Source organism: Tenrec ecaudatus, chromosome 10 (assembly GCF_050624435.1).
Source record: "Tenrec ecaudatus isolate mTenEca1 chromosome 10, mTenEca1.hap1, whole genome shotgun sequence".
Classification (NCBI taxonomy): Eukaryota; Metazoa; Chordata; class Mammalia; order Afrosoricida; family Tenrecidae; genus Tenrec; species Tenrec ecaudatus.
The window spans coordinates 35,672,968-35,958,531 of record NC_134539.1 but is presented as its reverse complement, the minus strand read 5'-3'; the positions used below and the strand labels follow the sequence as shown (position 1 = coordinate 35,958,531).

The window sequence follows — 285,564 nt, the reverse complement described above, 5'->3', positions numbered from 1 at the left end:
TCAGTGCTTATTGGATAGGGCTTTTGGCAATACCAAAACTATTTTTATGATGTAAAACATGAACAGAATTTGTTAATTGAGTTTAAACTTTCTTTTTAGATACAGGAAAAATGTTTTACAGAGAGGCTCAATTTTCCATTCAACAATTCATCTATATTTTGTTTTGGGTCATTGATTGCAGTCCTTACAATGTAACATCACTTACCCCACTCCCTCCTTGTAGCTCCTATTTCTGTTTCTCTTTGAGTTTTTGTAATTTTTTGCAAAAACAAGTAGTTTTCTTTTCCAGTCCTTCTGAACTTTGCTCTTGGGTAAATGATGCCTTTTAAAAATCTCAGATGGCCCAACCAGAGCCAGTCTAGCCCCCTCCCTAGAAGTATGTGCGACAGAGAACAACAGTGAACCTTCAGGTGGGGGAAAGGAGTCGACTTACCATGTCCACAGGAAAGCAAACTACGAAGGGAAAAGAGAAAGGCCAAGTTGGCCTAGACTCCATACCGGCACACTGAGCCCGGAGGATGACGTCCCTGCACGGAGCTGCTAAGGCACAGAGAGGATGTAGGACCGCCATCAACTCAAGACAGGTTGTCCCCTCACTGGAGCGTACTGCGACAGAGGACAATAATGGGGTCACATGGCGGGGAGATATTGTGGCCTGAATCCCCCAGCATCAGGAAAAACCAAGAAAGGAGCATAACAGATCAGCAATTGGAGCAAAGTCAATCCACAAAGTCCCTAAAGATCCCCCGAAATAGACTTCAGGCTAGGAGGGGCAGCTCCCGGAAATCCCCCAGGACCAGGGGGAAAAGATTCATAAAGGCCAGCAGACAGACCCTGAACTATGTTTATGGTTTTTTTCTTGCTTTTTTTTCCCTTTCCTTTTTCCAATCTCTTGCTTTCTTATTGTATGGCCTAGGATATTGCTGGCTTGCAAAGACAGACATGGGAAGCAAGCTGGGGAGAAAACAATGGGGCCATGGTGAGCAAACAATGCCATACAGAAGGAAACAAGTAGGGAATTAAAACCAACATCTAGGAGGTTGTGGAGATCCTGTGGGTATTAGAACAACACCACTCTAGCTGAGAGGAAGAACTGAGAGGGGGAAGAAGGGGGAATGTGATGGTGGGGCAGGAAGAGGCAAAAGGAAACAGAGGAAGGCTCCAGGAAGCAAAGCTATAGAAAGAGGTATTAACAGAGGTGCGTGCTTATGTAAATACATTAATCCATAAAAATAGAGGTACTGGCTGCGGACGGGCCTTGGGTCTCAGTTCATACCCTCCCTCAATACAAGAACACTTAGTTGTATTAAACTGGCATTCTGTGTTGCTCACCCCCCCACCCCCACCCCAACGAGATCACTGAAGACAAAGTGGGTGCATAAGCAAATGTGAAGAAAGCTGATGGTACCCGGCTATCAAAAGATATAGCATCTAGGGTCTTAAAGGCTTGAAGATAAACAAGCGGCCATCCAACAGTGAAGCAACAAAGCCCACATGGAAGAAGCACACCAGCCATACGATCATGACGTGTCATCAGGACTGGATAACAGGCATCACAAGATTCATAGCAAATAACACACAAACAAACAAAGACGCGTTGGTGAGATTGAGGGTGTCAGAGTGGAGACCCAAGGCCCATCTGTGGACAATGGGACATCCCCCCACAGAGGGGCTGCAGGGAGGGGATGAGTCAATTAGGGTGCAGTAGAGCACCGATACATCACACAATATCCATCTGGTTCCTGAGGCTTCCTCACCCCCCCCCCGTTATCATGACCCCCATGCTGCTTCTGACTCTGGACTGGACCAGAACATATACATAGGTAGAGATAAATCTCATGACACACGGAACCCAGGAACAAGAATGGGAATAGTGATACCAAAAGGATAGGGGGAAAGAGGGGAGAAGAGGGGAGAAAGGGCACCAATCTCAGTGAATGGCACATAACCAACCACACACACCCCTTCGAGAGGAAGAACAACAGAAACCAGAGGGTTCATATCTCGGTGTGAGATATGAAAATAATAACAATCTATAATCTACCAAGTGGCCACAAGGGTAGGGGTGGAAGGAGAGAGGGAAGAAAAGAGGAGCTGATCCCAAGGGATCCGCTAGAAAAGAATGATGGGTAAAAAAAAAGACAGAAAAATCTAAGACAAAAAAGAAAAGAACAATGGAATATATGTACAAATAGGTCTGATACAATTGATTGTAAGGAGTTGTAAGAGCTCCCAATAAAATTATCTTTAAAAAAAAGACATACCCCCCCAAAATAATCTCAGATGATTGATTATTCTAAGATGTGCCTGTCTCACTGGTGCCATTGTTTCTCTTCTAGATGTGTCTAGTGTTTGGCTGAAAATTGAGTCGGGAGTGAGTTCATTTCATTTCCAGACCTGAAAGGTGGCTGACGGTTTCAGCAGACCCTGCCCTGAGGGTAAGCCTGGCTCTTCTCTGGGTAAGCCAGGACTTTCTACTGTGAACCCTTTCAGAGCAGCTGGTAGTGGTGGCTGGGCACCATCTAGTTCTCCTGGTCTCAGAGTCACGGAGATTGATGTTCATGTGGTCCATTGATGAACTCACCTCACATTTCTTTCCTCTAGACCAGGAGGGAGAGACCAAGAGTCGGGCCACTACTCACCAGGCTGTAGAACATTGTCTTCGTGGACTGTGATATGCCAGTTGACCTTGGTGTCCCCTGAGTCTGTGGTCCTGTGACCCCACCAGAGAAGAATGTGAAGAACTTGACATGGAGGAGAGGCGTACGTGTTAACGAAGTGTCTGGGAACCTGGAAGCTCTGCTGGAAGCTCCAGTGAGACATGCATCTAACAGGCTAAGTGTCTCTGCCCTTGAGCTGTCACCGAGCTGGGGGAAGGACGGTGCCCAGCAAAGAAGGGTGAAAGACCAAAGAGAGACTGACAGCTAGAGCCTCTATCAATGGTTAGGAGGTGGGAGGGACTTCAGGGAGAGGGCTATTGCTCTGGAAACTGAAGGGTAAGGAAGATGGTGAGTTGGTGGAACTGGCAGGTGGAAGGAGCCTTGGGTTTCCTGGAGTTCCCAAGATGGGGTGGAACATACCAGGAATGACAACTCCTTCCACCACAGGATTGCAATTGTTATGAGTTAAATCCTGGAAAAGAGAAGGGACTTCTCTACAAGGATTTCCTGCTTCCCAAACCCAAGCCACATCAGGTCCATGGAGTTCGTTCCAACTGCGGGCCTCCTCCTGGGTACAGAGAAGAACTGCTCAGAAACAGATCACCAGATCTGTCTTCAGAGGTGCCGCTGGGGGTGCTGAGCCAGGATCTACCCTTGGAGAATATGAGGGGGTTTCTAAATGTGTGTGGAAATACTTCTTGATCGCTCCTCTTGTTATGCTTACTACACAATAACAGAAACTCAATAGATACGTTCATAGAGAGGTCAGAAGCTGAGAATCCAGAAACCTAAGCAAAAAATTAAATATAATAACAATAAAACCCCAGAAAAAAACAAACATGTTTAGTGCTTATGTTTTCTATAGACATATTTCTGTATAAGATTTTGTATAACATACAATTCTGTATAATGTCATATAAAAGACAGCCCACCCTTTTCCTTCTCACATGAAGCCAGTGCCCAGGTAAGGAAGTAAACATGGGTTTCTTATCTTCCTAAGACAGGGCAGCCCTTGCCAACTCAGGATAAATATCTCCTTCCACAGAGCTGTTTTCCACTCAAAGAGCTCTAATTGTATTTGGAGTTGTCGTTCTTCCTCAACTAGTTCAGGCAATTCAGCCACCGGGGTTGAAGAAGGAGCGTTAATTACAGAGCAGTGAGTCACCCTGGGTTCTGAGCCAGAACGAGGGGGGAATAAGGGCAAATTCACAACAAGAGGATGGGGTGCTGCGGTGCACGCTCCAGGTCTGGGGCATGACGGTGAAACTGCCGTGAAGTCACAAGTTAAAAAGCATATCACTCCAGGGCACACCATGCTGAGAGCACCCAATGTCACGGCATCGCACGCTAGCGAAGGTGAAAATGGCAAATGGCTGCTATCTATATTTTACCATAAGAAACCAAGCCACATCACGATATTTGAATCTGGCAGAGGATGGTGATCCAGCCCTTGGGGGGTTGGCTGGAAATTCCTTGGATGGATAACTGGCTTCTTCTCCACCCAACCCCCCACTAATTTTTAAATTGTGAATTAGGTGAAAGTTTACAGAGCAGATCATCCACTTTACCCTCCACAGATAATACACATTTTGTCCCAACTCATCCATTGCAAACTTCTCTTGTTCTGGGTTTCTAGTCTCCATCCCTCCTCTTCCCTTACTTTGTATTTTGTCTTTGGGTAAATGCTGCCCATTTGATCTTTAAAAGTTTTTAAAATAAGCTTTATTTATCTTTCAATATTTTATTGTAAGTTAGGTGGGAGTTTATATATCAGATTATCATTTTTCCCCCATTGAACACAACTGACTATTTTGCTGCTACTGTTCTGATTCAATGCTAGAATGATTAAATCTGATTTTACATTTTTTCATGTAAGCCCACTATCTTCCAATGTATTCCATTTATAACCTTGTTCTTTTATGTTGCGGTGCTGCAGCACACGATCATCAACTTTCTGGGTCTCAGTGGAAACCAGGTTGCCAGAGGTCTCCAACATCACATCCTGATACAGGGTCTTCTGAGCAGGCTTCAGGAGCTGCCATTCCTCCAGCTGAACTGTACTGCCACGTCGTTGAATGTCCGTGATTCCCATGCATTGTTCATTAACTTTGGTCCTTACAACACTGCCGGCATGTGGGATGCTCTAGTATAGCTTATCTGTATCAACTCCAAGGATGTTCACAAATTTTAATCTCTCCTGAGGACATCCCAGAAATAATAATAACACTCAAACCAGGCACTCCTTCCTCTCAGCTGCTGATGGGTCAAAATCTGCAGGCAGCCATTCCAGTCACTGACACTTCCCAAGGATTCTACAGCTCCGCCGGTGCGCAGAAGCCTAGCCAAACTCCCACCGCAGCTCCAGGCTTCACGGTGACCCTGCGCATAACTCCAGGTGATCATTTTTGCATTCCATGACTTAAACAACTTATCAAACCTTCCAGTGACCTCTCCTGTTTTCTCCCTACCCCAGGCCCCACCCCCCAAGTGGCCTTACCATCTTTCCCTTCACCCAAGCTAAGGCCTGTCTGTCCCTTCAGCCTTCCTCTCTTCCCTTCCTTCCTAGGGCAACTATCAAAAGCTCCTTCTTTTGTTATGGAAACCTTTTCTTGATTTTTCTAAACTAACAGTGGTCTCAGAGAATATTTGTCCTTTTCTGTTGGAATAATCACTCAGCATAATGTCCTCCACATCCATCCCTGTCCCAAGGTGTGTCACGGTTTCATCATATCCCATGTACGTTTGTACCAAAGCTTTCTTATCCGTCTGCCACCGACGGAACACAGCAGGTTGCGTCCACCTTCCTGCTTTTGTGGAAAGTGCTGCGATGAACACGGATGGCAGGCACGTCCCAAGTCATTCCCAATTGTTTGAGGTGGTTCCGTGATGCTTTCTACAGTGGGTGGACTGGTTTTTAAAAAAATCCTTTTATTGGGGGCTCATACAGCTCTTATCACCATCCATCCGTCCATTTGTACATGTGTTGCCATTGTCATTTTCTTTCTGCTTGAGCCCTTGGTATCCGCTCCTCCTGGGTGAGCTGCTGTATTACATTCTCACCAACAGTGTATGAGGATTCCAATCTCTCCACGCCCCTTCCAGCATTCCTTGTTCCTTGCTTTTTAAAACATTGCTATCGATTCTAGTGTACGGTGGTATCTCATCAGTCTTTTGATTTGTAGCTCTCTGATGGTTAGTGATCGTGAGCATATCTTCATATGTTTGTTGGCCACCTAAAGGTCTTGTTCTTTTTGTAAATATAGATTTATGGACATATAATTTACATATCATATCCTTCCACAGTTCAGTCATATTAAAAAGATTTGCACAACCATCAGTCCCATTAATTCTAGAGCATTTTCTTCCTTCTCATGCGCATTATTAGCTCCCTGTTTCCCTCCAACCTCCCCTCCCACCCCCTACAAGCCATTCATCTAGTTACTATCTCGATAGATTTACCGCTCCTTGATTTCATATACTGAAAAACATTTCTTAAAAAGACCAACAACAATAACAAAAATAGATCAGAGAAAATATCAATCAAGAAGAAAGTGGAAATATTAAATACTAAACACATTTAAAATGGGCCCAAAGGGAGATCAAATGATGTAGGCGTTACAGCTATACCTGTCTGCCATCATCGCGTTCACGGCACTCGACGGTGGTCAGAGGAGGGTCACCAAAGGCTCAGCCCATATGGACACCCTGCAAGTGGACTTTGGGCTTCCACTGTCATCCATGGCCTTCTGCCAATCGGGTGTTCACAATGTCAGCACTGGTACCATTCCCTCCTTTGGTTTAGATTTTACTATTAATCATCCTTGGATCACACAGGCTGGTGTGCTTATTCCACGAGGGCTCAATTGACAGCTCACTTAGATGGTTGCTTGTTTGAAAACAAGTCTTCAAGACCCCAGATGCTATTCTTTCTTATAGCCTGGCACTGCCCACCATCTTCACCACACTTTGCCTCAGCACCCATATTTTCAGTGATCTCTTCAGGAGAGTGAGCTGAGCCTTCAAGCAGGGCCATATGATAAGATCTAATTGTTTTAAAATCAGGGCCAGAATTGAGTGTGAGCCCCAAATCCACTATGGTTCATTAGCATTTTATGACAGAAAACATTAGCAGGCATCCCTGTGGGGCATAAGGTAATTCCATTGATAGTATCTGACCGTCTTTGACGGACTCTGTTCATCTCTCTGAGCTGGCTTCATTTTGTGGTTAGGAACTTACCACAGAACCCCCTGTACCACCCGGCTCCTACGTGGGCTGGCTGTTTGGACAGAGTACCTGGCCTCCTTACGGAATTCCTCAGCTCCCTACTTAGCACTTAGTTTGTGCGCTCAACTAGTCAAGGAAGGGTTGATGGTTCAAAACCATCCAGCAGTGCCTTGGAAGACAGGCCTGAGCATCTGCTTCTAAAAGACCACTTTCTTGGCAAGCCTCTGGAGGGCTTCATTTTGTATACGGAATCGATTACACTGCAACGAACAAAGTGAGTCAGAATTGATTACACCACAACGAACAAAGTGTCAGGCACAGAGGGTGTGAAAAATAAGTGAAGTAAGGAATGTTATCACATATCCAACATGCTATGTGAAAGAAGCCAGACGCAAAAGTCCAGATATTGGTGCCTTGTTTGAAACATTCCAGAAAAGTAAATTTACAGAAACAGCAGAGAGTCTAGGGGTTGCCTGGGGTTGGGGATAAGGGCCCCGGGTGGCAGAGTGGGTAAGAGCTCACAGCTAACTGAAAGGCCAGTAGTTCAAACCCACTCACGGTTGTCTTTTCTTTTTTAAACCAACTTTTTATTGTGAATTAGGTCATAGTTTACAGAGCAGATCATCCGTTTTACCTTCAACGATTCATACACATTTTGTTTCAACTCATCCATTGCAGTCCTGTCAATGGGCCATCCCTTATCGCACTGGCTCCGTTTCCTGTTTCTCTTCCTCCTCCTTCCTTTAAGCCTTTGAACTTCCTCTTCCGGTAAATGCTGCCCCTTTGATCTGAGATGGTTGACTCTGCTATCCCAAGGGTGAACGCAGTTTCAAATCTGCAGGTGACTAAGGGCCCCTCCAGTTTATCTGACCAGGAAGCCTGGCCTCTCTTATGATAACTGAGTTTGGCTCCACATGTTTCTCCCACGCTAGCCAGGATGTCCCAATGTGGTCCTTTTCCAAGCAGTTGGTAGCGGTCGCCAAACATTTCTTCTGCTCTCAGTGTTGTGGGGACTGATGTGTTCCTAGTCCATGAGTCCACCGGGCTGATTGTTTTGTTTGTAGATTTTCACATTTCTTTCCTCCAGACAGGGAGAGACCAGTCGCTGCACCTTAGATGGCTGCTCACAAGCTTTAAAGAGCTGAGTCACTACCAGAGTATGGTGTAGAAAACTCTGTGGACTATGCTGTGCCAATTGGCCTTGGTGGCCCCCAAGATTATGGTCCTGATCCCCCAGGCCCAGTGACTCATTCATTCAAGGCGTTTAGTTATGTCTGAGATGCTTTCTTAACGGTGTGCCCTGCATGCTCCACCACATTCATGGGTATATTTGCCGTTACAAATATCCTCTGCCAAGTCTTTATATAGCTGTAGGTAGACGCTCATTCTCCACGCCTCTTCAGCCTGTGTCGATCCAAGCGTTTCTTGCAGATCACCGTGGCTGCAGGATTGCGTAGACACCAGTAATTGCCTCCGTGGCTTTTCACTCTTGCACACCTTCCAGTGTCTTCCCCTGCCTCCACCATTTTCTTCTTCTTCATCTGTGGTAGCTACATAATCTTGTGTCAACTGGAGGGTATTGAGAGTGAAGGGATGACGTCTAGCCTGTCGATCAGGTCACAGCCTGACGATACCTCCTTATGGGCATGGCCTTCTCATGAGAATTCTGGGAATGTCTACTTTTTCTGCTTTACCTTCCTGTGAACAAGACAGGTGGAGCCATGCTGAGACCTGTGTCAGCCCTGTGATGCTTCCACCACCATTGGGTCCACAAGACTTTTCATCCATTGACCTGTGACCTTTCTGCATTCTGCATCATTGCATGTGGCTGCGTGAGTCTGAAGAGAGATTTATGGACTAGTATTGGACTCATTGGTTTATATCAGATTTATGGACATGATTTGGACTAGGCTGGGATGTTTTCCTGATATACAATTACTCTTTGAGTAATTAGATTTCTTATACATATATGAGTGTCTCTGGATTTGTTTCTCTAGTGCACATGGACTAACTCATCACCTAAGTTAACATTTCTTCACTTTCTAACCTATGACCTCCCCTCCCACCCCTGGCAACCATTAAAGAATATTTGCTTTGTTTTAAATCATTTTATTGGGGGCTTGTACAGCTCTTACCATAATCCATACACCCATCCACTGTGTCAGCACATTTATACATTTGCTGCCATCATCACTTTCAAAACATTTTCTTTCTACTTGAGCCCTTGGTATCAGCTCCTCATTTTCCCTCCCTCCACACCCTCCCTCCCTCATGAACCCTTAATAATTTATAAACTATTATTATTTCATGTCTTACACTGACTGATGTCTCTCTTCACCCACTTTTCTGTTGTCCATCCCCCTGGGAGGGTATTATATGTAGATCATTGTGATCGGTTCCCTCTTTCTCCCCCCACCTTCCCCTTCCCCTCCTTGTATCACTACTCTCATTATTGGTCCTGAGGGGGTTTACCTGTCCTGGATTCCCTGTGTTTCCAGCTCTTATCTGTACCAGTACACATGCTCTGGTCTAGCCGGATTTGTAAGGTAGAATTGGGTCATGATAGTGGGGTGCTTGCTTTGTTTTAATGTGAACATTTTATTACACTGTATTTATTCTATTTGACACTACTGTAAATAAGTTGCGCAAATTCTACTTTACATACAGTTCATTACTTATTATAGAAAAAAATAAAAACTAGCTTCTTGTTTAATGTGAACATTTTCCTTTGACTCTTTATATAATGGTCACCTACCGTGTTGGTCCTTTGGTGATGGACTAATTTCACGTGCCACGATGTCCTCCAGGGTTAACCGTGTTGGGAGGGGTTTCTCTTAGCCATCGCTATTCTTTAACACAGTAGCGCTGCGCTGTGTCTCCATGCCAAAATTTGTCTATCCATTCTCCCCTGCTGAGATTAAGTTGTTACCATCCGTTTGCTCTTGAGAGTAGTGCTGGCAGGAACATGGGCGTGCGTGTGTTTCTTTGTGCTTCCATTCTCACTTCGCCAGCATATACACCATGTAGAGGAGCCATCCACCAGTTGTCCCACAGAAGAAAGATGTAGCACTCTGCTTCTGAAGGGTTACAGTCTGGGAAGCCCTATGGACAGCCCTATAAAGTGTTGTAGGGTCCCTATGGTCAGAGTTAACTTGTAGTGGGTTGGTTTGGGGTTGGGGTTGGGGTTTTGGGTTTGGGTTTATGAATGGGCTGCAAATAGGCATGAGGTATCTCAGCAAAATGAAGGACACACTGTAACACTGGACTCCGGAGATGGCTGCACCCCCTGTGGACTTGTATTGAAGTGTACATTTTAAATGGATACATTTCACAGAAAGTGATACTTTAATGAAACTAAAACAAACCAAGCAGGAAGGAGGTGTCTTCCCTGGGGGTGGGACCTCACTCAGGGAGAGGGATTGGAGGATACAAATTTGACCTTGAGATGGAGCCAGGCTGTGTCAGAACCAGTGAGGAGAGGGGTGAAGAGGGTGAGCGGCACGAGGTTGATCCCCTTCACTTTTGGGTAGACAATTACACATAGTGAATGTTCTAACTCCTCTTCCAAACACCCCTTCTTGGAATGCTTCTCATTCTGGTGGTGGCCAGGGAGGGAGCCCACGGGAGGGAATGCAGGAGGCTGATTGTAGCCTGAGCAACAGCTTTGCTGGTGTGGACCAGCCTCTGTGAAAGGAGGGGGCTGCTCTCCAGAGCCCAGCAAGCTCTCGCTTCCTGGTGAGGGGAGCCAGGGGAGGATGACCTGTGGAGACAGACATTTCTCATCCAGCTTACTTCACTGTCACAGCCGCCTGGTGAGGGAGAGGGACTGGGGCTCAGAGCCGCTGCTCCCTGCTGGCCTGGCTTCCATGGCCCTTTCCAAAACCCCAGGAGAGCCCTAGCCTCTGAAAGCAAAGGATTAACAGAAGGGGGCTGCCAGCCCCCTGCCAATGTTTTTTTTAATAAATCATTTTATTGAGGGCTCTCACATTTATTATAATAAACCATACATCCTTTGTCACAAGCAAACATGTAAAATTATTGGCATCTGCAATTTCTAACAGTATATTTCTTCTCGAGCCCTCCGATATCAGTTTTTCCCCTTCCTCCCCCACCCTGTCACCCCTTCAAACCTTAATATATTATGTATTATTATTTTTATACATATCTGACACCGTCCATTCTATCCCTTTACCTACTATCCTGGCATTCTTCCCCTGAGGGGGGTTATTCTGCTGTCATTGTCATCCATTCCCCCTTCTCCCCCACCTCCCCCTTTCCTTCCCCTATCCTCCTGGTATCATTGCTCCAGTTACTGTTTATGAGGGGTTTGTCTTTCCTGGATTCGGTATATTGAAAGCTCTTGTTTGCAATTATCTGTACATCGGACTAGCAGGAGTTTCGAGACTGGACTGAGAGCATAATAGTGGGGAGAGGAAAGAGTAAAGAACTAGAGGAGTGTTGTGTATTTTGTTGGTGCTAAATTGCCTCCTGGATGCATCCCATCCCCTCCGCCCACCCACTGCAGCCCCTCTGTACTGGGACATCCAGATGGGCTCTGGGTGTCTAGCTTGACCCCTCTCCATCACCTCAGTGAGGTTTATTTTTCCCCTGCCAATGTTTGCTCTGGCTGGTTGGTGCTGTCCTGGTGGTTTATGATGGCCAGCCCTGGGAGGAGGGTCCAGCCCACCTTACCCACATCTTAGAACTCGGAGGTCTGGGAGAGGAAGGGCCTATTACTCTGGTTTACATAGAAAATGGGTGAATTTAAACTCAGGTTTCTAGAACTCAGGTCTCCTATTTATACCCAACAGGTGGTCTCTCTGCTTGCTTCCGCCCACCCTGACAGCCAGTTCTTGAGAATGAGGTTGGGACAGCCAGTTCTTGAGAATGAGGTTGGGACACCTGGGGATACCCAGGACCTATCTGTCACTTGTTGTTAGGTGCCATTGAGTTGGTTTCCACACATAGCAACCCCCTGTTCATCAGAGGGAAACACTGCCCGGCCCTGTGCCGCGCACAGAATTGTTGTCATGTTTCAGTCGATGATAGCAGTCAATCCACTCACTTCTTATATATGGGGGGTGTCTGGACTGGAGGCGTGCTCTGACACTGGGGAAAATCATGTTCCCTCTCTTGGGGACCCAGGGTCTGTGACTGTGGGCAAGGGAGGAGGTAAGCTCTTTGAATAAAGGTCTTTCTCTGGGGAGTGTTATGGTTCCAACCTGCCTAGGAGCCTGGGATCTCCCTGCCCCCGGGCAAGCCCCTGGAGGTGAGTCACAGGGAAGGAGAGGATGAATCTATTATGGAAGGGGCCACCCACTTGGGCTCTCTTAGCCATCACCATAATACAGTAATTGCCTCCATTTATCCACTGCCTGCTAGGAAGCTGGCTCTGTGGGAGGTTCTGCCCATGCTTTATCTCACTTAAGCCTCCCAGTTGCAAGGCGAACAGTAGGAAACTGAGGCTCGGAGAGGTGAGGTAACTTGGTTTGCCTTCCCTGCCCACATCTGCCCATTGAAATCCTCCTCCTGACTCACGATCACTTGTTGGCTCCTTTGGATACCCTGGACACCCCCCCCCCCAGTGTAAAGGACAACCTCAGAACCCCTGCTTTGTCCAATGTCGGATTCATTCCACAGTGCACAGCAGTATACATGCTCTGGGGACCATGCCCTGCCCCCAATATAGTTCACACTTCACCCATGCATCCTTTTAAATTTCTTTTCCTCTCCCTTCCTGTTTATTCCGTTTTGTCACAGGATGTGACGGTTCCCAGAGGGTGAGTGTTGGAAAGGTGTTGGTCATGGTCCATCCTGCGTTTGAGAGTTTTGATTTGCCCAGATGGGCTTCTCACTGCCTCGGCCTGGAGGCTCATATTTCACTGGCCGGAACTAATCACACGATGCCGCTTTAAGCTTTAAGCGTAGAGTCCTTAAGGCCCAGGTAGATAGGCACAACCTTAGTAATATTACTATCAAATCATTAAATCCAGGCAGACCAGCTCCCCACTTAAAGTGCTTAGCACACAGTCAAGCCTCCATCCCTATTAACCTTCGCGTGTCTGCGCAGCAAATTACGACCACCTCAGTGACTTAACACGACACAAGACCATTCCCAGGCCTAGAGACCAGAAGTCCAGTTAGTTTCAATGGGCTAAATTCAAGAAGCTGGCAGGGCCGGCTGCTTCTGGAGACTCTCCGGGAGGATCTGTCTGGTTGCCATCTCCAGCTTCGGGAGGCCGCCTGCATTCCTTGGCTCACAACTCCTTCTGTGCATCCTTTCAACCTCACTTTGATCAACACTTCTCTTCTGCCAAATCTCCCTCTGCCTCGCTTTTATAAGGAACATTGTAACTTCCATTTCAGGCACACTGATAATCCAGGATCTTCTCCCTGTCCCAGGATGCTGAATCAATCTGCAAAATCTCATTTGCACATATAAAGTAACAGCCACAGGTTCCAGGGACTAGAACATGGCTCTCATTCAGCCTGTCACGCTGTGGCAGCCCTTGTTCTGGATTCTGGTCGCCTTCGAGGAGCCCTGGTGGTGTAGTAGTTACATGCTGCACTGCCAACTGCAAGGTCAGCAGTTCAAAACCACCAGCCCCTCCAAGGGAGAATGAAGGGGTTTTCTATCCCAGGAAAGAGTTCCAGTCTTGGAAACTCAGGGAGAAGGTCTACCCTGTCCTCCGGGGTCATTTGAATAGGCATCGAGTTTGTTGTTGACTTTGATCTGTCTCTTCCTCAGGGCTGAAGAGCACTTCCTACTTTGCAGGATACAGGGTTGTTACTGTTTATTCATTCTCTTGGAATGTGAGCTCCCTGAGGGTAGGGATTGGAGTTTGCGCTTTCCCCTCTCCAGAGTTGGGGACATAATAAATAACTGCAGAAGTGAGCGAGCTAAAACGTTCCCCCCAAGGGCATGAGAAACGCGTGGTAGTGTCCCATAAGCTACCTTCGGAGGATGAAGAGGAGGGGTCCAGCTGCCGGACAGGACTCCCTTGGAACAGCTCGGCTCTGTGCCACTGCCTCATGCCTGTGCACTGAAGCAATGAGAGACGAAGGGCACATTGGCTGGCAGCTGTCCACTGCGTTCCCCACTGACTCACTGAGCAATGTTTACTGACTCGTCTAGCTGTTGGAGTCAGGTGCCCTTCAGTCGGCTCCAACTCATCCTGACCCGCTGTGCAACAGAAAGAAGCACTGCTTGGCCCAGCACCACCTCCCCGTGGTTACCTGGTTACCACGTGGGAGCCCCTTGCTACAACCACGGTGTCAAGACTGTTCTTTCAAGATAGAGCTGCTCAATCTTCTGAGAGGCTTGGTATAGTCAATATCTTCCAACACCTTCATTCAAATGCAGCAGTTGTTCTTCAGTCGTTCTTTCTCATTCGCCAGCTTCTGCATGCCTAAGAGGTGATGGGCACAGCATGGCTTGAGTGAGTCCGGTGCAGCAACGCGATTTCTTCCTTCTTTCGTGCTTTGAAGAGGACTTTTGTAGATCTGCTCAAATGCAATATATCATTTGATTGCTTTCCTCTTCCTTTTCCAGTAGTTGCCAGGTCCAGTTTTTATTTTTACTAAACAACTAAAAAATGTATTTCTTGATCACTGCTTCCATGGACATTGATTGTGGATCTAAGTAAAATGAAAACTCTAACAACGTGTATCTCTTCCCTATTTGTCATGCTGTTGCTTACTGGTCCAGTTGTGAGGATGTTTGGTTTATCTTCATGTATTACCCTTGCGAAAGCCAGCAGTCTGATTTCCATCAGTAAGTGCTTCAAATCCTCCTCATGCTCCGCAAACGAGCTTGCGTCATCTGCATACTGAATGTTGATGAGCCTGCCTCCGATCTTTATGCCGATTTTGATTCCTACAGTCATTTCTCCGGTTCGCTCACCATAGATTGAATGAGCATGTCGAAAGAATGCAAGCTTGCCACCCAACTTCTCCATTTTAAAGCCAGCGCTATCTCCTTACTCTGCACAACTGCGTCTTGCTCTATGCACGGGGGTCACTTGAGCACAATGAAATGATCCGCAATTCCATTCTCTGCAATGCTTTGCACAAATTGTTGTCACCCACACAGTCAACAAGACATAGGTAAACATCTTGTTGGCATTCTCTGCTTTCAGCCAAGATTCATGTGACATGAGCAATGATATCCTTTGATCCACCTCCTCTTCTGAATCTGACTTGAATTTCTTTCCTTTGCTGTGGACAGTCAGAGGGACACACCTATTTTTATTGGAATAAACACAGCCAGACAGCTACTTAGAACTGAGGACAGTGAGTCTCGGTCTCATGTTCTTTGGACATCAGGAGAGACTAGTCCCTAGGAGAGGACATCATGCTAGGCAAGTCGGCCAGCAAGAAAGAGTGAGATTGTTAAGGAGATGGATTGACACAATGGCTGCGACAATAGGCTCCAACATTACAACTATTACGAGGATGGGGAAGGACCGGGCAGTGTTCCCCTATGAGTCTGCACCACCTCGATGGCACCTAACAATGACAATGTCTAAGATACCCAACTCTAGGCATTCCATTTCCTTCCTGACAATTTCCAATATTCCTAGGTTCATACTTGGCACAATCCACATTACGATTTTTTTTCATTTGTATGAAAGGTAAATATTTTATTTACATTACGATTATTAATGGATGCTTGCAGCTGCTGCTTCTCACTTTTTAAGTTGTGCCCCAATAAACAAATGAAGTGTCACATCGTTCACATCAGTCAACCGGGCTCTTCCCCAGTTGTTTGCAGTGCTCTCCTGTCTGAGTGGCTCACCTGCCAGTGGTATGTCAACAGTGCTCTGCGGCTGTACACAGGCTTTCATTGGCCACATGTTCCAGAAATCGGTTACCAGGTTCTTCTTAGGATGCCTCAGTCTGGCAGCTTTGCTAAAACCTGTCCACCACGGGTGACCCTACTGGTATCTGAAATACGTGAGGCATAGCTTATACCATAACACGCAAGCCACTACCACAAACTGCCACCACAGGACAGTCAACTGACCGATTCGTGGTGGTGACGATTTCAACATGTTAGTAACATCTTTAGCTTGGGGCATCTGTGACCTTATCCTTTGCGATTGAAGTGATTCCAGCTCATAGTGACCCTGTGAGACAGCGTAGAACTGCCCCTTTGGGTTTCCAAGACTGTAAATCTTCTTAGGAGCACATATTCTTAACTTTCTTCCTGGGGTGACTCTTGGTTTGAACTGCTGACTCTTTGGCTAGCAACTCCATACATAACCTCCTATGTCATCAGCCATGACCTTAGGAGCCTTTTTTTGGGGTTACATGCAGAAGAATTTGTGTCACATCTAAATGTGCAGTCCACGGGCACATTCTCAATCCATCCATGATGTAAAAGAGACCCAGGAAACTACACCACAAACCTTGAGTAGCAGTAAGCATAACAAGATGGTCTAGTGTCAGCATGATGACAAGAGCTCTCTAGGTATGGAGAGCCAACAATGTGCCATGCACTGTTTTAGGGACTTTAATGGAGTAATTAATTTAATCCTAAAAATTCTATGCATTAGCATTATCATTGTCCCTAATTTACAGATGAGAAATCTGAGACACAAAGAGGCTAAGTCACTTGCCCAATATCACACAATTAGTGACAGGCAGGATTCAGGCCCAGGTCCTCTGTCCACAGTCTATGGCGTAAGCCCTTCTGTACAATGTGGTTTAAGAATGAAACCATAAGGGCCTCTTTAGCTCCAATCTCCTGAGTCACAAAAATGATTCTCTGGAGACGATAAAAAAGGATGTGTTCTGGCCTGGCACCGTGGACCCAGGAAACACCAGCACAGGGTGGGGCCTTGGGAGTGGGTCTTACATCTTGGCTGTGCTACTTATTGCCGTGACCTTGAGAGTATGCAACCTCCTTCAGCTTCATTTCCCTTCTATGGAAAAATGACAATGTAATATCTACATTGGAGAGTTGCTGGGGAGATTGAAAAGAAAAACTCATGGAAAAGTGCCCGGATGGAACGTAAAACAGTTGAGTTTGGAATGTATATTTGGAGTTGAATATTTCTATTAAGAGGAGAGCTTGGTAGGGGGTTTTGCCTAGTTGGCTTCTTTCGGTTAAATAAATAAACAAACAAAATATATATAAATAATGTGAATCTAAGGTTGCTCTGCCTTCTGGATTTATAGACTTTGGATGCAAAACTAGCAGATCAGAGAGAGAGACAGAGACAGAGATAGAGAAAGGTGTGTGTGTGTACAGAAAGCCTTGGGGTCAACTGCTACAGATGAGGGTGGAGATATACATATATTGGAATAAGCATGGACCAGCGAGTGAAGAAACATGTTCACATTCCAACTCTGCCATTACCTTCCTGTGTGATCTTTGGCCACCGGCCAATCATCTAAGATTTCCGGTTCCCAAGTCCAAGTTGAGTGGGTGGGATCTGAAGATCTCCAAGGCCTTCTCAATACAACCAGGCTAGAAGAACCCAAGCCAAGTTTCCCAATGAAAGAAAACTAACCCCGTATTCATTGAGAGTGAGGGAACAATGGCTTTTTCCTTCTTCCTGGGTTTGCCATGGTTTTGCGTCCGACAAGGTGACGGTCATTTCTGCCTAGCATCTAGCCTCCTCCTCTCTCAAACTGTCAAGGAGCTACAAAGGGCACAACCATTTCCCACGCCAGTGGAAAATCAGTCCAACCAGTCAACACACGTTTATTTAATTTTTAATTCTAACATTAAAGTGAATAGGATTATAAGCAAAGATAAACAAAATGGGCAAAATTCAGATGATCCATAATCCTATCACCAAGATAAGTACTATTAACCATTTTCACCCAGAAGCGTGGCATTCTATGACTGCAAGTACATAGCATGTAGCTAGGTTGGAGGACAAATTGGAGGGCTGCACAGGGAACAGGCATGTAATGAAAGGCCAAGAGTTGTTTCAGAAATGCCCCTTGACTGGAGAGGCAAGGCTGGGGACAAGGTGAACACTGAGGAAGCCGGTGAAGTCCCCCTAAGGGTGGACTATGGCAAGACAGTGGGGATGGAGAAGACAGACTGAAGGTACAGTACAAAAGAAGAAAGGGCAGTGCTTAGCAATTGCTTGGATAATTGCAGGCTGAAAGTGGGAAATGGTCTTGTCTCCCTCTGGCCTGAGCAGGATGGAGAACCTAGGAGCTGCCCGACCGTTTGAGGGTAAAAAGACTATTCAGACAAACGATCCTGGAATGAACCACAAGCTTTTCTTTCTTGTTGTGTTTTTTTGTCATTGGTTTGTTGTTGTTGTTTTGTTGTATATTGTTGCTTGGTTTCACTCTGTCTTGTTTTTGTGCATGTTATTATCTCCACAGGCCTGTCTAAATAAGATAGGCTGGATGAACAATCCGGAGGACAAAACAACGGGACTGACAGTTCCAGGGGGACATGGGAGAGGGGGAGGAGGGTGGAAAGGAAGTGGTGTTAACAAACCCAGGGACAAAGGAACAAGTGATCAAAATAGGTGGTGAGAAGGGTGTGGGAGACCTGGTAGGGCATGATCAAGGGTAATGTAACCAAGAGGAATTGCTGAAACCCTGGTAGGGACTGAGCAAGATAGTGGGACAGGAGAAAAGTCAAGGGAAATAGAGGAAAGAGCTGGAGGCAAAGGGAATTTATAGATGTCTAGATAAAGGCATATACATATGCAAATACATTTATATATGAGAATGGGGAAATAGATCTACGTACATATATTTATAGGTTTAGGATTAAGGTAGCAGAAGGGCATTGGGCCTCCTCTCAAGGACTCCCTCGATGCAAGAGTACTTTCTTCTATTAAATTGGCATTCTATGATGCTCACCTTCCCGACACAAATGCTGAAGACAAAGCAAGTGAATAAGCAAATGTGGTGAAGAAAGCTGATGGTGCCCGACTATCAAAAGATATAGTGTCCCGGGTCTTAAAAGCTTGAAGGTAAACAAGTGGCCATCTAGCTCAGAAGCAACAAAGCCCACATGGAAAAAGCACACCAGCCTGTGTAATCATGAGGTGTCAAGGGGATCAGGTATCAGGCATCATCAAAACAAAAAAATCTTACCATAGTGAATGAGCGGGGGAGTGCGGAGTGGAGACCCAAAGCCCATTTGTAGGCCACTGGAGATCCCCTTGCAGAGGGGTCTTGAGGAGGAGACGAGTCAGACAGGGTGCAATGTAGCAATGATGAAGCATACAACTTTCCTCTAGTTCCTAAATGCTCCCCCTTCCCTCCCACTATCATGATCTCAATTCTACCTTGCAAATCTGGCTAGACCAGAGGATGTACACTGGTACAGATAGGAACTGGAAACACAGGGAATCCAGGGCGGATGATCCCTTTAGGACCAGTGGTGTGAGTGGCAATACTGGGAATGTAGGGGGAGGGTGGGTTGGAAAGGGGGAACAGATTGCAAGGATCTACATGTGACCTCCTCCCTGGGGGGTGAACAACAGAAAAGTGGGTGAAGGGAGACGTCGGACAGAGCAAGATATGACAAAATAATAATTTATAAATTATCAAGGATTCACGAGGGAGGGGGAAAAATGAGGACCTGATGTCAGGGACTTAAGTGGAGAGCAAATGTTTTGAGAATGATGAGGGTAATGAATGTACAAATGTGCTTTATACAATTGATGTGTGTATGGATTGTGCTAAGAGTTGTATGAACCCCTAATAAAATGATTTAAAAAATTTTTTAAGTGTTCAGGTTGGGACAGGGTGCCTATAAGGTTCCTGTGGGACCCATTAAGATGTGGGAAAACCAAAGGCCACACTCACTGCAACTGAGTCTATTCAGACTCACAGTGACCCTGGAGGACAGAGCGGAACTGAGTGGAAGTGTCCAGTAAACACCTAGAGCAGCAGTAGAGAGGTGTGAGCTGCGATTGGCCGCTGGGACCTGAAGTCTTAGAGAGCAGGCAGTGAGGAGGGAAAGTGGAGGAGAGGGAAGCTCAGGGCCAACTCCCCGGCGGAGGAGGGGCCTGCAGCGACTCGGGCGGCACATCCATCGTCCTGGAAGCTGCGGGAAAGGAAAGGAGTGATCCGCAGAGTCCGGTACAGGTATCTCCGGGACACTTTCTCAAGGGTCGCCTCATTTAGTCCAGCTGACTGCGGCCGTGGAGGCCTCCCCCCCACCCCCCAAGGGTGCTAAAACTTCCCCAGGCCACTCAGCAGGTGGACAGCAGGTGACACTTGAATCCGGTTCTTGACTGTGGACAAGGCATCTAGAACGAGGGCGTGGCCGATATGAGAAATAATGGCCACGGGTCACCCGCACCGAGTGTGCACTTGGCACTCTCCTGGAAGCCTTACCGACGTTATCACTGACCTCACCATCACCAAGGGGGAGTGCTTTTACGTTGCGCCAGAAGAAGCGATGGCTGTGCTCACAAGAGGGCCCTGGGCCAGGCACGAAGTGACATCTCACACTCGCTGGCAGGTGGCCGCCCTCCTACGCGTTCCCAGCGAAGAAAGACCGCGCAGTCCGGCGGCGGCGGCGGCTCCTCCCAGAGCGGGATGGGAGGCGGGGGGGCACCCTTTTGGGACCCCCGCCCGTCCCTCGCCCCCGCGCGCATGCTTGGCCGCTTAGGCGTGAGAGCCGCCGCCCCGGGCCGTCCCTCCCGCGCGCCTTGCACAACCTGCCCAGCTAAGTGCCGCGTCTCTGGGCAATTACCGCCCTCTCGCCGCCGGGCCGGCCGGGCAGCGCGCCAGGGGCCAGGGACTCGCAGCCACCCAGGGAGCGCGGCACCCGCCCGCCCGTCGGGCGGTCACTGCAACGCCGCGCCATTGCCCCCCGGCGGGACGCGGGACGGGGCGGCGCAGCGCAGCGCGGTGTGACGTCACGCACCGCTCCCCTCCCCGAAGCCCTCGGTTCGAGACCCGCCCCCCCAGCCTCTTGTGCGGAGTACCATCCGGTCTCCCTTTTACCTTTTAAGTAATTGTCTTCGTCCATCTCTTCTTTTCTCTTTCATCCCCATCTGCTCTCCCCTTTCTTCCCTCACTCCCTTCCCTCCTTTGTTTCCTTCCTCGTTTCTGCTTTTTCCTGCCTTTCTCCTTTCCCAGTTTTTCTCCTTGCCCTCATTTCTCCCTTCCGTCTTTCCCTCGCCTCCCCTTTTTCCTCCCCTTTTGCCCTTTGGGGCCTCTGTTTTCCTCTTCTCCCCCTTCTCTTACCATCTTTCCATCTCCTCTCTTAAAGACCCAGTGGCCCCATTGCACCATGCCAGCCCTGGATCGCCTCTGCCAGGCTGGGCCCAGGCGCCTGTCAGCGAGCCGGTTGGAGGGCTGGTGAGTCATCATTCCAGCCCAGTGTGTCAGGGCCAGTGGGCGGCCCCTGGAAGCCTCTCCGGGCTGTTTGCTGGGAGGCAGACATGTCCAGCAAGGCGCTTATGCCAGGAAGAGCTAATTAGAGCGAGGCCCTGACTCTGGCAGTCTTAGGGTCAGGTTTGCAGCCTCTCTCTCTCCTGGGTCTTGCGCACCTGGGGAACAGCGGCGCTGACGACAAGGGGGATGATGGTGATGGTGATAACGTGGACTGATAGGAGCTTCACGTTTACACAACATTTCCCTAGACATTATCTCATTCTTGTTCCCACAACAGTCCTGGGAGGTACATCTTCTTATTCCCGTTTGAAAGGTGAGGAAACTGAGCTTTGAAAAAGTGAAGGGATTTGCCTATGGCCACAGAAGGATTAGACTGCAGAGGTGACAAGAGGGGACCCAGGTTTGCATCACAAAAATAGAAGGAAAGAGACGGTGTCAGAGTTGAAAATATTGATTTTTTCCCCTCTTCTGTGCGTCCACAGCACCGTGTCTCGACTTCTGCATGTAGGCTCCAACTGGGGTGTCTCCAGAGGATGGGTGTAGGGGGTGGATATTGAGTGTCACTGGTGGAAATGGTGCCACCATGGGGCCTTGATGGGATGCACACACTCATGCCCATCAAGTCGATCCCAAGTCACAGCAGCCGACAGGACAGGTTTGAAATGCTCCTGAGGCTGCAACGCTTTGGAGTAGGAAAGCCTCATCTTTCTCCTGTGGAACGACGGGTGGTTTCGAACTGCTGCCCTTTTAGTTAGCAGCCCAACTTGTCGGCACTCTGCCAAGAAGGCTCCTGACTGCATGCAAAGCAGCTATAAAAATAGCCCGTTTCTAGGTGGCCAAAAGTCAAATAGAGTTTGCCACCTGCTTCTAGGTTATCTGGAGTTTGGCTCACTGTACAGAAACCGTGACTGGAGTTACAATTCTCCCACTTTTTCTGGGTAGAATCTCTGGTTCATGGGACCGTTGCCTTGTTCACGTTCTTTAATAATGCAGTCTCAATTCCAACACAGTATGTTGGTATGGAGATCATTGTTAATGTCATGGGTAATTAGGGGAGCTTATGAATGCTCACCTGTACCTAGCTCTCAACGCTGGGCACAGGGAGGCATACACTCCTGTGCCCCTTGAAGTAAACTGCAGTCATGCACCTATTTTTAATCCCAGGTGGGGGGGGGGCAGAACGCTTGCCCTTGAGTCTGTTCTGACCCCTGGTGAGCCATGTGCTATAGTCTAGAGTTGCTTCATAAGGCTTTCTTGGCTGTAATTGTTATGGAAGCAGGTTGCCAGTCTTTCTTCTGTGGTGCCACGGTGTGGGTTAGAACTGCCAACCTTTAGGGTAGTAGTTGCGTGCAAATCATGCTGTCTCGAGAGCTTTCTAATGGCTTCAAACCCACTACCATGCAGTCAACTCTGACTCATCGCTGCCGTAGAGGGCGGCATAGAATTGCCTGTCTGGGTTTGTGAGGCTACTGTCAATCTTTACAAGAGTAGAACGCTTCAGTTTTCTCCTGTGGAGTGGCTGGCTCATCCGAGTGCTTGCTGACCTAGTTGATAGTGGCCCGATGAATAAGCCACCAGGGCTCCCTAGCTTGGTACATCTGCCATGTCTATTGAGAAGCATTCATAGTGCCTTGTTCTTAGGAGGATCGGCCTATAGATGTCAATTAGGTCAAGTTGGTTGCTCGAGTCTTCTCTAATCCTACTGATTTTCTGTTTTTGTATTGTGCCAGTTTTTTGAGAGAAAGGTATTGAAAACTGTATAATTGGGCATTATCTATTTCTCTGTGAAATTCTATCAGTGTTTGCTCTCTATATTTTGATGCTCTGTTGCTAGGTGCACAAGTGTGTAAGCTCATTTGTCTGCTGGCTTCATTGACTCCTTTGTCATCATAAAAGCAGCCCTGGAGGCCATAATGGGTTAAGTGTGGGGCTGCTAACCACAAGGCAAGAAAGGAGACAAAGCTACCCGTCACTCCAGGGAGGAAGATGAGGCTTTCCGCTCCCCTGAAGGTCTGCAGCCTTGGAAACCTATGTGATGTCGCTGTGAGTTGGAATCAACTCGATGGCAGTGGGCTTGGTTCTCATGCTAAAATAATCTTTTCTATCTCTGGCACCTCCTCTGCTCTGAAGTCAACTTGGTCTGATATTAACATAGCCATTCCAGCATTGTCTTGGTAGTATGAGATGTCTTTCCCCAGCTTTTTATTTTAACTTCTTTGAAGAGTATATTTCTTATAGGCAACATGTAGTTGAACCTTGATTTTCTTTAATTAAAGCAATGTGACAAGCAATACCTCTTATGGTGGTGTTAAGGCTATTTCTGTGGAATGTGATTTTTTATATCGTTAGGCATAGGTTTATCATCTCGTTTTGTTTTCCATTTGCCTCACCTGTTCTTTGTTCCCCTTTCACCTTTTTTGGGGGGAGGAGTGTTGGTGGTTAAGAGAATTGAGATGATTTTATTATAAAATAATTATCAGATTCACCAAACTCACACTCACTGCCACCGAGTCGATTCCAACTCACAGTAAGCCTGTAGGACCGGGTGGCACTGTCCCTGTGGGTTTCCCAGACGAGAACAGAAAGGCTCCTCTTTCTCCCACAGAGCCGCTGGTTGTTTCAAACTTCTGGTTAACAGTGCGACTCGCACCCACTGTGCCACCACGCTCCTCATAGAGTCACCGCAGTTGCAAATATATGAACAAAGAGTCTGTGCACTCTTCCTCAGTGTCACCATCTTAGACAACGACAGGGTAACATCAGCCACCCTCGCCCCAACTCTGCCCCAGAGGGCCTTAGAAGACAAGACAGGCCTGGTGAAGTGCTTCTCAAAGTTCACTCTGGGAGCCTCCTCCACAAATGTGAGGTCATCATGCTGTTGTTGGAAGGTCCCAGACTAAAACGCTACCTTGGCCTCCACCCCCTCCCCATCGTTGTTTGCAAGCACTGAGGCAGGCCTTCCGGTCGAAGGTCTTCCTCTTTTCCACTGACCCTCCACTTCACCAAGCATGACGTCCATTTCCACGAGCCGGTCCCCCCTGAAACCATGTCCACAGTACACTAAGCAAAGTCGTCCCACCCTAGCATCTAAGGAGCACTGTGACCAGCGTTCCTCCCAGACAGATGGGGTTGTTCTGGCAGTTCACGAGATGGTCAATATTCTTTGCCGATGTTGTAATTCAAATGCCACAATTCTTCTGCCGTCTTCCTCATTCGTTGTTCAGCTTTCACGTGTGTACGAGGTGGTTGAAAAGGTGGCTCCTGAGCCAGCTGCCCCTTTGCTCCTCAGAGGGCTCTGCGACACTCTAAAGAGGCTTGGTGCAGCACACCTGCCCATGCAGGGCATCCTTTGATTTCTTTTTTTATCCCTGTCATTAAAAACTCAACATCAAGTGATGATAGCAACATATGTACAAGTATGCTTGATACTGTATGTATGGGATGTTATAAGAGTTGTAAGAGCCCCCAATAAAATGATTTAAAAAAACAATTAGCATCATGTTGTTATTAGTTGTCAACTGATCAACTCCAGCTCATTGAGGACGAAATGTTGTCCTGCCCCATGCTGTCTTGTGAGCACTCTCTGAATCTGTTATTGTGCTCATTGTCTCATTGAAGATTTTCCTCGTATTTTTTTCAATCACATTCTTTTACGGGGATCCCTTTAATTTATGTAAAAATAGTTTTATTGGCATATACTTCACATATCACACAATTTAATTGTTCAATCTACTAATATTAAGAAGGGTTTTGCCATCATCATCACAATCGATTTCAGACCATCTTGGACTCATTGTCTCTAGCTCCCCCATCCCTCATTCTTCACTGCCTTGGAAATTATCCATCCAATTACTGTCTCTGTAGATCTACCCGTCCTGGGCTACCCCCATGCTCGCTCACAGAGACCCTGTAGGAGAGGGTAGAACTGCCCCTCTGAGTGTCTGGGACTGTAACTCTCTATGAGAGCAGAGCCCGCCTTTCTCAGGCGGAGCAGCTGGTTGTTTTGAAATGCTGACCTCGTGGTTAGCAGCTCAAGGTGTAACCAGTACACCACCAGGGCACACGTCCCTGCCTTTTGGGCACTAGGCCGGCTCTCTACATGACCTGACAGGAGAAGCCTGCCGTCGTCTTGTGTTTATCCTTTAGTAGCAGATTCATGTAGTCGTTGCCCCTTTGGGATTGACGAACTTCACTCCGCATAATGGTTTCCAGGTCTATCTATGTCACGAGGTGTTTCCTGGTTCCATCCCCGGTTTTTAGGGATGTGTGTACTTACCAGTTTCTTTATCCATTCTTCTACTGACGGGCATTTGGGCGGCTGCCAGGTTCTTGCTGTTGTGAACTGTGCTTTAACGAACACAGGAGGGTATACGTCTGTCATTTGATTTCTTAGCTCCTACTTCCCGGAGCACTGACTGTGGATCCAGGTAGAAGGAATCTTTGATAATTGGGCAATCTTTTCTCCATTTGTTATGATGTTGTCTTTTGGTCCGTCTGTGAGGGTTTTTGTTTTCTCTGCATTGAGTCGTAATGCGTATTGCAATCTTTGATCTTCATCAGGGAATGCTTCCCGTCCTCTCGGCTTCTAGCCAGCAACGTCACGGCATCTGCACATCGAAGGCGGTCAATGAGCTTTCCTCCATCCCAGTGCCGCGTTCTTCTTCTGATAGCCCAGCGTCTCAGCTTCTCTGCTCAGCATACAGATCGGTAAGTGTGGCGAGAGGCGTTGGGACCGATTCCCCGGAAACTAACAACATCAGCAATTCTACACGTGTGGCTGATGTGTGTTCATCACCTCAATCAATTTTAGAGCATTTTTGTTGCACCAAAGAGAACCAGCTCTCCCTGGTTATCCCTTCCCAACCTCAGCAGCCCAGGCCACCGCTAATCTGCTTCTGCTTCTGCAGTCTTGTTTATTTAGACTTTCCTACGAGTGAAATCACACGTATGTGGCCATGGGGCAGTATTCATTTGGTTATTTTTCTGCCCCCTCTTTTTCTCTTCTCCTTCAGATACCCCAATTTGTTCTCACATTATTTTGAAAACTTGATTTCACTATAACCGATTGTTCGATTATCTTGTATATTTTATTTAAGGATCCCTGGGGGCACCGCAGGGTGAGCGAGGGGCTGCCAACCGCAAAGTGGGTGGTTTAAGCCCAGCAGACCCTCGGAGGGTGAAAGACGAGGCTGGCTGCCCTGTAAAGACGGGCCATCTTGGAACCCTTACCTAGAGGTGCTCAGCGTTGGAATCGACTCGATGGCCGTGGGTTGGGCTTGGTTTGGGTTTCAGATTTATTCATTTATTCATTTCAGAACATTAGTATAAGGTGTCCAGAGCTTTCCCCAGACTCCCAAAGAGGTCCTTCCCACAAAAATGGTGAGAAGAAATATCACAGGCCTAGACAGTGTTGTCGATGAATGTTTTCCAAAGAAAACGATTCCTTAACATATTTATTGTTATTTCAATAGAGATTACATTTGATCAAATAAATTCGGGAAACGCTGAGTGAAACACCATTAACTTTTCTTTTTTCTCTACTGTTGGAATCCTTGGAACCTTTCATTAAAAAACTCCTTTGTGCTGTAGGTGACAGTTTACGTAGTAATTTCAACAGTCCATTCAATAGTTGTGTGGCACTGTTTGCTGTCCCCACAATGGGCCGCACTCTCCCTAGTTCCTCCTTGTCCTCTCCTCTTTGGTCTTGGGCAGATGCTAGCCTGTTGGTCTTTAGAGTGGGCTGTTCTGAGGAGCACATGCTTCGTACTGCTTGTCCCGCAGGCCCTTCTATTGTTTGACTGAAAGTTCGCTGCTGGGAGTGTCTCCAGTTTCGTGGCAGGAGACTGTCTCAGGACAATAGTCTCTCGAGCCTCTTTCCAACCAGTACATCTGGTGTCTCTCGCTCTCCCTTTCGGCTCTGAACTTTATGTTTTGTTTGGAGTTTAGCCATTGTCACCAGAACCTTCTAGTGGGGTCTTGGTCAGAGTGGTGGGTAATTTTAGCTGGACACCATCTAGTTCTTCTGGTCTCTTAGGAAGATTAGAGAAGGCCGTGAATCATGTGGGAAGTTATTTGTTTGGAGTAATTGCTTCCTTGAATTTTTGTTTTTCTTTATTCTCCTCTATCCCAGGAAACTAGAGACCAATAGTTGCTTCTTAGCCGGCCACTTATTTGTAAAGCTTTTAAGATGCTTGACAGTACACACTGTCTAGGGTGTAGAACACTATCTTTATCACCTGTTTTGTCAATTGACAGGTGTTTGCTGAGGCGATGGGCCATGGTTGAGTCCCGACAGCCCAACTCAGACTCACGGCCAGCAAGTCAATACCGACTGACAGTGACCATGGGACAGGATAGAATGCCTGAGAGTTTCCGAGACTGTAACTGTTGACAGGTGTAGAAAGCCTTATCTTTCTCCCGAGGAGTGACTGGTGGTTTTGAACTGTGGACCTTGAGAATCGCAGTCCAATGTGTAACCACTATGCCACCAGGGCTCCTTCTGGGTAGCCAAGTCGTGTTTGTAATTGTGTTCCCTAGCTTTCAGAGGCTTGAATTTGCTAAAATGCCTCGTATGGATCTGAGAGCAGATGGGATGTGGAGCACTGCCCTGATGCAGGGCCGCACACAGGATGCAGGAGTTTTAATTTGTTACCAGCAACCCTCTGATAGGATCTAGTGGACTGAATTCTGGAAAGGAAGTGCTCCAGGACACACATCTCTTACAAACGACTTTACGTGGTGAGAGATGTTTCTATAATGGACTCATTTATGGGTCCACTCAGAAGGAAAAGCAAGAGCCCCAAACCCCATGGGCTCCCCAGTACTGGATTAACTGTATCGTGGCAGTTAGATTTTAAATCAACTTGCACTCTTGTGTGTGGGGGGGAAGGAGAGGGGAAGGGAACCAACCTGTCCATCAGATTACAGCCTGAGGATGCTTCCTGGGAGGTGTGGCCTTTTGAGAAGAGAAACCCTGGGGACCCCTCCCCTGACACTCTTGCTCCGTTGCCTTGCTCCCTGTCACGACTCTGTGCATCTGCCTCCTTGGGTGGCCCCGTGTGGGCAGCCTGACCCTGGGAGCTGCTGCCCTGCTGTCTTCCTCCTGACCGTGGATCCACGCAACTTTGCACCCACTGGCTTGGGACCTCCCAGGCTCCACCTTTCTGCATCATTGGCCTACAACCACCTGAGGCAGAAGGTGGCGTGGCGTTGAGTTGGGATGGGGTTGGGAGGCCTTCTTGATATAAGGTGACTCCTGGAGGTAAAGTTCTTTTGTGCACACCTATGGGACTCGCTGGTTTTGTTTCTCTGTACCACCCTGCCTGACACACCTGTGATTTAAGAATGTCCAACTGTGAAACGGAATGTAGAACTCCATAACCAACATCAAAGCAAAATGAATTTACAGAGTAAACATCAGGCTGCAAACTCACCCAATCCAAACAGCCGGCATCAAATGTGCTGGATTTATTTTTTTCTTGCTGATGTGAAATGTCTGCTTCTAACATTACCGTGGGGCTGACTTGCCAAGGGACCAATTCATTGGACTCTGTCCTGCCTTCTGTTATCCCACAGTGTACGTGGGAAGACTCGGTCCTCGCAGCTTTGCTGTCCTGAGACTCCGAGAGATCATTTCATCTGCCTTTCTTTTCTCATTAATGGCTACAGTTAAATTGCTTCCCCCAAACAATTACAGGCGGACCTCAAATTCATCATAGGCAACATCATAACTTAAAAATACAGCTGTCCCATGTGATTGCTGGGGTAAAGGGAGCACTGTGTTTTATTTATGTGTGTGTGTGATAGTTCTATTTATTTATTTTTAACAATCATTTCATTGGGGGCTCTCACAGCTCTTACAACAATCCATACATCAATTGCATCAAGCGTATTTGTACCTGTGATGCCATGTGCTTTATAGTGTAACCCTACAGCCACCACAACGCACAGCCATGGAGTCGATTCCAACCCATCGCCACTCGATCCAGGTTTCCAAGGTGTCTTAAGTCTTTAGGAGGACAGACAGCCTCGTCTTTCTCCTGCAGAGCGGCTGGTGAGTTTGAACCATCGCCCTTGCAGTTAGTAGCCCCAACACCGACCCCTCAGCACCACCAGGGCTCCTTACCCTGTCAAGCATTATTGTTTGTTTAAGCTGTTATCCAGAGAACATTAAAAGCCTGGGAAGCTTAGGGCTGGGTGTGCAGGCTCCATCTGAGAAACTGTTGCAGTGTTCACCTGCACAGCACTTGTGTGGGATGACCTGGGAGCTGCCTGCCACGCCACTGAACCACCCAGGAGGGACGGGGCAGGCGCTGTGTCTCTTGTGCTCCAGATCAGTGTGGCACTGCACGCCCAGAGACAGAGGCTGGCCGCTGGCCCTCAGCATGCAGTTTCAGGTAGGTGGCTCCTCCCCAGCCACCTATGAGCAGAGTCACTCCCCAGGCTCATGCTACAGTCGCAGCCTTACAGGCAGGTACATGAGAGAACTGTTGCCTCCCGCCAGCTGCAGCCACCTATGTGTCCAGCCCATCTTTCTCTACGGGACCTTTATGACTAGTCCCAACATGCCTCCCATCCCCAGTCACCAGAACCCCTAACCACCCCCACTCTGTGTATCAAAGTTAATTCCTCTGTCTGGTCCAGGTCAACCCCTCAGTTTACCATCTGGACCTCATCCACTGCCTCCCGCTCTCGCCACAAGCTTGTTCCTACAATCATCATGCTGACGTCTATCTTTCAGGAGCCTGCCTTTCTTCAACACACTTCTTCCCAGACTGGTTTGCACCCAGCACCCCGACTTCCTCACTGCCCTTTAGATCCTCTACACCCACTGCACTCTGCCCTAGCCCCTCCTTGGTTTTCCCAAGGACACTGAAACCCCAACTAACCAAACCCATCCGAAGCGGTCCAGTCTTACTGGACTTGACCTCAGCTGCAGGGAACATAACAGCTGACAGTCTTCTCCTGGCTACTCCTTTGCGACACCCGCCGGGCATTTTTCCTGATTCTCCTCTAACTTGGCCCCCTGGTGGCTCTTCTTTCTCTGTCCTTTCTCCACAGGTGAGTGTTTCTCAGGGCCCGTTCACGTCTGAGGCTCTTGCTACTCGGGTCACATGCCTGTGGTTTGAGTGACTGCCCTTATTCTCAGGAGGCACTGGAGTCCCACAGCTAGACCTCCGACGAGCTCAGTTTTGAACCCCACGCTTAGGTGGGTGAAGGATGATCCCCACCAGTCTTCAAGACTCACCCCAGATACCTTCTCCTCCAGAGCCTGCCAACCCTCCTGGCCGGGACTGGGAGAGTGCTCTTCCCTCTACGTCATGCAGCTGCGCTCTCACCTTGTCTGGTAAGTTATTTGGTCTCATCACCAGAAGGGAAGCTCCTTGAAGGCGGGGATTTTTGTCTGCTGAATTCCTTATCTGAAGACTTGTCATGCTCCCTGCTCAAAATATGTTTGTAAAGTAAATGAATGAATGCATGAATGAATGAGTCCTCCCAATAAGAGGCCAGGTCAGCTCTGATGCTATTCCCATTTAGAAGATGCCAAGGTTAAGACGTGGAGCAGGAAGAAGTAATGGGGGAAGTTCAAGGTACCACCAGGCCAGTGACTCCCTAGACGAGACTTTCATGGTGTCTGAGCGCTGGGCGCAGAGGGCAGTCTGGGACCTGGAGGCACTACAGAGCGAGCCTCTCAAGGGCCTTCCAGCATCATCTTTCCCTAGCTTCCCTCTGACTTGGAAGGCAGCCTTCCACCCCAAATTCTGCTGCCCTGACAGCTTCTGCTTTAAACCCTGCACATGATCCCAGCCTCAGTCCGCTGTGGCTTCTAGCTGTCGTGGGTTTCAGTCTCGGAGCATGCTTTCCAATTGGTATCAACTGCCCGTTCAGATGATGCAGGCTTTGACTCTTGCGCTTCGTAGCTGGGGAGCCTCCGGCTGTTTAGTCTGCTAGACTCGCCCGGAGCCCTTCTTCCTTACGTTCCACCTCCCCCAGCACCCATCTGGATGTAGTTTCCCCAGGCAGAGGGGCGTCTGTGTGTGTAGGGGGGTGGGGAGCAAGTCTAAGAAAGAACATAGGGGGGAAAATAGACACTTTGCCCCATGATTTTTCTGAGTAATTCCTTCATAACCCTACAAAGTTGCCTCTCTTGACTCGAAAGTTGCTGCTCAGGCCCCTTGATTCTGAGGTCCAAAGATTTCTGGATGGGGCTTTCCAAGTCTAGGAAGTGCCTGGGCCCGGCCCCACGAGTGCACATAGGGCAGGTGTGTGGAGGAGAGCTTCATGCCCAGCCAGAGCTCACCTCCCCAGCCTGGTTGCTGCCTTCCGGGTCTCTGCTGTTTACGCAACAAAGTCTACTCTCTTCATCCTGGCCCAAGGTCTTTCGCCACCTGGCTCTGCTGACCTCTCCACCCAATGTAAGCCTGAACTAACATTATGCTGGCACAACCCACGCTTTCCCGCCTTCAGACTTTCCCTCATGCAGTCTCCTCACCCTGAGATACCCTTTCTCTGTTTATTTATTGAGTGATTGATTGATCGATTTCGGCATCTCAGTCCTTCCCTATACTCCAAGGTCAAGATTCAAATGCCATCTTCCCAGGAACGTAGGGCTTACCTTTCCTGTCTCCTGAGCCCCGTAGTTGGCCTGTGCCTTAACTTCCGGTGGCCCAGGGCAGAGCTCCGCAAGCTCTCCTACGGCTGGAGTCCGTGTGTCCAGGTCTGCGTATCCTAGGAGGCTGTGTTCTTTCTGAGGGGAGCCGTCTTTGGTTTGCTCTGCTCCTACAATGCACACTGTTCTTGGTGAGTGGCCGGTCCATTTGTGTGCAATGGAGGGAAGGGACCTGTGAGTCTCCATGCAGCATGCTGTTGGGGACTGGGTGGTGGCCACGTCACCCGGAGTCCCTGAACTTCATGGAAGGTGATCACTGAGACTCTCTCCAGGATTGGGGCTGAGAACTTGAAGGCAACGGAAGACCTGCAGCTGTGTTTCTGACCGGCGGAGAGTCCGAGCTTTCATGGTCTAGGTCGTAGGAGGAGATGAAGGCAGCATCCCTGAAAGGTCCCTCCGCCCTCCTCACTCCACAGCCCAGACCTCTGAATGGAGGAGCAAGCGGCTGAGGGGCCAAATGACGGCAGAGGGATTCACCACTGTAACTCCGAGGAAGCTGACTTGTTGCCTTAAACACTGGCTTTGGCCTCAACTCCCATGCCTTCATCTTAGCCCCAGTGCAAATGACCAAAACCATACCAAATCCATGACTATCGAGTCAGTGCCAACTCACAGTGATGCCATAGGGCAGGTTAGCATTGCCCCTGTGAGTTTCTGAGACGGCAACGGTCTGGGGGAGGAGAAAGCCCCGTCTTTTGCTCATGGAGAGGCTGGTGGCGTTGAACTGTGCACCTTGTGGATCGAAAGCCCAATACATAACCACTACGCCACCAGGGCCCTCCAATATTAGAGTTAGGAAGAGCATGAAGGATCATTGGGTCAAATCCATATTGTATGGAAATCTGAATAATAGCAATAGTTGTTTTTGAGAGCTGACTCTGCTAGCTACGATGACAAGCACTTTACACACACGATCTAATGTTTCCTTTCTACATCAATGAGAGGTGGGCAGCGCCATCTCTACTGTGTCAACAGGAAATCAGGTGTCGAGAGGGCCCATATGTCGTCGCTCAAGGTGGCACAGCCAAGGCCTGGGCGAAACGGCTTCTCGTTTCTCCTGCAGGAATCCGAGACCCACAAAGGGGCAGTAACTGGACAGGGGAGCCCAGCCCCTCTCGGGCAGTGCAACTCCTTTATCCAGAGGCGTCTTCACTCCTGGGCCTTCGGAGACAACTGGCTGCCAGAACACAGTGAAGAGAATTTCAAGTGTGTCCATTCTCTCACCATGCAGGGAGGGAGCCTGCCCTCAAAGCCCCATCCAGGAAGCAAGATTCCGCTCCTGAGCAAGAGCCACTTCCCATGGCGGCGCCGCCTTCTTGAGTCGCAGCTCTGGTATGAAGTAGGACTTGTTTCAAGCAGTCAACAGCAGCACTCTGCATTGTGTTGAGCGGTGACAGTATAATCCTCCTTAATAATTTGGTTCCCTCTCCAAACTCCCCCCTCCATTATGCATCCTGACAATGTGACTTCGCTGCCGGTAAGTGCAGGGGGATTTGGGGAGAGAGGGAGAGGAAAAGGTCTTTGCTACTCTCAAATCACTCAGAGATCCCTCACTAAAAACTGTGTCCTTTCACCCCCACCCCTTTTATTTTTGCTATTTGCTCTTCATATTTCTCTGAAAGTGTCTTTAAAAAATCCAAACATATAAGAAGGATCTTAGTATATTAAAACTTCCACATATCCATCGTGCAGCTTCAATAATAGAAAGAGATGGCCAATCTAGTTTTATTTACGTTCTCCCCACTCCTTCCCCACGATCTATCCATTGGATCTGTGAAGGAAATCCCAGACATTTATATATGTGTTGCTGTGAGGATCCCAGGTCACACACACGCAGACTTATTCCAAACAAGATGTGTTTGAACACGTGCCTGCGTCCGTGGAAGGCTGCAGACACGTTCTCTCAATCATACCATTGTCTTAGACTTCGTACTGTGCCTTCAGGAAACAAGGTGACTTCCCAGGGAATCCACTGAGCCAGTTAAAGTCAAGGCAGAGAGATCAGCTCAGAAAGATAGGGCATCTGTCTGGGGGAATGCTAGAAGTTTGAACCTAAAGGAGTCATCTTTGGTAGGCATGGTAGTTAGATTTGGTAGACCATCACAGGGCCTTATTAGGAAGAAGTGTTAAGATATTTTAAAATCTACATTGGTGAGGAAAAGGCCAAGGGAGTTGTGTAGAGGACATTTCCGCCCCCCCCCCCCTTTACACATGATACGTGCGTGTTCTTCCAGGGTAGCAAGGGCGGCCCTATGAGAATTTCACCAAGACCCCTTCCCCCGTGTATTCCACAGCCTGATACTGTCCCTTCTCCAGTGTGGCAGTCACGGGATCTTTTATACAGTGGCTGAGACTCCCAGAGAATGGTCCAAGAGACCCAGCCCAAAGCTGCAAGCTCTTTTCTGGCCTGCTCTCTCAGAAGTCATGCCGCCTCTCGTCTGCTGTATTCTGTTGGATACAAGTGAACCTCTGGACCATCCCTTACCCAAGGAGAGGGTACACGAGCATGTGGGTACCAGAGTAGCCGCTACCAACCGTGGAGCACAGTGTCCAAGGCCGTCTCATCACCTGGCTTCTTTCAATGACCATAATTCCTTCTCCCTAGAGGTCTGGCTGTCTTCTGAAGTGAGGAGCTGTGTACACAGTGCAGGAGACAAAGCCATACTGCAAGTGTCCGCATGTCCTTTCAAGGGCAGCAGAGTGCAGACAGCCCCGTTGTGAGTGGAGACAACACTGACAATACTGCAAAATTGGATGGACGGTTCAGGGCCAGCCTCAACCTGGCCGGGAGCTCCTGGAGACTCACTATCCCCTGGTACCGCACAAACTCTGCCTTATGCCAAACACCTTCATGGGCTCACTTAGAACAACTGGGCCGTGTCTGGCTGGAACATTCACACCAAGATCTTCTCTCTCGAGCAGCAAGCCACAAGCCCTCAGGGTCGCAGGATGGTCAGGGGCTCTGCGGTGCCTCACTCAGGGATGGCTTCTAATGACCGCAGACCTCTCCTTCCCGTGCAGCCGCTTCTTCATTGCTGCAGGTGTTTGCACGTTTTGATGGCAAGTTACAAGTAATCCTGTTGATTTCTGTAAAGACTTTATTGTGTTTGCATTTTCACTTAGGACACATTTCCAAGAGAGAATTCTTTTTTTAAAAACATTTTATTAGGGGCTCATACAACTCTTATTGCAATCCATACATATACATACATCAGTTGTATAAAGCACATCCGTACATTCTTTGCCCTAACCATTTTCAAAGCATTTACTCTCCACTTAAGCCCTTTGCATCAGGTCCTCTACTTTTTCCCCTCCCTCCCTGCTCCCCCCTCCCTCATGAGCCCTTGATAATTTATCGATTGTTATTTTGTCATATCTTGCCCTATCCAGAGTCTCCCTTCCCCGCCTTCTCTGCCGTCCGTCTCCCAGGGAGGAGGTCACATGTGGATCTCCAAGAGAAAATTCTATGGGGCTCTCCAGATAGTATCAATTTGTTTTCCCAAAGGTGCACACCGTTTATGACACCATTGGTAGCCATCATCGTGACGTGGTGCCGCTAGCTGACAAGGTGCCAAACGGAATTCAAAATGGCCTTGGGCTTATTGTTCTTTCTTTCCTCCATCTGTTGTAAGTTGCCAGCTATTTCTTTTGGCCCCAGCGTTACACAGAGCTAATTTGTTTAATTTGTATCAATTGGGTGTTGGTTGTTGAAGTAACATTGAGGGTGTTTTGCAGCAGCGCAATTCATATCAAAGAGGTTCTCATTCTTTAATCATGCCATTTCACTTCTAATTAGAATTGTCTTCTTGGATTTGGCACCTACAAGGAATTCTCAAGGATGAGCTGCACGTAATTATATTTGCAAGAATGCAGAGGGAAAAGATGCAAAACATAAATAAATAAAAATAGTGTAAAACAACCCAGATTGTGTAAAACAACCCAGAGGTTATAAATAGTACATGTGTGTAACAATGTATATAATATCATTGCATTCCTTTGTTCAATTCAGGAGGTAGAGCGGGAAGGATTTATTGTGCCCATTGCACAAACGAGACTGTTGAGGCTCCGAGAAGTTCAGTTCATTTGCATAGTGAGCCAACTTTTTCATGACAGAGAAGTAAAATTCAGGTTTTCTGACTCTAAAGAAGGCGTTGGTTTTTTTTTTTTCTTTCTGAATTTATTACAAAGCCATTAGTGGCTGCTCACCATATCCCAGTGGGCTGGGAGCTGGGCACAGTCATCAAAACAAGCTTGTCGTCCGGGAGGAAGACAAGTGCCGTCCCAGTCGGTGAGCACAGGAGTCCTCCGTGGCACCGAGGAGGGAAGCCCCGGCCAGCCTGGGGGGGCAGGGGGAGCTAGGCTGCTTCCTGGAGGAGGTCACGTGTAAAGAGAATGCTCACCATGTGCCAGCCAGGCTATGCGCCATGGATACGATGGGCCCAGGACAGGGGAGGCGGGCGATCCACTCGGAGGTGAGAGCGCATGTGGAGGTAGACTGCGTGTGTCTTGGGATTGGTTGGATGTCGGCGGTGAGGGAGGGAGATTCATTGAGGACGATGCCCAGGGGTCTGTCTTGAGCGACTGGAAAGATGTAGGTGCCACTTGTGGAGGCGCCAAGGAGGAAGAGCAGGTTTGGAGGGGTGTGTGTGTGTGTGTGTGTGTGTGTGTGTGTGTGTGTGTGTGTGTGTGTGTACGTGGTGTCAAGCTCTGAAAACACTCAGGTAAATAAGAACTCCTCCTTTCTCTCCAACCAACCGACCGACTGACCAACCAACCGACGGACCAAACTACAGCCAACAAGAGAATCAATGGCATCAATAATGGCCGTATAACGTGAGAGGCGCGGAGTGAGAGGGGTCGCATTGGCACGAGGTTCTGGAGGCGGGTACAGAGGAGGAGGGGGGGAGAAAGCGCGGCCAGACGAGGTGTCCCCGAGTTACACACGTGGGAGAAGAAAGCGAGAGGACTCTAAGGAGTTTGGTGTTGGCGTGTGAGTTCTCTTGGGGATGGAGAAGTGGGAAAGGCCGGAGCGGTACCTGGATGATGATGGACCAGGACGTAAGACTGAGGGGCAGGGGTCTGTGTTTGTTTAGGGATGAATTCGAAGGTCACTGGGTTATGCCTGACCCATAGAGGGGTTCAGGGCATATCAACATAATGGAGGAGTGATTGATGGTAGCGGACCCTTTGCTTTATCTTTACTGTTGTGGATTTCTCATCATCACTTCACAATCAGGAGTAAGACAAAATTATATACCAAGGTGAAGGCAGATTTTATTAATTTATTTAATGTTTCATTATTATTACTAATCATTTTATTGGGGGGGGCTATCACAAATATTAGGACACCCCGTCCTCAATTGTATTAAGTGCATTTGTACATATGTTGCCAACAACATTTTCAAAATATTTTCTTTCTACTTGAGCCCTTGGTAGCAGTTTCTCTTTTTTGCTCTCCCTCCCCAACCCTCCCACCCTCGTGAATCCTTGATCAATTATATATTATTGTTGTTATTTCATGTCTTACACTGTCTGTTGTCTCCCTTCACCCACATTTCTGTTATTTGGCCCCCTGGGGGTGGGCTATATATCCAACCTTGTGGTGGGTTTCCCCTTTATCCCCTTCCTCCCCCACCATCCCCCTGCCCTCATGATATCGCTACTCCCACTACTGTTCCTGAGGGTTTTATTTGTCCTGAATTCCATGTATTGAGAGCTTTTATCTGTGCCAATGTGTGTACTCCGGTCTAGCCGGATTTGTTAGGTAAAACTGGGTCATGGTAGTGGCGGGGGAGGAGGGGGGATTCAGAAACTAGAGGAATGATGTGTGTTTTGTCGGTGCGGTACTGCACCCTGGGTGAATCGTGTCCTCCTTATAACCCTTCTGTGGGGGGTGTCCAATTGTCTACAGATGGGCTTTGGGTCTCCACTCCAACCCCGCTTTTTCACATCGATATAATTGTTTTGGATCTTTTGATACTGATATCTGATCCCATTGACACCTCATGATCACACAGGCTGGTGATGGAATTTAGTGTTTCTTAAAGCAGTCACTCGTAACTAATTTTTAAGGAAAAACAATATCTCATTAGCATTTTGGGTGTCTGAGTTGAGAAATACAAAGAAATCTATAGGCCATCCTGAAAATATTAGTATATGACAAAGCATTTTAGTTGATACTGTTTTCATGATCATGAAAGTGTTGAGAAATATCTCTATATTTTTCTAGCCTATATTCCATCCTGGGGCCAATAATCTGAGTAGAATTACCAAATGTTTCCAAATGTCATCATTGTTGGGGTGATGAATAATACTTAACCATGCACCCAAAATTATCAAAGGTGAGGGATGGAAAAACCATTTTTCCTTTGGTCTTCTGTTTCATTGTAGAGGCAAGAAAGCAGGGAGCAGACAGAGAAGGGAAGGGGCTTGCCCAAGATCACACTGCAAGTTAGAGGCAATGCCAGGAGTAGTGTCCAGGCGTTTGAGCCCTAACCCCAAGCCCCTCTATTATTCCATGCTGGATTGGCTGTTCTCCCTGTGCAGAACGTCTCCCTTCATGTCAAGAAACACACTCTAACCTTTGAGTCATGGAGGTGGGCATGTTCCAGGCCAGGCTAATGGCTGTGTCGTCCTTCACCCTCGCTGGCCGGATCATTGGTTCAGAAGCGAACTTGACATCCAAGTCTGGGCAACCCAAAGGGGCAGTGCTACCTTTAAGGGTCACCATATGTGGTAGTTACACAATCTCATATCAATTTGGGACTTGAGAGGATTCAGAGTGAAGGGGTGGAGTCTAGTCTGTCAACTGGGTCATAACCAATGAGGCCTCTGGGTGGGCATGGGCTTCTCCTGAGGATTCTGGGAACTCCTGTATTTGGAGGCGGAAGACACACTCTCTGCTCAGTCCCTTGGAGACTCTACTGACAAGGCTGACTCCTTTGGAGACGCTCCACTGACAGAACACATGGTGCTACGCCCTGGGAGCTAGAGAAGCCACATGGATCCACCTTGATGCTACCAGACCTCTGGAGCTGGAGAAACCACGTGGAGACCCCTGCCAGCACTGAGATGCTTACAACGCCACTGGATCCAAATGCTTTCTACCCACTGGCCTGTGATGGTCCTGCGTTCCGCCTCATTGCATGAGTTTAGTGAGTCTGAAGAGGACTTTCTTTATAGATTGGTATCAGACATATGGGCTAATATCGGACTTATGCACTTAGACTGGACTGGGTTGGGATGCTTTCTTAATGTACAATTACCCTTTATATAAACCTCTGTCTTCTACACATATGAGTGTCAATGAATTTGTTTCTCTAGAGTACCTGGACTAACATACCATAACTCAGGATCAATTCAATGGCAGTGAGGTCTTTGTTTTTGTTTTTGGACTGTTATGGATTGAATGTGTCATCCACCACCCCGCCCCCACCCTCACCCCTCAGCTATGTGCTGTGAATCCTAACCGCTGGGCCCATGGTTATAATCCTGTTTGGGGATGGGTTGTCTTTGTTATGTTTGGGAGACAGGATTAGTGCAGGGTGTGTTTTTAATCAATCTCTTTTGAGGTCTAAAAGATATTGACTAAGATATTGTATAGCAGCGGCCATGGGGGGGGGGGGGGGAAGAAACACCAAGCCACAGGAAAACCCCCCTGAAGCAGAAGCACAAAGAGACCAGCAAGGTCTTTTCTTCGGAGCAGACAGAGCGAGAGTGAGACTTCCCTGAGAGCAGCGGGCCTCAAGCTGTGGGTCTCCATCCTTTGGGGGTTGAACGACCCTATCACAGGGGTTGCCTAAGTCCATCGGAAAACACATAAATATTTCGCAATGTATAATTGCCCATTGTTTTGTGATTAATCACTATGATTTAATTATGTTTAATTATGTTCAATTTGTAACAGTGAAACTACATCCTGCGATTCCTAACAGTAGCAAAATCACAGTTATGAAGTAGCAACGAAAACAATTTTATGGTTGGGGGGTCACCACCACATGAGGAACTGTGTGAAAGGGTCACGGCATGACGAAGGTTGAGAGCGACTGCCCTAGAGCCACCACCCTGAAGTCAACCTCGTAGGCCCCCAGACTGTGCGAAGACATGCCCGTCGTTAAAGCCACCTGCGTGTAGTCCTGCTCTTAGAGCACTGCCAGCTAATGAAGGCAGGGACCAATCGGGATCCTTCCCCGGGATTTGTGCCGGTGGAGCTGGGAAAGGAAAGGACCTCTGTGTCTGGGTGTGGCACGGTGAGGGGTGAGTTCAGAACTGGTGGCCAGTCCTCTGTCATGTGCAAAGAAAGAGGACAGACGGGAAACAAGCAGAGGGGAGAAATCAGCGGGGGGTGATAGGCGTCAAGTGGCTTGCTCTAGACACGGGCCTGTCCTTCCTGAGGTGGCCTTTTTGGTCCACCTCAGCCCTGTCCCAGCAGCAGTCACAGGTGCCCTACAGGGATCACGGCCCCCTCTTTGTTGTTGCCGAGCAAGTGGGAAATGAAGTGCTATCACTTGCAGCCAAGAGTCCATCTCAGAATTTATCAACAGCACCTCCATGGATGTTGGGGCATGTGTATGTGTGTGTGTGTGTGTGTGTGTTGAGTGTGGTGGTGGTGTGTGTGTGTCTGTCTGGTGTGGTGTGTGTGGCGTGTATGGTGTGAGGTGGCAGTGGCTGTTCTGTGCACTGTCAATTGCTTAGCAGTGGCCCAGCCTCTACACATTAGTGGCCAGTGATAGCCTTTCCAGACGGCAACTGAACCTGTTTCCAGCTATTCCCAAATCCTCCTGTGAGGTGGGGGAAATGGCCCCTGGTCCAGAGCCACGGCTCTCAGGTACTCTTGGTTTTCTGCAGAGCTCGGGGAAACTGAACTTCAGCAAGATTCTGGCAAAGACAGCACAGGACAACCCAATCAAGCCCCAGGATCCAGGAAGCGATGGGACAGAGATGTTGGGACACGCAGGTGTTGGCTCTCTTCTTGCTGCTGGAACGGGAACAAGCTCCACAAAATGATTTGGGATTTTACCCATGACACAGGCGGTAATTCTCTACTGAAGCCTTCTCACGCATTTCACGAGATGCTGAGACAAAGCCAAGCCAATTCGCTTTATTTCTGTTGGTTTAGCTCTTTCTGGTGACTGACTTGGAGGCTTGGGTTCACTGAAGTTTGACTGCGTACCTCTAGAAGGCTCACTGCACGCCCTCCTGAAGCAGGTACCCAGGAAGTCAAACCTTGTTACAGTTCAAAAGGGGGAAATTCCTTGTGTGATGAGGTGTGTTTGTGATTAGTAAAATACCGTGGAGAAGTTTCATTTTCGTTTTGTTTTTTTAAAAAAACAAGAAAGTGCTCTTCAGAACAGGCCTGTGTGAGAGAGCCCTGTCAGAGGAATCCAGAGGGCTGGATGTGCGCTCAGGACCTCAGTTTTCTTTCTTGAGGGGTTGGATCAGCAGACTGCTGAGGGCCTTTCCAGGGCTGGCCTTCAGGGCCTCTTGTAGGCAGACACAATAGCACATCTATCTCAGTAGCCCCCGCCCCTTATTTCCAATCCAAACTACTGCAGTGCTAGGAAACTGTTTTCTTTCTCTGCCATCAAATTGATGCTGACTCATCGCGACCCTATGGGACAGAGTAGAACTGTCCCTGTGGGCATCTGAGAAACAAAATAGGCACTCAAAAAAGCTTATTAAGGTGAACAATGGATTAATTACTTAGGATATAAATGATAACAACATTGTAGCTGCCACAGATGCATAGAATTGTAAGGGGTCTTCAATATAGGAGGAATCAGAATGGCCAACTAGTCTAACTTCCCAATCAAAGCTGGGACCACTGCCTTATTTCTGACAGGTAGACAAATAATTCTGTTTAAATGCTTCTGATGACAGGGCACTCACTCTCTGCAGGAGCAGCCAGTACCACTGTTGGCTAACTTTAGGTACTAGCAAGTTCTTTCTCACCTGGAACCTAAGTTAGCTTCCTTGTAGCTGTCATGTGATTATAGTTTTATTTCTAAATCAATTTTCATTTTAATCCAAGAAATACATGCACATCTGTTGAAAAGCTAAATAATAATAAAATCTCATTAATAATGAAAAATGCTTCTTCATTCTTTTTCATTCCGATGGCTGCTCAGCCAGATCATTGTTTTCTGCCCTTGGAGATGTTTCTTCTGATACCTACATCTTTCTACATTTATACTTTTATTGCTTGATTTACCAATTCTAGATAGTACTTGTTGATTTCCTACTATTATCGAAGAGCAGTTAACCCTTTACTTTTCTTTAACATCCCTCCTGTCATCCTCCTACTGTACTGCCACCAAATAATAGTTTAATTGATATTTAATGTTTATATGATTAGGACTATGACATGGTTATGCTAAGACAAGTCATTTACGTACTATGCTTCTCGTCTCTTACTGGATTTTGTTTTTCCTGGAGTTAGTACTCACTGTGATTTTTTGGGATAAGTTTTCTATGTACTTTTTTCTTATTCTTCCCAAATGTTTTAATTAACCTGTAAAACATCTACTGCTTATTTATGCTACAGAGTTACTGCTGTCAATTTGATCTCATATTGATAATTCTTTAAAACAGCAAATGCCCCAAGCAAACATTGTTCACTAATTCAACTGAATTGTTGTTTTGTGTCAAGATGATTTCAGGATATAGTTTTGGCCAAGGTTCAAAGATTCCCCCTCCCATCCCCCCTCTCCCCCACTCCCCCTGCAGGGAAACAGGCAAGGACGGTTCTCCAGTTTCAACTGGCCCAGTAAGTTTGCATTCCACAAGAACTTTGAAATTCTGTTCTGTGTTTCCTCCCCTTTTGATCAAGATTCTTTACTGTGTGCTTGATCAAACCTTGAGTGATGGCAGCTGGGTGCTCTCCCGTTCTCTCGGTCTCCCGGCAAAGGAGGCAGTCGCTTATGGAGTGGTTCGGTGTCCCCATAGTTCACTTCCTTCTTCCATCCCTGGGTTTCCTCCCTTTACTGCTTCAGACACATGGAAGTTCATTGTTGTTGTATCTTGGATGGTGGGTGCTGACTTTTAAGATCCCAGACTTTCCTTACCAAATGGAGGGTTGGAACAGAAACTCTAGAATCAGCCTTTGCTGATCGGTTGCACGGTCCCACAGAGACCTGACCCTAAACTGTGAAGCCAAGAGAACCCGTCGCAGGAGGTATTTGGCTTTCCCCAAGCAGTGCCCGCGACAGCCTCCCCTTGGATCGCTGCTGTTATAAAAATTATAGCGAACATACTTCCCATTTCCCACTTCCTCTGATGTGTGCCGTATGATATCCATTCCATTAATCAAGCTGTAGAACCATCCTGGGCTTTAACGAGACACCAGTCAAAACTAGGATGAAATGCCACCTCACCCCTATGAAGACAGCAACGATCATCAAAAGCAATTAAAAACCCCCCAGAAAATTCCCCCCATACCAGCTACGTGGACAACTGCCCCTCACCCCAGAAGGATTTACTTGAGAGGATGGCACTGAAGCTGCAGCTAGGGGAGAAGGGCATGTCTGATCAGAGCAAATGGGAGCAAATGAAGGGGGAGGAAGAGAGTGGAGCACATCCTGGCCCACCAGGCCTGGAGGACGAGATCCCCACTCTGAACAGCCAATGGACAGAGTGGACAATATGGCTGATCCCACTACGAGACACGCCGTCCCTTGATGACCCAGGGCCCTAAGGGGGACAACACTGGAGGCTCAGGGCCGGGACTGGCTAAGACTGACCCTGTGGCACCGAGGCAAACCACTAAAAGTGTATGGCAGAGCAACCATGGGAGCAGAGCAGGGAGCCCCTGAGGGAGTACAAAGGACAGACTCTGGGGTCAGAGCATGGTAACCCATGGGACCTGACTGAAGGACATGCCTAAAGATAAAAAATCAGACCTTGATATATTTACAGTTTTTCTTTCTTTTTAAAACTTTTTCTTTTAATTAATTTATTCTTCTATGGGTAATTGGTTTCCTTTTTTGTCGTCATAGCTGTGTTCTCACTGATCACCTATCTTGCTATGGCTTGATTTTTGGTGCATGTTATTATCTCTACAGCTCTATCAAGATAAGATAGACTGGATGAATAGTCTGGAGGAGGAAACAATGGGACCAGTGGTTCCGGGGGGACATGGGAGAGGGGGACGAGGGGGTAAGGAGGTGGTGCTGACCAACCCATAGACAAGGAAGCAACAAGTGATCCAAAATCAGTGGCAAGGACGGTGTGAGAGGCCTGGTAGGGATTCAGCAAGGGCAAGGCAATGGAGAGAAATCACTGAAACCCAAATGAAGGCTGAGCATGATAGTGGGACTAGAGGAAAGTAAAAGGAAATAGAGAAAAGAACTAGGTGACAAAGGGTATTTATAGAGGTCTAAAGACTGGAATGTACTTATGTAAATATATTTATATAAGAGTATGGGAAACAGATCTATGTGCATATATTTATAGGTTTAGTATTAAGGCAGCAGATGGACATTGGGCCTCCACTCAAGTACTTACTCAATGCAAGAACACGTTGTTCTATTAAATTGGCATTCCAGGATGCACACCTTCCCGACACGATTGCTGAAGAAAAATGTGTGCATAAGCAAATGTGATGAAGAAAGCTGATGATGCCCGGCTATCAAAAGATAAACAAATGGCCATCTAGCTGAGAAGCATCAAAGCCCACATGGAAGAAGCACACCAGCCTGTCTGACCACGAGGTGTAGAAGGGAGCAGTTATCAGACATCAAAGAACTAAAAATCATATCAGTGGGTGCCCACCTTCCTGATACGATCAATGAAGACAAATGTGTACATAAGGAAATGTGGTGAAGAAAGCTGATGTTGCATGGCTAACAAAAGATATAGCATCTGGGGTCTTGGATGCTCGAAGATAAACAAGTGGCCATCTAGTTCAGAAGCAGCAAAGCCCACATGGAAGAAACACACCAGCCTGTGTGACCACAAGCTGTTGAAGGGACCAGGTATCAAGCATCAAGGAACAAAAAAAAATCATATCATTGTAAATGTGGGTGAGTGCAGAGTGGAGACTCAAAGCCCATCGGTAGACAACCGGACACCCCCTTACTGAAGGGTTGTGGGGAGGAGATGAGCCAGTCAGGGTGCAGGGTAGCAATGATGAAACATATAACTTTCCTCTAGTTCTAAAATGTTTCCTTCCCCACCCACTATCATGATCCCAATTCTACCTTAAAAATCTGGCTAGACCAGAGGATGTACACTGGTGCAGATAGCAACTGGAAACACAGGGAATCCAGGACAGATGACTCCTTCAGGACCAGTGGTGAGAGTGGCGATGCCTGGAGGGTGGAGAGAATGTGGGGTAGAAAGGGGGAACTGATTACAGGAATCTACGTATCGTCTCCTCCCCGGGGGATGGACAACAGAGAAGAGGGTGGGGGGAGACATTGGACAGTGTAACATGACAAAATAATAATAATTTATGAATTGTGTTCACGGGGTGGGGGGAATGGGGAGGGAGGGGGAAAACAAGCAGCCGATATTAAAGGCTTAAGTAGAAGGCAAATGTTTTGAGAATGATGATGGCAACAAATGTACATATGTGCTTGACACAATGGATGTATGTATGGGTGGTGATAAGAACTGTATGAGTCCCCAATAAAATGATTTTTTGAAAAGTGGTTTTTAAAAAGCCAGAAAATTACAAGAGCTGGCAAAGATATGGGGGAATCAGAAACTTCTCCGTTGCCGGTCAAAATGCAAGTGGTACGATCATTCTGGAAACCAGTAAGGCGATTCTTCAAAAGTTAAAGTGCTACCATTTGGCCCAGCAATTCCACACCTATGTAGATGCCCCAGGGAGCTGAGAGCAGCCCTGTAGACAAGGCAGACCTATTGACCTATTTCCATGGCAGCCCTCCTCACGGTAGCCAAAAGATGGGACGCACCTAGGTGGCCATCAGTGGATGAATGGAGAAACAAAATGTACTCTCTACACACATGGAGGAACCCTGTGCAGCCATAAAGAGAAACGAAGTCCTGGCGCGTGCTAGACACTCATGGCCCTGGATGACACTGTGCGGAGTGAGATAAGCGACATCCAAAAGGGCAGAGACCGCATGTATGCGAGATGACAGCAACAGGTACGTGCGTAGAGACCAGAGGTGGTTGCCTACCTGGGATCCCAGTCGGCCCCCATCAAGATTTAGTCTCAGAAGCCCAAAGGAGTAGCTCCGCTGCGTCCTGAAGGGAACCCTTTGGGAGCTGGAATGGACTGGATGGAGGCGGGCTTTGTTCATTTATGTTGGTTTGGTGTAGGGTGGGAGGAAGGGAATAATTCTTTGGGAAGCATTGCTTTTTTTGTGTACGGTGATGGTGCAGTTTGAAAGATTTCTTTTCCTTTTGCTGTTCTGAAAATGCAGACACTTCACACCCCCCAGTTCTTGTTCTACATCTCCCTTTCTCCATGGCTTCTAACGTTACAGGGAGTTCTCTTGCGAGAAGGCCTCCTTTCACACCTGAGAGATAAAGTTCACCTAAACATTGAGGCAACACCATTACTCTGTCGAAACATGCCATGCCTTTAACAATAGCAGATACTACGGAGCGGTATTCCTTGCCAGCCCTGTTCCGTGAGAGTATGCAATCTTCACGTCAACTACGAGGTGGGCACTCATTGTTCTCAGCGGACAGACGAGGGAGCTGAGACTCAGAGAGCCGATGGCTAGTCAATTGCAAACGTAGGCAGGCTCTGCCGTAGCTCGCTAATGCTGCTAAAACAGAAATCGCACACGTGGATGGGCAACTTCAACCAACAGGAACCCCTTCCCTCGCTGTTGAGGAGCCAAGAGCCTGTGTGCACAGGGCCAGCGCTAGAGGGAGATTTTCTCTCTCTGTTGGCTCACGGTTAAGGACGACGGCTGCGTTAGCCTGGGAAGACTAGAGAAACAAATTCATAGATACTCATGTGTGTGTAGCAGAGAACTTTATGTCGAAGAGCAGTTGTATATTGAGAAAACATTTTAGCCCAGTCCAGATCAAGTCCTTAAGTCTGCTATTAGCCCATATGTCTGACACCAGTCTATATAAATTTCCTCTTCAGACTCACACAGTACATGCAATGACGCCGAATGCAGGAAGATCACAGGGCAGTGGGTGGAAGGTCTTGTGGATCCAGTGGCAGTGAAGACATCTCAGCGCTGGCAGGGTCTCCACGTGGCCCTTCCAGCTCCAGGCTCTGGCTGCATCAGCAGAGCTCCATGTGTCTTGTCAGCAGGCATGTCTCACAGAGAGTGTGTGTCCCACCTCCAGCGTGCTGTTTATCTCCGTCGCGCCTCCAAATGAGGTCATCAGACTGCGATGTGATTGACAGGCAAAACTCCACCCCTTCACTCTCAATAGTCTCAAGCTTGACACCAGATTATGTAGCGACCACAGCGGTCCTGATCTCCTTTTGGCATCTGTAGGTCCAGCATCCCTTGGAGATCTCCATGTGTGTTGGCACAGTTCTTGTCCGGGGTCTAGAAGTTCTTATGGTAGTGCAGGACAGGCTTTCTCCGGCTCTTCTTTTCTTCCTGGTAGTAGGTCCCTCCTTCTCTCTTCTTTTGTTTCTTATAAGATAAAAGGTCGCGGTGCTCTGGTGCGGGCATAATGGGCCTTGCATTGAGCTACTAACCACAAGGTCAGTGGTTTGAACCTGCCAGCCTCTCCACAGAAGATAAATGAGGACATAAAAATGTAAAGTCTCAGGAACCCATAGGGGGCAGGTCTACTCTGTCTTACAGGGTCGCTAAGTGTCGGGATCAATGGGTGGCAGAGAGTTTGAGCTTGCCAATAAAAGGTGTTGGCAGTCAGACCTCAAGGAAACGTTCCCTAAAGCCATTCAGAGCTGTGGTTTGATTAAAAGTGTCCCATGGTGGCGTAGTGATTATGTGTTAGGCTGGTAAATGCAAGGTCAGCAGTTCAAAACCACCAGCAGATTCTTGGGTGAAAGTTGAGGCTTTCTATACCCGTCAAGGGTTACCGTCTCAGACACCCACAGAGGCAGTTCTGCCCTGTCCTGCAGGGTCACTATGATTCAGAATAGAGTTGATGGCAGTGGGCTTGGTTGGTTTACCCCACTCGAATCCCAGTTCGTTTGATCAAGGTTGGGATCTGAGTGAGTACGGGGATTGCATCGTACCCTAATCCTCTTATCATTAATTTGTTGATCAAACCCGAGTCTGGTATGGGTCACATCATTACATAACTGGCAAACCTCTGAGGATCCTAGCTCAGCCAAATGGACTCATATTTTGGGAGGGGAAACAATTCGATTCACGACAGGTTTTGAATTCAGTTGGCAAGACTCCAGAGGTCATGCTCTTCGCCACTGCACACCCCCAAAAACATTCACCTCTTTTCCATCTAAAAACTATTTTTCTTCGGAAAGAGATGGAGCGTGCAGTTCTCAGAAGGACATGTGAAACTCAGAGAAGTCAATGAAGGGCTAGTGAATCTTCCTTCTGGAGAGACCCTTCTGTGAGAAGACGGAATGAGTGATGGAAAGAGGGGGGGGGGTCTCTCCTGGTGTTGTATATAGCATAGTAACACCCAGAAATGAAAAATAGGAAGGAAAAGATAAATTGCAAATTGAGAATCAGCTTACAATAAACAATTTCACACTGCTGGGAGTTCTAGAGAGGTATGGAGAGCAAAGACCGGGAAGTCCCCGCCCCCACTAAGAGGGCATTATGCTGTTGTCAAAGGCTGCTGAGTTGGTTTTGATTCCTAGTGGCTCAATGTACAACAGAGCCAAACACGGCCTGACCCTGCACGGTCCTCACAATTGCTGCTTCAGCCTGTCGCTGCAGCCACTGTGTCAGTCCATCTTCTGGAGGGCCTTGTTATACTTTTTCTTATAAATCCTTTTATTGGGGGCTCTTATAGCCCTTATCACCATCCATACATCCATGGAATCAAGTACATTTGTACATACATTGCCATCATCATTTTCAAAACATTTTCTTTCTACTTGAGCCCCTGGTATCCATTCCTCGTTGTTTCATCTGCATATTGCAGGCTGTTAGTAAGCCTTCCTCTGATCCCAACACCACATCCTTCTTCATATAGCCAAAGTTCTCAGGTGATGTGCTCAAAATACAGGTTGAATAGATATCGCGGAAGGATTCCATTCTGATACATTATACTGTACAAAATATCTGCCAGGAATTACCTCCTCTCCCAAGAATGGCTTCTCTTTTAGACAATGCCGACTTCTGTCTGTCACTGGGCTTGTCTGAGGGCTCTGCCCTTTGATATGGGCATCGAGGCCTCCCCCCTCTTGTGCTGTGAATCTGGACACATGTAGGAAGACAGCAGCAAGAGGGGAACATGTGCTGTTTGAAGGGGCACCGCTGAACAGTTTCTGTGAAGCATGACACTTTGCACTGCCAGAGTAAGAGGTCATTCAGTTGAGCGCTCGGTGTTTGCGAGCTCCGCAGCAGCTCCCATCTTTAGGGTCACCATGTGCCAGGCTCACCCAAAGGTGCGATTGCTTTGGGTGGATGGATCGTGGCAGTCAGACCTTTTCCTCCAAACCTCCTTGAACCCCGATTCTGTCATTGCACAGAGGTGGAAGGCAGAGATACGTTTTTTCTGGCTCCGGTCTGTGTGTGGCATCATTTGGGGGTGCTTATCTATGGTGAGCCCAAGAGATTTGGGAAGGCAGCCCCTAGGACGCCTGCCTGACTGCATTTCACTTCCCACCTCCCCGTCAGAGGCTACTTATGTTCTCTGGACTCCCTTCTTTGGGGTGGCCTGTATGCACAGCCTGCCTCCCCATCCTCCATGTGCTCTGCACTGTACTCCAGTCTCGCTATGTTTGATTGCAAATGTTCTGCTCTCCACTTGACTGGGGACTGCTGGTGTGAGCCCGAGCATGAGCTGGTGGCCCCAGGTGTGGTCAGGTCCAAGGATGATGCTCCCCAGGGGAGTGGTGTGGGCATAAGGCTGGTGCCCTGGGGTCTGGTCATGCCTTTGCTTGAAAGTTTGGGCTACTGGATTGCGTGCAGAAAGATAAGACACTGGAAACAAAACCCGGCAACTTTGAGCACAGCAGAGCTAGTTCCACTAGTGAAAGTACGGAAGGTGTGGCTCTGATTCTCCTGCAGTGCCTTCCTATGTTAAGTAAAAAATGAACACGCTTGGCTTGTGTTTTTGAGCTGATGTGATGAGAACGCTATCGACGAGATGAGCGTTCCATGGTTGGACAGAGGCACAGCTTCAGTGCTTGTCGCAGACACCCTTCCGGGAGGGGTCCACCCAGTCCCCTCTGACTTGGAGGGGCACATTCTGGCTGAAGTCTCCATGGGCCCCTACTGCTGAACCTCATCCCAGGCAATTTTACTTGTGATGGAACCAGTGAAATGGGGGGAATCCATATGGCATCGTTTCATTTCCCAAGCCCGGACAAACTAACGAGCCATCCAAAACTATGATTGATTGGCATTTCGTTTTTTAAAAGGTCATCTTAATAGCTACAAAGGAAATAATTAGGAAAGCTATAACTCAGAACAAAGGCCAGCCAGTCCTCCCGACAGCATTCACCTGATTGCTGCCCATGTCTCTGCCGTCGAGGAGACTGGGAAAATACCGCTCTCAGGCAGTGGTGATGTTTTCCAGACAACCGTGGCCCGCTCTTGAAGTTATGCCACAATATGTATTTCAGAAAGTATCTTTCTCTAACCGTGGATGGAGGTCATTTAAGTATGTACACATACATACACATACCCATATACATCGGGTTAAAAAATAGACGCTCAGGGAGGGAAATTACCTGCCTAAGGTCACATAGCAAGAGTCTGACAATCACCCTGACATTTTTGATGTAATGCTTATGCATGAGGTTGCTAACCACAAGGTCGGAAGTTTGAAACCACCAGCTGCTCCTTGGAAGAAAGATGAAGCTTTCTACTCCTGTAAAGGGTTCCAGTCTGGGAAACCCACAGGGGCTCAGGGGAAGTTCTACTTGTCCAGTGAGTCAGACCTGACTCCATGACAAGGCACTGTGTTTTTATCCCCTATGCCTGGAAACACTTCTTTGAGTGCAAACTGGTCAATGCTAGCATGTGCTCAAGGGCTTCTGGGATGTGACCGGTAGCCAGCGGTTAAAGTGACTGACGGCTCACTGAAAGGTCGATGGTTCAAATCCACCAGCTGCTGTGTGGGAGAAAGATGAGGCAATCTGCTTCCAATAAGATTTATAGCCTTGGAAAATTATGACCCCATTAGTCACATAAGTGGGAGTGGACGTAACAGCACTGGGTTGGAATAAACCATTTTTGTGCAAAGCAGGGCTCAGCAAGTGGCAACACCGAGTGGAGCTGGCAGGTACCTGATGCCTGCATGTGAAGAGCGAGAATGGCCCTCGGCCCTGCCGTCCAGCTGCCGGCCTCTGTTTTGTAAGGTTTTTAAACAGTGCTACACACAACCCTCCAGGGGCTTAAACTTGACACACAGACAGGTAAGCCTAGGCAGGCAGGTCATCTCCTCGGGCATTTTGCTGCTGCCTCAGGCTAGGTTGGCTAAATCCTCACCAGCCAGGTCTCTTCTTGCTGCTGCTAGGAACCAGAACGGAAGGGGTGGAAAATGGCCCCAGACTTGAAGCCAAATCATTGTCAGCTGTTTCTGAACAGAGTTCTAACCCGGGAGCTCTGTTCAGGACTGCTTGCGCATGGTCCCGGCTGTGGCGAGGCTGGCTCTCTGCAGATAGGAGGGTGCCTGAGCCCCAGCTGATCTTTCTTCAAGTGAGTGGGGAAGGTTTTTTCTCCCAGACACAGAGGGAGGACCCCTGGTGGCGCAGTGGTTAAGCACTCGGCGGCTAACGGAAAGGGCAGCAGTTTTTGAAGCCTCCCCATGAAGCAGCCTGCTTCCATTTTATGTGTTCGGGTTTTCACGACCTTGGGTCTGAACCATAGATTCTGCCCAAGGTCCGAGGTCTCATAGTTTGTCACCCCAAGGAGACCTTGGGAAGGGCACCAGGAGGGCTCAGCAGCCCATGGGCAAAGGGCAGGCTGGCTGCGGGGGTGATGGGCACTCAAGACATCCTGGGGCAGGCGTGTGGCCGTGGGTATAGCGGGAAGGAGGCCGTTGACCGAGGCTCCCACCTCAACCCCCTGCTTCTGGGGTCCACAGCCCCACCTGGGTAGGGAGACCCTGGGGCTCGGGAGTTAGGAAACTTGGTGATATCTCATTGGAGACATTCCAGTGTGGCTCTCAAGGCAGTGGAAGACCTTGCCCTGCCAGGGGCTATCGAGCCGGTTTAGTGCCGCAGTTACCCGTAGCAACTGCAATCCTGAGTGCTTAGTGTATGCCAACCAGGGAGCAAAAGGCTGCTTCTGTGAACTCACTTCATGGCCAACAGAGAGGGCTACCATTGCGTCTCCCATTTCCCAGTTAAGCAAACAGAGTCTCAGAAAGGGGACTTCATTAACCGAAGCCACGGGGCAGATGTGGGATTTGAGCCCAGGCCTACCTGCTGCCAAAGTTTGTGATCACGGACCCAAGTGACATCTTGAAATACTTTGGATAGAAATTGACTTTGTGTTTCTCTCAGTCCCTTGGGACCAAGCGAGCGAAGAAGGTGGAAGGCCCTGGTGGAGTGGGGACGCAGGAGGTTGTCCTGCCTGACTGGCTTTTTGACGAGTCTTCTTCCCCTCTTGGCGCCCCCACTCCCATCTCCCTCAAGTTCTGCCCTGCACAGCAGGCATGGCCACGCCGAGAGAGGGGCCAGACGTCCATGGCTCTGTCCATCCCTCAGTGGCAACAGACAGAAAGGCCACCCAAGTGGCTTCAGCGGGTTCCCAGCCTGCCTCCCACCATCCAGGCCATCGGAAAACTTGGGCTTTTGTTTGACTTGGCTTCACACCTTGTTTAGTCTGCAGAGCAGGGAGCTTATCCATGCCTCTGTTGCAGGCCATTAGTACACGCGTAATCCCCAGGGGGCTTAAGCAGGCTGGTGCTTTCCCTGCTAAGAATTCAGGAAGGGCCACAGAGGGAGGCCGGCTGGTAGGTGCGGGCCCAGCAGCCAGGGGACCTGGGCTGCAGTTTGGCTGTGTGACCTTGGGCCCGGCTCTCCCAGTCTCTGGGCTGTGCACAGAGACATTGGCTCAGATGCCTTCAAAGGGACTTCAGCTCCAGGGGGATCAGAAGCACTTTCCTTCCAGGCTCTCCTCCCACCACCCTCTCCCACATCCTGAAACAATTCATAGGTCTGCTCTGTTTCCATGGGTCCCCTCCCTGCCTGGAGCCCGGGGCCAATCCCTCCTCCGTTCAACCTCCTGCTTGTAAATTGGGGATGATGATACCCAATAACTCACTCTGCTGCCACGGGGATTAACTAATTAGTAGTTCTTAAGGGTGGAGGAACACCACGTTCTCTGTTCCCACTTAGGACAATTTCCCCTCTCTGGTTTCCTGCTTCTGTCTGCACATCTCCGAGTGGAGGTATCGGAACCCTCCCAGGAGCCCCGACTGCCAGCGCTCCCCCTGCAGAGATGGAGAACAGGCATTGGAGTGGGGACAAGAACTCAGGGCTCTGAGGAGGGGTCTCTGTGCTGAGAGGCCCCATGCCCAAGCTGGGCTCACAGGGCTGCCCTGCTTGCTGCTGGAAAGGGCCGGAGGCTCTCTCTGGGGCAGACTGGGCTTACCCAGTGACCACGGGGCATGCCACCTCTACTTTAGGGCCTGCTTCCTCTTTGCAAGGTGATCAGAGATTCAATGTCAGCAGAGCCCTTACCGCCGAGGCATCTGGTGGACCTGTGGTCACAGTGACTGTTATTGAAATGACTGGACTGTGGGGGGGGGGGGGGAGATCTGTGGGATGAAAGGGCTCAGGAGCTGACAGGACGGCGTCATGAATGGGACAGTGTCATGTTTCTGCTGGCCTGTTGAGGCTGCAACCAGGACAAAAGCAAATTTAGGGGCTTAGTCCTTGACATAGGGACCCGTGGGACCTGGGGCCAGCAGGAGGGAGACTGAGTTTTAAGTGCCCAGCGGAAGGGAGCTGAGGCTGGCAGCTAGCGGCCATTGATGAGGTGGACAGCCATTTGATGGCTACACGACGTGATTTCCAGGAAGGATAAGAAGTCTGATTTTGATTTGCCATCAGCTAGCCTTTTGGAGCAGAACTACACAAAGACGGAGTCCACTGTTGTAGGACATGGTGGTGAGGCTCACGACATAAGGAGTATGTAAGCAGGAGCCGGCTGAAGACTTGACCGGGTTGTTGCTGGAGGGAGGATTCGGTGAGTGAGAGGCGACATGGCACTGAGGGAAGAGAAGGGCCCGTCTGTCAGCCTGGGAGAACTTGGGAGACTTGGCTTCCTCACGATAACTCCTCCTCCACATCACTTCCAGCACTCTAGTGGAGGGTCCCACATGTTCAGATGACAAAATGACTCAGTGAACTCTGAAGCTCCGTGCGCACAAGGGGCTTCAAAATTCATCTCTGGACTGTGGGGAGGGATGGAGAAAGGGAAGGGGCGGGGAGAGAGGAGCCAGGGCAAAGGAGGACGTGCTTGCTTTTGTGCTGGGTGCCGGACTGGAGGAGAAAGGAGTATGAAGAATGGTCTCCCCTCACGGAAGAGCTGGGCAAGGGTTTAAACCTCTCAAACAGCGCTGTCCTCTAGAACTGTCTGCAGAGAAGAGGGTGTCTGATACTTCCAGGGCTCTGCTGGGAGCCACATGCCAGCCACACGCGGCCATCAAACCGAAACTCACTGTCGTCAAGTCAATGCTGACCCACAGTGACCCTATGGGACAGGGTGGAGCTGCCCCCAGGACTATAACTCTCTGTTAGTCTGGGTAGGCTAGAGAAACACATTCATAGACACTCATGTGTGTACAAGAAAGAGCTTTATATAAAAAAGCAATTGGATATTGAGAAAACATCACAGCCCAGTCCAGATCAAGTCTATAAGTACAATATCAGCCCATATGTCCAATACCAGTCTATAAATTCCTCTTCAGACTCACGCAACACACGCAATGACATTGAACGCAGGAAGATCACAGACTAAGGGGTGGAAAGTCTTGTGGATCCAGTGGCAATGGAAGCGTCTCAGCCCGGGCAGGGTCTCCACATGGTTCCTTCAACTTTAGGGAGGGATCTAGCATAGCTCCATGTGTCTTCTCAACAAGAATGTCTCCCAGGGAATGTTGTGTGTGTCCCATCTCCAGTGAGATATATATCTCCTTATCACCTCCAAACGAGGCCACCAAGCTGCAACCTGATTGACAGGCTAAACCCCACCCCTTCACTCTTAAGTTTCAATTTGACAACATATTATATAACTACCACAATCTCTTTAGGAGTCTAGAAAGCCTCATCTTTCTCCAGTGGAGCATCTGGTGCTTTTGAACTGCTGACCTTGCAGTTAGCAGCCCAGTGCAGAACCACGACACCACCAGGGCACCTCTACATTGAACCCTTCAACTGTGGCTAGTGTGGCAGAGGATCCGGAACTTTAATTTTCATTTACATCAATCAAATGGAAGTGGTCACACCTGTTAACGGACCGTGTATGGGACAGTTCAGCTTCCGAGAAAATAGCAGGAGCCCCGCCTCCCACCCCCTCGGTGCCTTCTGGCCTTCCCTACCTTCATTTCCTAAGCAGGTGATGTGGCCTTTCACTGCGCAGATTAGAGGCTGAAGGAGAGCCGCTGGCTGGCCTCGAAGAGCTCCCAGCTCGTCCTGGGACATCATTTTACCTGCATGGGGTAATCGTGAAAGTAGTCTGAGGGTGTGCAGTCGAGAATGAGACCCCAAAGTGCGGCCCATCGCTCATGCTTGGGCAAAAGGGCGGTGCTACTCCCTGAGTGAGGGCGTAGGAGTGGGAAACTCCTGACTGGAAAAGTGTTCCTGCGGAGGGAACAGCACAGGTAAAGCCTCAAAGGTAGGAGAGCTCACCGAATATCTGGAAGTTGTTTCAAGAAGGATGATGGCAACATATGTATAAATGTGCTTGACCCAGTGGGTGTATGAATTATTGTAAGAACTCCTAATACAATGATTTATTTTTAAAGAAAAGAAAAAAAATGCCCAGTTCGGTTTTCAATATAGAGTAAAAATCTTAAACCTTCAGAGTATTTGGAGGAGGAGGATGGAGAAGGGATAGCAGCAGAAGCAGATTCCTGTCCCAGCCACGACAGGAATGCCCAGCTGGTGGGGGAGGTCCTGCCTGGCCACCCCCCCTGGCCCGGTTCAGGCCAGGGCAGCAGAGGGCATGGGAGCGTCCACCCTCCAGCCCTTGCTCACAGAGTTCATCCCCTTGCCTTGCCTTCAAGGAAGGCCTCAGGGCCCTGACTTCTTCCCGCTGTCTGAATGCCCGAAAGCCTCCCTCTCCGAGCACACACGTCGTGTTCTCAGCCTCCCCACTGAACACTTGCTCATAACTCATGCCTCAGTCTTACTGGGCAGAGCTGGCTCCTTGTTTCCCACGTGACTGACTCCCCGACTGGTGCGCCTGCCTCCAGCCCTCACCTCCTTGCAGTCCAACAACCATATGCGCCACCACCCCCTGGGCCCTCCCAGGAACTTTCCTCAATGTAACTGGGGAAGCAAACATGGACCCCAGAAAGTCCAACCATCTCAAGAGGTAACACGAGATCAAGAACAGACGGTAGTGAAGGAAGACGTCCAGGCTGCACTGAAGCCACTGGTGAAAGACGAGACCCCCCAGGAGCGGCTGGAAGACCCCTAGAAACACCCCCAATAAATCTCCAGGCTGGAAACACTCCCTCATGGCCACTGAGGCGTTGGGAGCTCAACCACCTGGCCAAGTGACTGGGAAAGATCCCCACGCACGCCTCCTCCCAAGAAGGGCGAGCCAGTGGGTTTTACAAAGTAGTGACCACTGTGACAATGATCACCTGCAGGTGACACTGCGCTGACGACCATGACCAAGGCCCCCGCAGCCGTCCGCCGACAGGAGTTGCCGCAGATTCAAGCGGGATTGCGAAGAGAACACGGTAGGAGGCCGATCGCTGCTGGTGGCAGATAGACGTTGATGGAAAGTGGAGGACGTTTGTGCTGCCGTCGTCGCCACCATCTGTGTTCTTTTTCTTCTAAACATTTACTTTCTCTCTGAGCCCTTGGGACGTCTGCGCTCTTTACCAGTAGTTAGGAAGTGATCGCTGGTCTTGTCTTTTCCTTCACGCGGCATACAGTTTAATCACGCCGTCGTATTGAAGAGGTTTGTGCAATCATCACCATGATCCGTTTCAGGTCACTTCTCATTCTCATGGTTGCTAGCCCCCCACCCCCGCCCCCCAGAACGTTTGTCTTCTATGGACTATGCCAAGGCACTTGACCGCGTGGATCATGACCACTAACATGATGAAAAAACAGAATCCCAGCGCACGTCGCTGTGCTCATGTGGAACCTGTACTTGAACCAGGAGCAGTTGCCTGGACAGAACCATGGAATATTGCTGGCTTGAAATCAGGAGAGGTGTGTGTGTTGGACAGGGTTCTCTAGAGAGACAAACCAGATTGCTAGTAATTATATATAAATATATTTATAAAGATAGATATATAATACAAGAAATGAACCGTTAAATTATATACAGATAGATGATACAAGAAATTAACAGTTAAATTATAAAGCAGTGAGACACTAGCGGTCCTTTAAGGCTTGAGAGCTGCCAGTTGCCAGTCCCGTTCTGTAGAGAGAGCAGCAAACAGCAAGGCAGGTCCCCAACTGTCACCAACTGTCAGTCCCCAGCTCCAGAGATGAACATTCCAATCATGTTGGCTTAAAGGGACCTCAACTTATAGCGACACAGTCCACAGGCTAGGCATCCCACAGGTAGTGTACCCCCTTTAAACTGAGGCACAGAACAACCAAGGTGAGGCTCACTGAGCCATTTATCCCTCTGCCCTTCAGTTAATCCTATTTGTGTTTATCGGCCAGGCTGGCACAATAAACTATCATAGTGTGCATGCGATTGCGTCCTCTCACCATACCCAATCCCTCTGCTGAGCACGTCATCCAAGAAGCTGTGCTTGTGAGCATGTGTCGCGATTGGGCAACAATTCGTTCTGCTGTACATCAAGTCCCTGCAAGGCAGCGGCCTCCAACAAGAACACGCCCAAGGAAAGCTTCGGCCAGGGCGTCCACTGGACAGGGCAGTGGGTGCTATTGGCTGCCTGACCAGTGCACGTCCCCTCTCATCTCCTCATAAAAGAACCCTGATTTGGCTGAGATCGCCTCATCCTACACAGCCAGTCATGTGTCTCTGGAGGATTCTGACCCCACTCCCAACACTAGCGAGGAGCCCGACTAGTCGAAGGTCCCTGAGCCATTCCATTTCACGTGCCAGGGCTTGGCTGAGGAAAAGCCCGAGGTGCCCACTAGAGACTCCAAGTAAAGTTTTCCTTGCCTGATCCCCGAGGAAGAGAGAGAGTAAGAGATGGTCGCTCCTGTTTGGGTTGGCATCTGTGGGTGATCTCAGATGAATGCCATGTCTGGAATTACAGAGCCATCTCGGTTCTCAGCACAAAGTGAGAGGCTTGGAAGAGCCTCAGTGTCATTCTTTGGACATACGAATCAACCCACCTCAAAGGTCATTGTGTCTGGCGAGGTAATACATTCCTATTTGCAGCTGAAAGCTTCTTGACCGATACCCAGGGGTGAGATGTGTTGATCAGAACTCATTTCCAAGTGACAGATCAACTTCAACTGCTTGAGCAAACAGGGGACGAGGCTGCTGCTCAGCACACTACTGTCAGATGATTTCTAGGTGAGCAGGGGATCTGTACAGATTATATGGATTCAGAAAAAATGATATTTTTCTCCTAATAGTATAAAACCTATCCTGTCTTTGAGAATCATCACTTAGCTTTGGAAGATTGCGTGTGTGTGCATGTGTTTCAAACAGAGGAGCCCTGGTGGCATGGTGGGTTAGTTGGGCAGCGAACCTCAATCAAGATCAGCAGTTTAAAACCACCAGCTGTTCTTCCACGAAAAGCTGAGGCTTTCTGGCCCCATGAAGATTTACAGCCTCAGAAACGCGCAGGCCACTTCTACTGTGTCCCATAGGGTCACGCTGAGTCAGAATCAACTCAGGGGAGTGTTTCAAATACTGCCGATTGGAAAATGGTGGCAGAGTGAACTGCATTTCTATTTCACACTGGTGGAGACGCCTTGCAGAGGAGGGTGTGTGGCGTGTCCAAACTCACTCCAAGTTACTCTGCTGGGACCCTACGTGGTTGCTCTAGGAAACATGCCACCAGTGGGCTATTGTGGCCTCTGGACTTCCCTGACTTGGGGTAAGGCCTGTCCAGGTGGAGCAGGGTTAAGTTGCTATTAATGAATGGTGTTAGTCTGGGGTAGAGTGACAAAGGGGTTTCTCTGTCACTGGGGCGGTGCGGGGGAAGGGAAGTGTTTTTTCAAGACAAGAAGCACAAGGGTCTTCTCTTTTACTCTTGGATGATATTTCGAATCTGGGCTCAATGCCCCGTTGCTGTCTCTAACCTTCAGTAAAGGGAGACACCTCTGCAGCCACTTGGGGAGGGCTCTGGGCACTGAGGGTGGACTCAATCCCTGTGGCTGCTGTTCGGTGCTGTGGGGTCACTTTGACTCGGAGTGACCTATGGGGCAGAGCGGGGCAGCCAGCTCAGGCTTTGTTGGCTGTCATCTTTACAGACATGATAGCCAGGTCTTTGCCCCGCAGAGCCACCAACTGTGCAGTCAGCAGCCAAGCAATCGTGTTTGAAGTCACCATGGCTTGTTGCGCTCAGCCCCTAATGGGCCTTAAGCCCTTTGCCCCCTGGCTCTGCCTGCCGAGGTTAGGGTGGGACGGGATGAGGGTGGGCTCTAAACCTTAGAACAAGCGCCTACTCTGTAGGCTCAGGCCCCTTTAAAGCCAGCCCCTGGGGGCGGGGCTCCATTTCCCAGGAGGGTCTGAGCTGGGCCAGGGGCATCGCACAGCAGCGCCTTCCAGCCTCCTCCCCTGTGCTGCTGGGAGGCTTAGGGACTTAGTGCGGCTGTTGAGAAATAAAGCTATTTAAGTGGTGAGCATTATATTTTGATCCAGAAGCCTGCCTGTTTCCAAAATGTTTGCCCCGGTAGACACATCAAGCAAAGCCCGGCAGACTGTCTCTCTCCGCCTCCCAAAAGTGGCTCACACACTGGCTCCGCTAAGCATGACGAGTGAGCAGCGGTGTACCTCCTGTGGTGGTGGGCATGACTCTGCCCCTCCCCTGAGCCTGCCAGCGAGACCAGCCTTGGCACGGAGGCTGCGGGATGCTCCTGGGCCGTCTGCTCCACTCGTGGGCTCTGAGCGTCCTGGCGTCACGGCTGTTTCTCATCAACCATTGCTACTGACCCCCAGATCATGCGCGTCCGCACCTGCGCAGCGCAGGTCCCATTTGTAAAATCAAACCAATTGTATATATGTGTGTGTATTTCAGATTCCGGGACTTAGAATGTTTGCTTTTCTTGCTATTCTATCCCTTCTGCTTGAGACACTCACTTTCCTGCCCCATCGTTTGTCCCTCGAACGTGTTACAGGTCTAGCCGCTCCTGAAAGCCCGGAGGGAATGGCACCTGTACTCCAGGAGCTTGCAGGTGCAGGGCCTGGACTGATGAGAGGGGCCTAGGTTTAAATCTCAGCTTCACCACTCTGAGGCAGCGACTGGGTACCACTCACCTCCTCTCCTGGGGCTTCATTTCCCTGCTCTGAAAGGCGGGGCCTCCCCCCTCACAGTGTGGCTGCGAGGAGCAGGCAGACACCTGTCAGTAGAAGGCCTGCTGCATAGTAGGCACTTCCGGATAGTGCTTCCTTATCTCCCCCCTTCCTGGGAGAGTGGTTTGCTCACAGGTGTCAGAATCCTTACAGGCTCCCCTCACCTTTGGCCTCTAAGGATTAGCAACAATTGTCCCTCGGGCTAGCCTGGTGTACTCGGTTCCTGCTCTCTCCTGGGTCAGAGTCTCAAGACTCACACTCACTTCCCTTTCTGCCATTTGGCCCTGACGGCTGAGTGTAGACTCGCTCAGCTTTTCTTCCCCACTCTACTTTCTCTGGCCCCCAATCGTCTTGAGGCAGCTGGACTGAGGGCAGGTCAAGAAGTTCTGAAGAAGAGTGATCTCAGCAGGCCCTGGGGGGAGGGGAGAAGCAAGCCTGGAGAGGCTCCCTTGGAGGGCCTTGATGGCCAAGGGGTATCCGCTGAGGTCAACATGGTCGGCAAAGGCAAGGCACAGTTGAGGCCCATTGGGGAGAAGGCAGGGAGTTTCATAGGCCTGGGATACTGGACATTTGTTCAAACACAGAGGAAACTAGAAGGACTGGGTGGTGCCGGATCACAGGGGCACTGAAGACCAAACAAGGAGGTCTGACTCCTCCTGCTCCCCTTCAGATAGAGGAGCCATGGAAGGTCTGCGTCCTAGGGAGCAGCACTCTCCAGGAACATGCGTTAGCAGAGACCACTGTGGGGCATCCAGGAGGAGGGTCTGGAAAAAGTGAGACTCGAGGCAGGAGACTGAGGCAGTGGTCAGGAGCTAGCCAAGAAGGGCCTAGAAAAATACTGGGGTTGAGAAGGCAGGAGAGTGTGAGAGTCTTTGTTCTGAGAGCCTGGTCAGCTCTGTGCCCAGCTTTCTCTTTGAGCACCCTGGGCATAGACAGTGTCCAGCTTCTCCCCTGGGAGCAGGCCTGAGGGATCTCTCTTTGCTCCCCTCTATCCTGGACCTTCCTCAGCCTCCATCCCGTGGCTGATATTCTGAGCCCTTTATATGCTGAACATACCTTCCCACTTTAATCTAGTCTGAACTACTGCAAAAGCTTCTCCAAGCAACCAGAGGAACCCTCTCAGATCACGTCACCTCTCTGCTCAAAATTCCCAGAGGCTCTTTTTGTCCAGAGGCAAAGCTAAGTTCTTATAATGGTCCCAAGGCCTTAAGTGTTCTGACCCACCTCCCCCAAACCTTGCAAAGCCATCCGCCCCTGCTCTCTCTCCTAGTACCATCAGAATGCCCAGGAATTCCCATCCCCAGAGCCTTTGCACCTGCTGCTCCTACTGCCTGGAACATTCTTCCCCTATGAATGTTGACCTTTTCCTTCAGCTCCGTCAACTCTGTGCTCAGATATCACTCTTTGTGCAAAGCCTTCTTTGATCCCATCTTATTTAAATTTAGAGCTGCCCCCCTTCACTTACACTCCTCAGCCCCGCCCTCCCCCACTCCTTGCCTCTTTCCCATACACTTGTCACCTTCTAATACAATGCTTACTTGTCTTGTGATTATGGCTCTTGTCTGATCAGGGCTGTGGCCTTTATTATGGATTCTCAGTCAATGTAAAGAAAACCCACGTCCTCCCAACTAGACCAACAGACAGCATCGCGATGAATGGAGAAAAGATTGAAATTGTCAAGGATTTCATCTTGCGTGGATCCACCTGCATCACCACTCATGGAAGCAGCTGTCAAGACGTCACAGGATGCATCGCACTGGGTAGATCTGCTGCGTAAGACCTCTCTAACGTGCTGCAGAGCAAGGGCGTGTGACTCAGGGGACTAAGGTGGGCCTGACTCAAGCTCAGGCATTTTCAATCATCTCATAGGTATGTGGAAGTTTGACATTGAAGAAAAAGAAAAATCAATGCATTTGAATTATGATGCTGAGAAATACTGACAGTGCCGTGGGCTTCCAAAAGAATGGACAGAGCTGTCTCAGAGGAAATACAACCAGAATGTGCCTTAGAAGCGAGGACGGTGAGACTTCATCTCAGGTACTTTGGACATGTTGTCGGGAGAGACCAATCCCTAGAAAAGGACATCATGCTTGGCAACTAAAGGCCAGTGAAGAAGAGGAAGACCCTTGACCACGTAGACTGACATGGCGGCTGAAGCAATGGGCTCAACTTAACAACAATCACAAGGACTGGGCAGGACCAGGCAGTGTCTCCATATGTTGTTCATGGTGTTTGTGAATCACAACTGAGTCCTTGACACCCAACACCACCACCACTGTCTGCCTCCATCAGAGGGAGGCCATTCTGTCTGTTTCTTTTGCTGATGTCTCCCTCAGTGTCCAAAACACTTCCCCTCACATAGGAGTAGATACACAATAGATATTTGAAGAATAAATGAATGAATGAATCACTACTGCCCTCAAGCTCCAAGAGCCACTGAGAGCTGTCCCTGGTGCTGCCCCAACTCTACCGAGGCCATTCTCCCGGCCTCTCCTTGTCCTCTTTGCAGCTCCGTGCTGACCTCAGTTTGCCTCATCAGTCTCAGGGCCTCTGGCCCCTTCTCAACTCATTCTTCAGCCAGTGGAGGGAAAATGAGGTAGCCACTAAGACATATAATGAGGGCCGTGGGAACTCTGTGAGCTGCATTCTCAAGGGCTCTCAGGATCAAGTCCTAACTCCTTGGCATGCCTTCCAAGGCTCCTGCCTTCCTCTTCAGGGCACCCTTGTTCTGTGCCTCCTCCTGCTGCCTGCTCGCTTGGCAGTTTGAACACATCACACTGCCAATCACAGAGTCCCACTGAACCTTCAGAGTTTAGGGAAATAAAACTCTCTGGGAGACCTTGCTGGATTCCCAGATAGGTTCGCACAGAGGGTCCTTTCTGTTGGAGAGAGTTACTGTGCTTTTGTTCTTTCTCTAAATGTTACTACTTTTGTTGTTGCTTAGAAAACACAGCAAAACATACACCGACCCCACTGTATCTGCATGCACAATTATGTGACACTGATGACAATCTTTGATGCGTGCAACCATCTCCCCCTGCTTTCCTGAGTGGTTTCTTCCTTATTAACATAAACTCGCTGCCCCCCACCCCTGCCCCAAGGTTCCTGTGGAAACCTCTGAGCCAGCTGCATGGCTGGCAATTTGATCTCCTGTAGACAGTTCTTAAAAGGGAGTAATGCTCAGGGTTATGGCCGGGGAAGTTGAGAGATAAGGGGAGCTAATCATGGTGGACACAAGAAGGAGGAGAATGTTCTAAAATTGATTGTGGTGATGATGCACAACTCTTGTTTAATATATTTGAACCATCGAATTGTATGATACGGAAATGATATGCCAATAAAATTGTTTGAAACAAAGAAAGGGAGACCAGTGCTCAAGGCAGAGCTTTAACAACAACAACAAACTAGGCTGCATCATGTCTGGAATCACTCCCCACTGCCTGCGTCCCCCACAGGGAGGGCTCCGGGGCCGGTTAGCTCTTCTCTGTGTTTGGGGTTCAGAGCACATGCGTGGGGAGCCCGGTGGGCAGTAGCTATGAGCTGGGCTGTCGTCCATGAGTTTAGCTGTTTGAGACTACTCCTCGGGACAGACGCGGTATTTCTTCTCCTGTAAAGAGTGACGGTCTCGGAAACCCGCAGGGGCAGTGCTGTTGGGTTCAGTGAATAGATGCCCGGTCTGCGTGTGAAGGAAAAAGAAATAGAGGAGGTAGGCCAGAAAGAACATAGGCTCCGAATCTCACGGGTCTGAGTTCTAATCCCAGCCCTGCCATTTAAAACTGCGTGACCGATGCAACACACTCCTTTCCTCTAGGTCTTTAATGCTTCCCCCCCCCCATTATCATGATCCCAATTCTACCTTACAAATCTGGCTAGACCAGAGGATGTACACAGGTACAGATAGGAACTGGAAACACAGGGAATCCAGGGCAGGTAAAGCCCTTGGGACCAATAATGAGAGCAGCAATACCAGGAGGGTAAGGGGAAAGTGGGGGGAGAAAGGGAGAACTGATCACAGTGATCGACATATAACCCCCTCCCAGGGGACAAACAACAGAAAAGTGGATGAAGGGAGACAGCGGTCGGGGTAAGACATGAAAAAAATTTAATAAATTATCAAGGGTTCATGAGTGATCTACCTAAATTAATATTAAAACTCAAATTTAATTTTCCATTCAGCCCATTTCCATGGAAAGACTTCTTTGGAGGTCATCCCCAGTAGGGAAGGGGAAGCACATGGACGGGGTGACCTTGGACTAGTCACCTGACGTCTCTGAACCTCATTTGTCTCACCTGTAGAGATGCTAATACATGGAGATTACATAACTCCCCACACGAGGGCTTGGGTTATTTGGCACAGAGAAAGTGCTCCCGTATGCGTTAGCTGTTGTCTGTAGAAGGAAAATGTTCTTTGTGGTTTCCTTCACACGAGGTAAGATTGTCAAGGGCACAGTGGTCTTACCTGTAAATCTCACTGCCAGCGAGTCAATTCTTACTCACAGCAACCCGGTAAGACAGGCTGGAACGGCCCCCGTGAATTTCTGAGACTGCTACTCTCGACAGGAACAGAAAGTCCCATCTTTCCCCCTTAGAGCAGCTTGGGGGCATTGAACAGCTGACCACCCAGAGAGCAGCCCAACTTGTAACCACACCTCTAGGGAGGGCTTCCTACTGAGTAAGACATCAATGCAATTTACATGGCCCAAGCCTCAGCTTTACTTTGGGATTAAGCATCATAATCATCATCTCTGTCGCAGCTTTTGTAACAAATAACCATCCAGATTCTTTCCAACAGAGGTCAGGTGACCCCGCCGTTAGGAAGTCTGATGCTGCTGGTGGTCGTGCTACTTAATGAAGAGTCACCTAGCATTTATCTGTGCCAGCTGCTGTGCTTGGCCCCTGTTCTATCTTCTCATCTGTCTGCCGCCTGCTCCCTGGAGAGTGGGCACTGGCATCACTCCCATTGTCAGACGAGGAGGCTGAGGCCCAGGGACCAGAACCCTGGCAGGTGGGCCAAAGCTAAAGATTTGTATGGAAGAACAAGGATCAATGCCCAGGGAAGCCACAGCCAAGAAATCAAGTGCCACATCTCCACAGGGAAATCTGCTGCGGGAGACCTGGAATGCTCTTTTGGGTTTGGTTTTGTTGTCATGTGGTGTGGACGCTAAGGGGGGCTGCTCTTGGCTGTGACCGCTTCAGTGGCCTCCCGTGCCTGTGAAGGCTGAGCAATGAGAAAGAGAAGCTGGGGGCATGAGACGATTGTGTGGCAAAGCACACTGGGCACTGAGAAGAATGAGCAGTTCAGTCGTAGGAGGACTCCTCCGAGAACACTCCTCACGAGTGATGACGGCAGGCTTGGTCTCGCTGCCTTTGGACACCTCATCAGGAAGGACCAACTGCCAGAGAAGAGTATCACGCTTGGTCGAGTGGAGGGAACTGTCGCAGGAAGAAGAGAGTGTTCTAACATGGACTGATGATCGTACAGTGGACTCTCCTGGACAGGGTGGGACCATTGTATGAGAGGTGGGCGGAGTGCCAGCAAAACTGAGAAAAAAGCAGCAGCAGCAGCAGCAGCAGCAGTCCGTGGGGTGGACTGACCCAAGAGCCACAGGTCCTGGAGGGGTGCCGGGCTGGGCACGTGTGTTCTGTTGTACAAAAGGACTTCGTGCATTGGCACTGGCTAGAGAGCAGCCAACAGTGGTGGCAGGGCTACTGACAAAGGAGGCTCAAGTTAAGGGAGTCGGCAAGTGATGTGGAGACCCAGAGGAAGGGAAGGGGCCAAGGGAGGGCACGGAGTTGCCGGTGCCCAGTGTGGACAAGAACCGTGGAGGGAGGGTAGCCGTAATCTTTTGTGGGCCACAGCTATTGCCAGAGACTAGGTGTCCAAGCAGGGAGGGAGGGCTGTGACGGTCTGTCGTGTTACTGCGGGGCCATTGTGCGTCCCGGTGCTCAGCCCCATGTGCCGTGGAGTAGAACTTCTCCATAGGGTCTTCCTGACCAGAATCTTTATACAAGTAGAACACCAGGCCTTTCCCCCTTGCAGTGTTGCTGGGTGGGTTTGAACCACTGAACTTTTAGGTTAACAGCCAAACTTCTCCTCCCACCCTGAGTCCTCTTGCTGACACCTCGTGGAGCGACTCTTCCTCTGCTCCCTGGAAGTCAGCAAGCAAAGGATCCTGGGACATACAGTCGGTGAGGTCAGCCTCCCAGGGCCTACAGCAGGGTGATGAAGGGGGTCAACAGGACAGGGGAGCGGGTGATGGTGCAAGCGGACAAGAGGTGGCTCACTGGCCCCACATCATTCCGCTAACAAGACGCAACACTTGGCCTAATGCTCACCAGCACCTGGCATGTCAGTCACATAGGAGGGCACAAGAGGCTGTCCTGAGAGGGCTCCTTCCTGCTTTGCTTAACTCCAGACCCTTGCCATCTGGGAAGACAGACCCAGTGATAACCACTGTTGCGAGAGGAGCAGAAAAATCGGTATTTTGATGAAAATAACACTTCCTGGTCTTAAATGTAGTCAGTTAATTCCAATGTAAAACTATGCTGAAGATCCCCATGCTGGAGTACCGCCAAGCCTGGAGGGCAAAGTACTGGCACGGAGCTGTGAACTAACAGAGACAACGGGGCCGGGTACAAGCTGAGCTATGTTGACCAGCCTCCCCGGAACAGGACAATACAGAGGACAGCACTGAACACAGAGCCCTGGGAGAGTGACGGGTCTGTCCAGACCACACGGGTGCGAACCAAGAAGGAGCGTGTGAGAGAGCAGACCTCATCATAGCCCACCAAGCCCTGAGGATGACATCCCTGCTTGGAGCAGTCAATGCACAGAGGACTGTAGGGCCGGCCCCACTGTGGGACATGATGCTCCCTCACTGACCCACAGCGCTACGGGGGGCAGCACTAGAGACACTGTGTGGAAAGAGTGCCCGGTCTGCCCCATGCACAGTGGGGTGAAATGCGAAGGGGGTGCAACAGGGCAGCGAGGGGAGCAAAGTAACCAAGTCCCCAAGGAATCCTAAAAATAGACTTCCGACTCGGGGGACAGGGCTAGGCACCTCATCAGACAAGATCGGAAAACACTCCTAAGGGTCAGCAGACAGACCTGGAACTCTATCCGTTGTTTTTTTCTTTCATTTGCCCTACCTCCATCTATATGAGATAGGCAGGACAAACAATTCCAAGGAGAAAACAATGGGACCGGCAGTCCTGGGGGGGACATGGGAGAGGAGGGGGTGGGAAGGGAGAGCTGGGAACCAACAAACTCAGGGATGAGGGAACAAGAGATTTAAACCTGATGGCGAGGAAGCCTGGTGGGGTTTGGTCAAGTGCAATGTATCTGAGAGGAATCACTGAGAGCCGAGGGGAGGGGAGCATGATAGTGGGACAGGAGGAAGGTGAAAGGAAAGAGAGGAAAGAACTAGGAGGCAAAAGCTATTGATAGAGGTATAGGGATAGATATGTATATATGTAAATATATTAATTTATAATGAAAGGGATAGAGGCCAATGTACATACATTTATATGTTAAGTATTAAGATAGCAGACAGACTTTGGGCCTCTACTCAAGGTCTCCCTCAACATGAGAACACTTTGTTCAATAACCTGACACTCTTTGATGCTCACCTTCCCAACACAATCACTGAAAACAAAATGGGTGCACAAGCAAATGTGGTGAAGAGAGCGGATGGTGCCTGGCTATCAAAAGATACAGTGTCTGGGGTCTTAAAGTCTTGAAGTTAAACAAGCAGCCATCTAGCAGGGAAGCAAATCAGCCCACATGGAAAAAGCACACCAGCCTGTGTGATCATGAGGTGTCGATGGGATCAGGTATCAAAGATCCAAAACAATTATATCAATGGGAATGAGGAGGGTTGGAGTGGAGATCCAAAGCCCATCTGTAGACAAGTGGACATTCCCCCCCCCCCCCCCCCCCGCCACAGAAGGGTTACAAGGAAGGGACAATTCAACCAGGGTGCAGTATGGCGCCAACGATGCACACATCACTCCTCTAGATCCTGAATGCTTCCCCCACCACTGCCATGACCCAGTTCTACCTTACAAATCCAGTTATGCCAGAAGACAGACATTGATACAGATAAGAGCTCTGCTTATCTCGACATATGGAATTCAGGACAGATAAGACCTCAGGAACAGTAGTGGGAATATCGATATGAGGGAAGAAGGGTGGTAGGGGGGGAACCCATCACAGGTTGGATATATAGCCCCCCCCCTCCAGGGGACTGAATAAGGGAGACAACATGCTCAGCGTAAGGCCTGAAATAATATGATTGATCAAGGATGCATGAGGCGGGAGAGAGGGGGGGAAAAGAGGAGCTGATACCAAGGGCTCAAGTAGATAGAAAATGCTTTGGAAATATTGATGGCAACATATGTACAAGTGTGCTTAATACAACTGAATGATGGCTTATCATACGATTTGTAAGAGCCCCCCCGCCCCAATAAAATGATTTTTAAAATACACTGAAGATGCTCTGTGGGCAGAATGAAACACACGCCTCCTAGATCCAGTCACCAGTTTGCGACCTCAGAGCTAAGCCACCACCTTCATCTTCAGATAAAGACGTTGAGGACCAGGGAGGGAGGGGTCCTGGCGGCCTGTAAACAAGGGAGAGAGAGCTTCCTGTCCAGAGGCCTTCTCCAGGAAGGAGGGGCTCAGGAAGGTCTGCCACTTGTGGAGGGAGGGGCGGCTGAGACCAAAGGCACCAGCCAGGCTGCTTGGCGGAAACGCACCAGTGGTCAGCGAGAGCCTTCAGGAGCCCAGACGTTCTTAGTGTCCATGTTTATCTAGGCAGAGACCGGGCGCCCTCCCTGCCTGGCTGGAGCAGACTCACTGAGTTGGATGCAGCAAGAAGTAGACACTTGTGACCCTCCTATGTGCCTGAGAGCAGGGCCCTGCTAGGTCGTTTCTCTGAGCCCCTTTCTATGCTGTAACCCCTCCGCTTCGCTCTGCTCCATCAGGGCTATCCGGCAGGTTATTGTCATTCTATCAATGAGTATATCGATCGATCGAGACTCAAGAGAGGGTTCGTGTATGTCTTATCTGGGGCAGTAAAGTTAGGGTTTGAACCCAAGATTTCTTTTTAAATTTTAAAAACTGTATTTGGCTAGATGGGAAAAGAAGGATCCCTGGTGCTGCCGTGCTTAAAACCCTTGGGTGCTAATCCCAAGGTCACTGGTTCTAACCCAGCCGTCTCTCCATGAGAGAAAGTATGGCATTGACTTCTGAAAAGATTTCAGCCTTGGAAACTCTAGGGGGCAGCTCTATACTGTCCCGTGTGGTCACTGAATTGCAATCTCTAGTAGTCTATTCGAATAGAAAAACAATAGCCCATAAGCACTGTACACTGGTTGGTAAATGTGTGTCTCTCAGGAAAACAGGTTGGCATTCCGAAGCTAAGCTCACTGTCTCACCGCCATGAAGCTGACTCATTGCGACTCTAAAGGACAGGGCAGACCTGCCCCTGTGCGTTTCCGAGCCTGTCACTCTCGGTGGGGGCAGAAAGCCCTTCTTTTTCCTGGGGAGCGGCTGGTGGTTTCAAGCATGTATGCTAGGGACAAATGGGTAAACAGCGCCAGGTTTCTTACCGCGGCAGAAAGAAGCTGTGCAAGGGGTAAAGGCTCGAATGAGCGGGGTGCTGGACTGGAGTTGGATGTGTGGTCGTGAGTTTGTGTTTATTTAATTCATATGCACATAGACGGGTACAGAAATAAGCGTAGACATGTGTACATACATGAGTCGGCATGTTGTTGGCAGGTGCCTTTCAGTCGATGCCGACTCATAGTGACTTATGTACGCCAGAGCGGAACACCGCCCAGGCCTGGATCAGCCCCACAGCGGTTCTCATGTTCGAGCCCACTGGTACAGCCCGGTGTCAGTTCACCTAGTGAAAGTCTCTCTCGCTGCCCCTCCACTTTACTAAGCATGATGTTCTTCTCCAGGGACTGGTCTCTCATGATACACAGCAGTTCTCAACCCGTGGGTTGCGACCCCTTTGGGGGGGGCTGTCGAACGACCCTTTCACAGGAGTTGCCGAAGACCATAGGAAAACACCTATTTCCAATGGTCTTAGGAACGGAGACACTGCTCCTCTACCATCTCCAGGCAGGTCCACCCACATGCAGATGCACCCACCTACGAGCACCTGCTGTGAAGACTGTTACCCATGCTACACCATGCTTCAAGACATTTCATTTATTTGTAATTAGAAGTAAATATTTCACAATATATTACATATTGTTTTCTGATTAATCACGATACTTTCACGATGTTCAATCTGTAACAATGAAATACATCGTGCATATCAGATACTGACAATATGATTCATAACAGTCGCAAAATGACAGTTTTGAAGTAACAACGAAACTAATTTTATGGTTGGGGCATGACCACCACATAAGGAACTATCTTCAAGGGTGGCGGCCTTCGGAAGAGCCACTGTGATAATGACAAAGGACCTGAGATGGGGTATCGTGCCATCCTGGCCTCTAAGGGGTATACTCGCTGTACGTCCAAGAATGATCAGTTTGTTCTTTCGGCAGTCCGTGGGACCGCCCATATTCTTCGCCAGCACCCTAACTCACAATGCGTGAGTCAGTGCGCATTAATATAGTTCCTTGTTCTCATGGGGCCTAAAAGCAGTGACACCCCTGGCCAGTGAATATGCCTAGCACCCAGATCTTGGTTTCTAAATACCACCCTCCAATTGCGAAACCCCAGCCCTCCTTGACAAAACCACTGGTTCTAAGGATTGAGGCAGGAAAAATACAAGACGATCTTAAAGGCTCTTACAGTGCCTGAAAGTAAGAAGTATTTTAAAAACAAACAATAAAAATATAGGGACATGGGGAAAGGATCTGGGAGCCCACCTGAAAGTAACAAGATAAATGCAACACTGAATTGTAGCCTACAGACCACAATAAGCATTCATGAGGCAAGTCTGAAGGAGAGAGATGAAGGGAAAACTCTTTCTTGCCAAAGGATTCTGTGTAATAAACATAAAAGGCACCAGGACAATAGGACATCACAATTCAAATGCCAGAGTGGTGACTGCAATTGCCGCCCCGATTAAAGCAAAATTATTGGGCAAACCTGGTGGGTGGGGCGGGATCAAATAACATCACCAGTCACAGCCTGCTCTGCCAGACCTCTGGATCGTGCACCGAGAAAGAAACTGCGTCTCTGATATTACCCCCACTCAGTCGCCCTGCCGAACCATGAGAAACGGCCGGCGAGCCCACAATGAAAGCAGGCTCACAATGAAAGCAGGCTACAAAACACCCAAGCAGGCGTCTTCAGAAAAGGTCAAGGCTTTGAACAAGGAAAGGCGGAGAAGCTGGGCCCGGCGGGAGGAGGGGAAGAGACCGGACAAGGACATGTGATGTGGCGACCTGGATGGGGTGTGGGAACAGCACACCGTGACCACGAAAGCCCCCGGGAGCGGGAACCCCGGCCAAACTGGAGCAAACCCACGGGTTTGCTCATATCCTCGTCCCAGCGTCTGTTCCTTCAGCCTGCAGTCCCACTCTGTCCTCTGGGGAGGTGGTGACTCAGAATTGCCTTGATGGCAGTGGCCTGGGCTGGACTGGCATGGCCCTAACCCATCCACTGACACAGGAGGCCATCAGTGCTCAGGTCTAGCTTACATCCCCTTATGCCGTGATGATCTCTCCCACTATAGGAGAGCGAAGTCTGCAGTTTGCCGCAGTGCCCACTGCACAGAGGAGGACGCCGAGGCACCGTGACTGTGCCCTACCCACTCATGGCATTGATGGAGAGGGGAGTGCTCTGGCCACACAGCAGGCTGTGGCGGGGGGGGGGGGGGGGCAATGCAGAGCTTGACCTCCGCCGTCCCATCCTTTCCAACGACTTTGGCTGCTGTCTCCAGGCAGCCGCAGGCAAAGCTTTAAGTGGGGCTGCTGGAGAAAGCCACGGAGAATCGTTTTCATGAGGCTTCCACCCCCTTCTCACCTCTGAGTTAAGCAATAAAGCTGAAAAGATCCTTCAACAAACAAATCCCTCATTACGAATCCAGGGGCACACTGGCTCTGCGGAAACCTGAAAGGCAGGCTTCTTCGGAGGGAGGGCTGTCCGAACACGCCTGTCCGCATGCCCTCGTCCCCGTTCACCCGACAGAAGGCAGATGTCTGCTCTGGGAGCAGCAGCTCCGGACACGTGGGATCCCAGGCCCCCACGGGCAGACTGCCTGGGGATCCAGGCCCCCGCGGGCAGACTGCCTGGGGATCCAGGCCCCCACGAGGAGACTGCCTGGGGATCCAGGTCCCCACGGGCAGACTGCCTGGGGATCCAGGCCCCCACGAGGAGACTGCCTGGGGATCCAGGTCCCCGCGGGGAGACTGCCTGGGGGTGATGGCAGCAGTGGTGGGCCGAGGCATGCTCTACATTTCTCTCTTCCAAAGTTGGATTTGTGCTCAATTTTGGAAAATGTTCCCGAGCGCTCACTGACGGAAAGGGCATTTGTGGGACCCAGCTCGTGGGGGCAATCAGACAAAGATCGTCCTCAGCCCAGACCATGAGTCCACAAAAGACGACCCCCATCCCTTTAAGAGATGAGAAAAGTGGATTAGTAAGAAGTGATTTTGCACGTGGAGTTGGGACCAGGGATTCTGGGTCAGGCTAGGCCATGCTGAGAGGTGGCGTTGCCTGGGAGTAGGAAGATGTTTGCGTAAGTCTTGGCAAAGCGAAGGAAAGACCCCACCGGGGCAAATTGCTTGAGAGATGGAGAAGGGGTTCTCCATTTGCATAAACAAAATATTAACGCTCTCTGTTCAAGGCACCCGTATCTCAGGGGAAAGGAATGCAATCATTCCAGTAATTAACAATTCCCCCCAAGAAATGCGGTTTACATCATACGTGGTTTTCTCATTTTCCTCCCTTGGTTCCCGGAAAATGCTGTGCACCCCCTCCAGGGCCCCACGCGGGAGACAGCCCTGACACGAAGACTCTGCACACCTGTGCGGTCAGAGTCCGAGCTGTCCACACTTGGCTGGGCAGCTTGCGAGATGCGAAAACACACCTCGGCGCGGGGTAGACACTCGCGGCGGCTGTCACATCAAGCTGGGGTTCAACCCTGGCCCTGGCTCGGCAGCTGCATGACTGGCCTTCGAAGCGGTGGCCAAGCTTTCTGAGCTTCTCCCCGCTCAGGGAAGACCGGAAGAGAACCATGGGTGCACATGTTTCTGGGTGGACGCATGCTTTCATTTCTCCTAGGTGTTGAACTGGGAGTGAAGTCGCTGGGCCACCGGGTCATCGTCCAGGTGGCTTTTTGCAGAGCTGCCAGTCCCCCCCCACCTCCCCCCGCATGGTTGGGAAGGCTCCCTGCCGAGCTCCCTCATTTTGTACATGGCCGGACAGAAGGCACTGAGAAGCTGTTGTTGAATATCTCTTGAATCGCCTCTCTCGAATTTGTTTTGAAAGGATCCTGCTTTCCAGGACTAAGCGTGACTCCATGACTCCTTCCCCTTTCCTTCAGGTAGACCCGATGGCTTTCAGGCTCACTTCCACGACAGCTTCCAAACCACTCATGAGCCGATGTTTCACCAGCACTGTCTGCTCAGCACACACGCACTAGAGTCTTCCCGGAGGAACTCGCTCTGCCTCTGCTTGGGAGCAATTATCACCATCTTAATTGGTGAATTAATTGTGGAATGAATTGTTTAATGATGATCTGGCGTCTATAATGTAAAGGCAGTGCCTGTCACATTTACTGCATACCAGATGTCCACTTGAACATGTGAACTAATGCATGAGCCCGGTTTGGAACAAAATCAACCAGTAAGGGAAAGGTGTTTCCACACTGGGAGGAGGAAAACGCACACGCTCTCATGGATGCATTGCTTTCTAAAAACGGAGTTTAGACGGGATTACACATGCAGGAGAGGTGACTCAGAGATACGGTCATACTAATGGCTTCCAATCCAAGGCTGCCACTTCACTTCCTGGTGGTCTCCGTCCTTCTGCCTCTCGGAGCCTCGGTTTCCCCAGCTGCACAATAGAGATGATACTATTTATCTCTGGGCTTGGCTTTGAGTGCTGAAGAGGGGCATGGCAGCGTTGAGAGGGAGTGCAGCCTGGCGGTGAAGGGCACAGCCTTTGGGGTTCACATGCTGGTCCTGTCCAGGATTAGCGGGGTGACTGTGTATGCATTACTTAGCCTCTTGGGGCCACGTTTTTCCTCTCCTACGAAGTGAAGGTGGTGATAATACTGTCATGGAGTTGACGCCGACTCATAGCAACCTTATAGAACAGGCTAGAACTGGTCCCCGGGTTTCTGATTCCGTAACTGTCACTCTTTACCAGAGTCGAAAGCTGGTGGTTTCAAACTGCTGACCTTGCAGTTAGCAGCCCAAAGCGTAAGCGCTATGCCACCAGGGCTCCTGTGACAATACTAGTACCTACTACCCTCTATAGGCGTGGTCAGACGGAAATATGCTCCTATAGGTCAAATGCTCGGAGCATTTGATAGCTACTTCACAATCTACGTGTTGCTTTAGTAACAAATTCTCATCCTCTGAGCATACGGTCATTTTCAAAAGCAGCTGAAAGTTCATCTCACTTACATGAGTGACTGAGCTGAGAAAGAGGGATTGGGGCCAAAACGCAGGTAACTTTGTTGATTCACCCAGGAGTCACGCCTCCTGCAGGATCTAGGACGTCAGGCATGGGCTGGACACTCTGCTTGCTGCTCGGCGTTTTCCAGCCAGGCCGAGGGGACAGAGCCAGAGACCTGACTGGCAACGGCAGGAAGAGCCAGGCAGAGCCTGGAGCCCAGACAGGAAGCTTGGCGGCCATCTCCTATGGCTGAGCTTGGGACATGCTGTGTGGCCTTGGGCAGCTGGGTGTGCGCTGTGGGACCGATCTGCTTCGTTTGTGGTTCTCCTAGAAACTTACTCTTCTTTCCAATCAGAGGGTGCTCCTTCCTGGAGTCTCGGCGGTGTGGTTGCTATCTGCAAAGTCATCACTCTGAACCCACCAGCTGTTCCGAGCGAGAAAGAGGAGGCTTCCTGCTCCTGTGAAGATGGACAGCCTCAGGAAACCCCAGGGGCAGGTTCCCCTGTCTCCGGCACTGCTGTGAGTCAGAATGGACCGGATGTGGGAAGAGTTTGGTTTTGAATTTTGGGGGCTCCTTCCAGCAGTTTCCATTTCCCGAAGCTAGCGTGGCCTCTGCAGGAAGTTGTGTGCATTCCACCTGCGGGGAGGTTTCCAATCTGCCAGCCCCACCAGCCTGCCTGGAATAACAAGCATTTCTAGGTTCTGGAGAGGAGCCCAGAGAGCGACTTCCTCCTCTCATTGGCTGTGTGACCCGGGGAGACAGCCGGCCCCTCTCCGGACCTCAGCATCTCACAAACACAAGAAAGAGGCTCTGACCATCTCTGGTTTCCGGGTCCCCACCCACCCTGACATCCCGTGCTCTTAGGAGGTCAGGAAAATAAGAGTTGCTATTTGCTGGCACAAGGAGCCCTGGTGGTACAGTGGTTTCATGTTGGGCAGTGATCTGCATGGTCAGCAGTTCAAAACCACCAGCAGCTCCTCGGAAGAAAGACTGAGTTTTCTACTCCTGGAAAGAGCTGCATTCTTGGAAACCCACAGGGGTATGGTGAGGGTGAGAGAGAGAGAGAGAGAGAGAGAGAGAGAGATTTTTTCTGGCACAGTATCTCTTAAGCTATGAGCAGTTAGACATCCAGGCTCTGTGGGGGGTCCAGAGCTTTTCAGCAAACACAGAAGGGAGGAAGGTGGGACTCCCTAATCTCAAACAAATGCGGGAAGTGTTTGGTTAAATCTAAACAAGACTTCCCGGGACGTTTAAGGCGATGCCAACTATACGGGGGCAACGCAGGAAAGGGAGCTTGGCATTGTGGCCGGCATTGTGAATCTTGGCTCTGCTCCTTTCTAGCTGTGTGCCCAGGGAGAAGTTCAGTGGCCTCTCTGAGCTGTGTTTGTAATAGAGGGGGAATAAGTAGGCTGCATTTGGGGGGCTGTTTGGGATTGAAAAGGCAATGGCATATAAGATGCTTCCCATGGAGCCTGGACTGAAAACACATGGGCAGCGGTATTAGGTTGTCCGTGAGGGTCTCCTCTGGAAGAGCCCTTCCGGGCATCTCTCAGGTCCTAGTACTCCAGGAGCACCATCAAGAAATGCCGGCCACCTGCCTGCTTGTGCATGTCACTGCGTTAGCAACCTGGCTTTGGAAGATGCTTGTGAATAAATGTCCTGTCTCTCCATTCACTTGCACTGGCCATTGGTTCTCAGGACATGACGGGGACAGATTTGGGCAAACCCAGAGAAGAGTGAGTAGGTGGATGTACTAGCAGAGACCCCCCAGGGAGAGTTGTGAAGGGCAAGGCTGTTGAGAGGGGTTTTGGGGAGGCTGGAGGGAGGTTTGAGGCCAGGATGAGAGATTCAGGCTTTACCCTGTGACAACAGGGAGGTGTCCAAGTGCAGCTGTTGGACCAGAGTGCCTCGGGGCACTGCTTCCTGTGCCCTCTGGCCACAGCTCCTCTGCCCAGGTCTCTGGGGGTTGGGGGTGGGGCGCGGGATCAGAAGCTGGAGTAGGGCAGTAGGCCAGCAGACAGATGACCCAAGTAAGTGTTCACCTGATGCTCTGGGACACGGCACTTGGCCTCAGCCTAAATCTCCACTTCAATGAAGTGGGAGGAGTCATAATATTTGGCCACACTCACCGGCAAGGTGGCAGTGAGACTTCAGGGGGACAAAGCAAGCATTTTGACTGCGATCCCAGTGAGTGCCAGGCCCTGCGCTCAGGCCCCCGAGAGATCTAGATGGGCCACGCATGAGCCCTGACTGGGAGGGGCTGGTGATCTACTAGGTACAATCTCCGTCGTTGCTGTCGTCGTCATTAGGTGCCAGTTCATAGCAACTCTATGTAGAACAGAACTTGTCATTTTAAATCACGACGGGGGCGGGGTTGTTGTTAGGCCCCCTGGGGTCAGGTCCTGCTCGTAGCAAGCCCACGGAAAACAGGAGGACACTCTGTTGTCCTGTTTGAGCCCTTTGTCACAGCCACTGTATCGATCCGCCTCATGGCAGAAATGCCCCAAGCTTTCTTGGCTTCTCTGACATTGCGCCCTGGTCTCCTTGGTATCTGCAAGAGGTTACCTCAGTGGAGTTGGACAGACAGCAGGTCTTGAATGCCAGGTTGAGGCGTTTGCTCTGCAGCCTGCTGACGAAGGGCAGAATTACCCACAAAAGCTAGGGGATTTGGAATGGAATCCGTGGCATGCTTTGCAGGTGCAGGGCTGGCTAGGCAAGGGGACTCCCAGAAGGAAAACACAGCCACCTTTGCCCTCCTCCTGCACTTAGGCAAAGAGCAGAATTAGAGTGGGGTCCGCTGAGTGATCTGGCTATTGTGCCTGTCCTTTGGGCTTTGGTATCCAATCTGTCTTAGTGCAGGGGGCTTAATGCATGGCGCACAGGAGGCTGGGCAGTAAGCCCCAGCCGCTGCCCGGGCTTTTGGGGGCTATTGTGTGCAAACAAGCCTGAGCCAGGGAATTAGAAAGGACAGGGATTTACCTCACCAGCTGGGAGCCTACACAACACAACATAACCACTCGTCCAGGCAGCTCGGAGCTGCCAACATTGGCAGGCCAGGTCTTCAGGCAGTTGGAGCCTTCCACTGTGAGGTTCTTGGAGTAGAGAGAGGCTGGGGGGATGCTCTGCCCCGACCAGCTCTGACCTTAGAGCAAGTCCTCGCCTCTCTTCAGAGAGCCTTGGTGCCTTCACCTGGGTTTCTCCAATGGCAGATGTGAGCATGACATAAGATAATGTGTAAATGGTTACCAGGCTACTACTGACATGTACTGCTGACCAGTTTACAGGTACTGTTTCACTTGCATGTGTTATATAACAGTGTACAGGTGTTATTTCACAAAAACCTATAAAATAAGTACTGTTATGATCTCCATTTTTTAGATTAAAAATATATATTATTTTTTAAAGTTACAACTAAAACTTGTAAAAAAAAAAAAAGCTAATGTGCGTAAAAGGGTTTGCAGTGGAGTACGTATCACTGTTTTATCCAAAGAAGCAGCAAGGAAGAACAAGCACCAACAAGATCCTGACAGTGACTGACAGATGAACACATGGTGCCTTGATATGTAATCGTCTTAAGAAATGGTCACAGTAACGGCATGGGGGTTGTGTGTTTTTTTAAATTAGCTCCAGAGTTCAAAGGCACACTGAAATGTTTTAGTTCTATAACAGATGGTGCGTGAGATACGCTTCAAAGTACAGGAAGGATGGGTGTCATGGCTGGGGGTAAGGGTGGCTGCACGTGGCTCGATGCAGTTGGGTGGCAGTGCCCAGGGACTCATCTCACTCTTGGCTTACTTGGCTGTGAGTTTCCATTTGTCCATCTCAAGAGCCGAGGTGAAGAGCATCGCATTTTGAGTCCATCCGACGGGTTGTGGACACTGAGTCGCTGTGTGACCCAGGTCTGTTCGCCCCTCTGAGTCTTTATCCACTTGTTCGGTGGGCACACTGAGCACAGTGCCTGCTTCCCAGGGTCCTTGAGAATGCCACACATTACAATGGACTCAGAAGCCTATCCCACATCGGGCTCACAGGAGGTGCGTGGTAAACCATGATTCTTTCCCTTAGAGGTCTCCATCAGCCTCACTCAGTACCAGATGGCAGTAGGATGCACTCAGACACTCTGGGCCAGGTTCTGTCTCTTTGGGTGAGTGGAGGGGTGGGGAGCCCAATCTTGCCCAGAGCCCCCAGCACCACCACTGGTAGCTGTGTGTCAAGTATTCACTGGGCATTCAGCATGCTGGCACCCTGCTGGTGAAGAGAGGAGGAGCCTGTGGGGTCACCACCGGCTCTTCACCCATCTTGGAGAAAGGGGAGTGGATTGGAGATGCTCTGGAACTGGGGATCTTCTCTCTGCCGACCATTCAGAATTACAACCACCCTGACCAAAGGAGCCCAGCCTGCTACGATCGGGGCAGTTCTGGCTCCTGGAAGCCCCACGGGTTACAGAGTACACTTGATCTGCAGAGTGTCCTGGGTTGTAATATTTAGGAAATGGGACTTCCAGGCCTTTCTTCCATGGTGCCGCTGGGTGTGCTCCCAGGAGCAACCACCCCGAAAGATCAGGATTTTTGCTCGGAGAGATGAAAACTCTGGCCATCGGTGGCAAAGCTAGTGGGTGAGGAGGAAGAAAGAGAGTGCGAAGAAGCAGGGAATAGGAGTGGAGGGACGGGATGTAAGTGACTCCAGAAGGGAGGAGAAGAGTCTGAGAAAGAAGAGGATGAATTAGAGACAGAAAAAGAGGTACCTCAGGGCTTAAAAGTGAGGAGAAGCTAGCGGAAGGCAGGGTGGGAAGGGCAGGCCTGCAACCACTCCTATTGTCCTCTTCTCCTGGCCTCTCAGGGAGGAGGTGTTCTTCGTCCCCCCAGTCACTCACTCACGGGGAAGGATCAAGTATGAGGAGACAAACTCACCTGCGTCTTTGAGAGCTGTTTCCTCTCAGCATCCGGAGGCCAGTCAGCACTACAAGGGCGGACAGCGCCCAGACCACGCCCCTGACGGCGACTGGGCGTGGTCCTCACTCCTCTCCGAGATGCTGGATTGGTTCCTCCTCCCTCCATCTCTAACTCGCGACCTTTAGATAGCTGCCTTCCCTGAGTGGGAATCTCCACGTCTGCCGAAGGGGACAGCTAGCTCAGCATCTAATTCGAAGGACCAAGTCGTGGAAGCCATGGCGGGGTGGGGAGGGTAAGCATGGTCCCTCTTGGGGCGGACACGGTGGAAAGGGAGGGAGGGAGGGACACAGAAAGCAGTGTCTGTAGTAACAGTGTGGCAATGCCAGTGTAGTGGGTGGCCTTCTTAGAAGAGCCTGATGTGAAAAGGGACTGCCGACCCAGAAAGGAGCCATATCCACACGGAGCACCCCATGTAGTAATCCCTGGGGGGACGTGGTGAAGAAGATGCCCCAGTCATTCTCAACAATTATGTTGTTGACGTTAGGCACCGTCCAATCAGTTCTGACTCATAGCCACCCCCCACCCCGTCCAGCGGGGTGACACACTGCCTGGGTCTGCGCCCTCCTCCCCGTGGTTACTTGAGCCCCTGGTGCAGCCACGGTGCCAGTGGACCTCCTTGGTAGTCGATCTTACTCCTCTTCACCGCCTTTGATGTCCTTTTTCAGGGACTGGTCTCACCTGACAGCATGTCCAAAGCACATGAGACAACATCTCGCCATCCTCACTCTCAAAGCACACCTGGCTGTCCTTCCAAGACAGGTGTGCTTATCTTCTGGCCGCCATGGCACTTTCTAGTGCAGCATCCTTCTGCAGTCTTCTTTAGTCCATGGCCCAGTTGCGCATGCCTGGGAGGTGATTGGAAGTATCGTGGCTTGGGTCAGGCACTCCTTCATCCTTGCTCCACAATTCCTTTAAAGAGATCTTTTGCAGCAGATTTGCCCCAATGCTGTACATCATTGGACTTCTTGACTGCTGCATCCATGAGCCTTGACTGTGGGTCCACTCAAGAGGAAATCCTTGACAATTTCAATATTTCCTCCATTTATCATGATGCTGCTATTGGTTCACTTGTGGGGATTTAGGTTTTCTTGACATTGCTGTGTAATCCACATGGAAGGCCACAGTCCTTGGTCTTTATCTGTAGGTGCTGCAAGTCCTCCTTGCCTTCAGGAAGCAAGGCTATGCCATCTGCAGATGGCAGGTTGTCATTCAGCTTCCCTCTGACCCCGATGCCACACTCTTCTCTAGCTACCAAAGCAAAATTAAGGCCTGAAAAATGATGTATATGGCGAAACATCAACCTGTTGTACAACCCAGCAATTCCATTCTTGAGCATCTACCAAATAGAAGGTAGTTTACCACAAGACCGTGCATGCATCCCATATGCAAAGTAGACTTCCTCATAACAGACCTCAGCTAGAAACAGCCTTAATGTCCATCCGCTGGTGCACTGAGAATCCAATTGTGGAATATTCATACAGTGAAATATTTTCCAACAACAAAAACCAACAAACCATTGACAAGCACAACAACATGGCGTGTTTTAAAAACATTCTGCTGAGCTAAAGTCACAAGAATCCATATGCATACACCAAGACCAAGAGATGGAGTCTTCCTGCACTCTTCAGCATGTGCATAATACCACAATTTAAAAAGTTAAACTGGACCATTAAAAGAATAATAGCTAAAGTATGCTACTAACACCAATTACATATATTTTATAATACATTTATTTATGCAAAGTGTATATAAAAACCAAAGTGAAACGCATGGCCAACGAGTTGATTCCAGCTCATAACCACCCTATAGAACAGAGTAGAACTAACTGCCCCTGTAGTTTCCTAGGCTGTAAATCTTTACAGGAGCAGAAAGCCTCACCTTTCTCCTGGTTGGTGGTTTTGAACTTCTGACCTTGTGGTTAGCAGCCTCACACATAACCCACTAGGCCACCAGAGCTCTATACTACAAATGGATAGAAGATGTTATAAACTATATCAAGAGTTTTGACTAAAACATCCAGGCCTTTGTTACAGGGTCTCATCCATTGAGCTGTGTGGTTCCCCAGTGTTCCTAGCCAGTACACACTGAAGAACCAGTGAACTCAATTTCTGCTCCCACCGAGAGTCACACCTGGTATCGTTAGGGATCGATGTGGGGGATTATGGGATGGAGTGTGGTTGGGGAACTCACGGTGAGCGAGAACTGAAAAGCACAGCTAGCAGGGGGCATCTCAACAAAGGATTGCACACAAGAATTCTGCTTTGTGCGCAAAGGGGTACATCTGGGGAGCCTTCAGGTCTCCTACACCGTGTCCCCAGGAGGAAGGATGTGGTGGTAAATTCTGCACATCCGGGGTTCCATAGAGTAGGCGTGCCTCTAAAAATGGCTATTGGTGATTGTGTTCCAAACTCTAAACTTAGAAAAACTAGATTGAAGGAGAACCTTTATCCTGGCCCAATCCAGATCTGTCTTCTTCCAGGTTCCCCTATCCTCCTCTGGACCCTGACTCGGCTAGACACTGCGGAGGGGAGGGGGTCCAGGAGAAAAGACCCAGCCCAGTACAAGAGGCAGCACAGCAGATGGTCCCCGATAGAGTTTTCTAGGCTGTGAGCTTGTTGGGGGTGGGGCCCTGGTGGCTCGTGGAGACCCCCAGCCCCTCTTCCATAGAAAGACGAGTCTTTCTATTCCTGTACAGAGTTCCTGTACAGAGCAACGCACACGCACAGGGGCAGTTCTGCCCAGTCCGGTGGGGCCGCTATGAGTTGGCATCCATGATGGCAGTGGATGGAGACCTCAAAGCCTCCGCTCCCACAGACCTGCTGGCCCCGCCTCGCCCAGGGATCCCCTGGGTCTCCAGAGCTACATGCCGTGAAGCCCACAATGTGCAAGTTTCTGGGCCCTTTGCACGGAGGCACAGGAACAATTGTGAGGCGGGTGTGGCACCCCACAGTGTTCCTCCGGGAAGGTTTGCAGTGAGGGGTGTCCTCCTCGCTTGCTTGTGTGGCCTTGCTGCAGGCCCCCAGAGTCAGGCCCCGCGGGGACATCTGTTCAGAGCAGCCTTCAGAGCTAGGCCCAGTGAGTCCGGGTGCAGGAGGAGATGGCCTGAGCTCCGGGGAAAGGGGGTGGGGGGGGGGAAATGTGCCAGCACCTCACAACCCTTCAGGGCTCCGACTCACCGAGAAGAACCTGTCCTCGTCCGCCCGCCGCCCACCTTTTGTGCAGAAGCTCACATTGTGCTGGACAAAGGCGCCTGCGCACAGGCAGACACCGCACGTGCAGAGGGCTGGCTCCATGTGGCAGGAGCCATTGCCAGGGACGGCGCCCACCGCGCCTCTGGGAACCTCAAGGCCACTCCCTGGGCACAGGTAAGGGGTGGTGCTGGCCGCAGAGGCTGCCCGGGGGAGGCCTGGTCTACGGCTCGGCCGCTGGACAGGACAGGCGCCGCCCCGGGTACCAGCGGTGGCTGTGGCTATGGGCGGGCCGGGCCCCTTTGTGTACCGCCCGGCACAATGCGGGTAATCCCGCGGGCCTGCCAGGCAGAGGCGGGCGGGCAGCGGCGTGCTCAGCTTCCTGGCTGCTGAATGGTTTGAATCAGCGCTGGCTGGCTCCTAATCCCCCAGCGGCTGACTGTCCCGGCAGGGGGGCAGCGGAGGAGGGAAGGGACGGCAGCCCTCACGTCTGCACTGGGCCAGCAGGCCCCGCCCTGCACAGCCCTGCCCGCCTGTCTTTCAGAGCCAAGACCGCGACCAGCCACGGAGGTGGGGGCGGGGGGGGGGGGGCGCGTGGGGAGCACCACTCCCACCTCACCGGCCTGGTCCTGCTCACAGGCCTGTTCTGGGCGGGAGCTGGGTGCACCCGACGTTGCAAGAGGACCCTAGTAATGGAGGAGAATTTCCAGACCCCAGCATGTCAGAGCAGAAAGCACCCATGGGGAGTTAGTTCGATCTTCACCTCCCATTTTACAAATTGAGAAACTGAGGCCCATGGAGGGCAGGGCCACCAAGAGAGAATGGCAGACGTGAGAGACAGAGATGAAGGTGTCTGACCACTTAGGGGACCTTTCCAGATGGCCAGCAGCTGTTTCCCAAACTATTCCTTACTGCTCCACCATACATATCTAGGGAGAGTCACACACACACACTCACACACACACACTCACCCATGTCCGGTCTGCCCGGAAACACCTCACCCACACAAAGCCCACAGCCAATCGAGGCTGGAGCAGTCCCCGGGCGCCTGTTCCCACCGTGCCAAGGCACCCACAATCCTTTGGCTATGTTGGCTTTTTCCCCTAGCCCCCTCTCTCGCAGAGAAACAGTCCCTGAGGACTCCCTGGAAAGACAGTGCTGGCGCCTGCCACCGACTCCCAGCAAGTCACCACAGCGATGACAGACCCCTAGAGTCAGTCACTCAAGGCTGTGGAGCATCTACTACTACGGTGCTTTCCTCCCAAGGACCAGGGCGAGACCCACGACAGCCCTGAGGGTGGCTCACCTAGGGTCACACGCCAAGACGAGTCTCACACGCAGGACTCGTGTTGGCCTGCTGGGCTGGCCCCTCTTTTCACCTGCTCAGATGATAGCACAGCGTCACAAACACACAAGCAAACACGAACTCGCTGCAGCGGGGTCCACTGCAATTCTTAACGACCCTATAGGATAGGGAAGAACTGCCTCTGTGGGTCTCCCCAGACTCACTCTTCATGGGAGAAGAACGCCTCCTCTTTCTTCCACAGAGCAGCTGGTGGTTTTGAACTTTTCACCTGGTGGTTAGCAGTCCAACGAGTAATTCACTAACCACCATGGCTTCTTATGAGCTGTAGGGAGTGAAAAAGATCCCTGGGACATTCTACCCCTGCTGCCCTGTTTGCCCTTGCACAAGATCCTGCCCCCTCCCCCAAGGCCTCCGTTTCCCCATCCTCACAAGGAGAGGTTTAAATGAGGTGGCCAGCCCCGAAGGTCTCTTCTGATTTAGTACTCCCTGGCTTCTAAGGCCAACCCTCAGACGCCGTGGTCTGGAGATGGTCCTTCATACCAGGGCATCGATCACCCTGAGTCGCCAGCATCACCAGTCGAGGAATTAGGTGGCATGAGGCTGAGTTTCTGCTTGGAACAGGACCCGACCAGCTCCTGTCTGCCAAGGCAGGGGATGTGCCAGTCCCCTGCGGCATCTTGTCAGTGCCATGGGAAACTGCCACCCATGGCTCTGCGCCGGAGTCGGCCCTGCATGCTGCTGGCTTTCAGGAGCGTGACCTGTGACACCCTCACAGGTAATCATCTCCTTGATGGGTGGTGAAGAAACTTGCAGGACTGGTGAGGGTGGGGCCAGGGAGAAGCAGGCAGGTGGTAAGAAGACACTGAGGTCTTCTAGACGTGACTTGATTTGGTTTCGAGAGGCCGTATTTGTCATGCTTTGGTCCTCCAAAAATCAAGTCTACCGATCCCCACCTTGTTTTGAGTGAAGGTCACAGTTTGGGTTGCCTCAGGAGGAGACGTGACGAAGCCTCAGTGTACGTAGTTTATTCAGAAGCGATCATATGGGATGTTGCAGGCAGGCCAGGGGAAAACACAATGCTATCAAGCAAGCAAGCCATGCGGGCAACGGGGACTTGGTCCTGCCAGGGAGCTCTGGGAACCTCCGGGTTAGCCCCCCGGCCAGGCAAGCCCACTCCTGCAGGGCAGCCCAGGCAAGGGTACTGCTAATTCCCAGTATGCTGGGCCTGCATCAGCAATGACCAGCAGGAAGAGCGCCCAGGCAGATGGGCATGCACGTGCAGCCTCAACGGGTCTGCCACCTAGGTTTCGTGAGTCAGAGCTGGAACACCTGGGAAAGGGTCTAAGTTCTTCCACAAATGGACTGGGTGGGGTGGAGGGCAGTTGAGTAAGTCCCTTGCATCTCTGGGCCCCCGTTTTCTCATCCATCGGTTGGAAGCAGAGTCCCTGCTCTGTCATACACAGAACCAGACGGTACATTGTAAACTGACCCTGGATATACGCTCACCTCCCTCTAGTTGGTGTCTCCCTGCCCGCACCTTTCCACGTGCCAGTTTTTCATTCCCTCAAGCCGGGACTGATTGCTGAGTCTATAGCTACACACCTACACCCTCTCTGGCCCAACTGGGTTCTCAGAATGGAAAAGGGCTTTAGAGTTAGGAATGGAATCAAGTGCAGAGGAGGAGGAGGATGGCCTGCGTTTGCATTTAATTGCGGATGTGTGAGGGCTAATCCCTCCAACAAAGGAAAGAGAAAGGAAACTTCCTGCCAGAGTCAGTTCTCACTCATCGCGCCCCGTCGCCCTGTCGGGCAGGATAGAACCCCGTGGGTTTCCAAGACCGTTCTTCACGGGAGTAGAAAATTTCATCTTTCTCCCATGGTTTCTTGGAGCCGCTGGGGGTTTCAAACTGCTGACTTTGTGGTTTGGAGCTTAATATGTAACTACGACACCACCAGGGCTAATCCCGGGCACCCGTGACTACGACTTTGTGTGGAAACATACCTACCCCTCATGTATCGCGCATCTCATCATCTGACATTTTTCGTATTTGTGACAATGGTCAGAAAAAGACTACGGTCTATTTTGGCGTTAACAACACCTGTCTGGCAGTCAGGAATGCTGACGGGCAAGGCAAGAAGTGTTGCTGGCTGTGTCAACAGGGGGATGTGTCAACTTCTGAGTGGCGTGGCAGTTGTGGAATGATGTCATTTGGCATCAGGCGGCGATGTAGTCATCCTCTATTTTTGTATAATACCCGTTTTCACATAGCGATCTGATCTTTGGAACCTCACCAAATCCATACTGGAGGAGTGGGTGTGGGGTTTAAAGATATTATCAGTTAACACGAGGCCATTATTAGAGTAGGTGGGTCCTAATCCAATTTGAGTCCTTACAGAAGAGAGAAAGAGGCAGGTTGGCCAGGTAGAAATGCTGCTGAAAAGCATGCCTGAGACAAGCAGAGAAGCCGGGTGAGAGGAGAGCATCTCCCTAGCGACTGTGGAGGAAACATGGCCTGTCTACCTGTTGATGTGGACTTTTAGTCTCTAGACTTGGCAGGTAATAAGTTGATGTTCATAAAAGCCACTGTGTTTGCGGTACTTTGTTACCTTGGAAACGAATATAGCCTGGATCCTCACCTTAGTTTACTAAGCTACTCCTCAGACATTCTTGGAGGATTTGAAGACTATTCATGAGGGCCTGAGGCTGCTGGGATGAAGTCTCAGTGCAGCTCCATGTCCTTGGGCAGGCAGGTCCCTGGCCCTCTCTTGACCTGAGTCTCCCCCCAACCCGCCCCGTGGTTCTTAAAATCCCCTCCAGCTTTCAGTGAAGCACCCCAGTCCCTGTGAGATCTGCTGCCAGGGGTCAGTTGAGAACTGGAGGCCAGGGTCCCATTGGGGGTGAGGAAAGAGCCACACCGGGTCCTCTGGGAGAAGGCAACCGGAGCTGGGCTGCATCTGCTGTGAATGCTGCCTAAGCTGGGCAAATAGCAGCTGAGGATGGTGGATTTGGTCAGCATTAAGCTGTATTAAGTCGGGCTGTTTCTACAAAGAGTCTGTTTTAGGATAAACATGCCACCACAGCCAGTAAAAGGATGTAGCACTTGTAAGAAGTGGCTTTGTGCCATCCCCAGTCCCCAGCAGACAGCTGTCCTAATCCACCCATACGCCGGACTCTCGAGAGAAACTGCCCAGTAGCTATCCATTTTCTCCGAGCAGTCTGGAATACGTATGTGCCTTGATGGGCTGGGGATGGATGGGTACATGACTCAGGCTAAGTCAATCATCGAGTGCCCCATCCTCCTGGCTACTTTGATTGGCCCGGGTATGGTCATGTGACCCAAGACAGCCCTCTTTAGGGGGATTATTTTAGCTGGTGGAAAAGAAATCTCTCTCTTCCTTTTTTGATTTGATTGAAGTGTGGATGAAGTGCCAAGGAAACGCTGAGAAAACAAACAAAAAAGAAGAAATCTTTCTCTTCTAGGGTCAGGCACATGTGAGCCTAGACCTGTTGGTAGCCATGTCCTCTGTCCATAGGGTTAACAGTTTGCAGCAAAACAGAATGATGGCAACAGTTAGAGATGAGAAGCTGAGTAGAGTGTCTTGGTGGTACCTGAGACTCTGACCCCAGTCCCTTAGAGGTCCTCTGGCCAGTTCCAGCCCTGCCTTGCTTGGCTGCGTACAATAGAACATCCTCCTAAACTAAAGCGATTTGGGTTCTATTACCCCAAACAGAGGGAGTACTAAATAAGATCAATACCTTTCATTTACTGCGTTTAGCGTGTGCCAAGAGCAACTTCTCCACGGTATCAATTAGCCTCAATCTTCACACAGCTACAGGAGCCAGGATCGCTCTGCCCATTCCACAGAGCAGGAAGCGGAAGTGCTGCCAGTTGAGGGAACTACCCAAGGGGGCCCGACTGCCAGTCATGGCCAGAGATTCACACCCAGGCCAGGTCTGCCTTACACCGAAACTCACACCCTTCACCATCCGCCAGGGTTCTCACCCACAGCACATACCTCGGAGTCTCATTCCTGTTGGAGGTGGAGCTTCCCTGGCTTGATCTTTGGTGTCCTGCCTTTGAGTTGCAAATGCAATTTCTCGGGCAAATGCCTTTTTAATAATGGCCTTTTCCATGGCTCTTGGAAGAGTCTTGGTGGTGCTGGGTTAGTTGAGTGTCAGGTGGCTTAGACTTACAGGCAACCTCAGGGAGCACTTGCACTCTGTCCTGTGGGTCCCAGTGGGTCTATGGGACTCTTGGCAGCTTAGCAGTTGGAGTGAGAAGCTCTGCTTTAGTTGTCCGCACGTGTGGCTCCTCCTTATGCCTGCACCAGGCTGGGCAAATGCCTCGTCGTTATTGACTGTCTCCGGAATAGGAGGTACTCAGATCCCATCAATCTCTGGCCGCGAGGGGCTACAACCAGTGTTGTAGCAGTGAAGTGGCTTGTTCCTGGCAGAGCAGAAACCAGAGGACAAGTTTCCTCCTTCACTCACAGTAGTCCCCATTCTGATAAATACCCGGGTCCTCTCTCAGGGCACTCTTGGATGCCAACTCTCTGCCACAGATCTGTGCCCAACTCCCCTGCCTGTGGCCGGAGGTTCCCTCATCCAAACTCCTGTTAGGGTTGTGGCAAGGCTGTGGGTAGGCTGTTGGGGTACAGTTGCTGCCCTTCCAACCACAGGAGGTTCCCCCAAAGCCACTGTGGGCTGGGGGAGACACAGGTGCCCTCGGGGCTAGTCTTGGCCCTGACAATGAATTGCCTAGTGACCTTAACTATGTCGGTCACCCTCGGTCACCCCCGCCTACTCTTCTGGGGTCAGGGGGAGGAGGAGGGGGGGGGAGTGGACAATCATGACAACAGCATACATGACTCCACCCATGATCACCATATAGCATAAGAGGAAACTGACACCAGAGCAATTAAATCGCCTGCTGGGGCAACACTGGCACTAGCAAATAGCAGAGCTGGGATTCGAGCCCAGGCAGTCTGGTTCCAGAGTCCATTTTCTTAACAGCTTTGCTATAGACTCTTCCTAAAAAGATCAACAACACAGTAACCATTTAACTCTTGAGTCAGGGCTTCCTCAGCAATCAGGTGATTCCAGATTCAGGGGTGGGAGGTGATGGCACGGCCCACTTGGAATGGTGATTCGAGCAGATGTGGGCTGTGATACGATTGGAGCAGGTGTGTCGAATCTCCCGTGGGCACCACAATGGGTTTGCCCCATTCTCTGGCATCATTCACGTGGGCAGTCCAGGTGGGCATCACTTCCGCAGAGGCGGGCTTCCTCGTAACTCACAGCTTGTGGGCAAACGTTGGTGCTTCCGAACTTCCGGGGTCTTCTGCCAAGGCAAAGAGAAGGTGTTCTGTTCTACCAACGAGGCACTGGAGTTCAGCGAGACCTGGTGTGAGTGTGAGTGTGAGTGTGTGAGTGTGAGTGCGAGGGCTTCTGTGTGCTGAGGGCTGGGTGCTCCCCAGCCTGGTCCGGTTGCGAGAAGAGCCTCTCAGCGCTGGTGCTGGAGGTGGGGGGCGTTCCGGCCCACTGCCCGTCTCTGCAGTCACTCAGACGTCGCCAGGGGCCTATGCTGTAGCAGCAAAAATTCATGGCTGCACAAAAATGTAGGTGTAGCTCCCTGCCCCCTCGAACCCCCTTCTCTCTGCTCCCTGGAACAAGCCCCGCCTGGCCAATGAGTCTACACAAGCTGGCGCCCAGGGAGCAACCCCAGGGCAGCTCTGGGCACATGTGGAAACATGCACCTTCACGCACATACGTGTGTACAGGCAGATGTTTACACGCATGACTTCCCAGGAGGTACCGTTGGGCAAGGCGCGGGGCTGTGGGTTCTGGGTTCCCTCGGCTTCTGACTTGTTAGAGACCCCCTGACCGCTTCCCTCCCCTGAGCGCCGACTCTCCATCTGTAAAATGGGCATGACAATGTCTGCCTCTGAAGATGGCTCCTAGGACTCGCCCCCCCCCACCCCCAACACAGGACGTGTCAAGTACTAGACCGGAGACCATCTAGCCTGATTCCCTCATTCTAGAGATGGGGGTGGGGTCCTCAGAGACGGCGGGGATTTCCCCAGGGGTGCAGCACACCCGGCAGAAAGCCCACTAGAACGCCAGCCTGCTGACCCCCAGGCCCCCTGGGCCGAATTCCAGGTGGGCTCCGAGAAGAACAAAGGGCAGCCAAAGATAAGTTCTTGGTCTTGCACCTCAACTCCCCCAAAGACGTATTTTATGACAGAAATATTATGTAAACATCAGGTATTATCCCAAAGCCACATGCCATGGGGGCGGGGTGTGTGTCCTTCTTCCACAGGAAGTACGAGCTCAGATGGGCATATAAAGACGTTCTGGGGGCAGGGGTGGGGGGCAATGAGGGGCTGATACTAAGGGATCAAGTAGAACAAAATGTTTTGAAAATCATGATGGCAACAAATATACAAATGTGCTTGACACAGTGGGTGCATGTATGGATTGTGATAAGAGCTGTATGAGCCCCCAATAAAATGATTTTTAAAAATTACAGCCAATGAGCTGATACCAAAGGCTTAAGTAGAAAGAAAATGTTTTGAGAATGATGATGGCAACAAATGTACAATTGTGCTTGACACAATGGATGGATCGATGGATGGATGGATGGATGGATGGATGGATGGATGGATGGATGGATGGATGGATTGTGATAAGAGTTGTAAGAACCCACAATGAAATGATTTAAAAAAATAAAATGATGATGGCAACATAGGTACAAATGTGCTTGACACAAGGATTGATGTATGGATTGTGATAAGAGCTGTATGAGCCCCCAATAAAATGAGTTAAAAACAAAAAACAAAACAACATTCTCAATCACAGGTTGCTGAACCTCCCTGATGTGCCCGCTACCTATAACTTGACAGATAGTACACGAACATCTAGCTGCCAGTCTCTTTATTGACACCGTGTCAAGACAGCTTTTCAAAATGGATGGAGAGATGGAGCACTAGGCTTGGGGACCCGGGCTTTAGGGCCACTTCCTGTTCTCCTCCAGGTGCCCGTCTCATCGGATGTGTCTGTCCTGCCAGGCCTGCCCCCTGAAGGCTTCCTCAGCCCCTGGGACCAGCCCCATGCTGCAGCCCCTCACCTAGCCCCTCCCTTTTCTCCAAGCGCTGCTCCTTGGAGGCCAGGGCCCCTCCCCCACTGCGGGGGGCGGGGAAATGTGTGTCCAGTGGGGCGACTCCTCAGGGGCTTGGAGGAAAAGCAGGCAGGTCACAGACTACGGGAAAGAAGACTCTAGAGACAGCTGGCCAAACCGCTCCACTTCTTCCCCCCCAGACACTGAGACAGCACTTCCTGGTCGACCTAGATTCTCATGGTCAAAATTACCACTTCCACGTAATCAGCAGCCACTAGGTGCCAGGCTAATTCTTATATCAGCCCGAGTGCCATCTTGAAGATGAGGGAGCCCAGTCCAGAGGCCTCCAGTTACTTGACACAGGACCCGCCATCGAGTGGACTCATAGTGACCCTCCTACCCAAGAGACTGGCAGCTAGATAGTCGCTACATATCAAGTGAGAGGTATGAGGCACAGGTACGAGGCACAGTCAACTGTGATTTAGAGCCTCTTTTTTATGCCCGTCTGAGCTTGTACTTCCTACGAAAGAAGGACAGACGCCCCATGGCCCGTGGTTGGGAAAATCCCTGATGTCTATACTGGGTGACCCTGCTGGCATTTGAAATGCCAGTGACATGCTTTCAGCAGCCCCCCAAATGACAAAGTGATAGATAAGTGGTGGTGGGAAGCTCATAGACCGTCTTAAAATGTAGCAACAGAACGTGAGCAGTGATTTGAGTATGGGCTTTGATTTGGATGTTCAGCTATCCAATCTGTTTTTGTGACTCAAGCTTGAATTGGACCTTGCTTAATTAGGGGCCCCGGAGGGTTGTGGGGCAGCTGTTGGGAAGCTCCCTGGGCAGGTGGTCGTGGGACTCACTACCTCCTCCTCAGAGGACAGATCCGGCCATCTGCTTGCCTGGAGACTTACAGCCTGGGGTCGTTCTACTCTGTCCTACAGCACTGCTGAGTTGGAAACAGAGTGCATGTTTCCTTAAAACTCCAGCAAGCATCGGCTCTCATGCTCCTCCAAGGCCCAAACACCACCTCCTTGATGCCTGCCTGATCCCTTCCAGCAGAGCGCGTTTCTGCCGGCCAGGGTTCCACAAACGCCTTTCCATTTCTAGCTTCAGTCTGGGGGCTCCAGGCCCCAGGTCTGACTGACCTCGGCCCCCAGGGTACAATCTGGAGAAAGCATCACTGCTCATGAAGGTGACCCTGCCTGCGGAGGACAGTCCTCTCCACATCACTTCCAGGAGTCTTCTATGGTCCCACCGTCCTTCAGCATGTCCACCAGCACCTGCATGCTGTCCCCGGGTCGCTGCAGGCCATGCAGAAACCTCGGGCAGGCCCTCGGTGTCAGGGACAGCCACTGGACCTCAGTTTCCTCATCTCGTAAAGTACTGTGTTTGTCTGGGTCGACTAGAGACACGAATCCAGAGACACGATGTGTGGAATAGAGAACTTTACATCAAAGAGTAAGTGTATATTAAGAAAACATCCCAGTCCAGTCCAGATTGAGTCCATAAGTCTGATATTAACCCATATGTTCGATACCAGTCTATAAATTCCTCTTCAGACTCACGCAGCACATGCAATGATGCTGAGTGTAGGAAGATCACAGGCCAGTGGGTGGAAAGTCTTGTGGATGCAGTGGTGGTGGAAGCATCTCAGCGCTGGCGCGGGTCTCCACGTGGCTCCTCCAGCTCAAGGGCTCTGGTCCCATCAGGGGTCTCCAGGTGGCTTGTCAGCAGGAAGACCCGCAGAGTGTCTTTGTGTGTGTCCAGCCTCCAGTGAACTGTTTATCCCCTTTGTGCCTCCAAATGAGGTCATCAAGCTGCAACAGGATTGACAGGCTAGACTCCACCCCTTTGCAAGTTGGCAGGAGATTACGTAACTGCCACGGGTCCTAAGGAAGGAGGAGACATGTTTTCTAGCCTCTGCATTTGGTCTGTACGTGCAGCTCAGGGCCTTGGGGGTTTCATGCAACATCAGCAGCAGCATTCCATTATTAATGCCTGCAGAACACACCGTAGTGTATTCCATGGAAATGCATTGTATAGTCTCTTAAAAAAATCAACCATTTTATTAGTATGTAATTAACATACCATACAAGTCCACAGTTTGATCATGTCAAGAACAGTTGTACAATCATCGTATTTTGTGTCGTAGGGGGATATTGATGTAGCTTCTGGTTTCCAGCAGTTTGACCTCCTGGCTATCAGCAAGCTAATTTAAATATCAAGGGCCCATGGTGCTGTCGTGGGTTACAAGTTGGGCTGCTAACTGCCAGGTTAGTTGTTTGAAACCACCAGCTGTTCCTTGGGAGGAAAATGAGGCTTTCTCTTCCCATGAAGATTCCCGCTTGGAAACCCGCGGGGTCAGTTCTCCCCTGCTCTACAGAGTCACCACGAGGTCAGAATCCACTCGACAGCAGTAAGCTTGGTTGGATTTAAACCTGAAGTACGTGTTGTTTTAGGCGTGCTGGGAGTCAGGCCTGACGTGACGACAACGCTTGTCAGTGTTTCGAGGGGAGAAGTGATTTTCATGTTGACTGCCTGTGCTTCCAGGCATCTTTTGGGTTGTTTTTCGACTAGAAGTAGAACCAGCAGGAATCACAAAGCCACTTGCTTGTTGGGGTCTCGGGCACTATCAACAGCATGGGCTTCGGGTGGGGCGGCTTTGGGACACAGACTAACATTCTGAGTGAAGATGACTGTCTTGGGTCATTTCTCCTGCCATGGTTTTTTTTTTGGTTAGGCTTTTAAATGCTAGGTTTTGTTTTGTTTTTGCTGGGGTCACTGAGCCAATTCTTTGCGTCTTTGTTTGTTTCTTCCCTGAGAAACCAGACACTTTACGAAAGCTAATCGGGACTGTGGAGGAAACCAGGCTGCCTCTGGTGAGGAAGGCGTTGGGGCCGTGGCAGCCCTGAGACTCCCCGTATTGAGGCGGTGACTCTCGGCTGAGGTCTGTGTCTGACATCACTGGGGTAATGACCTCCAGAAATGAGGAGGGCCTGCATTTGGTTTTATGAATGACAACGATGAGCCACCTTAGAAAGCCCTTCCAATACCTGGCGCACTGGGGGCCTAGTGGTCCTGCGCTGAGCTGCACACCCTGAGGCCATGGGGTCCAAACTGTCAGCCACTCCCTGGGAGAAAGATGGGCTTCCTATTCCAGTTAACAGTCACGGTCCCGGAACGCACAGGGGCAGCTCCTCGTCCTAGGGGGCAGCTGTGGGTCGGCATCGACTCAATGGCAGGGGGTTTGAGTGGGAGAGTTTTTCAATACTTGATGCCGCTGGTCCTCATAATTACATTATGGGGCGCCTTTGCTTCTCCCCAGAAGCCCTGGGTGACACGGACGGTGAAGCGCTTGCCTACGAACTGGACGGTTGGTGATACGGAATCCCCCAGAGGCACATTGGAAGAACATGCTGGCATTCTACTCCTAAAAGGTCCTGGCCATTGAAAAGGCAGTGGAGGGCAGTTCCACACTAAAACGCCTGGGGTCCCCTGGGTTAGAACAAACAGACTCCAAGACAACTGGAGTCTGGGTGGGCTTTTTAATGGCTTGTACGAATGGTGGTGCTCCCCCTGCAGAGGTTCTACATCCCACGCATCCCCTTGGGCTCTGGGTGGCAGTGCGGGCCCTGGCCAGGGGCTTCTGGCTGGATCCGAGGGCTGGGTGACCTGAGCACTTGTGGGTCTGGCTCCGTCGCTTGTTTGCTCATGTTCAAGACGCAGGATGTGGGAGGCTGCCGCTTGGGACAAGAAAGGAGAAAGCAGCACATGCACTCCCGGGCTCTTTTGTTCTGGATGGGGCCTGTTTATCTAACCTGCCTCTCCCCAAGTCACAATACAGTCTCTGCAGCCAGGAGACGGGCCACCCTGTGTCTGAGACAAAAGCGACTCTCTCCAGAGTTCATAAGGTCAGGATTCCACCTACCTTGGTGCCTGACACTGTACAAATTCTAAAGGATAGCAGGGGGGCGGGGCATGAATGCCACCCTGAAGACGCTCGTGGGGGCCCTGGAGTTCCCAAAGGCAGGTGAGGGGCTCCGTGAAGTTCTGCAGCCCCCTCCAGGGACAGGGCGCTGGTCCCAGGGCCGTGAGGCAGCATGGCATGATGCGGACTCTGGAGTCAGACCACCACCTGTGTGACCCTAGGCAGGTCACTCCACCTCTCTGGGTCCAGTCTCTCTGTACCCAGAAGGCCTGTCCTATGTGTGACAGTGGCGCTCGCTGTTTTTATTTTGCTTGGCATGTCCAGCCTTAAAGGAAAGCAGTCCCTGCTTAGGGCTGTGTTCACTGGGATTGTCTCCTGTATCCAGGCCCATCTGTGGCCAGGACCCACAGCCGCTGTCAGAGTGCTGCCCCAGGCCGCCAGGGCCTGCTTCACCTGCACACAGGAGAGCTGTACGTGCCTGGGAGACTAGGTGCCCGTCCGCCTTCACGGAGGGGCATCGCTGCTGTGCCCACCCCAGCTCCCCTGCTGCAGCTCGCCCGCCCCAGACCAAGGCCACTCTGGGTAAGACGCTCCCCTGGGGCTGAGCCAGCACTGTCCTTTGGCACTTTTACTAGCTGAGTGCCCTGCGTGGGCTCCATTCCTTCCTGAGCCTGCTTTCCCCAGGCGTCACTGGTCACACTCTGACCACGTCCTACTCCATCTCATTCACGAAACTCCTCCCCATGGGAAGTTTCCGGAGAAGCTGGCCTGAGACAGCTGGGCTCAGGTGGGCTTACTAAGACCCAAATTCACACGCTCCCCCACTGGCTGGCTCTTGAAAAAGGAAACTGCTACAAAGTTCACTATTCAATAAAGCGTTAAGCAAATGCTTTAACTAGGAAAACCTCGGTAAGCAGACCGCCTACCTTTGTGAGCATCATTTCCATAGATAAGTCTTCACCTGAACGCCGCCGCAGAGATGGCAAGAAACCATGATCCCGTTGCTCAGATGTGGAAACTGAGACTCAAAGGGATGACGTGATTTGCCTCCAGTTCCCCAGGGAGTGCAAGGCAGACAGCAGGTCTCGGGAGGGAGCCAGGCCGCACCCTGGTTCAGGGCACGCCCAGGCACAGAGCTCCGCTGCTGATAGTTGCCATCACTGACAACAAAGGTGCTTTCGGTTCATTTGTGCTAGTTTTTGTGAACTAATTTCATCTTCCTTTTGTCATATTCTCAGAGCTGACCCACTCCATTACACATCAAAAAACAAAAAAAAGAAAACAAGCTAAGTCAATTCTAATACATCGCACCTTTGTATAGGGTTTCCCAGGCTGTACACTATTGTGCATGGAGACAGACAGTCTCAGCTTTCTCCCACAGAGAAGCTGGTGGGTGTGAACCATTGACCTTGCAGTTGGCAATCCAACACACACCCGATAGCACCACCACAATTCCTCCGACATCATTCTAGCCAAAGCCAAACTCAGTGCCATCGAGTCGATGCTGACACATACCGACCCTGTACGACAGGGTACAACCGGCCCCAGAGAGTTTCTGAGACTGTAACTCTATGAGAATAGAAAGCCTCACCTTTCTCCTGCAGAACAGTTGTGAGTTTCGAACTGCAAACCTTACGGTCAGCAGCCCAACCGGTCACAATTAATTACATCACCAGGGCTCCCTCTACATCCTTAAGGAAGCACTATAATCTGCACATCTTCTCATCAGATAAAAATCAGAATATATAGGGAAAAGGAGCCCTGTAAAACATCACCACTCGACAGTCAACCATTTAATGACATTTTTATGCATTCTTCTAGCCCTTTATTTTATGTAGAGTGGTTTCTTTGGGTTGCATACTCAGGCTAATTTGTGTTGAATTTATACCTGTACTTGTCAATACACAGAATCATCTTCAAAAATGCTTTTAATATGTAAGGACCTTTTTTTTTTTTGTAGTTCCATGATTTTCTTTTACAAGATGATCTTGGAACATCTTTTGTATGCCAGAAAATAAGCTAATTATTTTCTGGGGGTAAGGAAAAATAAAGGGGATGGGACGTGTGAAAAGGACACAGGAGCCAGGCAGCTTGAAGAGGCTCCACTGGCCAAATCCGGGACAATCTGAGCATCCGAATAATCAAAAGCATAAGGAATAACAAATCCCCGGATGCATAGGAATCTATCGACCCACTGAAAACAAACCAAGCAATTACAAAGAAGCGAGTGATTGAACCCACTGCCAAGGAGTCAATCCAGCCCCTGGTGGCCATAGGCAGGGTTTTGGAGGCTCTCACTAAGCTGTGGGTCACTGAGCTCACGGTTAGCAGTCCGACGCTTACCTCACAGTGCCACCAGGGCTCTGGAAGGAAGGGCCTCCCTCAGAGTGGAACGCCAGCCCCTCACTGTGACGGGGCTCTGGACCTGGGAGGTCTCCCAGGTTTTGCAACCATCATGTAAAAACCAGTTCAGACAAGAAGCATCACGGGTGATAGTTTGGAACATAAACTATTTTTATTTTTTGGAATTGCTTTTTTGATGTACAGAGAAGTCGTCAAGGCAATCCAGAAAGCTCCTGTCTGCACCCCACCTGGTCGCTGGGACCTTGGTCCAAGCTACGGAGCCAGCGTCAGCACAGGAACTAAACTCCAGACCTTCTTGGGATCTCCTCGGTTTCAGACAATATGTTCTTGCCCTGCGCTGGGCCGGGAGCTGAGCCAGGACCCCACACGGTGCTCACTCACCTTGTTTCCTCCCACTCTGGCATGTGGCCCTGTTCCAGCCTCCTCTTGGAGTTCCTCTGACTGCTTTGAGGAACACTGGCCAGGCAGTGGGTAGACTCCCCCTCATTTGAGTTTGCTAGATGGTTTTCTCCTGGCTAGACTAGTCTCGGACACCCACCGGGGCAGCTCTCGCCTGTCCTAGAGGGTTACTCTGAGTTGGCGGTGAGAGAGTGGGATGAGGACTCTGGTTTGGGGAAGAAGGACACAAGCAAAGCCCCATCCCCATCACATCCTCTCACCTCAGTCACCTGGTTACAGGACCGTTGCCAGGTTTCTCAGCAAGTTAGTCACTATCTTCTCCCTTTCTGCACTCTGTTCTTTGGATGTAAGTCACCACTGACTCAAATCCATCTCTAAAGTGGGGGTGAGGATTCACCTTCACCTCCTGGGTGAGTATTATATTATTCAAAATCTTCTTGAAGGAATATTTGTCCCTTCTCTTTATGCATTTAATCATTTATTTCCATATGGACTTGTATCTATTTATTCTTTGGGTTGTAATCCAATTTCACTCTATTTATTTCATTGGTCGAATGTCACCAATGTTGTCTATTGGGAGCTCTTTCAGATGGGCTCCCTCGTCCCTGTGACAGTCCCATCCTTGAGTTTTAGAGCATCGCCTTGCTTCCTGCACCACAAGACCCATCCTATATTCTCCTTGCCCTCACCCTGATGGTGGAAACCATTTCTCCACAGCGACCTGGTTGGTTTCTTTGGAGAAGGGTATTTAGAAACCACAATCTGGATGGCGGGTGTGATTATTCCTAGAGGGGCGAGGGAGAACTTGTGGTGCAGGACAGGATGGTTGTTGAATCTTAAAGTGCCTCTCCATCGATTGCCCATTGGTGGCGATGGAAGAGAGTTAACTCTATGATGGAGACACCAGGCCACGTCGGGACTGAGGGGTCAAAATTAACAGCACTCGTGAGGGGCACTTCCTCTTCCGCTCACGAAAGCCTAGATAAGCTATCTACCTTGCGGTGTTCCATATCCTTTGTGAAGACTTCCCATTTTCCCAGATTCGTCCCTCACATATCCCAGGTTCTGGTCCTTCCCAGGCGGTTCCAGCTGTTTCTCCTTGCTTTGAGGAGTGTGCCTCATCGACAGGGAAGGTCCCGAAGGAGCGAAGATTTGTTAAAAGATTGTAACCCATGCTCACTTTCTTGAGGCAGGTAACTTGTTTTTGAGGAAACACACGGAAGTATTGAGGGGGGATGGGCTGTGGCATATGCAACTTACCCTCAAGGAGGTTAGAATGGCCAAGAAAATAAGTAAAAGCCAAACAAACCACAAAAACACAAAGTGAATTGGGGGAAAGGGTTTACGGAAGTTCTTTGTCTTTGTAAGGAAGCACGCTTGTAAATTTTGTATAACCTTGAAGTTGCTTCCAAATTAGCATGGTGGACTTTTTGAAACAGATGCACTACTTTAAAGCTCCAGGTCACCTCCTCTCCCTGTGGGAGGGTTCGGTCACCGGCTGCGCAGATACAGAGGAAACCAGCTTTGCCATGGTGACCCCAGGGCTCTGCAGCAGGCAGAAGTCTCAACGCGGGTCCCACAAACCCTAGCACCCTAGAGTACTCTTGAAAAGAAACCCCACTGAAGCTGTTGGAATGTGGACGCCGGAAGCACCCACCAGCCCTCTGTCTTGAGGGCCAGCAAGTGGCTTTTGAGTGATCAGGAGCATTACCAAACCCATCTCAAGCCCTTGTGACCCTGCCAATCAAGGGCGAAAAGCAAACAGCCTCGGAGGTGGCCGTGTCTGCCCATGGACGGCCAGTCTGTCTGCTTCCACAAAGGGAAAGACTGGCGGGCAGACCCACACTCCTTCCTGGAGCCAGAGAGGGGGCTGAGGAGAGGCGGGCACTTTCCCGGGCCCTCAGATCTCATCTCAGGCTCAACAGCACTCCCCACTAGAACGGACTGGCCCCTGTTATCATGCACCTGACACTGTGCTCCGTATGTTTGACCTCACAGCACGGGCTCCCCGCGGCCCTGCACATCACAGCTGCCAGTGCCGTTTGACAGACTTGCTGTAGCTAAGGGCCCATTGGGGAGGGAGGAGGTCCCCTTCCATGGCACCTCTCTCTCTCCCTTCCCTTCCCACTAAACCTACTCCTGGAAGATCTCCTTGCCAGTTTAATTCCCGCCTCCACACAGCCATGAAAGATAATGTTCTTAAAACCATTGCTGTTGCTGACAATGCCACTCCTCTCTGACCATGAGACTAGTTAGCCACCGGAAGGCCATTACTGTGTCATTCCACTCCTACGGAGAAGCCAGAGATGATATATGGTTGCCAGGCATGGGTGGTGCCCTGGCTATGCACTTGGCAGATAACCAGGTGAGGGGATTGGGGGGGGGGATGGGAGGTTGGTGGTTGGAACCCCTCTAGCCACTCCACAGCAGGGCGCAAGGGGGGTGGGCCCAGAGAGTTCTAGTCTGCCCTGAAGGATTTCTAAGTGTCTGAATTGACATGGGGACCTTTGAGTGGTAAATGAGTCTCATGTGTCCCGGTTTGTTCGGGTTTGGGCATTGGGCTCCTAACTGCAAAGTCATACATTCAAATCTACCAGCCGTTGCTTGGTAGCGATTGGCCATCTTGAAAAGCCTTCTTGAGGGGCACTAGGGGTCAGAGAGCTCTTGCTGGGGAGGGGAGGACAGGGAGGGAGAAAAGAGAAGATGGTGCATGTGCTAAGGTGGTTCCTGGTCGTGCTGGTGGGACCGTTTATAAAAGGACAGTGAGGAGTGGGCTCGAGGTCCTGAATTCTACCGGGAGGCTTGCTGAGTTGCTGGGTGGCCCCTTGTGTGCGTGTCCCTCAAGAGCAAAGCCTCCGGAGACAGAATGCTGGGTGTTTTCAGCCACCCTCTTGTCAGCTGGCCAGCCCTCCTTTCTCCTTTCTGTTTGGTTCAAATACAGCTCCCTGCCCTCCTCCACGGCTTCGCTCCTCTGCTATTTCCTTTTTAAAGATAAGAGAAGATAAAGCAGATATTTTATTTTGGATGGTGGTCAACATTTAATTGGACTCTTTCCAGATGTTTTCAGGTTACGCACAATCCAGAAAGAAGAGAGTACGAGCCAGCGAGACAAATATTTGGGAGGTGGGTGTCAGTTGAAGAATGTTTACGCAAAAAAAAAAAAAGAATGTTTATTCAGTCCAGGTAAGACTCACTGAACACTAAAAGGTTCCCTCCCCGCTGTCCCCACCACCATGTCACCCTGCAGAAGGTCAAGTGGCCTGATGCACAAGACTAATTCCCTGCATTCCTGATAAAGGGGGTCTGGGGTGGTTTGGAAGTGACCCAGAGCAGGGCCCACCATCGCGGCGGTGAGTAATGTCCACTGTACCTTTCCTTCGAGGGCTGCGGGGTAGGCTTACTCCACTCCGGACAGGAGTGGAGAGAGAAGTCGGCGGAGGTCCAGGTATCCTCATGATGCTGTTGCCACAGGAGGGTACCATGTAACCCACACTTATTCCCCGTCTGCTAGAGACACAAGGTGTCTCCAACTTCATAACTAACCTGCTGGCTAATCTCGGGCCCTGATCCCCTCGGCTGTAAATGAGAGAGTGGAGCAGGTCATATCTAAGTTGGCCCCTGATTCTTCCTTTGTGACCACCCCCCAACCTCCAACAAGATAGGCGAGGAAAATAGGCTTCTCCTCATGTGTTAGTCTGGGTTGACGAGAGAAACAACTTTGTAGACACAGCACCGATCCCAGCATGAGCTGCACGCTAGCTGCTGCGGGTACAGTAGCAAAGGAGATAGACACGTGTCCCTCGTCAGAGATCTGTAGCAATGACCCCAGGAGAGGGGGCAAAGTCACCCTTTCTCCTCCAATCAGTCACACATTCCACGATGGAATGACTCCCCGGAGGCACACAGGTGAGCCAGTGGAGAACAAGCTGTGGTCGAAACCCTGAAAACTGCCAGCCCTTTGGAGAGCAGAACCCAGCAGGAGAGAGGGAGGGCAAGGCCTAGGCCAGTGAGCTGCCTGCCAGAACCCTCATCTCTGGTTCTGCCCACCGCCCCTGCCCTGTGCAATCCACCTCTGGCCTGTGCAATCCCCCAGCTCCCTGCCGAGGGAGACGTTAGCTGACATGCAAGCTTTCTAAAATTCATGATCTAAACATCCTGCCCAGACATTCAGTGTCTGGGAACAAGGTCTACCATGCTCATGGCAGTAGACAGGAACCCTGTCCTTTGTGGGGTGCCTCCCTGGATTTCCCCCAGTAGGCCCCAGCCTCATCAAGAGACATTCGTGCTGACAAGCCAGATGGAGCTACACTGATGGAGCCAGGGTCCTGGAGCTGGAGAAGCCATGTGGAGACCCACACCAGTGCTGAGATGCTTCCACTGCCACTGGATCCACAAGGCTTTCCACTCACTGGCCAGTGATCTTCCCGCATTCACCATCATGGCATGTGTTGTGTGAGTCTAAAGAGGAATTTATAGATGGAATTTATTGGACATAGGGAAAGATCAGACATGGATTTGATCTGGACTGGGCTAGGATGATTTCTTAATATACAATTGCTCTTTATGTCAAGCTCTTTCTTATACACATACGAGTGTCCCTGTGTTTGTTTCTCTAGTCTTTCTGGACAAACACACCTCCCTTTACAGATAAAGCAGACAGACGCTGACAGAAGGGAAGTGTAAGTGGAGTGAGTTTGGATCCCACAACTCCTCTGTGTTTCCTATGGCATTGAAGTCCCCTGGGCATGGTTGCCTTCAGAGCTGTCGGACATAGGAGAACGGGCATTGTTGCCCCACCCGGGCCAAGGCCCAGGGCCTGCCATGGAGCCCAGCACAGCCCCTCCCTTCACCTTCCTCTGAGGAAGCAAACACCAACCCCACTGTTGTCAGGTCAATTCCAACCCAGCGCCCGCCCACCAGGTGTCTGAGACTGGAAACCTTTACGGGAGGAGTCCACCGCTGTGTGCGCCCACTTTCTAGATAGGAGCGCCCCAGATGGGCTCCTCAGAGTTGGTTTCCATCAACATGGAAAGTGGTTACCGCAGACAGTCAGGCAGAAGTAAGTCTGGAATGATGGGAATGCGGCCGCCTCTTTGAGGCCCCGTCCACAAAAGACTTGCTGACTGATTCCTTGCAACCGGTCACGTGGGCAGCAGTGCCTTTAATTCAGAAAATGGGGACTCACGGGGTGTCAGGCACCCCTGAAAGCTCATCTCTCCCCTCCCCCTCCCATGACAGCAGCTCCCCCTCATGGCCCGGAGTGTGGGGAGCTTGCCCAGTGACCTCTTCCTCTGGGTTGAATCTGGGAGGAGGTGGGACGAGGACCCAAAGTGTGCTAATCTAGTCGAGTGAATCGGTTAGATTTAGCCCCTGGTAATCCAAGTATTAGCAGGTGAATCTTCACTCCTTCCTGTCAGACGTTACCCCCTCTTTGATGTCTGCCCTCACCTCTCCGCCCGTCCGGTGGCAGAGAGCCTCACCTGCTGCATGCCCTTGGCTCTGGGCATCCCTGTGCCATCCCGGCCTTGTCTGTCCACGCTCATCCTCTCCTAGGGAGCAGGGTCCTAGAGGGCATGAGACATGTCAGGCTGGAAACAGGCTGGGCAGGGGCATGTGCTGAATTAAGGCAGCCATCTGAGGAGCCTCCAGGAGCTTGTGGGAAAATCCCACCATCATTTAATTCCATTTTCCCACAAACGTTTGAAACTCCCTCAATGGGAAACCCACAGCCATCAAGTCAAATCCACCTCATAGCAATCCTGTAGAGGGTTGGTTCTCAACCCTCCTAATGCTGCCTCCTGTGTGGTGACCCCCTTAACTACAAACTTATTCATTGCTACTTCATCACTGTAATTTGGCTACTGTTATGAACTGGGTGACCCCTGTGAAAGGGGTCACGACCCGCAGGTTGAGAACCGCTGCTTTATGGGAACAGATAGCCTCATCTTCCTCTCTTGGAGTGGCTGGTGGGAGTGAACTGCCGGCCTTGTAGTTAGCACCCCAATGAGCCACCTTGGAAGCTCCTTGGGAGCCCCTTAGAATGTAACAATGAAAGAAACCCACACCAGATACATCAGAACTTTCATCTCCAAACACCCCCAGTTGACACCCGAAGCCGTGGAGGCCTGGAAACGACCCATCTCCCAGCCAGTCTTTCACAAAGCTTGAGGGGTTACAATATTGGAGTGTTTCCTCTGGGGCCCTGGGATCCCCTGGTTTGAGAATCGGTATCCATCACTCAGTTACAAGGAGGCCAACAGGTACATGGCAGAGATGGCAGTGGCATCATTTGGTGTCCACTTGCGAAGGGGTGGAGTCTCGCCTGTTAATCAGGTCGCAGCTTGGTGACCTCATTTGGAGGCCACATACACTCCCTGCTCGTCTCCCTGGGAGACATTCCTGTTGACAAGCCACATGGAGCTACGTTGCTGAAGCCAGAGCCGTGGAGCTGGAGGAGCTACATGGAGACCCCTGCCAGCACGGAGAAGCTTACAACGCCACTGGATCCACAAGACTTCCCACCCACTGCCCTGTGATCTTCCTACATTCGGCGCCATTGCACGTGTTGCGTGAGTCTGAAGAGGACTTGATAGATCGGAATCAGACATATGGGCTAATATCAGACTTATGGACTTGATCTGGATGGGGCTGGGATGTTTTCTCAATAGATAATTGCTCTTTTATATAAAGTTTTTTCTTGTCCACATAAGAGTGTCTCTCGTCAGCCCAGACTAACACAGCATATATGCATGGTGAAGGGTCTAGTTCACAAAGTGTCTTTCTCAGTCCCTTGGCCCTTCCCAGCAAATTCCAACCTTAACCTCATAGACCCTCTTTCAGCCCCACCTCGGATTTCTCTATCTCCTCTATGACCTAATACGTTTTAATTTTTATTGTAAAACAATGTAGCTCTTTCATCATTTTACATCCTAATTTATCTTTCTTTTTATGATTTACGCAGTCTTATTGGCCTACAATTCACAAACCGTATCATCCAGCAGTTCAATCAAGAGCTACGCAATCATCGCCGCCATTCTCAATCACCCACCAGCTCTGATTTACGTAGTTTTTTTTAATGCTTCTTTGGGTAAAAGTCTCCGGAGCAAACTGACTTTCTGGTCAACCATGTACACACATTTGGCGATGTCCCTTGCAATTCCACACTCTCCCCACCGCCTCCCAGGACCCCGAGCTAGCCCGCATCCCCCTGTCCTGCCGTGTCTTGCCTTCGGCAGTGTGTTTGGGGGTAATGGGCTGTCTTTCCCTTACTTTAGAGGCCAAGCCTTTGCTTGCTCAGCATAGGACAGGGCTTCCAACCAGCTCACCTGGGGACCTTGTTTAACTCGACTGATGCGCTACATCCAGGACACTAGGCAGCTTCTGGCACGAACCGTGTCCAAGCCTTGGATTCCCATCCGCGCAGCATTCAGATTTACAGCTCGGAGCTGCCCTGGAGCGTCCTACGTGTTCAGGAGAAAGCCAGGCAGGAACAGGTAAGTCGAAGTAAAGGTACCCGTGCCCCGAGCATCAGGTGAAAATACTGCAGCAGAAAGGCAGCCCGGAACACCTCTGGCCATTCTAAAGCCACCCCCCCCACCCCCGCCATACCCTCCACCCCACCAAGGCACAGGCCAGCCCTACCTGCTTTTCCTTCTGAAGCCGGCAGCTCCTGCCAGCCACAGGCAAAGGCCCGGTAGTGGTGGACGCAGAGCTGGGCTCAGATGGCTGGCGGAGGAACTGAAAGGATGTGGTAAGCAGCCCGTTGATTCTGTTGGCTCGAAACACCCTCAAACGCCAAACAGCCACGGACAGGGCGCTTTGGCTCGCACATCTCACTGAGCACCTCGTGCCTGCTGGAAACCTCGGGCAGGTCTGCACAAAGGGGCACTAAGGGCCGGAGATCCGACGCCAAAGACCAGGGCTTGGATCCTGGAGCTACCACGCACTTGCACCTGGCCAGATCTCCCAGGCCCCCTTCATCACGGCCGCAGGCTCAGGTCAGGGCCACGTGGGAGGCTGCACTGCACCAGGAGCGGGAACTATAAGGAGGCACGTAATCACTCCACTCCGGGCCACTCCGAACTCGGGAGGAAGGGAAAAGCTGAACTCAGTCATGGAGGAGGGGCTGTGTCTCTGCCAGTCTACTGAGAGAGGATCCCCCTGTCCTGCTTACACCCAGGCCTGCCTGAGGCCAGTAGAGCACCGGCACCTGGGGTGGGGGAGGAGCTGGTCAGGGGCCCCCTATGGACTCATCTGTGGGGAGAGGGCACCCCCAATGCCTCAACCTTCTGTGAGGAACCTCCTAATTCTTCCTCTGGATCCCCAATGTTGGACATCACGAACATCTCCTGGAATACAGAGGTGCCTCATTCCAAGTTGTTCTCTCTGTTTGTACTCCTGCTCTCCCGTTCTGTCAGTAAAGTGAGTGAGGTAGTTAGTTTATTGTGCCAACCTGGCGGATAAACACATGTGGGGTTAATTGAAGGGCAGAGGGATAAATGGCTCAGTGAGCCACACCTTTCAAATTCTTGGGTCTCTTGCTTTCTGATGGTTGGACCAGGGTGCAGCTGCCTTACTTAGCCAGTTCCCTGCTTCAGCTGGCAAGGCTCACTTCCTGCAAGACATCCCCAAGGAGAAGCCACATGGACCTACCCTGATGCAGCCCTGGGTGCTGGAGCAGCCGTGTGGAGACCCCTGCCTGCACTGAGATGCTTCCACGCTCACTGATTCAGCTTTCCTCCTGCAGTTCGCATCATTGTGTCTGTTTTGTGAGATGGAGGAGGACTTTGTGGATTGGTGTTGGACATATGGGTTAATGTTGGACTTGTGGGCTTGGGCAGCACTGGGTTGGGATGTTTTCTTGATGTGCACTTACCCTTTATATGAAATTCTCTCCTGTACATGAGTTTCTGTGGATTTGTTTATTCAAAGTACCCAGACTAACACAGGGAGAGACAATAAATAGACTGCGGGCCCTCAATACAAGGGTACATGAGGAAGCTTGCTCAGAGGACTGCGGGTCCTGTGCGTTGTTGCTATGTCCCACTGAGTTAGCGCCTACTCACAACGATCCTAGCACGGCAGAAGGAGACACAGCCCGGTGTGTGCAGCATCATGTGACTGTGTGAGCCAGTCCACACACGCACAGGTGCATTCCTGACCGTATGCTGAAGCTTGTCTCTGAGACCTATAGGTGGCTGCAGACAGGTTCTCTCAGCCACTCCTGGGTCTTAGTCTCCTCAGGGTGCCTTCAGATAACCAAAACAAAAGTCCAATCCAAACAGGGGGTTCCAGGGATCTGTTCAGAAGGTTATGGCTCTGTGTTTGGGGATCCCCAAGGGGACCATCTTGACAGGTCTTCTCAAAGGCCACAGGGAAACCATGGGGGCTTATGAGGAAGAGTTTTAAGAGAACAGGGACCTGCCTTTGAGGGAGAGGCCAGAGCGTTGTGGGGAGCTTTGTCTCCATCACAGCAAAGCGCTCGCATGCTCGCTCATCCTGTGAGGGCATCAGAGGAAGGCTGTCCTAGGAGACTCTCACCCCACCCCACCCCCTACAGCCTAGATCAGGGCCCCTCAGACTTCTTTTGTTCCCCAAGCCCAGAGCATTTCCCAGGAACACCCTGCTGTTTGGTTGCCAGTAAACCTCAAAAACACAGGACTTCTTGTGGGGAAGGTTAGAGAGGTGGAAGGTATCCACGAGATGGAGGCTGTAACAAGAACTAACAGCTTTGCACTTTGGTATTTTGTTTCATTCCTTTGTGCCTGTGCGATGAGAAGCAGCTCTGGGGACAAAAGAACTGTATCTTTAAGGGTTCTGAGCCTGATGTGCAACCTGTGAGCTTCCCTCATAAACATGAACAAAACAAAACACCTATGGTTATGTAGCAATACTGTGACTCACTCTCACACATGCAGAGGAGAAAAGAAGATGGGAGGATTAACACTGGCTGTGTTTGAGAAAATATGTGGTAGACTTTTTTTTCTGATTTTCTCTGTTCTAAAAAGTGTCCAACATGTACCATCGATGACTCATGTAGAAAAAAGATCCATCAAGCTGTCAGTGCCCCAGGGGGACCAGTGATAGACTCTCCTGTGAACTTATGTATACAACTTCAATAAAAGGTACTGTTATTAATAGTAAAAGTGTAAAAGTTATTTTATGAATATTATAAAGGATACCGAGTGGAAGTCACTGGGAAAATACAATACAGATCAAAGCACAGTACAATTATTTATGCAATAAAAATAATTATATAATTTTTAAAGTGTCCAAACATAGTAGACTTTCAACAAGGAATATCGCATGCAAAAAGAGCAGAACATAAATGTAAAAAAATTTGGGCAGTCTTTGGGGGCTAGTTGTAACAGAATTTATTTAGGCTCACAGGAGCCGTGGTGGCACAAAGGGCTAAGTATTGAGCTACTAACTACAAGGTTAGTGGTAAAGATGAGGCTCTCTGCTCCCATAGAGGTGTACTGTCTCAGAACCGCCACAGAGCAGTTCCACTCTGTCCTATAGGCGCCTATGAGTTGGAATCAGCTCAATGGCAGCGAGCAGAGTAGTGGATCGTTGAGACTCAACAACATTGTCAATGTTGTGTAAAGTCATAAACTGGAATAAGTGCAGAAATGCATTCCTATTTTAATGGTAAAATCATCACTCATCAATATATAGGTAATAGGAAGATATATACCATCAGCATTACCCAAAGCCTGGTCTGTCCAGAGGTCTGGGACGTTCCCTGACGAAAGGGCCCAGTGGTCAGAGGGTGAGTGAGGCAAACCCCAGGTGAAAGCGCTCTGCAGGCCTCTTCCTTGCCTGATGTCTCAGAGGCAGAATGTCCCAACGTGCACTTCGAATCTCCAAGAAGGGTGGCCAACGCATCTGAACTGTGTCCTGGCAAGAGACCCACTCATGTCCTAATCTGTGAGCATGACCAGATCTGGAAAACAAGGCCTTTGAAGGTATTATCAGCTCACATGAGGCCAGGCCATACTGGGTGTGGGATAAAGTAGGACGGAGCCCCGCCCAACCTGAGGGTATCCTTATAAATGAGGGGGCAGGGATGCAGCTGAGCAGGTCGTGTGAAGGTGCAGCTACAAGCCAAGGGAAGCCAGGGCTGCTGGAAGCAGAGTGAGACGGGAGAGGATCTTCCCGAGAGACTTCAGAGGGAACGCGGTGCAGCTGACAGAGAGTTGAACTTCTAGTCTCCAGAGACGTAAGACGAGAAGTTTCTGTTCTTTAAAATCAGCCACTGGGTGGTACTTCACTATGGCAGCCCTAGAAAAAGCAATGTAGCATTTGGGTGCAGAATCTGCCCCCTTCCCTCCTCTCCTGTCCCCCCCCCCCGGCCCCCTCAACACACACACACACACACACACACACACATACATGAGCTCTGTGGCAGTTACATAATCTCCTGTTAACTTGAACAAAGGGGTGGAGTCTAGCCTGTCAATCTGTGTGGGCTGGCCGTCTCCTGAAGGATTCTGGGAACTCCTGTCTTCTTCACACACATATGCTCCTTGTTTCACATTCTGTTGACAAACCACATGATGCTCTGTGGATGGCAGCCACAGCCCTGGAGCTGGCGGAGCCTCGCCAGTGCTGAGATGCTCCATAAGATTTCGCCCACTGGCCTGAGGTCTTCCTGCTTTCGGCGTCATTGCATGTGCTGCGTGAGTCTAGACAAATTTATGGACTAGCTAAAAAACTCTCTCTTACACGTGAATGTCTCTGGATTTGTCTCTCTAGTCAGCCACGACTAATGCAAATTCCCTTTGGCCTTGGTCTAGGCTAGTGGTTCTCAACCTTCCTCATGCCACCACCCTTTCATACAGTTCCTTATGTGGTGGGGACCCCCCAAGCATAACACTATTTTCGTTGCTACTTCATCACTGCAATTTTGCTATTGTGATGAATCGTCATGTAAAGATCTGATATGTAGGATGTATTTTCATTGTTACTAATTGAACATCATTAAAGCATAGAGATTAATGACAAAGCAATATGTAATTACATATTGTGAAATACTTATGTGCTTTTCCTATGGTCTCAGGTGACTCCTGTGAAAGGATCATTAGACCCCCCCCCCAAGGGGTCGCGACCCAAAGGGTGAGAACCGCTGCTCTAGGCAGTGGTATAGCAGGCAAAGCCTTTTTCCGTGACCAAGCAGGGAGTTCTTCTCGCTCTAGTGTCACAAGAGGGTGTCCCACGGACGGGAAGGCCACAAGCAGGTGGCAATCTTGGTGAGTCATGTTCCTGCAGTGGAATCAGGTCTCCTTCTGAGTCACCCCCTGCAGAAGCACCTCTCTGGTGAGACACAGGTCAGCAGGCTGTTTGGGACTCCGTCATGGGCTTAGTGCCAGGATCTCCTCTATAAAATGGCTCAAGAATGACAGCGCCCCTCCCACCCCTACCAGCCTCACACCCCCCTTTGCTGGCATGCAAAGCAGGCAGAGAGGAAAACCCCACATTCCTCTTGTAGGCTGCGTGGTACACACCCTGGACCTTTGGTCCCCGCTCCCTGGTGAGCAGTGGGTTTTGAGGCATGAGGCTGGAGTCCTGGATTGTTCAGGACTCTGCCGGGTCATCGCGGAATGGAGCTCCATCAGCCCCGGGCGCCCGGGCGGCTGTGAGGGTAAAACGCAGAATAACAACTCTCTGAGGAGGGCCCTGTGAGGCATGACTACACGGTGGTCCTCTCTCTGCCTCCTTCGCTTGATGATCGCGCACTCAATCCAGGAAGTGCATGCCGACTCACGGCAGCCCTACAGGACAGAGCAGGGATGCCCTGGTGAGGCTGGAGACTGTAATTGTTTATAGCAGTAGAAAGCCCTGTCTTTCTTCCACGGAGTGGCTGGAAGTATCGAACTACTGACCTTGCTGTTAGCTGCCCACGAGGTAACCACTATGCCACCAGAGCAATGTGGGGGGGAAACAGAAGGGATAGGTGTGGGAGCCCCTCCTGTCTCCCCTGAGCCGCTCACCTACCACAGCTTCTTCAGTCCCCCGCCAGCCCAGAGCTGCCATGCAGCAGCCCCAAGACAAAGACAGCAGAAGCCAGGCCTGTAACGTAACCGTAAGCAAGAGTGCGGGGAAGCCTGTGCCCATCTATTTCACACTGAGAAAATGCACACACCGAAACTGAGGAGCACGTCCCGTTAAACAAATCCACAACCACAGCAACACAGCCTCTGAAACAGCCGTCGTTCATCTTCAGGAGAAACTGGAAGGACCAGCTCGCCACCCCTCTGAAGACTGAGCGACCACTGGCGGCCTCTGGGGTGGGGTGGGGGGTGGGAGAGACCATGCACCACAAGGAGGCGGAACGGATCCCCAGGGCTCAAATAGAAGGAAAATGTTTTGAGAATGATGATGGCAACAAATGTACAAATGTGCTTGACACATGGATCGATGGATGGCTTGTGATAAGAGTTGTACAAGCCCCCAATAAAATGGTTTGAAAAAGTCAAGTAGCATTTGCATTTAGATACATATATGAAAAAGGAAGCAGATGGACTTTGGGCCTCTACTTAAACCTTACCTCAGCATAAGAACGGATTGTTCTAATAATGTGGCATTGTATGATACTCACCTTCCTGACACAATTGCTTATGACAAAATGGGTGCATAAGCAAATGTGGCAAAGAAAGCTGATGGTGCCCGGCTACTAAAAGATATGGGGTCTGGGGTCTCAAAGGCTTGCAGTCAAGCAAGTGGCCATCTAGCAGGGAAGCAACAAAGCCCACATGGAGGAAGCACACCAGCTGTGTGACCATGAGGTGTTAACTGAAAAAGATATCAGATGTTCAAACCCAAGCAACCAAATCAATGTGAAGGGCTGGGAATAGAGCGAAGACCCAAAGCCCACCTACAAGTCAATTGGACAGTCCCTATCAGAAGGACCACATGGAAGGGATGATAAATCCAAGGTGCAGTATAGCACCAATGAAACATAACTGTCCTCTAGTTCTTGAATATTTCCTCCCCTTTCTATTATTGTTTTTACTTCATTAATCATATTAGAAGTACATGTGTTCATTTGTACAATTAAGAGTGTTCAATACATGAAAGGTAGGATAGATAAACCCTTCAGAATAGTCACAGGAGTCATGGTTTCCTGTGGGAATGGGAAGGGAGGGGGAGGAGGAGCTGATGGCACCGATCCCCACACAACCCCACTCGAGGAGAATGAACAACAGGATTGTACATAAACGGATATATTGGATGGTGTAAAATGGGGTGGGGTCTAAGGGGGGGAGGGGGGAGGGGAGCTGATATCAAGGAATTAAGAGGAAAGAAAACGTTTTGAAACTGACTGTGGTAGCAATTATAAAATACTGCTTGATGTGATTGAACTATGGAACATGATATCTGTAAGTGTTCCCAATAAAATGATAAAAAATAAACAAAGATGAAATCAATGTTGTGAAAATTAAAAAGAAGTCAAGAAGCAGAGATGAGAAAAGCTTCCATCCAAAGACAACAACACTGCCTGCCATTGAGTGGGTGCCGACTACAGTGACCCCGTAGGCAGGGTGGAACTTCCCCTGTGGGCTTCCGAGGCTGCAGCTTTTATGGGAGGAGAAAGACTCATCGTCTTTCCACGGGGGGTTTCGAACTGCAGGCCTTGGAGTTAGCAGCCCAAGCCATATGTAACCTACTGCACCAGCAACAACAACAAACAAACAAAACCCTCACCGCCAAGTGTCCATGCCACCACAGCCACCTGCCGCTGATTTCCGAGACTGTAACTCTTGACAGGAGTAGAAAGCCCAGTCTGTCTCCCTTAGAGTTGCTGGTGGTTTTGAACTGCCAACCATATGGATCCCAGCCCACCTCGTAACCACGTCATCACTGGGGCTCCACTTCATATGCCAAGCGGTTGCCGGACATTTTCATTACAAAGCAGAAAACTACCAAAGCACTAAGAAAAGAAAAATACACCACACACGCCCTCCCACAGAGATGACCACTCTCATTTTGAGAGGGCAGACCTGCACAAGAATGCCTCGAACCACTGATCATAAAGATCAATGTTGCCATACAAAGATGTTCAAGTTTACACGTTGAAAAGCCACCAGCACCCCATAGGTTGTCGGTGGGAATGTCAACGGCAGCGGTCTTGGAAGACCATTGGGAATGCCTCCAGCGACTTTACTTCACCATCACCGGCTTTGCCGACTCCGCTGCTGGGTGCACATGCCCCAAAGTCACTGCCATCACGCCGGTTCCAACCCCGGTGACTCTACAGGACATGCTGCCACTGCCCTGCGGCTTTCTGAGACTGCCAGGCTTTAGGGAAGTAGAAAGCCCTGTCTTTCTCCCACGGAGTGGCCTGGAGGTTAGCAGCCCAATAGAAGTACCACGCCACCAAGCCTCCACTTACAGACCCCTGAGAAGGGAAAAACATGTCCACCAAAACTTATACCCACGTGTTCCCAGAAATATTATTCACAACAGCCCCAAAGAAGAAACAACCCAACTGTCTACCAGCTGATGGACGGAGGGGTGAAATGTGGGCGAGTCATACAATGGAGGGATGATGGACAGGTTCTAAAACTAGATGGTGCTGATGGTTGCAAATGGAGCCTTCGCAACTCGTGGAGTTCACGCTGAACTCTAACCACGACGTCAGTGGTTCAAGCCCACCAGAGTCTCCTTGGGAGAAGGTTGAGGCTGCCTGCTCCTGTACAGATATAATGCAGCCAACACCACAGGGCAGTTGTCCCTATGAGTCTGGATGGATTCGATGGCAGTGGGTCCAACAGCTGCAAAACTGTGACCACACTGAGTAGGACTAGACTGTGTATTTCCAGAGCGTGAATTTGATAGCGCGTCAGCTATTTCTCAATAAAGCTGCTACCGAGACAATAAACACGGCAGCAAACGTTCATGATGACGGAAAGCAACTGTAACATTCCCCAGAGAGCTACAGTTGTGCTAACATCCATAACACACGCGAAGTTCTTATATAAAGTTCTGAAAAATAAATAGGCCATTAAAAAAAATTCGCAAGCGTCAAGGAGAAAAGCCACGTTAGGAGAAGCTGCGCAAAGAGCCAGTGAACATTCGTGTGTTGGCGTTCGTTGTAAAGTGGCCGCGGTCGGGGCTCCTAGGAACCACTGTGAGGCTGGCGCAGGACCAGCGAGCGTTCCCCGTTGTGCGTAGGGTCTTTATGGGCTGGCACTGACGCGGTGGACCTAGCAACAACGACTATGGCAGCAGGGGCAGGTCGCCAGCCTGGTGGGGTGGGGGTTACACACTGGACTGTGGCCCGGGAGGCCAGGAGTTTGAAACCACTAGTAGCTCCTCGGGAGAAAGACGGGGCTTTCTACTCCCACCAAGAGTGACAGGCTTGGAAACTCACCAGGGCAGCTCCACCCTGTGCCGGAGGGTCCCTGTGGGCCGGCACCGACTCGATTTGCAGCAAGCTGAGCTCTGCTGTTGGGTGCCCGCAAGTCGAGTCTCATTCATAGCAGTGTCGTTTCGTGTGCGAATAATGAGGCACACACTTCACTGTCGCAAATTCTTTTTTCGGTAACAAATTCTTAAAAAAGAAAGGCCAGGGGGCTTAGAAAGTTCATGGAAAAGCAGAATTCAGGGTAAGGAGTTTCCTGTGAACTTTTAAAGGTCCCCGGTGTTTTGAGAAGGGGTCCTTCGGAGTTGCCAGCGTGCCACAGAGCCCCGTGAAACACAGCATCTGTGACAGGAGACTAGGACAGCACAGTGCTGCCGGCAGGTCCATCTGATGCAGGACGGCCTGTAAGACGGAGGAGAGCTGGCCCTGTGGGTTTGCGAGACTGCAACGCTGGACAGGAGCATCTTTCTCCTGACAGTGGCTTTGAACCAGCCGCATCGTGGTCTGCAGCCCAGCAGGTGACCCACGACACCTCCAGAGCTCCTTCAAGGCTAGTATGAAACAAGCACGTCAGCCACAACAGGACCAACTGCCATCAAGTCGAGGCAGACTCACAGCGACCCTACAGGACAGGGCAGAACTGCCCTGGGAGTTTCAGAAATGGTGACTCTTTATGGGAGTAGAAAGCCCCTGCCTTTCGCCCTCAGAGCGGCTGGTGGTTTCAAACCGCTGAACTTAAGGTTGGCAGCCCAATGAGTAACCAGTATAGCACCAAAGCTCCTTAAGGGCGAGTCTAGCCCACCGACAGCCACTCGGAATTGTAGCTGAGGCTGCAGAGCCGTTGGAACCAGAGCTCCAACGGCAAGGGGCGCAGCGACTGTGGAGACTAGCTGGTGTTTGTTGTTATAAAGGGGCATGGGGGTCTGTCTGGGACGCAGCAAACGAGATGGCTACGTCAGCCCACCAATAGACGTCCGAGGGATTGCCACGGCAGCTGAATCAGCCTGAACCTGAACACAGCCCTCATGCCATCAACCGTGCAAACATAAGACACGCTCACCGCCAGCAAGCTGCACTGGCTCTGCAGAACACCACATGGCACGTGGATGAACCATGTCCAGTAAAGAAAATGCCTCTGCAGAATAGATACAGAATTCCATTCGATCGGGTGAAAAACCATACAAAGTTTATTCGAAATCACAAGTCTAGCCACTGAGAAAGGTGACACACTGGAGAAAGCAGAAAGGGCTGGGGGGTGTGGGGTGCTGGCGGTCATAGGAGGTAATAATGCTGTTACTACCTTCTAAGGGGAGTGGATAGAAAAGCAGATCCATTTTTGTGAAAACTGAACTTGCCACTTGGGGTTTTTGTACATTTCCCGTTTTATGTTTATTTCAATCAAAAATTAATGTAAAATGACATTGCATAAAGTGTTAGTGACATTAGAGATATTAAAATTGTGTAATATGCAAACATAGAGTAATGCAGGGGCAGAAAGATATTCCAGTGGTGCAGGTGGCTGCTAACCAAAAGGTTGTTGGTTCAAATCCACCAGCCACTCCCCAGGAGGAAGATGGGACCCTCTGCCTCCAGCTCACAGCCTCTGAAACCCGGTGAGACCAGGCACGCTGTCTGTTGGCATTGTGGCGAGGTGGAATCAACGCCACGGCAGTGGCTGCGTTTTTATTTCGAGACGTGTGCTACGTTCAGTGAGAAAGGCAGGGTGCAGGACTGTATGGGGGTTGCCCGTCCTTTCCCCTCCGATCATCATCACACATACACACACACACACCCCTATCTTGGTAAATGAAGACCACCTCTTTCGGGGACATGGAATAACTAACTGATGGCAGTGTCTGCCGAGGGCATCTGGGAGAGTGACTTCCCTGTTCCTCTGTTTCCTTTGGCACCTGCCCTTCGAATGCCTGGTTTCGACAGGCTTATTGAGGGCATCAATCACAAACGCAGAGGAAAGACAGGATGACGTCCGATTTGTACAAACAAAGAACGGGCTCGCTCCATAAATGCCCAAATGTTAGCCGTGAGTAACGGGAGGCTGGGTTTTTTTATTCACCCTGCTGCATTTTCCGTCTTCCAGTGTGACTGACTGTGGGGTGCGGGGGGAAGCCCGTGCTCTGGAGCCAACCAGCGGCTCCACGGACAGAGCTGGACCCGACCATACAAGCCAGCCCTATGGGACCTCCTGCTCTGTCGCGTGGGGTGGCTGAGACTCGGAGTTCAAGGTCCCCAGCAACAGCAGGGACATTTAGTTCTGCTGAGAATGAGGAACCCCCTTGGCAGTTCATTCCGGTCGACAGCGCCAGGCCCACCCTGCCGTCACCACGCAGCCAAGGCAGCGCATTCCCTTCACCTGCGAAGGCTCTTTTGTGACTTGTGCCATCAGATGGACCTTCCCCTCACCAGGCAACGCCATTTCCAGCCCGGCTCATGTTTCTGCCTGTTCTAGAAGGTCATGGAAATGGAGAGCTCTCTCAGATGAGGCTTCAAACAGTTGGTGGGAAAAGTCACTATCTTTTCCTTTTGTTTTCCCACCAACTTTTTGAAGTCCCCTCATGCGTACTTTTTTTAACTCAGGCACTTTCACTCGGTATTAATACTTATGAAATGCATGGGTTTGTATGTATTAGCAATATCGGTCTTGGGCCGGGTCTGATGTCCTTTTTGCTTTCTGACTTAAAGAATGAGGGACTATCCTCTAAGGAAAAAATAAACAATCCTCCACAGCCTCTCCCAGCAGGTGTGCGGCGGGCGGTCAGAAGGCTGGCCCGGTCTTCCTGCCCTGGTGGCCCAAGGAGGGAGGCCCTGCGTATCCTGGGGTCGGGCAGCGCCTGGCTCAGGTGAGAGCCACCCTGCTCGCTGCCATTGTTCTGTGAGTGACAGCCTCAGGGGCAAATGGAGAGCCCTCAACCTGAGGGCTGTCACCGGCAGACAAGAATTCCTTTCTTTGTCAGGCTGGGTGGTCTGCGGCTCCGGCACCGGCCTGCACAAAGGATGGTAAGCATGGTGTGCGCTTGCAGAAAAACCCCGCCACCACCCAGCCACTCTCACCGCACTCTTTTGTGAGCCCGGGATTAGTACGTGGCTTCCCTCGCCTGTGTATGAAGCATCAAGTCCCAGCGAGGGCATCCAGGGGTCGCTAGCCCACTGCACCTCCCCAGATCCCACCCCCCCACCTGCCTGTGTCATACAATGTCTTTGTCCCAGAGTTGTAGTCATCCAGCAGGAAGGGGCTTGAGTTCTGTCTTGAGCAACAAGCTGTGTCCCTGGACACCACTAGTGATTCATCCCAGGTCACACAGCCCTGGCACGGGGCTAGAGCCTACACCTCTTTGGGGGTGCTCTTTCTAGGACCCCAAGCTGCTTTTGTTATTAAGGGCCCCCCAGTCGAGTACCATGCAAGTTTCATTTCTAACTTTCCGGTGAAAAGGAAGTGTGTGTGGGGGAGCCTTCGGTGTTGGCGGGGCTCTTGCAGCCATTGTGTGAATTCTTCATGGGAAGGGTTTCCTCTGTGAGCTGGAAAACCCAGGCAGGGTTCCTTCTGGAATCCCATGGTGCCCTCTGGTGGTTTTCTGTCATAACAACAGCCGCTCCCTCCGGGGCGCCCATCGAGGCGTTCCGCAGGCATCACTGGGTCTAGAGGCAAATTCAAAGGATCCGGTCCACAGAGTAGGTGGTTTTATCCGCTCTGAGGAATGCGGTCATCATCCCGAAGGGGCCTCTCCTGGATTCAAACCAGACCCGTGGGAGTCCAGAGTCCTCCAAGTCCAGGCCCGTCAGTCCAGTCACTGCCCCAATATAAATAGGCCCCTGCAAGCTTGCCAGGCAGGCGTATCACTCTTCTCTTGACCTGTGGGGAGACCCACACTGGCTCAGGGCCACAAGACCAATCCGTATTCCCGATGTTCACTGCCCCAGACTGCCCCCGGAGCCCACCGACAAAGTCTGCAAAGGCACTTCTTGGGGCGGGGTGGTCTGGTGGGGGGGGGGCAGTTCCATGCAGAGAGGAGTCAGGACACTGCAGTGCTGCCACCTCGACGTCCAAGGGTGTCTCCGAGTTTTCCTTCCACCTCCCATGAACTCACACCCAGACTCAACGAAAATAAAAACTAAACAAACCTTCACAACACCCCCTCCCCGTGTTATTTCTAACTCATAGTGAGCCAGTAGGGGAGGGTAGGACTTCCCCTGTGGGTTCCTAAGACTAACTTTTCATGAAAGGAGGAAGTCTCCACTTTCTCCCTCAGATCCACTGGTGGTTTGAACTGCTGACCTTCTGGTTAGCAGTGCTGTGCATAACCACTATGCTAACAGGGCTCTCAGATGCTGGGAATAGTATTTGATCACAAGAGCAACGCAGCACAGACACCCGTGGCGCCCTGGAGGGGTTGGAAAACACGCCGAGTGAGGCAGCCAGTCGAGAGAGCACAGGTGACATGGTTCCATTTCTCGGAAACGTTCAGGACAAGCACACCTACAGAGAGGGGACCCACGGTTCCCCGGGGCTTGGGGAGGATGGGGAGGGGCTGACCAAGGCTACTGGGTTTCTTCCTGCTGTAATGAAGCTTTCTAAAGTTGATGGCGGTGATGTCTGCACGACTCTGAGATACAGCAAATCACACGTGGTATGTAAAGTACATCTCAACAACGCTGTTAGGAGACGCGGCCTTCCTGTGGGCTTTCTCTAACCCGCCAGGCTGCTACGTGCTCCCGGCCTGGTGGTGGATTCGGTGGAAATTGGCAGCATTGACTGAATGGGTGACCACTCTGGGCCAGCTCCTCCACTGGCCTTTGGATGCAAAAAATATGCACCTTGTAGCACACGAGGGGAAATCAGTCACCTGTGTAATTATAAATTCAGCAGGAAGTGCATGACAATGGGGTGGGGTAGGGACTGGGGCCTTGAGCAGAAAAGGCATGTCCAACTGAAATACTGGGGGAAACACTTCCAGAAGAGGACGGTGACCTTTCAGATAGGACTGTGACAGGTGGCAATGCATGTGACCTGAGAGAACCCATTGTACCTGGAGCCCCTTGAGACAGGGACCATGATTCATTGTCACTGTCTTCCTGGCCTTCAGCCCAGGACCTGACTTAGAGCGGATGCCCAGGAAGGCTGGTGAATGAATGAATGAGCATATGAGCCCAATGACTGCAGAGGGAGAGCAAGCGCGGACAGACGGGTGCCGGGCAGGTCTGGAAAGTGCACATCGGTGCAGCCTGACTAACCCATCAAGCTCATGGGGCAGAGTCATGGAGGGGAAGCCCCAGAGAAGGACTGGAGTCCCGGGGAGGAGGACTCTCAGTCACCTAGGGACTGGAATCCGACCGGAGAAGCAGCATGGTGGAAGCTGTGCGTTGGAGAGATGAAGGCAAAGCCGGGGTGGAAGATGGGTCCCAGGAGGCTGGGAGACCAGTTTGGAGGCAAGAGATGGTGGGGGTTCACCGAGGCCAGGAGCAGAGGGACCGGAGGGATTGGGGGCTTGAGGCGCACAGCTGCTTCCTGAACATCCGTGACAGAGTCCCACCTGCCCAGTAGAAGGAACACTATTCCAGGAAACGCCTCCCAAGAATGTGTGCAGTCTGTGGTTGGAAGTTGCAACTGCACGTGTTTCAGAGCTCGTTGAAAGGCAAACCCCAGTGGGGGGGGGGTATCACAAAGCAGGAGGCTGCGTGTCTTCAACCCCATTCTGTGAACTGGAGCCTGTGTTCATGTTGGCATCACCACGGCTGGCAGGGCAACGCCAACAGTTTTCACAGAATCTCTCTCTCTGTCTCTCCCTCTCTCCACTTGGTTAGAGTAGGGAGTGGGGCCTTGGCAAGGACCTGGCTTCTGATCTCAGCTCAGCACTCAGCCAGCAGGACAGCCTGCCTGGGGTGAGGACAGAGTAGATCTTTGCTAATCTGGAGATGCAGAGTTTCATGGTGGGAGGTGGGGTGGCTGGCAGAAACCCAGGTGGGGTTTGAGAGCCCTATCCTCTTCCTATTCTTCACAGCTTAACCTCTCCGTGCCTCAGTTTCCTCACCTGTAAAACCGGGTCGGTGCAACTACTGCTTGCGTGGCTAAGAGGATTAGACGAAGCCGTGCATCTTAAAGGCTTAGATAAAATCTGAGTGAGTGCCCGGTCAGCATTGCTTTTGTTTGGATTCTTCCAATGAACAATGGCCAAAGCAAGTCACAGTAGCATGCTCCCGATGGCCCTGAGGGCACCAGCAGGGACAGATGAGGTTGCTAGGGGGCTCCGTGTTCAGTCGTGTGAGTCCCCCAACTATGGGTCTTCATTTTGATTCATTTAATCTACTTAATTCCACAAGCATTCACTGAGCAGTGACTCTGTGCCACTTCATAACGGACCACGAGCCACAGGTCCGTATCAGCCCCAGCAAGTGACGCAACACCAGCATGTGCATACGAGGTTCGGGGGCAGAAGGAGCAGGCAGTCAGGGCAGCCTTCCTGGAGGAAGCAGTGAGCTGCACGGCCTCTGGGTGAATCAGGATGTGGGGAAGCAGGGGTGGGGGGCGGTCTATGGGTGACAAAGCACGGTGACACGCAGTCTTGTGCAGAGATGACTCGCTGAATGCTCCAGACCCGCCAGTGACCGGGAGTCCAACAGGACCTCTCTGTCTCACCCCCTGGATCTGTGGTCCATGGCGGCTGAGAGCTAGCATTCATTCTCCAGCAGAGTTTGCACTTATTTCCTGGGGTTCTAAGTCAACACTGCCATTCAACAGGACCGGACAGACTTCTGTGCCTTGTGCCTCCCCAAAGGTGGTTCCCTCGTGGTATTGATGCCAGGAATGCTCAAGGAGTCAAGCTGAGAAGGCAGGGGAGCATGTCACCAGCTGATACGGTAAGCGAGACCCAGTGTAGCAGGCTGAATGGCCCCAGCACTCGAGGAGACGAGGCCTGGGAGGAATGGCAGGATGCCAGCCCCAGCTTTCCCCTTCCTCCGTCTGGTCCCCCTTCCCACCTGCCTGCAGGCTCAAGCCCTTAGTAACGGGAGCCCCGGTGACCGCCCCATTGGAGAAGCGCTTGCTCTTCTGGAAACATTGACCGCTCTGACTGTGTGGGGCCCGAGTCCTCCTTGGGCCACTCCCAGGTGGCTGCTCCATTCATTTCCATGACCAGCCTGCCTTGGGCGCAGTCAGGTGTTTGGGGCTTGATTGTTGGTTTCAGAACAGTGGCATCTGATATATCACTGAGCTATGAAACCCTCGCCCCTATCTCGTCCCAGAGCACTCTCATCGCCCAAAGGAAGCCCCGTGCCCTTTGACAGCTATGCCGGGGGCAGTCACTAACTTGTCCTCTGTCCCTATGGGTTTGCCTGATCGGGATGTTCCAGATAACTGGAATTCTATAGTGCGTGTGTTCCAGGAGCTCACTCATTTGGGCCCGGCTTCTTTCACTTAGCGCGATGCTTTCAAGATGTGCCCATGTTGCAACATGCCTCTAATTCATCGTCTTATGGCTGAACTACCCCGTATGTGATGAACAGGGGCTGCTTCCATCTGGGAAACATTTTGTTTCAACACTTGCTCTCAGTTCTATCTCCAGGACTGGAACCGCACGTTCCTAACGGCGAATTTAACTCCCGCTTCTCGAAAAAGTGCCGAACTGCTCTCTAAAGAAGCGGCCCCGTCCCACACTCCTATGGCAACGCACAAGGGCTCCGAGTTCTCTGCACTCTCCCCAGCGCTCATTGTGTTGATTGTAGACAATGATGATTATAATCAGTCTTGTGGATGCGAAGCTGTGGTGAAGTGAAATTTCCTAACACAGCTCTTCTATCCGTCTCTCTCATTCCCACCAAATGATTGGGGCGGGGCGGGGGGGGGGGGGCTGTGCAAACCAGGCACGTGAAGCACTATTAGAGGGGACTGGTCAGCTTAGCTGACATTACCCGGCTATAAGAGAGATAGTTGTAAAAAAATTAAATTAAATAAAAATCAACCAATCAATAAAAAGAGAGCTGACTGTCTCAGAAGCAGGAACAGAGAGGATTCCCAGACCATCCAGGAAGTAGAGCCACTAATGGGGTGTGCATGAGATCCCTCCCTGCTGGAAGTGGCAGGGGCCAGTAGGGACCATGCCACACCAAGAGCAGAGGTTGAGGCTAGGAGACCATGTGACAGAGTAGAGCGACAGTGTGGGGACCAGGAGGCTGTGAGGCAGAGCAGTGGGCAGGCTCCCTGGCCCGTGGAGGCAGAGGCCAAGGGGTCACGTGGCTAAGAGGCTGTGGATCAGAGAGAGAGACTTGGCTGATGGCTGAGGAGAGCACTCTATGGACAAAAGATGATATCCTTCCTGCTTTCTGGTGCTGGCTTGTAGTAAACCTGCTAACTTCCCTACAAGTCCACCCTAATGGCCACTGTCTATGAGTTTTGTGTGGCCATTGCAGTGGGGCCGATCGAAGCCAGCAGTGAGGTGGAATGTGGTGGGTAGAGGGGATGGCGTGGGCAGTGTGTCTGACCCGTGCCTTGTGGCAAGTGGAGCGGCCTCGGGCTGGTGAGGAGGTGGATTTCCCTTCTCCCCTGGATCCCCAGAGGGGTCTGAAGCGGGCTCGGTGACGTGTGCTCAGGAGTAGTATGTCTGTGTGGCTTTTATTTGAAGCCTCAGGGGCACGTGGCTCAGGCCTGAGGTGCATGCGAAAGCTGGGTGCATAAGGAAACGCGAAGACTCGTCCTTGAAGTATGGTTTGGGGAAAGAACATGAAATGCTGTCCGGAGAACGAACGCATCTGCATTGGAAAAAGCACGGCCCAAATGCCCCTTAGAAGCGAGGATGGTGAGCCTTCATCTCATGTACGCCGGACGTGTCATCGGAAGAGACCAGGCCCTGGAGAGGGACTTCACGCTCGGTAAAGCAGGGGTCAGTGAAAGAGAGGAAGGCCCTCGCTGGATAGATGGCCGCGGCCGCGATGGGCTCAAACCCAGGAAACGTTGCACAGGACTGGCCTGGTTGGGGGTTCTGGTGTTCGTGGGTCATGTGAGGCAGAACTGACCGAGGGAAACTAACAGCCAGCACTAATGATGGTGGACAGTTTGTCGTCACGCGTTGCTGACGCTCCGTGCAGCTTCCTTGTAGAAATGGCTACTGAAGGCCCCGACTCATTGTAAAAATTGGATTGCGTGTTTTTGTTGAGTTTCACGAGTGATTCCAGATAATAGGCCCTTATCAGAGAGATGAATATTTTCTACTTTTGTTTTTGCACTTTCTTGATAGATTCCTTTGATAGACGCAAGTTTTGTTTCCCCCCCTTTTTTGGTCATTAATTCAATGTCTTTATTGTGTCCCCTTTTGCTGCTAATGCTTTTGGTGTCGTGTGGAATCTGAATGTGTGACGGAGAGAGACGGGATCTACGCGGAAAGGACGCGGGGCTGTTGAGGGCTGGACCTCCCTCCGCTCAACTAGAAGAACCGGCGGCTTTCTACTTCAGACAAGCGTCTGCCGCTGAGGAGACACACAAGGGGCCTCAAAGGGGGCAAAGGGGAATAAAAGATAATGGATCTTTCCTACAGACTTTCTGAAGCCCCCCCCAACCTCCCTCACCCCATGCACGTGTGCATGTGTGCTCAAACAAACCACACACAGGCACACATACACAGTGTAAACTCTGGGTTCAAACTACTAGATTCATGCCTCTCAACCCTTAGCCTTTTAATATTTGAGGGCAATCACAAAATGTCTTTCTAAAAACCCTAAATAGAACATTTAGTAAGTAGAACAGAATGTTTTCTGGTTCAGATTAAGGTTCTTTTTTTTTTTAAGTTATAATTCATTGTATTTTTCTTGTGGCAGGGTGGAGAAGGTTGTAGCGGAGAGGTGCCAGAGGCCGCTCCGACCCATAGTTTCTTCGTTACCTATGGGTCCAGCGGTGAGGAGTTTGTCGAGAGCACAACAGTGTCTACACATACAACGCAGGGGCCTTCTTTACAACGAAGTGCAACTTTTCTCGGTGCTTTTCCAAATCACTCCTCACTCACGGGCTCCTCCAGAACCCATTGCGCTCTAGGGTCCCAATCAAATCTTCTGACGTGCTGTCACCAAGTGGGTCTCACAGAGATGGATCCCAAGACAGTGCTATGCTTGAGGCAGGCATTGTGTACTGGTTAAGCTAAACTTGTGGTCTGGTTCTAAGAAGACTTTAGGGGGTATTTTGGCTTGAGGTTAAAGATTATCTCAGGGTAATAGTTTTGGGAGTTCATCCCGACGATCTGGATTCCATTAGAACTTGACATTCTGTTCTACATTTCCCCCTTTTGATCAGGAGTCTTAGTTTTACTTGCCGTTTTAAAAACACTTACTTATCCGGGAAAGCATGCAATGCCTCTTGTGCTCCATTTGCCACACTTTCAGCAGCTCGGGACACTTTGGGTGCCCAACAGTGAGTTTGGTTTTTAGTCTTAACGTAGCCTCACTGGCTACCCACGGGCTGCTCACCCCCACTGAAGGAATAGCCAAGGAAAAGACAGACAACCTCATGCATTCCAACCTTGGTACTAAGTGTCTGACTTCTCATAGCAAGGATTTAAGCCCAGGTCGACTCGCCTGACTTCAAATCTAAAGCTGTTTCTCAGACTAGCATTTACACTACTAACTACTATCAGTTTTGGAAGCTTTCTATGCAATTAAGATTTTACATATAGGGGTGGGGGAGGGGGACGGGGGTAAGGAAGTGGTGCTAACAAACACAGGGACAAGGGAACAACATGGGACCCAAAATGGTAGTGAGGGGGAGTGGCAGGCCTGGTGGGGAATGATCAAGGGTAAGGTCACATAGAGAAGAGGTATAGCTGTAGCCCAGGTGGGGACGGAGCATGGTAGTGGGGCAGGAGGAAAGTCAAGGGAGATGGAGGAAGGAGCTGGGAGTCAAGGGGCATTTATGGAGGTCTAGACAAAGACATGTACATGCAAATATATATATGAGGATGGGGGGGGAGATTTTACATATAAAGGGCTCAAGTAGAAGGCAAATGTTTTGAGAATGACGATGGCAACAAATGTACATATGTGCTTGACACAATGTGAAGAGAATTGTACGAGCCCCCGATACAATGATTTTTTAAAAAAGATTTTACATATAAGCTTCCCAACAACTCGCGCAGTGGTTCCCTATTATCTTCACCGAAGCACAGAGGAAAACACCGTAGAAAAGTTATTTAACTTAAACTCACGCAGATGGGTGTCAGAGTTAGGGCTTAACCAGGTTTGACTCCAAAGCCCATATTCTGAACCACGAAGCGAAGCTGTTATTTTAATGATAACAAGGTCCTGGGAAATTATAGCTCCAATAACTTTTTCCAACCAGATTACCAGAGCGGCTATTCAGGTTTCTCCAGGCGCGGAGACTCCTCCCTCCGCCCGCCCCGGCTCAGCTGCGCAGGCGCGCGCGCTCCCTCCCTCCACGTCCTGACTCGGAGGCTGAGCCCGGGACGCGTCACGGCAGTGCGCGTGCGCGGGCCGGCAGGTCCGCCGCTTCTTCCGAGATGGCCACCTCCGAGGGAGCTTCGCCCGAGCCGGTGGGACAACCTGCAGAGCTGCCAGCGTCGGTGCGGGCGAGCATCGAGCGGAAGCGGCAGCGGGCACTGATGCTGCGCCAGGCCCGGCTGGCGGCCCGACCCTACCCGGAGACGGCGGCTGCGGCCACTGGAGGTTTGGGCCCTGGCGGCGCCTGCCCGTTCCCTCTCCGCACCTACCTGTCCCATAGGCTCGCCCGATCGGGGCCGCGTTCCGGTCCCGCAGCGCTCGGGATCCGCCCGGCTGGTCTTGTCCAAGACCAGAGTCATTCCGCGGGAAAGCCTACGGCTCCTGCCGCCGGTCCCGGGCTTTTCTCAAATGCCCCTGGCGTGCCCAGCTCGGTCTTTAACCTGATGGTGCAGCTGCGTCCCAGAGGTGCCAGGCAGTGCTGGTCGGCGCACAGTTCTTCGCGACGTTCTCCTCTAGCGCACCCATCAGCTCCCCCGCAGAGGTCCTTGTTTAGAACTTTCAGTTGTGTTACCACTTAAATATTAACCCCACCAATCAGCAATAAGCGACTGAGCGCATAGGCTCGAGACGAGCAAAACTGCCATTGCCACTCTTGGAAGCTGGCAGCGGCACCTGTGTGGTTTCGCAACAGCAAGGTTCCATCATGTAATGGTTAGAACTCTGGACTCCTATGGCTTCACATTTTTCAGAGGGCTCTGGAACGACCCGATTCGCACAGCAGCCTGGACAATAGGGCAGCTCAATCCACTGCCTTGTGCCGCTTCCACGCCTAGCGATCCCGTAGGGCAGAATGCAGGCGCTGCTCTGGATTCCCGAGACTTTCCATCTCGCAGTAGACAGCCTCATCTTTCTCCCAGAGCGGCTGGTGGGTGCAATTCGTCCACTGCACCACCTGTGCTCCTTGATAAATGGGACAAGGCTTGAGATTTACAAGCATGGTAACTGAGGCCCAGGAAAGGGATTTGCAGTGCATGGGACAACACGGCTACTAGAACGCATGTCTTCTGACACTGGATTCAGTGTTTTCCCCTGCTTACCAGTGGCCTGTTTTGATAAACGCATCTCTCATCCAAAGAAAGACTGTTTTGTGTGTTCCAATAAAATTTTATTAAAATAGTTGTTAGCCAGACTTGGCCCACAGGCCGTAATTGTTTGACTTAAGCTTTATGCATAGGATCAGGTTGCCTTCGTTGACATGCTGGTATATGTGGCGGGTTTTATTCATTTTCTTGGAAGTTACCCTGTAATGTGTTATACTCTCAGGTCCCCGACTGTCCCATCTCTCTCATCATCTTGATTTCCTTTCCATTTGGAAGTTCTGTATCAGCACCACGTATGCCCGTTTGCTTTGTGGTTGTGATCGTTTACAAGTCAGTGTGTCATGTTCCCTATTTTCAATCTGGGAGGTTTATTTTTACTACCTGTATCTGGGGGAATTTCCAGGTGATGGTGTTGTGTGCCTTAATCTCAGTTTGTTGCCTCTGTTGGTTCAATGAAGAGTCCATGTAGCATTTATTTGGAGGTTGGCCTGATTATTACAAATTCCCTTACATTCCTTTGTATCTGGAAATGCCTTAGCCATTGCATTTGAGGGACAATTTTGCTGGGTAATTGTGTTGCCAATATTTTCTTTTGGTTTTATAGCTGCCATTCCACTGCCTTCTTCCTGCGTGACCTTTAGAAGGCAAGAGCTTAGTCCTATTGGCTTCCTTTGTAGGCATCTCTTCCTTTCCCCCACGCTCTGGGTGGGGTTTTAGAAAATTAGATTATGAAATGCCTTGGTGCCTTTTTTTAAGGATCTCTCATGGTGTAGTGGGCGAGGCTCTGGGCTGCTAACCACATCAGCAGTTCAAACCCACCCGTGTCTCCACAGCTTCGCCTGTAAAAATGTACCGCCTTGAAACCCTACAGGGCAGTTCTATGCTGTCCTACAGGGCTGCTGAGAGTTGGAATCTGCTCAATGGCAGTGAGGGCTTCATAAACGTGGCCCCCCGCCCCGATTTTCTTTTGGGGTCTATCTTATTTGGCGTTTGTTGAGCTTCTCAAATGCATTGTCTTTTATGATGTTCGGGAAGTTGTCTTCCACACAATTCTGAGTTATCTTTGTTACGTTTCTGTTCGCTGAACAGCAATTAGTCTTCCCGGTCCAGTTCTGTTTTGTCCTTCCAATGTGTTGCCTGTTTCTGGCATTTTATTATTTAACTTTTGGATTTGTGTATGTGGTTTTTGTATGGCTTCTAATTTCCATTTATGTGGTCAATATGTTTGGTATTGTTTTCTAAAATTCTTCTAGAGCTTTCTTTGACTTTGTCTATAATTTTCTTAACTGTCATTGTTTCCCCTCACCTCTTGTTTGTTGAAAGTGGCAAGTCTCAATCATTGGAATTCTTTATCAGGCAGTTCCAATAGGTTTTTTTTTCCTCTGGAAGGAAAAATTTCTGGCTCCAGTTTGGTTACTTGCTTAAGCCATCTTACCGTGTGTGTGAAGTTGCCGGTTGTCTCTTGAGACACTGTGGCACTTCATATTTGTCTTTTGTATGTTGGTTTGCTTCACCCTGATATTCCAGGCTGTGCAAATGCTGGTTGCCAGTTTGGCCTTCCTGGGCTCTCACCATCTGTTGCCAGTGGGTTTGGTAACAGGTGGGAGAGTGGGCCTGAGTCTTTGCTGGTTGTTGGTTATCTTTTACATTCCATTTTCTCATGAAATCTTTGAAGCCCCTTGTATAAATAATTCCAGTTCCTATTAGATCTACATCACAAAGGAAACTAGAAGGTAATACAAGGTCAGGCAAGTGTTAGTTGTACCACAGTCAAACCAGTATGCTTTTCCCCATCCCACCTTTTTGGGGATGGGTCAGAGAACTGTTGCGCCTGCATATCTTACTTAAATCCCCCAGCCCCTTGAGACACCATCCAGAGTCCAAAAATGATTTTCCGTACTTGAGCAAACTCTTGTACTAAAGATTTTAACTTGCTGCTTGTTACATATTTTACAATATGGGCAGCCCTTGGGATAAGATCTTTGGGACAATTTCTACTTGTCCTCTAATGTCCTATCGATAAGCTCTCCCATCACCCTCACCTGCACGTTTTAAGTTCTTGAAAGGCTTTGAGTCTCTTCTTGCAGTAAAAGGCTGGACAAGAGCCATATGCACTGATCCAATTTACCTGTATAGTTTGTAATGGCTGTCATTCCTCACCTTGGACTGCCTGTATGTCCACGCCAGTTTGTTGTCTGCTGTCTTATCACTGCGCTTCACAAACCGCACAGCCTTTCACAGAGGTTTCCCGTCTATCCTGTTGGTTTCCTTGAGGCTTGGGTTAAGATAATTCTCCTGATGTAGTTTAATCAGTGTCTTATACAGAGAGCACATTAATATCGGTTACTAGTAGTGCTGTTGTGGGCTATCAAGAGATGTTCCTTACACGCTCCTAAAGCTCCTGTCGCACAGAAAGGAATGGGCAGAGCAGGCCTGAGACTATCCTTACTAAGGCCTGTTTGAAGGTGGGCCGTAGGTGAGCATCTGAGGATTTGGGTGTGGGAAGTATAAATGATAAAAGTGGGTTACACTGCCTTTTGGTTAAGTAATGTGGTTTATGCTAAACACCTGCTTAGACTTCCAGAATTGGGAATTTTGGTATGTTAGGCAGAAGATGCCTGTGACCTGCTATAATGAAAACTTTGGGTGCTGAGTCTCAAAAGAGCTTCCCTGATAAGACAATCCTTGACCAGTGTCACAATATGATGCTGGAGGAATTCAATTTGTCCCATCACACCACTGGGAGAGGAATTTTGGAAGCCTGCCTGATTTCCTCGGAACTTGGCCTCATGCACGTTTCCCCTTTGATTTTGCAGTATAAATCACAATTACATGTATGTTAGAATCAGATGAATCCCCCTCCCCATAGTTGTAGGGCTGTAACTGGGATTACTTTGACTCTGGCGAATTTTGGGGAGAACTGACATGTGTTCACTATTAAGGTTTCCCATCCATGACCATGATGGGTCTCTCCCTCTATTTCCATCTTCCCTTTGTCATGTTTTGCAGTTTTCAGAGTAGAAATTTTATATCTCTCTTCCTAGGTGTTTGATATTTAATTCTAACAGTAGATTCTTGTGGATTTTCCAAATACATGTAACTGTACAATCTAGGAATAGATGCCTTACCTCTTTCCTTCCAGTCTGTATGACCCTTTCCCTGCTGTGCCTTACTGCACTAGCTACAACTGTCAGTACAATGTTGAACAGAAGTCTTGTTAGACATGTAATACACTTAAAGTTCCTGTTGATGCTCAGGGGAACCATGGGTTGACGGACTTCAGTTGTTGACAATTTCTCTTTTTGTAGGCATGGTGAATGTAAAAGCAACCCCAAAGTTAATCGACACAGGAGGCGGCTTCATTTTGGAAGAGGAGGAGGAGGATCGTAAAATTGGAACCATTGTTCATCAGCCAGGTAAAGTGGGTTTTTTTTCCTTCTGAAAATGGGTGGTCTAGGATTGGTTGAATATCGTGCATAATTCTTTGCAAACTGTTGTTTCCCTCTCCCAGTTTGCCTGTATTCCACTCAGCAGGTTAGTTTCGTAAACGTGAGAAAGCTTGGCATTTTGCTAGATTTAAAATATCAAAGGAACAGATACAAATGGAAACAGTAAGTTAACTTGGTGAAACTGTTTTGTGGTACCCAAGGAGAGCTACTATTGTTGATAGAATGGTCAAAAACTGCCTTAGACTTAAACAGGGCCAGAATCCAAGACAGAAACTTTACGTAAATTCTTTTATGTGGGGAGGTAAAAAAAAAAGAAAAAACTAATATAAATGCTTCAGTAAATCATACTTCCATGCCATTTAAAAAGATAAAGAACTGGGAGCTTTATTTGATCCCAAGTTTGACAGTTTCTAAAATCTTTTCATCCTTAGCTGTAACCACAGACCTGTATTCACTGAGGAGTGTGGTTCCGGTTCTGCTGTGTCTGACCTGTTCTCTTTAGGTGAGACTGGAAAGAGTAGCTTGGAACCGGACTTTAAGAGAGATACTGACAAATATTTCATGTCCAAAATGGAAGTCTGAAATCGCCAAATTAGGAAGTTATCAAAAGTAGACTGGTTGTCTGCTGATGCAGTGGGTGAGAACCACAATAAGGGAGATCTTGCAGCTTACACATTCAGCACTAGTGTTAGCATGTGTATCATGTGAATCACAGTGACTCGAAAACGGAGCAACTTAACCATGTGAAATCCAGTCTCAAAGTTACAGCACATTGAATGGGTTCAGAGCACTAGACCACCTTCCCAGGATACTGTAGAGCAACCGTTTTAGCCCTGAGCCAGCATCGGATGAGATGGCCTTTGGAGTCCCTATGGTACTATGTACATGAAGACTCAGTGAAGCCTTTCTGTAGGAGCGTGACTCTACCTTGAACTAGGAAACTTGTACGATTTAATTCAAGAAATATCCAGAACCTATTGCTTATACTACCTTTTCACTTTTTTTTCTTTAAAAGCCTTTTATTAGATTATTTAACCAGTTTTATTTTGTCCAAAACATGTTGTGTTTGGGCACACAATACATCACGATGAGCTAATAAAACAGGAAAAAAGGCAGCTTTTCCACTCAAGGAAACCTTAGAAATGCCATCTTTTCTAGGACCTGTTATGGAATTTGATTATACAATATGTGAAGAATGTGGGAAAGAATTTATGGATTCCTATCTCATGAACCACTTTGATTTGGAAACTTGTGATAACTGCAGGTACTGATTCTTTCAGACAATGCTACTCATTGCTAATGTTTGATTTTACATAGGTTTCTGGCAACAGAATAGATCCTTTGGGGTTTAACGTTTCCCTTATAGTTAGGATTTTATTTTGGGAGTTTTCTAAAATTTCTGAAGCTTCCATATTAAGAAATACACAAAATCTGTAGACTGTGCTTGAAAAACTTAGGGTTTGCCCCATATAAACATTCCCATGGCTTTGCCTTAGAAACATTCTGATCCTTGCTGCTGGCTTGTGAGCTTTTGCCATCTCACAGTAGCAGGTTCCCAACCCTTTACCCAGTCCCTTCAAGCGTCTCCTTGTTCCTCCCTGGGTAAGCAGGGGAGGTAAGTCTTGTGCTATCTTTTATCTGCTTTGCTCTAGTCCAGCGGTTCTCAACCTGTGGGTTGCAACCCCTTTTGGGGGTGTGTGTGTGTCAGACAACCCTTTCACAGGGGTCACCCGATTCCTCACAGTAGCAATAGCAAAATGAAGTAGCAATGAAAATAATTTTATGGTTGGGAGGGTCACCACGAGGACCTGTATTCAAAGAATTGCAGCATTAGGAAGGTTGAGGACCACCGTGCTAGCCTTTACCTTACTTTATCATCTCAGTAACCTACCTCACTTCAAAGGTTCTCCTGCCCCTATTTTAGCCAAGTCCTGCAACACCGTCCTTCCCAGTTTGAAGCCCCACGGTTTTGTGACCACATCCTCTGCTAGAACCTGACTCCCCGACCCACCCCGGCTGTTCCTCCAGACGTCACTCACCTGCTGTCTCTGCTCCATGTGTAATCCAGATCCATTTAGTTTTATATTCACACTAAATCCAGAATCCTCCTGCTTCTCATTTTCTCTACCCGTCGTGCCCAACTCTTGCGTGGACCATGCTCAAACCCGTATCTGGCCCCCATTTCTGCACCTCTAGGGTCTTTACTCCAGAGCATGATGATCTCGATAAACTGCACAGCAAACCACGCCACTCTTCCTCTCAAAACTTTTAATTTTATTTTTCTTAGTCCATTGAGAATAAAATCCAGCCCCTTCCAAAACTTTAGTTCCCGCTCCTCTTTTACTGTGACCACTGTCCTCCCACCTCATTTGTTCTAGTTGCCAAGCACGCTTGTGCCCGGGAGCCTCTGTGTTTACTGTACCCTGTGCCGAGGGCCTTAGCTGTCAAGAATCGCACCAGCAGTGGCCTTTCCTGGCTTCTGTCCTGGTAGCATGGTGGAAGGCACTTGTGCCTGCCAGCTGTCTTTTCCCAACTAGAACGTGAGCTTCACGAGCACCAGGCTCTGTCTGTCTCTGCTGGTGTCCCAGTGCCTCAACCTGGCACAGAGAGAGGCAATCAGCTGTATGAGAAGAAAAATGTAATTACTATGTTGCCCCCATTTTCATCCTGACTGCACTCCTTTTAGGTGGCTGGCCCTTGCCTACTTACCTTCCTTGTTCCCCCCATCTCGACTCTGTGCTTCACGTTCCTATCTTCCTTTGCTCTCATTTGTATTTCCTCTACTTTCAAAAGATATTGCAAATCCTTTACGGCATACAAGGGACTTTAAGTGTGAAAGTGGGTCTGCAGCTAATTTAACACCTCAAGGTAAGTAAAAGATAAGAGTATCTTTAGAATTTTGGTGCTGTCTTTCGACTATAGGGAGCCCAGGTGGTGGAGTAGGTTAAGTGTTGGGCTGCTAACCACAAGATCAGCAGTTCAAAGCCACCAGTTGCTTTATGGGAGAAAGCAGCTTTCTGCTCCCCTAAGATTCAGACCTTGGGAAACCCACCCCCCCCCCCGCAGGGGCAGTTCTACAGGGTTGCCAGGAGTGGGGAGCTGCACGTGCTGCCACCTTGGACTACTTGGAAACTTAATCTAGGTAAAAAAAAAAAAAAAAACCCAAGAATTTATATAATGGATTTCATGTTTTCAGAGACGCTGATGATAAACACAAGCTAATAACGAAAACAGAAGCAAAGCAAGAGTACCTTCTGAAGGACTGTGATTTGGAGAAGAGAGAACCAGCCCTGAAATTCATTGTGAAGAAGAATCCTCATCATTCACAGTGGGGCGATATGAAGCTCTACTTAAAACTGCAGGTCTCTGCTAAGTTGCCCTCATTCATTCATTCATTGCAAGCTCTGGATCAGGTGAAACTTTATTGAACCAATTATACTTAGTTCAGTTTTGCTTAGCGTTAAGAAGATCTGTTCTCTTTGTTGTTTTTGTTACAAGTCATCAGGATAATTGAAAACGGATTGCTGAAAAGTAACATCAAAATGTGAAGCAACTGTTAAGTCAATATACTTCAACCCTTTCCCAAAGAATTCTGCCCTCTTTTGAGTTTGGACAAAAGGCAGCCTGAGGGGGCAAGATCCAGGGCCATAGGGTGGACGGGGCAAGGCTTCCCACTGAGACTCCCCAAGGCCGCCCTGGCTCCTGTGGCAGAATGCGAAGGCCCTCTGTGGTGCCAGAAACACTCCTCTGTGCGCTGAAGAACAGGGCCTGCCACCCTCTCACCAATGCAACTTTGTCTTATTAAAACTTCCCTTTGAGAAAACCTGACAGCTACCTGCTAGCAATCCCAAAGTCCATCACCATAACCCAAACGGACCTGTCCTGAATTCAATGTCCCTGCAGGTCCACTGGGAACCCACTGCTCAGCTAGGTGTGAAACAGGTGCTGTTTGGGATCAACCACGCGTGCACGGCGTGTGAACTGGGGCCCTAGTGCTGGTACTTTCCGTCGGCCATGAGCAACACTGAACAGTTTCCTTTCCCACTGACCCTCATAGACGGACACTCAACAATTTATGTTTTGGCGTGGTACGACAGAACAAATGCGGTGCCCTCGGGTAAGGAAGGGTAGGAGTGTAATCCAGACAGACAAACACTGGGAGTAAGCACCGGTTTCTCAGAGTGGGTGACACTGCCCACTGCCCTCAACCCAGTGCCCCAAAACCTCCCCTCACAGCAGAGGCTCAGGCGCAAGGCCACTCCTACGAGGGTTTCAAATGTGCCACACTCCTCCGGCTAGCGAACGCTACACATGCACTACTTACTGCTTTAGAGCAAGTTGGAATTGAATGCACTAGAAAATTCCATATCTTCAAGTAAAACACGAGAGCATACTTTTCTATTTCTGTATTTACTGAGGTTTTCTTAGATTTAGACAGCTGTTCCTTATCATTCGAAATCTTTGAGTTGAAATTCACACTTAAGTTCGATCATTACATGGCACCCTAACTGTAATTTCCCACTTGGAGTCAGAACATCTTTCTGGGTGGCTTCTGTGTTGCAGATTGTGAAGCGATCTCTTGAAGTGTGGGGTAGTCAGGAAGCACTGGAAGAAGAAAAGGAAGTCCGACAGGAAAACCGGGAAAAGATGAAACAGAAGAAGTTTGATAAAAAAGTAAAAGGTAAGCAGCTACACCCACCTCTTCCTGTGTGAATAGATTGGGAACAGAAAAAAAGCGTGTCCTCAGTAGGTCGTTGTCTGCGGGCTCAGGCCATCCCTCACGTACTGCCTCTCCGTTCTGACAGGGAGCCGCGTTTGTAGAGAGGCGCGGTGCTAGGATGGGGCTGGTGCTCTCGGTCGAGGGTTCGCCCAGTGACATCGTACACGTGCCGACCGTAGTAGAAAAGCAAAGCCCCTCACACACGACCTCTAATTGTCTAAGTGATAGTGCCCAAGTCATTTAGGTTTGCTGCCAGGAGGGACCCTTTGACACCAACCTAATTACCAGAAATGACTATGAATTTTATCATTGAAGAGTTTGAATTTGCCCTCTTTTTTTTTTAAGCATTAAGACCTTTTATGGACTGATTTCTGTATTCAATTCATATCTTGTTGGAGGAAGCATGCTTTTTGGAGTGGTTACACGAGCAGTATATATCCCAAGTGCTTACACACCTGAGAAAGTGTACCAGCTTGTGAGGCCAGTTCTCCCGTAGTTGTGTAAACGTCACACCCTCTTCTGGTGTTTAATGGGCAGAGGTCAGTGTGCTGCGTTAATTATGGCTTCTGCTGGCTGGTTGATTTAATCGGGCTAAGTATGTTCCTGTCCACCAAACTGAGGGTGGAGAAGACATGGGAGCTTAGAAGCAAGTCTCCTGTGTAGCTTGTTCACAAGGTTTGGAACAGAGGGAAAGCAAGTCTAAGGTTCAGTGTAAATAGAAACTAGAACCTGGTTCCCCTTCATCTTCCGATGTGATCCACAAAGAAGTTGGCACAAAGCTTACCTTTATGGAAAGATTAAATATACCTGTTCACATTATAATATTCTACACCTCAGCAATCTGAGAACTGATTTTAAGAAAAATCTAGTGCTAGGGTAAACAAGGTGCAAGAGAAAAGTTTCTTGCCAGCAAAGATTTTAAAAAGGGCAAAAATAGGAACAATGACATCATTACTACTCAGCAGAATTTCCAAAAATGCAGCTTTGGCCTTGATATTGGATGTGAACGTTCAGGTGGTACAAACACATAGAGCATGTGGGGTTTGCAAGCCTCCTTCCCACAGTCCAGGCAGTTCCTGGCTTTCCGTTCCCCCTCCCTGCAAATGGGACATGCTTCTGAAATGCAAGATCTCCTGGCGCAGAGCTGAAAGCCTCTTCTTCAGTTGTTCCTGCTGCCTCGCCTTTGCGCTTATGGCCCGTAACCTGAGGGCAGAAAGTAAGCTTCACCTAAGTGGGGTAGAGTCCACTTTGACTACTCCTATTGATACAAACAGCTGAAGGCCTGGTAGACGATTTTGGGACTCAACTAAACCACTTTTGCTTTGTCTTAGAACTGCGGCGAGCAGTACGAAGCAGTGTGTGGAAGAGAGAAACAGCAGCACACCAGCACGAGTACGGGCCAGAAGAGAGCCTGGAAGATGACATGTACCGGAAGGCATGCACTGTGTGTGGCCACGAGTTGACTTATGAGAAAATGTGATTTTGGGCTCAGTGATGTGATGTTTTACAGTATTTTATATTTAAATAAAGCAAATTGTTCAACCCTAGGGAGTATGGGCTCACAGTAATTTCAAATGATGTTAACAATTCACCTCAATGTAGACGCCTCCATAGATGATGGGCACTCCGGCTGGACGTGAAGAGCCGAGGCTGCCAGAGCTTTCAATAAAAGGCAAGAGCTGGTGGGACTGTGCTCCTCTGCCTGAGAAACAAACAGGGACAGGAGCATCCACTTGTTTCCACTACTGTGGGCGAGGTGGGCTGGGGCTACAGACAGAAGCCTTGACAAACGGCCAGACAGAGAAGTGCGAGAGGCCTGATCCTTTCAGACATCAATGTCTAGGCGGCCGCCGGGTTACAAAGGGAAACACTGTTTTCTCCAAGGCCGGGCACTTGAGTGTCAACCAAAGGAAGTCCTGATACGTTTATCGCAGTCACCACTAGCACTTCCTAAATGCCTAACATTTACACAAGCCAGGCAAGCACCCTTCTCAAGCTGCCTGCCCTGAGAGGGCACTAACTGGCATTGTTGGCACCCCTAAGGAAGGCATGGCATCACCAGCGCAGGCCCGTTCATTAAGCTCAGATGAATGCTTAACAACCTTGGAAGGAGGGTTAGAGAGTTACAGCCAGTAAGCAGGGTCTGATCGTGTGTGTGAGGCTAGAGCCAGTTGGTGTCTTTTTATTGGGACCCAAATTTAGGTTAAGATAATCTGGGAATGTTCAAGCTTTTTTTGAACCCAGCTCTTAATCCTACAGCTACATGTAGAAGTAGGATGTTTATACATTTTTGTTTTTCAACCAGCTACTGGGGATTATTTTCAGACATAAGCAAAAGTCAAGTCAAACTAAAACAATTAGACTTAAGGCTTAATTAGACTTAATGATTCCACTATGCAATAAATATTGAACACAGAAATGCTTATTACTGTTTTTCAAGTGTGGACTCTCAACAGGCAGTGAAATTTCTCTGGGGCCCCAAAAGCTTCCAAGCTTGATGAAAGGTAACCAACTAAGGGCTGGGCTAGTGACCTGGCATTCCGGTACTGCACGGAAGGGCTAAGCTGCCCAGCCAGGTGGACCTAGGTTCAAATTCCACTTACTTCCTCTGAGCTCGGCCAGTAGTAGCTGGACCCTTGGGGAAGTGGTTATCCTCGGGGCCTGGTTTTATCCGTAAGTGGGCAGGACTACCGTGAGAGTTCTGCTATTGTGACTCTAAACACACACAACAGCCACCAGTCACCGAGGCTCGTTAACACCATGTGTCTAGTTGTGGGGTATATTTCGCCTCACTTTACCCTCATCAGTTTGAGACCATCTTGCCTACCCAGTGATCACCCTATGAGAGCCCAGTCTGCTTTACCCTCTCGGCAAGGTTTGCAGCTATCAGTGAGTCAATGAAATTGAAGTGGCCGCAACCATGGGCTCCAACGGCAATGGCGAGGCCGGTGCAGGAGCAGGCAGCGTCTCTTCCTGCTGCACAACAAGGTCCTCCTGAGTCAGAACCAGCCCGACAGCACCTTACGACGATTAACAAGGAAAAATTAGATAAATCACTGTGAAACTCTTCCCAGGAACACCAAACAAAGCCCACACTTCATTTGAACTGTTGCCACGGATAATTGCTGGTGGAGAGATCTGGAATCAAGGCACACAATCTATGTTCACTTTATCGAAAGCATATTACATGGTGTATTTAACGGTTTGATTTGTCACTAGGTGGGACATGCAGGGACGCACCGCCCTCTGGCTGTAAGAGCTCCACAACCGGGGAAGCACCTGCTGAACGTCTGCGTGTGCGCTTTTATTTCAACACTCCACCCCTGCTCCAGCTTTTCCATAGGTGTGGGACCAGAGGGACAGAGCAGGCCACAGCAGTGAACAGCTGGCAGCAGTAACTTTTACACACAGGAAGGGATCCAAGAAAAGAGGAAACGAAAACCTACTAGTCCCTCTGGACTCTGAAGCCAGTTATCAGCTAAGCGGACGTGGCGACACAGGGAGAAGGATGACGCGGCAGGTCAGGCTTACATCTCCTGGAGGACTGGAGCCATTGCGAACCGTCTCCACCGCCTGTGCTTCAGCCACGCAGGGAGGGGCACACTCACAAGAGAACATTCAACCTAAGCACCCAGATTTAGTAGTCCCCTTTCTGCTAGTAAGTAGCCAGCCGCATGGCCTGATCGGGTGGTTTCACTATTTGTCTTGGATGGCATGCAATTTAAATGACTACGAAATCCCCATCTAAGCAGAAAAATGAAACAGTGATGTTTTTCCCTCTCGGAGGCTTTTTGGAACACCCAAGCAAACACAGGTATGGTAAATCAAACAGACTTATATATGGGAAATGCTTAAGGAATCATCCTAACTATGTCAGAAGCACACAAAAATACTACTAGTCGTGGGACCACTGGTAAAGTTTCTCTAAGGCTTCATGAATGACGTCTGAAATCTTAGGAATGCCAGATTTCAAAGAGACAAAATCCGAACCCACATCCAATTCCAAGCACAGTGTCAGTCAGTGTGGGCACCTCGAGCACCACTTGGACGTCGTGCCCTCTGGAGGGAAGGAGGAAGGACAGGATGACAGTGGCCCCCAGCCTGGCTGCACAGCAGGACCAGGCGAGGGAGGAAACACTGTCCCACTCCCAGAGCTTGTGGCTTTCTTTTAATAATTTTTAGACGATTTCCAGGAAATTCTAATATTCCAGGCAAATTGGGACCCACTGCTCTTTAATAACAACTTTATATGCTAACAAAGTGTCAAAAGATACTACTTAAAAATATTTTCAAGTGGAGAAAAGTAGTTTCAGTTAAGAAATCACCATTTCAAAGTAGATCGAGATGCTACATTGTGAAATACTAACGTTTAAAAAAGCATATTTTTTATTTTATTCAGCCACGTCAGCGATCCATGAGCTGTGAAAAGCTATGCTACTTGATACTCAATCCATTGGTTCTCTCCGCTACTTAGTAAGCTTGCTGCCTAGCATTTCACAAACCTCGAATCAGTTACTTTGTTTATGCCTTAAAGGAGCGAAGACACCAAATAAATCACAGAAAAGTCCCTCTCACAGACAAGACTGCCCATGGTCAGTGTCACCTTATTGTCACTAAAAGGCCATTTTCTTTTTGGGGGCCATTAAAGGTCCTCAAGTACATGCTCCTCACTGACCTCCCTCCCCCGCTGCTTCCTTTAATAGGAGAAAGGATACTACAAGAAAGTAAGCATTCAAACCATCAAAAATAAGACACATTATTTTAAAGTATTTTTAAAAAAATCTTGCTATGAAGGGGAAAGGACCCTCAGGCCTGCAGGGCACAGAACTGCTGGAACACAGCCAGGATGTGTGGGTCCAACTCTGCAGTGAAGAGCAGGTTCTCCAGGGTCCCCATGTACTGCTGGATGATTTGGTGATGCTGTGGACACAGGAGAGGGCTGTTCAGGTCGGAGGGAGCGCACAGAGGCACCTGCAGCACAAGTCCCTTGTGGGAAACAACAGAAGTGGGGCATGCTGACAGAAATCACAGGAGCTTCCCCCTTAAAATGTAGACGTTGAGGAGGCAAAAAAGGGTGTTCAAATACATTTCTAAATGTTTTTTTCTGACCAACTTCCTGCCAATGCACCAGGTGCTGCCACCAGTCTTACAGACAGGCTCAACTCTCCCGCCCCCACTGATCTGGACGCTTTAATCGCCGGGAAAAACAGGCCCAGAGAGACCAGAAAACCACCACGTAGGGAGTGTGTGTTGCAGACAGCAGCAGGACGTGATTGCTGTGGACAAAGGGGCAACCATGGTCTGCGACACCTACGAAAGTCGCTCCCAAGGAAAAGCGAGGTGGCTACGTCTCTACGACGTGCTCCACGGAACAAGCAACCCAGACCGGCTTTGAGTTACTTATGAGTTACCCTGTTGATGAAAGCAGGGAAAAAAGGCCCAAAATTCAGATTATCTCTTGAAGTCATAAGGAATTAGTTCCATTCTCCTACATATTTCTTGACTTAAATTGACAAAGGATAGGTTCTGCCGTTTGTCTTATAAGACCATGGGGAACCTGCCTAGCTTCTTTGAGTAATGTTTATGAACTCAACACTGGATTTAAGGGACCTTTAAAAATCCAATCACTATGCCTTAACATGCTTTCCCCACAGAAAGTGGCAATTAGGAATCTCAGTGATTAGAACCGATTTTAGTCTAAACACCCTGATGAGCAACAGCAGGACCCGTGGGCATGGGCTAAAAAGGGGCTACCGGATATCACATACAGTCCTGGCAAATTTGACGAGGACTTTTTGTGGCTGAGAAGAGTGTCTCTATTAACCACAAACCTGTAAGAAGATCTGCTGGAGCCTCTCTATACAGTTCTTATACCACGGTGTCAGTATATTGGTCCCATCGGTTTCACAGCGTACGAGGTGCTCGGTCAAGATCATGATGAAACGCTGGAAGGGTAAAGAAAGCAGCATCACAGGGAGAGGGTCCGGGCATTGCCTGCTCCACCCTGTCCCTGTGACTTGTATCTGAGCCTTCCTACGTCACACACACTGCTCTTCTAGAAACGAAGGGTGATGAAGATGGCAGCTGGTACATCCTTTCTGGCACGAAAGGTGCTTACTGTTTAAATTACTCCGCCTGGTAATTTTACTTCTTGGCATTATTACAAGTAATAAAACATGCAACTAGTAATCTGCTCACAGATGTTCATCAGAAAAACTACTGCTCCCCCCCCCACACACACACACAAAACATGAGATAAATGGATCTGAGAAGCATCGAGGGGCACGTCTAACAGTAAGGAGAAATGTTTATGTGAGAATGCCAGGTAAACAGCACAGGATTCCGGAGCACACACAGTACTGCTGGTGGTGTGAACTTTTAGGTGATTTTCGTTTCCTGTGTACTTTACAACTCTGTATACATGACCAGGCATTACCTATAGTTTTTAAAACCTTTAAAAAAATGAGATACTGTTTCCTTTACGTATTCATGTCCCAGAGCAAGATACCTGAAATATGACAAGAAAGAGGTTCTTCTGTTCGCTCTGCGCGGACTCCACTTTTTCCTGCAGTCTTTCGATTTGCTCCTCAATTGCACCACCTTTCCTGTCACTGCTTCTGGTCTCACTGTCACTCCGCTACGGAACAGACAAGGACAACTCCAATCAAGTAAGGAAGCGATGTCATGTGAACGTAGCTCTCCCCCACCCTCCCCTCCAAGTCCAGTGGCTTGTAGACCTCAGCCTTCCCGCTCAGAGTTCTATTTCCCAAGCACTTGAGCGCTTGTTGCGGGAGAAAGCCGAGGCTGTCTCCTGGGAACCAGCAGGGTGGCTCTACCCCATCCTAGAGGGTCTCTATGAGGCTGACTCGCCTCCATGGCAGCGAGGAGGTGAGAGTGTTTGTTGGGTCCTGGGGAGACACACAGCTGAGCATTCAACGACCAGCCGAAAAGATGGGTGGGAAGCCACCCGGAGGAGCCTCAGAAAACAGACCTGGAGATCTGCTTCCAGAAGGTCGCAGCCCTGAAAACTCGGCAACAGTTCTCCTTGGACACCTGCAGTCAGAAGTGACTCGAGGGCCACACACAGCAGTGCCAGGGAAAGCTAGAGGCCCCTGGGAGTCCAAGGCGACACGGTGGCTGAGTTTGGCTTTGGCTTCTCTGCTGTGGACGAGAGTGGTGAGAACGTGCTACAAGGCAGGAGTAAGCCGCCCCTTTTGCAAGGCCCTCCTTTCGGGAGGACAAACACACCACATTTGTTCGATTCACGGTGAAGTTGTGAGCCCCATGAAAAACTGTCTATGCCTTTAAAAAGGAATTTTATTGCTGGGAACACACAGCAAAACAAACCCCAGTTCAGGTTTCTATATGAGCCATGAGTTGTGCGTCACGCTCCCGCTCCTGTTCTGAGCTGTGCCTCCCCCAGTAACACAGACTGACTGTCTCTGTGGTCCTTTGCTAGCTTTGAGTTGCTGTTGTCAACTTGATCCCAAGCAGACAGACCCTAAGCAGACAACGCCCAAGGCAGATAATCTGAACCAGTTAAGCTAACGTATAGCTTTAAGACTTAAGGGTATACTTAGCCCACTTACACCTGACATTCTGTTCTGCATTTCCCTCCTTCTGAACAAAATGTCAGGTCATGTAGCCGGACACCATCCAGTTCTTCTGGTCTCACAGCAAAGGAGGCGGCTGCTCATGGAGGCAATCAGCCATCCGTTCCATATGCGCAGCCTGGTCCCAACATCCTTTCTCCTCTGGAAAAACTGTCTAGTCTTCACTCTGCTAATCTTCAGTCAACAAACTAAACCATTCTAATACCACTATTTGACCACATGAGCAATAACGGCAGGAAGCTGCTCGTTAAGAGCATGAGCCACGTGCTGCTCCATCCTTATAATAACTTAGAAGTGGCGTGACTGGCCTGGAAGGTCTCAGAGCAGACTTGTCAACATCCCCTGCTGGCAATGAGGAGGTCCATATGCCTACGCCAAACTCTAGGCCTACGCCTAGATTCCTTCCGAATCTACCATGAGAAGTTTGCAGCATGAGCTGAGGTTAAAAAAAAGATGGGGTGGGCGGGTGGGTAGTGGTGGTACGGAAACATAAGTCACTCTTCACCCACAGGAAAGGGCAAAGGGCCACAGAAACGACTAACCCTCTGTCCCCCCTCACCTACTACCGTGATTGACAAACACTATGTAAACCAGACTAGAAACTACTGGCCCCAAGAACACCAGTACTATTATGTTGAATAATTCTATAGGAGGGTTTTTTAAAAACTTCAAGGAAAAACTCCATTGTTTCTTAAGTCAATTTTTCCACACACTTTTTGAAGCACCATCTATCCCCAACCCCCACACAACCAGCTCACTGCTTCCGCAAACAGAAGGCTGAAGTGCTGAGCCTCCCATCAACGAGAAGCACTTTGAAATCTGGAAAGACTAACCCACTGCGCCTCACAGCACTAAAAGCACGAAGCCCTTACACTGCCTCCCCCGTAACGGTGACATCGACAAAGACGTACCCGCTTATGCTGCCGTGCCAGTTTTTCCTTAGCTTCTTCTAGCTCTTTCTGAATCTTCATAACGTGTTTGCTCATCTTACGAATTGTGGAGTGCAGGATTTCCCAAACAAATAATCTTAAAAGCAATATTACATTTGGTTATTGTATGTTATTTATACTTATATATGATAAAGTTTATAGTCACTTTATTCCTCAGTTCTAAAATAGCCTCACACCCCCCTATGGGTAAAAGTAAGTTTTCCAGCGCTACTTATGATATGCCTCGATTGTGCAACCATCTCTTTCTACCCTTGAGACTCATGAACTCTGTGCTGTGTCCTTTCTATGTTCCTTATTTCCAATCTCTACTAGATAAACATGGGCGATGTATTGAAATGGCAAACCGTAAAAAACACTTAACATTAAAAACCACCACTTACAGTAGGAACAAAACTGCGTTTTTTTCTCTTCTAAATTCAAACCCTACATGTCTAAATGTTAACCACTGGCCGGAGGCGCACTTCACGGGCTTCACGGACTTTAACTGGAGTACACTCAGTTAATTCTCTGGAACATTTAAGAAAGGCAATTGTTGACGGCTTTCAACTGTTGGGCATCAAGAATTAAATACATAATATGGCACCTTCCGTACAGAACTGCTCGAGTATCCAGGGTCACATGTACAAGCTTTAAAATGTTTGTTGCACAATTAAAAACTAATTTTCTAAAGTGGCTTCTTAGATACTTTTATGTCGATAAACTAGGTCTCCTAACCCCAGGAGAGAGTGGAACACTTCTTTCTACAGATTTTGACAGGGATGGATGTAATTTTAAATGGAAAACAAGATCGTGTTTGACAAAACCCAAACCTCAGTGTAGAATGCCAGCACACAGAAGCCCAGAGTAGACCACTGGACTCCGGAAGGCTCCGAAGAGATGGAAATCGCTGGGCTAGGGGTGGCAAACTGGCGAGTCCTTGAGCAATGCATCCATTCAAGCCTGTCTGGATTTTAATCCTAGTTCTTGCTGTGTGACTCTAATGCTAATCAAGCTCCCAGACATCTTCCTATAAGGCTACTCTGTGGAGGACGGAATGGGGTGAAATACTAAACCATTCAGAACAGCGGCTTCTATACACCTGGGTGATCAGCTTTCTGAGAGTCTGAAAAGATCTGAGAATACTTTTGTGTGGCTTTCATTTGTCCATGCCAACTTGGCTGGCTGCATAGACTGTTTTACCCTAAGGAGATCTTTCGGATTAGCAGGCACAGTGGGGGAAGCCACGACTTGTCATGTCCTTTTTACAAAAATCATTGCAAGTTCTTCCCATTTTTGCTTCCTGTCTGGCTACCTCTGTTGTCCCAGTTCTGACAGATTGTGAAGTTTATGGATTCAACCTCACCAGTTAAGACCCACCTCAATAGTCTTTCCTGCAGATCCAAATTTATATATAGTCTGCATTCTCTCTCAAGTTTTTATAAATGTGAAGGGAAAAAGCCATCAGGCTTTTCTCGATCCTTTCATGGTTTAGATTTAATTAGTGACAACTTCATTTCCCTCCTGGTTACTCATGTACATGCCAGGTCACTGCCCTCCTGTGACTTGCCACCTGGTCTGACTGAGGCTCTGACACAGTCTTGGCCAGGCAGGTTGGATTGTATTCTCTCAATAGTCTGAACTCTTCATCAGCATTTCTACCTGAATACATGGGCCAGATCCAAATGGTGTCTCCCTGAAGACAAAGCGACCCGACTGGCTGTATCTATTTCTGCTGTCTACGGATCTTTGGACAAGTCCATCTCCACCAGACTGGACTCTGCGCTTCAGAATTTGGTGGCCTTGTATAAGAGAGTATACACAAAACTTCCCTAGAATCCATGTTACCTGGTAAAGTCACGAGATAGTTCAGAGGAGAAGATCCAATTTGCTACTGCAGCGCAGTCCACAATCTGTGTGCGAATCATCTTATCCACTAACACGGCGATCATCTACAACACAGAGCACTGTTCAAGGCAAGTCAACGTACCTGCAGGTCACAACCAATGTACTGCTACCACAGCTAACAGGAGGGTTTTATAAAATTCACTTTCTGTGGCGATGGAGTCAAAGTTGACTCTTATAGCCTAAGATTTCTTTCTTCGCTATGTTTGACGTTGGCAACAGAAGAGATACGACAGTACTAGTCCAGACTGAACAAGGACAAAACAAAACTCTAGCATATCACTTGTTTCATGGTTCAGAAAATATCTCAATAATTTTCATTAAATCCCAGAAGCTAAAAACTTAAGAATGTTTTACCATAAAATCCTAAATACGTATGTTCTTATATGATTTCAATGTCTCTTTATAATATGAAAATAATACATCCATGTTTGAGAAATCTAAAGCTTGTCTATATAAACTTGTTAAGACTGGGTAAGAGCTTCCTATCCAACTGGTATAAGTATTTAACTAACATTTAAACTGTAGTGAAGTGAGATGGTAAGCAGCCCAAGATCAGGCTACAGCACTTGTTCATTAGCGCCCGAGTCCAACATCACCCTCCACAGCACTAAAGACATTCCAGATTGTCAGCTTTTAGATTCAGAATAAATCTCATATTTGACAAGATGAAATGAAGGCAACTACTTGGCTTATTTTACTATCGCATAATGGTTTTTACCTGTGGATGGTTCCGCCACACTTCAAATATAACTCTTAGGACATGTAATTTGCCCTCATCACTTTCAGCTAAGGTTTTGAAGACTTCATGAAACCTTTTGATAATAGAGAAAAAAGTATCACATATATACTAATTCAATTAACAATTTAATGCTTTGAAAATCTTTAACAATAGAAATGCAAACCAAAATAGTAACCATTAAGGATATAAAGACATGAGTAGGAATTCAGTTTTTATGGTACCTATCACCAATCCTTAAAAATCAAAACACCTTACCGAAGGGTGACAGGGAAGAGACAAGTCAGTCAGGGTGCAGTATAGCACGGACAAAACACACAACATTTCTCTAGTTCTCTAATGCTTCCTCTCCCACATTATCATGACCCCAGTCTACCTTATAAATCCAGCTAGACTGGAGCATGTACACTGGTACAGGTAAGAGCTCTTGACACATGGAATCCAGGACAGATAAACCCCTCAGGTACAATAATGGGAGAAGCAATATCATGAGGGTATAGGGAAGGTGGGGAGATGAACAACAGAAACATAGGTGAAGGGAGACAGTGGACAGTGTGAGATATGAAAATAATAATTTATAAAGTATTAAGGGTTCACGATGGTGGGGGGGAGAGGGAGGGAGGGAAAAAAGAGGAGCTGATACCAAGGAGCTCAAGTAGAAAGAAAATGTTTTGAAAATGATGATGGCAACATATGTACAAAAGTGCTTGATATAACTGATGTGTGGATTATAAGAGCTGTCAAAGCCTTCAATAAGACGATTTATTTTTTTTAAAAATCAAAACACCAAATGCACCGCTGTCTAGTCAATTCTGACTCACAGGAATGAGAGGACAAAGTGTTTGAGGCTGGAAATATTTAAGGAAGCACATTGCCTCCTTTCTCCCGAGGTAGGGCTTGTGGATTCAAACTAGTAACCTTATGGTTAGGCAGGTCAATGCTTGACCCACGGGGCCACCAGGGCATCTTCACAAAGATTTACAACATATTACTGTTAGCTCAAGGAAGTGCAGTGGCACAGTGCTTAAATGCTTGACTACGGACTGAAAGGTCCGTGGTTCAAGCCCACCAGCTGCTCGGAAGGAAGAAGACGTGGCAGTCTGGTTCCCTGAAGATGATAGCCTGAAAGACCTATTGGGGTACTTCTACTCTGCTTTCAATGGCTATGCTGAGTGGGGACTGAACTGACAGGCAATGGGCATTGTCAGCTCAGGAGGAAAAGTTTACTGAGTAAATATACAATGAAGCAGACTCAGGAATCCTCCCTAAGCACAGCTGGCACCTTCCGACCGCACACCATCTGACCATAGTGGGGAGGAGCAGGAGCTGAGAAAGGGAGAGGAGTCCACAGTCTCGGCTTGGCTCGGAGAACAGATGCCTTCAACTTCTGAAGTCTAACATGCAAGAAAGCACAGTCCTTAGATACCAATTTCTGGGTGGCCTCCTGCAAATGTGGTCAACTCTTGATTTCTTACTTCCCTTGAGAAAGATGATGGGTAAGAGCTACTGTCTGTATCTATGGCTATCCTATGGACTGGGTTTCTCATTAGCATCTGTAATGGTTTATGTGAGAAAAATGCATTTTATATATACATGCACATGGTGCAGACATGACTTGCTATGGCTTGTCTAGACATAGTTTTGGCTACTCCCACCATTGACCAGGCAGATTTGGTACATTTCCTCTTGATGGGTCTGGGTAAGAGAAGGTGGGGGAAGATGTTAAGATTGATTCAAATGTGAGTGACTGTTAATAGGGTCAACTGTGATTGCAAAATCCTGGAACTCTTAACTTGAGGTTGGTCAATTTTGGCATATGGCTGGGTATAAAAATAAGCCGCCCCAGAAGCAGAAACGAGGGACCTCACAATCAAGGAAGAAAAGCCACAAGTGGAGTACATCAGTTAAACCCTGAGTTTCCTGTGTGAACCTACTCGGTCCAGGAGACACCTGTGGCATAGGAGTGGCTGCAGCAGTGCAAACAGCCAAGCGCAGGCAGCACAGCAGGTTAACTGCCCACGGAGCGAGGAAGGCTGAGTGCCTTTGGGGAGGAGGCTCACTTAAATGCCGAGAGCCAGAGCGAGGGGTACCTGTGAGGAGAGGTACTTTTGACCATGAGAATTATATCCTGAGCATTTCTGATCCTGAACTGTAACCTCTTAACTTCCTTAATCAACCCCACAATCATGAGTACGGGCTATGTGGCCACAGCAATGAATTCTCAAACCCATCAGAGCAGTAGTGAGTGCCATGGGAGGGAAAGTTGGAAGGTGGAGGGATGTCTGACTTCCCCTCAACGGAACTGATCCTGGGCTGATGGTGAGTTTGATTCCCCTTCTCCCTTGTCAGAAGAGGCAAACAAAACACATACACTTAAAGAGAGCTGTGGGATACAGATATTGTTACTACAAACCCAAACCCAATGTATCATATGACAATACTACAATGAATATCCTGCCCATGATGTCAGTCTAAGTTACTGCCACTGATATTCAGCAAGCAGAGTCCTGAAACCACAAGAAGGCTGTGCTTCTGCTGTACTTACTTTGCGAGAGCACTGAAGGAGTGGCTGAAGGATTTGGCTGCCAGGTGTAGCAGAGTCTGGACAAAGACTTCTATCTTCAGTGGGTTAAAACCGAACCCTTCGTCTAGAAAGTGAAAGCAGAGCAAGTTCGTGGGGTTGCAACTGGGATGGACAGATACTCCAACACTTACTTGTTTAACCTCCATCAGTACGCAGAGGGAACAAAAGATTAGCACTGGTTTCAGCTCATCAAAGTCTAAGAGGTTTGTTTTGGGTTTTACAAAATCTAAATGCTAGATCCTACAAACCAGTGATGGTCTTTTATTATTTTAAGTTACAAAGTAAGCATCTTAGTTTTTTGTCCTTTGGGATTATTTTCCTAATTCATTATGATCCATTTCTTACACAAATTACCACAGATTTCCTTGTTCACATGTTGTCTATATGGTGGCACGATAATAAAGAATATAAAAGTAACTCAGTAAATCTACAACACAGAAGTCTATTCCACAGACTTTTATTTTACATTTTCTCTAGTAATTCAAGTTTCATAGAGGTCAATTTTCATGAGTCATTTTCTATGCACGTGACATACACACACACCCTCCCTCCCTCCCTCCAACGGTTCCCCAGCTGTCCCAGTAGACTTCCCATCCTTTCCACATTGCTAGTTACTAAAGTTTTCACAATATGCTTTAGCATGTGATAAGGCACATAGCCCACTCATTACCTTTCCCTTACGCACTGGTTTAGATAAACTTTTAATTATCTCATCAATCTGACTGCTCCGCTATGCTGGCAGGGAGGGGAGAGGAGGGCAAGGACTGAGTTGAAATTACAAAGCCGATCTTCAGTGCATGTTAATGATTAACATGATCACTTAATGTGCACATTTCCAGGAGCGACGCTTCCCACTGAGGAGCCTCTCGACAGCAAAAGCAGGGAATGTTTGAAAAGTGCAGCAGGATAAGGGGATATTTTCCTACATGTTTAGATAATTTTACATTCTTAGGGTACGCTACTTCATGGGATGTTTGCGTCTCTTTTTGCTAGTCTAGGAACCTGGATTCATCTGAACGTGTCAAACCAATAGACTGCTTTCTGAGCTTCCGATGGGATTTCACAGAACACAGGCGGCCAGTCGTGTTTCTGTTTTCACTTGGCCTACATGCAGCACTTCCACCCCACCCGTCTCCTTCTCTTACCATCATCATCCTCCTGGTTGGGATTTGGGATATTTTTCAGAATGGTGAAGATTTCTGCATTGGTTGCCTTACTTTTAAAAGCAACTGATAAACACAGGGCAGCAGAATGACCAGGAAGAGAATCTAAACAGGGAGAGAGATCAGATTTTAAAATATTCTCACAAATTACGCAACAGCCAAGGCATGTTAGGATCTCCCACCCCTCTTGAGGAGTCTGTCTTTTAGCCTGGGAGCCAAACTATTCATGCAGCCAGAAAGCAAAATCAAGGCTCACTTGCTGAAACACATTTCCAAGAATGACACTTGGGCCAGGTCCTGAAGAGAATGCAGCAAGTAGTTATGCAAGAGGCTAGTCCAGCTTGGAGCACCAGATCAAGAGCAAAGCCAAGAAAAAGGGTGCATGGAAACAGATGACAAAGCAAGTGGGCCTGCAAGACTCGAGATCGTTTAGGACAAATCAGAAAGTAACACAACAGAGACAAGAGTCACAAGGGGCTGTTGTTCCTATGGGAAAAAAGGAAAGGCTCTGAAAATCCAAGCTTAAAGATTCTCTGAACCACTACAAGGCAGAAGTCACGGCCGGCACTTCAACGAGCCCCACCAAGCTTGGCTCTTGTCAGAAAGCAGTCGCTACAAGGCTGGGCTCCTTAGTTGGTGAGCATGAAACGGAACCTGCACTTGACTGCAGGAGCAGTCCCTCCGTAAGCATGGCACAAGCACACCTACTTCTCAGAGTGGTTTTAACACATCGACAGAGCACATGTGATTAGCACTGAGACCGACAGCTGATGTGAAGGAGGCAGGTGTCGTCTAAGAACGCAGAGGACCAGAGTTTTAAGGTGTAAGGAGCTGCCACACAAGAGGGGAGGAGCTGCTCCAAATGCCAACACTCCACACGTAGCCCTATGAGCAGCCTATCTTCCTCAGGGAGCGTGAGCGCTGTGCAAAGTGGAAAGCGGCTTACCAAGCAGACGGTCCCTTTGACCTAGGGCACAGTCTCCAGAAGGTAAGGAAGCACCAAGAACTTTTCTGGAGGAAGACCGGTTCTGTCCAAAGTCTATGCACCTGTGCACCCCTACCCCCAGCTCCCGCATCAGATCTGATGCCAGGGGAGACTTAGCTCAAGGGCTCTCCATCACCCAAACAAGTGCCAGCTTTCACAGCAGAAGTTCAGCTTCCTATCCTTAGTAGCATGGTTAACATCAAGGTCATAAACATAGCACTGCAAACAATACTCTAAACATCACAAGCCACACACAATTAAGGTACAATAAAATCTCCCAAATGACCACAAGGCAAATTAATGAAAAGACACCAGTGAGAGACTGCCTTTTCAAAGAAAACGTAGCCCCCAGGGGTGGGGTGGGGTGGTGGAGACGGCCCACTCTCTCCAGGTTCAGTGAATGACTTCCGAGTAGAACTGCACGTGTACTTTTGAAAGATGAAGGGGTTTATTTTATTACTTACTGCTACTTTCATCTCCGTACTTGTAAATGCAGGTTGGGTTTGCCGGACAGAGAGCTGAGAAAGTCGGAGGGACAACATCTAATATACGCTGATGGTAAGACAACCTGCAATATGACGAGCAAACTCAGAGCGTGTTTCTGATCAGGGCCACTCTTCAGGAACACTCACCTTTATCTGGAAAAGCAAAACTGACCAAACCCAAACCCAGTTGACAGCCAAGCGGGGAGAAGGGACACAAAAAGTCCATCTAACAAACCGCTGTGGGAACCAGCACTCCAAGAGAGGTTTAGCGCGAAGCTTACTGGTGCGTGCATGGAGATGTGGCTCAGTGGGCCTACCGCCTGTGGCCAAGGATTTTTACTGGGCGTTGATGATGGGAGTCTGGGGAGCAACGCAGCCCTGTGGGCTGTCAATCCAGGTGGGCCATAACTTGGGGCAATGAATGAGACTCATCTGAATGGCTAGGAGACTGGTTACATTGTTGTACCTAGTAAACAGTAGGGATGATGATAATGCATCTATTCCCAGATAGCATTTTAACCAGAAAGGAAAGAGAGACAATGCTAGCAAAGATCTCCATTATCTGTGGACTGTAAGGTCATATTGTGCCAGATTCCCTGGTTTGGGGGGGGTTATGTAGACTAGTGTTGTTTGGGAGGAATGTACAATGAAAGGTTCGAGGAGATGGGAGAGTGTGTCTGCAGCTTGTTCATCAAAGCTCAGATACCCACTGCCATCAAGCAGAGTCAGATGCACAGGGACCCCATGGGGCACGTGGAAGTACTCCAAGGGAGCACAGCTTTCCAGCAGCACACTGCCTCTTCTTTCCCCAGCAGAGCCCTTCTGACACTCAGCCGCCTGTGCTACCAGGCTTCTTAACAAGACGGGAAAGGAGGGAGTGCTAAGGGCAAATGTGCCAAGCCTTAACTTGGTGAACAAAATGTGGAGCTCTTTAATACCATGTGGCAACGTTTACATAAGTATGAAATCAGACTTCTGAAAAACACTTTGTCTTGATTCATTCAATCCAGGTGGCTGTGGTTGCCTACCTTTCCAGCCTAAATCTGCATTCGACAGTAAAATGCACTGAAGCAAATGCCTGGACTTATGAAAAAATAACATTCTGGAGCTATCTCAGAGAAGCCCATCAGAGAAGCAACCCTACAGCCAGGAAAGCACCTCAACGGGAGAAAGGCAAAGAGCTCACCTCATGCATTTCTCCAGCACTTCTCTCACAAACTTGGGCTTGGGGCTTTCAGGATCTTGAGCGAGACAATCGGACCTAATGAGGAAAGGCAGTTTTATCAGTTCTTACACATAATCTGCATTCACACAATGTGGATTCAACGACACACGGTTTCCTTCTACCCAAATAATTTCATTTACCTGTAATAAATACCAAAGAAACTAAGCAGCCCAGTGAGGCAACTGCTTCTATGAGACAGTTTTAACCAGTAAGTTTCTTATTATGGGAGATGCCACCGAAAGGAAGAATAAAACAAAATACAACCCCACTCACCAATCTTCCCAGCTCCACCGAAATTGGAAGTTACTTAGATGATGAGAAAACCAATTAATAAACCTGTATGGAGAGAAATAGACAAGGCAGAAGAGGACAAATAGCTGTAATTTACAATGGAACTTAAATAATCCTTTGAACAGATTTTTAAAAAACCTTATTTTATATGAAAACCACATACCCCTACACATATGTGAGGGTAGGTATAAAAAAGCATTGATACAAAAATAAACTTTCATAAAACAAAACTCACAAAAATATGAAGCTGCTGTTCTCAATGTATCCTCCAGCTGGCCAAGGGTTTCCAACCTCACTAACCCTCCCTTCCCCCAAGTTCCGTGCCGCCCACCTTATACCAGTGTGTCAAAAGGCAGTCTTGGCATTCCTAAGGGAAGACCAGGACTGTAGGGTGGATGGGACAAGGTTCCCAACCAGTCTGCTAGGACAGCTTTTGCTTCCCCAGAGGAGGAGCAGACTACATGGGGGGAAATCCTTCAGTGCAACTTGCCCGACCTTTTCCCACCAATGCAGCTTTCACCCTTCTTATCATCAGCTCCCATGACCACCCTGTGTTCTGTGAGAAACTCTATCAACACACCACCTTTGGAGTCCCCCAAAACCATTACCATAACCTGGTGAGCTGAAATCTGCCTTGAACTCAATCTTTGAGGTTTTCCTGGACTTCCTTGAAGCACTCAATCTATCCAAAAAAAACTGCTGTTTTATATAGGCAGCTATTTCAGCTATAATTTTTTCTATTAGCCCTACCTACCTCAAAATAATTATTTTTCATGTTTTTTAAAAAATCATTTTATTAGGGGCTCATACAACTCTTATCACAAACCATACATACACAAGCATCAATTGTGTAAAGCACATTTGTACATTCATTGCCCTCATCATTTGCTCTCCACTTAAGCTCCTGGCATCAGCTCCTCATTCCCACCCCACCCCCGTCCCCCCTCCCTCATGAACCCTTGATAATTTATAAATTATTTTTTGGTCGTATCTTGCAGTCTGACTTCTCCCTTTGCCCATTTTTCTGTTGTCCCCCTTTCCACCCCACTCTGGTATCGCCACTCACACCACTGGTCCTAAAGGGATCATCTACTCTGGATAATCCCTGTGTTTCCAGTTCCTATCTGTACCAGTGTACATCCTCCGGTCTAGCCAGATTTGTAAGGTAGAATTGGGGTCATGATATTGGAGGTGGGGAGGAAGCATTCTAGAGGAAAGTTGTATGTTTCATCAATGCTACACTGCACCCTGTCTCATCTCCTCCCCGCGACCCTTCCATAAGGGGATGTCCAATGGCCTAAAGATGGGCTTTGGGTCCCTACTCTGCACACCCCCTCATTCACTATAAGATTTTTTGTTCTGATGATGCCTGATACCTGATCCCTTGACACCTTGTGATCGCACAGGCTGGTGTGCTTCTTCCATGTGGGCTTTGTTGCTTCTGAGCTAGATGGCCGCTTGTTTATCTTCATTTTCATGGCTTTTGGAAGGCACTTTATCCTTCCTTTTTTGAAGGCCAATGTAGCCTGTGTATTACTGAGGACTTTTGGCAACCATCCACTGAGCAAAGACATACTTAATCATGCTTTGATTTACTAAAAATAAACCCTTGCATGTATGAAGTTGAAGCCTAGTAGCAAAACATTTTGATTTACCCTAAAGTACCTTCCCTTGTCACTTAAGTTTTTTCTAATCATTTTACTAGGGGCTCGTACAGCTCATCACAATTCATACAACCATTGTATCAAGCACATTTGTTGCCATCATTGTTTTCAAAACATTTGCTTTCTACTACTTGAGCCCTTGGTATGGGCTCATCGCCCCCCCCTTCCCTCCCACATGAACCCTTGATACTTTATGAATTATTATTTTTTCATGTCTTACACTGCCTGATGTCTCCCTTTACCCACTTTTCGGTTGTCTGTCCCCCTGGGAGGGGGTATATGTGGATCATTTTGATCAATTCCCCTTTCTCCTGTCCCCCTTCTACTTCCCCTCCTGGTATCACTATTGTCATTACTGGAGTCCTGAGGGGTTTATCTGTCCTGGAGTCCCTGTATTGCCAGCTCTGATCTGTACCAGTGTGCATGCCCTGGTCTAGCCGGGCTTGTAAGGTAGAACTAGGGTCAACAGTGGGGTGTGGTGTGGTGGGGGGGGCAGTTGTATGCTTCCTTGGGGTGCCACCGAGTCTTTCTTTGGAAATCCTGGCATCTTTTCTTAAAAAATAAGCCCTTGTTCTCACTCCTGATAGCAAGCTCCTTCCTAAGTCAGTCACAGAACCCATCTGAACGCTTGCTTTGTGTCAGGCACCTCATATATATTTACTTATGTTAAAAGTTATTTAAAAATTTTTTGAATTTTATGAAAAGATCATTTTATTGGGGTGCTTACAGCTCTTATAGCAGTCCACACATCCACTAGTTTTAAAAAAACCTATGAACAAATCCCTATGCACACTGCATATATCTTATTTTGAAGTAAAAAAACAAATGGGTCAAAAACACCCAGCGGGCAGGATAAATGTCCTGGGCGGACCCCAGGTGGCCCACGGGCCGCAGTCTGAGGACGCCTGGTCCAAACATTTACTTCCTATTGAGCCCTTGATATCAGCTCCTCTTTTTACCCCTCCCCCTTGATAAATGATAAACTATTCCATTGTCATGTATCTAACATATTTTTATATAAATTTCTTCTACCCCTACGAGAAACGTATAGCTTCCCCCCACACTAACAAATAATGAAATAGGGTCGCAATAGAGAAAGCTGAAGATAAAGCACCTTACACACACGGCAGAGCCGTAATAATGCTCTCTCATATTGCAGACTCCACACAACATACACACCCCAAATACCATCAGAGTCACTTCCCCCTGAAATACACCTGACTGAACTAACAAAGAACCCTTCGGAATACTGAATAACTTTGTGGTAAGCACTCATTAAGTATTTACGGAATCACTCATGTATTTTCCATCTCGGTCACTGAAATGACATGAGAGTCAGTCACTGACATGAGAATCCCCAGATATGGAATTTGAAAATGAACTCGAAAGGTCACGGGAATTGAAGGAATGTTCAATACATGCCCTGATCTAAATTGAGAAACTGACAGAAGGGAAACAGAAAGGGAGGAATAAAAAGTGATATTATTTACAGACCTCTCATTAAAAATGAAGTCAAGTGAACATCCAATGACCATAGCTATAAAAATCCGATGGGGTCTGTTTATAAACACAGAGAGAACCCTGCGGCACATTTGCCCTTAGCACTCCCTCCTTTCCCGTCTTGGTAAGAAGCCTGGTAGCACAGTCGACTGAGTGTCGGAAGGTGTGCTGTTCACACCCAGCAGTGGGCTCTGCTGGGGAAAGAAGAGGCAGTGTGCTGTTGGAAAGCTTGCCCATTTGCAGAGAAAACAGAAAACCACACCAAAGCACCAAACACCGAAACTATCGATTAAATTAATAAAAATCTCAGCCTGGGCCTCACTTCATATTAAACATTAACTAGGCTATTTTGGAGAGTCAAGAGAGAAAGAAAATCAGCTTGGAAATTCTGGAGAAGGGAAGTGTCTTACTGAGCAAACTGTTTTCTGAGGTACAGAGTAGAAGGTGGCAATATGCGGCACGGAGATAACGCAATGACGGTGGTACCTGTCTACACACGTGGTATTCATGGTGTCCAGACGCATGTATAACATCTCCGTGGCTTGTGCGAGCTGTGCATTTGAAGATAAGGAAAACTATTCTCCACCTTCACAGTGACGCTACCCACTGGCGTGTGCAGAAGCAGACACCTTGCACTTGACCCTGGATTATGGGTGACAGACAGTACAAGTTTCTCATTGCCATGGGCACTGAGTAATGTTTTTTCTGAAAAGTTAGTTTGGAATCTATGCTATAAAGTAAGCATAGATTTTCTGAAAGTCTTGACAATGAGTAATGTTGTGCATCTTCATATAAAAAAATTTTAAACAGCTTTGAAGCATGCCTGTGAAATCTATTTCTCCATGTTCCCGGGACAGACAGCCATTAAAAATTATTTTCTTATTGTTTGTTAATACATATATGTATCATTCCATAGGTAGACATGCACTTATTTTTAAATTTAGCAGTAAAATATCAACTTCATAAGGGCTATTTTTACCTTGTCCTCTACTCTAATGAAGTTCTAACCTCCTAGAGAGTTGAGAAAGATGATGTTAGTTTAGGAGAAAGTAACTTTTCCTTCTTTTAAAAACTGAAAACACTAAGCTGTCGTCATAGATTTTAAAGTTTTGGCTAGGATTGCGAAATATTTAAGGACACACATGTACATATGTGTGTATATTTATATATATATGCCCTTCAAAAGTGGTTTTGAATATAAAAGTTTTAATCTAGAAGTAAATTTGCCCATCTTTTAAAGCCAACAGCCAAAGAGAGTAGCAAGTTTAAATCAAAGGAAAGGATACAACTTGGGGCAGGGAGCCGGGCTGAAGCTTGCACAGTTCAATGAGCAGGGTTGTGTACATCACATCGATGTGAGGGGCTGCGGGAAGTTGAAACAGCTCGGCAAAGATCACCTGGAAGAGAATCATGAGTCAGGACGCATTCAACAGCTGTCTCTGGACCCGCCTCCACTCTATCGCCTAGCATTCATGCCAGAGAACTACTTTGAATTTTGAAACGATGTTCTTTCTGCCCGATGCTCTTGACCCACACCTGCAGAGAATGGTTAAATCCAGAGAGGTACAGTTTACAGAGGCTCAACAGAGCCAGGAGTTCATTTCTAGGAGTCGGAAGAACCCCCGTTCCCACTCTGAGGACAGGAAAAAGACGACCGTCAATACAGTCCAAGTGCTACACCCAAAACCAAATTCTGCCAGCGAGTCAATGCGGACTCATGGAGTCCGCCCGCCTCCAACCCCCATGGGTTTCTGAGACGGTAACTGTGGGAGGGAGTAGCAAGCCCAGCCTTTCTCCCAGGAGCGGCTGGTGGTTTCCAACTGCCGACCATGTGGATCGCAGCCCAGCAAGTCACCACCGCACCACCAGGGCTCCCACAGGAACTTTAGAGTAGTCGATCAGGAATCATTCTGGTAGTCCGTTCTCGGCCAGTCCTCTTGTTGAGAAGACTCTTTTCGTCCCCCTCCCTATGTAACACGTGCCCCACCCCCTCCAATTCTAAAGCCTCGTCTACATCCCTTCCTCCCCTCCGACTTCTACCCACCACCCGGCTCCAAGGACTTAGTTGAAAAGCTCCATTGTCTTTTAATTCCATTTGCCCATCAACTTTTAGGACCTCCTTCCCATTTAGCAGGTGAAAACATATGACTTCCATTTTACACTTCAATGAAGGTATGTCAATGAGTCAAATTCACATCCGAAACATATTCAAGTTTTTTTAAAGATGGGACAGATATAACATTTTTTGAAGAAGTAATTTTTTAAAAAGCATGCAAATATGCATACAAATAAAAAATATATCTTAAAGTAGCATATCATACCAATGTCTTGTCTTTTACAAACACTTTTACATGAAAGAGTAACAGTCGACAGTTTGGTGTCCGGCGAAAACCCCATTCCAGGGACACGCACTTCCAAAAACGTTCAACTGTGCCATTAGTGTGCTGCTACGCCAGTTAACATGGGTTAGTAAAATTCCTATTCTTCCCAGTTGCTGGCTCATCTGATTTCTAAGAATAAAGACACATCCTTACCTGATACAGGGAGTAACCCACTTTGGTGTATGCTAGTGAACTGCTTGAAGTAAACCATTTTTAAAAGTATGTAAGTCACTTGGACATTGATTTTGTGGACGGTGTGTTAACAGAACTAGAGGTAACTTGCGTTATCCCTGGTGAGGTTACATGAAGGAAGGTATACTACATAAACAACACAACTCAACGCCCCATTCTGGCTAGTGTCTCAACCTCTTTTCTCTTACTAACATGCCTCACAGAGCACCCACACTGACAGCAATTTCCTCGCTTCTCTGTTAACTTTCAGCAGTGCCTGACAAGTAGCAAGCAAGCAAAAAAAAAAAAGCAAAAAACAAATTGCAACGAACAGACAGATTGTGAAATGTACTCTACGTGGGATACGTACCTCAACTATGTGGTAGTTCAAAGGGATCTTGTTTTTCCCGGGATAGCTCACCAGCTGGGCAGCGCTACAGAAAGTGTGGTTTAAGCTTATTAAGCACACAAACATACACAACAAGGCAAACCATTTCAAATGCAGTGTGATACAAGGGAACCGCTTCGGAACCTTTCTAGATTTAAGCTACTTTACTTTTAACTCTGGCACAAATTATTTTGTGCTCTACAAGGAAAAGCTTCAATGCACCCCAAATTCCCTGAGAACAAAAGAAATACTAAAAGTCATGTAATCAGATGTCTAAAGAAATACTAAAAGACATATAATCAGATCTACCAACTTTAAATAAAATTTTAACAGGATGGATCACTTCCAAAATACAATACTTCTTTTTATTATGAAATAAAAACCCACACTTGCCAAGATCTTAGAAAGCCTCACTGAAAAGAAATGTTTTCAAAGTTGAGGTATATAAGTTCTAGAAAACAGAGGAAAATCATGAATCTTCATTTTCCTCCAGAACAATGAAACAAATAATTCAAGTTGTGTCTCTCATAAGCATATGGCAAAATCACATTTACTCACTGCCACTGAGTCAATTCTGACTCGTAACGCCCCTATAGGACAGAGCAGCACTGGCCCCGTGGGTCCCAAGCCTGTCAGTGTTCCTGAGAGTAAGACGCCTTTCTCCCATGGAGGGGCTGGTGGATTTGAACTGCCGAGCACCCAGAAAAGTACTATGTGAAGGTGAATCGCTCAGGAGAGCATAGGAAACATCTTTAGAGACAAGGGGCAGAGTGAAAGGAAGAAGCTCTGCTGTCTTTACACGATCCCCCTGCTGAGTCCGCTTACCAAGTCTTCCTTTCCTTCCAGTGGGATTTAATAATGCAGTGCAGGTTCTCCTCGATTACAAATCTTTCTACTGAATGACTTCCTGGCATAACAGGACCCTGGGGGAAAAAACAAAGCACGTTCTACAGACTAGAAAAGATAGGCTCTTTTCCTGATTCCACAAATATGTGAGAAGCAATTATTTCATTAACCCAAACTCCAAACCAAACTCACTGCTGTGGACTTGATTCTAACTCACAGCCACCCTACCGGACAAGGTAGAACTGCCTCTGAGTCTCGCAGACTAACTTTTGGCATGAGTAGAAAGTCTCCTTTAAAAGTGACTGCCCACCGCTGACCTTGTGGTTTGCTAGAGCACCACGTGCTGGTGCTCAGGATAAAAGTTATGAAAAGTGAAGGCTCTGTGTTGCACATAGAATGCCAGTCTCAATTTTTTCAGGCCATACTACCACTGGTTATATGAGCTATTTTTTTAAACAAACAAAATAATTCTTGTATATTAAAAGCACTACATAATTTGATTTTAACTTTTAGGATGGTATACTGCCATCATAGCCCAGACACAGAAATTCATTGAAAGATGTTTTCAAACGCTGGAACAACGTGCATTAAGAGGTGACATCATGAGCTGAAAGGAAAATATTGTCCTGGTGTGTTCCTCAATCTTCTTAGACAGCGAACAACTCAAATGCACAATTGACCTGTATTGTGTATGGTGCATTCACGCACGATGACCACAGGCACTTGTCAGCTGGCCACGTACCTCAGGGTCGTCCGTGTAATCAAACATTCTGAAGATGATCCGGGGCATCGGGTACACGGAGTCCTCAGTGTGAGGAGGGGGGGTGAAGGGAGGCAGGTTGTGCTGCAGTGCTTCACACAGGATGCTGTCAAACGCTAGGTAAGGCCTCAGGATGTGTCGCTCCTGCCAGCAATCCGTCTTCAGTTTCTGAACCTGGGCCCACAGGCAATCTAAGTACTGAAGACAGATCGGTTTTTAATAATTAATATGCATTTGGAAGCTAGAAGTAACATTTTGACAAAACCAGGTCACTATCTTTTAAAATACACATGTAAGCCAACTTGTAAATTAAAAACGGGACAATGGAGGGTGTTAGGTTTTTCTCTGAACTACTAGTAATTGGTTTTTATAAAAGATATCGGGCCATGAATTTACACCTCTCCAATTTGACAGTCAAAGAGCAAATGTGTCAAACATGACCCTGGATCGGGAGAACAAAGGGATGCTGAGCAAAACCCTCCTTGACATGCCCAGTGCTATGAGAGATGGACCCCTGCTGTGAAGCGTGGGAGCGAGCTGAGGTGTACACACGGAATGATTAGAACATGCTACCAAGAGAAGAACTAGCTTAGGAGCTGGCAGTTTGCATCATAAAAGCCTGAAATCACTTTACCTCTTCTTGGGGATGTGGCTTATCAGTATTCCAGACTTGTAACATGGGTATATGAGTCTTTTGGCGTCTTCTAAAGATAAAAACAAGAACTTCCATTTAGGCTTTTAAAAGCAGGAAAAGAGGTTCAGTTGCTTTCATAACTAGTCAAATGCAAATTAAAGCAATGAAATAACAGTTGTTACCTATCAGACTGGCAGACATCAGAAGTTTTGTCTGATAGCTATTATATCATCCAATGGGAGGAAACAGGTAGTCTGAAGCATTGCTGGCAGAGTAGGTAATAGGTATAATCTTTTTGGAAGGCAATCTGATTTCACTGTCAAACGTAATATGGTTCAGCCACTTCGACCCTGCAATACCATTTCTAATAACACACAAATAGATGTGCACACATGTACAAGAACTACTGTACATCGTTTGACTACAAAAGATTGAAAATTAACCTAAATGCTTACCAGCGGAGGCTTGGTTTGCATAATGAGGGTACAGTGGAACAGGGGGCTATCAGAGAGCGTTAAAAAGCCAAGTGCTGGACAGTGCCCACTGGCCTGTCATTTATATAAAAAGGGGGCCAGACATATATGCAGATGTTAATATAGTTATTTTCAGCCACTGAAAGATACCAAAGAAACATCCTCAATGGTCACCTCAGAAGGGGAATGAACTCTTGAGACTAGAAAGGAAAAGGCTGCTTATTTATGCCTCTATTTTCGTGTGTAAACATCTCTTTTAAACTAGTATACTTTTTCAAAATAAAATACATTAAAAAACATGCATCACTTCAAAGTAGCTTACTGTAACTAATACTTTTACGATATACTCTATATAATAGAATTTATCTTTAGACATCTTTAACTATATTTGTAACGAAAATATAAATAGTAACCCTATCCAAAGATACCATTTAATAAGTTAAAACTTTTATCATTACACTTTGTAAGAGACCCACGTTTTGCATGGCTTGGGAGAAGTGGAAAATGGGCGGAGGTGCGATCACCTTAATAGTAATGCTCATGTTGTGGGCTAAGGCGGGAGGTTAAGCAGCACTGTCTGAAGGGCTTGGTGTAGCATTCAATCCATGAAGGAAATGCAGCAATGGTTCTCCAGCTGGGGAGTACATTCGCACACACACCCAGGTGCCGTAGAATCAACTCCAACTTAGGGAGAGCCCCGGGTGTGCCAAAACAGAACCGTGCCCCGAGGCTTCGCTGTGGCTGCCCTTTGGCAGTGCATGGTTAGGCCTTTCTTCCAAGGTGTCTTCAGGTGAACTTTCCAGTTAGCAGGCAGGAGCGCTAACCACTGGCACCACATACCAATGGCCAAATCTCTGTCACCATGTGGGTAATCCCAGATGGCGGGTCAGAGCACACAGTGGTCACAGGGGATCACACACATCAATATCCGAGAACTGCTGTTCAGGATGTGTCACCCCTTTGCAAACATCGACACATGCAACGCACGTTGCCAACTCCTCTGCAAAGGTGAAGGGAGCAAACCGACTTGAATTCTTTGTGCTCTCGGTGGTTAGTCATGACAGTAGACATGAAGGTACCTAGAAAAAGCCTTCCGTAACTCTGCTACTTGTTTTCGAGCAATTAAACTAAATGGTCACACACTGCTAAAGCGTGCCACATTCATGACTGCAGTCAGGCACCCTTTACCGACACAAGGAGAACTATTCAGCACGGCCTTACTTCAGGTAGCTTTCCGTGCTGGCAAAGACGCGGTCCATCTCGGCGTCTTTCTTCTCGTACAACTCCTTCCCGACCCAGGGCAAAGATGACAGAAACGCATACACGTACCAATCCTGCCGCACCTAAAGCATTTGTTCAAAGTTAGTATTTGGTTAGTGGATTTTCATTTCTATTTTTGACTGTTCTTGCACGATGTCTGTGGAAGCTACGAGGTCTCCAGAAAGATGTCGGAGGGTTTCTGGTCCTGATCATTCTCCTCCCACTTCCGCTATGAGAATCTGCAGTACACCAGCTGACATGCTTCGGGATGCTATGTGACAATCACGCCGCCTTCTGCTTTTCACTGTTCAAGGGATGCTCACCCGCCCCGCCCCACTCCTCCTGATCTGGGGAGTCCGTGTTGCTGAGCAGAACTGACTCCAGGGTTTCCCAGGTGCAGAACCCAGGCAGGCAGTCCACCAAATGGAAGTGGTTTTCTTACCTGAGGTACATCTTCTTCCTGGGTCACACTCACAAAATTTTCAAACATAGCAACCATCGATGGGGCAGCAATCACATGACAATTCACAAGATCAGATAAAAAACGAACCTGTTGGGAGAAACAATTTCTGCTGCTAAATGCTGTCCTTGAGTAAAGCTGCAAAGTGCACGGGAAGCAAGGATGGAGACAGATTAGGGAAGCCCATAGTGTCAGGCTAAGGAGTCTGGGCTTACTCTCACAGTCTGATGAGCGCCCACATTTTTGGTTATATACGCATGCCACTAAAAATAACTTGATTCTATACCTCTGACATGTACAGTGACTTAAAAAATACACTGGGTCACTGTCAACTGATGTATCATGTAATAGTAAAACTCAATTCCATTCAAGATAATAAAAGTGCTAATATGTACTTCCTACAACTCAACGAATCATCTCGTGCATCATGCCATAAAGACCAGCCACTGTAGACAATGGTAAAAAGAGAGCTGACACCAGTAGATGAACTGGAGCAGAACAGTCATAGACAAGATGACTGAAGAAGGGAAAGTAAAAGGCAAAGGATCTGGATGCAGAGAAGGCCGGTTAAGAGGCTGTGAAGAACAAGAGGAGGAAGCAAGGCCTACGCTGGAGATCTGAGTGACAAGAAAGGGGCGGATTTAAGAGACAGAAGGTAGAAGGGTAGAGTTTGAGGGGACACAACGGGAAGATAAAAATAAATTCCCCATTCTAGATGGGCCAACTCTGCAGACAGTGGTCAGTGTGTGTATGTATGGCTGTTTTGTGGGCTGAAGATGGGCAGAAGGAGCAGAGGCATGAATAAGACGTTAATTGGAAACTTCCAGGTATGAGGGTCACTTGGGTAGCATTTCAAACCCAGGTCTTGAGCGGGTCAGGAAAAGCATGCAGCTGAAGGTCTAGGTTATAGATTTGGGGATCATCAGAATAAGGGGGGTTGCTGAAGCGGTGAGAGGATACTACAAGGTGGTGTGTAAAGCAGCAAAGTGAGCACAGAACCCAAAGAAACACAAACAGTTAAGGGCAAAGCAAGACAGCAGCAGGTGGGCCTGAAAAAAATGACGTCACGGCAACCACAGAAGACACTGCTTCTGGGAGGTCATGTGGGATCTAGAGTGAGAACAAGCCACTGGGCTTGGCAACAAGCTCTGGATTTGTTTCATGACAATGGTTTCCAAAGTGTCTGCTGTAGTGTAAGGGGGGCTGGACGTTAAACTATTTGTTGTAGATTGCCTCCAGACTCCCTTCCTACCCTAACTCATAATCCACCAAACAGATAACTTACGAGATACACTGCCTCACTGTAGTTGTTTGCCTTCAGTGATTCTTTAAGTTGACGAATCATGGCTTCTACAAATTCTCCACCAAAGTTGTAATTCCTGGCATTCAGCAGCCCCACCAAGGTGGTATAAATGGTCAACTTCTCAGGTAACAGACGTGCACTGATTTGAGAACCCAATACAAGAAAACCCCAAAAGAATGGCATTATGTTTAGTTGAAAAATTTTAAATGACACAGAACTTTTATTTCATCAGCTTTGAAAATGGTCATTACCCTTAAAAATGGTTTGAAGCTACTTGGGAGAAAACTGAATGTCACTGGAAGAGAAAAAGGCCACCCACAATTTTTCCTTTAAGTTCTCATTAACCCAAAAGGTAAGAAAGTAAAATAGTCTAATGTGAAGTTATCAAACAGAAATAAATGTAATGTGTGGCCAGTTTTTCTAAATGTAGTGGGACTGAATAAATCTTCCACTGAAAACGGTTTCCATGGTAAAGTATCTGGGAAATGTTGGTTGAAGCCAATTTAACGCAGAATCATTAAGGGGACACAGCATGCAGTATTCCCAAACTTAGTTAACCACATGTCACCAGCCCATAATTTCACTCTCAGAAACATCACTGCTTTGAAAAGATACATATAGGATTAAAACTAGTTCCAACTAAATTCTTGGCAGTTAAATTGATGGACTCTTAATATGGCACTCTTAAATAGTAAGATTTCTATACATCTCAGTTTGCCTGTTTCAAATGAGATTGTTTTCATCAGCTCTTTGCAAAGTACTCAAAGGTTATGTTAACAGACCTTAACTTCTTGAAAATACAAATACAGCTTCTTTTAGGAACTAGCTCAAAAGGAAAAGTAAACAGAAATTCATAATAATTCAGCAGGAGGATGTCCTCTGGGACATCTAGCAGTAGAGTTAAGCACCAGAAAAAAACATTGCATTGATAGTAATCAATTAAAAAAAGATCATAGCTGTGTAATATTAGTTAAACCTTTAAAAAAAAGATTTTACATTTTCATCACAATTTAAGGTAAATGCTACTCAAGAGCACAGAAAACAAAAGCCATCTGAGTAGATCAATGTCTAAGAGATGACCAGGTCTTGATTACTATCTTCTCCACCAGGATGACTGTTTCATGACTTTATGCAAGGCTTTCTCCAATTTTATGCCCTTACAAGTTAAATGATGCCTATTCCAGCCAACTCAGAAAGAGATCACGCTCACCAGTAGTTCCAGAAGCAAAGCAGCTTGAGTCTTCAGAGATGGGCTGCTTATTGCTCGTCTGACCAGGTCTCAAATTTGTTGTTCTCTTGGCTAAACAGGAGACCTGGTGGCATATCTGTGAAAGTGCTTTGGCTGCTAACTAACAAGGCCGCAGTGCAAACCCACCAGCTGCCGACAGGCAGGAATGAGGCGGCAGGCTGCTTCCATAAATTTACAACAGGGCAGACAGAGCTCTACTCTGTCCTACACGAGAAGTAGGACTTAGAATCAACTAGGGAATGGTGAGTTTGTTTGGCTGGGTTTTTGGTTGAAAATCGCTATCACTAAAAAAAACCGAAGTTAAACTCTTATTTATTGAAATGTACATGTTTAAAAAAAATCTCTGAAAGTAAAAAGTCAATGATTCAAAGATTGAGAAACAAAACATAAGGAAATTAAATGCTCAATTTTCATATTATTTAACCCTAACAAAGAGTTCACCAAAGAGCTACATGTCATTTAATTTGCACAAATTTCCCACAGAAACATTTCCCAAAGCATTTAAGAGTAGATAATACATCATCACCTGGATTCATAGATTTTTTGCATACATACACTGTACAAAGAAGCCTTAGGATCTTGCTCTTGTAGTTGGGAAGATCAGCTTCCAAAACACCAGCGAGGCTTTCTAGGTTGCTCTCCAAAGAGCAGGCACTCTGTGGAGGAAGCACACTGAAGAGCTGTCAAGTCCGCAGTAGGCAGTGAACTGAAATACAATTCTCTATGCGATAACCAAAAAAAGTTAAGGTCTTAAATGCATAAGGTACCACGGCAGGATTATCATCAGTCAGTTCAGGTAGGGAATCGTTAGAAACCCGAGAAGAGAATGAATGATGCGAAAATTAAAAGCTAAGTATCGTATATAATTGTGTATAAGCCGAGTTTTTCAGGACATTTTTAATGCAGTTTTTGTGGTAAAATTAGGTGCCTCGCAGCTATTCGGGTCGGCTTAGACTCGAGTATGTACAGTAGTCTCGTACTGCAGGGGAAGCATTAGGAGTGAGCTCTGTCCCGTCTGGCTGACTCACACTTTGACTTTGGCAAAAAACATCCAGTACACAGAACTTGTTTGGTTCTGTGGTTATCAGTTGGAAGAACTTTCTAAGGCCCTCTCCAAGCTCACATTCTATGGAAAATAGGCTTTAATATGCACTCTATTTAAGAAATGCAGATGCATGGCAATGCAAGCTTTGCCTAAAATGCAGATCCTCATTTTCAGCTGCAGGGGCAACCACCCCGAGGCCACCACATGTTGCCTACTGCGGGGTACATACCTTTTCTCCTACTTTGCATATTAAAGATTCCAAATGTTCTTCGGTTTCATTGATATCAGAAGTCTTTCTCCTTTTGTGAGGCTGTCCCCCTGTTTCAGTAATTTAAAAACAAATCCATTAAATAATGAATTAACCTACCACTTATTTCAGCAGAGCTCCTAGTCTAGCGCAGCCTGGGAAGGCAGGCCTGGGGGCTTTGAAAACCAGTCAAGGACAATCTTAGGGATCCGAAAGGGGTCATGGGGATGGAGTGACACAAGGCAGATGTTGTCCCACTGTGTACAAGGTTGCCATCAATTAGGGGTCGATTCAGAGGGAACTCACAGCACAAGACCACACAACACTTAAACCCACGACCAACACTAGATTCTGCCTCACAGGCACCCTGAGGTTCCCAAGGCTGTGATGTCTTTACAGACAGCCGGTCCTTCTCCAGCACAGCCGTTGGTGGGCTTGAACTACTGACCTTTTGGTTAGCAGGCCAAAGCTTACCCCATTGCACCACCAGGGCTCCTTACACAGCACACAGACCATAATTTATCACAATAAAAAGATCCAAAGCAAAGTCTTGAGCACTGTACCAAGTAATGGACAGGATAAAAAGTACCTCATGATGCAAGACTCCCTGCTCTACTTTGCTCCTGATTAACGAATTACTGATCCTGACTGAACTCAAAACTGCATTATCCAAAGTATCTTTTTCTAAAACAGATAATTTTATTGAGGGCTCTTACAACTCTTACAACAATCCATACATTAAAAAGTAACATTTCTATAGTATCTTTTATTTTTTAAATCATTTCATTAGGGGCTCATACAACTCATCACAATTCATACATCAACTGTGCAAAGCACATTTGTACATTTGTTACCCGCATCATTCTCAAAACGTTTGTTCTCCACATAAGGCCCTGGCATCAGCTCCTCATTTTCCCCTTCCCTCCCTGCTCCCCCTCCCTCAAGAACCCTTGATAATCTATAAATTATTATTTTGTCATATTTTACACGGTCCGACGTCTCCTTTCACCCACTTTTCTGTTGTCCGTCCCCCAGAAAGGAGGTTATAATACATAGATCCAAAGTATCTTAACAAGGAAAACAATTACTTGCCATTCTGAATTACCATGAATCACCTGTCCTTTTTGTCTGTTAAAGAATTCAAGCGCCATGAAAACTAATATTTCAAAAAGTTATTTCTGTGAGGAAATATATTCATTTAATTAATAACATTAAAATAAATGTAATTAAATTAGAAACTTTTACTGGTATTGAATTTGTTTTACTTAATATAATATTTCAATAAAAAATTTATCTTACTCCTACCATACAGAATCTATTTTCTATAATAAAACTTAAAAGAAGATGAAGTTATTAAACACAATCTTGGTGAAATTATGTTCTCTTTTTTCTTTAATAAAATACTTTTAAATAATCTTACGCGTACCACAGATTTCTTGTATGTTATGTGCTTTGTTCAAAATTTGAAAACAAACCAAAGAATAAGAAACAAAACCAGAAGCCTTAGTACCAGTTAGGCATTTCTTATTTTTATTGATTCTTGAAATATTATAATCTTTATATTTTATCCTACACATTAGTCACTTTGAGCATTTGTATCCACTTTTTTGGAATATAAGTTAATATAATTATAACTACAATTCTTTACTTTTTATGTCAGTAGGGACACATCTAGCCAATCATTTGTTGTGTATCTCCACTTAAATTTATATCAAACTGAATATAATCTACAGAGAACACTGAGCTATCTGTTTCCAAACTCACTCCTCTTATTTTCCTCCCTATCTCAGTGAATAGCATCATTAATTAATCATCCACACATAACTGTCTATATCAGAAATGTAAAAATGATTCTCTATCACCCACTATACTTAATCAATCACCAATGCCTTTTTATATTAACATCTGTGTCCCTTGAATCCCATTCAGTTCCGAATTTCCATGCTACTGGGTTCAAGCCACTGACGTTTCTAATTTGAGATCTATGGCTCACCTTTTATCATGTATCCCTGATATATCAGCCAGATAGGTCCATCCAAATGCAAATATGATTTATCAGTATTTTTCCTGAAAGCCTGTCTAAGTTTATCCAATGCTATCCAAATTTCTTCAAAATTTCAGGTTTACCTGTTAGCTTTATTTAAATAAGGAAGAGTGAGGAAAAACTGATGCATTTGAATTATACAACAATGTTGGCTAACAGTATTGAATGTACCTGAACTACTAGAAGAACAAACAAATTTGTCTTGGGAGAATGCATGCAGAATGCTTTATAGAAGGGAAACAATAACACTTTGGTTAACATACTTTGTCTATATTACATGCTTGTTAAAGTAGAGGATCATCAAAAAGGAGAACATCCTCAATGAGATGTATGAACACAGTGGGCGCTACAACGAATGGAATCATAGCAACAATTGTCAGCATGCTGCAGGACCAAGCAGTGTTTTATTCTGAGGGTCATATGGTCACTATGAGTTGGAACCAATTCAGTGCATTGAATAAGAAATACCTAATTGTGCCTTTTGTTTAAAAATTCAAAAAAGTGGCAGTGAGTGTCTCATCTCTGAATCTTTCTGGTTCTCTGTGAACCCCTCCACAATGTCCTCCCTTTACTCTTGCTTTAACTCTTGAATATTTTGTGATGACTGACAATTAATATGGACTGCCCTCTAGACTATTATTCATTCTTCATTCACACATATCATAGTGCCTTTCAAATAAAAGATGTTCATTAAATGTTTTAATAAGTGGAGAGCAAATGCTTTGAGAATGATTGGGGCGGGGAATGTATGGATGTGCTTTATACAATTGATTTATGTATATGTATGGATTGTGGTAAGAGTTGTATGAGTCCCTAATAAAATGTAAAAAAAGAAAAGGGAAAAAAAGAAAGAAAAGAAAATGATAAGGGCAAAGAATGTACAGATGTGCTTTATACAATTGATGTATGTATATGTATGGACTGTGATAAGAGTTGTATGAGCCCCTAATAAAACATTAAAAAAAAAAAGAATTCAAGCGGACTGAAGCTATGCCACAAATCATTACAGTCTGTATTGAACCAGCTAAGACTTCAGATTCTCACTGTTGATGGTCTCTACCATTTTGTTTAAAACCATAATGTACCCACCCTAAGCCATGTTGTGAAATGAGCCTTATGAAATCACAACAGTGTTAAGCTTGGAACACAATGCTATAGTTATACAATGTTGGCTAGTCTTTCCATATAATTCAATTTTACACTTCTACCAATTAAGTTATTAGAATAGCATGCAGGCAAGGAAGTAATCATCTCTAACTGTTCTGGGAATCTGTATTAACAATGAGTATCTGCAGTTGGATATAAAGTTACCCAGGAGCAAGTTAAGGAGTCCCAATGGCATAGTGGGTTATGCACTTGGCTGCTAGCCACAAGGTTAGTGGTTCAAAACCACTAGTTCTCTGTAGACACGTAAAGCTTTCTAACTGCTGCCGCCGCCCCCCACTGCCCGTGAAGAGTTAGAGTCTCAGAAACCCACAAGGAAATTTCTACCCTTTCCTATAGGGTGGCTGTGAGTCGGAACCAACTCCACTACATTCTGAGCGAGGAACAAGTTAATAGCAACTTCAATCTTCAGATTAAACGATACTGATGGAACTCATTCATCATCACTGACTTGCATTCTGACATGTACAGCTTGAAATGTATGGGGACACCCATTAAAGAGCCCTTGGCTATCTTATGCTTGGGTGCGCTACAGTGTCTCCGACAGCTACACTGATCTTCACATCCTACATAACTCAATTAAGTGAGCAAAGTCCATCTGTTTTCCAGAGAGGGCCACAGGGTAAAACCACTGCTTTGACACTCCCAGGCCTCAATCTACATTAGACTCTGATTTGATACCCACTACATACAAATGTGAAAGAATATTGACACCAAAAGTGAAATGTATGCAGCCTGACAGCTCAGATGCATCCCTGGAAGGTTAGAGACATAGTGGCAAGTCACAGGCTCCAGCACCCGAAGAGCCTACTTTAAAGATCTTTTATTTCCAGGACTCAAGAATTTAAAAAAAAGCTTATTTGATGCAATCTCTATATAAGCTGGCAGCCTGGACTTGTAAACTGCCTTCTTCTAGAGCAGGGGTTGGCCAACTGCAGCTCGAGAGCTACATGCCGCTCTTTCAGTGTGAACGTGTGGTTCTGAAGTAAAACGGGAAACATTTAAAGGATATCATTCAGATCATGGCAATTTCATTTGTTTATAAAACTGGATTTATGGCTCCTGAATAATTTTTAAATGGTTGTGAGGGCCAGGATTGGCACTTCCATCTCAAGAGTTTCATGACTCCTGATCTAGAGCAATGGTTCTCAACTAAAGGTGATTTTACCAGCCCCTTCTTCCCTGTCTGGCTCCCCTCGCCACCAAGTGGGAACATCTCTAGAGACATTTAGAGGGCACAGGCTATGGACGCTGCTAAACATTCTTCACGGCACAGAGCAGAGTCCCCAAACAAGGAAGAATCTAGCTGACATAGTCAACAGTGCTGATGGCGGGACACTGGGTGCACAGAGTGCTCTTTAGAACTAGGTCTCCAGTGAGGCGGGGAACACAGCTGTTGAAAAGCTGGCTAGCCAAGAGCCTCAAAGGGCTAAGCAGCCCCCACCCCACTGTTCTCTGGCCCCAGCACTTGGCCAACTCTTTCACCACCTCCCACATCCTCCCTAAATTAACTCTCCAGTTGGCTTGTTTCCAGCCAGGGTGGCTCCAACTCCTGTTGTTGAAACAACCTTCTCAGGTTCCAGAGGAGGTCTGAAAAGGGCTCTCTGAGAGGGAAAGAGGAAGCTTTCGCTCACACTGCTCAACTGCAAGCCTTCTCTCCCCACTTCAGCCACACCAAAGGACTGGGGTGGGGAGGGGTAGAATGTAAGGAGGCGGGGCAGCATGTGCCTCACTCCCCTCCCATCCAGCAGTTGACACCAGGGCAGTGAAGATCAACTACAGGCTTGGTCTGAGATCATGGGCAGTAACAGGTTGGTGAACTGAGGAGGGCCTGGCCAGCGTTGAGGGAGCACAGCAAAGAAGCTTGCAAATTGGTTGACTGCTTTATTGTGCACTTTAGGAATACGCGTCTATGACAGCTCCCAAAGCAGGGACTGCCTTTGTATTAAAATCTCACTACAGGCCGGACTAATCCCCAAATCTATGGCCCTGAGACATGCTTTAACCTTACAGCAAAAAATAGCTCTTGAAGTCAGTCTTTCTATCAATACTTTAGCCTAACTCGTAAAGAATGCCTGCCCTGACCAGTGTGCTCTTTTAAGATCTATCTATCTGGACAGGATCAAACTGACACCAGCAACTAGAAAGCAGTGACAGGAAACCTAGAGGGCAGTGAGTTGATGATGTTAATAGAGAAAAGGAGGCTGAGAACGGCTGCACAGAATGTGTGCAGTCCCCCCTCCCGGCAGAAGAATTCACTTCATTGGACAGCACTGAAGCTGCAGCTCAGGGAGAGAGACATGTCTGATCAGAGCACACAGGAGCAAAAGAAGGGAGAGGAAGAGAGACTGGGATACATCCTGGCCCACCAATCCTGGAGGACAATATTCCCACTCAGAGCAGTCAATGCACAGAGAGGGTCAAAGGACCAGCCCCACTATGAGACATGACATCCTTCACTGACCCATAGCGCTACAGGGGACAACACTGGAGACATAGTGTGGGAACTGTGCCCTCTCTGACCCCACCACAGAGATGAAACACTAAGGGTGTGCAACAGAACAGCAAGGGAAACAGAGCAAGGAAGCCCCCAGGGAATACCAGAAATAGACTTTGGGGCCAGAGAGTGGTACCCCATTAGACTTGACTGGAAAACACTCCTAAAGGTTAACAAACAGACCTTGAACTATTTATAGGCTTTTCTTTTTGTTTTCTTGTGTTGCTTTGTTAAGCTCTGTCTTGTTTTTGGTGCATATTATTATCTCTGCAGGTCTATATAGATAAGATAGGCAGGATAAGCAAACTAAAAGAGAAAACAATGGGACCAATGGCTCTGGGGGGTCATGGGAGAAGGAGAGGCAGGGGAAAGGAAGTGGGTGTTAGCAAACCCAGGGACAAGGGAACAACAAGTGATACAAAATCGGTGGCGAGGAAGGTGTAGGAGACCTGGTAGGGCTTCATCAAGGGCAATTTAACTGAGAGGAATTACTGAAACACAAATGAAGGCTGACCATGACAGTGGGACAAGAGGACAGTAAAAGGAAATAGAGGAACTAGGAGGCAAAGGGCATTTATAGAGGTCTCAATCAGGCATGTACATACGTAAATATATTTATGTATGATGATGGAAAAATAGATCTATGTGCACATATGTATAGGTTTAGTCTTAAGGTAGCAGATGGATATTGGGCCTCTACTCAAGTACTCCCTCAATGCAAGAACACTGTTCTATTAAGCTGGCATCTCATGATGCTCACCTTCCCAACAGAATCATTGAAGACAAAGCAGGTGCATAAGCAAATGTGAAGAAACCTGATGGTGCCTGGCTATCAAAAGATATAAAAGATATAACATCTGGGGTCTTAAAGGCTTGAAGATAAACAAGCGGTCACCTAGCTGAAAAGCAACAAAGCCCACATGGAAGAAGCAACCAGCCTGTGTAATCATGAGGTGTCGATATGATCAGGTATCAAAGAACAAAAAATTCATTATCATTATGAATGAGGGGGAGTTAGGAGTAGAGACCCAAAGCCCATCTGTAGGCAACTGGTTATCCCCTTTCAACTGGACATCCCTTACAGAAGGACCATGGGGAGGAGACGAGCAAGTCCGGGGCAGTATAGCACTGAAGAAACACACAACTCTAGTTCTTTAATGCTTCCTCCTCCCCCACTATCACGATCCCAATTCTACCTTACAAATACAGCTGGATCAGAGGATGTACACTGGCACAGATCAGAGCTGGAAACACTGGGAATCCAGGACAGATAAACCCATCAGGACCAATAATGAGCATAGCGATACCAGGAGGGGCAGGGGAAGGTGGGGTAGAAAGGGGGAATCGATCACAATGATCTACATACAACCCCATCCCAGGGGATGAACAACAGAAAAGTGGGTGAAAGAAGACATCACTCAGACAGTGTAAGACATGAAAAAAATTATAAATTATCAAGGATTTGTGAGGGGATAAAGGGTGGGGTGGGAGGGGGAAAATGAGGAGCTGATACCAAAGGCTCAAGTAGAAAGAAAATGTTTTGAGGATGGCAATAAATGCACAAATACACGTGCTTGACATACAATGGATGAATGAATGGACTGTGGTAAGAGTTGTACGAGCCCTTCCCAATAAAACAATTTAAAAAGAATGCGTGCAGTCACTGAAATGTCCATGCACAAACTGGGCTGTACACGCACTGAGGGAACTGCACACATACACACAGAATTGGTGGAGGCCTGTTTTGCTGTGTATATTCTCGTCAATAACAAAAATAAATTATGAAAAATCCACCAGTGTACTTGTTATACAAACTTTAGGAAAATAAAAACTATAGCTGTCCATAAATTACACAACTAAGTACATTACTGAAATCTGTACTAATTGTTTAAGCTGTACTGGACAATGTATTTCTAAATAATTTCAGTTAAAAATTTTATGTAAAATGTTAAGACAGAATAAAAACGAAATTATTTTGTCACAATTTTCATGCTTGTGAGTCTCTCCACCAAAAGTCTATCTTGAATTTATGTATCATTTTAACTGTTTTCCAGTTATTTATCACGCGTAAATCCCAATGTACTACTAACTGTCTTGGCTGTTTTTGCTGCAACTTTTTTATTGATCTCTGATGTCTTAAAATAACCTAATTTGACCATGTACAACAAGAATGTCCTTGATATGGAGTCATTATGCTATTTTAGGATTAAAGTTTTGTTTTTTAAAGATGTATTGGCATATAATTCACATACAAGTCAGTAGTTCAACCACATTAAGAAAAGTTGTACAATCACCACCACATTCAGTTTTGGAAAATTTTCTTCATTCTTGTACTCATCATTATTAGCTCCCAATTTTCCCTGCCATACCCCCAAGGAACGATTAATCCAGTGACTGTCCCTATAGATTTACCTATGTTGGATTTAATATACAGAAAAACAGTTAAGAAGCAAACAAAAACCTAACAACAACAAAACAGATAAAAACATTAATCTGAAAGAAAGCAGGAGACATTAAAAACTAGAGCAAATCTAAAATGGATTAAAAGTGAGATCAAATGATAAGGTGTAAAATGTTAACCTAATTGTATCTGCCAACAGTCCACTCTCCAATGCATTCTGCATGATAGCAATTCCTGGTCTATGGTCAGAAGGGATTCACCAGAGTCTTAATCCACTTCTATTTCCTCTTCATTGTTTTTTAAACAAAAACTGAAACAACTTTAAAATGAGTCAAAAGGGAGATCAAATGAAAAGACATTACATTTTAACCTAACTAAGCTTGCCACAGTCCACTTTACACTGCTCTGTGTGACAACAGGACTGTACACATCCCTCAGCTAGGATCAGAAGGGATTCTCCAGATGCTTCATTCATGTGTGGACCCCCGTGTTCACAATTTAGGCTCGGATACCATTCCGCCTGTGGATGTGGGTTTTATTATTTACAATCCTTGGATCACACAGGCTGGTGCGCTTCTTTCATGTGTATTTAACTGACACCTCAGGTAAATGGCTGCTTGTTTGAAGACAAGCCTCTAAGACCGCAGACACCATGGCACCATCTGCAGCACCCATATCTTCAGCGATTCCTTCACGAGATCAAGCATCAAGCAGGGCCATGCCATATATTCATATCATATTTACAGTGTAAGTTAAAAGAATGCTGCCATTAAAAACATTAAGGACAATGCATTATTTAAGAACCTCTTGTTTAAGTGCAAGTCCCAAATCTATTCATATATTTATAGTTTATATAAGTCTCTGCTTCACCTTATCTTCCAGACTAAACAGGTCATTGTAATTTTATGTGGAAAACATGATCAATTAGTCCTGTAAGCATCATTTCCATGGCAGTTGAGTCAATGCTGAGCCACTTCAACCCTATAGGAGAGGGTTTTCCCAAGACTACAAATCTTTACAGGAATAGAAAGCCTCATCCTTCTCCTGAGCTGGTTAGTGGTTTCAGTCTGCGGACCTTGTAATTAATAGGCCATGTGTAAGCACAACATATTGATAATGTCATTAGTTTAAGACAATGTTTGAACTAAAAATCTTATCGGTGCCCACCTCCATGATACGATCAATGAAGACAAATGTGTGCATAAGCAAATATGGTGAAGAAAGCTGATGGTGTGTGGCTATCAAAAGATATAGTGTCTGGGGTCTTAAAGGCTCGAAGATAAACAAGTGGCCATCTAGTTCAGAAGCAACAAAGCCCACATGGAAGAAACACACCAGCCTGTGTGACCACGAGCTGTCGAAGGGATCAGATATCAAGCATCAAGGAACAAAAAATCCTATCATTGAAAATGTGGGTGAATGCAGAGTGGAGACTCAAAGCCCATTGGTAGCCAACTGGACACCCTTTACTGAAGGGTTGTGGGGAGTGAGATGAATCAGTCAGGGTGCAGGGTAGCAATGATGAAACATATAACTTTCCTCTAGTTCTTAAATGCTTCCTCCCTCCCACTATCATGATCCCAATTCTACTTTACAAATCTGGCTAGACCAGAGGATGTACAAAGGCACAGATAGCAACTGGAAAAACAGGGAACCCAGGACAGATGACTCCTTCAGGACCAGTGGTGAGAGTGGCGATGCCTGGAGGGTGGAGAGAATGTGGGGTAGAAAGGGGGAACTGATTACAAGAATCTACGTATAGTCTCCTCCATGGGGGAGGGGCAGCAGAGAAGAAGGTGGGGTGGGGGGGAGACATCAGGCAGTGTAACATATGACAAAATAATAATTTATGAATGATGAAGGGTTCATGAGGTGGGGGCAGTGGAGAGGAAAGGGGAAAATGAGCAGCAGATATTACAGGCTCAAGTAGAAGGCAAATGTTTTGAGAATGATGGCAACAAATGTACATATGTTCTTGACACAATGGATGTTTGTATGGATTGTGATAGGAATTATACAAGCCCCCAATAAAATGATTTTTTTAAAAACGACTTAATGTTATCTCAGTAAGAGTTGTACAGTCATCACCACAATCAGTTTCAGAACATTTTCATGGTCGATGGTCTACAATTTAAAACACTGTTGAGAAAAGGAAATTATACAAGTATAGACCAACTATGAACCAACAGTTGACTCATACAGAATACTGTTTACACAAACAATGGGGGTTAGTGATAAGGCAAAACTTATAATATTCAAAACAATGGCAGAGCCATGCCTACCAGATTAATACAAGTCATAAGGAAGCCAGGAGGGCATTAAAATACTAAGTACATGGTAGTTCTGGGCCACCATTCATTGGGCACCCTCGAGGCAAGAGATTCCCACCAAAGTCCAGCTTCCACCAGTTCTATGCCCTTGGGCAAGCAGTCATCTACTACTTCTCACACTATGGAGTTTCAGCCTTCAGTGCAAGGGGCTACTGGTGAGTCTGAGGTCAGGCCCAGTTCAGTTAGTGGGATTTCCACATTGAGCCCTTCTGGTGTGGCCTGTGAAGGATGCTGTGCGCCTTGAGAGAAGAGCCTAAAGTCCCAGTAGTCCATAGCACATGGACTGATCACCAAGGACTGTACCGAAACTAGGTCAAAAGTGTCCAATTAGGAACTTAGGACCAAGCGTATTTCCCCTTGGGTTCTATTTAAGTTTTCGGTTTGAGTACAAAAAAAATAATTATACCAAATTTACAGTGTAAGTTAAAATAATATGCTACCATTAAAAAAAACGATCCAAGCAGATATAAATATACCCAATAATTTTTTCCCTGTAAGGGCACTCAATTTACAGATACAATGTACTACATTTTATATCCTATATTAGTATCAGATGTACTTAAAGAAGTTTTATAGTCATAAAGTAGAACATAATACTAAGCAAAAATTTGGTGTAAAAAATACTCTGATCCCACAAATTTAAAAGATGAACAGTGTTTAAAAGTTAAACATCACTTCTGAAACCAAAGATAAGCTTTCAGAATAACTAATCTCTGCATTTCTATCTTTCAAATAATGTTATCGATAAAAAAGCGTCATACACATTCTTGGGGAGTCTAAGAAATGATGCTAAGGATAAAACAACAGGCCTGCATGAGTCTATGATGCTGCTCAGGCTTCAGTGGCCCTTTCAGACTAAAGAGGGCTAAGAAAGGCTTGGCCACCTACTTCTAAAATTTAGCCTATTAAAGCCCTAGGGCGGGGGTGCTCACACTTTTCCAGCACGCGAGCTATTTGTGAAATGATCAAGTCAAAATGGCCTACCAACTACAAAAATGCAAAACACATGATCTTATTTACTACATTTATTCATAAATGCATTGAGAATTCTTTATATGTACAATGTATGTTTATATACCTTGCATAACCACGAGTCCATACTGCACAACACAACACAATTAACTAGATATATTTTTGTCATTACCTGAATTTACTCTGATGACTTGCACTGAATAGGACGAGCCAGAGATGCATGGTTCAGACAGTAGCTGCTGACAGGCAGCCTCAAGCACACTTCCAAATGACCATCAGTCATGGTGCAACGGTGCTGGGACTGAATGATCTTGATGTGGGAAAGGCTGACTCACAGCAATAAGTAGATCTGAATCATGCAGTCAAGGAGGGAGCGCATGTTCTCAGGTTTGGGGACTTTCCCTCAGGACTTCAGCTGAATGTCTGCTTGTAGTGTCAAAATCTCCCATTCCATATGAAAGTGATACGTTTTTGTCTTCTTACTTGGTTCAGTTCCCCCACTCATTTTAATACCCTGTGTTACGTTTAAGAGAATAAAACTGAAGGTCTAAAAACTGGTGATAACTTATCCGTTTTGCTGCACTTAGCACAATTGTTTGCGAATGTGTTTGTCACCTAAGATTGCATCTGATTGGCTACGCTGTTAGCAATTAAGTGATGGGATTGATAATAGGCTTACGCCTATTTTTTTAATGCCATGCGATCTACCCCATTACGTTTGCAATCGACTAGTAAATCGTGATCGACGTATTAAGCACTCCTGCCCTATGGGGATCAGACACTTTGATTTGAAATCAATAATGGTGATAGTGCAGGTCCAGACAGCATTTTGTCCAGTCGGGTAGGGGGCCCAAGAACAACTGTCCCTGTCCACTTATGACTTCCTTTTAAGGAGCTCTGGTGGCTCCATCAAGTATTGGACTGCTAACCAAGAGGCTGGCAGTTCATGCCCATCTGTTCTGGTACAGATTTATAGTCTTGGAAGCCCTATCAAAGGTACCAAGGCTCCTGGATGAACTAGTTTTCTAAATGGTCCTCTAGATCCTAGGTCATCTACCTCAACAGCAGAGATATACTTTTTTCAGATTCTCTTACATCATCCAAGGAGTCCCTGGGTAGTGTAAAAGGTTAACTCACTAGGCTGCTAGCCAAAAGGTGGGTGGTTTGAGTTCACCTAGAGACACTTCAAAAGGTTTTGCAATCTAATGTGAAAAATTAGCCATTTCAAACCCTCTTCTCTGACCCATTGGGTTACCAGGAGTCAGTCAGCTCAATGGCAACTGCTTCACACGATCTGCCCTGATTCTTTCTGATCTGATCACTGTCAACTCTCCCCTTTCCTCATTCTGCTCCAGTCCCATTGGCTTCCCTGCTGTGGTGTGATGAACTCCCACAGACATGCTCTAGCCTTCAGGTCCTCATACTCCCGCATCCTTTTGCCAGGACTGCTGCTCTTCTCCACCGATTCAGATGGCATCCTCCTCTATACTACAAAAAGGCCTTTGGTCAGATGCCACCCTCAGCAAGGCCTTCCTTGTCCAAGCTAGCTAGCAGGCTAGCCAACATGGTAAAACCCACACAAGCCAGAATTGAGTAAGGCAGGAAATCTGCCAGAGAAGGAAAACTCAAATATTTTCCAATAAAAGAAAGTCAAAGAAAAGTGAAAAGACAGCATCTGACCAGAGGCAGAAGACCCAGGAGACCCAGAAACACAAGCCAGTTCTATAGAGTACTGGCTCTCACTGGTTTCTGTGTCGTGACTCTTCAGCCGACTAGCAGACAGACTAGACTGGAGGGTCATCATCACACAGTCCACTGATGAGGTCCCTGGAATTGAGAGCCGTGCTCGGCACTGTGAAACATGTACTGGATAAATCTAGGAAGACATTATGGAAAATCAGGGCTACCAGTGCTAAGGCAAACCAGAGTGATCATCACTCCATACTGTATAACAATTTACAAAAGTTCTCAATTTGGTCTACTATCAAAAAGGAACTATAAATTGTCCCTCCAACTAAATCATCTAGGACAGTTAACTCTGCTCAATGAATTCCTTAATTTACTTCATTTCACTTTGTCTTTACTTATTTACCATATATACTCGAGTATAAGTTGACTTGAATATCAGCCGAGGCACCTAATTTTACCACAAAAACTGCATTAAAATGTGCTCAAAAGCTCAGCTTATACACGAGTACATACGGTACTGAGGTTATGGTCACAAGATACAAGTGTACAGTTATTTAGCTACAAAGCAGAGGTAAGAATTAATGTCTTTGAGTCACAAACTTAAAATTAAAATGGCAAATATTTTGTTATTTATTAACATTTTTCTCGAAGAGCCAACCCAGAGGCAAAGTATGCGAGTCTCCCAGTAACCAAAACAGGTGTGTGTGCCCCCTCACCCCCCCATTACATATCTGTACTCTTAATCTTCCAGGTTGTCCTGTGGGTACATTTCCCTTCCCTTCAAGGATGCCCTAGAATAAATGGTGGGGAAAACATGAAGGCACAACACTCAAGTTCTCTAAACCCTAAGTGATGACTTCACACAGTATTTTTAGATTCATCAAATTCAAAACAGAACTGATCTTCCTGTGCCCTGTCCGTACATAGTGGAGAGTTTGGGGCTTGTGCTAGAGGCATCTGGACACTTCTTGCCAAAGCTCCCTGTTAATTACACTATGTGCTCTGTACCCTTGGGAGTTAAGATGAGATTGGACCAGGACACGTTCTCTCAAGCCTTGCCTTAGTAGAAACTCAGTGTTGAACAACTCAAACTAAATGCCTGTAATTGTGCCCCACTACATCCAAGGAGCTCTCGTGGTGTGCTGGTAGTGGTTAATCCTTGTGCTGCTATCCACAGGGTCAGCAGTTTGACACCACCTGCTGCAATTTGGGAGAAAGATGAGGCTTTCTACTCCCAGACAGATTTACAGTTTCAGAAACCCACATGAACAGTTCTGCTCTGTCCTATAGGGTCACTATGAGCCAGAAATGACTCAATAGCAACGAGTCATATTCAAGGACAAAATAGACTCCATTAAAATTTTTGTTCTGTAATTTTTTTCTCCTTACATTGTGGGCATGCCAGTTTTATCGCCACTTATACATTCACAGAATTTAAAAACAAACAAAACTGGAGGCATCTGCTGTTATGTACTAACCCTCACACACACACACACACACACACACACACACATTTTTTAAAAAGTGCCTTCCTGATTTTATAGACCAATGTGAAGAAAGGTTACATAACCTGAACAAGCTCACAAAGTAAATGGTGGGTCTAGCTAGTAATCTACACCCTCCAAATCCCAAAATCTAGCCTCTCAAAGTCCTTCAACCAAGGATGGACTAAAATATTAACAGAAGCTTACCTCCCAGGTCACTTTTTGGTCTGTTGCTATGGATTTCTTGAATGATTTCTTGGTAATGCTTATGTGTCATGCAAACATCATTTAATTGTTTGGTCTCTCTTTTTTAACTTAGTATTTTTAAGGGCCAGTGGGTTAAGCATTGCGTTGGCTAAGTGCAAAATCAGCAGTCCGAAACCACCAGCAGCTCCATGGGAGAAAGATTTTGAGTCTCAGAAACCCACAGGGACAGTTCTACTGCCCTATAGGGTTATGAGTTGGAATCCACTCGGTGGCAGTGAGGCAAAGGTCACACACCCCCACCTTACCCCCTTACTCAACATGATTGCACAACCACCCAAGCGAGGCTGGGACCCCCAAATGGAAGAATGTGCCACGAGCTCTCAGCTAGTTTTCCAGCTGAGAAGATGGAATGGATGGAAATCCTTCTGGCACCAGTTTAAAACCTAACGTGATAAATAGTAGGCACCTGCTTATCGGTAAGTGACCTCTAAGGTGAAGAGACAAAATCACGCCCCTACAGCTCAAGGCGGCAAATCCACCGGCAAACTGTGCAGTGAAGAGAGCTGGCTGCCATCTGCAGACCTTCCGGTCACTACTTTGTTCTTCCAGATGCAGCTTTGAGGGTCAAATAAGACTCTGGGAACTGCGGGCATCGTTCTCCAAGACACATAGAGTCCAGGGTCAGATTCTGCAGAGTTCTAGAGCCCTGGGGGTAGGGAGGCTCACCAAGCCTCATTTTCCCACGAAATGCCGACGACTACAGTGCTAGCGCGGGTGTGAAGCACTCGCTTTCCCGAATCCTCCCGGCCACACCCCCACCCCACTCCGCCGCCCTCCGTGGCGCCACTAACACTCGCGGGGGAGACGGGCTTCCCGGGAGTCCCTTCCCTCGAGACCCGCAGGCCAAAGGAACTCAGACTTAAGAGTCGCATCTAGGCGCGGCTTGGCGGCCACGCTCGGGGCACTCACCGTTATTCTCGTCTCGGTGCCGCCGCCGCGACATGCCGCACGCCGGTGCACTTCAGAGCCGAGGCGCCGGGCAGGAGGCGCGGCAGGAACCGTCCGGCGGCCGGCGGCGCGAGGACAGAGGCAAGGCGCGCGGAGCTACTGGCGCGCAGGCGCACTTGCTCGCTCCGGTTCCCGGAAGCGCTAGGAGGAAGGTCAGCCTGAGGGGGCGGGGAGCAGCTCGGCGGCCTCGGATCCCGGAGAAATGGTGTCGGGAAACCAACCCGGCTGTGAGCGTTTGGTCCACGGGTCACCGCCTTCCGCGGCCTTCCCTCGCTTCCGGGCAGCCCCCTCTTCCCGCCTATCACTCAATGTCCTTCCGGGGCCTCCCAGAAGGCGCACCGCTTTAGCCAATCAGAAGCCGCGGGCGGCCGGTCACGTTCGGAGGCGACGAGTGGACTCGGAGTGACGCTCTTTCCGCCTCGGCGCCGGTCCTCCGGTCCTCTCAATGGTTTTCCCGGCGGCCCTTTCGCGAACAGACTCAAAGACTTCCGGAGCGGGGTGACGGCCCGTCATTGGTTCCTGCGTGAACACAGAACTGGAGTTTTCTGTTCCAAGTGCAGCGAGCAAGAGAAAATTGCTAGGCGGACACAGTTCCGGGAAGAAAGGCCTCAGACTAGCTCGGCCTGGCAGGTCGGTTCCCACCTGGGTCAGCCCTTTCCCAAGGGGTGGGGCCGGGATGGGAGCTGTGCCGCGCGTGCAGTGCCACCCGCTGCGATGGAAGGTCGGCCCTGACTGCGCCTCCTGTTCCCGGGTTTGCCCACTAGCTGTCGTTTTAGGAACAAGCTGATGGTTTTAGTTCCGATATTCCTGTCTTTGGCGACTATGTTTGTGTCTATAAACCTCTCCAGCCTCGACGTCTCTCTTGGCACCGCACCAACTAATCCAGCTGCCTCGTTCGTAGTCATCTGACATGGAACAGTCTAAAATAGAATTCGTTTAATTAACCCTCCGGTCCTAACCTATTCCTCCTTCATGGTTATCAAGTCCAGTAAACAGCACAATCCATCTGGTTGCTCAATCCAAAGATCGTGGCTGGCGTCATTCTTGAAACTTCTGTTTCCTTCATGTCTACATAACCATCTCTTGTCAATTCTGCTTCCAAAACAAAGCCACGTTGCGCAGTCAATAAAACACGAGTAAACATCTTTCTAGTATTCTCTGTCTTCAGTCAGTCCATGTGACATCAGTAATGATAACCCATGTTCAACATCTTCTGATCCAGCCTGAATCTCTAACAGCTCTCTTGTTGATGGACTGCTGAAACCATTGCTAGATGATCTTCAGCTAAAATTTACTTGCATGTGATAGTAATAATATATTGTTCTATAATTTGAGCATTCTGTTGGGTCATCCTTCTTTGGAATGGGAGAAAATATGGATCTCTGCCAGTCAGTTGGCCATGTAGCATCTTCCAAATTTCCTGGCCAAGACGAGTGAGTGCTTTCAGCGCTTCATCCACTTGTTGAAACATTTCCATTGGTGTTCCGTCAATGCTAATGCTTATTTTGGGCTAATGCTTTCAGGCCAGCGTGGGCTGAAAAAGTCAATTACTCTTGACTTTTGTTCTTTTGCTACCTCTTGAAATGGTGGAATGTCAACTTGTTCTTTTGGGTACAATGACTGTATTCTTTCCATCATCTGATGCTTTCGGCATCATTCAATATTTGCTCATAGAATCATCCAGTATTTATTTCAACTCGAAGCTTGACGTTTTTCTTGAGATCTGCTGAGTGTGTCCTTTTTTTGTTTTCTCTTATGCCCCTGTACATTTTATTATAATAACTTTGTTTCTTCCAGCTCACCTTTGAATTTCTCTGCTCAGCTCTCTGACCTCATCATTTCTTCCATTTGTCTTAGCTACTCCATGATTAAGAGAAAGTTTCAGAGACGCTTCTGATGTCCACGATGATCTTTTCTTTCAGTGCCCTTTTGCTTTCTTCATGAATAATGTTCTTGAAGCCCTCCTACAGCTCATCAGCTCTTCTCATTAGAGTTCAGTGTGTTCAATCTGTACTCAAAGAGGTTCTTGAAATTCAGGTGAGATATACTCAAGGTAGTATTTTGGCATCATGAATTTGTTTTAAATTTTTCAGCTCCAACTTGAGCAATGGATGGTCTGTTCCACAGTCAGCCCCTTGCCTGGTTTTAGCTGCTGATAGTGATTCTTTCATGGTCTCTTCCCACAGATGTTGTCCATTTGATTTCTGTATATTCCATCTGGAGAAGTCCACAGGTAAAGTTACCTTCTATGTTGTTGAGAAAAAGTTACCTCCTATGTTGTTGCACTGAACAAGTCGTTGGTCTTGTAAAATTCTATTCTGTGATCTCCAGCTCCGTGTCTGTCACCAAAACCATATCTTCCAACTGAGGTTGCTTCCTCTTTGTTTCCAGCTTTTGCATGCCCATAGCCAGAAATTACCAATGCACCTTGGTTACCTGTTTGCTCACTCTCAGACTTAAGACATTGGTAGAATTCTTCAAGTTCTTCATCAACTTTAGTGGTCAGTGCATAAATTTGAATAACAGTTGTGTTGATTGAATTTCCTTGAATGTGAATAGATAGAATCCTATCACAAACAGCATTGGACTTCAAAATCAACCCTGAAATGCCCTTTTAGACCACGAATGTGACCCCATTCTTCTGGATTGTGTGACTCCCAGCCTAAGAAACCATATGATTGTCTGACTCAGAATGGCCAATGCCAGGCCATTTCAGCTCACGAACTCCATGGATATTGATCTCCATACCTTCCATACCATTTTTGATGAATTCCAATTTTCCTAGATTCATGTATTCCAAGAGCCGATTATTAATTGATGTTTGAGCGGTGAAGGGCCTGAAGGCTTTACTCCCACAGCTTCACTCCATTCCATCATTATGGGTGACTCTACTTTCAAGGCAGCCAGCCATTCCTCAGTCAGTTTGAGTGCCTTCTGGCCCAAGGGGCTTATCTTCTGGCGCAGGATCTCTGACAGTGTTTTGCTTTACTCCTTGGCCCTTCCATATTTAATAATGCCTAAGTGTTGTCCATAAGGCTTTCAGTGGCTTATTCTTCCGAAAGTGGGCTGCCTTATCCTATGGATGGCATATTCATCACAGTCTGTTCTTCGTCTGGAAGCTCCTTGGAAACCTGTTTACTTTGGATGACCCTGCTGGTATTTGAAAAGTAGAGTGACACAGCTTCCATCATCACAGCACCCCATTGCGACAAGCTCTAGTAAAGGACACAAGTGAAGGAAATAGGCAGTCAGTTGAAAGAGGTGGGATCTCCGGATGATGGGAAAGGGTGTGCAAAGACCCTAAGCAGAGAAAGCAAGGCTTGCTTGTGGCTCTGGGCAAAGATTAGCGTGGCCAGAACCGAGTACCTGAGGGAGAGGGTTGCCTGAGCTGGACCTCGAGAGAGTCATCTCTAATCTTTCTTTTTTTTAATGTCTGGTGATTTGAGAGCCCTGGTGGCGGAGAGGGTTACAAGTAGGGCCGCTAATCAGCCACAAGCTTAGCAGCTCAAAACCACCCATCTCTTCTTTGGAGAAAGGTAACTTTCTGCTCCCGTGAAGATTTACAGCCTTAGAAGACCTAAGGGGTTGTTCTCCTCTGTCCATAGGGTTGTGTGAGCCAGAACTGCCTGGGTGGCAGTGAAGTGTGGTGGGGTCTTGTGCTTGGGCCGCAAGCATACAGAGTTAATTGGGCTTCCATTGAACCCTTCAGCCCCTGTTTTGTTCCGTGACTGTTAGTGATCCCCTATGGAACAGCACTCTTCCTCCTTTCTCCCTGCTTCCCACTGTGGTGGTGGTCTTTCCTCTCCCTTCCTGCCCACGAGCTGGACCCCTGGGCAAAGGCTTCCCTTTTAAGCTCCCAGGGTTCGTTGATTTTAAAAAATGTCGACTGACCAGGTGTTAGTATTCTTCTGCCCGGCTAGTCTTTGTTGCCCTGAAAGTTGAGCCCTAGGGGTGAGCTCAGGCCTGATGGGTGTCTCAGGGCCGTCACCTGGGGGTCCTAAGAGGCCATCACATTCATGAGGCTAGTCTTCTTTTGGCTGAGTTTTGTTGCACAGTTTCGCCCATTCCATCTAGGACCTCATATTGCGGTCCTTTTCAGAGTGGTCACTGACCCATTCCTCTTGTCTCAGTGGCCCAGGAACCCCGTAGACTAATTGCTTGCATGGAGCTGTGATTGCCTTCACACTCTGCGCTGAGTGGACAGACCACTGGTCGCCCTGAGAGTGGCTCAGGCTTCGAAGGGAGGGGGCCTAGTGGAGTCGTGGTTACTCCTTGAGCTGCTGCCGCCAACTCAGCAGTTTAAAACCACTGTCCGCTCCCTGGGAGAAACACGGGGCTTTCCACTCCTGCCTCTGAGACTCACAGGGCCAGCGCTACCCTGTCCTACAGGCTCACTATGCATTGGCATCGACTCAGTGGCAGTGAGGAGGGTTGGCATTGGGTGGCATTTGAATTGGATCTTGACAAGAGAGGTCAGCATGTGGCAGAAGAGAGGAGGGAAGCAAGTGAGGGGGGAAAAAAAGAGGCAGAAAGCACAGAAGCTGGGGTGGCCAGGGCGAGTGAGGGGACGGTGAGGAGGCCAGGCTACGCCGTAGCTCACATACAAAGCAGGGTGAGAAAGAAAACAGAATGCCTGAGATGGGATCAGATTGTCCCATCCGCCCCAGTTGGCTTCTAGAGTAATTCGTTTTTTAGTGTTAAATGTAGCGTTCAGTTATATTGCAGTGTTTTTTTTGAGCTTATGTGTGTCAGGCCCCTTCCCACCCTCCCCAATACTCCACACACACACCCCCACATATTTCCTTTCCTCACTAGAGCCGTACAGGTAGCTCCTGCCATCCCCATTCTACATATTGGAGAATTGGAGTGCCAGGATGTTCAGTCGCTCACCCAGGGGTGCAGTTGTGCCCAGCTGTCCTGCAGCCCCAAACCCACGCTTTCCCCAGTACTGCCCGTTACGTCAGTGCTGGTCTCTGCTACCTTGCATTTTATCACAGACAGCGTATGGGCCATAGTGTGTTCGTGTTATTTTGATGTCTGATGGCAGCTCATCAGAATGAAACTCTTTATAGCTGTGTCTTAAGGACTGGAATTGGCACAGCCCCGAAATGAACCCAAGCCCACTGCCATCAAGCGGGTTCCAGCTCACAGCGACCCCATAGGACGGAGTAGAACTGCCCCAGAGGGCCTCTAAGGCTGTGAGAATCTCTCTCCCGCAGATGGCTGGTGGGTTCGAACTGCTATCCTTTGGTTAGCAGCTGGGCGCTTCAACCACTCTGCCACCGGGGCTCCTGCTCAGCAGTGAGGGGCTAAAACACTATAACATTCATGACTGAACCTCTTGACACGCAGTGTGGTTCCCGGTGCTTTTTCTGGGTCCTTTGCCCTTGAGTTCTGCTCTCTGCTTCAGAAAGTCTTCCCTGGCCCCTGTCTAAAGCTTCTGCCTCCTCGCCTTGCTTAGCTTCCTCCCTCCCTGCTTTTGGCGCCTGACAGTGCGTCCTCAATTTATTCATTTGTGTACCTCATGTCTCTGCCTGCTGGAATGCCGTTCTAAGAAGGTGCAGAGAAGAGACGCCCGGTTTGGTTCACTGTGATGCCCCACATTTAAGTAAATAGCTATGAACAGACAAGCGATGGATGAGAAAGAAGCAGGGACTACAGGGCTCAGTGGCACTTGGTGACTGATTAGCTTCAAGTTTACTTCAGGAAAGAGTCACTGACTTTTGACATGGCTGGTTTTTGTTTAAATCCTAGGAGGCAGTTTCCAAACAGCATCTCAGCCTCCCTGCTGCGGCCAAGCCACATGCCTTCTTCCGCTTCGCCAGACCACGGGGGCGACCCAGAGGCCTGTGTTTTCAGATTTTTAGACCTGGATTTAAAAGACTCAAGTCTTGTCAGTCCCAGTGACCAGCTCAAAGCCGAGTTAGATGGTAGCACGAGGAAGAAATACTCCTTTGCAAGGAAAAAGGTAAAAGTACTGTTGCTGGTCCGTGGTCGTGTAAATGGAGTTAACCTAGGTGCATCTTGAAGTAGCTGGTCAGACAGGCAGCAGCGTCAGAGCGTGTAACTCCAGAAGCCCTGGAAGCGGGAAAGTGCAGTTATAAGGATCCAAAGGACAGAGAAATCGCCTCGGCAGGAGGGCCATTGAATGTGCCCGCTAGAGGTGGCCACGTTAGTGGACGAGGGAGTCCACACAGGGACCATTAGGCAGAGACTGGTAGATGGGCACAGGGCGGGGTCCTGGCTAGGCTGTGTGTCAGGCACACGTGAAGGAAGAGAATGGCGGGTCGGGAGAGAACCAAGCTGCGGGAAGCCAGGCTGATGTTCTGGTGTGGCACCTGTGTCTGTCAGCAGTGGGTGTGCTGCTGCCAGCAGCGCAGCTCAGGCTGTGTTCTACAGAGATTTCCACATGACCTGGAGATTTGTATTCAGAGAAGAATTGGGATGCATGGCATTACTTACTCTTCATAATGCAAAATCCAAGGAGCCGTGGTGGCACTGGGCTCGCCATTGGGCTGCTAGTCACCAGGTCAACAGTTCAATTCCCCCCACCCACCCCATCCCCGGTCAATCCACAGGAGAAAGACAAGGCTACGCCCTTAGAGATTTCTCAGCTGACTCAATAGCTGTGCTTTACAAATAGCACTGTAAGACCCAGTTTAACGTCTACTTAGCTTTCCCAGTTAACTTGTAGTTAGCTGCTGACCCAGTTTCACTTATTTCTTCTATAGCGTAGTAGTAAGAGAATGGGTCTTGTTGCAGGGAATTCTCCTATTAAGTAGTAGGACGTCAACTATCAACTCCTGTGGGTGAGGTCACATAACAATTTCACTGGGTTTAGACTGGAGCTTATTTAGCAGTGGCATTCTTTGAAAATAACAGTGGCATTATTTGAAATATAATTGTAGGCATTTGCCCTTTTCGTCAAAACCAAGGAAGTCCCAGCATCTAAAGAAACACAGTGGCAATGTTGTCAGCAGCTATTCAAAGACCGGACCAGCATCCACAGACATGTGGCCACACAGCATGCTGGTGAAGTCCGCCTCCAGACCCGTGCTGTTGTAGAGCAGCTGGCTGTGGCACTGGGCTCCGCAGAGAAAAGGAAGCTTCCCAAAGAGCCCTTCCCTCCCTCCTGGCTCCCTGACCTCAGCGGCTTTAGTCCTGACCAGCTCGCGGGGTAAGATTTTCGTTCTTTATTGGGGGTTTGATCTTAACCCTTTGAGAACCAAATTGTCTGTTATGCATACAGCTTTATCTTTCTCCCCACTACCTACCCACTCATACTGAAATGGCCCGAGGAGGGTGAGGAGGCCGTGCCCCTGGACCTCCCGGTGTGGCTGCTGGGACTCTGTCATGGTAGCGCCGTGCGTGGCTGCTGCTTTTAAAGTGAAACACACATCTTCCCTGTGGCACGCTTCTGGGTCCGTAACTAAGAGGAATACAAACGTGTGTCCACAGAAAGCCTTGCCCGAGAATGTTCACTAACAGCTTCACTGCATAATAACCACACTCTGCCAGAGGCCTGCCGCCAGCTCTGGGCGACCCTGGAGGGCAGGGTAGAATGGCACCTGTGAGTGTCCGAGACGGTAGCTTCTGACGGGAGTAGAATCCCCCTTGGCTCTGCCGCAGTGACTAGTAGTTTTGAACTGCTGTCCTTACAGTTAGCAGCCATCAGGACGCCTTAGCCAGACACAGAAGCAGCTGCAGAAGCCCATCGACCAGAGACGGGGGTGTGGGGTCGCCACAGCCAGCCGCATCCAAGCTAGAACATGCGATTCACAGGCATACGTGTGGGGCATCGCCAAGAGAAAAGCAAGACAAAGGAAGTACACGCTCTGATGTTACCGACATGCCTGTTCTAGAACTGGCAAGATTCATCTCTGATTAAACAGAGCGTCTGTTGCTGCTGGCAGGGTGGAGGCGGGCGGGTGAGTGGGAACATGGGAGAGGACTTTCCGAGGTGGTGGGAATGTTCTGAGTTTCGTGAGAGGTGTGAGTCACATAGGTGTACACAGGTGTCAAAAAGAGGCACTTAGGGTCTGTGCATTTCTCTTAAAAACTATAACTCAGTTAAAAATGTGTCAACAAAGGAATGGGGGAAGAAAAAAACTAACCAAAGAAGGTGGGGACGGAGGGGGTGGGAGACGGCTTTCTATGTTAGCGCCCGTCATCTGTTTAAAGGCACGTGGTTTCAGGTGTCTGTGCCCAGACTGGGAGCCCTGGTGTCGTGGGTTGCATGTAGGGGTGCCACCTGCAGTCAGCTATTTGAATCCCCCAGCTGCCCCATGGGTGAACGATGAGGCTTTCTGCACCTGTAAAGTTTCCCAGCCCTGGAACCCAGGGGCCGTTCTACTCTGTCCCACAGGGTCACTAGGGGTGGAGTGGACTCGATGGCAGGTGAGTTTAGATGTGCTCGTCCGTTGTACCCAGATGGATGCAGCATTTACCAGCGCTTGGTGAGGAATGTCGTGAATGCTTCAGCTGGCAGAGGTCAATGCAGCGTACGTGTTAAAGACCTAAATGGTCTTTGTTGTGCCTTCTGTTTCTCACCTGGAATGTCTCAACATACATTATATTCTGCAGTCTCTTAAACTGTAATGATGAGTCAATGTTTTTAGGAGTTTAACGTTGTTATGCTCATAAGCAGGATGCTGAGTCACCCTTTTAACTAATTGACCTCAAACTGTTAGGAATCTGCTGCCCCTCCTGACTTTCTCCGCCTGCTGAGCATGAACCCTTGGTGTTAGGTACCTAGTGCTGCGTAACTAAAGACCCCAACGCTGAAATCAACAGGCCTGATTTCACACAGGGTCTTCGGGTCCGGGACCCAGAGCGGCTGAGCTGGGTGGTCCTGGCTCAGGGTCTCACCGGCAGTAGTTACCTCGGTCCCTGGAAGCTCATGCTGGGACTGCTTCCAGGAGCTGCTGGGGGCGCTGGTCTGCATTGCGGCGTCCTTCAGCCAGTGACTGCAGTGTTGTTTCCCTGTGGTTTTCACTTCCTAGCAGCCAGGGCGCCGATGACGGGGAGGTGCTGCTTTATTACTGCTACTGTGACCTGCAGGATCCGCAGCAGGTCTGTGCCTGGCAGGCAGCTCTGTGTCGGCATCTCCAGCTCACAGGCAAGGTAAGTCCTCCCTCACCTCATCCTTCCGGCCCTCGGTGCTGCCCAAACTTTGGAGGCTACAATCGGCCCTCCAAGCATTTTCTGTGAGCCTCTTAGAAATTCATGGAGTCCCCCAGGGCCTTTAAGGAGAATCTGTAACAGCTGGACACTTTTTCTGTACAGGGCTAGGGAGTAAATACAAGAGGGTTTCCAAAAGGTCCTAGAAAATGAGATTAAAGGGACTAATGTTTCCCATGAACTTTTGGGAGCCCCTCTCATACTTTAAGCTCTGTGACAGCTACTCAACATTGCCACGGCATCACCAAAGACCATGAGTTCACGGTACGTACAAAACAGCCACCGGTGGGGTCGTGTTCTAATGAAAGTGTATGCAGAAGCAGGAGCCGTCGGCCCACCTCTGGCGTGAATACGTGGTCGTGCTGTGTTGACTGGGACACCTGTAGGGGCAGCTCCCAGCTGCTGCTGCTCCTTTCTCCTAGATCATGGAGGGCCTTTCTCTACGTCGGGGCCTTGACACGTTCTGGCCCCGTCTCCTCTTCCCCGCGAGGGTCAGAGGGCTCAGCCCTTACTTCAGAGCCAGCTGCTCACATGCTCGCTCCACTCTGCAACCTTTATCCCTTCCTGTCCCTTTCCCCTGTCTGTCTGTTTCCATAAGGCTGTGTTGTACCTTTGGCCAAGGTTACATAGTGTGTTTGGGTCCCCGTTCTCCAGTTTCTACGCAGATTGCTCAGCGACGTTGGTGACATTCTTCATAAGGTGTCAGCACTCTCCCGAGTTCCTTTCTGGTGGGTTTCCCTTTGTGGCCCCTAACATCCTCATTCTTGTTTGAAAGAAATTGTGATTTTTTTTTTAGTTTGTTTTTTTAAGGCACATAGTACTTAGGAATAATATTCATGATTTTTCAACCAATTTATCACCTACTTACAAGATGGCCTGGGGGATTATTTCGGTCTAAGGTTTGAAGAAGGTCTCAATATTTTTCTCAGGGAGTCTGCCAGTCTTGACCCGCCCAGTACGTCTGAGTGTATTGTGGGAGTGTGAGGTCCTGGTCCACCTTTCTCTGCCACTTTATCCCATCTGTTGTCGCCCTGATTAGAACTATGGGTAGTGCTGGCTGGGCACCATCTGGTTTGTCTGGTCTCGGAGTGGATACATCATGGTTCAAGTAGACTGCCTGGTAGACTAGTTTCTTCTTTGAGCCTCTGATTTCCTTCTTTCTCTTTCTTTCTGAACCAGTAGAGACCAATAGTTGCGTCTTAAATGGCCGTTTGAAAGCTTTGAAGACCCCAGGCACTATGTTATGCGTAGCTTTGTGAAGCATGTATTATTTGCCAATTGACCATTCCAAGTTTTGTTGTGTTTTTTCTCTTCTAAGGAATTTATCACTACCTGAAAGTATACTACTTTTCTTATTTTTACCTTTTATTTTTCCCTTGTAGCTTCATGATGATATTTTCTTGATGGATATGTTGTCAGTACTAGAGCAGGGCTTAGAATTAATAGACAGACAGTAAAATGTATGTGGCATGTTGAGTAAAGAATGAATCTGTATCATTTACAAAGACGGTGTTCTGCGTCCAACGTGAGTGAGTAGCAACGGGCCTTCAAAGTTCGTGACCCGTGCACGTATTGGCCTCTCCATGTAAAGTAAAGAACGATGGGGATTGAGAGACAGGGGACCGATGCACCATACAAACAGGCCCCATGGCCCTGAGCCCCGAAGAACTAGAGGTGCCCAGGTATGACTACCACCTGTTGGGGAGAAGATGACATTAGAAGATCGGAGATGAGTAGGGACCAGAACTCAGAATCAGGTAGGAGAGCGGGCTCACTGGTCTGATGGAGACTGACGGAACTCCCCGGACCGTGGCCCTCAGTCACCTTGAGGCCAGGGACTGAACTTCTCCAGTGTTAGGATCACCAGCGCCTCAAGAGCCAAAGGGCAGCCAGCATTTATTCAAGGGCAAAGTCCTGATGTTAGGGAAGAAGAAGGAAGGGGTCAGGAAGCTCAGGGAGGAAGTGGGGTAAGTGGCGCTGCATTCAGGGAATTGCAGTGTGTGAGTTAAAACAAAATGTTTACACGAATTATTGACTGTAAAGCTGGTGACCAACTCTGTAAACCTTCACCTAATTTATCAGAAAATATTTTCTTTTTAAGAAATAAATGCATGCGTGTCGGTAGCCAACCCTCCGTGTATTACATGGATATAAGCGTAAGCATTCAGACACCAAAATGCTCATCGTGATTACCTCTGCTTGAAAATGGTGGAGGGCATGGTGGTGGTGTGCGTACCTGTATGTGTATACACGTGCACGTGCACACGCACACAATGCGTTGCAACGCTCTCTGGCCGCCCTGTCTCACACCTGACCGTTCCCACGCAGCTCCCGGGCTACAAGCGGTCATTGGGGCTTTCCACACCTACCAGACGGGCAGTGCCCTCACGCGCCCCGCCCACCTCACTCCTTTAGTCTGGCATCGAGCTCGCCGCTTCTGCTAAGAAAATCTCCTTGACTTCGTGTCGCCCGTCCCCTCCCCGCTCAGCAAGGCGCTACTTACTAGTCGGTTGCAGGAGCGTCCAAATTCCTCGGTTCTTCCTCCTGCCATCCAGTCCGTCCTCCATGCAGCAACCAAAATGACCTCACGGGACCATCGTCTCGCTCCCTCTTCAGACTCTTCCAATTCTGGAGTGAAACCCCAAATCTGTACTGATCCCTCAGTTCTGGTAAGGTGGGGCGCTTCCTGCGTTTCAGTTGGCTGACACTCTTCACTCGTGACCCTCACGGCCTCAGGCTTTCTGAAACCCTCCGAGGACTCGTTGGCCTTTGGGTCTCTTTACCCGAGGCCCTTCTTCTGCAAGGGGCTCCCACTCTCAGTACTGTCTGAAAGCTAGCTTCTGTCGTTTGCCACTTGTCAGTTTGTAAATAATTCTGTCCTAATGTCTGTGACTTCCGTTAATCTGTGAACTCTAAGAGGACACAAACATAACACGATAGCTGATGCACAATAAAAATACATATATATATACACATGTGTACATATAATATAAACATACAGACATACACACACATAGGGAATGTATATTACCAACGAGAGAGAGAGAGAACTAGTAGGCCTGAAAGATGCTCATGGTAAATTTGGATATGCAAATCCTGAAACCAGCCCCCTTTCTGGGTTGATCTCAGATTGCTATCCTAGGCCAGAAGGTGAGCTAGTGGTGGCCATCCCTCCCATCACAGGGAGCAGCCCCTGTCTGGCATTTGGGTCCAAATGTCCAGACTTCAAAACTGCACGTTCAGCTACTGAGGTCATTTTCCAGTGGTAGAAGATTTGGGAGACTATTGGCATCTAACAAAAGGAACAAGGAAGCCCTGTTGGCTGAGTGTGTTACTCATTGGACTGCTAACTGTAAAGTGCATAGTTCAAACCCACCAGCTGCCCAGTGGGAGAAAGACGAGGCGGTGAGCTCCCGTAGCGAGTTGCAGCTTCAGAAGCACCAGGGAGCAGGTCCACTCTGTGGGGTCAGTCGGCAGTGCGCAAGTAGGAGCAAAGGAGAATCTGGCGTTACGGAGAGACGCTTCTAGTCCCTGTTGCTGTGCATTCCTCGCGGCCTCTGTGTAATTCATAAACCATTGGAGGCTTCGGGATAAAAGAAAACTGACAAGACTTAAAGGATACACTTTTAAATACGGATTTGTCCTTAGGGAAGTCACTTCACTTCTCTGAGCCTGTTTTCTTTTATGTAAAATGGTGAGGCTGTTTGTTTTCAGAACTGCAGTGGAAAAGCCCTTTCTCACAGCAGGTGCTCAGGGCATCGTAACTGACTGTTCTTCATCTCGAAGGTGTAAGGCCTTTCTCACAGGAGCGACTTCGGTTGAAGGATCCTAGAATTAGAGGGGTTTAGAGAAGGTCTTGCCCGCACTGTGCAGGAAGTAGAGGTGCTTGCCCTTTTTGGGGGTCCAGTCTACTCAAGAGAGCTTGTAGGGGTATGTGCCTCCATCCTTCCTACCACGGGTCAGAAGCAATTTCAGAGTGGATTGTTGGTTCAGCTTTATTTTTATATATTAAAAACAACAACCTGTTGCCTTTGGGTCAGTTTCAAGAAGTATGTTAACTTTCTCAGCGAAGAAGCTGCAGAGCTAAATCTTGGTCCTGGATCCACGGATCTGTGGAGGCTACTCTGCACTGCCTGGATTTCAGTGGCGCTCACACCCACGCTGGCCATGGGGTAGCTGGAGCGCCATAGCAGAGGGGCTTTCTAGACGTTGTACGTTCCGTTTCTTGATCCACACACGTGGCCTGAATACCTCATCTGCACAGGCCCCGTGGGCAGTGCCGTGTTAGGAAAGCAGGTGTCTCTGGTCCCATTCTGGTGTCCACAGCAGTGTGTCTGCTGTTTGACACTCCACTCACCGCCCGCAGGAGCCTGTTGTTCCCCCTGCAGAGACCGAGCAGCTCAGGATGGGCTTGCTTCCCTTTCTCTCCATCTGTATCTCAGCTTCGAATTGCTGCTGAAGGACTGAATGGGACGGTTGGGGGAAGCAAGTTGGCCACCAGACTCTATGTGGAAGCCATGCTTTCCTGCCCATGGTTTAAGGATCACCTGTGTAAGGAAGATTTTAAGGTAAGAGGACTTGGAAGTAAAACGCACCTAGAGTTCATCTGCTTCTGCCTTCGAGCCTCTCTAGCGAGAGGAGGTCAATGGGGAGAATAAGTGGTGTCACCTCAGAACTGTCTCGCTTAGGTTAGCAAGGATCACAGAGGGAACCTGGGGCCAGCTACCTGGAACGCTCATCCCAGTTCCTGCGCTAACTAACTGTATAACTTTGGACAAGTCAGTGGCTTCTCTGGACCTCAGTCTCCCTTGTAAAAATCAGGCTTCTACAACTTAGAGCACCGAGGACGCCCGTCCCGGGCATGTTCCTGACTGTGTGGGGACTACCTCATCATGAGGGATAGAGCACAGCAGATGAAAGGTCCAATAAGATGACGCCGTGCCAGTGCTGGCACAATCAAGGACCGTTGCTCGGGAACAAACACTGGGCATGATGATCACATATTGGAATTGCTCAGAGGTGTTGCTGTAGAGGTAGATGCTTCCAGCTGTGGAAACACCATTTCTATCTCGTATTCCTGCAGACGGGATATACAGTAGATCGCTAGTGAAGTGCCTTTATTGCAGAATCAGGACTCGACTGTACCCTGCTTTTGTTTCTCATTGGCTAGACCAGCCCGGGAGGAGCTCACTGTTTCCCAGAATTGCGCGTTGGTGTGTTTGAAGAAATCGTGCCCATGGGGATTAGCCCTAGTAAGATCTCCTACAAGAAGCCCGGTATGTCTACTTTTAGAAGAATTGTGCTTTTCTTCACAGGACACAACATATTAGGCAAATAGAAGGTTCGACAGGACAGTGCTCAGCAAGCACCAGCATGAATCCTCTCTGAGATGGCTGTGGGTGGTGGCCAGCCCTGAGGGTCCATGCAGTGCTTCAGTTGGCTCTGCTCTTTGGTGCCGGGGGAATTGAAGACACTGCCCTGAGAACTGACCTCTCAGTTACTCTTGCCGATGGTGACTTTAGGAGGTTGCTTTCTCTTTCTAACGGTTACTTGTAAGTAGTTCACCAGAAGACTAGAGCGCACTTGCTGCAGGAAGCAGTGGCTTCAGTAAGGCAGTGAGTGGGTTGTTTCCAATGTTCGAGAACATTGGCCCACTCTCCCGCTGTGGTGCCGTAGAGCAGGGGTGGAGGATGCCCAGCCCACCAGCTCCTGTCCTCCCCAGAGAGAAGTAGCCCCCCTCCCATTAGGGGTGACTTAGTCAACTGCATGACCAGTATGGCTTACAGATGCGGTTACAAATATCCACATGGCCCCTGGCAGGAAAAAGGCTGCTCCCACCCCTGTTACAGAGTGTTGAAAGACATTTCTGGTTTGGTTTGTTGTGTTTTTATTTTATTATTAATTGGGAATTAATACATATATTGTTAAAATTCATGACCAGCTTTCATCTATAGCCCCCACCCACTTTCTCTTTCCTGGATTCTTTTGAGGGAAATCCCTAGCAGTCTATCACTTTATGTACGAAGATTCCAGTGTCTGATCACTATAAGTTAAAGAGGTTTTTTTATTTATTTAAAAAAATTTTAAGAGTTAAAAAAAATAACTAAAACCATTATTGCATCTAAAACAGTAGTGGGAATTTTTTAATATTAACAAATTTCCAGTTAGTGTTCAAACCACCCAATTCTCGTAGTGTTATTAGCATTCAGATACAGTCCGTGCATTGTAATTAGCTGACGTGTCTCTTGAGTCTCTTGGCCTGTAGATTCCCCTCCCGTTTGTCCCCTTTGCAGGGTAGTGTTTGAAGAAGCTGGGTCCTCTGGCTGTAGAGGTGAGCTCCCCCAGCTTAGATTCTGCTGAGAGAGCCCCCGAGCTGTTTAACATCACCCTCGGTCCTCTGTACTCCTTAGAGATGGTAGCTAATATGATGTGGAACGGCGCTGTTCAGTGGAAGTGTAATATGGATCACACACGTAATTTCCAGTTTTCTCGTGGCCACATTTAAAAAGATGAAACAGTTGACCTTATCTTTAATAATCTGTTCTAAAACAATATATTTTGATTTCAACATATAAGTAGAAGATAGAGATAAAATTTAAAGTGATCAGCGAGCTTACTGCCCAATGTAAAGTCGGTGTGGCACAACGCCCTGTGGGCTAGCCACATTTTCAGTGCTCGGCAGCCACGCGTGCCCACTGGGGACCATATTTGTCCAGCTCTGGAGACCTGGTGAGGTTCAGATTTGATTTTGCTCTTGCTTTGTTTGCCTGCTCTTTTCCTAACAAGACCACTTCTTCAGTAATGTTTGTCTTCCTTCACCAGGAGCCCCATCAGTCTAGTTGGCTGTCTGGTGTGCAATATGTAAATATTTCTCAAAGGCTGGAATGATGCCACAGGAGCACGGGAGTGAGATGCAAACACTGGGAAAGAGACTCCTCCATCGGGAGCTCAGGCCAAAAGAGCCGGGCCTGCTCCAGGTCCCCATTGTCGCCGAGGCAGTGTGCCCTCAGGTTTCTCTGTGCCTGCAGGGCGAGTGGCTGGGAGCAGGGCTGTATTGCTTTCATTGGAGCCGGTTGTTTGTGGACCTCTGCTATACACGGCACCGTCCCATCCGGCCACAGCACGAAAAGCAGCAGCGGGGAACAGGGTCCTGCGAACAGAGTTTAAGTAGATTCTCCATCGTCCTCATGGCCGTTTTGAACTCCCCCCTCTTGCCCTGCTCTGTGGGTTCTTTGGGTGTCCCTTCATTGGTGTGCCGGCCACAAACATAGAATGGAGCCTCCCACATTCCCCTAGGCGCCTAGGTTCGGCAGGTAGGGGATCTTGATTCCTACACTGTGCCGAGCCTGCCTGGGCACAGAGCAGTCTCCGATGGTGATTAGGGTTCATTCCTGAGCAGAACGAGTTTTCTTTGGGGCTCTAAGTCACTAGAGCCCTGAACCATGAGGTGTGGTCACCCCACTGCCCAGCTCACCAAAGGTGATAGCTGTATTCTGAGGTTCGAGAATGTTTCTGTTTTGGGGGTTGGGGGCATAAGAGCTCCACCAAATTAAGCGCCCTGTTTAGTCCACTGAGCCACACATTGGGCTGCTAACCACAGGGTCAGCAGTTCAAGCCCAGCAGTCACTGCAGGAGAAAGATAGGCCTTCTGCTCGCGGCAAGGTTTACAGTCTCAGAAACCCAAAAGGGTGCTTCCAATCTGTCCTGTAGGCTTGTACAAGTCAGAATTGACTCGGCAGCAATGAGTGTTTGGGTTTCAATATTTTACTTCATCTCTTCAGTCCTTGTTTCGTACCCTTTTCACCTTTTGCTCTCTAAGATTCTCCTGCCTTTTCTCGTTCACTCATGCACGCAGACCAGTCCTCGTAGCCTATTCCCTAATGTTCTCCCATACCTGCTGACACCAGCGTTCTTAGCCTTGACCTTGGGCTCAAGCTCGGTAGGGACTGCTCGTAAGGTCTTTATTGCAGCCGAGGCTCCTTTGTGTGCAGCGGCCAGTTCCTGGTGCACTCGTGCAGGGAAGCAAGCACACGTGACCATTTCGTGCCCGGTTGTCTGGTCACCAAGCGTGAGGGGTCTCAGTACCCTCACAGCTCCTGACTTCTCGCCCGCCAGGCCCCCACGGCGGTCACGATGGGCAGAGGGAGGCCAAGGGCACCTGACATCCTGGAGTGACTGCACCGGGCAATCTTCAGACACACTTTCAGTTGACCGGGGCTTTGGGGAGGAGGGGGGAGAATGTTGCGGTGGCTACAAACAAGGCGTTGTCTCCGGCGTGGGTGTCTGTCTTTCATCACGCCATTTGGTGCTTTGATTTTTATTTTAGGAATCCATTTATCCCCAAGTGAGTTTCATAAGGAAGTGGAAGCATTTTTATCTACGGCCAGTCAGGGACAAAGTGATACCCTCCTCCTGGACTGCAGAAACTTCTATGAAAGCAAAATTGTAAGTACGAACCAGACTTGAGCTTGGTGAGACGGAGGCTCACTCTCATGCCCAGCATGGCTCAGGCACAGGGATCCCCTCCTAGGACTCAGGGTTTCAGAGAGAACTTAGCTGGGAGCTGGCGAGAGGGCGAGCATTCAGACCAGCTTGACATGTTCTCTGCTTTTGGCTCCCAGGTGCCACCCTTATGCGTGAGCCACTTGAGGGTCTTGTAAAGCTTGCTTGGGGCAGCCTCGCTCGTCCCCCGAAGGACTCTGGGAAGATGGCCCCGTGTCCACCTAGCCGAGGAGCCCTGTCTGTAAGCTCTAAGTGTTGAGTTCAAGGGCACTGATGGGAATGGCCATGGACAAGTGCTCCACAGTGACCCAGGGGCCGCCAGACACAAGAGGCCTGGCTCCTGCTAGGTGGGTGGCCCTGATCACTCCGCTGCTTCTTCCCTGCAGGGACGATTCCAGGGCTGCTTAGCCCCCGATATCAGGAAGTTCAGTTACTTCCCTAGCTACGTTGACAAAAACCTAGAGCTTTTCCGAGAGAAGCGGGTATTGATGTACTGCACGGGGGGCATTCGTTGTGAGCGCGGCTCGGCCTACCTCAAAGCCAAGGTGAGTCCCCCAGGAGAGGAAGTACCCAGCCCTGCCTCGCGACCCTCCCGCACACTGAGCCTGCCAGAGGAGTCACACTCTTCACCAGGGAATCTTGCAGCACTCGATCTGAGCTGCTTAAATCCCACGATGTGAAACGCACTTGACCATCGCAAAGACTCACCAGCTATAAAAAGGAGAGCTTAGTTAATATCTCCGTTGCCTTGTTCCGTAAGTGTAGCCCTCAGAAGAGCAGGTAAAGGGACATCACACATCCCAACGGATGTCCTCCTCTATTTAGGGGACAACAAAAATAGCTGGGTGTCGGGGTTCTCACGAGTGAAGCCCTCCCTGCTTGCTGTCCTTAGCCCTCCCCCTGCAGGCACGGTCTGGCCCCCAGGCCCAGCACTCGCTCAGTGTCCTGCCCTTGGGAGACGCAGGGGTCCTCCTCTCTACGTGGCGTTCCAGATGCCCCATGGGTTTCTCCCCCCCCCCCCCCCGCCCTCAGGGCGTGTGCAAGGAGGTGCTCCAGCTCAGAGGCGGCATCCACAAGTACCTGGAGGAGTTCCCCGACGGCTTCTACAAGGGGAAGCTGTTCGTGTTCGATGAGCGCTACGCCCTTGCCTACAACGGGGCCGTCTTGGCAGGTAGGTCAGCACAGACCCGCCCCCCAGCAAGGACAGTGGGCGGGCAGGCCGAGTCTTGTTATTTAATGTCTGAACAAAGCCACACATACTGTTCTATAGCCCAGATCTCAGGATATTTTGCTGTTTTTAATTGCTATGTCATTTATTTTCACGGTAATTCTATATGTTCTGTGCATGTAATGCTGTTATTCAAAGACGGAGTCCATAGGCTCCACTGAGCCCCTCGTTTAGAGGGGTGTGAGACCCAGATGTACATTTGAGTGACAGGAGGGTGCTCTACCATGAGAGCAGAATCCAGGCCCAAGGCCCGAAGCACGAATGGCCCTGGGACGTGACTACAGCTTGGGGGGCACTACATGCGGGACCAGATGAGGTGGTCGGTGAAAGGGTGGGGCTTCTCCGTCAGGGGATGTGCTCACAAGCAGGGAACCCCAGTGGTGTGCCGCCGACCCCGATTCCTCTGTGCAGACTGAGATGATCAGGTGTCTGGAGCTGGTCCTCTCCCCTGCCTTGGTCTTTTTATTCTCGTGAACCGTCTGGTATCTGGCTCTCTCTAAAGCTACTGCAGACCTGTATCTATAGATGACAGACAGGGAAGAAGCGGGAATGGGGCCAAGTTGGCAGAGGAATATGGGCAGGACTTGGTGGGGTCTGCACGGGAATGTGAAGGGGAGAGAGACGACCCACCGGTAGCTTAGTTCAGCAAGGTCAGGAGAGTTGAAGAGTGAGGTTGCTGATGGTAACGGGAAGCCAGCAGGGAAAACAGGCTCAGAAAGGGAGAGTGGGAGTCTGAGTCAGGCGGTGAAACGCCCTGGCCCCAGCAGGACAGTGTCAGGCCTAGGGAAGAGGGTGAGTGGGGTGACCCATGAGGTTGCCGGTCGCTAGGGGCTGCTCTACATCCTGAGGCAGCAGATGATCTACAACCGTCCACCCATAGGAGGTGCTATGGCCCACTTTTGGAAGCAGGCTGTTTAACGGGAGGTTACGCCAGGTTTGGAATAGCTCATGAGAAAACTAAACCCAAACCACGGCCACCGGGCCGATGCCGACTCAGAGTGACCCTGTAGGACAGGGTAGAACTGCCCCTGGGGATTTGAGACTGTAGCTCTATATGGGAGTAGAAAGCCTCATCTTTCTCCCTTGAAGTAGCTGGTGGTCTTGAACAGCTGACTTTGCAGTTAGCAACCCACCACCTAACCACTACTCCACAGGGCTCCAGCTGATGAGAGGGAAGTATCAATGCCGGTGCTCTAATTGGGAAAAATGGATGTTGGGATCAGACATTCCCCAGAAGTACTCAAGCTTCGAGAGAGAGAGAGAGAGAGAGAGTGTGTGTGTGTGTGTGTGTGCGCGCACGCACGCTGTCTTATTAGCAGACAGGAGACTTACTGTAGAAATCCCCGAGGCCCCGTAGGACATGTGGTAAGCTGGGAACAGGAGGTTTGCCCATATTGTGCACACGTGCACACACACGCTTTAATAAGGACTTTTCTTGCTTCCTCAGACTGTTCATACTGTGGAGTCCAGTGGGACCAGTACAAACTCTGCTCAACTCCCCAGTGCCGCCAGCTCGTCCTGTCCTGCCCTGCCTGCCAGGAGCAAGGGTTCACAGCCTGTTGTATCACGTGCCAGGACAAAGGAAGGAGGCAAGCTACCAGCACAAGGCCGGGCAGCTTTAAAGAGGAGTGTGAATGCACAGCCCGCCGGCCACGCGTACCCAGGGAGGCGCCACAGCCACGCGGCCCTGGGAATGCGGAGCCTGGGCCTGATGCTCATGTGAGCGTCTCCTCCAAACCACCCCAAAGCTAGGTTTGGGGTGCCACACAGCTACAGCAGCAGAGAAATGGCATCTCAGGGCTGGCCATTGCCACTATATCAACTGGTAATCATGCTGGGCACCTCCACTTGACAGCAGGACGGGCCAGGGACATGGCTGATGTCTGGCTCCTACCCGACCTGAGACATTGACTCATGATACTGGTGCACAGTGAAGTGGTGAGCCTGGGGGATCCCTTAGTGCTCAGAATAGAGCCTGGTGACCATGCCAGGCTCTCTCTCTCTGCTCTGTACAGAGCTGTTTGTAAACACTGCCCTTGTCATCACACCTGCCCATCCTACAGGCAGAAACGTGAAGGCTGTGAGCCTGGCAGTGGATTTCTCTGAACCAGGCCCCAACCTACCTCTCTGCCTTTTCGCTGATCGCCGGAGAGCATCTGGACCAAGGGCCTCCATCATGGCATTTGGCCTACTTCCTGTTTTTGTAAATAAAGTTTTACTGGAACACAGTCACATCCATTTCCTTCCTTTGTAGAGGATCTGCAACTGCTTTTGAACTACAAGAGCAGCAAAGAGAAGAAAAAGTGGTTGCAGCAAAGACTGTGAGGCCCACCGTGTCAGTGATGCTTACGCTCTGCCCCCTGACCGAGAGTCTCCCTACCTCTGTCTGAATGCGTCCTAGTCTCTGAGGGAGCAGTCCGCCTTCGGGATGAGGCCGCTTCCACTCTGCGCTAGGGTTCTGGGAGGCATTTTCCCACTCGTCCCTGCTTCTCCCAGCACCCACACTAGTGGTGCTTAGAGGTTCTCTCAGATGGAGTCATTGCGACCTGATGTCACTGGTGTTTGGGTAGCTGTTTGTAGGTCGCATGAGATAGAAGACACATTCATAGGCCTGCAGCTCTGTCCCGGTGACTAGACTGTCCTGCCTGCTGGGCACGCGTACTTGAAGGGGTGCCACCGTCCCACGAGCCCCAAGGAGCACACCAGTAGCCATGCACAGACCGACAGATTTAATATTCGTTGCAGTTTCCAGTGATGCAGAACACAGCTGCAATGTGTTTCACGGACAAGCTGTTGGGGCAGGGGGGTGTTTCTGCGGCATGGGGCCGCCCCTGGGTTCATCTGCAGCCTCCCCTCGATGATCCTCGTCCCTAGTGTCAAGGCCTGTCGCCCCACTGCCCTGCATGTCCATGCTGTGGCAGCTGGCCCACGCCCACGGCGTGTCCCTTCCCCTCAGGAGCATCCTCAGCGCTCACCAGCTCGATGCCTGCGCCTCATTCAAGAATCACACCTGAAAAGGGCTCCCGAGGCAACAGGTATCCGGGTGTGACTGGCACTGTGGTGCAGGAAAAGGCACAGGCGGTGCGACCTAACAGCCGGACGCAGCACACATGCCCACAGGGCAGTTTCAGGATCATCATCTTTGGGAGGTTTGGCCAGGATTCCCTAATTCTCTGACCATCTGGGTCTCCTCCAGCGGCCTTCAGAGGGTTCGCAGGCATGGGACCAGTGGTGGCTGTGTAAGAGTCCACGGGGAGACAGGGACATCCGTAAGGCCAGCAGCGCTGAGGCCGTAGCCGCAGTGAGCTGGAAGTTCACCTGCCGACTCGCACCCCACACGGGCCACTCTTGACTGCTGCTCCCCGCACCGCCCAGACTGGCCTTTCAAGTAGTATTCGGCTGTAGGGTTTCGCGTCACGCATGAGGTTGGCATTTGGTGAGGGTCGGATGGGGGTCTTTTCTGGCTCCAGTATTAAGCTGTAGCGCATCTCATGCTCCTATAGGATCGGGGGTGCAGCACGTGAGCATTTCCCCTCAGGGAAATGCTTGCTGCCTGGGCCTGCCAAGGACGTGTGTCCCAAAGCTTGACATCTCACCGCCGGCCTTTCCCATCATCGCCTCTGCACAGCTGGCAGAGCCGCCTCACGGTCTGTCTCCAGGAGGAGCTCTGACTTCAACCTTTTTTTCAGCCCCTGGAGGGCAAAAACTTTATTCTTGATCCAGTCATCCACTTGGCCGCTTGAAGCCTGAATTAAAGGGCTGGTCTTTCAAATGAAGGGGGGTTAATAAAACTGATAGGTCAATTTGCAAAGTAGCCGAGATCCAATGTGTAGTTCGGTCTAAGGCCCCGGAACCCGATGGACGAGAGTGCTGCCTGCTCATGCGCTGCACCCCCGACCCTGCACGGCAAGGCCGCGCAGCCAGGGCCCTGCGGTCAGTCACTGCGCAGGCAGCTCCGTCTTCAGTAATCAGCCGGTTCGAGGGCTTCCTTTTTAAATAATCACTAGACTAAAACACAACTTCACATGAACCCTATGTTATAAAAATGTCAACTACGACCACTAGTTAACTTAAAACCTTAGTGCATAAAGAACTGAACCACAGAGGACGCGCCGGCATGTTGCCGTCTGGTTCCCAGGGCCGAGCAGGGGTCCTCAGGAAGACATGTCCAGTTCAGAGGCGGGCCTTGCCCTCTACGCACTAGACACCACTCCGGCACTTGGGGATGATGGGCCCGGTCAGGTCTGCGAGCCGCCTCTTCCTCACTGGAAAGGAACAGAAGAGAAATGAGGCAGCCAGTCTGTCAGCCCTGCAGACCAGCAGCCCCGCTGGCCCACGGAGAAAGCACCCGCATGCCTTGCACTGTTTGAGTAAAGCCTGAAGTCTGTATTGCTTTTAAAGGATGCTTAAGTGTGTGACTCCTGTCTCCAGAGGCCACACCCTTGAGCTTTACTTTGCTTCAGATAAGAGTGAAGCTCAGTTCATCATCTAAAGGAGCCCGGGCCTTAATCTCCTGGGGCAGCCCCCCAAGATCCTGATGGGACAGCCGCTTCCACCCCGAGGATCGTCCTGCAGTGCCTGCCCCCAAGTGTCCCTGCTGGACATCTTCCCCAGGGCATGGCGACAGAAACTCCAGCCACTACTCACGGAAAGAAGTAAACTGCCACAAAGGGGAAAGCTGCGAGCTGGAGACATTCGCTCGGGGTGACGGGTCCCCTTTGCTGTCACAAGGGAGCCTATAGCAATGCATTAGTGTTTGCAGCCAGACACCAAGCTGCAAGCTAGAGCCGCCACCAGCACGTGAGTGAATTCTGGGGGCCGGTAGGTGGCAGCCGAGGGGCCCCTGGTGTGGCAGAGACAGGAGGCGATGGCTGAGAGGAGTGAAAAGTCTGTACTTAGACGCCTTTTAGTTCCCGAGCTGAAGCCCTACACACACATCACATCACAACAGAGCTGCAACAAGAGCCCCATCAGCGTGTGTACGACACAGGCAGAGCCACCGGGGTGGGGTGTTGGGGCTCAGAGCGGTGGGGTGGGGGGTCTGGGGGAAACAGAACTCAGCCTATGCCTGTGCTGGACCGGTCACCACCCCAGGGTGGAAAGAGGAATTCGTGCAAATCAAAGCCAACGCCTCCTGCTGGAGAGAGGACAATGTCCATCTTAATACCTTAGGCATTGGACTGTCCACCTCCACCTCAGCAGTTCAAACCCACTGGCTGCTTTCAGTGCAGCTTGAACGTCTTCCTTCGGTACCATTGGTTCTTGCTCATATGCTTCCTCTGGAAACGGCCAGCCGCCAGTTCTTTTGGGTACCGTAACTCTGTACTTCCGTCTCCCTTGGATCTGCCTGCATCTTTCAGTATTTTGCCTGTAGAATCTTCAGGATTGCAACTCGAGACTTGGGCCTTTCTCTCTAGTCCTTTCATGTGGAACCTGCTCTGCCTTTTTGTTGTCCTAACCCAGCAGACCGCTGGTCAGTGTGTCGCACTGTGGCGGCTCGTGCACTGCTGTGATGCTGGAAGCGCTGTCACTGGTGTTCCACGTGCCAGCAGGGTCGCCCAGAGCGAGCAGGTTTCAGGGAGCTTAGGAACAGACTACGCAGAAGGGATAGGCTGTCCACATCAGGAGGATTAGTCACTGAAAACCTTGTCGGCAGCATGCCAAGCATAGGAGTCAGAGAGAGAGGTATGCCATGGCAGGGGTACAAGACATACAGAAGATCTTGGTGCGTGTTCCCGGGTGCCCTGGAAGACTTCTGTCCCAGGGAGGAGGGTGCAGTGAATAAAGCGGGCAGCTTCTCTAAGGACAGCCAGGGGAACACGGTAGCGGAATGCCAATGATGACGGCAGGGGGTGGACAGTGGGAGTAAGGGCCCTTTAAGGGCATGCTTTCTCCTGGGTCACTGGGCACTCAAGCTACTGGCCTGGTCCCACATACTGTGGCAAGAGGATGGCTTGGGCCCAGGCGTCATGGCTGAAAGCATGGGCACAGGAGAGCTGGTGCCACCCTAGTCCTGCCCTCTTGTGTAGGTGAAATAGCAGTAAGTGAAATGGGATGCGATAGTCCTACCTCAGGAGGTTACTGAAATGAGTCAGTATGACGGGACTGGGACGGCCTGAGAACAGTGCTGCCGCACACTAAGGACCACCAGCCACTCGGAGGGTCTTGGGGACAACAGGAGCCCAGCATGGGTCCTGAACTAGAGAACGAAGGTCACTGCATTGAGCCCACCAGCCGCCCAGTGGGAGACAGAGATGGTGTCTTCCCCCAGCAGGAGGTTCTGCCGGGAACACTTGTGGAGCAGCTCGATGGTGGGCTCTCGGTGGCTCTGGGTTGGCATCCACTCGACAGCATGGGCTTGGCTGGGGGTTGGGGTGCTGGGATGCTTCTGGAGAGGCTGTCCTTGAGAATAGAGCAAGCAGGGGCTTTGCTAGGACAAGGGCTTTCTGGTTTTAAACTCGTTACTTCCCCTCCTGCCTCAGGCCCGCCTGACCCCAGACACACGCCACTGTCGAACTGGGAGGCTGCCCTTCAGATGGTAAGTGGACAGTGCCTAAGGAACAGCTTTCCGGGACCTGAACAGCCGGTGGGCCTGGCTCTCAGCGGCTGTGTGGCGTTCCTGTGGGGAGAGGCAGACCGGGGATCACACCCACTGCGCCCACTGGCTCCACATGGGCTGCTCTGGAGAAGCAACCCCTGGAGTGAGCAATGGATGGATGGGCCCTGGACTTGGGCAACCTTCGGAGAAAAAGTCTGTTCTCTTCTGCGCCGTCTGGGACTTGCTTAATGTTTGTTGACCCAGAGGACTCAACCTGGTGTGTGTCCCACTGCGGCTCCCTCTGGGGCGGGTCCACCTCTGGGTTCAGGGAGGTCCTGCCTGAGTTTGCACCTGTGCCCTTCTCAGATTGACCACCAGCCTCCCCCATCCCCCTGGTTCACATTTAGTATTAATGTCTTTGAATTCCAGAAAGAGCCATGCACAGGGCAGGTCTGAATTTAACGGAAACCTGGCTGAAGAATGTCCCTTGTAGAGACAATATTGATTTCATCAGTTAACCCCCAGGGACGAGGAAGCTTCTGTTCCTTTTGAGACCCCCTCACGGGTCCTTCTCTGCTGAAGTGACAGGAACCTGCATGGGCGTGTCCTCCTTTTGCGCTGAAGCCTGTGGCTGGAGCCGGAGGACAGTGCGTCGCCCACAGTAGACCCTGCTCCTTTCCCAGCTTTGCCTCCTTGTTTGTCTCCGGCTTCCCATACCGCCGGCCAGCGTGACCAGAACAGATAGAAGAAATGCACGTGCCAGCCCCATTGCTGTTCTGGAAGTCGGTTGGTCACTGATCAACCTTTTTCCATTCCACTGCATCACGGACTCAACTGCCATATAAGAACGATACGGTGACACCTTCTTTAGCTCAAACGAATCCAACTTGCATTTACTTTGCTTTTGAAGGTGACTTTGCCACGTCTGCCTAACAAGCCATGTGCAGGTTCAGAGGCCCAGGGGCTGGGGGCTAGAGGTCGGTCGCATTGTCTGGAGAGTACTCCTCGGAGTAGAGGGAAGCGCTTCAGAAGAAGAAAGGGCCCGGATGTGGGTCTTTCTGCACCAAGTGGCCTGGCATTCGGCCAGTGTGCTGTGTGTGAGCCCTGGACCAGCCCTGGGCCCACCCTGAGCCCCAGGGATCTCAGTCTAGGGAGGGGACAGGACACAAGCCCAGAGAAGGAAAAAGGATATGTGGACAACTTGGCGGTGGAGGAGCCCCTGAGCTTCCCCTGATGCATCCGCACAGGTGTTGGAGGGGAGGGTGGGGGGAAAGCGACGCCAGCGGGCAGGGGTGGGGGTGAGGAGGGCGAGAGCAAGGGCATGGCGCGTTTCCACTCACCCAGGTCGTTGTTGCTCATCATGGCGTTGGACGCCCGCAGCCGGGGCCCCTGCTGGGTGAAGTGGTAGCCGAACTTGAGAAGCGTTGTGTTTTTTTCCAGCATGCTAACGATCTCCATTTCCACTTTGTTGCCCAGGGGCTGGCTCTTGGATCGAGAAAAGAACAATTGTTGCCATTCATTCCCTTTGACTAGGGTCTAACAGGCCTGCTCCACACAGCTGGTGGGTGGGGAAACCTTGTCATTCCCCAGTTCAAGAGCAAGGAGGGGAGGGGCTGGGCTGGCCCACCACAGTCTCTCTCTGGGCAGGTGTCCGTGTAAGGACTCCACCGGGGCGCACCCTGGAACATCCGAGCAGCGAGGACCTTCCAATCGCCCAGTCCTGGGGAGACACTAACATCCCTGCTGCCCAGGCTATAACCCATCCTAACAAGTCAGAGTTGGTTCCCATTGTTTTTAAACTCCCCAGATTGTGCAAAACTGAAAGATTTCTCCGGAGTCTCCCCCAAATATATTTTAGACTTAGGACACTGCTTGCAGCTAATGGTAAATGATGGTCAAGTCACCTTCCTGAAGGCAGTGGGCTGTCAGACTACTCTCTGGTCCTACACAGGTAGGGCCCACTCCCTGCTGTTAAGGCTTGCAGTCATCAGTTTGGTCCCTGCAGGGTGTGTTTGGCCTACTGATAATGGTTTCTATAGTGAGCCAGAGAACCTGTGAAACCAGCTCAATCACATTCAAAGTTAGGCTGCCATCCTGAATCTAGGATCCACCCATCTTGTCACATGTATACCCCCAATCCCTCCTCTTCCTATTACGTGGATACCCCTAGATGACTCCCCTATAGCACAACCCTTTCCTATTACATGTCTTCACCTGTAATTGGGGGCTTACACATCCCCAAAGAATATAAAAGTCTTGGTTAGAAATAAATCTCTCTCTGTCTCTCCACGTGGACCACCAAGTGGGGCTGAGGTGAGCATGCTACTATGAAATGTGTCTGACTCTATTATTCCCATCTCTTCTATCTCTCATGCTCTCTGTGACTTTACTATAATCTTTACTTATTATCGGTGTACAATTGCACGTACCAGATCAAGATGATGTGTTAGGGGCTGGTTTCCCTGACATCAGATGACTCCCACCGGCAGCCCATGATCCCATCTGACCTCTTGAATTTACAAATGAGAGCCATTTGAAGCCCAGAGAGGAAATGGGCTTGCCAAAGGTCGCAAGGTGAATCAGAATTGTCAGTGTTGGTTCCCTCAGCCCACTCTGGTCATATGAAGCCTCTTCCACCCCCTTCTACTGACCATATGACAAAGGGGAGAAGCATGGCAGCACAACGTTGGCAAGAACCTGTCAAGGACACGCACCACAGCCCTGTGAATCCCGCTGGGGGGTGGGGAGAAGTGAAACGGGCATTTGCCGAGAGGCGCTCGGCCAGCCACAAGTGGTGGGTTAGCTCTGTCCTAGAACGTGGACTGTAAACCAAGGATGCACCTCCCTGACCACTGCCCTGGAGAGATGGCCATGAAGTGGCCCTGCGTGGCAGAGGGGCGGGGGGGATAATCTCAGTCACAAAGCATAAAGCTCTCTGTGCTTGCATACTGAAGACAAGACAAAAGAAAGCACCTCACCGCCATCGAGCTGGTCCACTCATAGTGACTATCTGGGCCAGGATAGGTTTCTGAGACGGTAACTCTCCTCAGGCCTAGAACGCCTCGTTTTTTTTTTCTCCCAAGGAGCATCTGGTCGTTTTGAACTGCTGACCTTGTGATTAGCAGCCCAGCTCATAATCAGTGCGTATATACTTGTACTTGCCTAGAAACAAATCTAGAAGGATGCTGACGATGGGATTTAGGAGCGCTTTGCTTTCTTCCTTATCACGGCACCCAGTGGTAGTTACATAATTTCATGTCAACTTGAAGGGGAGGGGTGGAGTCCACAGCCTGAAGGTGCCTTTGTGTGGGCGGGACCTCCTCCTAAGCAGGGTCCTGGTAACCTTCCCTTCTCTCTGCCTTCACCTTCAAGGTGGTAAGCCACACAGAGACCTGCGAGAGCCCCGCGATGGATCCACATGCCTCTGCACCCACCGGCCTGTGATCTCCCTGCAGTCTGCATCATTGCATGTGGCTGCGCGAGTCTGAAGTGGGATGTATGGACTAGTATCAGACTTACAGGCTTGATCTGGACTGGGATGTTTATCAAGAAAACATCCCAACCCAGTGCTGCCCAAGCCCACAAGTCCAACAGTAACCCATTAACCTATATGTCCAACACCAGTCCACAAAGTCCTCCTCCTCTCACAAAAAAGACGCAATGATGCCGACTGCAGGAGGAAAGCAGAATAAGTGACCATGTAAGCATCTCAGAACTGGAAGGGATTTCCACACGGCTGCACCAGCACCCAGGGCTGCATCGGGGCAGGTTCATGTGGCTTCTCCTCAGGGATGTCTTACAGGAAGTGAGCCTTGCCAGCTGAAGCAGGGAACTGGCTAAGGCAGCTGCATCCTGGTCTGACCGTCAGAAAGCAAGAGACCCGAGAACTAAGAAGGCAAGGCTCACTGAGCCATTTATCCTTCTGCCCTTCAATTAACCCCACATGTGTTTATTGGCCAGGTTGGCACAATAAACTACCTCATTGGTCAACCCTAACACATAATGTGTGCATTACCATGGGTTATTGATTCAATTATGTCTCCCCCAACCCCTAAATATATGTTAACTTGGCTGGTCCATGATTCTCAGTTTTAGAGGGAATTGTCCCCTCTTTGTGGTTAGAGATAACTAGCCCACGTGTTGTAAATCCTCTATGATGTTAATGAGGCAGATGTAGAGGTTAATAAAGTGGGGTGAAATGTTTAAGATGAGGTTGTATTTTGAGTCGGTCTCTTTTGACATACAGAAGGGATTAAACAAGTGAACCACCGAAATCAGAGGGTCCCTAGTGCCACCCAAAGAGAAGAGCTGGCAGTGAAGAGTGTCCTTTGGACACGGGGTCCCTGCACCAGGAACTTCCTAGACTCCAAGGAAGATGAGGCCAAGGCCCATGGAGATCTCCTCAGAATGTTGGGCCTATGGATGCTGGAAGGAGACCAGAACTGCCCGCCCTCTCCAGCCGTGAACCCACACAGAGAGGAAGCCTTGCCCTGGACTGGTGCCAGGAATTCAAAGTCTCTAACCCTCGAGGACATACTTTCCATTATAGCCACCCAGCGTGGTCTCCCTGTTACAGCAGCATCGGGTTACTAACACACTCTGAAGAGTACAATAGCTTGTAAAAGAATCTTTAAAATAAAAGAAGCCGTAAAAGACACAGAAGACCAAGGCTTCTACTAAACACAGTTTCAAAACATAGATGGTACACAAAGGAGAGACTCTAAAAAAGTAGAGAGGAAATGGGACCTGTGAGGCCCCTCATGCACAGACCCCTCACCCCAACAACACGCCAGCTCATTCCCGCTTTTCCTTTGGCCTAGACTTCCCAGACTTGGAGCTGAAGTGCAGCCCGGAAATGCCACTGGTCCACTTGCACACGCAGAAGTTGGCATGCTCGCACCAAAGGACCAGATAAGGGCCTCCCCAGAAAGGACACAGAACTGTCAAAAATTGGCGGCAGCCCAGCTGTCCTTTAGTGGCTGACTGGCCCTCTGCCTGGTCACCCACAACTAGCACTGGCCTTCCGTGCCTGTCCCGTCCCTCAGTAACCCCATCCACCTCCGGGGCTTGGTCCTTGTTGCTCTGCTGTCTCCATGCCTTGACCCGTGCCCTCCCCCCAGGGGAACACCCTTATGCTTCTGTGTCCAGGTAGCCTTGTGCATTCAGACCCATTGCAAATGCTCCGTCCCACACAAAGCCCCTCCGGACCCTGCCCTGGCACGTCCCCTCTCCCCTTCTCCCCACCCCCAGCACAGTCTGTCTGCCTCGCTTGGTCATTTCCCTTCATAGCTGTCTCTCCAATGAGGTCTGCGCTGTCCAGTCCAGGGCACTAGCCACACGTGGCCATTTAAATTGAAAGAATGGAAATTGCGTGGCATTTAACATGCGGGTCCTCAGTCTCACCCATCAGCAGCCGTACGGCTAGTGGCTGCCATCTTGGTCGGTGCAGGCCTGGAGCGTGCCCATCACCCCAGAAAGTTCTGTGGACGGCGCTGCTCCAGGCTGAGCGGCTCTGCACAGGAATTGCCACGCACCTACGGGCCATAGGACAGAACCAAATGGAGGAAATCGGAATGTCCTGGGGGCCCAGGAGCGTGGGAGGGTGAGAGGACACACCAGTCCAGCATCCAAATGGACACCCGTGGGTCAGAGCCCAAACTCTTGACCTCGAATTGCTCCCGGCATTCTGAGTTCACCAGAGCTCAGCTGTTCAGATGGGGCTGCGAGAGCCAACCATGCAGGCCAAGGGACACTAGTAATTTTCCACCAGGCCACCTGGCAGGGCTCCTGAAAGTTCTGGGGAGAGCTCAGGTCGGTCCCCGGAGCACTGGGCACGGCCCTGGGCACTGGCTGGCTGGGCTCAGCAGATGAGGTTGCTCTCCTTTCCTGCTGCCCCATCTTGTTCAACAGGAAGCCAGGCCCCTCCCTGAAGTCGCCTAGGGAGAGAGCTTTGCTGGCCCTCAGCAGGGCTGGATGTAGCACCGGACTCCCTCTATGGAGGGGTGGCAAGGGACTGCAGCTGCCACTGCGGAGTGACCCCCGTGCAGCTCCATCCAGGGTCCAGGGCACCTAGATGCCAACTGTTCCCATTTGAGTTTCCCTCCAGCCTGGGGAAGTGGGCAGGGCAGGTGGATCCCAGCCTCTCCATTGGAGAGATTTGTCCACTGAGCCCATGCATGGATTTCAGTGAGACCATGGCCCTTCAGCATATTGGTAACAATGTCATGGCTTGCCCTTGACTTGGAGCTGGGAGGGCTTCAGAGGATCCTCCAGGTGCCCGATTCTCTGAGAAGGCTCCCCCATTTCTCTGGGGCTTCTACAGATGTCTGTGAGTGTGTGTGAGGAGGTAACCCCGTGAGGTAACCCCAGCCCGTCTTCCTGTTCCTAAGAAAACCAATCTCTGTATGCGAAAGAGTGCAACAGAAAATGGACATGCCCGTTCCATAAGCTTCCCCAGCTGTCAGAGCAGCGTGACTCTTGCTGCATCCTCAGCCTCCCCATCCTCAGAGCCTCTCCGACTGGAAGGACTCCCTCATTTCACAGGCGGGGAGATGGAGACTTGGGCAGAAGCCTCCACTTTCTGATTACTGATCTAGTCCTCGTTGCATGTAAGGTAAGGCACGCTGGTGGCACTGTGGGTGAGGCACTGATTGACTGACCACACGGTTCAAACCCATCCGCTGCTCTTGGAGAGAAAGAGGAGGCCAGCTGTCCCCCAAGGATTCCAGTCTGAGAAACCCCATACAGGGCCACAGTGAGTTGGCGTCGACCAACGGCAGGGGGCCTGGTTGGTTTCGGTGTGTCGGGCCGTGTCCTGAGCTCTTTGCAGAAGGCAGCTCGTTTTCCTCTGACCTCCACCTCTGCCTATGAAAGCTGGACCTTGAAAAAGGGCGACCGAAGGAGATTGGGTGCATTTGAACGATGATGTTGACAAAGAATATTGAAAGTACCAGGACTGCCAAAGAACCAACAAATCTGCCTCGGAGGAAGTACAGCCAGAGTGCGTCTTCGAGGCAGCGAGGTCAAGAGGTCATCTTAGGTACTTTGGACCTGTGGCCAAGAGAGACCAGTCCCTGGAGAAGGACGCCAGGCTTGGTAAAGTAGTGGGCAGTGAGAGAGAGGAAGGCCCTCCATAAGACAGACTGGCAGAGTGGCTGCAACAATGGGTTCAAGCACAGGAACAACTGTGAGGACGGAGCAGGTCCAGGGGCGCGTCCTTCCATTGTACACAGGGTCGCTATGAGTCAGAACCGACTTCGATGGCACCTACTAACAACAACACACCTGTGAAACAGGCCCTGTCGTTGCCATGTTTATTTTATAGGTGAGACAAAGGAAGCACAGAAATAATTTAGAAATGTTTTCCAAATCACGGCGCTCTAGTCAGCTGCAGACCCGGGATTTGAACACAGGCAGTTTGCTCGAGAGTCTTTGCAAGCTCCCAGCTCGTTGAATTGCTTCATAGAGCGCTCGGACGGCAGATGGCAGGCTAAGAAGAGGAGCCAAGTACTGACAGCCACTAGCAGTCTGCATACAGAAGGAGATGCCTTGTAAGGTAGTAAGCTGCCTGTCCCTGGAGGTATGCAAGACAGAAAAGACCACCTCTTGTCAGGCATCTTCAGATGGCACCGTGAATGGGGAAGGCTTAGGCGTCATGACCTTTAAGGTCCCTGGAGCACACTTTCTGTGAGTCTATAAATAGCTTACTTGGATGGCAAGAGGGTGACCTCAAAAATGGGAGGAAGTTCTTGGGGAGGGACCAAGGTCCAGCCGTGTCGGGACTGACTGCAGCAGCCTCTGGGCACAACAAAGCCAGCGAGAGAGCAGCCAGGAAGGAAGTCCCGCCCCTTTCAGATTTGCTCAAAACCACCTCAGTAACTTGTGAGTAAACATAGCTTCACTATGGAAAAGTCAAATGATACTAAAGGAGACAGAGTAAAGCGAGGGTCTCCCAGTCCCAACCCCTCTCTGGGCGTAGCCACCCGCCGTGCCAGGGGGCCAGGTCCTCCGGATGTTTCTATGCGTGGATGTGCAGGCGACTACACGGTTGGGTCTGTGGTGTGTGTGCATGTGTTATAGTTACCTATATATAGTTACTCTATAGTTACCACTTTGCGTCTTGCCTTCTGCCCGGAGTATTTTCGGGAAACCTTTCCAAGCGCATACAGACTGACCTCTCTCCCTTTCAGGGTTTCATGGCCAATGAAAGGTACAGATGGGTACCTAAGTGGCTTCTATCATCCTGAGGGCAGGCAGGGAACGCCCCCACGGGCGCTATACTGGATGGAGAGTGCGCATTCCCACTCAGGTAAATATGGAGGTGTGGAAATGCTGGCCTGAAAGATGGGCACGTTTTAAATGAAAAACAAAAAAGGAGAGCCTGCTTCCATCCAGGACATTCTGACTCATGGTGACCGCTTACGTATCAGAATAGAACTGGGCTGATTTGGGACAAGTCGGTCGGTCTGCAGGCCTTGTAAAGGCATCTCTGAGTGGACTCAAAGCTCCGTCTGCCCATTAGCAGCGGAATGTGTTAACCGCTTGCACCTCAAACCCTGGTGGCAGAGTGGGTTGTGCATTGAGCTGCTACCCCACACGCCAGCCGTTTGAAACCACCAGCGGCTCCACGGAAGAAAGGTGAGGCTCTCTGCTCCATAACGAGGTTCAGCCTCAGAAAGCCCAAGGGCAGCTCTGCTCTGTCCTAGAGGGTCGCGAATCATCAGCATGGTCCTCGTGGCAGTGAGTTTGGGGAGGAAGACTTCTTAAGTTAAAACACCCACACTAAATCCACTCCCACTGAGCCCACCCCTCGTGATAGTGATCCAACACAGGGCCTCCAAGGCTGGGGATCTTTAGGGGAGTGGACAGCCTCATCTTTCTGGAGAAGAGCTACTGGTGGGCTTGGCCTACCGACTTTGCTTAGCTTCCATCACCACCAGGGCCCTGAAGTTCAAGCAGCGACAGCTAGATTGTCCTTCCAAAAGAAAGCAATCGCTGGCAGGTGCTCCAGCAGGTAGCCCTGGACCAGGGTCTCCAAGACCCCCATTCTGCAGACAAGCACCAGGGATATCGAGAAACTCACTTTGTACATTGGATGCAACCCACTCTGGCTTTTCCTTTGTGGTCTGGAAGGCAAGGGCTTCCTGAAATGCTTGGAAATCTGAGAGCAGCCCCTACAAAGTTACCAAGGACCCTAGTAACTTTGCACCCGGCCACCTGGCTGGGCTCCTGAAAGTGCTGGGGGAGAGCACTCTGCACAGCCCTGGGCTCGCGGCCCTGGGCTCGGCAGATGAGGTCGGTCCCCTTTCCTGCTGGCCTAGCTCCTTCAGCAGGAAGCCTAGCCCCTCCCTGAGGACGCCTAGGGAGAGCACTTTGCTGGCCCTCAGCAGGGGCTGGACACAGCACCGGGCTCCCAGAGTCCCAGGCCCTTTTGGATATTCACGTGCCCTCCATGCCAACCCTCAGCTCTGCTCGTACCGCCTCACCCTTGCGTAGCACTGGCAGCGAGAGAGGCCGCCCTTGCTAAAAGAATACGTGGTCACATCCAGGCATGTCCGAGAGCTCTCAGACACGCTTCCCTTCCACAGGTAGAGCCGAGTGCTCTCCCCTCCCCTCGCCTTTGGCTTTGTTTTGTGAATGCCCCTGACAAGAGCATGGGGTAGAGGTGACTTGCACAGTCGGGTCATAAAAGGCGCTGGTGGCTTTCTTTCTCTGCTTTGGATCACTCACCCCCGGGCGGGCGGGCGAGTCAGCCGCCATTCAGGGGGATGCTCAGGCCGTCCCATGGAGAGGACCTCTGGCCAGTCACCAGTGAGGCACTGAGTCCTCTGCCAACCTTAGCAGCATCCCCAGATATCCTAGGTGGAGGAACCGCACCAGAGATCCTGGGCCCAAACTAGGCTGCTCCTGGGCTGGAGATCTTCAGAAACTGTGGACTGGGCACGCTCTGTGTGGTTTTTAAGGTGGGCTGTTACATAGCTCGTATGCTGCTGCTGTTGTTGTTCTTAGACGTCACCGAGTCTGTTCTGACCCAGAGCAACCCTGTGCACCCAGAGCGACACACTGCCCGGTCCTCACAACGGTCACTACGCCCGAGCCCATAGCAGCAGCCACGGGGCCGGTCCGCCTTGCTGAGGGCCTCCCTCAATTTGGCTGCCCCTCTACTCTATCAAGCATGAGGTCCTTCTCCAGGGACGACTGCTCGAAGCTACACATAGCCCTCGAGACTTGACACACTCACGGTGTCGAGCACAGGAAACCAGATGTATGTGGGTCTATTTATAGGACGTTTAAGAATAGACAAAAATTCATCTGTGGTGATGGGATCGGAGTATGCGTGCCTGAAGGGACCCTGTTTGGGAAGGGGCATGGGGGAGTTGTAAGGTTCCAGAGCTGGCCTGGCTGGTGATTAATCAGTCACCACAGATGTCAACGTTCATGGAGCAGCATCCTGAAGCTGTATTTGCTACACTGCAGGTACCACTCTTTGCCATCCTGTCGATTCCGACTCAGGATACGATCGAACCACCCCGTGGGTTTCCAATACTGAAACTCTTGATGGGAGTAGAAAGCCTTGTCTTTCTCTCATGGAGTAGTTGGTGGATTCGAACTGCCAGCCTTGCAAATGGCCACCCAGTGCGTTCCACACGACACCACCAAGGTGCCTGGGCAGACTAGAGGTCTATTACTCCTCAACGGAGAAAAGTGACAAAGGAGAGGAGAAAGAGGAAGGAGGAGAAATTTCTTCCTGGCTAGAGCTGGAATCTGCCTCTCAGAGGTCGGTCCTGGCCACTGCCCACCTGCACCCTGTAATCAGGGCATCAGGAATACCCATTCCTCTAACGCTGAGGACAGACACCGATCTAAGGGATCAGCAGATAGTGACACGCTAAATTCTCTCCCACGCAGAGATGGTTATTCCCATTTCATAGATGAGGAAACCGAGGCATGGATCCAATAAGAGGCTGCCCTGGGGCTAAGCTAGAATGTGATCCTTGGTCGGATTTCAGAGGTCATGGAGCCAAAGGCAGGTCTGCACTGGGTTAGTCTGTGGCCTGTCTAGAAAGCCCCTGGATTTCCAGAACAGACGGCCGCCTCCGCGGGCATCTGACTCGTGGCGAGAGCTGGCTGTTGTCACAGATTGTTCCAGCTCCATCTGACCCGGTGTCGAAGGGGCTTTCCTTTGCTCTCAGACCGCTTCCTCTCACTTCCACTGATTTTCACTCCTTCCCCTGCCAAGTTCGGTCAGGAAAGGAGTACGGTGTCCATTGAGAGGAAGAGGCCGGGGCACACGTCTCTTAGCTAATCAAAGCCTCCTAGTTCCAGGTTGGCATTCTGGAGAACACAATGTGATGACAAGACACAAAGCTCCCATACACCAGCGGAGAGCCAGCCACCGTGCAGGAGGAGCAGAGACGAGCCCGACGGGGCAGAAAATCCTGCCCGCAGTGGTCAAGTGTGAGTTTTGCTTACACACCTACTCCTCACTTACCAACGATCTGGTTAGCCAAACGGTCACATTGGCAACGGCAGGAAGAGATTGCCCATCTACGGTTACGACGGTGCACACCCAGCAGGGCTGAGCACCGAGGGGCGAGTCGAGAGTCACACTGGCAGTGACGGTGAGAGCTCTGTGTCAGCTTGGCCGGGCAGGGGTCCTCAGTGTTTGGCAGTTAGGGAATGGTGTGTTTCCGCAGTTCTGTGCTGAGGTTGCCACCCTCCAGGACGCGATCTGATGTCATTCTCCTTCATGTTTGCATCATGCCCATTTTCCTTTGTCCAACAACCTAGTGTTTAGAGCCGACTGAGTCACTGAGTAGGGAGTGGGTATGTTTTGCAGCAGAACTGGTCATATTCGGCCCACTTTGAGACAAAGGGGGTCCTCTGCCGCGCTGTGGTGGCAGTGGTGGCTAGGGGCTGTCGGTTGGCCCTGGCCCACAGGGACCCCACACACAGACTGAAACACTGCCTCGCAATTGTTCCTATGCTCGAGCCCATGGGGATCTGAAATGACGAGGGCGTCATCCTGTGAGAAAACCCACTGGGTCTTTCTAAACTCATTTCCACCCAGAAAATAATCTGACCTTGACAAGGAAAAACAATGTACTTCGTTCCCTTCTAGTCCATGAGTTCACCATAGAGCGCACCCACACTTAGTACCTGGGGGCCCCGCTTGTCCAGTGAAGAGTCAGGCATCTGGCCCATGCTCTCCAAACCCAACCCACCACCCTCTAGCCAAGCCCAAAGCTGCCCAGGTTTGGCGGGATGGGGAGCAGAAAGCCCCCTCTTTGTCCTGCAGAGCTATTGTGGGGGGTGGGTTCCTAACCCACTCTGCCACCAGGGCTCCACAGCCGATCCCTTCATCGCCCTCCCCAACCCTGCCAATACCACGGTCGGGGAGGGACCCTGCTTCCAGGCCTTGTCTGTTCTGCACGGGTTGTGGGGAGAAGCCTGGGGAGATTAAGAGGGTGAATCTGGAAATCTCAAAATTCACCGCTGTGGAGTTGATGCCAACGCATAGCGACCCTATAGGTCGAGATAGAACTACCCTACTAGTTTCTGAGACCCTTACTCTTCCTGGGGTTAGAAAGCCCTGTGTTTCTCCCCAGGAGCGGCTGGAGGTTTCAAACCGCTGGCCTTGTGGATTGCAGCCCAGCTCCTAGCCTCTACATCCGCAGGGCGCCCCATGAAGCCTGACTCCCTGCTTGGATACGCCCACCTGAGATGGGGCAGCCTGCAGCATCACCCACCCACTCTGTAGAGCCTGCTCCCTGCGGGCAGGGAGGGTCTCTCCTATCCTTGGGTGGGGGTGGAGCGGGGGAGTGACATCCTGGCTGGAATCAAGGACACCTCTGTTCCAACCCCGATGTGACACCCTGTTCTGCTAAAACCAGCCCTCCGGGTCTCCGGGCCTCATATTCCCCACCTGTGGAAGGAAAGGCGGGGCCGGATCATGTCTCAGAACTGGATCATGTCTCAGAACCCTTCCTGCAGGTCCAGGCCAGGGTCTCCCCCACCCCCACCCCAGCAGTCCCGAGTCAGCCCTATCGGCATCGGGCAGCAGCAGAACTCTGCTCAGAGATAACGGGAGGCTGTTGAGAAAACAGACGGCCGCAGCGTCCTGGCTCCCCCACTTGTGCCCGGAGCAGGACTGCGAGTCTCCATGTCGCCCTGGGTGGAACTGCCTACGTCCCTTTCTTTGGCCGTATAAGGAAGAGGGAGGACAAAGCCTCGTGAACACAGGTTACCAGCTCCAGGGCCAAGGAGAGAGCCCCAGCCTCCGTGCCTAACAAGAGCGAGGAGTAAATCAAATGCCACTCACCACCTCCTCTGTGTCATACGCTGCAGATCCAGAGGAGGCAGCTCAGCTCGCCGTGCCCAGGCTTTCTGGAGTGTTCTGGGAGCGTGCAAGTGGCCTTCCCCTGAGCCTGGGCCAGCAGAGCCAGCAGAGTCCCCTCCCCAGAGTCCCACCTCCCACACCCCGCTGTGGCCAACTCCAGGGTCCAGTCCTGCAAAAGCATACTGCCCACAGGTCTGCCCCTCCTGTGGGACCCCCAGCTCTGTGCGGTCTCCTCAGCCTCCAGGCTGTGCTGCCCCTCCCCCCAGTCCTCTCCCGCCCACCCAGCTGCCTCTCCCCAAAGCACAGCTCCGAGTGGTGAGGACAACCCTCAGAGTTCACTTTCCCTAAACCAGCCCTCCAGACTCCCAACTCCCATGGGGCTCTGCCCGCCCAGGTGCCCGGGCTGCCTCTAGCTTCTAGGTGGGCTGGCTGGCTTTCCTGGGTGTTGGCTTTGTTTCCCCACAGGGGGTATCCTGGCCTCCACCTCACTGTCTGAGGTACTTTCCACCGTGGGGGCTTCATCTCAAACTCCACCTCCTCCAGGAAGCCCCATGGCGCACTGTTTGTGGCTTTCTTATGCACCTGCTGACCTCCCTACCAAGTGGACTCGGGAGGGCAGAGCCCAGTCCAGCCCTGGTGTGCAGCCAGCACTCACTGAAGGTCAACATGGACCCACCAAGAAACGCCATCCATTCCCTGGGGTGAGCAGGGCCTGGGGCAAAGAAATGGGGTTTGGAAAAGCCAAACTCCGCTCACACGGACATACATTGGGTTTAAGGATCTGCCACTTACTGTGTGACCTGCACCAGGTCACCTAGTCTGCCTGGAGCTCAGCCCCCGCACCTTGAAGCCAGGGGTCTTAAGATCCATGTACACGGTCTTGGTGAGCATCACAGGAGCTAATGGACAGACAGTGTCCTCCAAACAAAGCAAGCTCCCTGCCATGGCTGGCAACCTCCCACCTCCCGTGTGAGTTCCTGAGACTAACAGTTTACAGCCTTTCTCCCCAGGGGCTGCTGGCCGTTTTGAGCTGCCGACTGGCAGATTGCAGCCCAACAGGTAAAGTCGCTGTGTGAACTCCCTGGGCCACCCACCTGTCAAGGAGCTCTAAACCGCAGCAGCAGAGTTGGCAGCTGTCACCTCCCCCGAAGGAATGGTTCTCAGCAGCCCCCGTTTACAGTGAGGACATTAAAGCTGCAGGAGTGAATGTGCTGACGCCAGGATGTTCTACAGGGACGAGGGCTATGGTCAACTCCATCTCTGGGGACAGCAGCCAGAGGGAAGGGAAGTGGCTCGGTCCACCCTGGTGGCCAGAGACCTAGCGTCTGCCCAGGAGTCAGCAGACACTGGGGAGGCCCTGACTTGCTTGCTGGCAGAGCTTGGAGTCCTACGAGTGTCGGGTCTCAAGGCTGCTGCCTGCCTCTGTTCAGCTGCTCTGCCCTCCCGCTTTCAACCGCGCAGGACCAGGGATGTCCTTGGAGGTGGCGGGCCAGTGGGGGCAGGGAGGGAGGGCAGTGGCGAGGTCGCCGGCCTGGGAAGGATGTTGAGGACTCCGTGCAGTCATGTGCATGCAGGGCCAATGCTGGCTGTGGGCCTTCTGTGCATACATTACAAAACAAGCAACGAGACCCTGCCCTCGCTGGGTGGACAGAGCCCCACAGCAAGACACACAGCTTGGGAGTGGAGTATGGTAGGAAGGTGGTGCCTTCCCCGTCCTTGGGAGGAAGCTTGGAGAAGCTACAGTGGGCTCATGGAGAAGGCAGCTTGATGCTGATACACTGGTGTATGGGTGGGGAGGGGGAAGGAGAGGGGGATGGGAGGACTCCTGATTTGAAGCTTTTGCCCATTTCCATGGTGTAAATACTCCCCTGTGAACGTTTCTCCAGCAGAGGTGGCAGTAGGGGCAGGGCGAGGGAGGATTTCCCAGGAGGCGAAAAAGCAAAAGCAGGCGGGGGTGGGGTGGGGGTGGTGGGACGAGTCTTGAATGCCTTGTGATGGGGAAGGCACATTCCAAGTCCCTGGGAGGCCCCCCCACACACCGCCCCACTTGCCACTCTGGACCCAAACAGGGGGCACATGGCAGCAGGGTGCTTCGAGCTGTACACTCACCGGTTGGGCCTATTTCATAGTCGCAAGAGCCACAACAAGCACTAATAATCTTGCTCAGGGAAACCAGTGGTTACGATTCTAATTCCCGCCGATCTTCCTTCTAGGCAGATATTTGCACCCAACCAGCAAACACCTTATGCAGAAAACAAACACCTTTTTTTGCACTGAGTTTTGCCTCCGTGAAACAGAGAGCCTTTAAAGGAGTCTGGATTTGGGCCCAAGGAAGCCTGGATTGCAGTCCTGCTTCCTGAAACGATAACTCTGTGATCCTGAGAAAGTTCCTTGGCTTCACTGGGCCACTCCTTTTGCAAACTGGACCTGTGAATCTCTACACACCTTCCAAGGTTGCTGTGAGGGTCAGATATGTTACATGGAGCAGGTTCACAGCAGGCGCTCGACACATGTAACCATCTACGATATGTTACCAGCATCATATAAAGGTGTAAATATAGGTATGTATATATGTAAATATATTTATATACAATAATAGGGATATAGATCTATGTACACATACTTATAGGCTAAGTATTAAGGTAGCAGAGGGGCTTTAGGCCTCTACTCAAGGCCTCCCTAAACACAAGAACACTCTGTTCTAATAACCTGGCATTCTGTGATGCTCACCTTCCCGACACGATCACTGAAGACAAAACGGGTGCATAAGCAAATGTGGTGAAGAAAGCTGATGGTGCCCAGCTATCAAAAGATACAGTGTCTGGGGTCTTAAAGGCTTGAAGTTAAACAAGTGGCCATCTAGCAGGGAAGCAACAAAGCCCACACGGAAGAAGCACACCAGCCTGTGTGACCACAAGGTATTGACGGGATCAGGTATCAGACATCAGAAGACCCAAAACAAACAATGATATCAGTGCAAACGAGGGGGGCTAGAGTGGAGATCCAAACCTGTAGACAATGGGATAGCCCCTCACAGAAGGGTCAGAAAAGGGAGGGAGGAGTCAGCCAGGATGCAGTATAGCATGATGAAACATACAACATTCCTCTTTTAATTCCTCCATAATTCCTTTAATGCTCCCCCATTATGACCCCAGTTCCACTTGACAAATCTGGCTAGACCAGAGCATGTCCTCTGGTACAGATAAGAACTCTCTACATACGGAACCCAGGACAGATAAACCCCTCAGGAACAGTAATGGGAGTAGCCATACCATGAAGGTAGGGGGAGGCGGGGAGGAGGGGGAGAAATGGGGAACCAATGGCAATGATCAACGAATAACACCCCTTCAGGAGGATGAGCAACAGAATACTGGGTGAAGGGAGACAGCAGATGGTGCATGAAAATGGTAATAATTTATAATTTATCAAGGGTTCACGAGGGTGAAGGGGGAAGAGGGAGGGCAAAAAGGGGAGGTGATACCAAGGGTTCAAGTAGAAAGAAAATGTTTTGAAAATGATGATGACAACATATGTACAAATGTGCTTGATAACGATTGATGTATGGATTGTTATAAGAGCTGTAAGAGTCCCCGTTAAAATGATTTTTAAGACATTAAAATGATTTATTCAAAGAAAAAAAGTCAGAAGGAAAGAGTTGCCTGCCAATACATGACTAAAGCACACACGTGACAGAAAAAGGGTAACTCCCAGGACACCTGGATAGAGGGGGGCTTGATGAATGGAGGGTGGAGGTAAGCCTGAAGCAATGGGGCTATCCAGCTCGGTGGAAAAGACGTCAATGGTTTCTGAGATCTGTCTCGAGGTACAGCCTATGGGCTGCAGAGGGCAGAGCCATGCCCAGCCAACAAGCACTTGAGGGAGCCGGTTCCAGTCAATCAACATAAGGAAGGACATGCTCATCGCTAGCACCATCCAAGGACAGAGGAGTCAGCCTTCCCAAACTGGGTGGGAACAAGCCAAAGGTGGGGAAGATGAAGAAAGGAGGTAAGCCCGGTGGAGAGGGAGGGACTGGGGAGTCTTGGGCTCATGGGGGTGTCTGGTCAGTAGCGTCTGCTCACCCCGCAGCACGCAGCCAAGCACAGAATGGGGAGCTGCAGATGTAAAGCCCACCAGACTCCCCCGCCCCGTCTTACCTGGTTATCAATTTTGAGCTCCACAAGGGACGTGTTGTGGGGCAGGGCTTCTACCAGTCTCAGGACCCCCGCTCCAGAAATGAAGTTGGACTCCACATTCAGGGTCTTCAAGGTCTGGTTCACCTTGAGCATCTCAGCTAGAGCCTGGAACCCCGGGAAGAAATTGGCATGTCCGAGAGGCACAGGAGCCAGGCTGCAGCCCCTCCTGGACCACTCCTGAACACTGAGGGGGCCTTGCTGGGAGGGAGCAGCTGCACCCACTCACCATGGCCACCACCCAAGACCAGCTGCATGTCCCTCCTCCCTCCAACTTGCAGGACTCCCGGACCCCCACTGGGGAGGACCACGCTCAGCCTGCACTTGAAGGCTTCTTTCTGTGCCCGGTTCTCCTCCCTCTGCTCCCCGACAGAGGGACGGTGTTCAGCTCCCTGTGTCTGTCGCTGCCCTGCCTCTGCTGAGGCTGCCACTGAGATGTCCTGTCCTCTCTGCCTCACTTGTTCAAACACTGCACAGCCGTCGAGGCCCTTTGCAAACGCCCCCCTCTCCACGAGCCTTTGCGGACGTCCCTCTGAACCCCCATAGGACTTATCCAACACCTCCCTCCGGGACCCACACCATTCTGCTACCATGGACTTTACCCTGCTGTGGCCTCTGGTCTTAGCCTGCATCCTCTTGGGGGGAGGGGCAGTGGCAGCAGAGCTCACCCAGCCCATGGGTGCCGTGAGTAATCCCCGAGTGACTTGCCGAGTCCCAAGCACTGCCCCCCCTCCTACCCCCCCCCATACTCTCAATTACTCTCTGGAGGATTCAACATTTCCTTCAGAGCAGAGAGGGAAGAATCAGATGTGGGAACAACCCCCCCCCCAGATCCCTGACCCCCCACCTAATTTTTGCCTAGTGGGCAAGTAGAGGAGAGGGCTCAGGTGTCCCCAGCACTGTCAATGGCAGAGCACGTGCAGGATCCGAGGTAATTAGAAGCTGGTGGAAGGAGACTCCAGGGTCACAGGCCCAGGGTGTGCACTCCCGGGCTTGGTTACATGCTCCCCACCAGGGAGGAAGGTGTTTTCTCAGATGGCACCTGCTTGCTGGGACCCAGCTCACCGCCCAGATCCAGGACCCCTCCGCAGGGGATCTTCCGGGTTGAAGTCACCGCTCCCTCCTCAAACCTCCAAATCCCAACCCACTGCCATTGAGTCCATTCTGACTCCTGAGCTCCCGCCCAAGCTCACCCGCGGTGCATGCCAGCTTGCTCCACTGGGCCACCCGTCCCCGAGTGAAGGGATGCAGGCCCCGTGGTGCCTGGCATGCCCGTCCCTCCCTCAACCAGGACTTGTGATGAAGCCTTGGAAACCCCGGTAGGAAACCCTACTCTGCCTCTAGGCTCCCTCTTAGTTGGAATCCTCTTGGCACTGGCATGGTTTGGTTTGGTTTGGTTTGGTTTGGTTGAAGCAAGTGCACTAATCTCATTGGAGGGACGAGCTGGTGGCTGAGCAGGTCCTAGAAGCCTTGCCATGCAGGTGTTAACTCGTTGTTTGCTGGTTCATGGTGGAGGAACTGGGGCCCAGGCGAGGCACTGGGCCATGTGGCGGGGCGGGGGAGGGGGCGAGCAGAGAGTTTGGGCAGCACTATTTGCCCTTTGGCCTAGAAGCAGCCAGTGTTGGAAAATGGGCATTCATGTGTGAATGGCCGGATGTCAGCTGTTGGCCTGGCACAGAGGCCACGCCCCAAAGCCTTCATGGTGTGGAGCTGAGCCGGCACGGACATGCTTGGGTTCTGGTCAGTGGTGCAGAAGCGGACAGGGCCTGGGACTGCCCCTTCCCATTCTGTCTGCATGGGCAAACTCAGTGCCCACTGAAGGGCAGGGGTCATCTGCCCAGTGGGGCCACCGAGGCAGCATAGAGAGGGAAACTGTGGGCTAGTCATAGTATTTCCAAAAAAATTAGAAGAAACTTATTTTAAAAATCAGAAAAGACTTGATTGCTACTTGATACACTTTCTTTCCAGGCTGGATAGCTAGCTCCTGCCCCCTTTATCTGCTCGTGGTGGGTAGCAGTCACCCTGCACCATGGGCTGTGCCGGCTGGGGTGGAGGCTGGCCTGATCACAGGTGTGCTCGCAGAGCCTGATTCAGTGGTGGGCACAGCCAGATGCTGAAACATGTACCAAGTGCTTTTTATTTTTAGGAGAACACATGGCTATTTTTATAAAAAGTACAATTTCATCGGAGAATGCAGCTAAGCTAAGCACCATGAGCCTCCTCAACAAGCCCAAGAGCGAGATGACCCCGGAGAAGCTGCAGAAGCGGGAGGAGGAGGAGTTCAACACGGGGCCCCTCTCGGTGCTCACGCAGTCGGTCAAGAACAACACCCAGGTGCTCATCAACTGCCGCAACAACAAGAAGTTTCTGGGTCGCGTGAAGGCCTTCGACAGGCACTGCAACATGGTGCTGGAGAACGTGAAGGAGATGTGGACCGAGGTCCCCAAGAGCAGCAAGGGCAAGAAGAAGTCCAAGCCCGTCAACAAAGACCGCTACATCTCCAAGATGTTCCTGCGAGGCGACTCCGTCATCGTGGTGCTGCGGAACCCACTTATCGCTGGCAAATAGGGCCGCACCGCCAGGCCGGGGAGCCCTGCCCCGCATCTCCAGAAGAATAAATGCCCAGTGTTTGTTGTAAAAAAAAAAAGTACAATTTCATTTGAAATTTGAAGCCTTTTCACACACAGGTAAAATGTAAATGAGCATCCCTCTTTAGGGACCTGCTGATGAAGACACTGATTTAGAAATGGAGAAACTGAGGCCCAGGAAGGAGCCAGCCCCGCCACAGACATGATGCGCTGAGGTGAGAGCAAAGTGGGGTTCAAGTTCACACAGGTTGCGTTTGAACCCTACTGCCTTCTTTGCTTGCTGGGTGATTTTGGACCAAGTAAGCTGTCTGACCTCTGAACCTCAGGATCACCGTCTGCAAACTGGGAAGGCGCTTCTGAGATGAAGGGATGGCTGTGAGAAGGACCTTCCTGCCTGTGTCAGGCCCCCGCCCCGTGCCTTCTCCATACACCACGCAGGGGTCCTCATCCCCGGGGTACACCCGGTCCCCAAGTCACACATTTCTATGCCCCCTGCCCCCAATGCAGTCCACACTGAAAGGTACATACATACGCCACAGGGTCATTGCTCCGAGTTCCAACGATGCTGAACTTCTTCACGTATGAGTTGTCCTTCAGGGCCTCTGCGTAAGCCTTGAGGGTGGGGATGGGGATATTCTGCAGAAAGAAAACCAGCCGTGACCTGCAGCCTCCACCTGGACAGGGAGGTATGGGGCGGGCAGATGGGGCAGCGCTCTCCTGGCTCATTCCTAGTAGGTTTCTGACCAAAAGGCTGAGTGGCCAAAGGGTCTGGCTTTGCCTGCCCCCTGGCTGTGCTCCCAATGGATGCACTCCGAGAAGGGTTTTCTGGTAAACTGGTTGAGAAAACTCTCCCCAGGAAGAGCTGCACGTGGACATTGGAGGAGAGGTCCAGGGCAGGGGACGCGGAGGCCGGAGCTGGTCCACTGCCCAGACTTGATGTGTGACTCTGGCAAAGTTTCTCCTCCTTTCTGCCCGGCTTCTGGAAAGCACAGCATGTGGGGGGGGGGGCACGAGGGCGGCTGCACGAGATGATCTCTAATAGCCACCTACCCCAGTGGGTGTCAGCCCCAGCTGCGTGTCAGAGGCTCCTGGGGAACGCTCCTCAAAGACTGATGCCCGGGTTGCCCAGGACAATGGCATCAGGAGCCCGGGGCACGAGACTTAGATGCAGGTGTTTTAACCCACTTCCTCAGATGGAACCTACTCACATAGCCCAACCACCTCACTGCAGGACGGGAAACTGAGACAGAAGAAAGCAGGGCACCGGCCTGAGCCCCCTTGGTGAGGGTGCGGGGCCAGGCTCCGGCACCCCGAAGGGCTGGCATTCACTGCCAGCATGCACCCTGGGCACGCAGCAGACAACCGAGGCACCTGAGAGGCCCTGGCTATGTTCCCCCGTCTCTCATTTCAGGGTGTCACACTAGCTCCCGTGGGAGCGGAGAGGAGCACTGAGGGGGCAGGCTTCCAATCTGATGGTGCCGTGGGACTGGCAGCCTCTTAAAAGAAAGTGAAGAAGGGAAAGAGGAACCAGGGGAGGGGGGCAGCTTCTTGTCTTACCCCGCCTCCAGACTAATCTCACAGGCCTCCGAGTGGAACAGGTGCGAGGGCAGCTGTGCCTGCTTCTGAATTCCTCCTGCAGCCTGTCCAGGCAGGGTGGGACAGTCTGTCCATTGCCCCTCCTCTGTCCTCGGTGGCCACACAGGGCCATGTCCAGAGAAATATCGGCAGAGAATGACTTTGGACATGGGGCTACCAACTGCCCCCTGGGCTATGAGATGAGGTTGTGCATGAGCATATGAGACGGCCCAGGGATGGCTCAGGGGAGACCCCGGCCAAGGTGTGGGTGTCCCTGAGTCTGCAGATCCCATGGTGCAGCAGCGTGTGTGTGTGTGTGTGTGCATGCTCTTGACAACATGGAGTGGTTCCAGAGACAGAATTGGCTTGGCCTGGGGTGAACATCTGGGCTTGTCCACCCCTGGCGCCCCTTCCTATTGGCAAGGCCTTGTCCATATTGCTAATCCAGAAACACCCAGCCCCACACAGGCTACAGTTCACCCGCCGGCCCCGCCTGAGCTGTGTGCACCTGGTTAGCATGGCCCACCGACAGGCCTTTCCCATGCAGGGAGAGAAAAGGGATTTACCCGGATGTTGTTGAGGTTGACCTCTTCAAGGTCCGGGTCGTTGTTCTTTATCCGCTCCAGCGTTTCTTCTACGTCAGTGGAGTTCGGTTCTTCGTCGGGCACAGGCTTGTATTGCGTGGGTTTGATAACACCTGGGGGGAGTGACCGATACAAGGTGTGGGGCTCAGAGAAGGGAAAGGACGGGGTGGGGGGTCAGGGACATGCAAAGACGCAGTGTCACAGGGGCTGCACATGCGTCATGGAAGCAGCACTGCTCACAAAGCCAGGAGGCTTGGCCTCTACCCTGGAAGGCCCGCCACTACCTAAGGCCTCTTCGCCTCGGTGTTCACAGCGGTAGAGCGGGAGCAGCCCTCCTCGCTGCGCTCTGTAGCTCCTGTAAGGGCAGCAGGAAGTCTGGCTAGGAAGGAAGCCTGGGTGGGAAGGAAGCCTGGATGGAAAGGAAGCGTGGCTGGGAAAGAAGCGTGACTGGGAAGGAAGCGTGACTGGGAAGGAAGCGTGGCTGGGAAGGAAGCCTGGCTGGGAAGGAAGGAAGCGTGGCTGGGAAGGAAGCCTGGCTGGGAAGGAAGCCTGGCTGGGAAGGAAGGCGTGACTGCTCCGGAAGGGAAGGGTGGTTGCTCTCTCGGCACCCTCCCTCCTCACTGGGTCCAGCAGGGAGATGACACAGGTGGGATCGGCACAGGAAAGGACAGTGGGACTCAGGGAGCAGAAGAGATGCTCGAAATCACGGCGAGGGGAAAAGTGACCATCGGGGCAGAGAGCCCAGCCTAGGGGTGGACGGATGAACGCTTCAGAACTGGTGTTGGGACAGTTGGATAGCCAATTAACAACGTGAAAGAAAGTTCAACGTCCTTGCAACCCAGCCCAAAGGTGAACCCCAGCGGGACCAAGAGGTGGAGCATAAGCAGTCAGCCTCTAAGACGTGGCAAAGGAGACTGGAGGCGAATCTGCTTACAATTTTGGGAGAGGCAAGGGCTTTGTAAGCAAGATGCAGGTCCTGGGGGCCCAGGCGAAGGAAAGGCATGGCAGACCTGGCTAGACACACACATCTGCAAGGAGCCAGAGTGTCTGAGAGTAGTGGCAAAAGCAGAGCAGCCTTAGGGCCTGCACATCTCGGGCATCCTCCTGCAAGTGAGCTGGGGGTGGGGGTGGCGGGCTGAGTACTCACTGTTGAGTCCCTCCTTGTTCACAATGGAGCTGCTGCCCAGGGCCTGGTAGTACTGCTGGTTACTCATGAGGGTGTGCATGCCCAGGATAGCTGTGGGGACAGAGAAAGGTCCCATGACTACCCCTCACAGACAGAAAAGCCTTTTGGGATCAGACACACCGCATCCCAGGCGGCATCTTTGCTATCAGAAATGGTAAGTAGTGCACGTGTGGCTCGCAAGTCCCTAGGTGGAAACCTCTCACCAGATGACCTTCAAGCCCGTCCTTAGCCTAGACTTCTCTAGTCCTGACCCTCAGAGTCTGAGATCTCCCCAGCCCCAGGGTCCCCCTGGGACTTCCAGCCAAACTTGGACCAAAACAGAGTCATCAACTGTCCCGGCGACAGCCTCTCTCGTTGGATAGCCTTCCATCTTGTCACCCTGCCTGTCTCTTTGGGTAACATCGCAGTCACATGACACCTTCTTCTCCACACCAGGCCCTCACTGTCTACCCCATGCAGCCAGCTTCCCTCTGAGATGCTCAGAGGGGTCATGCCTCCCGCCACCACTGTGTCCTGGCAGAAGCGCTCTCGTTTCTAGTCACAACTGCACAGTCCCTGGTCTCCTGGCTCCGGTCTCTCCTCCAGCATGTGACAAAGGAGCCGTCAGAAAGATCTTTCTGGAAACGCAAAGCTGACCAGATCCCTGCCATGTCCAGTCATTCTTCTGTGCACTCAGAAGGGTAAGGAAGGGGGTCCGGAAACACACAGCAGAGAACCAGGAAGACAGGTCTGTGCCCTCATCCTTACAACCTGCTAGGGAAGGAGACGCAAGTCAATCACCAGCCAGCTCACCCTATAAGCACCGAGTCTGGCAAGCGCCACAAAGGGAAACAAACACCCCTCTGCTCTGGCGGAAAGGTAGCCCAGGGAGGGTGGGGCACAGGAAGGTGTGAGATGAAGCTGAAAATGGGGGTGCTGACAGCAGTGATCACCCCCACCCCCACCTACTGAGCACCTCCAACAGCCCAGGGAAGACGCTTCACAGCAGGGGTTTTCAATTCAGCTGCACCTGGGAATGGCTTGGGAATGTAGACATTCCAGATGTCCAGGCCTACCAATTCCATGGAAATCTCTGTGGCTGGGACCCAGGCATCTGCATTATTTTAAAACTCCCAGGTGGTTTCACTGTACCGCTGAAGCCGAGAACTAATTATATTACCCAGACTTTACCATCCTTAACCCTGCCAACGCGCCTTGAGGATGGAGTTTATTCAAGTGGGCAAGGCGAGACCCTATGGAATTCTCTAGGTTCAGGTACGGAGTTCAGCTGTTTTCCCCAGGTTCTGCCTGAGAAGCCACTCGAGTGGGGAGTGGGAGGGTCTGACGGGTTCTGAGACTATTTCTCTGGCTGTGTGTGAAGGACCGTGCACAGAGGGGTGAGGTGGGTGTGGGATGCCCTTGGGCAGAGGTTCTCAATCTGTGGGTCTCAACCCCTTTGTGGGGTCAAATGACCCTTTCACAGAGGTCGTCTAAGACCATCAGAAAACATATTTCCGATGGTCTTAGGAACCGAGACACCGCTCCTCTATCCTTCTCCAGGCGGGTCTGCCCACATGCAGACACGTCTACATATGAGTACCCAGTGTGAAGACTGTTACCCATGCTACATCATGCTTCAAGACAACATTTCATTTATTTGTCATTAGAAATATATATTTCACAATATATAATGACATATTGCTTTTGTAATTAATCACTATGCCCTATGCCCGATGAAAATACATCCTGCATATCAGATATTTACATGACAATTCATAAGAGTAGCAAAATGGCAGTTATGAAGTAGCAATGAAAGTAATTGTATGGTTGGGGTCACCACCACATGAGGAACTGTATGAAAGGGTCGCGGCATTAGGAAGGTTGAGAACCACTGCCCTTGGGCCTGTTGTAGCCATCCAGAGAGGAGGACAGAGGCCACTGACGACCAAGTCCAAACTCCAGCACCTGGGTCCCAGGGCCTCCTTGGGCTGGCTCTGCCCACTGTCTCTGCTCCAGGTGCACGGCCACTGCTCGCGAACGCCTCCTGCTTCTGCCAGTCCTGAATGCCCTGCCGCCGACCATTCTCTCTCCACTTGGAATGCCATGGTTGAAAGGGCCTCCGCTAGGGCTGCCAGAGGGGGCATTCGTGGTTCGGTGATGGATTTCCCATCTCCCACGTGGGAGATCTGGCTCCTTTGCCAGTCAGTGCACCTCATGCTCACCCAGCACCCGCCTCTTGGGGAGGTCGTCTGTGAGAACAGTCCTGAACAGGTTTCTGTGGAGCTCGGAGACGAAGACAGACGAGGAAGATCTTGCGACCTGCTTCCAAATAATCAGTTAGCGGAAATCCCCATCGGATTTCAGTGGGTTCCACTGAGGTGGGGCTGACTCGGTCAACAGCCGCTAATCACAATGGCAGGACTGCTCGTTACCGACGGTGCTAGCACATGGGTTCCAGCCCTGGGCACAACAGGCTGAAACGCTGCTCCCGTGCCACCCTACCAGCTGTTCTTAAAGCTCTAGCCCATTGGTGCAGCCATTGTGTCAACCCATCTCACCAGGCAGGATGTCCTTCCCCAGGGCAGCGTCCCTCTGGGAAGCATGTCCTAAGTACTTGGGATGAAGTCTGGCTTCAAAGGAGCATTCTAGGTGTACCTCTTTCGAGACAGGATTGTTTGTTCACCTGGCGGTCCATGGCACAGTCAGTCTTCTTTGCCAGCTCCGCGATGCGAATACATCCATCCTTCTCCAGGCTCCCTTCTCCGGTGTCCGGCTTTCCTGTGTGTGTGAGGCGACTGGCAAGACCAGGGCTGGGGTCAAGCACACCTCGGTCCTCAGAGTGACGCCTTCGCTCTTCAACCTGCAATGCGATACATCCTCTGACTCTTGACTGCGGCCGCCATGCACGCTGATGGTGGATGCAAATGAAATGAGATGGCTGCGTGTTTGCCTAGAGGACTTTCATCAAGGGTTTCCCTGGAAAGAGGGAAATACACCCCACCTTCCTGCGTGCCTGGCTTTCAGGGCTAAACAAGGGCAATCGTTTCTTCCTTATCATGACTGACTAGACTGACGGTATCAGGCTGACTGTGAGGATTTTTGTTTTCTTGACATTGAGGGTGGTCCAGATGGAAGGCTAGCATCTTTGATCATCAACAGTAAGTGCTGCAAGTTCTCTGTACTTTAAACAAACAGGTTATGCGTGTTCCCTATAACATTTACAAACATTATTAACACTGATATCAGTATTCTGCCGATCCTGATGCATGGTCTTCCTCCCATAGTCCAGCGTCTTGGATTATTTGCTCCGCGTTCGGACTGAGTAAGTATGTTAAAAGGACACAAGCCTGATGCAACCCTTCATGCCAAGTTTAAGCCACACCGTTTCCCCTTGCTGTGCTTAAAAAAAAAAAAAAAAAAAGCTTCCTGGTCGATGTAGTTTCTCACGAGCACAGTTAAATGTTCTGGAGTTCCCGTCTCCAGAATGTTATAACCCCCTGCACCCAGTCAAAGGACTTTGCATAGTCAATAAAACACGAGTGAAAATCTTCCTAGTGTTCTCTGCTGTCAGCCAAGACCCACCTGACGTCAGCCATGCCAGGCCTTGTTCCGCATCCTCTTCTGTCTTCAGCTTGGACTTCCGGCAGGTCCCTGCCACTGCTTTTGAACTATCTTAAGCCAAATTTTACTTGCATGTGATATTGTTGGATGATGTCTAAATTCTGCTGGGTCAGCTTTCTTTGGAAAGGGCACGCCCCTGGATCTTTTCCAGTCGGTTGGCCAGGAGCTGTCTTCCAAATTTCTTGGCACAGCTTAGTGAGGGCTTCCAGGACTACATGGGTTAGCTCAAACACTTCCATGGGCATGCCGTCAATTCCCAGAGCCTTGTCTTCCTCTAGTATCTTCAACACGGCGTGGACTTTTTCCTTCGATACCAGGTGTAATAGTGAAATGCCCATTCACAGCGACTCTGTGTATTCCTCCTGTCACCTTTAGATGCTTTCTGGGATCATTCTAAATGTTACCCAGAGAATCCTTGACTATTACCACTTGCGGCTTGCATTTTCCCTTCGGTTCGCACAGATGGAGAAATGCTGTGTGGTCCTGCCCTTTGGGTTTCCTAACTCCAGGTCTTTGCACCTTTCACTGGGATGGACCTTCACTTGGTCTCCTCAGCCACCCTTTGGCATTTTCTGCTCAGCTTTTGCATGCCATCATTTCTCCCAGTCGCCTTAGCAGCTCCATGTTTAAGGGAGAGTTTCTGAGTTCCTTCTGGTTTTCATTGTGGTCTTTTTTCCCCCTAATGACCTTGCTTTCTTCACATGTGAAGTTATTGCCGTCATCCCACAGCTTGTCTTTCTTGAGATTGTCTCTAATTTCTGGTGGGATCTACCCAAGGGCATAACAGGATAGCTAGAGTTAGCAAAGAAAAAGGCAAAGTGCCCAGGTAAATTTCAGATAAATAACCTTTCTCCCCTACCACCCCCAAAGTACAGGGATGCCCCAGTTATTGAGCAGAACATATTTATCAAACTTACGGTTTATCTGAAAGAAGTGAAATTCAAGTTCACTTGGGTAGCCTGGATTTCATATCACAGTCCTGCCACCATCCTTCAAGACTGAGTAACCCTTCCTCCTCCAGGAAGTCTTTCTGGATTCCTCCCTCTCCCCTTGGATTCTTCCACACCTGGTGTTTATTACAGCAGGGAGTCTACAGGGTAGTAGAGACAGCTGGATACACATGTGCTGCCACTGGCCTGTGAGCTGCCGGAGATCAAGGCAGGCTGCGATCTCTAGCTCCTCCAGCCCTGGCACACAGCTGACAGCTGGTAAAGCTTTGGTGAAGACTCTCTAACCGTCAAGCCACTTCCTTGGACATGGTTTCCTGCTAGAGAAACACAATGAGAGCCCCTGATGGGGAGTCAGGGCATGCGAATTCAAGGATTCTATGGGCAACATTTCAAATTCAGGCTTGAATCCTGTGACCTTGGGCAAAGCCCCACCCTCTCTGGGTACATCTTTCGGTACCAATGTGTCTTTTGGATATCATGAGGGAGTTAGACCAGAATTACTGTTCTCAGTCACAGATGCACATACATGTCATCTGGCAAGCTCTAAACATCCATTCCCAGGCTCCATGCAGGACGAGCCAGCCCAGTCTCCGGCGATATTCTCCTCCGTCTCCGTGGGTGAATTTGCAGCTCAGTAGGAGCTGAGAACCACAAGAAATGTTGATCTCAAGGCCCCTTCTGCCTCTCACATTCTAAGAGTCTTCTCAGCTAAAATTAGACTTGCCTCTTCATCACGAAGGAGAACTGGTTGCGAGAGAGACGTCTGCATTATTCCCAGCTCTCTGGGTTTTAATTTAGGCTGTGGCGACGTGGGCACCGGGAGTGGAGGGCCTGAGTCAGCAGCAGGTGAATCAGATCACCGTGAGTCACCTCCCGGGCCCGAGCTTCCAGCTCCCACGGAGGGGGCGGCTCAGGGCTGCAGCTTGGTTTTCGGGAGAAGCAAGGCATGGAAAGGCGGCTGGGAATCACGTGAGCATCAGCCTCCTCTGGCATGCCGGTCTTGCCATCTGGATAAAGAGCTGGAAGATGCTCTTGGAGCTCGATGGCAGCTTCCTGGAAACCTCAGAAAGGAGGGTGGAGGCAAGAAGGCCACCAGAAACTGCCAGGGGCAAAATGGAAGGATCCCTGGGCTCCCCTCTGAGCCCTGGCCTTCATCTTCTGGGTAAGCGGGTGCAGGTGGCGTGTGTTTGAATACAGACCCTGTCCATTCTAGAACTTAGCCGCCCAATAATTCCTCCCGTTCTTATCCCCCCCCGGCTTTTGCAGTAAGCGTCCCAGGTGGGCGTTGAGGGCACCGTGTTGTCCAGCCCACTCAAGGGGGAAATGGTTTGCCAAGACCCAGGGAGGGGGCCTTTCTTGTTCACACGCTGGGTGCCAGCAGCTCCAAACTTCTACAGCCTGTCCCGACTTCCGGATTCTAAAGACAGATCTTGGACATTCTCTGGAGGAATACATGCCAACAGTTGGTTTAAGAAGAAAGAACCATTTTGTAGCTTGGAGGAAGTTTGGGTTGTGAAGAGGAGGAAGGAAGGAGGTAGGGAGGAAAGGAGGGCCAGGTGACATGTCTCTTGGTGAGTCTGAAGCTGGTGTGTACACATTCCCTTTGGCACCAGGTCCAGCACCAAGGCACAACATGCCTCCTCCCGGCTTTGTGCACCCTCGTCCCCAGGAGCAAGCGATGAGAGAAAACAGCACATCAACACGGCCTCCTGCTTCATTCCACAGAGAGTCTGGAGAGGCTGCATTAGGGCCAGCAAACTTGATTTGGAAAAGAGAGAGAGAGAGCGCGCCTCAATCTTCCCCAAACTCAAAAAGGGCTATTTTTGAGTTCTGAAAAAGAACATCCAGTTCTCTTTTCTGCCTCTGCCTTGGCCGGGTTTACAAGGCCTGTCATTCCATTCAGGAGGCAGAGATAACGGCAGTCATCCCCAGGATCTGCTGCCAAGGCCTGGGCTGGGGCAGATGGCAGGCACAAAGGGGCTTTCCTGCCTCCTAGGAAAGGTGGGGGGACTACAGCTGGATGCTCCAGCCTTAGTCCCCACAGAATCCCAGGATAGGGGCCTCAGGGGAAGAGAGAACACCTGGAGTGAGAGGGTGGCCCAAGATGGCCCAAGGTGCCCCTCAGGTAGCTGCACTCTGGCAGGTGTCAACTGCCCTGAAGGGTGTTCCGAGTCTGCCTGTGAAGGGCAGCCTGCCCCTTCCCCTGTTCCCTCTGCCCCACCGGAAGGGGCTTTAAAGGTCATATTCCTGGGGGGCAGTGTTTGCAGAGGACACCCAGGGGCCTTCTGGGCCCAGAACTTCATGCTGTCCTCCCAGAATATGCTGTGCATTCTGCCAGCAGCCTGTGGGGGCACGCTTTGATGAGGGTTACACGTTTCTTGTCTGCCAGTGCACAGCACCTGCTGCTTAGCCCTATAGGAGAAGTCCTTAGGGATTTCCAAGACTGGAAATCTTTCTGGAACCAGATGGCCTCATCTTTCTCTCAAAAAGCAGCAGGTAGATTTGAGTGGTCCACCTTCTTGTTTGCAGCTTAGCCCACTGGCCCACCTTCCGTGATGTCTGCCGATGGAATGAACGCACACAAGCATGAAGGACACATCAAGAAGAAAGCCACTTAATAAACGGGGTCTCGCTTTCCTGCATCCTCGACCGAGGCCCGGGGCCCCACCTCCATGTTCTCACCACAGCATATAGGCCAAGCCTGCAGAGCAAGCTGCCCAAAGGGGCGCCTCCACCCTAGCTTCTGAGGAGCGCCTGGTGGTTTCAAACTGCTGACCTCATGGGTGGCAGGGCAATGAGTAACCACTATGCCACTGGGCAGCTCCATCCACAAAGTGCGACAATAACAAAGCCTGCTTTGTAAGATGACCGTGACTGATAAATACAACAGCCTGTCTAATGCCACTCACATAGCCGCTGGCACGTCACTGGGGGTCAGCCAATGTTCAGTCCCTCCCTCCCCAGAGACACTGCGCCTTTGAAGGGGCTGATGGGACATGACAGGCAGGCAAGGCTGGCAGTTCATGTTAGTGTGGCCCCTCTCCTTTCCGGATGTCGGAGGGTTCCATCATGTGAACAGATACGTCATTGTGGTAGATATATAATCGTTTGTCAATTTGAGGATTAAGAGTGAAGGGATAGAGTCTAGCCTGTCAATCAGATCATAGCCAATGAGGCCTCTGTGTGGGCATGGCCTTCTCCTGAGAATTCTGGGAAATCCGGTACTTCCTCCTTGCAGGCAGGAGACACTTCTCTCCCTTGGCCACTCCCTGAGAGACATTGCCGCTGACAAGACACATGGAACCACCCTGGTACCCTGAGTCGGACAAGCCACATGGAGCCAACCAGACCTCTAAAGCTGGAAAAGCCACAGAGAGACCCCTGCCAGCGCTGAGATGCTTACAACGCCATTGGACCCAAAGACTTTCTACCCACTGGCTGTGATCATCCTGCATTTGGCTTCATTGCATGTGTTTTGCGAGTCTGAAGAGGACTTTATAGATTGGTATCAGACATATGGGCTAATATTAGACTTATAGCCTTGGACTAGACTGGGTTGCTCTTGTACAGAAACCTCTTCCTTATACACATATGTGTGTCCATGGATTTGCTCTCTAGTCTGCCCACACTAACACAGTCATCACTAACCAGGCCCACACAGATTAAGAGGAGTAGCTTCCAGAAAACAGGACAGAAACACAGCATGACCCTGCAGCCCTATTTGGGCCCAGGACCTGGCAGGAGCCGGCAGTTCTGGTTCTGACTGCTGGGTCATTTGATAACCCCTCTGAGCTGCCTAATGAGGGGAGTAACGTCATGCAGGGTCATGGGAGGAGAAGGTCCGGGGTGAGTCAGTCTCACACACACACACACACGCACACACACACGCATCACCCCTTGGGCTGAAACATCTGGGCAGAGTGGAGGGCCATCTGTGGCTTCTAAACAGCAAATCCTTCACTTTACAAAGCAAGCCAGGTTCCTTGAGCTAAGAATCTGTCAACACTGGGGAGGGAGAATCCCCTCAGCTCCTGCACGTACTTCTGAGTGAAAATAAAAACCCTCTTCTCAGTCACTGACCGCTGTCCTACCTGAACCGTCCATCCCTTGGAAAGAGCTCTCTGGACACAGTGTCTACACAGCTCTTCCGAGTCACGCTGTGGGCCCAGGCCTCCCCTAGCCAGCCAGGGTCAGTCACCCTCATGCTTAGTCTAGTCTGTGCATGGCTCAGGAGAAGCAGGGGGATGGGCCAAAGCACGGAGGACTGGAGCCATGTTCACACCAGAAGCCCCTTGGCTTTCTCTGAGCCCCAGTCCGCCTCCTTGGCCCTTGCCCTGGCTTTAGTGCACCTAGATATGGCACCTGCCCTCAGCCCATTGTGGCGAACCCACCTCTGCACTGGCTTTGTCCCATTTGCATGGCTCTCCTTCTGCGCCCTGGCCCCTCAGAGTCCTGGTTCCTGCAGGGGTCCTGCCCTCTGCCCAGAGTTTCCTCGCAAGGCGATGGCCTCCACACGTATACACCCAAAGCGGACTCCTTCATGGGCAGCTGTGTCCGCCTGGGTGACCGACAGGCGCCTCAAACTCCACAGACCCTCAACGGAGGATCGAGGCATTTCCCAGAATCCTGTTCCTCCCTTGCCCTCCCCTACACAACTGGCACTGCCACCCGCTTGGTCAGTCCCTGCAGTCAGAAACCCTGGACACTGCCTTGGTTCCTTGCTCTAGGACAGCCAGCCAGCCCTCTTGCTCTTACTGCCAGCCAGGACAGCCCACCCCCACCCCTCCCTGCCCTGGAGCCTCTCCCACCCTTTCCGCCCTTCTCCATCACCTGGGGGGCGGGGTGTCAGTCAATAGCTCTAAAGTCAGCAGGATAAAAGATTCACCCATTCTCAAAGACAGGGTGTCATGGGGAGCATGGTGGTGTGCTCAGAACTCAGCCCCCCCACCACCCTGCCCCACGTGAGGTCGAGATCAGAAGGGGAGTTGTGGGAAGGTGGGCAGCGTGGAGGAGAGGTCCCCAGCAGGCTCAGTGATGGAGGTGTGGAAACACCTGGCCAGGGAGGAAGGCACTACAGCAAGGTTGTAAATGTAAATGATTCTGCCCAGCACTTTGCGAGCACCTCCCCCAGCTGTGCCCCCGCCCAGCGCCCTACCCCTCTATCTCCAGCCCCAAACTGGAGGTGCCAGGAGTCCTTGGCTCCTCCTCTTTCTCTCTTCCCACGGAGGATTTGAGGTAAATGCACTTCCTTTCTGGGATTGGACCACAGCCCCCTCCAGGACCGGGTTCCAGCCACATCAGACGGCTCCTGGGTGGGGGAGGGGGTGGCGGATTGGAGGGTTTGGGTGGCTTCACTGTTGGGTTTCCGGTTCACCACCTGGTCTCCTGGTGTCCTCATGAGGACGCACAAAGGACGCTCAAGTGGGAATAAACCATACAGGCCCCTGCAGGTGCTGGGAGCGCCGGGCACGTGAGATGCTTCTGGGATGCCCCTCTTACCTGCGATGTCGCAGAGCTCGGCATCAGAGGCGTTCGCCAAGGCCTCCTCCAGCTCGGGCTCCAGCGTCACGCTTTCCAGCACGGGATCAGTTGGCTTCTGCTTGGGGACCCAGACCTTTCCTGCAAACGCACATGGGCCGGGCGGGAGGGCGCAGCTGTGACTGGCAGCCTGGGGATGGCCAGAAGCCCTCAAGACTTCTCCCTCGGGGCCTGAGTGTCAGTGGGGTTTCCCCCCAAAATGGTAACCAGTGGTCTCCAACCAATCATCCTTCCCGCGAGAATGCGGGAAGCCGACCCCTCGGGAAAAGCTGAGCCCTCTCCCAGGAACACTGCAGTCCTGACTCTAAACCAGCCGTAAGGGGTGGGGGGTGGGAGGTGAGTTCTCAAAGAAAGCTATACTGGAAAGTCTGAGAGACCTTAATCAAGGGCTCTGGTATTTTAAAATAATCCAGAAACGTTACCACTTAGATTAGGAAAAGAAGAATTCACCAAACCAAACTCACTGCTGTCAAGTAGATTTTGACTCACAGTGACCCTACGACACAGACTAGAACAGCCCGCTGGGTTTCTGGGGCTGTAGCCCTTTAAGGGAGTAGAAACCCTCATCTTCTCCCCACAGAGCAGCTGGTGGGTTTGAACCACTGATCTTGCAGCCAGCAGTCCAACACCTAACCCACTGCCACAAACAGGGGACAGACGTCTGCCCTTGCGTTGGCGATGATGCCGGGGCAAAGGTGGTCACAGCAGTGCCCGCTGGGTGGGACTATGGACGAATCCATGGTCCCCAGACAGGGGGACCCCCAGGGGAGAGAAAGGGTGGTGGGGACGCCTACCTAGTCAGGAAGACAACGCTCCACAGAAAACATTCGCTAAAGCAAGATACATATAGTGTGGACCCTTTCAATGTCGTTCATGAAAAGTCAGATGTCTTATTTATTCCCACAACAGATATTAAGTACTTCTGAGGCTCAGGTACCTTCTTGGGGTGGGGACATGGCAGAAAGGTCCTTCCTTACGGCACTTTACCACATTGTGGAAAGAGATGGAGACGACAAACTGGAAGGTAGCAGCTGGTATTTGTGTCAGGCTGCGGTGTGGGTGAGGTGGGGGTGGCTGTTGGGGTGAGGGGGGTGGCCGGTCGGGAATGTAGTGCTGAGATGATGGCCTGAGAGCAGGCAGTGGCCCACAGTGAGGAGAAGAGCCTGAGGGTTCCCTGGGGGAGAGCCACAGCGCTGGCTGGCGCTGACATAAGGCTGCAGGGACAGCGGAGTGACAGGTGTGGGTGTGGTGGTTAGGGGAGGGGTGGCTGGGGGAGATAAAGGCAGAGGGATTCTGGACGGCCCTGGGAGGACTTTGACTTTCACTCTGAGATGGGAGCCCATCACGCTGTGCTGGAGATGGAGAAAGGTTCACCTGTAACTCTGGTTCTCCAGTGAGAAAACCCCCGCCCGGGGCGGGGCGGGGATGGAGCAGGAGACAGACTTGAGGAGGCCTGGTGAGAGGCGACCTGGACCAGGGTTGCCTCTATAGAGGGTGTGCGTGTGTGTCAATGTGTGTGCATGTCAATGCGTGTGTGCATGTATGAATACATGTGCATGTGTGTGTGTAAATGCATGCATATTCAGAAGGCTAGCCATTCAAAAGGAGTTGGTGGAGGGTGTGACTTTGAATTACTTTGCTGTGAAAATTGTTTGCTGCACATCTGTACAAATATGCTTGATACAGTTGATGTATGTAAGAGCCCCAATAAAACGATTGGGGGAAAAAGTCAGGTCCCTTCCAGCTCACTTTTTTTTTCCAATCATTTTATTAGGGATCTTACAACTCTTATCACAGTCCATCCATCTATCATGTCAAACACATTTGTGCATTTGTTGCCATCATTCTCAAAACATTTTCTTTCTACTTGAGCCCTTGGTATCAGCTCATTTTTTCCCTTCTCTCCCCTGATAGTTTATAAATTATTATTTTTCATGTCTTACACTGACTGATGTCATCCCTCACCCACTTTTCTGTAGTCCATTCCAGGGAGAGGGTTATATGGAGATCTTTGTGATAGGTTTCCTCTTTCTCCCCCCACCTTCTCCTTCCCCTCCTATCCCTACTCTCATTATTGGTCCTGGAGTTTATCTGTCCTGGATTCCCTGTGTTTCCAGCTCTTATCTGTACCAGTGTACATACTCTGGTGTAGCCAAATTTATAAGGCAGAATTGGGGTCATGATAGTAGGGGGGAGGAAATATTAAAGAACTAGAGGAAAGTTGTATGTTTCATTGGTGCTATACAGTACCGACTGGCTCATCTCTTCCTTGTGACCCTTCTGTAAGGGGATGTCTGAGATAGTTAAAGTTTATTGTGTCAACCTGGTCAATAAACACATGTGGGTTAATTGGAGGGTGGAGAGAGAAATGGCTGAGACTCGCCTTTCTAGTTCTTGGGTCTCTTGTTTTCTGATGGTCGGACCAGGGTGCAGCTGCCTTAGCCAGTTCCCTGCTTCAGCTGGAAAGGCTCAATTCCTGCAAGACATCCCTGAGGAGAAGCCGCATTGACCTATGCCGATGCAGCCCTGGGTGCTGGAGCAGCCGTGTGGAGACCCTGCCAGCGCTGAGATGCTTACACATTCCGATTCGGCTCTCCTCCTGCAGTCGGCGTCATAGTGTGTGTTTTGTGAGATGGAGGAGGACTTTGTGGATTGGTGGCGGACATATGGGTTAATGTTGGACTTGTGGGCTGGGGCAGCACTGGGTTGGGATGTTTTCTTGATGGGCACTTAACCCTTTATATAAAACTCTCTCTTATACACATGTGTTTCTGTGGATTTGTTTCTCCAATGTACCCAGACTAACACAATGTCCAATTGCCTACAGATGGGCTTTGGGTTTCCACTCTGCACTCCCCCTCATTCACTTTGATATGATTTGTTGTTCTGGGTCTTTGATGCCTGATACCTGATTTCAATGACACCTCATGATAACACAGGCTGGTGTGCTTCTTCGATGTGGACTTTGTTGCTTCTCGGCTAGATGGCCACTGGTTTATCTTCAATCCTTTAAGACCCAGACTCTATATCTTTTGATAGCTGGGCACCATCAGCTTTCTTCACCACATTTGTTTACGCACCCATTTTGTCCTCAGTGATTATGTCAGGAAGCTGAGCATCACAGAATGCCAGGTTATTAGAACAAAGTGTTCTTGCATTGAGGGAGTACTTGAGTAGAGGCCCATTGTCCATCTGCAACCTTGATATTTTTTTGCTACCTTGATACTTACCATATAAATATATACACACAGATCTATTTCCCTATCATTATATATAAATATATGTACATATGTACGTGCCTGTATTTAGACCTCTATAAATGTCCTTTGCCTCCTAGTTCTTTCCTCTATTTCCTTTTACTTTCCTCTTGTCCCACTATCATGCTTGGCCTTCATTTGGGTTTCAGTAATTCCTCTCAGTTATATTGCCCTTGATCAAGTTCTACAAGGCATCTTACGCCCTCCTCACCATCTATTTTAGATCACTTGTTCTTCTCTTGTCCCTGGGTTTGTTAACACCCACTTCGTTGCCTCCAACCCCCTCCCCTCTCCCATGTCTTCCAGGAACCATCAGTCCTGTTGTTTTCTCCTCTGGATTGGTTATCCCACCTATGTTATCTAGATAGACACTCAGAGACAATAATAAGCACAAAAACAAGACAGAGCAAAACAAAGCAACAAAAAAAAACCCCAAACAACAACAAAAAACCAACCACACACATAAAAAGAAAAGCCTATAAATAGTTTCAGGTCTGTTTGTTGACCTTTAAGAGTGTTTTCTGGTTGAGGCTGATGGGGTGCCATGTCCTGGCCCCAAAGTCTGTTTTGATATTCCCTGGGGACGTCATTGTTTTGCTCCCTTGCTGCTCTGTTGCACTCTCTTAGGGTTTGGCCCCAGTGTGGTGGGGTCAGATCGGGCACAATTCCACATTGCGTCTCCAGTGTTGACCCTGTAGCGCTATGGGTCAGGGAGGGGCAGCTCGCTTTTCTTAAGAAGGTGAGACTCGTGGAATCACACCAGTTCTAAACACAGCTGCTTGATGGATGACTCTTGGCAGCTCTGGCATATTTTTCACTGCCAATAATTATATTAAAATACAAAAAAAGGAAAGAAATTGCCTGCTGCCAAGATCCATTATCTCTATAAACAGAACAAAAATGTGTCACCACCTCCACCTAACTATTAGATCCTAGGAGCTCAGAGGCAGCCAAGGGGAGGAAGGCCCTCAGCGAGGTGACTGACCCGTGGCTGCAACAACAGGTGCAGGCAGAGGACAGTGGTCAGGAGGGCACAGGCCCGGGAGGGCTTTCCTCCTGCTATGCTTGGGGTCGCTGCAGGTGGTGGCCGACTTGATGGCACCCAGCAACAACCACAATCGGAGTCCAGGGAAGTGTCAAAGGGACGGGGGGAGGGGGGGGCGGGAATGGTGACAATAAAACCAACTGCGAGAAAGAAGATTCGCAGTATCTACCAAGCATTCAACAGACACTTAAGACTTGGCAGCAGGTCTCTTGCACAAGGTGGAGACTAAGACAGGGGTCCTCAAACTGCAGCCCGTGGGCCACATGCGGCCCGCCGTGGACATTTACCTGGCCCGCTGGGTGTTTTTGCCACTGCTGCCTGTCCTGCTTAGCAGCGGACTCGTCCAGGGTGCACAGGAATTTGTTCATATTGAAACTATCGTCTGGCCCTCCAACCGTCTGAGGGACAGTGAACTGGCCCCCTGTTTAAAAAGTGAGCCAGCTGAGCCCCAGAGCAGTGTCAGGGTTGTTTCTTCACCCTCATCTGCTGTGATTGTCATCCTGCCTCAGTTTACCCATTTTTCAAACACATGGGTGGAATGACAGGACCTTTAAGGTCCAGTGAAATCCAGGGAGTCTTTTATCTCTATCGGCTGTGCAGAACCCCGGCCTCGAGGCTCAGCTCTCGGGTGGCCTCGCTCGCAGGCTGACCAGCCTACTGCTCTCCACACCCAGCAGCGCCGGGCCCCCCTTCAGGATGCCTCTGCCCGCCACACAGTGCTGCCACACTTCTTTAGTACAGCCCCCCCCCCCACCAGGCGTGCCGGCTGTCCATGTTTTAGGTGAAACCTGGACTGAGCTCCAGTTCCAGGGCTTGGATGGTCAAGTCTTCCCACAACATCTGCCCTTGCTGCCTCTGTCCATTCATTATTCATGGTGCAAGGTGTTGCGCTAACCCAGGGACAGGGACACAGACGAGACGGGACCACGCACAGGCCAGAAAAGAGCTAAATAGATGATCCGGGGAATTGTCTAATTCCACCCATGGAGTGAGCGCCTACCACGGGCTGGGAATCCATCAGTGGCTGATCACTAGACTCAAGACTGCAGTCTTCACTGTCTCAGGAAGAAGCCTCTAAGATTCTCTACACGACCCTCTAAGGATCATTAGTTTCAGCCCATTCCTTCCTTCAACAGCCCTCTGTGGAGCCAAGCCCTGTGGGCAAACGCAGCCCCAGCCCCGCCCCTCCGGGAGCATATGGGTGAGTGGGAGAGGGACACAGGAAGATGACGGTGAAATGTGAGCTGGTATGAAGTACACACAGTGTATGTCGCTCCTGCGACAGAGACCACCGGAGGGTGAGTCGGAGGGGAAGGCGTACCCTAACGATAGACAGACGGCTTCCTCCGAAAGAGAAGACAAGCCAGTTAAGAGCCCAGGAGGACAGCGGATACTTGTACAGCCCTTACTACTGCCAGACACTGTGCTGTCCTCAGCAACCCCAACCCAAACGGGCACGGCTGCCCGGTGGGTCTCTGAGACTCTCGGTCTTTACTGCAGTAGAAAGTCTCATCTTTCTCCCGAGGAGTGGCTGGTGGTTTCAAACTGTGGCCCTTGGGTCGCAGTGAGTTATGCATTTTGGTTGCTCACTGTAAGATCAGCAGTTCAAACTCAGCTGCTCCTCGGGAGATGGATGACGCTTTCTACTCCTGTAAACAGTTATACTCCCGGAAAGCCACCTATAGGCAGGTTTACTCTCTCTATAGGGTCCCTGCGGGATCCCTGGTGTCGGAGTGGTTATGCATCAGGCTGTGAACTGCGAGGTCAGTGCGGGGAACCACCAGCCACTCCGTGGGAGAAAGACAGGGCTTTCTACTCCCATAAAGAGCTTCAGTCTTGGACGCTCACAGGGACAGTTCTACTCTGTCCTGTAGGGCCACTGTGAGGAGGCCACGACTCGATGGCTGTGAGTCTGAGTTAGGGGGGAGGGTCGTTCTGAGTCAGAATGAATTTGAGACTTGTCCCATGTGCTTTATTTCTGTCTTAGCTCATTTAACTCTCAGAGCGAACTCCTGGTGGCTCCCCACCACAGGCCTTTCCGTTTGCTGCCGAGCGCCCCATCACTGCTCTGGGAGGACTGGTGAAAGCATTCTTGTCACCTCCACCTCCCGGAGGGAGAGACGGCGGCATAGCAGCTGTGAGCACCCCTGGGGTCAGAAGCTAACCACCCACCTCCCAAAGGGAGAGAGAAGCAGCCAGGAAGCCCCAGGCTCGGGGCTGGGAGGCGGGACTAGCACCCCTAGAGGGAAGGAAGGCCTTGCAGCAGAAGACAGCTGGGGTGCTCAGGGCCAAAAGGCAGCCCCGTGAGCAGCAAGCACGTCCTCCTAGGCCCTTCCCAGTGGCTTGCCTTGGGGTGGCAGAGGGATGTGAGAGGCAGGGAGAGAAAGGGCTAGGGGGTCCAGTCGCATCTGGCCCAACCCAGGGCCTGGCACACAGTTGGTGCTCAATGGATGCACAGGGACTAGCACACAGTGGAACCTGCAGCAGCCAGAACTCATGGCTGAGCGGCCTAGTTTCCCCAGGCTCGCTGGTGCTCCCCCCTGACAGGCCCTCGCACCATCTTCCTCAAACTCAAACTCACTGTCAATCAAGTTGGGACTGACTCACAGCGACCCTACAGACAGAATAGCATTGCCCCTGTGAGTTTCTGAGATGGTCACTCTTTAAGGGAGTAGAAAGCCCCATCTTTCTCCTGTGGAGCAGCTGGTGGTTTTGAACTGCTGACCTTGTGGATCACATCTCAACATGTAACCACTACTCAGAAGTAGCTCAGTTCCATTTGCCTTCTCTGACCAGTTTCTGCCTGGCCCCGGGCTCGGTTTTTGCAGGCCTTACTGCACAGACGAACAAAAGCAGTGTGGTGCGATACCTCGTTTTTCTCCTGTGTAGGGGACCAGATCCTCTCGGTCCTTAAACTCCTTGGCTTGCTTTTCCAAGTGATCCAAGAGCTCCTCCCTTTTAAAGGGGCCTGTGGGTGCCTTGGTGGTCTGATCCTTCTGCCTCAGGCCTGCTGGCAGCAGTTCATTCTACAGGAGAGGTGCAACACCAGGGAGAGGGAGAGGGAGAGGGAGAGGGAGAGGGAGAGGGAGAGGGAGAGGGAGAGGGAGAGGGAGAGGGAGAGGGAGAGGGAGAGGGAGAGAGAGAGAGAGAGAGAGATCAGATGCTGTCTTGCATTTCTGTAGAAATTCAGTCACCGAAGACTGGTACCTCCGAGCTCATGGAATCACCCCAAGTGCCTCTTCTTACACGGAAGGAGCCTGAGAGGGTCAGGGGCTTTCCCAAGGTCACTGCTGGGGATTGACTGGTGGCCCATCGATGTTGTTAGACATCCTGATTTCTCTGCCTGTGGCTAAGCATCCCATTTGGGAAGGGGCTGTCTGTGTTGTGTTAATAAATCAAGCTTGCTGTGAATGTCTTCGGAGGCCTAAGAGAAATTAAACACCAGGAAGCATGGAGAGATGCCAAGCGGCCGCGTGAAGATCTCCCCGGAGCAGAAGCTCCATGAGTCACGGACCTTCTTCCAGAGCCGACAGACAGACAGACAAACAACCTTGGCCTAGGGCTGGGAGCCTGAACTCAGACCTCTACCCTCCTCTACTGTGAGAAAGCACATCTCCATTTGTTCAGCCACTGGTGGCGTGCCTGTGATAACAGCAGCAGAAGACAGTCCTGCGGCAGGCGAGGGGCCGAGCTAAGCTAGGACTCAGGCCCGATCGTCTGCTTTGTTTCCCACCTCAGCGAGAAAGACCCTTGGCACGCTGGCTGGACACGCTGGCCACCACAATGGCTCAACCAGGAAGCAGGTGTGAGGGTGGCCCTGTGTCACCCTGCTGTTCGCAGGATCGCTGTGGATCGGGGTGCCGAGCTCAGAGAGGCCTTCCAGGTGCACCTGCGCAGTGACACATACCTAAGCTGGCCTGTGGTGCCTGGAGAGTGTGGCGGCAGTGCAAGTCATCTCGTAGCGACCCGAGAGGGCAGGGCGGCACTGCCCTGGCAGGTTCCCGAGGGCTCCGCCTGTGGGGTTGCCAGGCGTGGGAATCGACTGGAATGGCAGTGAGTTTTGCATGTGTGTGGAAGTAGTTGTTACAGAGCAAGGGCCCCAGCAGGTCTGAGTGAGGGCCCCTGGATCCTGCAGGATCCGGCAGGCCGGGCCGCGAAGAGCAGGATAAACCAATGAAGAGAAAGCAGGAGGGGGCTGAGCAGAACGGAAGGGGACAAGGCAGGTCTCCAGGCTGCACACCCTGCTCCCAGCTGCTGCCCGTCCTGACGGGTCCCCGCGCAGCTGAGCTGGTTGTTAAATATTTTGGCCGTCACCCGTGGAGATGGGCTACTCCAGTAAGAGCACACCAAGCAGTACCTGCATTCCCTTCTTCGAACATGGGGGGCAGCCTCCATGCAGCTCCCCAGGAAAGCCGTGTCCTAATTAGGGGAGATTTGCATCACACGGGTCCCACGTTCCCCGGTCCTGGGACTTTAGAGAGTCAAAGATGCTCAGAGATGCAAACTCCAAAACCGAACTCACTGCCGACAAGTCGGTGCCGACTCACTGCAACCCGGTAGGAAAACGTAGACCTGCCCCCAGTGGGGTCCCCAAGACTGTAATTCTTGGATTTATTTTCCGTCATGCAGCTCCTGATTAACCAGAGGTGTCTGTTGTGCAACCTGGGTGCTCACCGACGCGCACAGGGGATTTATTCTGTGCTAACGCAGATCACTGAGAAATGCAGTGTCTTTATCAAGAAGCCCCCATCTCGTCGTTGGTGTACGATCTGCACAAACTATTCTGAAAACGGGATATATGTGCACCTGTCCGCCAAGGGTGCAGATGAGGCGGCGGCAAATGGTTGGCAAGGTGCTTTCGACAAACTGCCGCAAAAGGGCCTTCACACGGCCATCTCTTCGACCAAAGTGCTTCGAGGCCAGCCTTCCTCCCGCTGCCCTGAGCAACAAAGCATTTTCAAAGTGAGTTGAAATGAAGGCAGGCCTGCACCGAGTGGAAAAGAAGGGTTCCCGGGTCCCCCAAACCTAGAAGAGTATCTTTGTAAGGGCTGGGCTGGCACCCAGACAGGGCATGAGTGCGTGCAGGTGCCATCCCTGAGGGGTCAGGGCCTCAGTGGGCCGGGGCTGCTCCAGCTGCATCCCTCACGGAACTGTCCTGCCAGCTTCTCCGCTGGCCTCACTGGGCAGGATTCAGCTTCTCCGCTGGCCTCACTGGGCAGGATTCAGCTTCTCCGCTGGCCTCACTGGGCAGGAATCAGCTTCTCCGCTGGCCTCACTGGGCAGGATTCAGAAAGGACAAGCTCCTATTCATTCCATCTAGTGATAGCACTTCATCACCCCCAGCGGGAAGTCTCCCACACGCTGTATTACGGTAGTTCCTCAAGTAATTGCTGAGACACGGGGTCTCCTCGCTCTATCACACTCGTGCCCATTCTATCTAGATGGTCAATGGATCGAGATCCTCCCCCACCCCCCGGGATCCATCATAGTAACTGTAACAGAACCTTTGACCCCACTGGCAGAAATCAGAAGAAACCACAGAGAGATTGCTAGGATCCGCTAGACAGTTTCTGAAGAGTTCTCTGAACTCCTGTTCTGACTCACTCGGAGTGCCGACCAGTACCAGAGTCACGGCAAACTCACCCTCTGGCTCAACTTGGCCGTCGCTGCATAAGGCAGACGTACTTCAACACGGTGCTCATCTCCACCAGGCTGCAGAGCCAGACAGGCATTCAAACACGCGTTTTCCATAATTCTCTGTACATTTTGTTGTCAATACGAGGGCATGCAGAGGTGTTCTGTACTTATGCACAAGGGAAAGTGCACCTCGAGGGAGGGGTGCATGATCTGAAGGCCCAAGGAGGCACGTTCTATGGGTAATAGATGGATTCACATGTTTGTGAGCATGGGCAGCACAAGCCCATGGTACGTATATCCTGCATGGGGCGCAATGATGGCTCTCGCAGGTCTGTTTGGTGCCTGACCATCCTGTGGAAGCCAACCTTCCAGCTGCTCAGTCGGCTGACGTCCTGAGGCTGGGTACCAGCTCCCGGCATGACCGGCTTTCGGGAGACCACTTGGTGGGGCATCTTGGTGCCTGGGCTGCCTCTGGCACACGAGGATAAATGAGCTTCAAGACTGTAACTCTTTATGAGAGTAGAAGGCGTCATCTTTCTCCCAAGGAGCGACTGGTGGTTTTGAACTTGCTGACATTGAGGTTAGCAGCCCATCACGGAACCCAGGACATCGCTCAGGGCTCTCATTGAGTGCACAGCCCATCTTGACCTCAAGGAGAAACTGGGGCCCAGAGGAAAGGCAATGCCAAAAACCCAGGGTACGTGGTCAGTCTTAAGGAGAGTAATCTTTATTTCTAATCCCTGCTCTTCATGTGGAGAGGTTCGGAGGAGACCTGGAAGGCAGCCGTGGGTAGGAGTCTCTGAGTGGAGTCGATGGTTAAAACACTTGGACTGCGACCAGAAGGGCCGGGAGTTTAAGTCTTACCCACAAGTGCCATATCTGGACCGAGCCCTGGTGATCTACTTACACAAGCCAGCCAATGAAAGCCCGACCCCGCCACACCTGGGGTGGCCCCAGGGTCGGCTCTCTGGCTTTACTTGGCTCCGACGAGAAGGTTCAGCATCGTGTAGGCACAAAGCCGTGGTGAGGGGCTGGTGACGGAGGGGGAGGAGCGTTGGCTCCTTCTCATCCTTCCTCAGACTCATCTGATTGTGGCACCGATGTCACTAATAGGGGGCTTCTCCCCCTCAGCACACTCAGTATTTGGGGCTAGATCACTGTTGACTGGGTTGAAGGCATCCCATGGATTGTAGGCTGTGTGGTAGCATCCCTGGCCTCTACCCACTAGATGCAAGTTAACACCTGCCACCCTGCAGTGTGACCATCAAGAATATCTCCTCCCAAATGTCCACGGAGGACGGAACAGGCCCCACTCGAGAGCCACTGTGTTAAACTAAAGCCCAGAGCAGCCTAATACGAGAGCAAAAATGTCTGTGATGTACTTCAAGAATACTACTTACAGAGCAGGTTAAAATATGCTTTTCTTTTATTTAAATCCTTGCTGAAAGTAGTTGTTTAAAACATAAAAAGTTGTTTCTAACAATTCTAAGCTTATCGGAATTTTAGAGTAAATATTGAGAATATCAGCCTCGTTAGAAATTAAAACTTTCTTTCCACTCAAGCTCGGTGAGTCATCTCATGGCACTAATGTATTTTTAAACCCCCAGTTATTTATTTTAACTTGTTTGCAAAAATGGCACATGCAAAAACAAAACAAATAATCTGTGTGCAAAAACCGACTTGAAACGGAGCGGAGACCGAATTGCAAGCGCGAAAACGATAAAAACGCTCACAGGGACACACGGGCCTCTCCGGGCGCCTTGGCCTCCTCACCGGCTGCAGGCCCTGCTCCGGGCTCTGCCCCGTTCCTGGCATTCTATGCCTCCTCCTGCTGCCCTTCCCTCCAGCACCCTGTCCCCACACCCATCTGCCCGTTCTCTTTCCAAGTTCACCTCGACTTCTGGCCCGCTCTGGTGTAATGCCCATCCTACTTGGTCCTGGGGCACATCTCTCTGCCGGACATCCCTCTCTCCAGACAAGACCAGGTGCCCCTCCAGGGCACTGAGCACGCCGGGTTCCAAATTGTGGAGACTCGCACAGCACTGACGTCCTGCTGGGAGAAGGACTGGCTATCCCGAACTGCCTTCAGGCTGACATCTCGTGTGCCCTTCAAGGAGATTAGGGGTGGGGTGGGGGGAGTCCGTGGGTGGTGCGCACATGCTCTCTGGCTGAGCGACAGGCTGGAGGTTCTAGGCCATCCCCAGCAGTGCTTTGGAAGAAAAGCCCAGAGACAGACCTCTGAAGAGTCAGCGGTTGAAACCCTTTGGACACAGTTCTCCGAGGAGGTCCGTGGGGTTGCCCGGGGTCACACTCCATTCAAGGGGATGGGGTGGGAGGACAGTGTCCTGGAGAAGGCCAGGGCTCTTGATGCAGGCTTTGGGGAATGCCAGCCCAAAGGTCATCTTTGGGGTCTGATGGGCATTCTTGCCCCAACAGCTCTCATTCCACCTCTGGGCCTGCCGCAGACCATAACAGCCAACTACCACGCTGGGAAACTTGGAGGATCCGAATCCAAAGGGTCCCCCAGGTCCAGTGTTTCCTTCCTGGGAAATCAACGCATGTTTGCCCTCCAGCTCAGCACACAGCCAGCCCTGCAGATTAAAGGCTGACCCTGTACCGAAGTTCTGGTCAATAGTGCGAGAAGGGGAGATTTCTGGGATGTTGCCTTGAAAAGCACCTGGTTGGTGGCTTTTTCCTTCTTCTTTTCCTCAACTGGAAATATGCCAGGATGCAGTGATCCTGGCTAATGACTTGGATCATGAGGATGGGGGGCGCATATACGAGGGGGGAGGGGCAGCAGGAAGGAGAGAGGCTGGGACTCTGACCAGTCTGGGGAGCAGAGCTCCCCACTGCCTGCTTCTGGACTCTTACCTGACAGGCAAATACATACAGGTTCAGGTCATGTGATTTTGCATCTCTGAGACTCACAGTCCAATGGCCTCCTGAGTGACAACCTGGGTCGAGCCGGGACTGTGAGCCCACCAACAGGTGCTGGTGCTCTGGGGTCGGCCTACCACCGAAGAGAGGGATCTGAAAGCCCCCGCTCACTCGAAACCTCAACATAAAGGCCTGAACCCCATCGATAAGTCGCTGGTCACCAGGGAGTCTGGTCACCATTTGGTCCAACTGTCCACCTCCACTCAACTAACTAGACAGCACGTTACGGGGAGCAGCCCGTGCACTGCACAGCCCCAAGGGCACGAGTCACTCCCTCGTCTATGGGAACAGCGTCTCCTGGGGCGTGGGCACAACTGGCGCAGGTCCGCCTGGATGTCTTAGACCTACGGTGGTAAGAATGTGGCTTCAGAAGCCCAAGATTCTAGTAGACACTCATATCTTCAGGTTTAACAAGCATGTGTTGAACACCTGGGACCCGCCAGGCACGAGGCCGGTGCTTGTCCTGTAGCTGATCCTCTTGACCACACACATGCACTCAGTGCCCTGGAGTCAGTTCAGACTCAGGGCCACCCGACAGCACAGAGTAGAACTGCCCCACGGGTCTCCTAGGTGGTCCCTCTTCATGGGAGCAGAAAACCTCGTCTTTCTCCAGAGGAGCGGCTGGGGGATTCAAACTGCTGATCTTGTGGTGAGCTGCCCAACACAGAACCCACTACACCACCGGGGCTCCCCACTGTCTGTCCATGCGTGCATACAGAAAGCAAAAACACCAGCCTGTCCTGGGGGGTAGGGGGGTGGAGCCAGGATTGCAAATTAGAAAGCCTACAGTCCAATTAAAGACTGAAACTTGGTTCATTTGGTCTGTGCATTTGAGTGAGCAGCCAACATTTAAAAATAGGCAGCGTGACGGGATATTTTTACATACATATTGACACGTGCTGCAGATAGAAATAGCCATGTTGTCTAGTAAGACTGATGAAAACACTGTAGCCCAAACCAAGCAACCTGAGGGAGGGAGCGGCTAGGCCTGGGTACACAGTCCCAGGATCCATCAAGGTCAAGGGCCATAAAGGCATTCTCTACAAAGACACTGCACTCCGTCCTACTCGGGTGACCAGTGACTGGCGTCCTCAGTGCTTGGGAGCAACCTTCTAAGATGCGACGCGCGCTCGCTCCCATGTGCACGAACGACGAGTGAAATAGAAAATCCAAGACGGAGTAAGCAATTAGTCCGACGGGCGAATGGCCCGCATGAACTCAGCCTCTACATCCCAGAGATCAGAATGAGGTGCTAGGCCACGGCCAACTTCTCTGTCTGGGCTCACAATCGATCATTCTGGAGCAAGTGGGTGGAAAAGGTAGCATAAAAGTCAAAAGCATCAGAGTGATCAGGCATCCTTGGTCTGGTGGAGACAGGAACCTGCATGAAGACGGTCCTTGGATGCCTGGCACTGAACTCATCTCAGGTCAACAGGGACCCCGGAGAGGTAGCACTCCAGAACAGCCACCCCACCAGAGCTCAAGAGCCCGGCAAACCTGGCAACAAAGCTCAGACAGCAGGGCGGGGCAGACAAGGAGGAGGAGGGAAACAAGACCGGGGAGGCCGGGGGAAGCGTGCCTACATCGTGAATGGCAACCCCCCTCCCACAGCCACGTGAGGGTGAAGCATCGACCAGAAAGCGAATTTGCTCTGTCAGCTTTCACCTAAATCCCGCCCAGAGGCGCCTAAAGACAGTTAGTCCCCAGACGACACTCAGATGTCCGGCCTCTCTCGAAACACCAGCCAATTGGCCAACACTGACCTGCACTCTGACACAGGCAATGGTCAAGGCCAACGGTCAGCACTGGGACCAACACGTTCTGCCCACTCTCTCCTGTCTCTGCCACTGAGGTCAGGAGTCCGTTGTCATTTCTCGCCAGCTCTGCGCTAGTTTCCCTTCCTGGAGAGGCCTGTGGCAAGGAAAAACTTTTATATGCCTGTCTCTTCCAAGAGTGGAAAGGGAGTCCTGGTGGCTTCGTGGGTTACTCACAGCATGCAAGGGCTACACCTCAAGGTCAGCAGTTCGAAGCCACCAGCCACTTTCTAGGAGAAAGATGAAGGCCTTCTGCTCCGTGGTGACACACAGCCTTGGAAACCCACAGGACAGCTCTACTCTGTCCTATGGGATCAACTGGATGGAAGTGAGTTTGGATGGAGTTTTCAAGAGCAGAGAAACAGAAAATGAATCAAGATGGCTGTGCACTCCAGGAAAAGTGACCTGCCTACCGTCCTTTCTTGTGTCCTCCCTGACCTGGTGGGTGCCTGGCTTTTCTGCTTCTCAGGTAGGAAGGGTTAAGGAGAGTGGGCAGGGTGGGGAAGCAGAATTTAAACTTCATCTGGAGTGATTTATTTTCTGAGTCAAATAAGCAATGCTTTCACACTTATTGATTGGGGTCACAAGACCGTAGGTCGGTTCCCAGTCTCCCACATGTTTAAAACTCATGAAATCAGAAGAGGTGCTACTCAGAGAGGGTCAGGTGCTCTGCTGCTTCTTAGAGGATGAAGTAGCAGGAAGGCTCCCCACGCACGCACGCACGGAGTAGGAAGCTGGGCCCAGAAACATTGAGGAACAAAGGATTCCATGAAGGGCCACCCCGCAGGTAGAGGTAGGAGGAGGGAATGGAGGGGAAAGGAGGGTAGCCTGGGGAGAGGAGAGGAGAGGAGAGGAGAGGAGAGGAGAGGAGAGGAGAGGAGAGGAGAGGAGAGGAGGCAGGGTTGAGGGAAGGCTGGGGCAGGGGCTCAGTGGAGCCAGAAGACACAGAGAGGGGTGGGGCTTCAGGACACCTGGCCTGACTCACACAACCCCCCCACTAGGCCATCCTGGGCTCTGCCCACGAACAGCAGTGTTTCTAAGGATGCGTGCCTATTTTTAGAAGAGAGATTTATTTCTTTCCATTTCACTGTTTACTTCTGTCCTGGGCTTGTGATTCTGCCGGCTGAGTTACAAGGGAGACCCTGGCCATGGCCTGAACTTGGCTGCTTCCTGGATGGCCAAGAGGGCCTTCCGGCTCAGGGGACAGGACCTGGGGCTCTGCTGGGGAGGATCTTACGGGTCTGTGCTCCCAGCAGCAGCCCGGGGGTTCTGGCCACAGCGCCGCCCCTGACTTGCTGGGGTGTGGCTTGTCTTCTCCCTGGGTTTCATGGTAGTTGTGAACTTTTGTCACTGAAGAGGTAGTGACGATGCTTTCCGTTTGGGGTTGCTGTTAGGATTTGATGAGCTACACGAAGCGCGAAGCAGGCAGCACGTGAGGAACACGATCGCTGTGGGGCTGATGTCGACTCGCGCATCGGTTGATCGTGCATGTCAGAGGAGAGCTGGACTCCGGGGGGTTTGCAATGGCTGATTCGGGAGACATCGATCTCCACACCTTTCTTCTGAGGTCCCCCGGGGTCAATGTGAAACCCCAAGCTTTCATTTAGCAGCTGAGCTTGTCCACTCTTGGGGCCACCCAGCACGTGCAGTTTCTTTCCCTGATCAGGTGTGTATGTCACGGGCGGGCAGGGCTTCCAGGGAGATGGTTTCTACGTGTCCCGCTGGCAGGAGACTCTGCAATTCTCAGGGTTTCCCCCTCCATCATTTCTTCCAACGATTTCTGGCCCCTTGTTTCCAGAACTGTGGGCGGGCTGTGCGTGCAGGAAAGCAGGTCTGCCCAAATGCACTTCTGTTGCTTAGCAGCTGCGTGACGCTGGCCTCCATCCGTGATGCTAGCCCCTGCTGAGTCAATTCTGACTCGACTCCAGCTGTGTCCGCAGGGTGGACCTGATCCCTGGGGGTTTCAAAATTGTCTCGTGAGGTGACTTGGGGTGGCTTTGAACCAACAACCTTTTGGCTGGTCAAGTGCTTAAATGTTTGTGCCACTCATGGGCTCTTCCCTCATCTACAGACTATATCACCCCCACCCCCACCCCAGAAGGCACTCTGGTGGTTTGGTGGGCTATACACCTCGAGGTTAGCTGTTGGAAGCCCCCACACGCCCAGTGGGAGGAAGATGAGGCTCCAGCTCCCGTCAAGGTGGACAGCCTTGGAAACCCACTGGGCAGTTTCACTGTAGATTTGGCGTCAACTCGATGGCAGGTTGTTTCTTTGGTTTCTGAGGACCCGTCTCAGATCCCCGTGGGGATTGTATGAGATGACACATGGCCTGGTGCAGAGGAGGCTGGCAATGAAGGATAGCCACTGTTACTGTTATCGCAGTCTTTCCAGGCCTGGGAACTGTTGGTCCTATGGCTACAATGTGTCGCAGGTTCCCAAACACCCGACTTTAAAATTAACTCTTCGGGCCCAATGTCTTCATATGGCAGGACTCTCTCTACCCGCTTCTCTCCTACAAATATTTTTTGACTGATCCTTTTACTGAGGCCAGGGAGCCCTGCTGGTATAGCGGTTACAAGTTGGGCTGTGAGCTGCATGGTCAGCAGTTCAAAACCACCAGCAGCTCCGAGAGAGACAGAGTGGGCTTTCTACTCCCGTGAACAGTTATAGTCTCAGAAACTCACTGAGTGCCAGCATTGAGCAGTGAGTTTGGGTTTTGTTTGTTTTACTGACAAAAATCATCTGCCTGTGTTAGTCTGGGCAGACTAGAGAACCAAGTCCATGGACACGCATATGTGCATAGGAAGGAGCTTTATGTACGAGAGCAATCGTATTTTGAGCAGTAGTATAGTCCACTTGACCGCACCGAGGCGCTCCTCCTGGATGAGGCTGACAGGGTGCTGGATGAGTCCTTCAAGGAGCAGGAGAAGGAGATCATCCGAAGGTGCGCCCACCACCGCCAGACCCTGCACTTCTCGGCCACGAGGACAGATGAGGCGAAGGACCTGCCCCCCCACCACCCCCGTGTCCTGAAGAATCCTGTCCGCAAATTCGTCAACAGCAACACAGACCACGGACGTGGTGCCCTTCCTGCGGCAGGAATCCATCCACATCCGACCCAATCAGGAGGGAGACCAGGCGGCCATCGTGGCAGCTCTGTTGACGAGAACCTTCACTAACCACGTGATGATCTTCACCCAGACCAAGAAGCAGGCCCACTGCATGCACATCCTCCTGGGGAGGCAGGTGGGCGAGCCCCATGGCTGAGCGGCTAGAGGCCCTCTGGCACTCTACAGATAAGCAGACTGATGTTCTGTGCTCAGCCACACTCCAGCCCCATCCAGATTAAGTCCATAGTCTGATATTAGCCCATATGGCCAATACCAGTCCATAAATTCCTCTTCAGATTCACAAAACACATGCAATGACACCAAATGGAGGAAGATCACAGGCCAGTGGGTGGAAAGTCTTGGGACCAAGTGGTGGTGTAAGCAACTCAGCACTGGCAGGGCTCTCTATGTGGCTTCGCCAGCTCCAGGGCTCTAGAGTAGCTCCATGTGTCTTGTCAGCAGGAATGTCTTCCAGGGAGAAAGCGTGTGTCCCGCCTCCAGCGAGCTATTTATCTCCTTAGCACCTCCAAATGAGGCCATCAAGCTGTGACTTGACTGACAGGCTAAACTCCACCCCTTCACTCTTCATAGTCTGATTGACAACAGACTATGTAACTACCACAATGCCTTTTCCCCAAAGCCTCATTAACAAGAAATCGTTATTGTTAAATTCCTTGTACAGAGGGCTCCTTTCTTCCTGCTTTTTTTTTTGAGAAGAGTGTATTAGACAGGGTTCTCTAGAGAGACAAACCAGATTGCTAGTAATTATATATAAATATATTTATAAAGATAAATATATAATTCAAGAAATAAACCGTTAAATAATATACAGATAGATAATACAAGAAATTAACAGTTAAATTATAGAGCAGTGAGACACTAGCAGTCCTTCAAGTTTTGAGAGCTGCCAGTTACCAGTCCCCTTCTGTAGAGAGAGCTGGGCTATATATACCCAGGCAGCAAACAGCAAGGCAGGTCCCCAACTGTCATCAACTGTCAGTCCCCAGCTCCAGAGATGAACATTCCAATCGTGTGGGCTTAAAGGGACCTTAACTTACAGCGACACAGTCCACAGGCTAGGCATCCCACAGGTAGTGTGCCCCTTTAAACTGAGGCACAGAACAACCAAGGTGAGGCTCACCGAGCCATTTATCCCTCTGCCCTTCAGTTAATCCTACTTGTGTTTATCGGCCAGGCTGGCACAATAAACTATAGCAAAGAGTTTTTATGGAGAAATAATACAATGGCCTCAGAGGCCGTTGAATTGGACAAAACAACTCGCTGGTCATGCCTCGCCTCCCCACCCCACCCCACCAAGTCCCTTCCCAGGTGGGGCCTGCCCATGTGCTCCCACCAACAACACGGAACTCACTGCCATCATGACGGTTCAGATTCACAGAGTCCTTGTCGGGCAGAGTAGAAGGGCCCCTGGGGCTTTCTGAGGCCAGAGACCTGTAGAGGAGCAGGAAGTCTCGACCTTCTCCCATAGAGCGGCTGGTGGCTTTGAACTGCTCACCCGTACGGAACCCACTATGCCACCGGGGCTCCTTACGGTCCCACAGGCAAGGCATGACTAACACCTTGGACTAGAGGTCAAGATTGTCCAGGCTGGGATCCCAGTACCACCCGTGTGACATCCTGGGCAGGTTATTTTCGTCCCTGTGCGCCTGTTCCCCCATCTCAAAATTGGGGCTAGTAACGGCCCCTGCCCTCCCTGGGGTTTCAATGGGCTCATCCACCTGGGACTTTGCCTGTGGCCCGGCCCGTGGACAATAGGGATCTGTCCGTGGTCTAGAACAGCGTATCCGCTGCTCCCCGCACCAGTCCCCACGTGACTGTCATCTGCAGACCTCTCTGTCAGACCGCTGCTCTGCCTCCCTCTCTGGGCGGCACAAAGGCCACCTGATCCCAGCAGCTGGCTCCGCTCCAGAGCAGCAGCCGCTTCATCCAGAGAGACCGGGAAAGGGCAGGGCCCCTCGGGGACTCAGTCAACAGCGGATACTTTAGCACATGAAGCATTCCTCTCCCGTGAGAGGCCAAGGGCAACAATCTCATGATAAGCCTGAGTCTTTCCAGACCGAGAGAGAGATAGAAAGGCTTGGGGACTCTTTGACTTTTTATTCTTTTTGTAAGGAATCCTCTGCCACCCCGCTCTGCTCTGGCTGGCTGTCGCCTGACACCAGGACTAAGCAATTGCACCAGAGAATACCTTAACCCTTTGAAGTGCGTGCTGAATCCAGGTAACAGGATCACGGGCAGTTAGACGTGGAGCGGGCGTCGGAGGGCACCCAGGTTGACTGCTCCCCGTGTTGCAGAGCCTGTGCCTACGAATGGAGCAGCAGAGCCATGGGGTTGGCTACTGGGCTGCACATCGCAGAGTGGGTGATGGGAACGCCCACCCCTGGGGGTGAGAGGCGCGCCTGCATAGCACCATGCGGGGATTCAGTGGGGACCCATCTGTAGTAAGTACTAGTGACAAAGTTCAGAAGAGGAGGCAGAGTCTAGTGGAGGGCCACGGCCTAGGGATCAGGGCTCTGGCCTCACGCTCACCCCTTGGTCACCTGACCCAGAGCAAGTCCTGGTCCCTCGCCAGACTCCCGGGCTCCAGTCGGGCTGGACACCTGCCGCTCCCTGAGTCCATGCAGCCTCTCCCCGGGCATACCTTCAGCCCCTCCCAGGGCGTGAGCTGCAACCGGAGAGCTGGAGTGTTTGTGCTCTCTGGAAGAAAAGAGGCCCAGGGGACCTGCCCAGCAATCCCACACTGTGATTGCAAATCAGGTAACAGAGCCACCTCCCTCGATTCTCCTGCTCATGAAGGAGCTCTTTGTGGGGCTGCTGCAGCCCCTCCTCTCCCGCCAGAGTTATCTCCTGTCCGCTCTGGGTCCCCTTGTCTTCCACTTGGACTCGGGAGAAAGGGGTCTTTCACAAAGTCCTTCTCAAAGTCACAATGGTAAGAGCCTCACGGGCCTCAGATTTCCCGCCCAACCCCCGAAGACAAGGAGCCCAGCTGCTCCCAGGGCGTTGGATGGTCCTAACCCACCAGCAAACTCCACGGGAAAGGTGCTCCCCTAAAGGCTGCAGCCTTGGTAGCCCTACAGTCAGGAGGTCTGTCTGTCCTGCAGAATAGTCTGTTGGTCCAGCTCTATTTAGTGGTTTTGGGTTTCATTTTACTTCTGGTTTTCATTCCCAGACCCACACTCGTGTGACTTTCCTGCTAGCTGGGGTGGGGTGGGTTGGGATTGGGGATGGGTGCATTCTTTGGAGCCTGTCCCCCACATCCTACTGTGAGCTCCAAGCCAGCTGGAGAGCTGGCTGAGCCTCAGGTTCATGGCCTCACCTGGGAGAAAAGTGGACAAGGGAAGAGCTGGGAATGCACTGGGGTCCAGGAGCCCTGGTGGTACAGTGGTTATGTGTGGGGCTGCTAACCGCAAGGTCAGCAGTTCAAAACCACCAGCCACTCCTCAGGAGAAAGGGCTTCCTGCTCCCATGAAGAGTTAAAAATCTGGAAACTCCAGGGCTATTCGACCTTGTCTGGTAGGGCTGAGATGAGTTGACCAGATGGCGATGGTTTGGTTAGTTTTGAGACACCCTGCTGTTTGGGTGAGGCACTGAGGGGAACCGGGTGGGAGCTCGGCCAATTTAGAAGCGAACCAGGGATGCCCTGGGGAATAAGAGGGCTCGCCCATCAGCCCCCTCCCCATCCTCCGCTTTCTGCCCCCATCACTTGTCTCAGACCCTCACTCTCAGCCTATTTGCAGCCACCACCTAATCCATTCCCAGTGTCACTTTGGTGGCCCAGGGCAACTCTATCAGCACAGAGGGCCAGTGAGACCTTGGGGGTCCCCCCTTCACCTTCCTGGTAACATCAAAGCCTCTACAACAGGGCAGAAAGGGCTGCCCTTCCTTATCTCCAGGGACAGAACTGTCCCAACCTACCAGGGAGGGTGATGGGGGTTCCCACACCAGCCCCTTCCACCCTGCACCCCTCCAGTCTGTGCCACACAATCCCCAGAGTCACTGCCCCTCCTGAGCTCCCACGGGCCAAAAAAGCCCAGACTCTAGTCTGACATGAAAACCCCACCCCACCCCAGGTCATCTAGTCCTCCAAACACCCCACTCAGCTACACCACCCCAGACACAAAACTTGACTGGTGGCATTCACTCAGCTTGGAATTCATGGTTTTAATTCTCGCTGTTGGAAAACTCAGGGTCCATTTCGAATTGTCACCTGCTGCGAAGCCTTCCACCAATCAGAATCCATCCTTCCTCAGGGCTCCCTACCTGCTCCCGCTTAGCACGCAGTGGATGCTGCCCTCCTTCCCAACAGACTGGGCCCCCAGAGGGCAGAGTCCCTGGCAAGCTCACCTGGGGTACCCAGCAGTTGGCCCATAGCCTGGCAGGCAAAAGCCTGACACACTTATCCAACCAATAGAAGTAGCGACGCCCCCCATTTAATCCTCACTTTTAAAAGCGGCCCCCTAATTCCATGGGACAACAAGTAGGATTAGAACAGAATGGTTGGACGAGGACAAAGCCTGGAGCCTGAGTGTGCCTTGCCTACACCACTTGTGTCGACGGAAACCCAGACCAAAGAAAAAAGCCAGACGGAGCCCCAAGCCCCTAGCCACCAGGCTGCCTGCTCAACAACTGGAGCAGCCTCCTCCAGGGCACTGCTTCTCCTGGCAGGGGCAGCACAGTCGGAATGGACATGATGAGGCTGCCCGGCCGGAGGGCCTGAGACACTGGACACAGATTCTGGGTTATCTAGAATCAGCTACCTAATCACAGGTGTACGCAAGACCTGAAAAGGAGCCAGCCAATTCCATCACCTCCTAGATGGGGAGACTGGGGTCTAGGGCCAATGGCCGGGGCCATGAGTGTAAGAAACAAGGCCACGGTTGGAAGTGGAATATCAAACCTCGATATCTCTTCTGACTCACTGGTGCCCCATGTGTATCACGGCAGAACCGGGCCCAGTGGCTGGTTTCTTCCAAGTTTGTCTCCAGTCTTTCTTTCAAGGTGCCTCTGGGGAGGCTGCAACCTTCAAACCTCCAACCTCCAGGTGAGCAGCCGAGCACATGACTGCACCAACCAGGGGCTCCTATCACACCTCTAGGCCTGTCCTCTTCCGGTTAAACTCTGCTCCCCTACATGACCCAGACCAAAAGCACTGCCACGGACAGATTCTGACTCATTGTGACCCGCACACATTTCTGAGGCTGGAGACCTTTATGGAAGCAAAGGACCTCACAGTTTTCTCCTAAGAAGCAGCTAGTGGGTTTGAACCGCTGACCTTGCGCTGAGTCCAACTCCAACTAGTCATTGCCACCAGGGCTCTGGAACCTCTCTATAGGAGAAGTGATTCTTTAAAGGTGAGTGACCATGGTACCAAAGGATGGTTTTCACATGGATCATTGCTAAACCACAATTGGACAATCATTTTTATTTGTTTTTAAGTGAAATATTAAAATATTTTAAATATGTCCAATGGAAAACTCAGTTAATTCATTACTTTTCACTAAGCACTTACTCGGTGCTGGGCGTTGACTCAGATACCTGGGACTGATCTATCAAGCGAAGGTCCCTGTCTGGCAGCCCCATCGGCGAACCCCCACTGGCCCTGCTCCTGGCTCCAGTGGGCGTGACTGAGCTCCAGGAGCTGCCTGCCTCCTGATGCCGCGAATCCTGACTGCCAAGGCAAGCCATGGGCATGAGGAGACCTTCTTAAAGATGCCAACGGTGAACTGGGATGACGAACCATCAAACAGGTGAAAAGGGTTCTTCTAGTAATTTCTCTCTCAGCTAATTCATTCCACAGCACATTAAATAATAAAACCGCAAGCCTGCCAAGGCCAGGTTTATCCTGTAAAAGGGAAACGAGCAGCGGCTTCAGGAAGCGTGTCCCTGGCCCTCCCCTGGGTGTAAGAGAGATGTTTCTGTGCCTGCCCCGGTGACGACGCGGTCCCCACTGGTCCTACTCACATCGGGGTCCAGCTCGTCCAGCTCGTTTTCCAGGGTCCTCAGCTCGTCCTCGGTCAGCGCGCCAAGGATTTCATCTTCATCCAGGTCCCGGTACTTCTCTAGCTCCCGTCTGTACGACATTGTGGGAGAGGGCGTCTCCTCTCTGTCTTAGAGCTTCCGTTAGGATCGCTGACCTGCCAGAAACGGGGGAGACAAGGCCTTATTAGAAAGAACCACCATGGGCAAGAGGGATGCTCTCAGAGATGCAAACGGTTGCTCTTCGTTGGTGCGGCGCCCTGGGCGTGTTTCAGAAAACACCAGGGTAACAATTACTACGACGGAGTACTCAGCAGATGGTGAACTAAAGTGGGGTTTGTTTTCACTTGAAAACGTCCTCCCATGTGGTGGCCTGGGGCTGGGCCCTCGGGAGCAGAGGAGGAGGGGATGAAGCAGACCCAGACCCTGCCCGTGGGGAGGCCAAGTAGGAGTCTGATGAGCTGTGCAGAGGGGGGTGGGCCCAGTGAGCTTTGCTTAGCAAGGGGGTGCTGAGGCTCACAGAGGAGGGGACTGGCCTGTGAGCCGGGCTTGGCGGGTGAAGGGCTCTGCTGGGGGACTCAAGGGCTCAGGATGTCTTATCTTCCCAGATGAGGCGACAGGCGGGGAGCACTGAGTGGAACCAGGCCAGCCAGCCACGGGAAGAATTTCGTTTTCCCCTCTTGGAAAAGGTTGGCTTGCCGCAGGAGCTTCACCCTGAGCTATCCGATGCCAGGCGGAGCCGGGAGGCAGCAGCTTGGGGCTCCCTTCAGTGCTTGGGAATGGAAAGAAGTACTGTCATGTGCCTCTGTGTGACTGTCTTCATCGTAGCCTTGTCTTCAGACTCCCAAGAAAATGGTTAAAACCCATGCTCATCGGTGAAACGCTGGATGGAATGTTCCAGAATAGGGAGGCACGACGATGAGGAAAGGCCCGCCAATCAGGCAATCACATCAAAGCTCCAGTCGTTCATTACCAACAAAGCCATTGTTTGAAGAAAAAAAAATCACAACCGAAGCCCACTAAGCTAATAGGAAAAGCGTCCACTTCAGAAAGCCGAGAGCACGTTGGCTCTGCTAGTGGGACGGAGAGGTCTGAGTCTGTGGTCAGAAATGACTTGCTTCCCAAGCCCAGAAAACCCAAGGGCCGTCCCTCCTCTGAGGACGGCTCGTCGGGGCCTAGGTCTCCCTGCAGCCAGAGCCCAGGAATGCGATGTTCAGAGTATAAATGAGGCCCCCTGGATTCGTTTCTATTTGCTTCGTCCCGATGAAAGGAGTCTCCAGACGGAGGACCTGGGAACAGCCTGCGGAGAGCCAGGCAAGGGCAACGACCCTTGCTCTCCATCCAGAGGCCACTGGGACCCACATGATGGACGTGAAGGCTTCCGGAACCAACTCACAGAGATGTCGAGCCACCTGTAGCCTCTTTGCATCTCTTACTGGCTGCCGCCACCGCCACCAAGTTAGTGCTGACGCATAGCGAACCCCGGGGGGTTCCCAGGCGTGGTCATGGGAGCAGACAGTCCGGTCTTGCTCCCACAGAGCTGCTGGTGGTTTTGCATTGCTGCCCATGCTGATCACAGCCCGATATGTACCATTCCTGTACCCCCAGGGCTCCTGGGGTCCTTTGGGTGGGCTGCCAAGCACGCATTTTTGACACTAAGACCGGCTTGGGTAACGCGATTTCCTCCAGGACTCTTGGCCGAGCAGGCAGGCTAAGGGACAAAGGCTGGGAGGTGAATCCCTTGAAACAGTTGGTGGATGGGCTTAGCCACAGCCCCCCAAAAGACACGGAGAGCCACACAAGAAGGGAGCCAGGGCAGGACCAGTGGAGACACGCCTCGGGGGGAGGCAGGAACCCTGGCAGTAATCTTGGCCACCAGACTCCTTCCCTGGTTGATGAGCAATAAGCCCTGGAGAAGGGTCTCAGACTGACCCTGGGGACAGAGCTGGCGCTGGGAGGGAAGGGTGGAGGAACAACTCCATTTCCAAGCCGGCCAGTGAGAAACGGACCAGGGATGGAGAGGACGGAGGTGGAGACCATGGGGCATGCTGAGGAACGGTGTGGGGCTCTGCGGTGTCACCGAGGGGCAGGTGCCACCCTCCGAAGGCCCCTTGCACCTCCTGAGGATGCTTCTCTCTGCCCGGGAACAAGACCACGTGCGCCCTGCTCACACCCCAGAACTGTTCTCCTGAATCAAAGCTCCTCGGTGACGCTTTAGAAAGCCTTGTTTTGATGCCAAGAGTCCTTGGGAATATCATGGAAGGCGGAAGCATTAAATTAAACAAGCCGCAAGGAACTGAGGACGGCCAAGGTAAACCGAGGTTGTGGGTGCCATGCCACCCTCCTCCCCTCGACTCCCAGGATGGTTTTCGTAAAGGTGGGTTCTCCTCCTGCTGTCAGTCGAAGACGTGGGGGGACTAGAAGTAGAGAGGACGCTGGGGAGAGGGAGGGGAAAGCCGACCCGTCAGGGGAACCCCCTGCAAGTTCAGTCTTCAAAATCCAGCTCAAAGACCTTGTATTTGGTAAGTATTCACCAAAGTGGTGTGGTGGACAGAGCAGGCCCGTGGTCAGAACAGTTTGCTGGGAGAGCCAGTCGCACTGATAACTCCCTGGGTGGAGCTCACTAGGTTCCTCCCCTTCTCTGAGCCCCGTTTGCTTGTCTGCAGAACGAAATCAGCGGAAACGACCCGGGGGTCAGTGTCTTCTAGACTTGCGCAGTGAGGAAGCCCTTCTAAGAAAACGAAATAATTGGCTGACACTGGTGTTTCTTCCTCCGCCTCCCTTCTCCTCTCCCCACTCCCTCTCTCTCCTTTGTGTTCCTACCACAGCGGCCGTCTCTGTGGTAAAACTGAGGGTAAGTCAGCATCATGATAAAAAAAACCACAACTTTTCTTAAATAAAAATATCTAAAGTGAAGCGCCCCCTTCTATGTCCACCCACGCCGCAGGGGCTGTTTCTGTCACCCTGACTCATCCTGGAAGGTGCCCTGCTCCTGGGCTGCGAGCACCTCCAAGCAGCAGCTTTGATCCTGCAGGGACCCCGTGTTCTTTGAGTTTGGGGAACAGAAAAGCAGCCGGAATGGGGTAAGATCGGGATTGTAGGGTGGATGGGGTAAGGTTTCCCAAGAAAGTTCTGGAAAGAAAGCCACTTGCTCCCCTCCAAGAGAGAGAGCAGATGCATTGGTGTGCTGGGAAGAAGGATTCCTCACCCCACCGTTCTGGCCTTTTCCTCACCAATGCAGATGTCAAGTTTCTTAAAACTTCTTCCTATTAATACCACCCCCCGCCCCCGTGTCTTTTGAGACCATCTATCGAGACAACTCCTTTGGGATCCCCAAAGACCAGTGCAATTACCTCTTAAGGTGAGCTCTCTGCCTGGAATTGACCTAGCCTAGTAGATCCCCTCAGAAGCCGCCATGTTTTCTGTGACCCTTGACCTCAGAGTCAGATTGGTAAATCCGAGAAGCACCCCTGGTTGTGGTTGATCCCATACAATCGTCTTCACTGGCTTTGCTCTCGCTTCAAGGACCGATGGGAAGTTCAGCCCCGAGTCAGCTGTGCTGCGCAGCCCTGCTGCCCCCACTGAGCAGAAAGCTGGCTGAGGCCGATGCTCGCTTCCAGGTGGAGGCTGCTGGCCCTCGCTTGGGGGTCCAGACTTCAGCAGTTATCACCTCCATGGCCATTCTCCTTCCACAAAGGTCAGAACTGCAGCCACACTCTCGTCCTTGGTCAAGGTCTTGCCTCCCTGACCCATCGTTGAGACCTGCCCGACCTTCTCTAAAATGCTCGCCCCATCTAAAATCGAGTGTTCGCGTGCGGAATCGCATTCACGTACACTGTGACAAGAGTCCCGTGATTTGGGAAAGTGTCGCTTCAGTTTTGATAAAATTTTGATAGTAGCTTTGACTTCAAACTAGTTTTTTTTTCCCATGGTACTAAAATATACCTTTAAAAAACTGTTAAGACCCCTATAGAGAGGAGTCGTCCTGGTAGCAGAATGGCTAAGGGCTGGGCCGTGAACCACAAGGCTGGCGATTCAAGACCACCAGCTGCTCCTCGGGAGAAAGGCGGGGCTTTGTACCCCAGTCTCTCTCGGGAATCACAGAGGCGGCGCTGCCCTGGTCTACAGGGTGCTGTCAGTCAGTCAGAACTCAATGGCATTGATTCTTTTTCTTTTGTTGGTGGAGACTAAGGCAGGTAAATGAGGGGCCATCATAAAGTTCATGCGAGAGTGGAACGAAAAGATGGTGGTGTTTTCCCACCGACCCTCTGAAGCCCCTCATATACTGGTCAGTGACTCAAGACGTGGTTCACCCGCTTGGGTGGCTTTCCCACTGTGACTTCAGACGCCGAGGACGTGCCTCCGAGGCTGCCACAGTGCGGTAGGAGCCACTGGGCCGGGGTCGCTGTCTGCAGTGTGAGGGCGGCAGTGCCCACCTTGCCCAAGCTGTGAGGATGAAGTGACTGGGGCAGGGAGCCATGCAGTCTGTCCAGCACACTCTTACAAAATGTGAGCCGGTATCAGAAGGCCACGTACCCCGCCCCACCCCACTCTCCTACATCTGTACGGTCCCTCAGGGCAGGACCTAGATCGTATGCATCATCATGTCCCTCGAGCCTGGCCCTATGCCTGGCCAGGGGGCACCTGCTGAGAGCAAGGCGCACCCCCGGGTTCTCTCTAGTGACATTGAAACCCTGGGTGGGGACCGTGTCTCCTCTGAGCCTGTTTCCCCATCCTTACGCTGGAAAGATTGGAGCAGGTCTGGGAGGGTGGGGAACTGAGGGGGATGAAACAGGCAGGAGAGGTGTGAAGCCTCTCTGACTCCCACCACGGCCCACCTGAACCAGAACAGCCCCTCTGTCACCCGCTTTCTCGATTGGGTCCAGAGGAAGAGCTCGTGAGGGGCAGGGGGCAGCTGCATAAATTCAGGGTACACGGCCAACTCAAGTTTTCCCCATCGGGTGTGTGTTTACACCTGCAGCACATCCAGCCCCACCTACGCCTTCGGCTCGGGAAAGAGCAAGTTTACAAGTCGTTGCCAAGAAGGACAGCTCAGAAGGTTGGGCAGTGAGACTTCGTGGGTCAAGGGTTAAAGCCATCTTTCAGGGAAGCTTCAGAAGTGGGCGCTCTGAGCCAGGGCACCGCCTGGCACCTTCAGGAGCACGGATGCTCTTAAAATCGATCACAGGAAGCGGGTCCACCTCTCTCCTGCTAATGGCCTCTCCGGTGCGGGAACGGGAGCCCTCTGGGAGGAGAGACTCTGGAGCAGCATCTGGCTGACGGAACACACTGCTCCCAGTTCAGGAAGGGCTGAGTCATGGTTCATAAACATACTGCCCCGTCAGACCATGTCTCAGCCGCAGCCTGTCTTGAGGATGGGCAAACGACAGGTGGCTTCTCAAACAGAGTTGATTCTTCGCATCCCATCGGCACCACTATGACATAATCCTGCACCTCACATTCAATCCCCCCTCACAGGACACGTACCCACCCCTCTCCTGGCTTCCATGGACTTTAAGGACCTAGGAGTGCCTCTGATGCTCCCCAGTTTTCCCAAGATTGCTGTTCTTCTCCTGGTGATCCCTTCCTCCGGGGGCACCTCTCGGGCAGCCAGGCTTAAATCATGCGGCCACCCCCTCTCAGCTGACTGGACAGAGTGAGCACCTGAACCCAAGGGCAGCCAAAGTGATTGGCTGGCCAGTGACCAAGAGTTGGCCTGGTATTAAAAAAAGAATGAGGAAATGAGTTCAGCAAGTGAGTTCCTTAATTTTTTTGACATTGAACTGGGACTTGAGAGAATGGGGCAGGTGGCAGGGCTGAAGGGATGTTGGGGAAACTAGGAGAAGCATGTAGAAACTTGAGTCTGGGGCAGTGAATGCACTGATGTGCTTTACACAATTGATGCATGTATGGCGTGTGATAAGAGTTGTATGAGCCTCTAATAAAACGTTTACAAACAAAGAAACTTGAGTCTGTGAGGAAACAGACACGCTGAGAGAGTGAGCATTTTCCTGGGAGGGACCCTTCAGGAGCCTGAGAGCAGCCCAAGGGCGAGTCACCCCAGAGGGGCCTCAGGCCTGCTTGCCAGGGCTGATGTGAGACCCCCGGGTTCCCACTGTCCTTAGAGACCTCACCACTGCCCCGCTCCTCTCTTAAAGTAACTTGATGAGTCCTTGCAGCCAAATGAGGAGAGAGTTCACACTCCCAGCTCTCCTCCTCCCCTCCCCTCTGGGAGGCTCCCCAGGATACCTTATCCTGGGCCTGCTGGTTCCACTGGGCACTTCCCCTTCCAGGTGCCCTGAGCACTTCTCTCCTGCTTGGCTTCCGGTGACATAAGCTAGTGGCCCTCTGCGCTCCCTCTCGGGCCCAGGGCCTTGCTGGGCTCTAGCTCCGTGGATTTCCCATGGGGGAACATGGTCACACTCCACAAGTCTCAGATGGATTCACCTGGGGACCCCAGAGGACAGAAGACATGGGGTCGCCAACACGGAGATTTCTAACCCACACAAGCACGTTCTAACCACAAAAACAGATACACTGGGCCAATTGATCCCATGATGATAGACGCAGTAGCAGAGAGGAAAAGGAGCCCCTTGCTGAGCTGCTAACCAGAAGGTGGACAGTTCAACCCCGCCCGGCCCCTCCAGAGGAGAAAGATGAGGCAGTCTGCCGCTGTAAAGCTTTCAGTCTTAGAAGCCCTAGTGGCTCCTTCTCCTCGTCCTACAGTCACTAAGAGTCAGAATTGGTTCCACCGTACTGCGCTTCAGTTTGGGGGTGAGCCAAGATGAAGAGTCTGACCTAAGAACCTGACAGCTCGAGGTGATGCATCAATTGGCGGGGTGGGGAGGGGGTGGACTAGAGGCTGAAGACCTTTCGAATGCTGATTTCATCGTGACCAACAGGTTGGAAGCCCCTGCGTGGATGGAATAGGGGCTCAAGCCCAGTTAGCTTGAAATCTGCTTTCTCCTTTGTCTGCACTGGCTTTCCTCTGCCCCAGTCTTCTCTTAGTCATATGGGACACTTCTGGGAAAACAGGGAAACTAAGTAGCACGCTTGATTCCAACACGTCTACGCAGGTCCCAGCCGGACACCTTAAGCCTCAAAGGCCGACAGGTCCATCTCAGTTGTCAAATGGCTTAAACACGAGAAAGACCTGAGTGTGTATGTGTGTGTATAAGAGGAGTAGAAATAATGTGGGTGGGTTGTGTGTAGAGGGGCTGGGGGGTGGTGTTTTCATCTCTTCTGGTTGTCAAGGTGTCTGAGTCACCACACAAATCCTCCTAAGCACTAAGGCTCCAGGAAAAGACTCTGAAGCCACCTCCCTGGCACAGCTGGCCTGCCCAGCTGCCTCGGTGCTCCGCTCCACTCTGTGCTCTTGTACACGTCCCCTCCCAAACCAGCCTGCCCCACAGGCTCATCCCACGCTGCCATTTCATCCCACCCCCACCCCCCACACACAGCTGACAAGGGGTTTAGGAAGCCCTGGGCCTTCATACAAATAAGGGACCCACTCTTCAGTGCTCTAGGAGAGCGAGCCCATGGTTCCAGGGCCTGGAGGCCCCGTGCACTCAGGGGTGGGGCATCTACCTGCAAGGTGGGTGGTTCAATCCAACAACTGCTCTGGGGTCAGGGGTAGGGGGTGGAGGGCGGTGGGGGGGGGGGTGAGGCTAGCTGCTCCCGTTAGGGATCTGCCACCTGGGAAATCCCATCTAGGGTTGTGGAGCCGGAATGGCAGTGGGTTTAGGTGTGATCCCTTTTGTGGCAGTTACATCATCTCCTGTCAACTTGCAAAGGGGTGAAGTCTAGCCTGTCAATCAGGCCACAGCCAATGAAGCTTCCCTGTGGGTATGACCTTCTCCTGAGGATTCTGGGAATTCCTATCTTCCTCCCTGGAGGTGAGACACAAGCTCTCTGCTTTGTGTTCCTGATGACAAGACACATGGAGCTACGCTAGGAACCCTGTGGCAGGAGGAGCCACATGGAGACCCCTGCCAGCGCTGAGATGCTTCCACCGCCACTGGATCCACAAGACCTTCCACCTACTGGCCTGTGATCCTCCTGCATCCGGGGTAATTGCATGGCTGCGTGAGTCTGAAGAGGAATTTATGAACTAGTATTGCTCATGTGAGCTAATATTGGACTTAGGACTTGATCTGGACTGGGCTGGGATGTTTTGTAATATACAACTGCTCTTTTATATAAAGCTCTTTCTTTATATAAAGATGAATTTGAGTGTCGGTGGGTTTATTTCTCTAGTCTACTCAGACTAACACACCATTGACCTGTCCCTTACTCCTACCCACCTCCCACCCCAGTCCTCAGAAATGAAGGCTGCTGAGGGCAAGCAAGTACCTCCTAGCGTTGCTTATATCCCAACACAAAGTTCTGCCCCTCCTAAGTGCGCAAGCGAGGTTTGTTGAATGAATGACTGATTCCTATTGGTTTGGGGAGAGAAGTCACCTCGTGGGAACGCGGGTGGCGCTCGCTGCTCTTCTCATCGTACGAGCATTCCCTGCCTGTCCTCGCCTCGCCGGAGGAGTGAACAGGAGGTGCAGGCCGATGAAGTGGGCCTTTTGCATTTCCTGGACAACCAGGAGCATGAACGATGCCAGAAGACAAACGGAAAATAGGGTGAGGGTGGGGGTGGGGATCCAGTTGCAGTACATTTGATAAAGGGCTGATCTGCTTCACAGAGTTCCTACAATCAATCTTCAAGAACTAGATGAGCCCAGATAGAAATGTGGGAGAGGCAAGCAGTTCACATGCATAAGCAGCTAATACCCATATGAAGAGATGACGTCTCTCACTCCCCATTAGAGAAGAGCAAATGGAGCAAGGAGCTCTGCATTCGTGTCTATCAGCCTGGCAGAGAGGAAAGCACCCGGGGATCCCTGGGGCTCACGAGCTGTGGAGAGCATCCTTCTTCCACAGAACAGATGTGTGCATGATGCTGCCCCTTAGAGGCTATTCAGACCCTATCTGTCACACAAAACGCAGCAACTACAAGTCTCGGAACCTCCTCTACCAATTGACACTCTGATCGGTGCCAAGATACGTACGTGTACCAGGGATCTGGGGCAGCATTCTCTATCATAGCAGAACACTGGAACCCACAGCCAAGTCCAAAGAGAACTGGAGCAATCCTGACAGCGTAGGCAGACCATGGAGTGAACAGTGGTTCCAGTGTCCCACTGCCAGCCCTCACGACTGAAAGTCCCTGCAGGTTTTCTTGCTCATTAACCCCCCCCCCAAACTTAACAATGATCGCAAGCATTATGCTGCATTTATTGTATGTTGGGCCCCGGGTTAAGGTCTCAATCCTTGATTACTGTGGGCCATCCTAAACAACAGCACAGAGAGGTGACGGAGCCTGAACAAGGTCACACAGCTCAGAAGCACCAGCACCAGGATCTGAGTCCAAACAAGGGGTCTCACTGCACTCACTGTCACAGCTCCAAGCTGCCTCACTGGGGGCTCGCACAGGATGCTGGGAATGCCATGCTGCCTCACTGGGAGGACTCGCACAGGATGCTGGGAATGGATGGAGTACCCTGGGAAGTTCACATGCAACAACTGTTTGATTCCTATAGATAGGGAAACTGAGATGCAGAGAGGTTAACAACGTGACCAGAGATCACACAACCCAGCGGTGGGAGAGTTTAAGTGTGGACCGGGGGGTGGGGGGACGGTGGCAGGGGGTGTTGTCTGTAGAGTTCCCCCATGTTTGTAACCACTAGGCTAAACTGCCTCCCATCTAGTGGCCATCATGGAGATCACAGCGTTCTTCCTTCTTGTCAGACATGCACCGCCGGCAAGCCGTCCCATTTCCTCATCCCAGACTGGATTTGCTTGTCCAAGTTGAGGCGCCATCATCAGCCTGGATGCTGGCACGCCTTTCTCTCCTCATACACGCAGGGGGCACGGAAGCGGCTCTGAGATGATCGACAAGCTGTCTTGTGCGTGGATGGGTCTGTTCCTTCCCAAAGCCTCCCAGGTTTCCGCCTCATGTCTGTTTTTTAAATGCTCCTGTTCCTCGTCATTTCCTTGCCCTTGTAGGTTTCCGCTAAGCCATCTCCAGTCCTTTGAATCGTGTACGTGGAGTCCCATTCCAAACCCATGGTGAAGAAATGCGTGCAACGTGGCCACTCCATTTTGAACCCGTCCTGGGTTTGCGTGGGGAAAGCGGTCTTAACATCTGTCTGTCTCTGAAATTTCAGGCTTCTGCATGGTTCTGATGCCGGCAGGGTCCATGGTACTGGCCGGGTCCTGACCCTGCGCTCTTGGACACCCAGGTTATCTGTGCTCTGACTACATTATAGAGCTTAGGTGATCATCTGAGTTTAAAAGCACCGTCTTAATACAGTGGCCAGAGGAACACTGATGATTAGCGCTCACTCCGGTGCCCTAACTGGGGTCTAGGACCACAAACCTCCGGCCAGCAGCTTCCGCGACACCCGGCAGTTTGCTAGCAATACATAACCTCAGGCGCTGCCCCAGATTATGAATGCAGTGATTTATAATTCCTGAATCTTGAACAGGATCCCAGTGTACCTGAATGAAATCAATCCACCCCTAGAAAGTTCTGTGAGTTTTCCAGAACATGGCTCCCAACTGGATGACTTGGAACCATTCCCACGGGGCTCATCGCCTCATGTGCAAAGGGGGGTGATAAGACCTGCCTCGCAGGATGACCATGAGCTTCATGAGATGAGCTCTTCCTGAGCCCCCTCAGGTGAGGCGGGCGAGTGGGGCTAGGGAGCCGGGAGAGCAGAATCGGCTGGGCTGACCACCCTCGTGGAGCTAATGGTCTGGTGGGAGGGGGATGGTGCTCTACGTGGTGGCTGGCACTGAGACTGTTGTCACGATCACAGTGTTTGCATTTGCTTACTCTTTGACTCCTCGTTCACTCATTCAGCTGTCACCGCTTATGGAAAGGAAGGGTCCTGCACTTGGCAAACGCATAGTGACACCTGAGTAGACTCTGAGTAGACACCTGAGAAAAAGCCAAAAAAAACAAACCCCACTGCCCTTGAGTCGATTCTGATGCTGACACACAGGGTAGGACTCAGGGCAGAGAAGACCCACTCCACAGGGTTTCTGAGGATGTCGATCTTTACAGGAGCAGAGAGCCTCATCTTTGTGGCACGGAGTAGTAGCTGTGCCTGAACCGCTGACCACCGGGGCTCCTAGACACTTGGAAAGCAGGAGGCAAATGAGCTATAGATCCTGTTCACAAGGAGCATTCCGTTTGGCCAGAGATGCTGACTGTAAGCTGCTGACTGGATTTCGAGCTCATGGGGACTGAGCTCTGAGTCTGAACAGGGGGCTGTGGGAGCACGGGAGGCAGTGAGAAGCTGTGTATCACAGATGTTACAAGTCCCCCAGGCCAAACGCGAGAAGAGCAGCCCGGGCAGAGAAGCAGCAAGAACTGTTAGCAAGTTTCTCCACAATACAGAACCGCAGGCTCTGGCCCCAGATTATGAATTCAGTGATTGATGATGCTTGAATTTTAAACCAGATCCCAGGTGATCCGAGTGCACCTGAATGAAGTCATCCACCCCTAGTGCTGTGAGTGCCTGGTACTACACTGCATGCTCACCTCTCAGCCAGAAGGTGACGGGGGCTGGAGACCATGCCAGGAACCGATTTTCAGGCCTGATCTTAGCAGGTCCCCGTATTTCCATACTAAGGAACCTGGTCATTATCCAGCAGGAAATGGTAGTCCCTGCAGGAGGAGTACTCACACACCCACTGTGGTGCTCTGTGCAGACTCCTTATTTAATAACAGCATGGAAGAAAGCAAAGTCATGAGACAGACAGGTCTTTAAACAGGGTGGGGATGGAAAGTGCTCCTTCGGGGCAGTGGAAGTGGAGGTGGGAGAGATGTTCCAGATGGAGATTTGACAGTGAAGGGAAGGGAATCATCTGGTTGAGCGCCTTAGAGAATGCTCTCACTATGAACCGAGTCGGAGCACACGCAGGAGGAAGACTGGTCCGTTGGGTTTAAAGTGCCTTTGGGACACCCTGTTGGCTCTGTCAGGTGGGCAGGAGTCACAGATCATAGAGCTGGGGAGAGCAGGGCAGGCTGGGTTTGGGACCTGGGAGCTGATGGTGAGTGAGAGATGGTTCAGTCGGAGGGAGTGGGGTGGAAAAAGGACAGAGAGGAGCAAGCGTGGCACCAACTTTTACCAGATGAGTCTAAGAAGATGGCTGAGTAAGGCCAAGAGACATTTCTGCTCCCCTCATTTCCCTGTGGCACGGGCAGTGGGCACCTCAGCCATCAGAGGTTATCACCCACCAGAATTATCTCCAGGAAGGGACCTTGGGCCATGACCCTAGAGGCCCCAGGGTAAGTGGTGGCTCTGGTGGGGGGCCCCAAGCAGACGAACGGAGACACGTGGGCAGGCCTGGCCTCCCTCTCCCCCCTCTTTTCTCCTCTTGGCCAGTAGGGTACAGTTCTTTCACAAACCTTCTTTCTCCAACAGAAAAACAAAAGGCTGTAAGAGAAAGTGAAGAAATGCTTGGCGTGTGTTTGTTTTCTCAGATCAGACAGAAGCCAGAGCCTCTGAAAATCTCCCAGACCGTCCTGTGTTTATGCTTCCCTTATCACGAGCAGAGTGTCAGGTACTATCCTGATTAACCAAAGGGGTTTGAAACAAACAAGAGAGTGGCAACGCCCCATTATTCTGCAAACCGATTCTTCCATAAAAACAAGCCTGTGGCTTACGCGGATTATGGATTCTAACAGCCAAGTCATCGATCTCTCTGGTGTTCTGGCTTTCACTGAAAAGTGAACTTGCCTTTGAGACATGTTGGCAGCCAGACCGGCCCATTAGTAAGACCAAAAAAAAAAAAAAAATCAAAACATTGACGGGAAAAGGCCATGGTGACTGAGCTCAGCAGAGTCATCGATGGATGATGTCATGTCAGAAATAAGCAAGTCACGAGGCCCGGGCGGGGGGTCAAACCATCATCACCCTCCCCTGCAGATACTGGAGCTGGCCAACAGGATACAGGAGCCGGAGCCAGCACCGCTCCATTTTACCCTTTCTTTGCTCAGCCCCAACCCAGGGTCTGCGACGTCAGGTGATGAAGGAAAGTCCCTCTGACACCTCCCAGGGGCAGTCAGCCCCTACCCTCTCTGTTCCCCTCTTCTGGGTCCTTCTCCGTGGTTCTGGTCCTCCAGCTCCTACTACTTTTTCTACCCTTCCTGTCTCCTCCAAGCTTTCGGAAAGACTTGTGTGCTGTCTCCGGTTCTGCCCCCGTCCTTTGCTGATACTAATAAAAGCGTCAAGAGGTACCAGGTACCAGGCTGAGGGCTTCCCTGGCACCATCTCACTTAAGTGGGCAACGACCCATATGAAATGAGTCCTCTTCTTATCCCCATTGTAAAGAGGAGGAAACTGAAGCTCAGACAACTCGGGCCACCAGTCCCAGAGGAGGTTCCCTTCCTGAACCTCCTGGTATGGCTCCGGCCAGCATCACCATTGACCAAAGTGCCGGTTCTAATGGCCCCTTCCCACTGCTCTTTGCAGCAAGCAGTAATGCTAACCCTTCCTCTCCATTTGCTCTTCCTGGTGCTTCCCAGGATTCCATTCTGGCACTGAATTTTACTCACTCTAGAAAGTTCCCCTAAAGGAACCCTAAACCCCATTGATTCCAGGTCCACTAGGGGCCTCATTGTCCACCCCACCCCCCTCACTGCTCAAGGTCATTCTGAAGGGGGTGCCAGAGTTGGGCTGGAGCAGATGTCCTGACGTCCAGGTCAACCCACCCTCCCATTACTCAGAGCTGCCACTAGCTTTCCGGGCTGGGCTGGGCAGGGCAGCTCTCCTGCTCCCCTCCCCTGGGAGGGAAAGGTGTGAGGCCCTGATAAGTTGGGGCGGAGGCTATTTTTAGAGGGCACTGGCTTTCCACTTTAGGCTGGGAGGAGCGCAAGGGCTTCTAAAACATGCACTTGTCCAGCTCAGTTGTTGGGAGAATTAGACACTACAGTGACAGTGCCCCGTGGGTACTCCCGGTTTATGTGGGCTTGAATTCATGTGCACCTTATTACTGGGCTCTGGGTAACAGAAACTGTGCGTGCTCAACTACCTGAAAGACTGGGGTTGGAATCCACCGGGTGTGGCCAATGAAGAGAGAACTGGCAAACCGACTGCAAACAGATGCAGGTCGGAGCAGTGTTGCTCAGTTAGCACATTCAATCAACTCAACGCAGCGGGTTTGGGTTGGTTTCCCCTTATTTCTTTCACCTGGGAGGTTCGGTGATGGCTTCAGAGAAAATAATGCAAAGGAAAGTAGAAATCAAAAGGAAACTGCAGAAAGAGGGCACTACTGGCCGGGAGAGGGAACATCTTGGGCATCCGCAAATCTTATCAAGGGCTGGGGTGGGCACGGGGTGGGCAGTCCTTCCTCACTCTGCAGACCTGCCCTGCGAGGCCCCAAGGGAACAGAGAGGGGAAGAACCCTTCCAGAGACAGCAGGCCTCTTAGCGTAGCCATCAAGCTGTGACCTTGAGCAGAGTGCTCTATGACCCCTCATGGAAAATAAAACGGTGGTAGCCTCTGGGGCGAGGTGGGGGTCTCTGAGACGTTCCTGCTTTTGGTCCAGCGCCCGGGGTTCAGGCTCTGGAGTGGATCCCCAACACTTGAGCCGGTTATCTCCCAGTGTGAGAGCAAGGGCAAGGTCACAGACTGCGGGCCAGGTCCCTAAGAACAAGAAGGGTAGCCCTGCAAGGCCCCCAGGCCATAGCGCCTGGTTTCTCTCAGTTCAGACTGAGAGGCAGGCTGGATTGGCACCGGCGGCCTCGTGCAGTTTTCTGTGAGTGAAGCTGTCTGCGTCTGTCCGTCGTCCGTCCCATGCCTCTGAGAAGTGATGCAGGGTACCTCGCAGAGGGGGTCCTTTAAGCACCATGGACACACTTTCTTGGGATGTACTGCCCAGGGCATTCGGAGGACTCTGGTGGGTCCCTCAATACTACACAGTCGCTGGTCCCCAAACTCCTCTTCCTGCAGCGGTTGTTTCCCTGGAGGCCCTGGCTTGAGCTCTGGATGCCGACCGTCCAGGAGGGCAGGGGCGCGCCTCAGGGCTTTCTACAGGGCGCTCCAAGCTCTTCCACGCGAACCGAACCCGACCCTACAAATCGGGAAACCGAGGTCCAGAGAAAGAGGCGCTTGCAGCGGCCACCTGGCGAGCTGACCATAACGAGGAGGCTCCTGCGTCTAGGCTCTTCCCGCGCCACCTCGCCGCCCGCACGCAGATGGTGGTGTTCCAAACCTCGTGGCCTCCGGCGACCGGGGAAAGTTTTCGTGCCACAATCCCGCGCTGCGGAGCCCCGAGTCCCCCCGTTCGCCCGAGCCCGTGTGTCCCTACCCGCACCGTAGACTCTTTGTGGGCCGGGAAGGGGTTGCCGGGGCCCGGGCTCGCGGGCACCTGTGCGCGGCGGAGCAGCCCCGGGACGCCGAGCTGGCCGGCCGCGCTGGAGCCTGGGAGCTGCGGGGGCGCCCGCTCCGTCTCGACCCCAGCCCCCGCGCTCCGCCAGTCCCCAGGTCCCCTCCGCTTCCGGACAGGACGCGGGGGCCAGAGCGGAGGGCGTCCAGGGCAGGGCCGCGCGCGCTGGGCGGCGGGCACCGGCGCGCCGGGCTCCGACCCCCGATCCCCGGGCGCAGCAGCCCCCGGGCAACCTGCGGCGGCGGCAGCGGCTATTTATAGAGGGAGCCACGCTTAGTCCCTCTTGGCGGCGGCGGCGACAGCTGAATATTTTGCCCAGATATGGCTGGGGCCCCGGCGCGGGGGCAGGGAACCCCACCAGCACAAGAGGGACCCCCGACCGAGTGCGGGGGCTTACCGGGTCGCGGAGCGGCGGACGCGGGCGGTAGGGCGCGAGCAGCACAGTGGCGCGCGGGCGGGCGGCTGGCGAGCCGGGCGCGGGGCTGGACGCGCTCCCGGGCGGGCGGGCGGGCGGGCGGGCGGGCGCAGTGGGCTCCGGGGGTGGGAGCCAGGGGCGTGCCTGGCTCCGGCTCCGGCCCCGCTGTCAGCGCGCCCCGCCCCGCCCCGCCCCGCCCGCCGCCCTCTTTCCTTTCCCTCCGCCGGGGGAGGAGGAGCGCGGCTCTCCGAGTCTCCGTTTCCCTGACTTGTGTAAGCGCCCTTTGCGATTTTGTAAAAAGCGAGCAGATGGTTTTCCGAGCGGTCTCCAGATTTTGGGACCCGGAGGAAAGATTAAGATCAAAGGTTTCACCCAAGACGCCTGCTCCAAGTGGGGGGTGGGAGGGGGGTGCAGACCAGAACTTCAAATACTCGGGGACTCCAGGTTTCCTGGGGCCGTGAGGACGCAGCGGACCCTTGGAGCTGTTGCCTGGCGCTTATCTTTCAACCGAAAGCCAAAAATACCCTCCGAAGCCTGGTCTTCTGGAGACCAACCATTAGCTTCGTTTAACTCGCAACAAATGTCCTGGAGGGCTAGCGGACACGCGTCGGCTGCAGTTTCCAAGATGAGGCTCTCAACTCCAGTAAAGAGTCGCGACAGTCTCAAATGCCCCCCAGGGGCAGTTCTACCCTGCCCTGGTCGGGTCGCTATGACTCAATGGCAATGACACGCCACCCCCGCCGCCCTCAGAGTAATGAATGCCAGCCCTGAGCATGGTTAGCCTCTCTCAAGAATTATGTCATAGGTTGGGAGTCAGTTGACAGGAGCAAGTCGAAGATTAGAGTTGATCTATTCTGCAGGGCAGCATAGAACTGCGCCCCCCCCCACCCGTCCCGCGCCCCAGGCTTACTGTGGCTGTGGATCTTCGATCTTGATCTTCCCCCAGTGGGCGGCACTTTCAACACTTCGGACAGGAACCGCAGGGGACACGAGTTGATGTTACAGAGGGAGTTGACAACAGTGACACAACCAGAGCACTCAGAAACTGCTGAAATGACAATGTCTTGCGGGGCATATTCTCCTGGAAACAGAAGAGACCCATGGCCCTTCTTGGCCTCCTGGGATGGAGGGATTGCTGCTCTCCATTCCTCCAGCAGCCCAGCTCCCTGGGGTAAAAGCTAAGCTGCTAGAACCAGCCTTTTGGGGACTCGCCCTGTATCGTTCTGTACAGGGAGAAAATTGTGTGCAAAATCATAATTCAAAACCATTGCCACCAAATAAGTAAACAGGTCCTAGTTTCTAGAAGGCTGGTGGATTTTCCTGAATAAATCGCCTAACCCCCGGAGAAAACTTTCTTTTTGAATATTAAAAAGAAATGTGTCCTACAAAGATATTTGGCAGAGAGAAAAGTCTCTTTTTGGATTATTATGGTAAAGATTTTGGCAAAGTCAGATAGATCCTAGTTTGATGAATGATTTTTTAACCTGGGTGTACAGATTACTAAATAGTGAGAACGCCACAAAACGCACCCACCCCCTAGAGTGTGTCTCAAGTGTGAGAGTGCTCTCTCCCAGGGGTAAGTGCGTGCCATGAAAGCGTCTTAGCAGGGCAATGCTTGGCTGTCAGGTAGCTTAAAACCTTGCTGCTGTGGGGAGCAATGCGGAAAAGTGCTCCCGACCCCAGTGTGCAGCTTCAAGACACGGCCTGAGAACACTCGGGTCCAGAAGCACAGGAGCCCAGACGTTCCCCTGGCCCTCCCCAGTCACTGCTCCCTCCTAGAAAGGATACAGGTCTGGGTTCCTATGTTCACCACTCCTTGTTTTCCTCTTTCCTCGGGTTTGTCTTCACTTGCTCAACATCACAAGACAAGCTGCTTCTTGGAACTGTCTATGTTAGGCTTTGGGTTGCTCATGGGCAGGTCAGCAGTTTGAAATCAGCTGGTCTGTGGATGATGAGCCAGGCTTTCTCCTCCCATGCAGGGTTAGTCTCAAGAGACTCACAGGGGCAGTTCTACCTTCTCCTACACGGAGGGTTGCCATGAGTCACCATGGATTGGATGACAGTGAGTTTTTAAACATCGTTTTATTGGGGGCTCATACAGCTCTTATCACAATCCATACATCCATCGTGTCAAGCACTTTTGTGTATGTTGCCATCATCATTTTCAAAATATCCTACTTGAGCCCTTGCTATCAGCTCCTTTTTGTCTCTCCTTTTCCCACCCTCCTTCTCTCATGAACCCTTGATAAATTATACATTATTTTCACATCTTACACCCTCTGCTGTCTCTCTTCACCCACTCTTCTGTTGTTCATCCCCCTGGGGTGGGGGGTTTACATGTCAATCATTGTGATTGGTTCCCCCCACCCCCCGTGAGTTTTTTGAGTAGTCTGTTCACATTCATGATAGCATAATTTTCCATTACATGGATATACCAGATTTTCAAAATTCCTTTCAATCCCTTTAGGTTGTTCCTCAGTTTCAGCTCTTATTTAGCTAGTCCTGCTGTGAGCATTCTTTACCTGGCATCCATGTGAACATTGTGGGCCCACTATCAACTGTACCAGAGCTGCTTGCTGAATTCTCCAAGTCCTGCCTACAGTCTGCACAGGGGCTGTACATCCTCGACACGTGAACGCAAACGGGAGCCTTTTAGCCACCCTGGCACAGTCATCCTGGCACAGAGGTTTCCTTGACTTGAACGTGCGTGTCCCTGCGCCCTAGTGGCTTGGGCACCGGGTCTTTTGGCACGTTTGCATGTCCTTATGGAGATCTGTGTTCTCTGGGCAGTAGAAGCCACTAGAGTTGGGGGCGGGGAGAAGGCCCACAAGGGGCATGCTGACTTGCCTGGGGTGCTGACACAGGCAGTGTTCACATGGTCTGGTGGCCACCGGATTAGGGAGGGACACACTACACCGCCAGGGAAAGGTTACTTTTTAAAAGGTGCAGGGATGATGCTGACAAAGTCTCTCTTACTCTCAAACCCTGGTTCTCAAGCATCTGCCTTGGTTGAAGCCCAGTCAGTGGGGGAGTGGGGCCATGATGAAAGCAAACAAGGTCAGAGACCAGCAGGTGGTCCTGGACCAGTCCCTGATTTCACTTTGGGAGCTGCCCAGCTCCAGGGCTGTGTGCTGCTCAGAAAGCCTCCAGGGCTGGAAGGCTAGATGGAGGCCAGGAGGCTAGGCCAAGTTCAACCCAGAGTGTCCCTAAGAAAAAAGGCTTCTCTCTGGGACTTGCTTCCTATCTAAACTTGGAGGGGGGTGGTGTCTCTGGAAGGCTGGCTGATTAT

The 285,564-nt window shown here is 50.3% G+C and overlaps 4 protein-coding genes, 1 long non-coding RNA gene and 2 pseudogenes across 10 annotated transcripts; 4 read left to right on the top strand and 3 right to left on the bottom strand.

The window, feature by feature from the left end:
• Nucleotides 1–20,919: 20,919 nt before the first annotated feature.
• On the top strand, nucleotides 20,920–35,998 carry LOC142457898 (uncharacterized). The gene is made up of 4 exons (XR_012786394.1): nucleotides 20,920–21,186; nucleotides 25,783–25,929; nucleotides 30,491–30,568; nucleotides 33,123–35,998. It is a non-coding gene; the product is annotated as an uncharacterized LOC142457898 (long non-coding RNA).
• A 90,258-nt stretch (nucleotides 35,999–126,256) lies between these two features.
• On the top strand, nucleotides 126,257–137,063 carry XPA (XPA, DNA damage recognition and repair factor). 2 transcript variants are annotated; one of them, XM_075560198.1, is made up of 6 exons: nucleotides 126,257–126,478; nucleotides 130,662–130,769; nucleotides 131,961–132,066; nucleotides 133,999–134,215; nucleotides 135,366–135,483; nucleotides 136,854–137,063. In XM_075560198.1, exons 1-6 carry the CDS (start codon nucleotides 126,313–126,315, stop codon nucleotides 137,000–137,002), a joined length of 864 nt encoding a protein of 287 aa, XP_075416313.1. In that variant the 5' UTR covers nucleotides 126,257–126,312; the 3' UTR covers nucleotides 137,003–137,063. The 2 variants fall into 2 exon arrangements, with proteins under 2 accessions (XP_075416313.1, XP_075416314.1); XM_075560199.1 differs by having other exon boundaries at nucleotides 126,263–126,478; nucleotides 133,999–134,164.
• A 2,822-nt stretch (nucleotides 137,064–139,885) lies between these two features.
• NCBP1 (nuclear cap binding protein subunit 1) lies at nucleotides 139,886–183,911 on the bottom strand. 2 transcript variants are annotated; one of them, XM_075560192.1, is made up of 23 exons: nucleotides 183,577–183,911; nucleotides 167,802–167,890; nucleotides 167,083–167,183; nucleotides 165,261–165,417; nucleotides 163,958–164,065; nucleotides 163,477–163,598; nucleotides 161,783–161,852; nucleotides 161,131–161,346; nucleotides 160,368–160,465; nucleotides 159,525–159,588; nucleotides 157,889–157,999; nucleotides 157,089–157,153; nucleotides 153,421–153,483; nucleotides 153,109–153,183; nucleotides 151,902–152,005; nucleotides 150,435–150,557; nucleotides 149,251–149,353; nucleotides 146,688–146,781; nucleotides 145,910–146,013; nucleotides 144,047–144,161; nucleotides 142,031–142,159; nucleotides 141,354–141,467; nucleotides 139,886–140,508 (listed from the first exon to the last, which is right to left on the bottom strand). In XM_075560192.1, exons 1-23 carry the CDS (start codon nucleotides 183,608–183,610, stop codon nucleotides 140,329–140,331), a joined length of 2,439 nt encoding a protein of 812 aa, XP_075416307.1. In that variant the 5' UTR covers nucleotides 183,611–183,911; the 3' UTR covers nucleotides 139,886–140,328. The 2 variants fall into 2 exon arrangements, with proteins under 2 accessions (XP_075416307.1, XP_075416308.1); XM_075560193.1 differs by having other exon boundaries at nucleotides 139,886–140,442; nucleotides 183,577–183,910.
• A 156-nt stretch (nucleotides 183,912–184,067) lies between these two features.
• TSTD2 (thiosulfate sulfurtransferase like domain containing 2) lies at nucleotides 184,068–204,753 on the top strand. Of its 4 annotated transcripts, XM_075560195.1 has the most exons (11): nucleotides 184,070–184,245; nucleotides 185,802–185,848; nucleotides 189,370–189,583; nucleotides 190,524–190,792; nucleotides 192,618–192,738; nucleotides 197,238–197,363; nucleotides 197,966–198,071; nucleotides 201,122–201,240; nucleotides 201,684–201,842; nucleotides 202,330–202,468; nucleotides 203,973–204,753. In XM_075560195.1, exons 3-11 carry the CDS (start codon nucleotides 189,419–189,421, stop codon nucleotides 204,275–204,277), a joined length of 1,509 nt encoding a protein of 502 aa, XP_075416310.1. In that variant the 5' UTR covers nucleotides 184,070–184,245; nucleotides 185,802–185,848; nucleotides 189,370–189,418; the 3' UTR covers nucleotides 204,278–204,753. The 4 variants fall into 4 exon arrangements, with proteins under 4 accessions (XP_075416312.1, XP_075416310.1, XP_075416309.1 ...); XM_075560194.1 differs by lacking the exon at nucleotides 185,802–185,848 and having other exon boundaries at nucleotides 184,072–184,245; XM_075560196.1 differs by lacking the exon at nucleotides 185,802–185,848 and having other exon boundaries at nucleotides 184,073–184,245; nucleotides 192,621–192,738.
• Nucleotides 204,754–205,241: 488 nt separating this feature from the next.
• TMOD1 (tropomodulin 1) lies at nucleotides 205,242–282,370 on the bottom strand. The gene is made up of 10 exons (XM_075558986.1): nucleotides 282,258–282,370; nucleotides 266,396–266,568; nucleotides 249,785–249,941; nucleotides 242,575–242,694; nucleotides 232,487–232,576; nucleotides 231,322–231,452; nucleotides 229,709–229,816; nucleotides 226,557–226,700; nucleotides 210,404–210,548; nucleotides 205,242–206,790 (listed from the first exon to the last, which is right to left on the bottom strand). Exons 2-10 carry the CDS (start codon nucleotides 266,513–266,515, stop codon nucleotides 206,726–206,728), a joined length of 1,080 nt encoding a protein of 359 aa, XP_075415101.1. The 5' UTR covers nucleotides 266,516–266,568; nucleotides 282,258–282,370; the 3' UTR covers nucleotides 205,242–206,725.
• On the top strand, nucleotides 228,804–229,166 carry LOC142457896 (small nuclear ribonucleoprotein Sm D2 pseudogene; annotated as a pseudogene).
• LOC142460178 (protein MEMO1 pseudogene) lies at nucleotides 252,188–254,367 on the bottom strand (annotated as a pseudogene).
• Nucleotides 282,371–285,564: the final 3,194 nt, after the last annotated feature.

Excerpts from the sequence above, each read along its gene's own strand:
- XPA (XM_075560198.1), top strand. The coding sequence starts at position 126,313 with ATGGCCACCTCCGAGGGAGCTTCGCCCGAGCCGGTGGGACAACCTGCA. Across the intron at positions 126,479-130,661 it reads GGCGGCTGCGGCCACTGGAG|GCATGGTGAATGTAAAAGCA; the intron begins GTTTGGGCCCTG and ends CTCTTTTTGTAG. Across the intron at positions 132,067-133,998 it reads GAAACTTGTGATAACTGCAG|AGACGCTGATGATAAACACA; the intron begins GTACTGATTCTT and ends TCATGTTTTCAG.
- NCBP1 (XM_075560192.1), bottom strand. The coding sequence starts at position 183,610 with ATGTCGCGGCGGCGGCACCGAGACGAGAATAACG. Across the intron at positions 163,599-163,957 it reads AGGAAGAAGATGTACCTCAG|GTGCGGCAGGATTGGTACGT; the intron begins GTAAGAAAACCA and ends CAAATGCTTTAG. Across the intron at positions 153,484-157,088 it reads AATACCACGTGTGTAGACAG|GTTTATTAATTGGTTTTCTC; the intron begins GTACCACCGTCA and ends CTCTCCATACAG.
- TSTD2 (XM_075560195.1), top strand. The coding sequence starts at position 189,419 with ATGCCTTCTTCCGCTTCGCCAGACCACGGGGGCGACCCAGAGGCCTGT. Across the intron at positions 190,793-192,617 it reads AGTCCTGACCAGCTCGCGGG|CAGCCAGGGCGCCGATGACG; the intron begins GTAAGATTTTCG and ends TTCACTTCCTAG. Across the intron at positions 201,241-201,683 it reads ACTTCTATGAAAGCAAAATT|GGACGATTCCAGGGCTGCTT; the intron begins GTAAGTACGAAC and ends TCTTCCCTGCAG.
- TMOD1 (XM_075558986.1), bottom strand. The coding sequence starts at position 266,515 with ATGTCGTACAGACGGGAGCTAGAGAAGTACCGGGACCTGGATGAAGAT. Across the intron at positions 231,453-232,486 it reads GAACAAGGAGGGACTCAACA|GTGTTATCAAACCCACGCAA; the intron begins GTGAGTACTCAG and ends CACTCCCCCCAG. Across the intron at positions 210,549-226,556 it reads AGCTCAAAATTGATAACCAG|AGCCAGCCCCTGGGCAACAA; the intron begins GTAAGACGGGGC and ends TCTCGATCCAAG.